This window comes from Pseudorasbora parva, chromosome 13 (genome assembly GCF_024679245.1).
Source record: "Pseudorasbora parva isolate DD20220531a chromosome 13, ASM2467924v1, whole genome shotgun sequence".
Lineage (NCBI taxonomy): Eukaryota > Metazoa > Chordata > Actinopteri > Cypriniformes > Gobionidae > Pseudorasbora > Pseudorasbora parva.
The window spans coordinates 4,505,903-4,745,422 of record NC_090184.1 but is presented as its reverse complement, the minus strand read 5'-3'; the positions used below and the strand labels follow the sequence as shown (position 1 = coordinate 4,745,422).

Genomic DNA, 239,520 nt, shown 5'->3' with positions numbered 1-239,520 from the left:
GGTTCCTTCTGGAGCTGGTCAGTATTATTCACACACCACGCGTGGCTCTCGTCACTCCTCTGAGGCTACACACACATTTCTGAGGGGTTTCCTAAACCTAATCCACCAGTAGCACACTTATATTAACACCCAAGACAATCACCATGACATTTTAGTGTGATTTTACACTAGATTACATATTATGATTGGACGGTGGGAGAATGATTTATTAAAGCCTTAAATACATTCACTGTAAGAAAATATTTAGAAAAAAAGTTGCCTTAAAATTTTGAGTTCATTGATATTGAAATTTGAGTTAATACAATAAACATTTTTTGAGATTCGACAACCTTTATTAAAATATTATTAACAGGTTTTGTAATGATATTGGGTGATTTTGTGTGTTTTATTTCTGATGATGCAGTGAAACATGCTAAATTGTGCTATTTTCATGATTTATCAATTTTTTTATGTGGTTCAGATACAATAATATGTTGAGTTTCTATTTATTAAACCAATTTCCTTCATTGTATCAACTCAAATTTTTAATTTCAATAAACTCAAAATTTTAAGCCAACCAGGTTACTTACTTTTTTAAATTAACCCCCCAAAAAAACAAAAAAAATTACAGTATGATAGTATTCAATTCAATAGCATATTATTTTTTGTGGATTTGTGTTTTACTCAAATACAATTTCATTTCCAAATAATTTCCTTACATTCCTTTAGACTTCCTTTTTTTGTCAGATTATCATAATTTAAATCTTTCCCTTTTGGTAGAGTTACACTCCTGGTTGAGTTTGAATATCCAATGACATAATTTCAGTCTGAACTATGTGTGGATTCAACTAGTGAGGAAACCCCTCATCTGTCCCCACAACATTATTATTGATCAAAATTAATATGTTTTTATTAATGTTGTTGAAGATGGACAGACTTAAAAAATGATTTGACAGCACATTTGTAAATAAAACAAAGGTTATTGGATTATGTTTTACAGTTCAGACTTTCTACTTTAGAAAAGTCACATTTAATTTAATGTTACGAGCTGTTTCTTTGTAATTATTTGTGTTATTTACTAGCAATTGTTAAATAGTTTCAAAGTAAATCCATCAAAAAACACTTTAAGGTTCCGTCATGTTTAGAACCTTTTGTAGTTTTTTAATCATGGGATAATTTTATGGATTTAAAGGCACAATATGTAATTCTTCACTGCTATGTCACGTATTTAAAACAAAGACGTATCTTGACAACATCTAGATTTGGCTGAGCTTCTATTCTGCCACAGACGCCGCTTCTGCTTCTTCCGCTCATGTGTGTGTGTGTGGTAACATAGCACTGTTTTATCATATTACACACATTTGAGTGTGTTAAAGTGATGGTAATGCTACTCTGTGTGTTAGCACTTGTTCACACTGCAGTGAGTGAGATCATATCAGGCAGGGTAAAACGTGGTACTCTGTGCGGTAAATCAAGAACACCAGATTTGAACAATAAAACTAACTGTGTTGAGCTGGAGAACAGTGATTAGTTTCTCATCAATGATCCAAAAAGTGTCTGATAAAACACATCAGATATTAAAGCGGCGCTAGTGTTTCCATGGCTTCATGAAATCAAGGGTAACGCGGGTATGATGTCATTAATAGGCGACGCGCACACACACGGCCCGTGTCCCGGTTAAAATCGCTGATTTCTCTGGATTTTCTAACATTCTTGGAAACATTTGGGATAATGCAAGTACACAAGTCAACCAAAATATATTAACACTCTTCTGTGTTTTTTGGATATTTTAATTAAAAAATCTTACATATTGTGCCTTTAAATACTTAATTTAGTTCGAATTTATTTAATTTGATAAATTAAGCAGTTCGTAAACATATATTATCGCTACAAAAAATTAAGTAGTCATTAAACATAAAAGTATTGTATTGACATTTCTTTTGGGGAGCTCTTTAACACTGAATGAAGAGAACGAAGCCCTTTGAACCTACAGGAGTGTGTTAACAAATGAACTCAAAAGATATGAAAACTTAATCTACGTATTAAATACTTTCAAATATCTGGCTAGATAAACGGTTAGCTCAGGATAGTGCCGACAAAGCTGAGGTCATGGGTTTTATTTGCAGAGAACACACAGTGATGAAATGCACAGCTTGAATACACACACTTACACTCACAAACGCATTAATGCAAAATCACTTCAGCAGTTAGCCTTCATTTACGCTCACAACCACCGACTCGAGATGATATGAGCAAAACATCTTAACCTGACAACGCGTAGCATTTCGAACTGAAGGAAACCTGAGGGTGTTTGTATTTCATTCAAAGTGAAAAATGAACTTATGCATGTCAGCGGCAGTAGAGTCGCATGCATTAAACATGATACACACACAGAAAAAGGGTAGAAAAATTATTCCTTTAGGGGTGTAACAGCATCTGTGAAGCTTTTTAACACCTAAAAGTTACATATATTAGTACCTTAGAGTACAAATATGCACCTTAAGGTACTAAATCTTTTTGCGGTAAAACAAGGTACAAAGATGTCCTTTTAAGGGTCCTGCCCCAGTGACAAACTGTTGTACCCCTAAAGGGACAATTCTGACATCCTTTCTCTCTCTGTGTGTGTAAGGAAAACACTGTCCTTTGAAAAATGGCAGGTAGAGAAACAGAAAAGCAGAAGGAAGAAACACAATCTTTGTAACATTTTTCATTTTGGTGAACGTGGCCAATCCTTATAAATTCAATGAGTTGTGGGATTAGTGTGGATCTTCATGCTTGTTTTTTCCCCCCTAAAATCATTCGTTTTCATGTAAAGATGTAAGCGTTCCTCACGAGATCAGGTTGTTCTCATGAGATGAGTGTGTGAAGCGCTAATGCCTTCTGCTATGCTGTCATTTAAAACAAGTCAGTCGTTGAATGGGACACCAGCCTCCATTTTAAGGCCAGGCATGCGAGACACGGACTCGCTGGCATATTAACACCTGCGAGGTGCTTATACGCCTGGAAATCAGACACATTAGATGCCTTTAATTACGATAAGAACCGTCGAGCTACACCCTTAAAAATAAAGGGGCCAAGAAGAACCAAAAATGGATTTTCACAGTGATGACACAGTGAACCAAATTTGGTTCCACAAAGAACCGTTTTGTAAAAGGTTCTTTAAAGAACCATTTTTATCTAACCATTGTATAGTCTAAAGAGCCTTTCTACACTACAAAGAACCTTTTGTGCAATGGAAATGTTCTTTATTAAAGTTTATTCATAGAACCATACACCCTGCCAAAGAACCATTTAGAAACCTTTATTGTTAAGAGTGTAACACTGTTTCTCAAAGATCATGCTAGGAGTCATTTCTGCATTACATGCCGTATGCTGTAGGTTTGTGATATGGTAGTGATGCCACAAACTTGAGATGCAAGAGGTCAAATTTTCCTCACTGACTTTCCCCTAACCCTCTGAATCTGTGAAACGCGTCATAAAGCGACACATTGCCCCTTTGATCAGGTTAAAACATCATTAATGTGTAGTTGAAAACACATGGCTGCTCTGCGGAGGAAGCGTGTGTGTCGCTGAAGTGTCGTATCTAAACGTTACAGGACGCTTCCTCCTGCAGACCCCACAGGGATCAAGAGACTCCCGCTGGGCTCCAGGACTCCAGCAGCTGATCTCAAACCAGTTTGGCTGGTCTTTTTAGGACGGAGTGACAGGGACGAACTGGAGGAAGTGGCAATGTCATGGCCAAGACCAGCACACCGTGCTCTGAACACTTGTGGGTTCATGAGGAAGAGAAAAAGCAGTTTTATTATAATGCCGTTTCTTTCTCTGAGGGTTTCAGCTGTCAGGATGTTCAAAAAAACACAAAAAAACAAACCTGAGCAAAGCAGTCACTTGGTCAGATTAAAGGGTTAGTTCACCCAAAAATGAAATGTATGTCATTAACTCCTCCCCCTAATGCCGTTCCACACCTGTCAGACCTCCGTTCATCTTCACACACAGTTTAAGATATTTAATATTTAGTCTGACAGCGTATGCAAGTGTATGCACACTATACTGTCCATGTCCAGAAAGGGAATAAAAACATCATCAAAGTCGTCCATATGTGACATCAGTGGGTTAGTTAGAGTCTCTTGAAGCATCCAAAATACATTTTGGTCCAAAAATAACAAAAACTACGACTTTATTCAGCATTGTCTTCTCTTCAGCGTTTGTTTTCAATCCTCAAATAAAGATTCAAACGGTCATGAATCAGCGGATTGATTCATGATTCGGATCGCCAGTGTCACGTTATTTCAGCAGCTTGGCACGCGATCCGAATCATGAATCAATCCGCTGATTCATGACCGTTTGAATCTTTATTTGAGGATTGAAAACAAACGCTGAAGAGAAGACAATGCTGAATAAAGTCGTAGTTTTTGTTATTTTTGGACCAAAATGTATTTTGGATGCTTCAAGAGACTCTAATTAACCCACTGATGTCTCATATGGACGACTTTGATGATGTTTTTATTCCCTTTCTGGACATGGGCAGTATAGTGTGCATACACTTGCATCATCTTTGGGTGAATTAACCCTTTAAGCAGGTCTTTAAACCCGCGTCCATCCCGAATCACAGACGCTGAGGTCAGGAGGTGTTAGCCGCCTCTGCCATTTGCTGTGGCCTGTGTGGACGTTTCGTCACTCAATAGTTTAACAGCTGCCAATACACAGGCGCTCTGGGCTGGGATCAGACGGCTGTGGGGTCTATAAAGAGCCCCCCCGCCATGGGCCGACGAGAAATCTCACACCTTTCCCTGGCATTAACTATGCAATCTCCCCTTTTGATGCTCTAACTGGCCACTTTAAGAGCTCAGGTACGGGCCGTCCTGGGAGACGCTGAGGCACAGCGCCGGAGGAAAACTCACGATTTTAAGCATCTCACACACACACACACACACACACACACACACACACACACACACACACACACACACACTGATATGAGTCTGCTCACACAGAAAGTACAATCAAAGCCACAGACACACTGAACGGGGTTCCCACAGTTACACTGTAAAAAATGGTTTAAAAAAATTAAGTTACCTGGTTGCCTTAAAATTTTGAACTCATTGAAATAAAAAAATTGAGTTAATACAATGAACATTTTTGAGAATAGACAACTTTAATTCAAATATTATTAAAAGATTTTCTAAGCATATTGGGTAACTGTGTGTGTTTTATTTATGATGACGTAGTGAAACATGCCAAATAGTGCTATTTTCATGAATTATCACAATTTTATGTGGTTCAGATACAATAATATTTTGAATTTCTATTTAGTAAACCAATTTCCTTCATTGTATCAACTCAAATTTTTAATTTCAATAAACTCAAAATTTTAAGGCAACCAGGTTACTTACTTTTTTAAGTTAAACCAACAAAAACAAAAGTCCAGTGTAGGATGAGGCCTTTCCGTGATTCCCTTACCCAGTGATCTCCTTCAAATCTCGAGTGGATTTCTCTCACAAACAATCATTTCTAGCTCACTAAATATTTTTGAATGAAACAATTAGGAAAATAGAAATTCAGGACTTATGTTGTGACTTAATTATGTCCCGTTTTAATGAATTAATTTATGCATTTGACTGGTATGAAAATGACATTTTTAAACTGTGGAACAATGTGGGAACATAATATTTTAAAATGTATGAACTTGCCTTTAATACAACAATGGCAGGAAATGCACGATAATATGCAAATATCATCTGTCAAAAGCATAAATGTAATCCATCACATGGGGCTATTTTTAAATTTCTTACAATTTTCACATTATTTTATCATCCCAAAGGCGTAAAAATCTGACCAAGTTCACAGACCAACTGCAGTGTTATTCTAGTATTATTTACTTTTGAAGTAATTATTAATATTTTGAATTAGTTTTATTTTCAGTTTTCATTTTAATTTAATTATATTATATTTAAGTCATTGTGTTTTGTGCTTCAGTCATGTTATGAGTTTTTTTTTTAAATATTTCTGCATTAATTTTTGTTGTTGTAATTTTAGTACCATTTCAGTGCAACATTTAATCTAATATTTATATTTTAGCTCAGCTTTATTATTACTTTTTTTTTTAAATAACACTGACCTACTGAACACAAAAACTGATGTTATTAATTCTTTCTGTAATATTTAATATTCAGATTCTTGTCCTCATCCCAACTGATGCCATTTGAGCATTACCTACAGGAAAACACCCCGAGGCCGCCTATGATTGGCTCGTTGACTGAAAGGCCAACTTCCTTAAAAATCCAACAAACCAACATTATTATCCAGAACTACACATTGGCCATAATTCAGACCAAAGTCCACATGTACGTTATGACTTACACTGTAAAAATGGGGCACAATGTACTGTATAAATATGAAGGATTTTCCATTTTAAATTTTTTACATTGTATAGTATTGGGTCAGTTTGGATGGAGGCCAACAGACGGACGCAGGAGGCAAACGATCTCCACCTACCCCCACATCCCCATGAGAAGATCTGACACACATTTGGTCCCATATGTAAGAAAACAAACCCTCAGCGTAGTGGGCCTGACAAAGGGAGTAAATGACACATCGGCAGCACTTCATAAGAAACCTCTGGCAGCTGCTAATGGGTCTTAATGGCCTTCCTCGAGTCTGAGGGCTTCACACCGGCCGGGACACTCCCTTTGACATGGCCTGGCTAAAAGAGACGGGTGGTCTTCTCTTCGGCCCCAAAGGGTCACAGGGCGACCTTCGCTTCCCCAACTGCTTGGAAGCTAAAGGCAAAATGTGGAGATGTTAAAGATTAAGAGTAACTACAGCTGCAGTAAAGCACTGAAACATCATTTGATCTGAAAGAGATCGAGCGTAATAATCACGGACGTGAAAGCATCGCAAGCTCACAGGCCGTTTGTCTCGGGTTTACTGCAGCGGGCGCTGTCTGTGTCAGAGCTCAAGGGGGCGATAGAGTCAACCAAATTCTGCTGTTTGTCAGCCAACCAACCATAAATATCAAAGGCAACCCTAAAGAAGAAACAATAGTTTTAAAAAACTAGACACAACACAAAAAAAAAAATCATTGAGTATCATATTTGATACATGCTTTATATGGTTCATATGATATAGTAAGATGAGAAAACCTTAGGCTCAATCTGAGCAAAAATATACAATCTGGAGCAGATGCTGATATTATTACGGCCTAAAAGAAGATGAAATTCTGATGCTTGTATTGTAAATCAATGAGATAGTAATACAGACTACTGACATCAGTTGCATATGAATATCAGCTGTCATTCGATATCAATGTCTTCAGATGATATTGAAATGTTTTGTGATCCATCTCTGTAGTTTTAAAACATACAATACAATGATGATAAATAAACTTTCCTCTAAAGCCTGATGCTCATATTTGATACTCACATTTGATTTATATATATATAAGATGTCTGAATATTAAGTAAACCCAAGTTGCTTCAGTCCAGTAAGTGCACTTGAAACTCTACTAATATAAAAGTTATTCTAATGTTTACTTAAAATGATTTAAAAAAAATTAAACTTTTGTGCTGTGAAAAAGATTTCACAGCACAAAAAGGTGGACTGAAAATTGTTGCTCCGCCTAGAGAATATTGACCATAAAGAACAGCAGAACCTTATGAACACTATGATTTGAGCTATGACACATTTTGAAAAGGCAAACTATGTGGTTTCATTCCAGTGTTGATACATTTCCTGTTGATGTATGAAGGTCAATACTTTCAAAAGGCTTTGCCAGAAACAGAAATGATGACTAGTTTCACGTGCATACACACATGGATTTGTTAACCTTGTTCTAATGGTAATGGATTGGGGGTGTTTTAAATGAGCAACCATCTGTCTGAGGTTAGTCATTTGATAAAACACACCTAAACCATCTCCATATGACGGCTTTCGGTCACTCTCAGCGAACACAACATCCTCAAAACCAGTTCAAACTCAGTCAACCGCTTTTATTTAGAGCCAGATCACAGAGCTCTCATTAGACAGCTGTACATAAGCCTCACAGCTTGAGCTATAACACAGCTTCTCTCTCTCTCTCTCTCTCTCTCTCTCTCTCTCTCTCTCTCTCTCTCTCTCTCTCTCTCTCTCTCTCTCTCTGTATATATATATACATACACTGAAGGTCAAAAGTTCAAGTGGTGCTCACTGCAAAACCACATGACATCTGGCTCCTCTTCTCTGAATTTAATGGGTGGAGCTTGACCTAGTGATGTTCAGCGATAGGGTGAGAAGCTGCTCACTGCAAAGCCAATGGGTGGAGCTAGATGGTCCAACCACACCCTCCCCATATCATAACCCTTACGCTAAACATAACTCCACCCATTACGTCCAGAGAAGCGGAACTGGACATCATTTGGCTCTGCAGTGAGCACCAATCACTCAGGGTGTGGCTGGACCTTCAAGCTCTACCCATAACATCAGAGGTGGAGCTGGATGTCAAGCCCCTCCCATTGGTTCTGCAGTGAGCAGTTTCTCCAAAATTCTGAAATAAAGAATTTAGTTTAGTTAACTGAAGAATTTAGTTAGCATAAAGTTTCTTACAACCCAGGCAGTCTGTATTTATTTACTGAAAAATACAGTAAAAACAGTAATATTGTGAAATAGTGTTACTTAAAAGAACTGTTTTCTATTTGAGTATTTTAAAAACTGCAATAAAAAGCTGAATTTTCAGCATCATTAATCCAGTCTTCAGTGTCACATGATCCTTCACTTATCATTCTACACTAAAATTGCTGGATTAAAAACAACCCAAGTTGGGTTAAAAATGGACAAACCCAGTGGTTGGTTAAATGTTTGCCCAACGTGCTGGGCAGTTTTATTTTACTCAACTATTCTATAAAAAAATACTATATGGCTGGCTTAAAATGAACCCAAAATGGTTAAAAATCAGACAATTACTAGAGGCAACAATAATAATCAAAAGGTGAACATTAATAATCAATTTAATATTTTTTTATTGTTTAATTATTCCTTAAACTTCTTAATAAAGCTCATTTATTAAACATGTAATACATGTTAATTTCCAACATATTTTGGGTTCATTTTAAGCGAGCAATAGTCATTTTTTAACAAAAGTTGATTAAAATAAACATTTAACTCATCCGCTGTCGGTCCATTTTCAACCCAACTTGGATTGTTTTTAACCCAGTGTTTTTTAGAGTGTAATATGCTGATTGGCTGTTCAAGAAACATTTTTGATAATTATCAATAATGAAAACAGTCATGCTGCTGTGTATTCTTTATGATTATTATTTAATATGTATTTTAAAGTTATTTAACCCTCTATGGTACAGTTTTGCCTCAAGGCATCAGTCTATTTCTGTTTATATTTTTATAAAATGAAATATGATTTATTGATTAAACCCATCTCAGGGAAGAAGAACTCAAATACTAATCCATGAAAGTGTAAAATATTGTTCCCATGATCCGCAGGGGTCCATTGTGTGTCCTGTTTCAGCACGTGTGCACACAGGGATCCATACTTTCTCCAATCAAAAGTGCATTTTTCACTAATTTCAATCCTGTTAGTCGCCCACAAAAAAAATGTCACCTTCACTGGTAGGTAAAGTATTTTCAAGAACTTTACATTATATATCACGGTTTCAATGTTTCAATTTTTTTCCGTTGTGGTACAATGTTGTCTTGAGGCAACAAAAAAATTGTATGCAGGAAAAGCTAATTTTAAGCAGGAAAAACACTATATTTTGTGTATTTATACACAATATTTTGTTCCTCATTGAAATCATATTGCGTATCAAAGAGGCAAAATAACACATTTTCCACATCTGTTTCTTTTATAAAGAATATTTACAGTAATAGCTAGAAATTATACAGTTATAATATTTAAAACTTAAACATTCAAAATATTTTTTTTCACGTTTAAAAGTCTCATTACTGTATTTGATGTAAACTACAATAAAAACTGTAATATTGTGAAATATTATTATGGTTTAAAATAACAGTTTTCTTTGTTAAAGTGTAATGTATTCCTGTGATCAAAGCTGAATTTATCCATATTCCTCCAGTCTTCAGTCACATGACCCTTCAGAAATCATTCTCTTTATCAGATGATTAGATGCTGATGTTATTATTGTCTGTTTTAAGTGAATTTGAACTATGTTTAAAGACGTTGTAACTGAAGTAATAAATGTAGGGCGGGGATTTGTCTCTGCATCGGGTGCTGATTGGACGGAGGCTGATCTGAACGTGAGCTTACAGTCGAGTTTAAGCGGACGAAATGATTGGAGAAGTTCGGCACACGTCACCAGAGAGAAGTCTGTGGCTTCACTGAAGACCCAGTTATGATTTTAGATTAAACATTACAAGGTGACCTTTCATTTAATGATGACTAATGTACACTAGCAAACTCACATGAACTATAAATCACAAAAGTTGACTTCTTAAAGGGGTCATATAATGGTACATGCACTTTTACAAGTTGATTATACAGCAATGTGTGTTGGTAGAGACTGTACACAACCATCCTATAATGATAAGTGTTTTTTTTTAAATCTCCTTATATGTTTTCACCTGTCTGGAATCAAGCCGTTTGATGTGTGACGTCATACAGTCGGATGGCCCTCCCACGACTGTTGATTGACAGCAGCGTTTCATCTCAGACCCGCCCTGAGCGAGCTCAAGCTGTCGTCGTCAAAGTCCGCCATTGTGGATCCGCTGGAGCAGAATGGCGTCTGAGCCATTGTGGTGTTCTGTTGTCTAAGCAACGCTTCACACTCAAAGCCCTCACAGAAGAGAGGGGCGGGGTGAGCAAAGCTCATTAGCATAAAAGGCACATGCACAGAAACGGCTTGCTGAAAACAGAGCTGTTTTTCACCAGGTTAAACGAGTGATTTCTTAAAACACTAAACAGAATTTTTAATTAAAGTATATTACAAAGTTTTAATTTAGACACTAAATAATCATTAACTTGGCATTATATGACCCCTTTAAGGTGTTTTTCATCTCAAAAAAACAAACAAACGCCATAGATCAGGTAAAAATGTAAGTGTATTTTTGGTTTTGTGATATCATCAATGCAGCAAGTCAGAAATATCAATCTTCTCAGAAAAAAAGCCTGAGGACAGTATAACACCCCATATACCTCTGAAGAGCACAGAAAACCTCCACACCTCGTCTTACATTCTCAACACAAGCATAGAGAGACAGCATTCAAAACACCACAACAAACAAAATATTACTTTACAAAGAGGAAAAATAGAAGCATCTCTTTATCTGTGTACAGGTAGTTTGGTCACACATGCTCAGTGCATCGAAACATTTCAAAGTCCTTCAAAGTCTTCGCATATTCAAAAAAATACTGGTAGCTATTTATCCATCTACAAGTAGAAAACGCTCGGTAAAAAACATTCCTCCGTCTAAAGTACACCAGAACTGGAAAAACAGCTCGACCAGCACCAGCCATGATCGCCGTCACGAGAAGAAGAAGAAGAAAAATCACTGACGTCTGGAGTCTGTCATGCTCTTAATGCTCGAGATAAAGCAGTGCTACTTCAGTCTGAGACAAAATCCCACAGGTCAAGAACCTAAACACAACTAACATTAGGGCGCTTTTCCTTGGTTAAAGGGACAGTTCACACAAAAAAGTACATTTGTGTCTTCATAAACTCGAAAAGAACACAAAAGAGGATGTTTGGCAGGATGTTCACGCTGTTTTTTAACCATACAACGACAGTAAATGTTGAGCAAAGGCTCCAAAAGGACAAAAAAGCACTATAAAAGTAGTCCATATGGCATGTGCACTAGATTTCAAGTCTTTTATAGCCATTTGATAGTCGTTCACTGAAAACCTGGTGTGGCGTACCATATGTCAATGAGTCATTAGTATCGACTTATATGAGTAATGACTTCAAAATTATTCCATATGAAAACATGGTCATATGGACTTTTTTTTAAAGTGTTTTTGTCATTTTTGAGTATTGACAGCTCCTGGTCTCCATCCACTTTCATTGTACGGAAAAGTGCAGCGTGAACATTCTGCTGAAGTTCTCCTTTTGTGTGCCACAGAAGAAAGCAAGTATTTTTTTTGCGTGAAATTTCCATTTAACCATTCAAAGGTTATTTTATAAAGCCAAAACCAAGAGATCAGCACCATTTTCATCTCATAAAAAAACAAAACAATGGATGTGATGCCAGACATTTTGGCATTATCCTTAAACAAAAGCTACTCTTCTGAAGCTAGGTTAGATCACATTCATATTTTAATTGTGATATGAAAAATAATCGTCACGTGTTCTCAGTGCTGGTGACAGGACTGGCATGCGTCACTCTTTCAGCCGCGCTTGTTTACGACCCTCACGTTGAAAATGTAATAAAACTACAAACCAAAACACTAAATCAGATCAAAACCGTGAGACACGAACAGCAATGACATTTTTGGCATCTTAAAATACCGTGTATTTGATATTTTTACAACCAACAGATTACTATTAACAGTAATCAATAGTAATTGAACTCTTGTGGTGCTGATTTAAAGAGCTCTCCTTTAAAAAGCTGACAGCTAAAGCCTGGAGATGTGCACACTATACGTGTAGGCAGAAGAAATAGCACATATGCAGAAAAACAGAGACGGCTGGAGAAAACGCTTTTGCATGCTGTGTTGCATTTTGCAACGCCACCGAAACTTGGTAGTGATATGAAACGTGTTTATTTTACACCAAAACGTCAAGCAAAACCTACTTCCTGTTAATTCTGTAAACAACGTCGTGATGGATTTAATGCCCAAGAAACTCTTGAGTGAGTAAATTGCATTACATGAACTGCCAATATTACACAATCCATCCTCCAGTGGAGTATCTTTTCCGAGATGTGTCACTGGAATCCACTGTGGTTGCTGCGGTTAGCTGCGTAACTGCTGGAGTCAAAATGGCACTTTGCAGGATTGTACACAACCAAAAAAACAACAGAAGAACGTAGAAACACAGTCCATGCTTAGCAGCAGAGGAGCAAAAACATCAGGACAAGTGCCAGGGTAGGAAAAAGCCCTTTCGCTGAAAAACGTGCATACCCGCGCTATAGAAACCGGACGCTTGGCTGCAGATACACCGTTACAAAAGGAGATTTGACTTGAGAGTTCTGCAGCAGTGCGGGTCAAAGCGGCCCGCTTCAAATGTCCATGTAGTCGTCTTCCTCGTCGGACTCGCTTTCCAGAGAGGACTCCTGACTCGACGTCTCTTGCACCTCTAAAGCGGGCTGAGCCAGAGTGTCTTTCTTCACGTTAGCTGCCGACTGAGAGGACAGGATCACATTCTGATGGGATAAAGAGAAAGACAACAAACAGCTCATGATCGGACATTTAAGACACGTTTCAAAAGTGTCCAAATACATTTTGGGTAGGGTTGGGTATCGATGGGTTTTTAACAATTCCGGTGCCAAACCGGTACTTTTAAAATGGTACCGGTGCCTGAATCGATACTTTAAAAAAAAGAGCCACAAAATGAATGTGGATGGCATTAAAAGCTTTTTCAATGTCTTTTTATAGATTTTTTTTTCTATTCTTTAAATTGAACAGTTTATTAAAAGTTTAAAGTATGCTTAAATAAATAAATAGATACAAAACAATTTAAAAACAAAAACACGGCACTAACACTAGTGATATTACAGCATTAATATTAGCAGACTGTCGTCTTGGTCTGCTACAAACCAGCTTCAGTTCAGCATTATTTCTCATTAATATGACCATATTCACTGGCTAAATATTTTTGAACACATCGCCTTATGGTTTCAATAGCAATGCAACATGTTCCTCGCATCACATGACAGCAGCCACAATAGTTTTTTTCTTTAAAATCATCACAAACTTGTTACCTTTTGTCATGAGCTATCTATCAAATATGTGTAACGTTAAAGCTGCTGTCTGTAACTTTTTTTGTGTTCAAGATTTACAAATATTATACAACATGAATCCATTTTTAAACCATGTTTTTGTCTTACCCTGAATCATTATGGTACACTTATAATAAGTGTTTATATTGGGACTATTCCGGCCAGACTGGTAGATAGAGCTGCGGAGGAGCACAGTCCCTGTGTGATCCGCCATAGACATAAACAGAGAGAAGTAGCTCCAGCTGCAATGTTCTTCCGCAAGACGCGTGCAATACTGTTTATTAACCACTAGAGTGCAAAAAGTTACGGACTGCAGCTTTAAGTAAATGTGTTTTGTCATAATGATCATGTTAGTTGAGCTATAGTGCGTGATGGGCACCGACATGTTAGTTTGCGCCTCAGAGATTCGGATCTGTCGGATTTACATCACGTAAATTCATCCTCGTCTCACGAAATACATGAAAGTAAGTGACCGGTGAACTCGGAGAAAAATAGAGTATAAGCTAATTTAACTTATATAATGTGTGTCTGATATGAATAAAACACAATCAAATAACTGTCTGAAAGGATTGTTATTGCCATTTCCACAGACATCAGCGTGTTTATTGCCGTTACTTATGTGCATTTAAATGTCTGAAACCTAAAATAAACATGATGTGGTTGAAAACACTGAATCGTTGGGATATGTGATGAGCGCTGAGTGTGTGTGTGTCTCTGGCTCAGCGCCAGCCAAAGCACGTTTGATGGCACCGAAATGAGGAACCGAAATCTGCGAAATCTGTCCGGTACATATATCGGTTGTATAGGTACCGATGCTATATTAGCACTGGGTTTCGCTACCCAACCTTAATTTTGGGTCATTGTATCTGGTGATGTGTGAATATTGCAAAGTATGCTTATCGGCTGTCGGGCTGCAACATCTAGTCGATAAAATCGATAATGAAAATCATCGACAGTCACGCCAAATGACAGACAGCACTGAATAAAGCATTTCAATGGACAAAATGCATTAAAAACAGAGTGCGCTGCTGTGGGAAAGGTACATGATCCAAGCGCCAAAAACATGAGCAATTTGTTTAGCTTCAAGCGAATGCGTTAGCGTTTAACACACCTAACACACGTGTGTGTGTGTGTCCTCAGTGCATTTCACAGGTTATATCCACTGATCTATACAGAGAACAGTAGTTATATCCTCATCTGTAAATGCTACTAATTCACGCATGTATTTCCATCCTGAGAGACAATACTCAGCGCAAAACATTCATTTAGCTGAAATATCTTCTGTTGGAGGATAAATTTAGTTTTAAAAGTCAATGTAATTCAACTATTGCAGCGTGTAATGTAAATGTAAGATTATACAGGATAAAGAAATGACAGTAACAGGTACTTTATCCGTATTAGCAAGTGTGTGTGTGTGTGTGTGTGTGTGTGTTCCAGCAGGACATTCCTCTTATCTGCTAACACTGAGTTTGTGTGTTTTTCTTTTTCTTTAATATTTTAATGCAGGTATTTAAACTGTCTGTTTGCTTAGTAACTTTTTTTTTGCACATAATGTTTGGAACAGATATACACTTATGAAAATTAACCATGGTTTTATTATAGTAATTGATTGCCATTTGTATAACCACACAAATACCAGTTAAACTATGGATTGAAGCAAAACTGGTTAATTTGTGGATACCGTCGAATAACTACAATAACCCTGTTATTTATTTATTTATTCTTATTTTAGTTTTATTCACTGTAACTTTTGTAAGGTTTATTATGTTATTCACTATGTGTGTTTTCATTAGCCTAGAAATCTAGACGCACCCTAGCGCCAGCAAATTTAATCTGCCCGCAAGTGTCATCTAGGAACTCTCAATACCCATCTGAGCTGTATTCCTCACAATCTGGACGGGCCAATCACGTCGTGTATAGAGTCGGTGGGCGGGGCCATAATGATGACGGCCGAGTTGCGTTTGTGTGCTTCTAGTAAACACAGAAACTGGCGAACGGCGGTCTCGAATCAGCTTTGACCGTGACTCTGGAAGACTTGAGTTAAGCTTTTCTCTGAGAAAAGAACAAAGAACGGCACTGAAGTCATTCTTAAAAAGGGAAGATGTGTTCGGAGTTTAGCCGAACGGATACGGCGAATGTTTAATCAGTCAGCGAGCTCTGCTTCACCTTCGTTGCTCTGGTTGGTTGTAGCGCTATCCTATCGCGTGCAGAGGGAGTTTGAGAGACAACCGTTATCCGCCCCTCAGATTGAGCTGCCAATGGTGAGTTTCCAGACCAAACATCTTGATGTGGGTCTGGCTTGTCAGTCGATGTTTTCATAGCTCTCAGCTGACATGTTTGAAGGACAGCATTAAGCAGGATGTGGAGTAGTGCGTTTTGTAAAAATGTTATCAGATTAGTTGGAAAAAATAATCTGCCAACGAATCGATTCTCAAAATAATGGTTAGTTGCAGCCCTGCTTTGAAGTGTGATGAGTGAATTAAAACACCAACCTTGAGTTTCTGTTTGGTCTCCTCAGAGATGCTACCTTTGGGCGAGAGCAGGGTGGGCGTGGGGGGCGTGACGGTGATCTCCGGGGGGAATTTAGTGACCGTGGAGGGAATCACCAGTTTGGGCATGTTGGGTGGGATCCTGGAGCGGATGCGACTCGCATCGCCCTGCTTCGACGGGTCACTTTCTGGAGAAATCATTTAAAAAAAAAAAAAATTTTTTTTTATTTATATAGCACTTCTCCAAACAAATGAATGCAGTTTAAAGTGCTTTACAGGCAAGAAGATACGACCGTTAAATGACAATTAAACAACAATAGAGCCATTTAAGATACAGTGGATAAGGATTAAAAATATAAACTAAATCATAAAAATACAGCAAATGACTATTATTCTACAAATGTGACAAACTGAAGTGGAGAATGAGTAGGTGTCATATAATTAATTATTGTATATTATTTACATATTTATAAATCATATGACAAATAATTACACTAGCATTCAAAAGATCCATTTCTGTAAGATTTCAGTCTCCTGCTCACCAAGGCTAAATTTATTTGATCAAAAATTCAATAAAATTTGTAATATTGTGAAATATTACAATTTAAAATAACTGTTTTCTATGTGAATATATAGTGTAATGTATTCCTGTGATTAAAGCTGAAATTATCATCATTACTCCAGTCTTCAGTGTCACATGATCCATCAGAAATGTTTGATTTGATGCTCAAGAAACATTTATGATTATTATCAATGTTGCTTTCAGGATTATTTGGTGAATAGAGAGTTCAAAAGAACAGCATTTATTTGAAATAAAAAAACTTGTGTAACTTTATGAATGTCTTTTCTGCCACTTTTGAAAAATGTTATGCATCCTTGCCAAAAAAAGCATTTCTTGATCCCTGGAAAGATTAAATAATTTTCAGAAGATTTTTATTTTTTGAAATGGTTTATTGAACCTTTATAAAAAATCTAAATAAAAAAGTTTGTATGCATTTTTGTTTAGTATAATTATTGATAAATCATACTTTTATGATGAGGGACAAAAAACACAAAATCTATTCACAAACATTTTTATATCGCCAAAAAGGAAGATATAGAGATATTCTGATGGTTGTAATGTAAATCAATGAGATTTTATAACAGACTACTGACATAACACGAATAGAAATTTCAGTCATATCTCTATATCTGCAAATAATATGTCTTAGTAAGATTATATTTAACTGCTTAGCTTTATGATCAAAGCTCTAGTTTTAAAATATGATGCAATGTAATACAATGATGATTGAGAGATGAACAAATAAAACAAAGCCTGATGATCATATTTGAGACACAGATACATTTGAACAACAGAAAAGTTGCTCCAGTCCAGGAATATTACTTGCAATCTTGATCTTGAACAATATAAAAATTACTCTAAGTTTAATTAAAATCATTGAAGATCATTTTAGAAAGCAGGACATTTGTACAATTATACTAAAAGGGCTTTTACTTGCTATAAAATGGCTTTTACTTATTTTTAAAAAAATAGTCTGAGGTTCTTCAGCAAAGCTTTGATAATCATGTTGATAGGCTTTAAAAATTTGCGTATCAAATAAAATATGATGCAGTAGGCTTTATAGGGTTAATGACCCCAGACTGATGAATAGAGGTTAAAGGATTAGTTCACCCAAAAATGAAAATACAATCAATTCCTCACCCTAATGTCGCTGGACACCCATCAGACCTCCGCTCATCTTCTCACACAGATGAAGATTGACACCAATGACTTTCCTCTCTCAAGACCCATAAAGGCACTAAGACGAAGTTACAAAGCCCATCTCACTACAGCGGCTCTACAATCATTTATGAAGCGACGAGGAGAGTGAAGAGTTTTTGTGCGCAAAAAAGAAAAGAAAAGAAATAACGACTTATATAGTGATGGGCCGTTTTCAAAAAGATTCGAACCGTTATGAATCAGTGAATCGATTCATGATTCGGATCGCGTGTCAAACTGCTGAAATCATGTGACTTTGGCGATCTGAATCATGAATCGATTCACTGATTCATAACGGTTCGAATCTTTGTTTTGAAATCGGCCCATCACTATATAAGTCGTTAAAGCTGCAGTTCGTAACTTTTTGAGCTCTAGTGGTTAATAAACAGAACTGCATGCATCTCGCGGAAGAACATTTCAGCTGGAGCTACTTCTCTCTGTTTATGTCTATAGCTAATCACATGAGGGACTGTGCTCCTCCGCAGCGGTATCTACCAGTCTGGCCCGAAATAGTCACAATATAAACACTTATTATAAGTGTACTAGGGGTGACCCCTAATAGTCGAAGATTCGATGCATCGATATGCAGAACCGGATTCGACCACTGATCTCATGGTCGAATCTTCACGGGTGTTATGAAACGAGGATCCTACCATTTTGGCAATATGGGGGTGCTCAATATTAGTGTTATAAAGACGTGTCGTGGCGCTGAGCGATCGCCCCTTTAAGGGCACTGAGCTTCGCACCGGCCGCGCCTTTAAAATTCGAACACATATACACCGACGGTGGCATTTGACGCCTGTCCGCGGCGATTAAATGTATATTTCCCTCAAATCGTAAATGTACATACTGATTTCACCCTGTGCTATAAGATACACTCATTGTGCAGCTGTTCTGTCAGAAGTCGATTCAAAATTGAGCTCAGGTGTATATAATGTTCACGTCTGCCTGGTGTGAGATCCCTGAGACACGGCGCTGAGCTTCAGTCCGGTGTGCTCACCCCCTTCAGGCACAATCGGCTTAAGAACGTGCATATAAACACACTCAAAGTGTTCTTTTCCTCTCTAGGCAGGTATTTTTTTAGGTTTATTTATCAAAATGTTCTTTTATATATTTGTGTGATGTTCTGTGTTTCGATCGCGGCTTTTAAATGTTATGAGAGAACAGTTAAATTACGAATGTGTAGTGTAGCCTAGTTTTGATCACTTTATTAAAAGTGGTGGCTGTGTGCCGTGTGTAAAGTAAAATAAAAATAGTCTTAGCCTCCTGCTGACTAGTGTCCTGCCCTTCCCAACCTGTTTATACCGGGGTTTTTTTCCCGGTCTATGCTTTACACACACATAGATTATTCGATTATCGGTCGACCATAGAGATTAGAAAATTCTGATTCGAATGTGTAAATCCTTAGTCGGGGACACCCCTAAAGTGTACCATTATTATTCCAGGTAAGACAAAGACACGGTTTGGAAAATGGATTCATCTTGTACATTCTTATTAGATACTTTTAGTAAATCTTGATCACACAAAAAAGTTAAAAACAGCAGCTTTAATTAGTTATTTTGCGCACAAAAAAATATTCTGGTCTCTTCATAAATGATTGTAGAGCCGCTGTAGTGAGATGGGCTTTGTAACGACGTCTTTAGTGCCTTTATGGGTCTTGAGAGAGGAAATGACATTGGTGTCAATGAAGGCCTTTCTGAGCCATCGGATTTCAACACTAATATCTTCATCTGTGTCTGAAGATGAACGGCGGTCTTACGGGTGTCGAAAGATATGTTGGGTAAGTAATTTAATGACAGAATTTTCATTTTTGGGTGCACTAACCCTTTAACTTTCAGACAGTTGTAGTTTGCAGTATGTGGCTCTGCATTACCTGCGCTGGTGTGTGCGGAGCAGGACGGCGGCTCATGTGCGGCCCACTCCTGTGTGCTGTGGATCTGAGAGACGCTGGCCATCTTCATCTGCTGACACAGGTGAGACTCGTGCTGGCGGTACAGCAGACCCTCGCTCGCCGCCTCCTCTCGCTCCTCTACACACACACAGGAAACAGATCCTTTAGGCCCTCAAATCCGACTCGATGAGCCACATTCAAACAGATTTTGTGTGAGTGCAAATCAACTGAATTCTGTATTATATTAGCTTTAGTTATATGCTTTTGTCTTTTTTAAAATGTAGCTTTAAAGGTCCCGTTCTTCGCGATTCCATCTTTCAAACTTTAGTTATTGTGAAATGTTGCTGTTAGAGCATAAATAATACCTGTAAAATTCTAAAGCTCAAAGTTCAATGCCAAGCGAGATATTTTATTTAACAGAAGTTCCCTTTCAAAGCCTTCAGCGAACGGCCGGTTTGGACTACACCGCTGCACTTCCTGCTGTAATGACGTCACTAGAACCGTTTGTTGACTAAAGCTCCGCCCACAAGAGCACGCAAAATAGGGGGCGTGGTCTCGTTGCTCTCCCACGTGGAGAAGAGCGCGCATTCAGCGATTGCATCTCCCCGTTATGGTAAGAGGCGGGACCTTTCCAGGCAAAGTGCGCTAAGCTGCTGTCCAATCACAACACGGGAAGCGCTGGCCCAATCAGAACTCGTTACGTGTTTCTGAAGGAGGGACTTCATAGAACAAGGAAATCATCAGGCCGTTTTTAGGACAGAGGAAACAGCGCTGTACAGATAAGTCAATAGTGTGAAAAATACTGTGTTTTTTGACATGCGAAACATGAACTCATTTTATATTGCACACTGTAAACATAATCAAAGCTTCAAAAACACGCGAAAAACGGGACCTTTAATTTATTTTTATTACAGTTTAAGTCAGATGCCGAAGCAACATTTCAAATTATTATTTTTTTCAAGTTTTTAAATCTAATATCTATATTTTATATAGATAACGATTTTTAATAGCATAAGGTAACACAGTTTCTTCAGATTTTATGAAGGGTAAATTTAAAGGGGTGGCTGCATGCGATTTGACTTTTTTAACTTTAGTTAGTGTGTAATGTTGCTGCTTGAGCATAAACAGTATCTGCAAAGTTACAGCGCTGAAAGTTCAATGCAAACGGAGATATTGTCTTTTAATGTTACGGCAGTTTATTGCCTACAAAAACGGCCGGTTTGGACTACAACGAGCTTCTTCCTGGGTTGGTGGCATCATAAACCCTTGCTAGTCTCCGCAGATGTGACTTCTGCCCGTAATGGGAAGGGGCGTGGCGTTTCCGGACAACCTGTGCTTGGCACTTCAGCCAATAAAAATACAGGAAACTACATTTGGCCATCTAACCAATCTAAGACCATTGCGTTTTTCAGAGGGATGAGCTTCATAGAAGCAGGAAGCAAACGAGCCGTTCAAAGGACAGTGGAGACAGCGGTGGGGAATAAAGGTCACATATAAGATAAATACGGCGTTTAAAAAAAAAAAAAAAGAAGTATTAAGACATGTTATACTGCGCCCCATAAACACAACCAAGCCTAGAAAAAAAACACGGAACCACTCCTTTAGGACTTAAGACCTTTTAAGTCTAATTAAAAAAACTTTAAGGAATAAATGGAAGGGAGCACAATGTGTCGATATGTTCTCTAAATGTAAACGTCTAGGGTGAAACAATGAGTTTGTAAACACATCTTCCCACAGACGTGTTACTTTTTAAGTCATTTTACTAAAAAATAAGCTTGAAAATCAGTACAATCTGGAAATATCTTTTACTGCCCCTTCTGATCACACTGCAGTAAAGAGATGTTTTTCCTTAATCCTCAGTATCTCTGTCTTCATCCCAGTACAAATATCTAAAGGTTCCCAAATCAAGAGGATGTACTTCAGATGTAAAATGACAAAAGATGAAGTCTTTTTTTCTGTGAAATTTATCAAAATGAGTAGTTTATTACTAAACCAAGAATAAATATCTGCCAACGGGCTCAGAAAAGAATCTGCTTAATTTAGAAGATTTGACCGATATTTGTTCTTGTTTTAAGCATAAACTTTTGTTACATTTTTCAAGACTTCATTTTACATTTGCATCTCAAGTAAATGTACCTTGATTTAAACTTGTTTAGATATTTGTACTGGACAAAAGGATAAAAACAGAGGAAAATATTCCTTTTTTTGCAATGCATGAAACATTTAATGCCATGACTTGACTTTAAGACTTTCTTCTCCGTTTTAATTCGTGTAAGGGTGAATTCAACTTTTTTTTAAGACTTGCAGAATTCCTGTAACAAAAACAACGCTGATGCATATCAACATTAAGATGATTTTTATGATATAGTGATATTTGCCTTTGTTTTTCAGTGTTTATTAAAGAGCCTCCGGATGGAGTAAAATGTGTCTATGGCTGTAAGAATGACAGGGTCTGATAACCACTGACTCTGATCAAACCACTGATCTATAATACAGAGGCAGATACAAGTCTGTGTACATCTAAGTATGTTTATGGTCGTTTGATGATCTGCTCATGATAAAAAATGATTTTTTAAGCTTTAATACGGCAGAACGCGTGGCTGAATTTCAAAGACTGCGCTGACAGACTCAAACCTGATTATGTTGTAGTGCATCATGCACTTTCATTTACCCTCTCAAGGACACACACACACACACACACACACACACACACACACACACACACACACACACACAGTCGTATACATGCACGCTTAACACAATCATGCATTTGAGCATTTATCCTTGTTTCCTTAGCAACAGAGCATGAAGCACAGAACACATCAGCCTAAACAGAGGAGGAAGTGAGACAGAAAGAGCGACAGCTGGCTCTATCAGTAATCAAACTTTTGTTGATCCACAACAGAAAAGGGTTATATAGAGTAAATCGTAAACAGCATGTATAATTTCATGAACAAACACGCCATACAACCCTTAATATACAGTTGATTCTTTTATGCATCACTGCAAAAAGGATTAGATTATTAGATACAGTACCTGTGTGGGGCAAGAAGGCCATGCTTGCTATTGGCTGGCTAGGCGTCTTGCGCGGCTGCGATTGGTCGGGTTGGCAGTAGATCTGCGTTGGGGTGCTGTGTGTCTGTGTCTGGATGAGAAGCGGCCGAGGGGTCTTGCTCAGCTTTGCCTCCCCGTCCTGCGCTGATGCTGGGTATGTGTGTGTGTGGAGGCACGGCGTGGAGAACGATGCTGGGAAGAAGATGTCTCGCTGGTCTTTACTAAACTTGGGAGTGGTGGGCGCGTCGCCGAAGCCCTGCGAGACAGAAAAATAGTGCCATGAGCTGACGTCACCTCTTTCAGTAATACAATGGAGCCAAAGAAAAAGTGATAGAAACAAGACTGAAATAAGTTGATGATCGATCTCTTTACTGCTATGCATCTCACTAGGGGTATCAATGAGCACGTTTACATGCACACCAGTAAACTGACAACTCAAGTAAACCTAGTTACATGATTTTAATAATAAACCGGGTTATTTAATTGTAGTGACGTCATAAATAATAATGTCTGAATCTGACTTGGAGTATTCCTAATGTTCCGTCAGTTGTGATGTTAAATAAAGCGTGTCAGCAGGAGATTTACGGCTCATATTATCCCTCATGCAGTTCCAGATGCAGCGTTTGACTGATCTCTTCTACTTCTGCTGCATGAGGTGAGAACACATCTTTACAATGTTCTGGGTCTTAAAAGAGTCTGCGTTTGTGATATATGTCCTTATTTCTTATATGCAAAACGCTCGCTCTGTCTGGATGCATTTAAATCTGCTCTAAGTCATAGACTGTAAAAAATGAAGTATGCGTGCTTGTCACCTATCACACATGCGCACTTCAATAAGCCGACAGAAGGCAGGTTAATACTCCGATAAAAGAAAACGAGTCAACGCGTTTACATGACCATGTTCGTTGTCGCTTTATTAAGCATAATCTGCTTAAGAACGTGCATGTAAACGCACTCAACAAGGTACGTCAGACCTTGACTTCCTACTCAGGTCAATACCTGTAATACTACGGGTAACATTTAATTTGTGATTGTTTTATTAAAAGTTAAAGTGATCAGGGACCTGTACCATGATGGTAGTTTAACAAACTCAGGGTTACAGGATTAGTTTTGAGTTGACAAAACCAAACCATTGTATTAAGGCTTTGTTGGTCCCATGATGCTGATCATCAGCTTTCTCCGTTAACTCAGGCTTTGATCCTGAGTTCAGGAGTTTAGCTGTGACATCAGCAGTGAACAGCCAATCACACGCTGTGACATCAGCAGTGAACAGCCAATCACACGCTGTGACATCAGCAGTGAACAGCCAATCACACGCTGTGTGTAAAAACAGGGGAAGTGACTTTAATTGCACCAGAAGTGTGTCACTTTACTCACAGCTGATTGGTCCAATTTCAGTTTGAGATCTCTAATCCAGAACATAACCTCCCCCAGAGCAGGTTAGCCGTGGAGCGCAAGTTATGAACACAGTTCACTATGGCGATGAACACAGCTAAAAGCCAAACCACTTTAATGGGACCTAAAACCCAGGATTGGCACAAACGAAGCTTAAACAAATCTGGCTAGCCAGCGAAACCAGCTTAAATGTACAGGCCCCTGGTTGTTATATTTGAGTCACATGAGTTCAACAGTGCTGCAAATGTGTCTGTATTGTAGCCAATCACAGGGATTTCTGCTGAAAACAAGGACCAATCAGAGGATTTACCGGTAGTGAGAAATCCACTCAGTGTTGTTCAAAATGCTGAAGGAGTTTGTTTCGTGTAAATTTTCTATGTTTTAAAAACGCACAAATCCTCACATTATAACACACAAAGCAGACACAATGTAAATAAACGAGTCATTTTGAAGATTTACTGATTATAAATTAAGTGCTCTTTACTCGTTGCCTGTGTTTAATTTCGTTCACAATGTGACATTGTTGTCGTTTCATGAGGCTCAGTGACCTTTCCTACAAATATACACTTCACACTTCAGTACAAAAATATACAGAATTCAGATTTTTTTTAATGTTTATAATAGTGATTTTATAACCTAACCTATAATAACCTCTAATAATCAATTCAAAAATCAAAACGTGAGAACAAACTATGTTAGGAAGTGGAAAGGGCTAATAAGAAAATAAGAGCTCCTCTGCCGCCATCTACTGGTTATAGTGGTAATTTTGAGTCTTTTTTTAAATTATAAAATACAAGTGTTTTGTATTTCACCAAGTGTTAGTTTTCCTATTACGCAATTTTTAGTTTTACAAATTCAGACCTTTGAAGGATGAACAAAAAATCTTTTTTTATTATAAAAATGTTGGTCATCACATTAAAAATACCATTTAAATTGGAAAATATTCAGTCTTTTGAGCTTTAAGTGCTGGAAAAAGTTGTGTGAAGTACTTGAAAGTCCTTAATTCTTACAACAGTGGTCTATAACCGTTTCATTTGTTTTGGTTATGATCAAAGCTATATGCGATTCATCACCACACACACCCCATCACGTCGAGGGAGTAAGATTTTATGATGTCATCAGAGGCCGCCATACCTGATCTACCAGTCAATAACACAAAACTCATAATAAATAAGCATTATAAACTTAATACAATTCAGCAAGCAGCACTTTAACTAATTAAGAACTACTTTAGAATTAGTATAACAACAATATAGCCACTAAAACACCAATCAATGAGCAGGAAACGCACTTGTTGAGCAAATATCCATGCTACAAACTTGATTATCCAATCAGCTGCATCCTCGAGGCCTACCTGTGAACTTAGTGTTTCATTTATCCCTGCCAAAACCCCTCCATCAAGATGGACGATTCAGTAGACACACAGCAGAAAAAGCATGTGAACAGGCAAACAAACTAAACGGCTCCGGGTCCTGTGTGTGTGCGTGCGTGTGTGTGTGTCTTGAGAGCAGCACTCAGGGACATGCTCGCGGCTCCACAAACAAACTACACGACAACAGAACCAGCTGTTGCCATAGCAACAGAGCCAAAGCGCAGCCAATAGCTGATCAAACGTCCACGCACTTCGCTCCGTCTCGCTCTCTCTCAGAAGAGTTGGGCGGTGCAGATCTTGTTTTTTAGTTGTTGTTTTTTGCACTAATGTTCAGGAAAAGCTTCTGTAGGTAGGAACAAAACTGCAGCGTATGATAAAAGAGATTGCATGCGTAAAACTAGGAGAAAAGACAACTCTCCCAAGTTTCTACCGGTCCGTGCTTTAATGCCTCTATGAGATGTTTTTGTACATTGTATCATACGGCAGGTCAATTCTTGATTAAAAATACTGTAATAACATTTTGACATTTGACATGTGAGTGGTTTCTCACTGCAAGTAGGCTAGGGTGTTACAGGTGGTTTCCAGGGTGTTGCTATGAAGTTTTTAAGGCAGTGTTTCCCAAACCTGTCCTGGAGGACCACCAGCCCAGCACATTTTGTATGCCTCCCTCATCAGACACACCCACTTCAGGTCTTGCCATCTCTTCTAATGAGCTGATGAGTTGGACCAGGTGTGTCTGATGAGGGAAACATGCAAAATGTGCAGGGTTGGTGGTCCTCCAGGACAGGTTTGGGAAACACTGCTCTAAGGCATGTTTCTAAGATATTGATATAGGGTGTTCTGAGAGGTTTCTTATTGGCCCAAGGCAAAACACACCATCTGCAAGTCTCTATGAAATTCTGTATGCTTTTTTAATGCATCTATGAGAACCTGTGCACATTTAATCATGCAACAGGTCAATTCTCGATTCTAGTTACTTTTTTACTTTATAGAAAAATAACATTTATTATATTTTCATCACAGCACCCTTTTAGTGTGTGGGATATATTAGGCAGAAAGTGAACATGTTGTCCTCAAAGTTGATGTGTTATAATCAGGAAAAATGGGCAAGTGTAAGGATTTGAGCGAGTTTGACAAGGGCCATGTAATGCTAGACGTCTGGGTCAGAGGATCTCCAAAACTGCAGCTCTTGTGGGCTGTTCCCGGTCTGCAGTGGTCAGTATCTATCAAAAGTGCTCCAAGAGGAACAGAGGAGAACCGGCCACAGGGTCATGGGCGGCCAAGGCTCATTGATGCACGTGGGGAGCAAAGGCTGGCCCGTGTGGTCCGATCAAACAGACGAGCTACTGGAGCTCAAACTGCTCCAGAAGTTAATGGTGGTTCTGATAGAAAGCTGTCAATCAGGGTGCCCATGCTGGGCCCTGTCCTGTTGGCAGCAAAAGGGGGAACAACACAGTATTAGGAAGGTGGTCATAATGCTATGCCTGATTGGTTTTATGAGTTTATTACACTTTTAGTTTGCAACTAATGCACAGCAATACACCAAACAGAGGCATCCATAAATTATTTACAGTCTTTTTTCCCCAAGCTGACTTCATTTTTGAGGCGTGAGGTAAAGACGTAAAGGAATCAGGACATGTTTCCCTAGTGAGGTCTCTGGTCTAGGCCACAGCACAGATATTATCTACCAGAAAAACAAAGATTCATCTCTCAACTCCAATATCTGTACAGATGTCAAAACGGTAACATGCATTTGTCCCCAACCTGCACATTTTGACCACTAGAGGGCCAAATGGTCACACTAAAGCAGAGACGGGGCTAATGGAGAGAGGTGTAGAAATAAAGGACTACACCACAGAAGGTGTTTCATTTAACTGTTTGCTTCAGTTACACGTGTGTAGAGTTATGCTGCAGGGAGCACAGGAGGTGCTTTCGCACAATCCTGTATGGAAAAGGCACAACCATGTGCTCGGACATGTGCGCTTAAATATGGGCTAACCTCTTAACATACTGGACACAGATGTGAATTAGACAACACAGAGATATGCCAATGAGGCCGTGTGTCAGTTTTGAGTTTATCAAACAGAAATGTGACCTGCAATTTGCATAAGAGGCTGGATTTCATAATTGCAAGTAAACAGACTATTTCATTGGGAAAGCAAACTGATGCTCATCAGATACCGTAATTATACAATCATAAAGTAAATTGCCCACAAAATATTTATCCAAAGTGGTTCCAACCATAGTTATTACTGTTCCTGTAATAAAACGGTCATAACCATTTCAACAAAACAACAGAATGATTCAGAAAGAAGTGTTTGAAAGAGATCCCACACTATATCGACTCTTCAGAGGTAACAATAACTGTAGTGAATATATTTGAGTGGTGTTGTGGTCGGTTGCCATGGCTCCATTTCAGTGCTGAGGTATTATAAATGTTTTTTAGCACATTTCTATGCATCTGCGACGAGAATGATTTCTGAAGGATCATGTGGTACTGAAGACTGATGATGAAAATTCAGCTTTGACACATGAATAAATTACACTTTACTATATATTCATTTTTTAAATAGTAAAAATATTTGGTAACACTTTATTTTAAGGTTCAGTTATTAACTATTAACAAGTTGCTTATTAGCATGCATATTACTAGGATATTGGCTGTGTATTAGTACTTATAAAGCACATATTAATGCCTTATTCTACATCCCTTAATCCGACCTAATACCTAAACTTAAATGCTACAAAAACTATCTTACTAACTATTAATATGCAGTAAATTAGCAGTTTATTGAGGCAAAAGTCGTAGTTAAAGGGTTACTTCAGCGATTAGCATATGGCTTTGTATCAGTAGAAACCCTGGAGTATATTCAAATGATTGTGCTTTCCCCCCTCATATCCCCCTGAGGCAAGAGATTTATGCATTTTATTTCTGGAAAAATTCCTCCTATGATGCAAATTGACGATATTTGCATCATAGGAGGAATGTTTGCCCAAAGGCTAAAGACTACAGCCAGCAGAGGGAGCCATTTCCGCATGTTTTGAACCAGCGTATGGGGATGGAGATCACACTCACAGCACTCAGCTGGCAGCTACAGGCACTCATTTAAACGGAGCTATGGTGAGCAATGTAAGTCTTTTAACTTCTCTAATTAATTTCTATGAAAGTTAAGTTTGCAAAGGCATGAACTGAAACGCGCCAGACTGAACTCACGTTGTGAATGTATGCCGCGAGTGTAGTCGCGATTACCTCAGCTCTCATCACGAGACCTCATCAGCTCATTTATCTCACTCCTGCAGTCAGTGCTCAGTGCTGTGATACTCGCGTGGCAACTCACTCATTATATTGAACACACACGTTCAGTTTTTAATTGTAGTGTCTTCTCTAACTCAGTCACTGTAATCAAGTAGCGGTGACTTGCCTCACAGGGCAGCGAAGCATTCTGGGAATTGTAGTCTTTCATTCCCATGAGACAAAAATACATTTTCTGTCTTTTCTCAGTCTAGACGGCACCAAATTAAAAAATAATTTCACATTTCTACTACATTGATGACCCAGTTTAAATACAGATTCATCTTCCCAGCGCTGAAGTACTCCTTTGATAGTGAATATGTGTTCCCCATACTAAAGTGTTATCAAATATTTTACAATACTACTGTTTTTATCAGTTTTTTTCAGCCTTGGTGAGCAGAAGAGACAAAAAAAAAATTGAATTAAAAACTTGACTCACTCTATATCACAATACTGTTGTATATAAAATTCTACTTTAAAACAGTAGAAGTATTTATTAATATTATTATTAACACATTTTGCGCTTAGCAGCATTGTTTTTGGACCCTGGCTGATGGCAAGTGTGTCCCCCACACAGCAAATAGATGGCGCCGCTAACTCGTGTCGGAAACTGTTGTATCCATTATTTTTAAATGTATTTAAAAAGACCATTTTTACCCCCACAGATTTACACATTCATGTGGGTATGAATACGGAAAAACCCTCCCGGAATAAAGACGTTTGTAAAAATTACACATTGAAATCATGGTTACCATGGTAAATGTTTGCGAGGGCCATTAGCATGCATGTGTTGTGGTTCACAGTGAGGTTTTTTATTCCCATGCACAGGATAAAACACTTTCACATTCACCTGTGCATTTAAAAAAAGCCAGTCCTCGCATGTGAATTTGCTATAGTGGCTCTCTGTTGACTCTCTTCTGCACTCTTAAAAGCCCCACGATTACTCAAACGACAACAAACAGCAAACAAAAGCATTCATAACCCCTCAAAACAACAACAGCTCTTCCTGTAGCCTTAAATGACAACTCATTTCACAGCTGAGCAAGAGACACCACAAAGAGACAGCAACCCACAGACAGGAAGTTAATCAACTCCAAACATGTTAATGGACCTCCAGCAATTACAGCCATTGAGGAATGACAGAGGCTTACAGTGTTTGGATGCTGCACATGAACTTCAGGAGCGACTGGCTTGATGACGAGGAGGTGTGTGGTCTCAGCCTCAGACGTCACGGACCGTTGGCTAAACTGAGACATTTTGCAACCTTTTTTCTTGCCGGTGTGAGAAAATTAAGTTAGAGGTCGACTCGCACTGGTGCGAAACCATTGGCCAACTTAAACCAGCTGCCATTTCTGTTGCATAAGAAAAACATCAAATAACAAACGAAACGAAAGCGGAACGTAACCATGTTTCTCACTTGAGCTGTTTATCAGCTCGGACCAATATTAGTCAGCGCAGCACGAGCTCAGAACAAACTCATCGTTACAAATAACAGCGCTGGGAGATCGAGTCAGAAGCATTCAAAGTCAGAACAGAATATAAAGTATAAAGTGCACTACATGACTGAAAAGTTCATAGGAGACATTAATTAACGGCGCTTGGTGTCAAACACATCTTGACATGCAATATTTGAATTTAAATTTCCATTCAAAAGTTAGGTTCAGGAAAAGTTTTATTTTTTATTTTTCAAGAAATTACTTTTATTCAACAATAATTCATTAAATTGATCATAAGCGATAGCAGAGACATTTATAATGTTACAAAAGATTCCATTTCAAATAAATGCTGTTCTTTTGAACTTTTTATTCATTTAATAATCCTGATAATCACAGTATCAGTGTCCACAATAATGAGCCGCACAGCTGTTTTCAACACTGATAATCATAATTGTTTCTAATCATCATATGAGAATGATTACTGAAGGATCACGTGACACTGAAGACTGGAGTAATGATGATAAATTCAGCTTTGAGCACAGGAATACATTACACTTTACTATATATTCACATAGAAAACAGTTATTTTAGTTAGTAATATTTCACAATACTTCTGTTTACTGTAATTTTGGTCATTTTACAATATACTTGGAAAACCAAATTTAAATTGTAATAATATTTCACAATATCAATCTATTTTTGCTGAGCAAAAAAAACAACAAAACCCTTATGAACCCCTACATTTTGAGCATTAGTAAAAGCGAAAGTTAAAGTTAAAGAGATTAGGTTATGTGGCCAAACAAAATGTGAAAATATTGACTCAAATTTCACGCAGAGCTTTTGTGTGACTTCAGAAGATATTCAATAGAGTGCAAACGCAGTGCAGATTACTATTACGCTGCTTTTTGTCATTTTTGGAGCTCCATTCCCTTGTGCAAAAAAATCTCGTTTTGTTTTCCAGACAAAAACAAAGCCGTATGAGGGTGAGTAAATGACGACAGAATCCGGATCTCCGGGGGAAATCCCTGTACTAAATGTACTGCACGTCATTTTAGATGTCTAATGAGTAATCAGTAAAAAAAGAAAAGAGCCTCAAATTGGATTGAGAGAAACACAGGAGGGTTATGATTGTGTGGTGATTGCATGATTGAGTCTGAATTCAGTCATGTTTCATTTGTCTGGTAGTCTTGAGCAGGTTTGGTGCTCTGCGGTATATAACACACACACAGAAGCATTTCTGATGAGCACCCCCACCCACTCTCTCTCTCTCTCTCTCTCTCTCTCTCTCTCTCTCTCTCTCTCTCTCTCAAACCAATGCATGAACCCACGCTTCCCACGGACAGGCGCACTTCCTGTTTTACTGCTTGCTTCAGAGCGCCATGACTTCTGAGGTAAACAACAAAGAAAGGGGACCTGCTGAATAAACAAACCGCCTCAAACAGTCTGAGAAAAGAGGATGAGTTCAATTCCAGCCACTCTTTCCTAATGCTGTGAGCGGAGCACAATGAAACGACCGACAGAGAGAAACCATCCTCGTCTGGATTCGGGTCAGTGGTTCAGTTAGTGACTGAGAAATCTGAGGTGATTCCGTTCATGACTCGGATCAATAACGCCTTTTTTAATTCATTACCTTTAGGTTTGTGAGACTTGGGTTGTGTTCACACTTGGCATGTTTGGTTGGATTAAAACGAACCCTGATGCCATTGCTGTGTTAGTGCGGTTCATTTGAATAAGTGTGAACGCTGCGTCTGACATACACCAAACAAGCGGAGCAAAACAAACTCTGGTGCGGATCGACTGAAATATGAACACAACACAGACCAAAGACATGTGAACGAACCAAAAACAGGACATGATGTCACAAATGCGACCCTAAAAAGGACAGGATGCTGTTTTCTCTCGTCATAGCCGTGATTTTTTCCCATCACACTTCAGTACAGCCGTCAGAGCCACAGCTCCTCGAACCGATCCTGGTGTGTGTGTGTGTGACGGAGGAATTCCTGCTGCTGTTTTGACTCCTTTACACATTTTATAAGCTCTTTGTGAGTTCTCAGTAAAAATACAAAAATATTTGTCATATTGTCTCACATGTTGGGGTCAAGCTGGTGAAACTGTGGTTAAGCCTTTAAAATCCCTATATAAACAAACTTTAAAAACTTTCGATAAAAAACCTAAACATTTTCATCATTGTAGCATTTTAAAGAAATTTAAATTATTGAGTTTTGAAAATTATGTGCTATTTAAAAATTTGTGTATGGTTTATAAAATTGTAAATGGTTTGGCTCCTTTGGTACTCAGCGATTTTGTTAGTTTCCGTCTGAATATTTCTGAGAGATCTACTAGATCATCTATGAGAAATTGTGCTGTTCCTTTTCGTCGTTCTGCTTTTGGACAATCCTCTTTTGCTGTGAAAGCTACGACTAACTGGAATGCTTTACCGGAAGGTATAAAAGGGTGTACATCGTTTGGAATCTTTAAAATGCAGTTGAAATCTTTTTTAGAATGTAATCAGCTTTGTAAACACTGACATGGTTGTTGTTTAATTGTTTGTATTGACAATGTTTTATTAATTTATTTTTATTTATTTTTTTGTATTGTGTATTTGTGTATATATGTATTGGGTATGTTATTTTATTGTTGACCTGCCAAAGGACTGCGGGTGAAAATTAGCTTTGAGCTAAATCCGGTACAATACATGAAATGGAAACATTTATGTTAAAAATTGTACATTGTCCTTTTATAAATAAAGTAAAGTAAAGTAAATTTAATTAAAATACTTTTTGGGGAGTTAAACTATCCGCTTGTTAAGTCGTGACGTAAGGAAGAAACGCCGTTTCCGGGTCCAAGCCTCAACTCGTTTCACTTGAGATTGCCATTGACGCCCGTTTATGAGCACGATTTATTCATATTAAACATCAAACGTTTAAAAAAGTTTAACATTTTAAATACTTACAGTCTACACAACAGTCTCTGTGCTCACAGCGTCACATACATTAATATTTTAACGATTTAAAAAAGATGAATCACTGTCTGGCCATCTAGAATTTTGGTATGGAGAAAAAGGTTATGATTATAGCTTTTTTTGTAGTATCACACCACATTGTGTGTGTACATTAGCACCGTTGTGGTATAAGATAAAGCGTTTGGACCCTAAAGCGCTGCCGCGTGACGTCAGCCTTAACAACCGCTTATTTACCACCATTTATAAACACTACCATTTATAAACACTACCATTAATATATATATATATATATATATATATATATATATTGTTGTTGAAAGAAATCAATACATTTTATGCAGCAAGGATGTGTTACATTGATAGAAAGTGACAGTAAATAAATTTTTAATTAATTTATAACTTTGATTTCAAATAAATTATGTTCTTTTCAATCTCTTTAAATTAATCAAAGAATCCTGAAGAAAACATGCCATGGTTTTCACAAAAATATAAAGCAGCACAACTCTTTTCAACATTGATAATATATGTTTCTTGAGCATATTAGATTTTAAATGGTAGTAATATTACACTATATATTTGATCAAATAAATGCAGCCTTGGTGAGCAGAAGAGACTTCTTTCAGAAACAATGACACACCTTACAGTTTTACTCCAAAAAAGTTTACATGTAAGTTTTAATATTTATTGAAGTTTATTTTTTGGTGAAATGTGAACAGTGAGAAACACATACGTCTCAGAATATCAATGTCAGAGAATATGACCTAAATATGATCAGATTCCCAAGAGTGGTGCCATCAAAGAAGAGCTAAAGCCTTTCTGATCAACTGTGTTTCCGAGAGCTTGTTATCTGGCTCTTAAACCTGTCATTTCAGCAGCTCACTTCTCGGTTTGTTTTTTTATTCTGGAGGCCTGCAGTACATTTGATATGCTATCCAGTGTTTCTCTTTCATCAATTATTGGAGCTCAAAACACCGAAAATTACAAATCTCAAAATATTTTTACACTGATGAGAAAAGACGCATTGCTTTGTGCCTGGGCATTCAAATTGGAAAAATAGCCTTGACATTATCTTACAACTCTCGCCTAATCATATCGATGCAGATAAAACCCCAGCAGCATTATATAGTGCATCCTTCACACACTAATGGTGCACAACACGAACGACCTGTCGGCTATCAGACGGAAAACACTGTAGTAACGGCGTATTAGAGCAAAGTAAGCAGCAGAGAAGATGAACAGATAGCATGAGTGACGGCGATGTGAAATGAAAGTGATTGAATCGGGGGATGAGGAGGGGGCGAGCTGAGTGGGTGAGCGATGGAGAGATATGAGACACACAACAGGAGCTCTTATATGTTTTGCCCAGACTAGTTTCAGTGCACTAATGACTGGCTAATGACAAGAGAACGCTCTCACACAGGAGCGAATGAGAGCTGGGCATCTGTATGCGTCTCTGAATCGAACACTCACACACACTCTTGGATGTTTGGAATGGCATACACTTGTGAAAATGTACCATGGTAACCTCAGTTTCTGCCAAAATACCACAATTAATTCTAGTCAATAATAACTATTCACTGTTTTTTTTAAAAAGTTGCTGCATTAAATGTTTTAAAAGTGCAATCAACTTGGATGTTTAAGTCATTGCAACTTAAATTACATTAAACTGACTTACAAAATGAGTTGAACCTTGCATTAATTTTTGAAACTGTATCTACTTAAAGCAATGTAAAAACATGTTGTCATAACTTACGGATCATATAATTGTATAAATACAGTGTTACTAAACTGTGCTAATTTGACATACACTACCGTTCAAAAAGTTTAAGGTGGGAAGATTTTGTAATGTCTCTTACGCTCAGCCAAGCTGCATTCATTTGATCTAAAATACAGTAAAAATGTATATTGTGAAATATATTTCTATTACAATAAATGTAACCCTTGTAAAAATATATTTCTATTACAATAAATGTAACCCTTGTGCGTCCTTATGGACATTTTTGTCCTTTTCAGTTTAGTTTTTGTGATAACTTTGCCTGTGGTAATGCTAACTGCATAAAATTTGCCACAGGTGTGTATTTCTATTGGAATTTTAATATTTTACTACCATTTCCTTTTCTTTTTTTTTTTACTATTTTGCACTAGGAACACAAAACACTCAGGCCTTTTTGGACAAAAAATGTCCACATTGAAACCGATTTAAACTGCTATTTTTAATCTTGTTGCCTTTTAACTATAAAATTATGCAATCTTTGTTAATAGGCTTTTATTTTGTTGGCAAGGCTTCAAAATTGTATTTTTTTTAAACCATTTTTTACCAGAAGGTACTATTTTTTTTAGGTTTGTCGTATAAAGCAAATACTCACTTTATTCCTGTTTTTTGTTTACACATATTATAAAGCCAATTTGATAAATTATGCAGCTATAACTGTGTTGGTATGGATGTCAGAGCGTGGTGTGTATGTAGCAATAAAAAAAAAATGTGTGCAGGTGTGTGCTTGTAATATATGAGAGAGAAAAACTCAACTGCAAATCACAAATCCAAACACTGTGTGAACCAGTGGAGTTTTGCTGGCATCTAATGGGGAAAAGTCGGCACTGTGTCCAAACAAAATCGTACTGAGAGCTCATTTTTTGAGATATCAACCTCAAATTTGAAAAAACAGGCTTTTTCATGGCTTTGGTTTTCTAGTTTTAGAGCTCAACATGCTTTTAAAAATATATATGTTGTTTTATAAAATATTATTCATAAATCATTTTTATAAACTTAAACTTCTATAACTTTTTTTTGATTTCACTTTTTAAACTTTTTTGACTTCAACAATAATCTGTCACAGGTCTTCTTTAAAATGAGACCAAACTGACGTCTGTGCTCCCAAAGTTTTTGACAGTTTTTCGACATTTTTGTCCTCTATGAACCTATGTGTAACTTTTTTTAATTGATGCACAAAGTGAAATTTATTCCTGTCAAGGCCAAGCTGGCTTTTCAGCAGCCATTACTCCAGTATTATCATCACTGTTGAAAACAGTTGTGCGGCTTAATATTTGATGCAAATAGTGATACATTTTATTCTGGATTCTTTGATGAACAGAATGTTGAAAAGAACAGGATTTATTTCAAATGAAGATGTTTTGTAACATTATAAATGCTGTCACTTCTGATCAATTCAATGCAACCTTGCTGAATAAAAGGGAAAAAAGAAGTATTTTGACCTCAAAGCTTTCTTCTTATCCTGCAGAGCAGTGACCAAAATGAAATGTAGAAAACACTTGACAGCGTGATGAATGAACTGGAAGCATTGAGCAATATTTTCACATCTTTTAGAGACTAATTAGAAAATCATTCATTAATAAATGAATGTCCTCAGGAAGAATCCATTATTATGAGCAGATCCATTATTAACCAACAGAGAAAGGTTTAACTTTATACTTAAATAGATTGCTTTGTACATTAAAAGAATAATAATAAAATATCGAATAGATTCATATTTTTCTTTTAATTTATTGTATTAAAACATGCATTTAATAAATATACCATTAAAATATAAATATAATATAAATACAAAGATTAATGCAATTAAAAAGAAATCGTGTCCATAATTTTATGTGCTTTGCATCACTACAAACCATGTGTCAACAATATGCGCACTACTATCTGAATATCTGTTTGATTTGCATACTGCATACAGTTATGTAAGCCATTTATGAAAATAGCAGATAGTATTTAGTATGCAGTGAGTATGCAGTACGCATATGTTAATATTCTTCTCCAAACACAGCCTCTGTCTCTCTCTTTGTGCGGCACAACAAAAGTTCATTATCTGAACAGTAAGAGGAATGGAGAGATACGAGCAAAAGGTGCATAATTAATGCATCTAATAAATGGCTCAGAAAAGACAGAAGTGCGTGTGTGTGTGGGAGAGGAGAGAGAGAAGCAGAAGTGGGTAGCACCATAGCCAAATGTGAAAACATCCAGCGAGTCTGCCTCGTTTCCAATGGAGTGAACAGAGGAGAGAATATTGGATTTGCATTCCAGAGGGAAAAGCAGGAGTGAGTGTTACTTCCTGGAGTGAGACAGTGTGTGTGTGTGTGTGTGTGTGTGTGTGTGTGTGTGTGTGTGTGTGTGTGTGTGTGTGTGTGTGTGTGTGTGTGTGTGTGTGTGTGTGCGTCTTACCTGTCTTTGTGCCGACGTTGCCATTTGAATCTGGCAGAACTTCACAGCTTGATCCAGTGCTACATCCTCATCCACCTTCAGAGAGACAGAAAGAATGAGAAACGGCATGAATAAAGACATCATTTATCACAACAATACGAGAACAGTTTACTTAAAGGTTTTGACTTGCTGTATCATGTCATTTTAACATCATTCCAAGTTAACAACTAGAAAAAACATTGACACTAATGTCAAATTCAGACAAATAATTTGAAAACTCATAATTTTATATAAAGTGGACTGGTGTGCAGGGGCACCAATAAGGGCATATCTGGCACTAGATTTTTGGTGTCACGGCCAGCCTGAAATGTTATTGCCGCTTCCACTAGTTCCCTCACACTATTGGATCAGAGAACTGTCAATTTACCGATTCTTATGTGCCATTGGATCAGAGAACTGTCAATCTAACGATTCTTATGTGCCATTGGATCAGAGAACTGTCAATCTAACGATTCTTATGTGCCATTGGATCAGAGAACTGTCAATCTAACGATTCTTATGTGCCATTGGATCAGAGAACTGTCAATTTAACGATTCTTATGTGCCATTGGATCAGAGAACTGTCAATCTAACGATTCTCATATGCCATTGGATCAGAGAACTGTCAATCTAACGATTCTCATATGCCATTGGATCAGAGAACTGTCAATCTAACGATTCTTATATGCCATTGGATCAGAGAACTGTCAATCTAACGATTCTCATATGCCATTGGATCAGAGAACTGTCAATCTAACGATTCTTATGTGCCATTGGATCAGAGAACTGTCAATCTAACGATTCTTATGTGCCATTGGATCAGAGAACTGTCAATCTAACGATTCTCATATGCCATTGGATCAGAGAACTGTCAATCTAACGATTCTTATGTGCCATTGGATCAGAGAACTGTCAATCTAACGATTCTTATGTGCCATTGGATCAGAGAACTGTCAATTTAACGATTCTTATATGCCATTGGATCAGAGAACTGTCAATCTAACGATTCTCATATGCCATTGGATCAGAGAACTGTCAATCTAACGATTCTTATGTGCCATTGGATCAGAGAACTGTCAATCTAACGATTCTTATATGCCATTGGATCAGAGAACTGTCAATCTAACGATTCTTATGTGCCATTGGATCAGAGAACTGTCAATCTAACGATTCTTATGTGCCATTGGATCAGAGAACTAGGTTAGGTTACTTTTATTGTACCCGTAGGTAAATTTGTTTTACAGTGCAATGACTATGGCATCCAATACAAAAACAAAAACACACAACACAGAATACTCCACAACACATAAGGACAAATAAGTAAAAAGTGCTCTCAAAAAAGAAAGAACTGTCAATGTAACGATTCTTATGCCATTGGATCAGAGAGCTGTCGATCTAATAGGGCTGTGTATTGCCTAGACTCTGGCGATACAATACGTATCACGATACAGGGGTTAGGATACGATATATTGCAATATATTGCGATATTGTAAGAGAGGCAATATATTGCGATATTTCTTTTTTGTGTGTTTTTGTTTGTTTTTTGTTTTTGCTGTCCTTAGTGGCTTCTTTTTAGCTAAAGCCAACATGAGTCCACACTTCAGCTCTGTATACTGCAAGAGCGGAATAATGCTATCGTCTAGAGAGCTAATGTTAACACTAGTGATGCGCGCACTTTTACCTTACGCTTCTCCGGCTCCGCGTCCGTTATACGTTCTGGGATAACACTGCCATCTAGCGGTTGGGTGTTATACAGTCTGTGGTTTAAACCGAACACAAAGCCACGAATCTTGGATGTAAATAAATAAATAAATAAATATCGATACAGCGTTTTTGAGAATCGATACAGTATCGCCAAACATAATATCGCGATATTCACGTGTATCGATATTTTCTTACACCCCTACGATCTAATGATTCCTATATGCCATTGGATCAGAGAGCTGTCGATCTAACGATTCCTATATGCCATTGGATCAGAGAACTGTCGATCTAACGATTCCTATATGCCATTGGATCAGAGAGCTGTCAATTACTGTCAAAATAGTTTGCATTTGGAGCGCTCAAGACCATTAGATTAAAGAGCTCGGTCAATGCTTTGGCAAGGTAATGTTTTTAAACCATACAATAAAGCTAAACTAAACTAAAGGCCAATTCATTAAAAAACAGGTACTGTAAAAAGTGCACAAAGCTGTGTTTTGTTATGGCAGTATTTGTGGCAGTGGAGAAATCACGCTGTGAAATAGGCAGATAGCATGCTCGGTGTTTATGTTAGAGGCAAAATATAACCGCACACTCATCTGAATTTGATGATAAAGTGACTGTTGAGTTATATTTTGACTCTAGTATAAAGCTTTCTTCTCTTACTTGCTCCTTTAAATGGTTTTTGTGCTAATGCATTGTTAAAAGATTCAGAGTGTTCTGTAAATGTCAATGGCCAATTTAAAGATGGTATAATAAAATGTGCTAATTCACAACATTAATACATCCTTTATTAAATCACACTGTCGAATTAACGCATCTTCACGGATGGTGTTGAATGCTGAATCGATTCATTCAGGTCTAATAGTGCTTAATGCAAGTTAAGTGTCATTTAAAGGGGAAGTTCAAGCATCAATGAGTAAAAACTGCACTGAATCAGTATTTATTCTTATTATTTTCATGTGAAATGTAATAATTAAGTAGTCATGTCTGAGAACAATTTCTTAGCAACTTCAGAATGCACAAATATATATATTTACATACACACACATACATACTGTAGTTCAGAGAAGAATTATCTTGTCATGTCATCTTGTAATTATGGCAATTCAAATCACAATATGAATAAAACCTTTCAGAATTCTAGAGTGGAAATGCAATAAAAACAGGAATTTGTTCCAGTCAACCCGCTCTAAATAAAGATACGATTTACTATGGTTTAAAGTGAAACACTCAGTTTCAGTCAATCTCATGTCAATCTTGAGTACCTATAGAGTAGTATTGCATCTTTCATATCTCCGAAAAGTCTTTAGTTTTATTATATTTATTTAAAAAAAGTTGGCTGTACTGAGTCTTTCCGGAAAATAAACAAGCGGCTGGAGGCGTATCGTGTGGGCGGAGCTAAAGAATGACGAGCGCACTGCTATTGCATAAGAGCGTCTGAAAGCTGACATCCTCAAGCGTGGAAAAGAAAATGTTACCCTAATAAACCATGACTATCAATCAGATTCAACTAATACAGATATGATCCAGAATCAGATCCGGAGGCTGAAATAAACTGAACAGGAGAAGCAGCAACAGCAGGACGTCCGTCTCTGTGGTATGGACTGTATTTAGTGGCCTGTCAACATTTGTGTGTCTTTACTCGCAGTTTATGAGGACATGATTCGGTTTATGGACTATTGTATGCGACTAAACCTTAGCAGTAGCAAGCAAAACAATTTTTTTACGTCAGACTAGTGTAACGTTATACATTGAACAGCAATGGAGCGCATTTGAATGACGAAGCACGCTTTGTGAGAACCTCCCCTAGGTTTATGTTTGGGTGGTTTTACAATAAACAAACTGACACCTATATTGGTCAGCTAAACAAATGTATTTAAACACACACCATAGATCGCATGCTCCATTGATAAATTAACTAACGTTATACACGAACGTGTTGTTTACTGATGTTTACTTACGCGACGATAGCCAACAACAGACATTTGAAGCAGTTTTACTCACCGCCTGCTTCCAAAGCACGACCGAGAACCTTTATCGCTGGGGCCGCTCCGTCAAAAAAACACACTTCTTTGGTAACATTGTTGATTTGGTGAAGTCCTGAGACAGCAGTGACCGTGGAGATCCACTTTTGCGACACGACTGAAGCGTGATGTTGCGACGTGTCCCGTCATTTGTGCGTTCAAACCAGTTCAAATCCAGCGCTGCAATCCCGGAATGCTATGCGGGCGCGTTTAAGTCGCTTGACGTCACCCATAGAAATAAAGTGGAGCGCGGCGCAACATAAGTGTTGCACGGACGACTGGATCTGCACCTTGAGAGCAGTGTTTATGGGCGGCGTGCATTTGCTCTCTCGCTCTGGTCGGCGCGCGCACCCATCCGGGAGAAGAACCGTACGGCCCATACAAGGACATTCTGCCCTGGTGACGTCAAGCGGACCCATAATCGGAAAAAACTCTCCGAAATTTGTGAGAAACCGGAAGGAGTATTTTTGACAGAAATACTCCATCAAACGTCCAACTTAGTTTTTGAAACTTTGTCTATGTTTAGGATGGGAATCCAAGTCTTTAACAGTGTAAAAAGCTCAGTATGCATGAAACAGCATTTCACCCCCCACCCCCCCATATTGATGTTTTGCGATGTGACGTGACTCAAAAGCCTAATCTGTATACTGCTTACATGCACATCAGCCGCAACTTTTTACGCATTTAGGTCATGAAATTGCAAACGGTTCTGATCGATCGGAGCAATACTAATACTCGGTACCTAAAGCGATAAAAAAAGAGCTCGACTTACTCTAAAAAGAGTATAAAAGAACATTTCATTGACTTTTGAAAGCGAACATGAAGCCGGCCCAGACCGTCCTCCAGAAACAGACCTATCGCTCATTAGCCAGTGTGCGTGTGAACGCCAAGGAACCTGCCAGAAAAGCTCTCAGAAATTAGTTGATGATTTCTGGCAGAAGAGACCCATGCTAATGAAGGACCATAATCAGATCATCTACAAATATGGAATAAAAGTCAGTGTACACACGCACACAAACACGGGCCGGGGTCCCGAGAGGATGCAGTGGGAACAAAGAATATGTGCGATACGCCAAAATGTGCAGATGGCGTTATGGTGTCCTGAAAATGAACAAGCCAAAACAAAAGTTCTGTCTGTATGAAACACCAGGAGCTCACACAAATAAAGTCAATATTCTAGTTCAGAGTCGTACAAACAAAACCGAGCAGCAGACCGCGTCAGAAGAGTCAGAATATGGCACACTAGTCATATGGACTACTTTATTCTCATTTTGGACCCAGGGCGGTCTTTGTGCAATTTTAGGGCTCAGAACCGGTTCACGGAACGAAAACAAAAACCAGAAACCAATTAAACAAACAAAATGAAATCAAGTTTCATCATTCTGAACAGAAATGCTCATTATGAAATGACATTATTGGACCGTTCTGTCAGACCATCATAGGCAAATCTCTGGCATTAGCTTTCGGATCTCAGGAGTTTTTCCAAGGATATGTCAGCCACCAACTGTTAAAGCATTAACTTTAAGTTAAACTGAATGGCAGGTAATACCGGTGTGTTTTGAACGACGTGAAAATTGCAGGTTAGTGTAGAATGTGTCATTATATTATTAACATTTTCTGAAATCCAAGTTCGAATGGAGTTAAAAAAGGTATGTCAAAACGAGTCATTAATGTCCGCATCTGAGGTAGCAAGTTCAGCATTACGTTTTCATCAACTTACAGGCTACAAAGGTTCCTGTCGCTAGGTGGACGCTCAGTTTTTCCTGCCGTTTAACACATTTGTCTAAAATCGTGAGTTATAAAAGATGAAGTGCTATGCACAGGCTTTCATATCGTCTATGACTAGATGGCAAACACCAGACTAAAACTCTTCTCTGATCCTGAAATAAATAAAACATTAGCCTTTCCTTTACACACATCGTGTTTTTTTGAGTGAAGAAACCGCTGTACTCATTTAAAGAACCAGGTCTTTATTTATCCTTGAACTGCCAACAGAGAATTGAAGTGCTAAGCAGAGAATGTCTCCAAAATGTGTGCAGGGCAGCATTCACGACTGAGGCGGTGGAGCTTCTGTTACTGACAGTTTGAGGATCCACTGAAGTTACGGGGTTTAGTCACAAGCTTTTATTCATAGGGCCCTATGATTTACATGATGCAGAAAGTGCGGATGCAATCGCAGAACTCAGTCATAAAAACAGAATTTACTGCATAACGCGGAATTTCAAGGACTTTTTGATGAATAAATAAAAATCAGGTCAGTACAGTTGAATCAAATCGTGATATAGACTAGCTGTGTCTGTGAATAACAATTGTATTTCATGCTTTAATTTTAACAGTAAAGCTCTGATGTGCATCAATTTGTTTGACAAGTCTTTTTTTATTTCATATGATTAAATGATAGATTAAATTTTTGTTTTATGCCTTCATTTGATTGCCAGAAAAAATAAGATATACAACAGAATTTTGGAAGAAAAAACATTTCATAGATTATTTTTAATTAGTTTTTTAGAATTCCATTAATTAGACATGCTAAGTAATGGTAACACTTTAGTATGGGGAACACATTCACTATTAACCACGACTTTTCCCTTAATAAACTCCTAATTTACTGCGTATTAATAGTTAGTAAGGTAGTTTTTGTAGCATTTAAGTTTAGGTATTAGGTCGGATTAAGGGATGTAGAATAAGGTGATGAAGAATAAGGCATTAATATGTGCTTTATAAGTACTAATAAACAGACAATATCCTAGTAAAAGGCATGCTACTAAGCAACTAGTTAAAAGTTAATAACTGAACCTTAAAATAAAGTGTTACCAAAGTGATTAAACCATTAAAATGGAGGCCAGAAAACCTCAAACAGAAAACAGGGGCTACACATTTCATATGGCCCTAAACATGTTATTTTGTGTAACTTTTAATAAATTGTTGTTAAATTGTTGTATGTTTCATGATTTCAATTAATTAGACATGTTTTTGATTTTATTTAACCATTAAAATGGAGTCAAAAAATGAATACAGAAGAAAACAGAATGCAGAAAAATTCAAACAGAAAACAATATGGAACATTTTGGAATTTGGGGAAAACTTATATGGATTTCATAAGGTCCAATATTTGGTATAATGTTTTATTCAGGCTCTGGTATGATGTATAGGCAAAAATAAAATAAATAAATAAATAAATAAATAAATAAAAATAATGTTATTAACCGGTATTTTTTCTGATCAAAGCGTTTTTGGAACTGTAATGTTACAGCAGGACACTGAGCAGAATCAGTATTTAACATTTATGTTCTGAGTGCACCCTGCTCAATATACTCTATAAAATCTCTTATTTTGCGTTCCACTGAGTCATAAAGTGAGTGAATGAAGACTAAAGTTTCATTTTTTCACTGAGCTATCCCTTTAAAATATGGCAAACAGGCCGATTAGGCAAGTTCTGAAGCTCTCATTGATTTCTTTAGATCCTCCAAAATTTGACACACAGAGGCTGATGGGTTATAGAACAAAATGACCTAAAAAAGACCTCTCGCTGGAGTGCTTGTGGTCATGGCAACCGGAGGAGCAGGCTGAGATCGGGCATCCCTGGTGTCTGTTTTATATCATATAGCTCTGTTTTTAAAGTGTGTGGGAGAGAGAAAGAGACAGAGACAATACTACATAATATTAGCCTAGAAATCTAGACGCCCCCTAGCGGCAGCAAATCTAATCTGCCGCGAGTGTCGTCTAGCAACTCTCAATACACTTCTGAGCTGTAAACGACAAACTCTGGTCGGGCCAATCACATCGTGTATAGAGTCGGTGGGCGGGGCCATAATGACGACAGCCGAGTTGCGCTTGCGTGCTTCTAGTAAACACAGAAACTGGCGAACGGCGGTCTTTTGAATCAGCTTTGACCGCGACTCTGGAAGACTTGGAGTTAAGCTTTTCTCTGAGAAAAGAACAAAGAACGGCACTGAAGTCATTCTTAAAAAGGGAAGATGTGTTCAGAGTTTAGCCGACCGGATACGGCGAATGTTTAATCTATCAGCGAGCTCTGCTTCACCTTCGTTGCTCTGGTTGGTTGTAGCGCTATCCTATCGTGTGCAGAGGGAGTTTGAAAGACAACCGTTTATCCGCCCCTCGGATTGAGCTGTCAATGGAGAGTTTTCAGACCAAACATCTTGATGTGGGTCCAGCTTGTCAGGCTAACATAACATACCTTTAAGATCGCAAATATTCTCCTTTAGGAAGATAACTGAGGTAGGTGACTCTGACCCTGGGCACCACATGCCCAGCTAACACTGATCTACTCCTGTAGCGGTGTCCAAAACTCACTTTAAGCTGTCCTAAACGCTGTCAAGTAGCAGTGTGTAGAGTACACGTGTTGTTTTGATGCAGGTTTGAGGGCTGGTGTGTGTGTGTATGCGAGTACACGGTTAGGACTTGTTCTTCCGGTTGGTGGGGTGTGAGATTTCAGGCGTATGACTCAAAACACTGCACAACAACCTTGACACCGCACACCATTCTCACCAAACAGCAAAAACAACATCTGATGAAGCCTGACGTGTCCAGTCTTACTCATTCTTCACCTCTTTAGACATTTTACATATCATATGTATTCAAGCACTATTTCTATGGACAATGTTTAAAAAAAATCTAGTGATGTGTTTAAACATTTGTTGTAAGACTAGTAATGCACTGCAACAAACACCAAAACGACAAATCACACGACAAGCTCTTTCTTTATCAAACTGAAGACGGATTTAAAACGAGAAAGATCGCGTCCACACAGCTGATGTTTGCCTGACGCGTGTCCAACGTTGTATGCATGAAATAGACACTGACACGGTGAAAAATGCATGATTAGAGAAGTGCTAATCAACCAACACCATTTCAGTCACACCAAACTTTGGAATATTTTTCGGTTGCCAAAATTTCAGTGCATCACTACAACTATGTCATAATTGCATCTGGAGATTTTGTCAACCGGCCATCAATTAATTTGGACAATTTTTGCTCCAAATGTGCGATTGGCAACCGCTTTTTCCCCCTCTGTTCTGGAGTTGCACACAAACGGCATTGCAATCCTTTCCCAAAAAGATATTTGTGTTGAAATATTATACAGTAGTACGAAGGAAAAAAAATGAATGTAGCATAATTTCACAAAGCAAAAAAACAGACCATTGCAAAAGCTTTAAATCTTGAAATTAATGCAAAAAAAAAAAAAAAACTGCATGTGTAACATCTTAAATGCACGGATTAAAATGCGGTGGTTTCCTCCAACTTGAAATGGCTAGAGATTTTTTTAGTTTAAGGCCAGTTTGGCCTGTATAAGAGCAAAAAAAGGAATAATAAAAAAATACATTTGCTTAAAGTTTTTATTTTTGTAAAATTTCAGCAGCTGGTATTGGACTCTTGTTTCCGCCACAGAATAAAACTATCCAAAAGATAACTGCAACTTATCTCAGAATTCTGACTTTGTCACCATAATTGTGAAAAAAACTTTTCTGAGAATTGAGTTTATATCACACACTTTATTCTAGAAATTCTGCCTTTTTTCCACAATTCAGAATTTTTCTTGCAATTGTCTTTTTCTCAAAATTCTGCCTCCCCCCAATCCCCCTCTTCATAATTCTGACTTTTTTTCCCACTAATCTGAATTTTTTTCCCCAATTCTGACTTCTTTTTTTGTTACAATTCTGTCTTTCCTCGCAATTCTGGATTTTTCTCGCAATTCTGCCTTTTTTCTGAATTCTAAATTTTTTATTTGCAATTCTGACTATGTCTCACAATTGCAAGAAACAAAGATATTTAAGTTTATATCATGAAATATTATGAAAATAAATGCCTTTAATATGATAATATCATTTCAATAGGAATCATCAGATTTATAGTTTCGGGGCAGATTTCACAACAGGTTTGTGCGGATTGAGTGCAGTGACTAAAAAGAAAGCTGCTTGGTTCTGTGATCTCTGTGTGAGCTGAGATTCATACACCCTTTTTTGCCCACAAAATTTTGCTAATGTGACCGCACCTTGCTTGCAAGTGTTAGCTTTCAGCTAGATTTATTACTTTAAAGTTTTCTACAACTGAAAAGGTCAAAAGAGAGCAGTCACAAAGTCCTCTCCTTCCCTAGGGGTTTTTGTAATAGCCCAAAAGAACAAATGGATGCCTAATTCTGAAAAATCCACCAATTCCAATCCTTTCAGGACCTGAATATCGGTATGAAATTGCAGGTATTGAACATAATTTGACTCATTCCGGCAAATTCTGCACTCATAGCTTTTAACACTCATTCAGTAGCAATGTTGGTTGAATGAGTTAATTGATCTACTAATCAAATCAATGATTTGAAACCTTTCTGTCAGACTGCAATTCCAGGCCCCGTCTTTCTATGACTTGGGACACACAAATCCAAATCCTTATTCTTGCTTCAGCAACTGCATATAATGCTAAATGATTGCATCTCTGCAGCCTACATGGCTCAAGATTACTAGAGAAAGCTGTGCTAGAGCTGATGTTTCATGGTGGTTAATCTCAGAGTTTGTAGCCGCTGCAAAAGCATTAATCCAGGACTTCCTGGATCTTAACTGGATGTTTGTGATGTGGATTTAGTATGGGAAAACCTTTATGGCACAAGATCACATGATGTGAATTGACCAGAGTTCAGGCAGTGAGAATGGGAAAATGTTTTCTGCATGCAGTGCAATCAATTCTGGTGTCCAATGAGGTTTTTGGTAACGCTTAACTTTTAGAAGTATAATGCATTGTAACAGACCATAATGTCATAAAGGGCCATTCACACTATTTAATCGCCACACATTGGTTGGTTGCTAGTTGGCTTTCCTACTCAACTGCATTAAGAAGAAAACCTGGTTCTTTTAAGAACTGTTCATTCTTTTAGGGTGCTTTCACATCTCTAGTTCGGATCATTTGGTCTGAACCAATGGTAAATGTTGCATTTTTCAGCGTTTTTGGTTCCTTTTCACACCACACTGAATGCTTTGGTCCGAACCAGTTGAAACGAACCAAAACGCAGGCACGTGACAACATCCACATCACTCATTGGCCATGGCATATTTCCTAAACTGCTTTTCGATTGGTCAGAATTTACATGTGGAAAAATTCCAACATAAGAGCAAAAGCCAGCAAACTATAACAACACTATGGAGAGACGACTGCGGGCTGGTTTTGTCCCTGGCCATAATCTACTACACTGTGTGTATTTACCACAGTATGCAAACAATACATTTCTATAATGAAGCGCGGATGCGACATGAAAACAACGCTCTAATGCACTGCAGACGGCGAGCGCACATCGCTCGTCACTTCAAACGGAGGCGTGCATTAATTATATAATCTCTGACATGCTCATCTTCTGAAAATATTGCCAAAGATCTATCGGGTAAAGTCGTGCACAATGTCAGCGCAGCTGACTACGGCAGCTCATTTAGTCCAAAAATGATCAGTGCTTTTGCAGTTGTTTCTGTTCGAGGTCGGATCACGTTCTCACCACAAACAAACCGCTCCAGAGTTTGTTTAAAGGGGCATCGAGATCAGCTCTTCAAGGTATGTACGCTTGTTTGGTCTGCTTTTGGTGCGCACCGGAGTGCGATTGCTGCTTTCAGACCCGACCAAACGAACCGCACCAAAGAGGGAAACGAACTCTAGTACGATTCAACCGAACTAAATGAGGCAGGTGTGAAAGCACCCTTAATGAGGCTTTAATATCAGGACAATTACGTTGTTTGTACAAAAAAAATCTAAATGAAATTCATAAATAAATAAATAAAAAATGTCCATCATAGATTAGGTGTAGTTAAATCACTGTAGGTATGAATTGAATTTAAATTTTATAACAAATTAATACATTTGGGCGGAAAAAAACGATGATGTAATTGCACCATATTTTATACATAAATTAAATCTAAATGCAATGTTTACCAAAAGTAAGTGTTAGAATTGAATGATCACTGAAGCTCAATAAGTGAAATATCACCAATGAGCACAACACCATTCATAAACGCTAATGACAGCAGGAGGCCAGAGACAAAAAACATCTATTCACATGATTGCATGAATAAAGCGTAAGAAAGTCTTTTTTATTTGAGTTATGATGATTTGGATTGAGTTTACAATTTGCATTTCCTGTGCCTTTATAACTGTGGTTAGCATTATTTACTAGAAAAATGTACCGGTATATATGTATTTTTTTTTTTTTTTACATTTTTTTGTACAATCAACTTGGATGTTTAAGTCATTTTAACTTAAATTACATTAAACTGACTTAAATGTATTTTGGAGTACAATGAAAAAAAATATGTTGTCATAACTTACTGATCATATACTTCTTTACAGTAAACATACAACTGATTATAACTTTCTTTATTCCAAAACCTACTGTGCTATCCAAAAAAACTGGCCATCAAAACTATGCCCAAAACGCTCCTTTGCTTTAGCCAAATTCTAAGGCAGAACTACAAAATAACCTTTGGTTATCCATGAATGCACTGAAAAAATACATCCATATACCATGATAATGCATTATAAATATAGGCTCCAAATAAAGCGCATTGTTAAATTCTTCACGTAAAACCTTTTTCTCAATCTGCGAGGTAAAGATGGGCCAATCTGAACAGCAAGTCAGTGTCTGGGGCCACATTAAAATCTCCACTGTCATCGCAATCAGAGATGTGTTCGGGAGAATTAGACAGTGCTTCATAACAAACAACAACAGAACGCACACACACACACACACACACACACACACAGAGACAAGCACTGCAATTAGACTCAGGTAGAGAGACAAACACACACGCACTCACTCAGAGAGCAGATGCAATTACACAGGCAGGGGAAATGAGAGGCGATACACTGTTAGAGAGGTGGAGGCTGATAATGGACTAGATGAGTGCTGCAAGTGTGTGTGTGTGTGTGTGTGTGTGTGTGTGTGTGTGTGTGTGTGTGTGTAAACTGCAAGCTAGAGCCATTAACCTCTCATACTAATAACATTCTTTAATGGCAAGTTTGTTTTTTACCTTGACGTAATTAAATACAGAGCTCAACACCTGATGATGCTATTGGGGAGAAGAGCACATTGAGACATAACTCGTTTTCCAAAACAGACACATTTATTGTGCGAATTGTCGGCTTCCTCTGCTTAAAATGCAATCGCTTATGAACTCGATTTTACATATTGTAAAGAAAATATAAATGATGCTGGCCACTACCATGAGGAGCTATAGTGTCTTCTGGGTGGGTACCAGGTGGTTACTTACTGTCCTATGTCAAAAAGTCTCAAATTATTGATTTAATTTATTACAAACATGTTAAGGAACTAAAGAATTTAAGTTTTCCTTGATCTTTTGACAAGAGGTCGGTATATACTGTAAAAATATCCTATATGTTTCAAAACTCAAAAACTCCTTGTTAGTCCAAAACAGGTTTTTTGTCCCCAAGCCTAGCGAACGACTCATTTAGGAGAAAGACAGAAGAAGATCAACGCCTACTTCATCATCACAACTTTGGCCCCGCCCACTGGAGTGTTAGTGAGATGACGAGGAGAGAAGAGCGACTGAAAATAACATTACCTTCTAAAGGATCCTAATGCTAGGAATGAGCTTCTTTATCTTCATCAATGTGAGTCTCAGTTGAGCTTTATTTATTTGCATTCGCTTCATTTCACTGTGGACTCTTTGATAAATCAGGCGCGGTTTCGGCACAGGCTTTGCAAACAGACTTTTACGATATGGAATTGAAAGTAACGCCACAACATGTGAGTAATTCTAACGCCAAAACTCCAGTTATGTTACCAATGACACTGTTGCACTGCACAACAGAGTTCTTACTGTATTTACATCGTGTTTGTATTATTATTTATGGTGAAAGCATTCATGAGAGAGCAGAAATCATGCTGCAATGGTGAAATCACTGCATTCATGCAATCAGCAGACTGTCCAAAGCTCATCAATGCAACCATGATTATGCCATGTTATTGTGTTACAATGTTAATGGAACAGATCTAAATATAACGTTATAATCAACCCTTTTCACGATTAGCTTTGACGCGCCCAGAGGTGTAGTGGTAAAAAAAGAGGTGGGTAAACTATAAATTCTGGGTGACCGCATCATGGTCACGGTAAGGTGGGTCACTGCCTACCGGTGTATGCAGCCCGATCTCACGGCAATTCGTACTCATTTTACAAGGTGGCTAATATGAGCACAAATGAGAGAACACACTAGAACATATTCACATTAAACAAGCTGGAATCAAAGAATTGTACTTTTGTCTTAAAAAAATCCTCACAGCAATTTAGATATTTAGAGGTGGATAAACTCAATTTAGAGGTGGATAAACACACTTTGGAGGTGGGTAAACGCTATTTCCGAATTTTGGGAGGTGTGTAAACGGCATTTACGTCCGTTTAGCCTCCACTACATCCCTGGACACACCCTTCAAACAAAGTTCAGATCAAAGGCTAAAACCAGGGAAGGAAATAGCCATTTATTTCTTAATTGTGAAAATTTCTGATGTAAAAATCGTATTAACATTATAAGTACACTCTAGGAAACTGTTTAATAATATATTCACCATGTACTCAAGGGCATTTGAGGTTCTGTGAGCAATACAAATCCAGAAACGGGTCCTTTAAGACCTCACTGATTCTTTGTGAGTTCTTATACAATAGCGCACTTGACTCAGCACTATGATGACAAATGTTATGGAGCTGGTGTGCTACACTATCATTAGCTACACCAGTAATTTTCCACAGCTCCATTTGTATTCAATTGGCTCTCGCTCTCTCCCCAGGGAAGCCTTAATGTCTCTATAATATAACATGGCATAACTATCGCACCTGAAATCGACATCCCACTTCACAGTGTGCATCGGGACTAAAATAATTACTTTCATTATTTTCTTTTTTGCTAAGGCAAGCATCAATATTGCTATTGTTCATATCTAGGTTTGTTCAAATACTAAACCAGAAACATTTTTGAACTACACAACTCATTCATGCTAATGAATGCTCATGCTACAATCCAAAATAGCATAAACTTGCATTTAAAGGAGAATCCGAGTCATATCTAGAGACCAGGGGCCAGTTTCAGGAAAATCTCCTTAGGAAATAAGTTAGGACACTTCAGAAGATAATTTCTAAGAAGCTGGAAAGAATGTTTATATGAGCAATTCTCAAAAAAATCTTAGGAGGTTTCAAATATTATCTTAAAAATAGACCTTTGTAAGGCCGGACGAAAAATAAAGTCTTTATGCAAACAGCGATTGCACACACTGTAAAGAAAGTATCGATGATGGCAATTTTACCATATTTATACCATTTTAACATTGGATCTAGTTATTCAACATGAACCTCCATCACAAGGACGACTTGAGCAGGAGTTTCTCAGTGATACGCTACTCATTTTGAGGTTCATTATGAGATGATGCAGCTGTAATTCCTCACCATCAGCATTTACAACATCCATAACACATCCATCAACAAACCCATGTGTGTATTTCTGATTTACTGCGGAGCACATGTGGGAACTGTATCGGTAACAGCACATACGTTAGCCGTGAATGACTGATGGAAGATCAATGTTTGTAAAACCTTGCTCCATCCTTCATCTTTACTAAAGTAGTAAGAACAACAGACGATCTGTGTTAATAGACAGTTTTAGGTTATAGTGGCCCACAGCTGATGAGCAGAAGTATTTCAGCAAGACTGTGATAACGTGAGCAAATCACAAAACTATGGATTTTGGACACCCGGTAGAAAATACAGGTGCTGGTCATAAAATTAGAATATCATCAAGATTTATTTCACTAATTCCATTCAAAAAGTGAAACTTTATATTATATTCATTCATTACACACAGACTGATTTATCTGAAATGTTTATTTCTTTTCATTTTGATGATTATGACTGACAATAAAGGAAAATCCCAAATTCAGTCTCTCAGAAAATTAGAATATTGTGAAAAGGTTCAATATTAAAGACACCTGGTGCCACAATCTAATCAGCTAATTAACTCAAAACAACTGAAAAGGCCTTTAATGTTCTCTCAGTCTAGTTCTGTAGGCTACACAGTCATGGGGAAGACTGCTGACTTGACAGTTGTCTAAAAGACGACCATTGACACCTTGCACAAGGAGGGCAAGACAAAAAAGGTCATTGCAAAAGAGGCTGGCTGTTCACAGAGCTCTGTGTCCAAGCCCATTATTAGAGAGGCGAAGAGAAGGAAAAGATGTGGTAGAAAAAAGTATATAAGCAATAGGGAGAACCGCACCCTGGAGAGGATTGTGAAAAAAAAAACCATTCAAAAATGTGGGGGAGATTCACAGAGTGGACTGCAGCTGGAGTCAGTGCTTCAATAACCAGTGCACACAGACGTATGCAAGACATGGTCTCAGCTGTCGCATTCCTTGTGTCAAGCCACTCTTGAACAACAGACAGCAACAGAAGCGTCTCGCCTGGGCTGAAGACAAAAAGGACTGCAGAGTGGTCCAACGTTATGTCCTCTGATGAAAGTAATTTTGCATTTCCTTTGGAGTCTAAATAAATGTAATTAATACACTAAATTAACAATATCAACTCAATTACTGATCTGCCCACACTGACACTATACGATCATTGAAATGAGCGGATAACATCACCGTTTTCTCCAGAGCAGCTGTACAGCTGAATCAAATTCGGTTGCATTATTTTCCTGATAACACGGTGAAGCAGCTTCGAAAAATCTGCATTGTAATAAGCGCTATATAGATAAAGGTGACTTGACAGTAAAACATTGTGATGGACAATGATATCGTCTGAGGGGGCGGGGGATATTTTACTATATCTCTTTACATAAATATTATTTTTTACTTAAAAACTATAATTTAGCTATTTTTCTAACCCAACTAAGACTCATCCACCCTTTCTATATAGGTTGTACGTTAGGGGGGTAGAGTAGCTTTCTTCTACTTAAAAAGAGCTGTGCACATTTAAGCACTTTTTATTGGAATATATCTCTTTACATAAATATTTACGTTAAATATTTAAATAAATACATTTTGTTATTTTACTAACCCAACTAATACTCATCCAGGCTTTCCATTTGTTTGCACACACATTTCACAATCCGTTATAGAGCTATTTAGTTTTGATTTTGCATATTGTTTTTTAAACGTTCATTCACATTACGACTTTACAATATTTCAGTAACAATTTATGTATCCTATGCTGTTTACAAAATCAAATATTTTAAGATAAATGCACAGTGTAAGACATGTAAAAAAAGACAATAGGCTAACAATGTCAAGATCAATATTTGTGTAGCCTGCCTGACACGCTTGTCAATCAATCAATCAATCAACTTTATTTATATAGCGCTTTTACAATCACGATTGTGTCAAAGCAGCTTCACAGTGTCAAACAGGACAATATTGCGACAAAATTAGATTTGGCTGTACAGTCGAATTCATAAATTTTATTTGTATAATTAGTTGAATAACTTTGATCATAATTTTAGTGTCCCCAACTGAGCAAGCCAAGCCAAAGGCGACCAAAGGAACCAAAACTCCATCAGGGCGTGATGGAGAAAAATAAACCTTGGGAGAAACCAGACTCAGTCGGGGGGCCAGTTCTCCTCTGGCCGACAAACACACCGTGTATGATTATTATACTGGCAAGCTTACAGGTCAGAAATCATATTAGATCGGAATATTCAAAATGTCAGGGTATCACGCAAGAGACGGGTTTATTTAGGATGGGGCGTCGATTACACAAGAGTATGAATACATGAAAGATCGGAATTATTGCGCCGGAGACGGGTTTATTGAGCATGACATGCCGGTGAGGCTTGTGATTTCGATCAGTCATCACAACCCTAATAGAGGCACTTTAATATCTAACAGATCAGATAAGTAAATGTAATGGTTATGTGGCATTTAAATTCTATCTGTATATAATATAATTAGGGTTGGGTAACATTTGTTTTATTTACGATACCGGTGCCAAACCGTGCTCAAAGTGCCTGACCAATACTTTTATTTTAAAAAAGAGCCACAAAACGATGGTGGATGACAATAAAGCATGACTTTTTATTTAAAGCCACCTAACCCAACTATAAGAGGCCTAATTTAATTATTTGTATGCTACAAACCAGCTTCAAGGTTCAGCTTTATTTTGCAGAAATATGATCATATTTTCTGGTTGAATATTTTCGAACGCATCGCTGACACACAGCAGCCACTGAGCGTTGAAGCACAGATGTAGGCTATCGGTTTCATTCAAAATATTCACATACTTGTGACTATGTCATGAACTATCTGATATTCAGATTTTTTTCAAATATGTGTGAGCAAATGTGTTAGTTGATCTGTAACGCGCGATGGGCGCCGCCATGTTAGTTTGAGCCTCAGAGAATCAGATCCATCGGATTTACGTCACCTCACGTCTCACAAAATACATGAAAGTGAGTGACCTGGTGAAGTGAGAGAAGAAAAGCGTTAACTGTATAAATGTGTATTTGAGACGCATAGTCAAATTGTCAAACTGTCTGAAAGGATTGTTATTGCTGCTTCCATAGACATCCATGCTAGTGCTTTTGTGCATTTAAATATCTGGAACCTAAAATAAACATGATGTGGTTGAAAACACTGAATCGTTGTGATATGTGACGAGAGTGTGTGTGCGTGTGTGGCTCGGCGCCAGTCCAAGCGCGACAGCACGTTTGAATTTAAATGGCACCAAAATCTGTTCTGATTTGGTCCGGTACATACCGGTTATATAGGCACCGGGTTTCAGTACCCAACCCTAAATATAATGCCAAAAGCAACCCTTCTATTGCTTTTTATTTAAATTCTGGCCCTCCTCTTTACTGATGCCTGGTGATTGTTGTGTTCTTTGGCTACGACAGTGAACAGTTTATTTCCGGTTGCCATTATTGTTCCATCAGCAGCTGTTGCGTAAAGTCCCCATTATAGGGAATATTTAAACAGTCTGTGGATTTTCCTTGTGTAATTATAAAATCATAAACAAGGTCTCGATATGATTTTGTAAATTTCAAAATCCGTAAGAAGTCACATTACCAATAATCAATCATGACTAATCATTGTTTACTTTATATGCCATTGGTGTCACAGAGCACTCGTGTTCATCCCAAGTACTGTGTTTCCCAGTATCATAATGAGCCCAAATCATTTAAAATCTCTCATTATAACATAAAAGGTCTCTAACATTGTTTATAAATTACCCAGAAGACCTTAGTAGCCGCAGAGCGACGCACTGGAAACCACCTGACCTGCGATACCCTTGATTTGTGTTGGCATATTCTGAACATTTTCTTCATGAATGTAGTTTTCCCCGCGTCACACGGACCGAAGCTCAGACACATTTCACTGATAAGACGAATGACAACTTTTGTCCTGTGGTGTGACAGACATTTCGGACTTCCCCTCATAAACCTAGTTTGTTCAACAAAAGTTGTGGGACTTCCCCATGTGAGTGGTTGAACATTAACCTTGTGCCACCGGTTTCTGCCAGCAATGCCACGGCATGTTTGAAGGGTTACTTCAGCGATTAGCATATGGCTTTGTATAAATAGAAACCTGGGATTATAATTGAATGATTGTGCTTCTTCCCCCTCATATCCCCCTAAAATGAGCTTTATTTGTTTTATTTCTGGAAAAATTCCTCCGATGATGCAAATATCGTCATTTTGCGTCATCGGAGGATTTTTTGGCCAGAGGCTAAAGACTACAGCCAGCAGAGGGAGCTATTTCTGCATGTTTTCAACCAGTCCATAGGGGGTGAGATAGGGGGCAGTCACAGTACTCAGCTACAGGCATTCATGAAAAACGGATCGGGTGCGGAGCAAAGTGAGTGTTCAAATTAATTCTTATGAAAGTTAAGCTTCCAAAGGCATGAAGTGAACACACTGTGAACGACTGCCGCGGTGGATTACCTGAGCTCTCCTGATGAATGTAATCTGACTCCTGCTGCGTTTGTGCCGTGACTCTCACTCGGCTCACTCACATTATATTGAACACACACGTTCAGTTTTTAATTGTAGTGTCTGTTCTCTAACTGAACTGATTTCATGAAAATGAATGCGGTGGGAAAGTGATCCAGTCGCCGTGGCTTTGGGAGTGGCCTTGTATGGCAGCGGAGAAAGAGCATTCTGGGAGTTGCTGTCTTTCATCCCCATGAAACAAAAATACATTTTCTGTCTTTTCTCAGTCTAAAAGGCACCAAATTCAAAAATAATTTCACATTTCTACTACAGTAATGACCCAGTGTAAATACACATTCATCTTCCCAGTGCTGAAGTACCCCTTTAAATGAGATATGACCTCCTCACCTGTTTAATCAGCATGTAGGTCTCCGACATGATCTTCTCAATGCGCTGGAGGTCATAGGTCATGCCCTTCTGACCTTGCTGCCACACCCTGTACGCATCCAGAAGCAGCGTCTTGCCTGACTCCACGTCATCCAGCAGTTTCCTCTTCCTGCTGGGTCGCTGCGGCAGCGCCAGCTCGGGGCTGCGGGGTAAAGGTGTGGGGTTTCCTGGCGTTAGGGCCATAGCTAGCGCTGCTTTAGCTGCGTTCATCTGATTCTGTAGCTGCTGCTGTTTAGAGCTAATGCTCAACTCCTCCAGAGACAAATCTGTCGCCCGGCTGCTCTCTGGGACCTTCTCGACCTCTTCCGCTGCTGGTTTAACCATCCCCTGCTCTTGCGGGCCAGTTTCAACCGGCGTTTGAGGGTCTCTGAATTTTGCACCCGGCCATGATCCCAAGCCAAACTCCATAGGCTCTACGAGTCCTAAAGTACCTTCTCTAGGATGAACAGTGACCGCTGTCACCTGTGTCAAAGGCTCCAGAGAGAGCTGAAGCGTGGCTGAATGAGGCATGCCAGGAGGTCCAGTCTCACTTCCTGTGACCGTAGGGGTGTCGGGGAGTCCCGCTTTAGGCAGGCTAGTGTGTGAGCATTTGGGGTCCTCCGCAGCAGGAGGCCGATTGGACACATCCGCTGTGGTCATTTCCCCCATAGAGGTGGTAGCCGGTTTAGGTGGATCACTTACCTGAGAGAGAGAATAAGACACAAACTGAAACAGACATCTTAAAGAAAAATACTCATTTTCTTTGCAGCTTTACAGTATTAAACATGAAAGAACTGTTTGAAATTCCCAATTTGTACTGTAAAGCAGATCTCCAGTGTATCCATGCTTTACCCGTGTCTGACCTCTACGGACGGAACAGAAGAAATGAACCGAAGAAGATTTACACGTCAAAGAAGAGCCACACCTACCCGTTACATCATCGCCTCTGACCAATAATTCAAAAGGTGTTAACCAGGAAAGTTCACTTTGTCAAGATGTTATCATCTCCCCAAATTAACATGCTTTTGTTTGGAATTATGTCACAGTTCTTTGAAGTACAGCACTGGTCAAAAGTTTGGAAACATTACTATTTTTAATGTTTTTTAAAGAAGTTTCTTCTGCTCATCAAGGCTGCATTTACTTGATTAAAAAATATATAAAATTGTGAAATATTATTACAATTTAAAATAACTGTTTTCTATGTGAATATATAGTAAAGTGTAATGTATTCCTGTGATCAAAGCTGAATTTATCATCATTACTCCAGTCTTCAGTGTCACATGATCCTTCACTAATCAGTTATTATCAATGTTGGAAACAGTTGTGCTGCTTAATATATTTTTTGGAAACGGTGATTCTTTTTTCAGGATTCATTAATGAATAAAAAGTTTTAAAAGAAGAACAGCATTTATTCAAAATAGAAATCTTTTCATCAATATAAATATTTACTCTTACTCTTTATCAGTGATGGGAATAACGGCGTTATAGATAAACGCCGTTACCTATGGCGTTATTATTTTCAGTAATGAGTAATCAAACAAATTACTGTTTCCCCCGTTACAACCCCGTTACCGTTACTGAGAATAAAATGCGGCGTTACTATAATTGAGCTCACTGAAGCGGGGTTTCATTCAAACAGGCGCACGCTCTGTCAGCGGACCTGCAGCTGTGTGTGTGTGTGACTGTGTGTGTGACACACACGAACGCGCGCATGCGACCAGTGCAGGAGTGCGAGCGATGGCATGTCCAATGACTTCAAAAATAGCTTTCACAAACTGGAAGTATAAGCACTTCTTTTCCCTCGTTGAGGTGAAAGTTAACAATGTTTATAACGTGCAGCTTATGCCCAGAAGAGTCTCTCCTCGTCTGTGAACGCAATTGATAATGTGAGCTCCGCTACCAAAGGAGGAGACAGAGCCACGACATTAAAGACACCAAAACTAGGTTTTTCTCGCGAGAAAGTGTGTAAGCCTGCCATAAGACTTGAGAGCACTTCACTTCTTGTTAAACAATTTTTTTTTGTGTGAATAAGAAAATATTTCAAACAGGGTACAGTATGTTTACCAGTTGTGTGACAGTTTTAGAATTTTAATATGCACTACAAAGAGTCTATTCTATGTAAATTAGGCTAATATATTTATTATTATTATTTTCTATTTTTGGTATACTTTTCTTAAGGAGTATCATTTATTTTTAGATTTATTTGATAGCCAGTTGGGGTCTGTGCAACAAATGTTACAGTTCTAAACAATCTATTTTGTTTTATTGTTCCACTATTGTACTGATATTTACAATAATATATTGAATTTGATAGGTCTTTCACATTGTCCCACAGGAACATTAAAATAGCGTAGATTAGTGTACAATGTTTTATAATAATAATTTATTCTATTTAGTGTCCATTTCATTCATTTAACATTTAATATTTGGGCATCCATGTTATTTTACATATTTGAACATTTAAAAAAAGTTATAAACACTACTCATTTCAACTGACTTGTGAAAACTGGTTAAAAAAAATCTAAATTCTATGACTCATAGCAAAAAAAATTTTTTACAGTAACGAAAATAGTTACTTTCCCTGGTAACGAGTTACTTTTATTATAGAGTAATTCAGTTACTAACTCAGTTACTTTTTGGAACAAGTAGTGAGTAACTATAACTAATTATTTTTTTTAAAGTAACGTTCCCAACACTGCTCTTTATCAATCTGACATATCCTTGCTGAAAAAAGTATTAATTTCTTTCGACAACAACAACAACAACAAATACGGACTTTTGAACGGTAGTGTATATAGTTACAAAATATTTCTATTTTAGAAAAATTATGTTCTCTTTTTAACTTTTTATTCCTGAAAGAAGTAGTATGAGTTTGTTTAATACTGTTTTCAATATTGATCATCATAATTAATGTAATCATCATATGAGAATGATTAGTGAAGGATCATGTGACACTGAAGACTGGAGTAATGATGATAAATTCAGCTTTGATGATCACAGGAATACATTAGTTTAAAGTATATTTAAACAAAAATCCATCATTTTAAATGGCTATATCACAATATTACAGTTTTTCTGTATTTTTGATCAAATACATGCAGCCTCGATGAGCAGACTTCATTCAAAAACTAAAAATAGTAATGTTTCCAAACTTTTGACCGGTGCTGTATTTCGGAGCCTTAAGTGTAAAGTATATAAAATCACTGTAAAAATGGCTTATCTTAATTCTGCTGAAAGAAACCAATACATATGATAACATTTTCTGAGTAGTGTGACACTAGAAGTTAGAAAGGTCACAAACTCAACATTTATATTTACGTTTTGCTGCATTTAATCAGGTTTAACAGCAATGTAAAGACGTTGAGCGATGCGATCGCTCTGTTCTTCGAGCAGTCAGGATGGCATTAGCTAATGTGTTAGCACAAACATAAGCGTATCCTTGGCTATCATATCTGGCTTGAGTCTCATTTCCCAAACATGGCAGTGTCTCCATAGGAAACACATGACACCAAGGCCACTGTTCAGCTTCCATTTCTGATTTCTCCAGTATGATAAAAGACAAAAACAAAATACACAATAAAAAAAGAAATAAACCTTTCACAAACAAATGAGAACATGGTTATCATACCCCTGTGAGTTTATCCAGATTGTCCTCCAGCACTTTTACAGTGAAGAAAAACGCTCGCTTGGCCAAAACTTGTCGGTCCACATCTCGCAAATACTTCCTATAACACATAATATATAAAATATACAATATGTCCTTGAATAGAAACACGTCATGCAAGGTTTCTTATTATAAAAAAACAAAAACATAGGAAAATAGATTCTATTTTTTGCTGAGTCGCATTGATTCACAAATTTCTAAAATCGAAATCTCATAAATTGATAAATAAAAATCGATAAGTGTTACATTTCTTAAACATTGCTTTATTAAGAGTTATTAACATGTTTAGAGTGTTATTAATCACAATAAGCCATGAAAAAGGAGCACAGATGCATGCGATCCCGAATTCAGTTCTCTTTCAAGTCTTATTGCGCTTGAAAGGTCAAATACACAAAATTATGTCAAAATGCACATTGGGAAGTATTCACTTAAACACAGTGTGTTATGCACTTCGTAAACAGTTGTGAGCAAATTGGATGTGTAACAGTGTATTAGATCCGTGCATTAATTCTTAAATGGAGGCTAATAAACTGTCGCCATCTGTTTTATTAATATAAACTTTAAAAAAGCGAAAAATCACTCACTGCTTTTGACTGAATCACTTTATTTATTTATTTTTATATGAATCAATTTATATTTAATTCATAGTGTTTGTTTTTTACATTTGATTATTCAATTTCTGTAGTATGTCTTAAGAGGCACTGCTAAAGGCACAGTATGTACATTTTGCCGCTAGAGGTTTGCTTATTCAAAACAGAGACGTAGCTTGATTGTGCAGTAAATGAGCGTGGAATCATCATGGAGTTGTCGTCTTCACCTCCACAGCCGATGGAAAGATATCAAACGGACTCAGCAGATATAATGTTTATAAATGAGCGAAAGTATTAAAGTTTTATAAGCGTTATAGTAATATGAAGCAGGATGCGTTGAGAGCCCTTGTGAGCGAATGCTAATGAGAGAGAGACCTGTGCGAAACACCGTCTCTGAGCTTTTATTCTGCTTATGTTGAATTCGCCGCTTCCGCTCTTTTCATAGGGTTTGTAGTAACACAGCGCTGTTTAACATGCTTAAAACAATCATACTACATTTGAGTGTGTTAAAAGTTGTTATAATGCTACTTTGTCGATTCGTTTGGTGGCTACTATGAGACACTAGTTGAACTTTGCAGTTAGCTAGATCGATATTACAATATCGAGTATGACGTCAGTGAGAGGCAAAGCAACGTACAAGGGTAAAATAGCAGATTTCTCTGGATTGAAACATTCTTGGAAACATCTGAGATAATGTAAGTGCACAAGTCAACAAAGCATATAACATTGTTCCAAGGGATTTTTGAATATTTTAATTTAAAATAAAAAAAATACATATTGTGCCTTTAAATAAAGGCAGTGGCTATACCAAGAGTAAACAGCAACTAGATTCTATTAATATATACGATAGATGTAATTTACTACGTGAAAATAGTGATATATTCTATTAACACCAAGTAAAAGTAGTTTTTGCTATATGTGTAAATAGTAATTACACGCTAATTATACTTAATTTTGACAGATACATATGTACACTTCAGTATTGTTGTACATTAACTGGATGCAATAAATTACAGTGTAAATGATTATATTTACCCAAATTATCAAATGGATGCCACCTGAATGAGACAATAAAAGCCCTCCCTACACCTATCCCTAACCCTAACCCTACCCAATAAATTATTTTATTATTATAAAACATTTCATTAAGTAAATGCATTTCTGATGTGATATGTGACGGGAAAAGAGTGAAGAGCGAGCTCTGCAAAAGGTGGATTTGAACCCGGGTCGATTGCGTCAAAGCCTAGATCTTTAAGCCTTACGCTTTACTGACTACGTTGAAATATGCCTTTTATTTTTTTAATCTTGGTTTCCCCAACCAGGGGTTGTTAGATGGAGCTAGTGTGAATAGCACTTGCCAACAAGGCACAATATTTACACTTGGTCAATCAATCAATCAACTTTATTTATATAGCGCTTTTACAATCACGATTGTGTCAACGCAGTGTCAAACAGGATAATATTGCGACAAAATTTGGTGTGAATAGACACTCCGCTAAATAAAACGAGGCCACTGTACCTGAACAACTTAATTTTCATTCGTTTTTTTTCCGTTTTATTTACCAGTTTACTAACCATTGAAAGTTTTATTTTTGTATCATGTTTTATCTTATGTTTTTACTTTTTCTTACCGAGTAGTTTTTCTCCTAGTCACAGGCCTTTTCATTGAATCGTGAAGTACCAAAAGCTTTCCACCCCTAATGAAATGCTATACATTTCCAGAGAATATTTTACACATTCATCTTTTTTGTTATTAGAACAAGGATAATTTCACAAGCATTTGTCAACAATACACTTTAAGAAGTTAAATTTAAAACTTAAAAAAATGGTGTAGGACTAGGAAACTTTATTCACACTGCTAGTAAATATCCCAAATAATTACATGTGACATTTTGAAGTAGAAAGACTGAAATAAGGGATGCACCGATACCACTTTTCCCAGAACAAGTTATTTCCTTTAGCTATTTTCATGCTTAACTACAGTGCATCTAGAAAGTATTCACAGCGCTTCCCTTTTCCTAAATTTTGCTGTTCCAGCCTTATTCCAAAATGGATTAAATGTATTTTTTCCCTTAATTCTACAATGACAACATGAAAGAAGTTTGTTTGAAATCTTTGCACATTTATTAATTCAACAATTCCTTCTCTAATATATCCATTCTGCTCTCTGTTTGCTCTGTTGTCGTTGTTTCTTTGTCACAAGTACTGTACTGTACAAGCCGCGTGGTACGGTTGTTGGTATCGGAGCATTTTAATGAGTACGGTCTGACACCCATACTGGTATTGTTATTAGTGCATCCCTAACTGAAATCATATTTTCATGTAAAACATACTCCACACTTCGACAGTGTACTTCCCCACTGCCTGTAATAAGTATGCACCTTTAATTAAACAATAAACAAGGCAAACAAATCAATGAATTGAGAGATGGTGGTCTTACTTTCCCTGGTCGGGTGTTCTCTGAAGCATAAGGGAGATTTTGAGTAATGTGTGGTGATCTTTCAGTTGAGACAGAACATCCAGCAACAGCACGATGGATCTGTTCATATGAGAGGCAAAACTACCAGGGCGATCGATCTCATCTACTGGAATACGCCAGATGCCCTGAGGAAGAGAAGGAGAGATCCATTAGCAGAGAGAAGAGGACAGCTTTAGACACAGTGTTGTCTGTCAGATCTGACTCCGGTCTCATTCGCCAAACAAGCCATGCTAACAGCGCCACTGCTGAGCTTCTCTTTCCAGGAAACACATAAGGGCCAATTAGAATATTTCATGTGCATATTTCAGTGTGCAAAACAAACCTCTGGAAAGTCCGTTAAAGGGGTGGTTGCATGCGATTTAACTTTTTTAACTTTAGTTAGTGTGTAATGTCGCTGCTTGAGCATAAACAGTATCTGCAAAGTTACAGCGCTGAAAGTTCAAAGCAAACGGAGATATTGTCTTTTAATGTTACGGCAGTTTATTACCTACAAAAACGGCCGGTTTGGACTACAACGAGCTTCTTCCTGGGTTGGTGACATCATAAACCCTTGCTAGTCTCCGCAGATGTGACTTCTGCCCGTAATAGACCTTTTTCACACTTCCGCATTTTTAACCGGAAGTTAGATAAGGACGCGCAAAGACATTTCCTGTTACCGTAGTAGTAGCTAGCGGGAAATGCGAAAATGGGTGAGTCAAAAAACAGGATGTTTTGTTGTGTCCCGGGTTGTTCGTGTTGTACCCAAAAACAACCATACGTGTCTTTTCACTCATTTCCGTCTGATCAAGCAACAACAAATTTGTGGATTCATGCTGTTAGAAGAGAAGAAGTGCCGAATTCCTCTGTGAGAAAAGACAGCACTTACGTCTGTAGCAGACACTTTGCCAAGGAGGATCACTCCAGTGGAACAACCATCAGTCGCCTTAAAAGTGGTGCTGTCCCAAGCCTTTTCCCTTGGAACAATTTGACAGTACCACTCAAAAGGGAGTCTATATTTTGAAAGGGTGAACAAACGTCAGCTGGTCCCCTCCCAGGCGGATGACAACGGCGCAGCTGCTAAAATGGATCCCGATTATGTGACACCCACCCGCAGGTAAGGTTTAAATAACGTCTAAACATTACAGTTGTGTTATGAATATAAAATGTACACATCATTTGCAAGTTTTCTTGCCATATTGACGCTTTTTATTGTTAGTCTTTGCAAAACAACATGTTTTAAGTGGTTTAAAATGTGATACATCAGCATCCTCTAATGGTATTTATGGTGTCTGCGAAATTTGTAGCCTTTGTCCAGTTTATTGATCTTGGTGGAGGAATTTGCGTCAAAAAAGGCTCAGAGAACACACTCTGCCGGTGTACATTTTGCAGAGTATAAGCGCGAAGCGGAAGAACGCCTAAGCGTCAGTGACGTATTTCCGTTTTTTGTGAAAAAGGTCTATGGGAAGGGGTGTGGCGTTTCCAGGCAACCTGTGCTTGGCACTTCAGCCAATAAAAATACAGGAAACTACATTTGGCCATCTAACCAATCTAAGACCGTAGCGTTTTTCAGAGGGATGGGCTTCATAGAAGCAGGAAGCAAACGAGCCGTTCAAAGGACAGTGGAGACAGCGGTGTGGAATAAAGGTCACATATAAGATAAATACGGCGTTAAAAAAAAAAAAACATTCACAAGAGGTAAACATGTGGAAAGAATGAGGGGGTGACTTCAGACAGTCATCCCCTCATAGGAGCAGGTAAAAATCAGAGAGGTGGTGCAGACAACGAGAAAATGGAGGGAAGCTGAGAAATTGTATTGTGGTAAGGCCATCTGCTCTTGGCTCTTGATGTGCTGGTCTCCGGCCATGAAGAATATCTGCCCACTGATGAGAAATCCGTCTCAACCCACTCTCTCTCAATCCATCTCTCGAACCCTCTGCTTCATCTCGAGCTGTTCATCTTTCCCTCCAGAGTGTGTGAACTGTATCTGGCTGGAAAACAGCAGACTAAACGGAGCTATTGACAAAGAGCAGAGATGGCAAACTAAAGAAGGCGCCAAGAGAACATACTCTACGCAAGTGCGCAGACACTTCTAGTTATGCAAGCTTGATTTCACGTGGCACTGCGTTCTGAAACGATGCAAAGCGCCGTACGATGCATTCTCAGGATGACTACGAGGGTGCTAGAGCAGACTTTAGCATAAACGTCGTCTTTTTCCCTTTTAGATCAACTGTTTTTTTTGTCATAGAGGAGCAGCAGTTCTAGCCGTGTCAGCGGATAATGCTGAGGTTTATAATATCACAATGTGAAACCCATTTTATTTCTATAATCAGGATATTTAACCAGAAAAACGTTGGGCAGGGCTTGAGTTTACCCATTGAGAATTGATTGAATCATGAAAAGTGGACGATACCTAGACTAGAATGAAATCAAACGGTTCATAAAGGATAGGGAATCATGACATCAGCCGAAAAGGAAAAACATTTTTTTATACATCATCTTCCAAAAGCATCGTTTAAAAGGAATCATTAAGGTTTTTCATGTTTTTCAAGTATCTTATGCTCCCCAAGGCTGCATTTGATGAAAAACAAACTAAAAGCAGTAATATTGTGACCAGTGTTGATTCAAAAGTTACTCAAAAACTACTAGTTACAAATTAAATTTAATATTTAATAATGTAATTCGATTACTGTACGAATTACCCTCTCCAAAAAGTATTTAATTACTTAAGACATGAAACGGCTCTTTTACTTGTCATTCATAAATAATATAAAACTACATCAATTATTCTTATTAACTGGCCAAAGTATTATAAATGTGCAAAGGATACATAAAAACATGAATTTTAAAGTTAGATGTTAATTCTATTATTGTATTATATATAATAGTTCTACAGTCTATACACAGTACAGAAGTAACTAATTAAATTACAGAAAAAAATAAGAGTAATCCCCTACTTTACTTTTTCAAGAAAAAAGCAATTCAATTACACGACTAATTACTTAGTAACTAGTTATACCCAACACTGATTGTGACATATTATTTATTGTAATATTTCACCATATTACTGTTTTAGATTATACTGTGCTGCATAAAGAACCTCTTTCAAAAACACTTTAAAAATCACAATTATTTAAAACTTTGTGCAATTTAATGAAAACAGTTTTGTCTTTGGACTATTGCTCATTAATAATTATGCATAATAAAACAAGGAACATGATTTAATAAAGTAAATGTTTTTACTTTATGCTTACAGTAACACTTTACATTTGTTAACATTAGGTTATGTATTAACTAACCATGAGCAATACATTTGTTACTGTATTTGTTAATGTTTGTTAACATTTGTTTAAAATACTGTTGTTCATTGTACATTTTTAGTTAATAATGTATTAATAAATGCTGAAATTAAAATGAACAAAGATGAATAAATGCTGTAGAAATGCAGTTCACGTTAACTAATAAACCTTATTGTGAAAGTGTTACCATGTTGTCTTTATGTATGAACGACAGAATGTGCTCTTGCTATGTTTTAATCTAGCAATGGCGTCTTTTCTGCCTTAACAAAAAATAAATAAAAAACGCAACAAGATTCTTAAAGATATTAACTTTGATAACGAAATCCAAAATGTCCATTGACAACCTTTTTTTCCATGGCTAGACGACGGCAACGTTATTTAACAATAACTGTGACTATATCAACATGCAATATCATTTAATATCAGTAGCTAAATACAAACTTGACCAAAATAACTAAAAGAATAAAAGAGACGGCAAAACATTCCAGACTGTTTTTAACAAGCTTTCATGCTTACAGTACCAGATAATGTCATAAATACAAAAAAAACCTCCACTATCTCTTCGATTGTGGTTGATAAATAAATTCACTTATGTATTGGCAATAAAGTATTTTTTGCTGTTGCTTTAATAGAAATACATTCATGTTATTTGGAATGATTGGATTACGAGGAATATCACGGTCTTCATTTTTGAGATAAGTTTTACCAGTAGGCCTATGTGATAAATAGCCTATAATAAATCAGGAAACTACGAGGTAAAATAAACCATGCGGTTGACATTCTCTTGTGCTTAAAGGTGGAAATGCTATAATTCTGCAAACATAATAATAGGTATATTTATCATAATTAATTATTATTTGAGCATAATTTAACCCTTATGCAGCATGACAAATGTGAAAATGTGTTTTCTCAATGAATAAAACTAGACTAAAATGCTCAGACATTTAGTCGACTAAAACTTGACCAAACAAAAACAAGACAAGACAGAGACCTCCAAACCGGCTAATCCACTCATCATTAAACCAGCGCTTAAGTACAATGTAAATGAGATTCATTGTGCGGTGTGTGGTTTAAAGTTGTGTTAGCTAAGGCACGCAATCTCGCTATAAATAATTATGTTTACAGAAACCACTTTTTAAGGACTACAACAAACGGCTGGTAGAGACTACAACAAGCTTCCTCCAGGGTTAGTGACATCACTAACCCTTACATTTACATAAACCCCGCCCCCGGGAACACACAACAAAGGTGGCGAGATTATCATGACAGAATATGCTACTCATACATTCATCACCTAACCATTCAGAAACGTCCTGTCTCATTCTACATGTTGTCTCTTCTTCTTGAGTCTCTCCATCATTGTCTGACTCTGGTTTGAACACAAAAGTCTGAACAGCTTCACTGCTGTCTGGCTGAGGTAATCAGAGCTGCTAACTGGAGCTCTTGAAGCTCCGCCCTGTGAGCAGCAGCTCATTTGCATTTAAAGGGACACACTCAAAAACAGCACGTTTTTGCTCACCCTCAAAGTGACAATTTTTACAGGCCATAAAATATTATCTGTGGGGCATTTTGAGCCAAAACATTTTCATTTTAAAAGTGCTTGTTTACCAAGAGGTGGCAGAAATTGTCCACTATGCCTGGCACATTTTCCATGTTTTTAAATTACAGACAAGTAAGAAAACAGTTCAGAGTATTCAGAAAATAACCAACTAAAATATATATGTAAAAGGTAATTGAAAAAATAAATAAAAAAAATAAATAAAGTATATTAGGGCAGTTACACGAATTTGAAAAGCTTTAAAATTGTTTGGACTGTAGTCAGAGATATCGGGATATATAAACAAAATGGTTAATGTTAAGCAATAAGTGTCACGTTCCTGCAGTTTGCCATTGGGGTCAAAGAAAGAAAATGTTTGACTGAAACGTTTTCTTGTTAAGGGTTGGATTTTGCAAGCCCTGTATGGCATTATCCGTCATTTTACCCGCCTGTTTAAGCGACAAACTATGCTACTTGTGTTTGTTTTATGAGATGTAACATGTGTTTTATATTTGTGCTACAAAATGTTCAACCTCTGTAGCACCAGTGCTATATGCAAATAATTAACGTACAGCCGTTTCGTAGAGTGGGCTCAGATGCAAAGTAAATTAATATCAATGAGAGAAACTAATATTTCAGACATAACCTGCTGAATTTATGCCCACAGACCCGGTCTACGGCACAGTTAGTCTGGTTGTTTAATGAGAAGATGTAGTTGCAATAAACGTTTTAAGAATCCATAGCAGCAGATGACTATTCATAGTTTTTAGTCACGTGACTGTTGTGGAGCCCTGGAGGGCAAAACCGCTATAGAACTCAATTGAACTGCAGCATAAGCACTGCATTTTCCATCTTAAAAAAAAGTGTTAAAAAGACGCAAGTTTTGGGCACTTTTGAGGCAGATACAGCCCTGCAGTATTTTTTTTTTAACTACTTAAACTCCATGAACATTTTTGGGATTTCCTCCTGGATTTGGCCTACCCAAATTAAAAAGCTTCTCATACACACATACAGTGGTCTAGGTTCAAAATGTTGGTGTAATTTTACAGGAAACCCTTTGAAGTTACATAAAACACTGCTAAACGTGATAAACATGTAAGTATATGTTGTCTAAGCAGGGCCGGCTCTAGCTCTTTGGTTGCCCTAGGCGAGATGGAGTTTTGCGCCTCCAATTGTCTGGCCCAATCAATCTTTAAGTAGCCTAAAACACAGCATATTTGTGTTTAATGTAAATAATATGGAATCTATCTCCAGTAAAAAAAAAAAAAAAAAAAACGAGAGGCCCCAGTTTTTATTTGCTTCCGACGCAAATGTAGAGAGCGTTTGTACTTTTCATAATTAGCATGCATACGTTATCCATATTTATAACGTACTGGACTTTTGATATTTAAATGACATCCATGTAGGTTATTGTAGATTATTGTCGGTGAAGTTATGTTTACAATACGTAGTGATACGTAGAAAACTAGCAAGTGATAGCTTAGTGACAATATTAATAATATTTATTAAATAAATATTAGTTGATAATATTGATAATACTAAGTAATTTTATTTTGTTTGACAACTTATTGGCTGAGATAAGAAGACTAACCTCTTTACTGGGCTTTCTCTTTTTCCGTCCCTGTGCATCCGCGGGGTTTAGACGCCTCATTTTTGATGAACGCGCAAGATGAGCACTTGCCTGACCTAACGCCTGAACTAATAATCAATAATCACCATCAATTCAATCTAATAATCAGGTTGATAAGTAATTAACGTGTGGCTGAAGGGGCGCCCTATGATGATCATGTTTAATAAACATTATATTGTATTTCGCTTGTTCCGATTCTATGCTTAATGGAAAGTAATGGGCGGCACTAGAGCGCGCTCGCGCCCTTAACACAATTGTCGCCCTAGGCAACCGCCTAGCTCACCTATAGCAAACGCCAGCCCTGTGTCTAAGCTGTAATAACCCCCTCCAAAAAGTAGGCGCTTTTTTCTCAGGCCCTGTGCTCTAGGGCCCTGCAGACAGTTCAAGAGCGAGTAGATCACTTTCTTACTACATTAAAACTTACTACAAACCTGGTAAAAATGACTGTAAAATTGAGGAACAACTGATATGACAGTTTGATATTTGGTTGAGCAATCAGTGAAAAGGGGCATTTACATCCCACCCACATGTTGAGATTGAATATTCAAGCCGTTCATCTATTTTCTACCACCGAATGTATTTAAAAAAAAAGAAAAGAAAAAAAAAGAAAAAAAAAGAGCCGGATTCTTGTTTGTTTTGTTTTTTTCCAGGAAAAATGTAAAAAAGACGCCATATTCAAATTTTTCTGCTTAAATGAACCAGTGAATATATGAAGATACACTGATTGCTCTGGTCACCACAGTTTCATCCTTCAGTAGTGTGACTGCAAATAATCAGTCAAAGCAGAGTGTGTTTTCAAACAGAGAGCTATAAGCACAGAGAGCAGTACGTCTCTGCGGTCTTGATTTCAGTAATGAAACAGTGTACCCCAGTTTTCTGCAGTCAATCTTTCTAAGTGCCCTAATAAAAAATAAAAAAAGGACACCGCTTCAGTTTGGCCTGGCAGACGCCCATGTACGGACATTTGGGCATTCCAGAAAGTGTAGGTAATGGCATTAAAGCATGTGAAAGCAGAGGAACTGGCTGTAGGGGAGAACTAAAATATGCAGGAGTGAGAAAAGAGAGAATTTGAAAAAGAAGGAAATGCTAATTGGGATGTCGGATGTTTCCTGGATGTTTATTTGCATGCGGAATGATCTGCAGCTGCTAGTCATCAAATTAAAAGCAGGCTGACCGACCCGATCCAAAAGGCATCAGGAAAACGAGAAGAAGAACAAGAAGAAGAAGGAGGAGGGAGAGAAACTCTAGAAGAAATGTAGCAGTTGGATTTATTAATAAACTAATAAACTTCAAAGTTTGTGAAGGACATTGTGAAAATCAGCCTACTCAATCACATGCACACATTTTCTACCTCTGAATAAAATTGTGATATATAGTCAAAATGTAATTTATATTTAAATATTTATAAATATTTCTTAATGAGAGGAAATGCAATTTCAACAAAACAGCTCAAAATGTTTAACTCTTTCCCCACCAAACAGCATTTTATACGGTGGGGGTGCCATTATTACACGAGAAGCAGCAGCAGAAACAAGCGATATCATGTAATTATATATACACACAAAATGACGTGATCGCCAACATTAAACAGCATATAAATCAAAACTGCCTAATGTGCTCCAGGACTGTGAAGCTTTGGGGTGTTGATGGACTCCATCTACTCCATCTGTGTTTGATCATTGCTCTGAATCTGATCCAGAAAAACATGATTTTCTCAGCTTTTTGCTCATAATGTTGTTTTTATGAAACGTACCCACATTCAAGTGTTGATTAAAAAGGATGCATGAAGCTAGAATAAGATGGTGTTTTTTTGGTTAGGCCATGTCCACACTAATAAGTTTTCATTTGAAAACGTATATTTTTCTCTCCGTTTTGGCCTTCCGTCCACACTGAGACAGCGTTTTAAGTCAATGAAAACGTATCGTTTTGAAAACGCTCTCCAAAGAGGATACATTTGAAAACGTTGTCGTAGTGTGGACTGTGAAAACGGAGGCTTTTTAATACGATGACGCATTTTTAGCCATGTGATGCAGTCATATGACCAATTCACACTTTATATTCATGTGTTACTCGCAGCAACAACTCCACCTCACTGTCGGCCCATTAAAAAAACTGAAAAGAGCCTTTTCTCGACATTGCCGGAAAATTTCAAAGAGTAAATAAACGAGTAGCGGAAATGACGCAAGTCGAAGCGTCTGGATTTGCTCATGCGCAGTACGGGGATGTAAGCGTTTTCAGACGTTTCAGTGTAGATGAACATTTTTTGGAAAACGATTGAAAATGATAGTGTGGACGTGGAGCGTTTTTAGACGAAAACTCAGTTTTTAAATTTATCCGGATTAGTGTAGACGTAGCCTTAGTCTGCTTAAAAGCTGAGGCTCTGTTCTTTCTTTTGTGTGCTCAAATATTCTGGCCAAGAAACTTTGGTGAATATCGTCAACAACGCTTGGCGGGGAAGAAGTTAATCGTAAAATAAAATACAGTTTATTAATATTATTTAATAAGATTGCCATTCATATTTTAATATATTAATTGAATATTCTACAGAAGCCTCTTTTTTAATTTTGTTTTCTCGTGATCTCAGCATAGCAAAAGTGGTTTTCTTGCCATCTTGGCAACAACAACAACAAAAAAAACTTAATTATAACTGCAATAAAGTTGGTTTGATATGAGACATTCAATCTTTTCTTCAACATTAAATAACATGGAGAACAAATCCTGAGCAAACACGCTTAGTTGCATGAATTTACTGACAGCAGATCAGAAGCACCCGCAGCACAATATTATTATTTTATCAACATGATTTATTTATTGAAGTGTTTACTTGGTCATGGGCCACTGGTGATTGGACCCCATATAGGGCGATTTAGTTTCAAAATTATGCATTACATGCATGATCTGAACGAGATGCAGCATAAAGTGCACCCTTTTTTGTGATTACACATCGTTTAATATTGAAGAAAAGACCAAACGTCTAACGAATGTCCAATATCAAAACAACTTTATAGCTGGTTTATATCAAATTACAACAGAAAACAGCTTTTTTATGTCAAGATCACAAGAAAACAACTTTAATTATTGAAAATTAAGCTGTCATAACAAACCATTTAATATATTGAGATCACAAGACAATTAAGTCATGTGGAGGTCACGAGAAGAAAACTTTTGTGGTTGAGATCATGAGAAAATTACGCCGAGATCACAACAAAAACAAGAAAAAGAAAAATGCATGGTCTCTAAAGGTTTTCCATAATATATTACAAGGAATACATTTCCATTATATCTATCATTACAAACACAAACAAGTCACGAGGGGAACATTGTGAATGTTTTTGAGGGTTTGGCACAAATAAATCCTTAAACCAGACCGTAGATGGACTCGTAGACTTCATTAGTATTTCCCCATACTACGGAAGTCAACGCGGCCGTCAACGGTTTGTTTACCGGCATTCTTCACGACATCTTCAACAGAAGAAAGAAACTCATACAGGCACAACATGAGGGTGTGTGAACGATGACAAAATGGTGAGAAATGAATCAGACTTACCAAATCTAATGCCGTTTTAAACTGGAACACGGCAGAATACTGAATTTTAAAGCAGAGACAATAATACCCTCATACTCCCATATTGCAAGACTAGTCTAATGAAATGCAGATTAAAATCATTCTGACATTAAAAAATGTGCCTTAAAATATATATTCAATATACCACCCAGCCAGACTTTCACAAGTCAGAATCAGTGACTAATGCCGTAACACACACATCGTATTAAATGTGAAACAGCATTCAAAGAGAGATGCTGCTGCTAAAAGAGAGAGAGAGAGAGAGAGAAAGGGTTTTGCCTTTTCACTGCAGGGATTACCCAAAGCCCTTCCAACAGGACAGAGTACATGGATGGATACGGGAAGAGAAAGAAGAGGGTGAGTCCTGATGGATGGATCTGGGAAAGGAGGCGTGTCCTGATGGATCAGCGGATGGAATGCTATTAGACGGGTCTTTGGCACAGGACCCTCAAACCTCTGTGCCACAGTCCGAATAACACGGCTTTGCGGACAGATTACACACATATACACACACACGTTTGTTTTTGTGAAATGTTGGGACATCCCATATGCGTAATGGTTTTATCCTGTACAAACCGTATTTTCTATCCCCCTACACTGCCCCTGCCCCTAAACCTACCCATCACACACTCTCTCTCTCTCACTCACACACACACACACACACACACACACACAGTAGGGACGTGGGGAAATGTCCTCATAAGTCACCCTCTTCTGTAATACCCATGTCATACACATTTGTGTCCTGATATGTCACAAAAACAAGCACACACACACACACACACACACACACACACGGGGGATTTTGCATTAGTAATACAGTTATATAATTCCCAGACAATGTTTATTTTATTGTTAATACTGAATGTAAATATTAATGATTAATCTCAGAGGTTAAATATGCCTGGTGAAGCACTTGTTGAGTTTCAATAGTTATTAAATCCTTCATATATATCCTTCATATTCATATATCCTGTCAAAATTAGAGTGTTAATGCATGCGTTTAATTTTTTCAGTTTAACATGTTAAATATTTAACACAATTTGCATAGCATCCATTTTTTCGGTCATTCTTTGGCTAGCTTTACATTATAAGATCAAGCTTTTATTCATACAAATGCTTTTAAACCTTTCAAGTGTGACACGACAAAAGAGAAGGCGTGTGTGTGAATGTCCTGACTGTGTGAAACACACACACACACACACACACACACACACACACACACACACACACAGAAAGACACGACCACAGACAGCGACAGAATCCAGTTCTTTCATGCTTTAAAAAAACAAACATTTGCATTCCCGTGGCTAAATATCACATTATTGGGGTCACTTTACTCATAAAAAGATGCCATTCAACAAATATTTAAAATATACTGTCATCAAGTTGTTTCTATATTAATTTAGAGTAACTGCGAAATTACAGTATAAAACACACACACACACACACACACACACACACACACACACACACATATATATATATATATATATTAAAATGTGTGTTTATTTACAGAAGAAATTTGATTATTAGTTAATTATTTGAATCGATTGACAGCACAAATAAATAAACATACATACATAATACATTATATATATATATATATATTATATACATTATATATATATATATATATATATATATATATATATATATATATATATATATATATATATATATATATACACATATATATTTTATTATTATTATTATTATTTTTATTTTTTTGTGTGTGTGTTTTAACTTGAGCAAAAAAAAAGTTTTTTTGTGTGAAAGAGTAAAACAAACAGTCCTTTCAGCAACTTGCTTTGCACTTAGGCTTTGCAGTTACGATAAAAACAGCATTTCATATCAGTGTGGCTTTATGTTGGTGAAAAGCCTGACAAGACTGATTGTTTACAAAAAGGACAGACATAATGAGAGTGAATGCTATGACCCTTTCTCGTTCAAAAGTTTGTGTATGACGGCAAAATGCTGTAAATTGATGCACGGAGTGCCTAAGTCATTCTCCATTTATTTTTTCCTGGGAGTCCCCATACGTCTAGAGGTGACATTTGAGAAAGCAAATAAATCATAGCCATGTTCATGTGATTTTGCTCATTAAAAAGAGAGCGAAAAATAAAAACAATGCTTTCACAGCGACCAAAACTCACTGATGCCTCACAAGGACAAACCCAGCCAATCATCTGCTCCTAATTAGCATATTTCCATTAGTATGAGAAGAAAACATCTTGACTTCAGATTGAAAAAAAAAGCACCTGAAGCCTTGACACCAAGGACATGACGAATTATTGACATTCAAAACCATACAAATATACAGACTTCAAAAGACTTCAGACTAAACTCAACTGACCAAGCAACCTGTCATGTCCGTTTCAGGCCTACAGCTGCTCCTAATGCGATCAATATAATCTGACAGCAAAATCATTGAATTGAGCCCAGCAGACACGGGGCATCCCTCACCATGCGAGCCCAGTCCTCTGAGCACGAACTGCAAAAAAAGTTCAAAACGCTGGACAAAAATACACACTCTCAGCAGCCTTCAACACGAGCAGCTCTTCTACAGATGAAGATGCGATGTGCAGATTTCAGGAACATTGCAAGGCGTTTCTGATAAGCGCTTCAGACTCGACACATTTGACTAACAGAGCGAAACGTGAAGTCAAACGCCGTGTGTAACTTCTGCCTCAGGGATTCCCCCCCAGACACCTAAAAGTGTCACGCAACAATTCAAGTGAGCATCTGTACTCCAGAACCGTAAGCCTAAGAGAAACACGGAGGAAAGGCAAAGCGTGATCGAGGAGGTTCCCAGTTTTCTGACTCATCTGGTGCACTTTATCACTCCATTTCTGGTCATTACCGCCACTCGACGAAACGCAGAACTCCGGCACTATCTAACTATTATCTGCGTCATGCATGACAGAGTCAAAACACTCTCTCTCTCGCGCTCAAACGCTCACTTTCTTACTCTCGCTCTGCTCCTTGAACTCTCACACCACTCTCCCACCCTCAACGACTCTTTCCTCAATCCATACGAGCAAGCTGACACTTTTCCTTTTATTCCACGAGCAAAAACAGAAGGAAAAGGAACCAAACAGGAAAAAACAAAAGGAAGAAACTCACCATCACCGAGGAGAGCTACTCCACGCTCTGCCTGTATGAAGTGTGTGAGTAAAAGGGATGTTTTGATTTTTTTTGATGTTCCACCGAGCTGTAGTCCAGGCTTGAGAGAGTGGGCTGAACGCGTGCGGAGGGAGGAGAAAAGGGGAGATGGCTGAACGAGTGTGCCTCAAACAGACTAGCTCTCGCTCTCCTCTCTTTTCAGCCTTGCCATCGCAAAACAAAACGCCCACGCTTCTCTTTCTCTGCTCTGACCCCAGTGCGCTCGCTCGTGCTCTCCCTCCCTCCCCTCCCCTCTCTGCACACCGGCGGAGAGACGGCCCCTTCAGAGCGCAGCCAGCCAATTAGAGAAGAGCTCTGTTTCTCAGCCCGCCAGTACACACCCACACACACAGAGAGAGAGAGAGAGAGAGAGAGAGAGAGAGAGAGAGAGAGAGAGAGAGAGAGAGAGAGAGAGAGAGTGGTGAACGACAGGAGACAGAAAACATGCAACAGGATGTTAGTGTGGGTCAGAGGGAAAGGGGTGTGTATGAACACAAACAGTGTGTTTTTGGAGATTAGGGAGAAAAGCTGAGGCGAGAACGGAGCGGTTAAGAAAAATATAGACAAGAAGAGAAGAGGTGAGAACTGAAGAAACAAGGATAAAAGCAGAGACGAGAAAAGTAAAGAGCAGAACAGAGAAGAGACTAAGACACGACTAGAGAAAACAGAAGAAACAATAGTACAAAAAAAGAGAAGAACAGAAGAGATGACACGACGAGATGATGCTGTAAAGAACAGACTAAGAAAGGAGAGACGAAAAGAGAAGACTTGAGGTTAGATGAGACAAGAACAGAGGAAAGGTGAAGAAATGAGAAGAGACAAAGACGAGAAGAGAACGAATAGAGCAGAGGAGAAGAGAGACGAGAAGAGTCAGTAAGATACTAAGACAAGAAGAGAAAAGATGAAACAAGAAGAGGTGAGACAGGATGAGAGTAGTAGAAGAGGAAAAACGAAGAGAGATGAGACAAGATGGTTAGAAAAGAACAGAAGAAACAATTAAAAAAGCTGAGAAAAGAATAGAACAAACAAGAGAATAAGCCAATGATAGAGAAATCAGAAGAAACAAGCGGACAAAAAAGAGTTGAGAACAAGAATAAAAGAAGAACTGAAGAGGAAAGAATAGAACAGAGGAGAAGAGACGAGAAAAGACAGTAAGAGATAAGAAGAGACTGAGAAAAGAGGACAGGAAAAGAGAAAAAGTGAGACAAGTGCAGATGCTGTAAAGAACAGACTAAGAAAGAAGAGAAGAAGGAACGAAGACGTGAGGTTAGATGAGAAAAGAACAGGACAGATGTAAAGAAACGAGAAGAGAGATGAGGAGAGACAGTAAGAGACTAAGATGAGAAGAGAAAAGGATGAAGAAAAAAAGGACGGAAAAATACGAGAAGAGGTGAGACAGGATGAGAGTAGTGGAAGAGGAGAAAAGAGAAGAGAGATAAGACAAAAAAAGCAAAGAAAAGAAAAGTACACAGAAGAGAATAAGCCAAGAATAGAGGAAACAGAAGAAACAAGAGGACAAAAAGAGAAGAGGTGAGACAAGAGAAGATTGTAGGAAAAGAGATGAGATGACTCGAGAACAAGAATAAAAGAAGAAAGGAAGAGAAAAGAATGACTTGAGAACAAGAATAAAAGAAGAAATGAAGAGAAAAGAATAGAACAGAGGAGAAGAGAGATGAGAAGAGAGGAGAAAACACAAAAAAGGTGAGACAAGAAGAGATGATGCTGTAAAGAACAGACAAAGAAAGGAGAGAAGGAAAGAGAAGACGTGAGGTTAGAAGAGACATGAACAGAGGAAACAGAAGAAACAAGAGGACAAAAAAAGGAGATGAGAGAAAAGACTTGAAAAAAGACAGACGCAAGGACAGACGAGTAAAGAATAAAGAGGCTTAAGAATAGCAGGACAAAAGAAGAGAGAGAAGAGACGAGGATAGATGAGAGGAGACAATAAGAGGAGAAGAGGCTAGTTGAGACAATGTGCGACAACAAGATGTGAAAGGGAAAGGTGAGACGAAAGGGAGAAGAAGAGAGATGAGAACAGAAGAGACGAGAAAAAATGGAGGAGAGACAAGGAAAAGAAGAGAATGTAAGACAAGGAGCAAATGGAGGAAGAAAATGAGTAGAAAAGAGGTAAAGAAGAGAGAGACTGAGAGAAGAGTCGGTGAGGTGTGTCGTGTGTTAAAACAAGAGTAGAGTAACTCAGGGTGTATCTCTGTCATACAGCTCTCATCAGCCTCCTCTCTTTGTAAATGTTTGTGCTTTTCCACTGTGACACACACACACACACACACACACACACCTGGCATTTCCAACCCCCTGAAGCTAACAGGAAAGTGGAGATGCAAATCGAGCTGACCGTATCTGTACATGTGAACCACAGGTGTTTGCTGCTGCTGAACTTTCACATACCAGCACTCACACCCTCTCACACACACACAACACACACACACACACACACACACACACACACACACACACACACACACACACACACACACACACACACACACACACACACACACACACACACACACACACACACACACAGCATCACATATCATTCAGGTGCTGCCACACACTCGCAGACGTGCCCATACAGAAAGAGTTCATTCCCCTAAAGCAGTGATTCTCAAAGTGTGAGGGGGCACAGGTACTGCAGGGGGGGACATAAAAAAATAAAAAAAACAACTGCCAAGTTAATTGACGTCTCATGGAAGATGGATCGGTTTATAAAAGGCAAGAGAAAAGCAGTAGACAGACAGCGGCTGCGTTCACACCGAATGCGAATAGAGCGTCAAATACTCGTCTGCTGCGTCTAGTTGGACGCTTGAACATTTTGAATCCACTCGCATGTCCACAGCAAATTGGACGCGTATATAAAACAAGTGTTTAAAGCTGAAAAGACGTGCACGGGACTTTCAGCGGTACGTCATCGCGTTCAAGTTCGACTCAGGAGAACAAATTCCCGAAGACAGGAGGACACAAGTCCGCTCTCACTCTATATACAGGTCCTTCTAAAAAAATTAGCATATGATAAAGTTCATTATTTTCCATAATGTAATGATAAAAATTAAACTTTCATATATTTTAGATTCATTGCACACCAACTGAAATATTTCAGGTCTTTTATTGTTTTAATACTGATGATTTTGGCATACAGCTCATGAAAACCCAAAAATCCTATCTCAAAAAATTAGCATATCATGAAAAGGTTCTCTAAACGAGCTATTAACCTAATCATCTGAATCAACTAATTAACTCTAAACACCTGCAAAAGATTCCTGAGGCTTTTAAAAACTCCCAGCCTGGTTCATTACTCAAAACCGCAATCATGGGTAAGACTGCTGACATGACTGCTGTCCAGAAGGCCATCATTGACACCCTCAAGCGAGAGGGTAAGACACAGAAAGACATTTCTGAACGAATAGGCTGTTCCCAGAGTGCTGTATCAAGGCACCTCAGTGGGAAGTCTGTGGGAAGGAAAAAGGGTGGGAAAAAACGCTGCACAATGAGAAGAGGTGAGCAGACCCTGAGGAAGACTGTGGAGAAGGACCGATTCCAGACCTTGGGGGACCTGCGGAAGCAGTGGACTGAGTCTGGAGTAGAAACATCCAGAGCCACCGTGCACAGGCGTGTGCAGGAAATGGGCTACAGGGGCCGCATTCCCCAGGTCAAGACACTTTTGGGCTACAGAGAAGCAGCACTGGACTGTTGCTCAGTGGTCCAAAGTACTTTTTTTGGATGAAAGCAAATTTTGCATGTCATTCGGAAATCAAGGTGCCAGAGTCTGGAGGAAGACTGGGGAGAAGGAAATGCCAAATGCCTGAAGTCCAGTGTCAAGTACCCACAGTCAGTGATGGTCTGGGGTGCCATGTCAGCTGCTGGTGTTGCTCCACTGTGTTTTATCAAGGGGAGGGTCAATGCAGCTCGCTATCAGGAGATTTTGGAGCACTTCATGCTTCCATCTGCTGAAAAGCTTTATGGAGATGAAGATTTGGTTTTTCAGCACGACCTGGCACCTGCTCACAGTGCCAAAACCACTGGCAAATGGTTTTCTGACCATGGTATTACTGTGCTCAACTGGCCTGCCGACTCTCCTGACCTGAACCTCATAGAGAATCTGTGGGATATTGTGAAGAGAAAGTTGAGAGACGCAAGACCCAACACTCTGGATGAGCTTAAGACCGCTATCGAAGCATCCTGGGCCTCCATAACACCTCAGCAGTGCCACAGGCTGATCGCCTCCATGCCACGCCGCACCGAAGCAGTCATTTCTGCAAAAGGATTCCTGACCAAGTATTGAGTGCATAACTGAACATAATTATTTGAAGGTTGACTTTTTTTGTATTAAAAACACTTTTCTTTTACTGGTCGGATGAAATATGCTAATTTTTTGAGACAGGAATTTTGGGTTTTCATGAGCTGTATGCCAAAATCATCAGTATTAAAACAACAAAAGACCTGAAATATTTCAGTTGGTATGCAATGAATCTAAAATATATGAAAGTTTAATTTTTATCGTTAAATTATGGAAAATAATTAACTTTATCACAATATGCTATTTTTTTGAGAATGACCTGTATTTTGTATATTTTAGGCTACAATAAAATGAAATATGTCATAAAACACCACTCTGCCTCTTTTCATTTTTATATAAAAAAAAAACAATGTGGCTAAGATAATCAATATGCATTGCCTGAACCACATTTGTGTGGCTATAATATATATTATTATATATATTTATAACAAATGAAATATAAAACACAACCCTCCCTCTTTTCATTTACAACCCTCCCTCTTTTCATTTACATTAAAAAAATATTAAACATTAATATGTGGTTCAGGCAATAAGTGTGCATAAATATGATAATCACTGTAAAAAATTAAATATGACATAAAACCCAGTCTCTTTTATGCTAAATGTCAGTTTATGTGTGATCAATAATAGCCATTATAAAAGTAGGCCTAAGTAAAACATTCTCTAACAAGGACAGTTAAAGCATATGTGTGTGCTGCATGCACTATAGGATCAGTTTTAACAACTGTAATTTTAAAATGTTTAAAATGATTAATTTCAATGAAAAAAGAAACAATTTTCCAAGTCCATTTTCATGACTTATGTTGTTGTGAAATTAAATTGATTTGGGAGGGTGCACATTTCTTCATAGGTTGAAAGGGGGGCGTGGCCAAAAAAAAAATTGAGAAGCACTGCCCTAAAAGAGCACTATATATATATATATATATATATATATATATACACACACACACACACACACACACACAGGGAGTGCAGAATTATTAGGCAAATGAGTATTTTGACCACATCATCCTCGTTATGCATGTTGTCTTACTCTAAGCTGTATAGGCTGGAAAGCCTACTACCAATTAAGCATATTAGGTGATGTGCATCTCTGTAATGAGAAGGGGTGTGGTCTAATGACATCAACACCCTATATCAGGTGTGCATAATTATTAGGCAACTTCCTTTCCTTTGGCAAAATGGGTCAAAAGAAGGACTCGACAGGCTCAGAAAAGTCAAAAATAGTGAGATATATTGCAGAGGGATGCAGCATTCTTAAAATAGCCAAGCTTCTGAAGCGTGATCATCGAACAATCAAGCGTTTCATTCAAAATAGTCAACAGGGTCGCAAGAAGCGTGTGGAAAAACCAAGGCGCAAAATAACTGCCCGTGAACTGAGAAAAGTCAAGCGTGCAGCTGCCAAGATGCCACTTGCCACCAGTTTGGCCATATTTCAGAGCTGCAACATCACTGGAGTGCCCAAAAGCACAAGGTGTGCAATACTCAGAGACATGGCCAAGGTAAGAAAGGCAGAAAGTCGACCACCACTGAACAAGACACACAAGCTGAAACGTCAAGACTGGGCCAAGAAATATCTCAAGACTGATTTTTCTAAGGTTTTATGGACTGATGAAATGAGAGTGAGTCTTGATGGGCCAGATGGATGGGCCCGTGACTGGATTGGTAAAGGGCAGAGAGCTCCAGTCCAACTCAGACACCAGCAAGGTGGAGGTGGAGCACTGGTTTGGGCTGGTATCATCAAAGATGAGCTTGTGGGGCCTTTTCGGGTTGAGGATGGAGTCAAGCTCAACTCCCAGTCCTACTACCAGTTTCTGGAAGACACCTTCTTCAAGCAGTGGCACAGGAAGAAGTCTGCATCCTTCAAGAAAAACATGATTTTCATGCAGGACAATGCTCCATCACACGCGTCCAAGTACTCCACAGCGTGGCTGGCAAGAAAGGGTATAAAAGAAGAAAATCTAATGATATGGCCTCCTTGTTCACCTGATCTGAACCCCATTGAGAACCTGTGGTCCATCATCAAATGTGCGATTTACAAGGAGGGAAAACAGTACACCTCTCTGAACAGTGTCTGGGAGGCTGTGGTTGCTGCTGCACGCAATGTTGATGGTGAACAGATCAAAACACTGACAGAATCCATCGATGGCAGGCTTTTGAGTGTCCTTGCAAAGAAAGGTGGCTATATTGGTCACTGATTTGTTTTTGTTTGGTTTTTGAATGTCAGAAATGTATATTTGTGAATGTTGAGATGTTATATTGGTTTCACTGGTAAAAATAAATAATTGAAATGGGTATAAATTTGTTTTTTGTTAAGTTGCCTAATAATTATGCACAGTAATAGTCACCTGCACACACAGATATCCCCCTAAAATAGCTAAAACTAAAAACTAAAACTTCCAAAAATATTCAGCTTTGATATTAATGAGTTTTTTGTGTTCATTGAGAACATGGTTGTTGTTCAATAATAAAATTAATCCTCAAAAATACAACTTGCCAAATAATTCTGCACTCCTACATATATATATATATGTGTATATTTTATATATATATATATATATATATATATATATATATATATATATATACACACACACACAGTATATACTGTATATGCGCATGCATGCATACATACATTTTTATTATTTCTTTTTTTGGGGATGCCAAAACAAAAAAATATTGTTCCAGATCCATGGATTACAGGTGTGATGGTGACTGAACTGAAGACGGGCAGCTCTTCTGCTTTGAGTCGAGTCTGTGTCTCGGGCCAGTGGTCCAGTGAGAGCAGGAGAGTGGGCGGATACATATGTGAGCGCATATGCCTGAGTGTGTGTGGACGTGGGAGAGAAACTGTGTTTGTGTTTTTGTGATGTGTTTAAGGCATGGGCCAACAAATACTGCCAGAGCCTGAGGCAAACTAGAGCAGCCTGACCCATATCAACTCACACACACACACACACACGCACACACGCACACACACGCAAATGCAAAGACTCTCTCAGTCCTGTTCTGTTCTGAAGGACCAACAACAGGAAATGCCAAGTGATTCACACCAAAATATACAGAATATACAGCATGATCTGCATATTCTTGCCATTTTCACAACTGTGCAAATCAAAAAGTGAACTACTTAGGCCTTCAAAAATGTATTGATAATGAAAATTGTCAACAATTAATTTAATTATCGATTGCCATTTCTATGCAAAAAAGAAAGAAACAATTGGGAAGCGTTCACAGAGTGAGCTGAAATAAAAAATATTTTTTTTAAAGTGTACAATGGGAGTTTCCTGAAACACAGGAGCATATATTAAATTCTTCTAGAAGGTCATAAGAATATAGTTTTATGAATTCAGACATGGCTCTGACAGTGTGATTGTGTGTCTGAACACACTTGAGAGGTTTTTCACCAGAACATAATTTACATTTTACTGTTCGTATAATTCAAGCATTACCATATGGCAATATAGCTCTTCATAATAGCAAGTGATTAAATGTCGCTGTTGCCATTTAACTTCAATAACTTCATAGAACGTGTTCATAGACTTCAATCAAACTGAGTAAAACTGAGAAAATAAATGCAGTCTTTTTTGTTAAAATAAATAATTGTTTAGGCTCAGACTTTTGTTTCATCCTAATCACAATCTATTAGAATCAATATAAACCTTTAATGAGATGAATTCATTAAAACGGTAAATGAGTGACATTGAAACTTTAGCTTTTTTTATTGTTTGCAATTGAAACTCTCGCATTATAGCCTTATCTTGCAGTTGCAACTTTATATTTATATAAACTTTATGATATTGATATTCTACACATAACTAACATATATTTAGAAAGCCAACACTTGAAAGTTCACATTTCAAGACTTAGAATTACTCAGACTGTTATTAATATGGAGATATACAAGCGCAAACATAAAAACAATTAAAAAATATATTATAAATGAGGTGTATAACAACTAATAACCACAATTAAAACAAAACTAAGCTACAAGTGTCCAATGCTTCATTTCAAATCTGAGGATGAAAACTATGCATTTTATGAATCATTTAATAAGACCCTCTTACTATGCGTGTGTGTGTGTGTGTTTTAGAGAAGGCTAATAAAAATGCTAATTAAATTATTTATGGCCCTATAAGTTCCCCTGCACTCTGGCGTTTGGCATGAGGAATCGCCCATTCAAAACTCTACTGTCTTATCTCGACGAAAGTTAACACCTCTGCCAGTTTCAGACTAAAGGTCCTTTCACACCGGACGCGTAACGAAAAAGCGTAACGAATAAGCGAATATTTCGCGTCAAAACCATTCACATCAGCCGCGACACGAATTTGCGACGTTTCAGAGCTCCAACATTCCAAAACATTCGCGGCGACAGCCGGGAAAACACGGGCACTTCATCATTCAGTGAAGACGAGCTTTTCATTTTATTTAAAGGACCGAGAGGAAGGTTTTGGGTGCAGCCAGTCTTAAAGAACAGAGTCTGAAGGGGAGGATGCTAATCTTGAACAGGAGCTAAAACTTTATCATGGCCGGTTCAGCACTTACTTTCTAAAGTCTGTGGAACAATTTGAGGATCTCCTCCAGAGACGGCAGCGCATCTGACGAGACAAACCGCGCACTTCAGGGAATCAATCGATCCGAGCAGATGTTTCCAGTCGAGTCATAATGTAAACATTTCAGTGCCACAGACGTAGCCTACTGATGGCAACACGTTGACTTCCATAATCGTGGACACAATGTAAAAAAAAAAAAAAATCAACTATTTATAAAAGGTTATAAGATATTGCTGTCTGTAGCTTACAGTGGGCAAACACAGCTGCAGCTGTACAGCTTACAGTTGTAATCTCATGAGAAATGCCATGCCTAGCAAAGGTTAAAGTTGATTGAATAGCTTGTGACATCAACTGGACATTGTCACCTTTGTTTCCTTTTATGTGATTGGTTGAAGCCGTTTTTGTCGCCACTAGAGTAAAAAAAAATCGACATTGAAACGAAAAAAAAAAATGTTTTTTCGCCTCAGCACATTCGCGTTCGGTGTGGAAGCATTCATTACACAAACAGCTGATCGAGAAAAAAAAACCATCGCGCGAATTATTCGCACGTCAAAATCGCGTCCAGTGTGAAAGGGCCTTTAATCTTCATTATTCTTTTGTTTTTATTCAGCCTTATTAGCATTTATTCTGGCATTATGACTTGCCTATCAACATCACTTTCACCACAGATTTGTTAATCCACCCATTACCTGAAGTTTAAAAAAAAAAAAAAAAAATTCTCAGGACTGTATGTGAATTCTTGTAACAAAAAAGATTGTCAAAAAGATCTAGCTCCTGGTGCATTAAAGCCACAATTAGCATCAAAGCTACTTAATTTAAATTATTATTATTACCATTTTACTCAAAACTTAAAAAGATACCAAAAAGTTTGTAATAACTTCTGATTGCGATTTAATATGGATTTTGGTCATATAATGTTATATTTAGCATTTTATATTAATCTAAGCACTACACCTGCTTAGCATGTACACTATAAACATTCCTTATGCATATGAATATACCCTAAATCGCATGAAAATCACACACAAACCATATACCATGGTGTACAGGACAGCGCCATGCAGAAAGGCAGGAATTATGGTCACGTTCACTCACATAAGATGATTGACAGCTGTATTCCGAATAAGCGTTGAGATCCTAGCTGACGCAAACCAGGAACAGGAGACACAGAGCTCGCTCTGAGCGCTCTTTTATCTCTTCAAGATGTCATAAGCGAAAAATTATTAGAAATGGTATTCTGTGTAACAAAATATTTTGCAAATGTGATAATTCAACATTTCTCCACATATGCGCACCTTTGCACCCTAACAGACGCTATATTTTGCATCTGTGATAACAAACCGGAGCAGATGCGAGTGAATTCATATGCGTGTTGATATTCTATTCAAAATATAACAATCAGACAAAATATATCAATTATTTTGCACTCCTGACAAATTAAGAATTGAGTGTCACAGCAACCTAAAGTGCATCTGTAAAGTATTCACAGCGCTTCACTTTTTCCAAAAAATATTTGCTACAGCCTTATTTCAAAATGGATTAAATTCACATTTTCCCCCTAATCCTACAAACAATAACCCCATAAATGACAACACAAAGATTGTTTGCAAATCTTTGCAAATTTATAAAAATAAAATTCACATGTACATCAGTATTTACAGTCTTTGCCATGACACTCAAAACTGAAATTGAGCTCAGGTGGTCTTGTTTCCACTGATCATCCTTGAGATGATTCTACAACTTGATTGGAGTCCATCTGTGGTAAATTCAGTTGATTGGACATGATTTGGAAAGGCACACGCCTGCCTATATAAGGTCCCACAATTAACAATGCATGTCAGAGCACAGACCAAGCCATGAAGTCCAAGAAACTGTCTGTAGACCTCAGAGACAGGATTGTATATTGACAGTCACAGATCTGAGTACAAGACTACAAAAACATTTCTGCATCACTGAAGGTCCCAATGAGCACAGTGGCCTCCATCATCCGTAAATGTAAGACGTTTGTGGTTAGGGAGCTGACCAAGAACCCGATGGTCACTCTGACAGAGCTCCAGCGTTTCTCTGTAGAGACAAACCTTCCAGAAGAACAACCATCTCTGCCACTCTCCACCAATCAGGCCTGTATGGTAGAGTGGCCAGATGGAAGCCACTCCTCAGTAAAAGGCCATCTGGAGTTTGCCAAAAGGCACCTGAAGGACTCTCAGACCATGAGAAACAAAATTCTCTGGTCTGATGAAACAGAGATTGAACTCTTTGGCATGAATGACAAACGTCATGTCTGGAGGAAACCAGGCAGCACTCATCCCCAAGCCAATCCCATCGCTACAGTGAAGCATGGGGGTGGCAGCATCATGCTGTGGGGATATTTTGCAGCGGCAGGAACTGGGAGACTAGTAAAGTTCGAGGGAAAGATGATGTAGCCATGTACAGAGAAATCCTTGATGAAAAACTGCCCCAGAGCGCTCTGGACCTCAGACTGGGGCGAAGTTTCATCCTCTAACAGGAAAATGACCAAAGCACTCAGACAAGATAACAAAGGAGTGGCTACGGGATGACTCTGTGAATGTCCTTGAGTGGCCCAGCCAGAGCCCAGACTTGAACCCGATTGAACATCTCTGGAGAGATCTGAAAATGGCTGTGCACCGACGCTCCCTATCCAACCTGATAGAGCTGAAGAGGTCCTGCCAAGAAGGACAGGAGAAACTGCCCAAAAACAGGTGCGCCAAGCTTAAAAAACTCAAAAAGACTTGGGGCTGTAATTGGTGCCAAAGATGCTTCAACAAAGTATTGAGCAAAGACTGAAAAATTTATTTTTAATATATTTGCAAAGATTTCAAACAAACTTATTTCATGTTGTCATTATGGGCTATTGTTTGTGAATTTAATCAATTTTGCAATAAGGCTGTAACATAAAATATGGAAAAAGTGAAGCACTGTGAATACTTTCCTAATGCACTGCAGTTTTATGATAAACTGTCAAATATAATATATCAAGTAAGAGTGTGATGTTTTAACGTGCATAATAATCTGGGGCCATCTGCAATCTTTGCATATAAAGTTAACCAACCAAGTTTGAGTGGGAGATATTTTTTAATGTCATCATTTTAATTTTATGTTGTCAATTACTGTCCGAGTCCATGCCAAGTTTGAGTTCAAGTCCACCAGATTATGTCAGAGTCTTATTTTGTACCCCAACTCTAGAAATAACTATAAAAAACAGCCACCATAATACAGTGCAAAAGCTCTTCAGAAGGTCCCGGAGCCCAGCACCGGATGCTGTTTGTGTGTGTGAGGATTTTCCCTTAAGCTGAGGACAGGTGGGCATGAGGTTGGTGTATCTTAGTGAGCAAAGCTCTGAAGCCCAGCGAGACGATTGGTTTTAGACTGCCGTGTGCCAATACTGACAAAGCCACAGGCTGCTTCCTCACAGCGACCGCATCCACAGCCAAAGGTAGACACATACACACTTATATCATGGCCTTTGCTCTGGGAGGACTGTACCAATGTGCCAAAAGGCCACTGGGCAAAACAGCAACAACATATGAACACACACCATAGTGATGCCATCTGTCTGCCTCATGGTGTGCAGCGAGGACTGTAAATCCAGCCAGTTTGGGGCATTTTCAGTGAGGACTCGTAATCTCTCTGGATTTGTGTGTGTGTGTGTGTGTGTGTGTGTGTGTGTGAAGGGATTTTACTGTACTGAATCAGAGGAACACATGATGGCATAAAACCCACACACACGTGTATGAACAGAAGACTCGCTCACACGCTGCACACTTGTCATGATATGGTGAACTTTGACATGCGTCTGATGTGCATCTGCATGTGTGTGTGTGTGACTTACGTTGAACAGATTGGTCTTATTCCTCTCGCAGAAAAGTCCTTGTGCCGGCATGTGCTTCAGCTGTTGCCATGGGACACTGCTCCCTAGCAACACATCTCGTGCCCATTGCAGGTTCTGTGAAAACACAAATATATTCAGTCAGCTCTGTCTGCAGGAAGGCGCGAGTGTGTGTGATGACTTGAAGTCGGGGGACCTTCATGCTTCAATCGCACACACACACTCCTAATGGAACACTGGAGTTCTGCTTAACTGCACAGCATATAATAATGCAAAAATAGTAGGCGGTATGTTAAAGTGCAAGCAGCAGATTAAAGATTAACATTTCGAATAAACATGCTATGCTAGATTGGTTAACACTTTATTTTACAGTGTCCTTGTTACACGTTACATGTACTTACCAAAGTAATAACAGTAAATAATGCATAATCTACCTTCAACTAACCCTCAACCAAACCCTCATCCTGTAGTAAGTACATGTAGATATTTATAATTATTCAGTACTTAAATATATAATTATACTGTAACAGGGACACATTAAAATAGTGTAACCATTGATTGTCACAAGGCTTAATGCAGTGTGCAGTGGTGGAAAATATACATAATATATACATAATTTATACTGTATTTTGCTTCATTTTGAGAAAATAATGTAACAGTATGCTAGTGTTGTAGTCAAGACCACCTAAACCGAGACCAAGACCAGCACTTCTTAAATTCTTCTAAAAGATCCTTATCTACTGTCTGAAAAGTGTTTTATACTGGGTTCCTACAGGTTTCTTAACCCCTTAACTGTCACCGTCCCGTATAAAGGACGCCTACGCTTGCTTCACTATATTTCACTTAAATCCTAATGTAATCATGACAAACTATATATTTTTGGAAAGCTCTAACACTCCTGAAGAGATGTGTCCATTGTTTTATCATAAAAATTACATGACAGTAAAATAGTCATTTATGACGGGAGTGCCCCACAAAAAAAGAAATCTACATCATAACAGCAGTTGTAACCTTTAACTACTTTGTAATAAAAATCTTTTCTTATCGTGACAAAACATATCATTTGAAAGGTCTGAGTCTCAGTGTTCCATATTTGGTGACTGTTTTATGATGGAAGTGATATTTGGACAGAAATTTACAGGAAAATACATCAAATAAACAATCAATGGAAATTGAATGACACCCGGTGGTAATTTTTGGTACAGCGCCTAAACAAAATCTCATGGGGACTTTAATTTTTGCGATATTAACTTCAAATTTGGAACACAATTTGGTTAGACATATGGCTTTAATTTCATAGTGATTTTAGAGTTAAAAAAATTTTTTTTACATTTATTTTATATAAAATAAATAATATTTAGTACTGTATTTTTCATTTTCAATCAATTTAAACTTCCATAACTATTCTTTAAATTTATATTTTGCTTTCACTTCAGCAATAATCTGCTGATTGTCATCTTTAAATCAAGACCAAACTTAAGTCTATATTCCAAAGCATTCATGAATTACAGAAGTTTGGATTTGCATTTTCATGACTATTCTCAAAAAAGGGGGTGACAGTTAAAGGGTTAAGGGGTTAATTTATACTGTGTTATTTAACCAAAATAATCGTGGTTGACAAATGAAACTTTTGAGGACAAATACAATACGGAGAAGCTACATACAGCACAATTTAAGACACAGACATCAAAATTCAAGACTTTTTAAAGTCTTTGTAAGGTATTATTTCCAAATTATTAAATTCAATGCTTTTAAGGCTTTTTAAGACCCTGGGGGAACCCTGTTTATATTTACTGAATAAATACAATTAGGATAGTAAGACACTATAGCATTGTTTCCAATAAAATCTCTAAAATGTTAAAAATTTCAAAGCCTCTACCAGTATAAATAATGTTCAGATTAATTTAACATTAAAACATTAACAATTTAACATTCACGGAATCATTTATTCAACCGATTTGCTCAGAGCAGCCAATTTTTTTAATCACGAAATGTAGCCGAATTAGCAAAGACACAGTTTAAAATCTGTCATTTAATATTACCTTCTTGTTTATTGAATGTTTGTATAAATCAAATTCATGAAAACAGCTCTTTTGCTCTAGTGATATTGCTTAATTATATTCTATGTTATATAAAAAAAACTAAATATCAGATGTTATATTCATTTAGGGCATTTTTGAGAATGCTGCATTGATTTTAAACCCAACAGCACAGTAACACAAGAAATCACATTATAAAGAAGTTATTGATTGCATTTTAAGCAGTAGGTTTTACAGACAATGCACCAGCAATTAGTGATATCCTTGCAGTTGTTGTCTTGACTGGTCTTGAGATAAAACCCAGAGTCCTCTAATTCCAAACCCAAGACCTTAAGACTGGTCTCGAGTACTACAACTTTACAGTCTGCATTAGGTATCAATAAACATTAGTATTACGATAAAGTGTCACGTTACTTTAGTAAGCAGTGACAGTATATATTGCCTACTAATATTATGTGAAAAATGATAGTATGTGAATGTATAAAGTAGGGGTAGAACGGTTAAAAACGGTAAAAAAATAAATAAAATGAATAGAACCGTAAAATTCTCCACCCATGGTTCGGCATGCACTTGCACTGCAGTTCAGCTCAAATCTGACGACGCATCTATAATATAAGTTTGTTGAAAATAACAACTGTAAAACAGACAGAAACAGTTAGGCTATGTGCGTTTATGTCAATGGATCACATTCTGGCTTCCCAATACATTACAACAAGAGCGATGATCAAAAAGCATGGACAAAACAGTCCCTCTTGTATGCGAGTGTGTATGCTTGAACGTGACTCACTCAGACATTAACACACGAGCGCAGGTGAGCCCTGAACACCACGCGCTGTTTAAACTCATTCAAGCCTCGCCAATCTAAACATTCAAGAGCAAGACGCGAAAGAGAACTCGTGCGTGCTGAGAGAAGGTTTGTGTGTGTGTCTATGTGTGTGAGATAAGAGAAATAAGGCAGAAGTATAATGAAAGTATATTAAGTAATTTCAGGATGTTTTCTTTCATTTTAAACGATCAGAATATATCTATGACAAAGGTTTCTAAAAAATATGCCTTCTTATTAAAAGTGTTCCTGTGGCTCAATTTACCCCAGGTTAGGGGTAAGTTAGGGGTAACCTTCTGGGTGTAAACTGACCAACTAATTGAATCTGAATCCATATCTAAAATTGTAAAGATAATTTAGCTTTTTTTAAAAGACCTTCAATAATCAAATTTCCTTTTACAAATACTGGTAGTCATATTTCTTTGCCTAAAGCTAAATTAAACAACATAAAACCAACCAAATTCATTTTGTATGTAATTCTTTGCATTTCTGAAACAATATGTTGAACACCAAAGTTGTAATCTTCCCAAAAACAGCTAAAACAGAGTTTGTTGAGTTCAATTAAATAAAAATAAAAACTGAATTAGAATGAATGCAATTGCAACTAATAAACATTTTAGTCAAAAGCTTCTTGGTATGGTAGTTTTTCTGCAATACTGAACATGTTAGGTCATAAGGAAACATGCACATGGAAAGATGTACAGACTAGAGGTCGACCGATTCATCGGATTTGCTGATTAATCGGCACCGATAGCTGATTGGTGGAACAATCGTCAAAAATCAATACCGATAGTTTTTCCGGTTTGCGTCCGTTGCGGGAGCGGCTGAGAAGGGTGCTGCCAGATTACACAGTAGCCTACGAGAGCTCAGAGAAGGGTCTGCTGGTATTATATAGCGCAAGAGCGGCCTCTAAAGGCCAAATGAAAAACTATCACTGTTTACATTAACACGTGAGGACACGTGAGGCTGCGCGCTGACACATCTGACGCGCGTTTAAAACAGCGAAAAGGGAAACGGTATGAATACAGAACACTTCAGTACATGTTGCCAAATCATTATAAAGTATTTTTTTTTTGGTGACTAGATGCTTTAGCAGCGAAACAACAGCAGTATGTACTTTACATGGTCGTCAAGGCTGAGGGGACGCTAACATTAGCAGTAACATTTACCTCAAACAGTTAAAGCGATGTAACAAACTAGTGATGTAAGAAACCAGACTGTATGGTCATGCATCCGACAGAAATATAAACACATCAGAAACGCATTTGATTTCAATACATATTTTATTTTGATAAGAAAACCATCGTGTTCTAAAAAAGTAAACAGTTTGGATTTATATGAAAAAACACTTAATATAATACAATTATCCATTATAATACATTATGTCCAATATTCCATTTGTAACATTAAGCAAGGTTAATAAATGCTGTAGAAGTATTATTCATTGTTAGTTTTATCTGTCAACGTTTTTTTATGCACTATGAACTAACATGAATGATTAAGATACTATTATTAGTAGCTCAACTATTATTACACGGTGTAAAATGTATATTGCATATCATTCATGTAAGCTAGCTAAATAAGCTAATAAATCCTTGTTAACAAATGGGAAATGCAGTCTGTTACATGACATTCACTTACATGTTTCTAGGTTATAGCTAAAGAAACATTTATTTGTAATATTTTAATGTTTTAGTTATTTTCTGTAGATTTTTTCTGTTAGAATTTTGATATATTCATATTTACATATGCAATTTAGAACATTTTTATGGTTCAGTATTGTTTTTTTATTTCTTGTAATAAAGTTCAGCACTGTTTTTTTTTTGTTGTTATTATTATTATTATTACTATTATTATTATTATTTTAATCTAGTATCTTTTTAAAAACTATCGGTCGATTAATCGGTTATCGGTAAGGCGTGGTCCAACCTATTATCGGTATCTGTAAAAACAACTATCGGTCGACCTCTAGTACAGACGTCCTCAAATTTATTAGTACCTTTCCTCAGAAACCAAAGACTGCACAATTTTCTCTGAAATAATTTGAAACTGACTAAAGTAATTGGCATCCACCATTGTTTATTCCATATTCAATAGAAATCAGACTTTGCTTTAGATTTTTTATTCAACATAATATTGTAAGTAATAAAAGAAATGAAGATGGCGTGGACAGAAATGACGGGACCCCTAACCTAATATTTTGTCGCCCAGCCTTTAGAGGCGATCAAACGTTTTCTGTAGCTGTCCATGAGACGTCTTCACCTGTTAACAGGTAGTTTGTCCCACTCTTCCTGAGCAAACTGCTCCAGCTGTCTCAGGTTTGATGGGTGCCTGCTCCAGACTGCAAGTTTCAGCTCTTTCCATAGATGCTCGATAGGATTCAGATCAGGACTCATAGAAGGCCACTTCAGACCAGTCCAATGTTTTGTTCTTATCCATTCTTATCCTGTTGGAGGACCGAGACAGAGCTTGGGCACTGAGCAGTCGTTTCGCTCCAGAATGCCTTGATAGTCTTGAGACTTCATTGTGCCCTGCACAGATTCAAGGCACCCTGTGCCAGGCACAGCAAAGCAGCCATAAAACACAGCTGAGTCTCCTCCATGTTTCACTGTAGGTATGGTGTTCTTTTCTTTCAAAGCTGGATATTTTTACAGTCTGTGAACAGAGCTGATGTGACTTGCCAAAAAGCTCCAGTTTTGACTCATCTGTCCAAAGGACATTCTCTCAGAAGGATTGTGGCTTTGCATTTTAGCAAATTTCAGTCTTTCAAAAGTGGAGTCCTCCTGAGTCTTCATCCATGCAGCCCACTTTTGCTCAAAAAGCAACGGATGGTGTGATCACAAACTGGCGTACTTTTACCTTGGAGTTCAGCTTGTATCTGTTTGGCAGTTATCCTTGGTTCTTTTTCAACGGTTCGCACTATCCTGTTCAATCTGGGGTTGAATCTTGCGGATGGCTACAGTTCCATGGACCTTAAACTTCTTAATATTTCAATACTTCACGCCGCTTGAAGATGGTCTTGAAGCCTTTACCATGCTTGGCTATTATTTTCTTTCTGCGCTGCTCTCTCCTTGGCTTTCTCTGGTCCATGTTCAGTGTGGTGCACACAATAGGTCAGTTTACATGCACACCAGTAAGCTGATAACTCAAAAAAATCAGCTTATTGAAATAATAAATTTTCCCCGTTTACATGCAAACCAGTAAACTGACAATGCAAGTAAACCTTACATGACTTTATTAATAAACCGGGTTATTTCCTTGTAGTGATGTCAATAATAATGTCCGTATATGACTCAAATGTTCCGTCAGTTGTGATGTTTAATAAAGCGTGTCAGCAGGAGATTTACGGCTCATATTATCCCTCATGCAGTTCCAGATGCAGCGTTTGACTGATCTCTTCTACTTCTGCTGAATGAGATGAGAACACATCTTTACAATGTTCTGGGTCTTAAAAGAGTCTGCTTTAGTGATATAAGTCCTTATTTCATGTAAAACGCTCGCTCTGTCTGGATGCGTTTATATCTGCTCTAAGTTTGCGTTTTTGTCACCTATCACACATGCGCACCTCAATGAGCCGACAGAAAGCAGATTAATGAGTTTACATGCAGCGCGAAATCAGGGTAAGAGGCAAAAAAACGACCTGTTCCGGCCGGTTTAAGCTCACGCCGTTTATGACCTTACTCCGATAAAAGAAAACGGGTAACTGCGCTTACATGACCATGTTCATTGTCGGCTTATTAGGCGTAATCGGCTTAAGAACGTGCATGTAAACGCACCCATTGGCACCAAACATCTCCATTTAAATAGGCTGAATGACTGATTACAAGATTGGAGACATATGTGACACCAATTAAAGAAACAAATTAGTTTGAAATATGACTATAATCCAATTATTTCTGATCTTTTCTAAGGGGTCCCAACAAATGTGTCCAGGCCATTTTCAGAATAGCTTTGTGGAATAAGCAATAATTCATCTCTTTTCACAGCTACTTTGCTTTATTCTTTGGCATACCAAAAGGCATGCAGGTATACACGATAAAATAGCTTTTAATTTCATCACGTCACTGCAGTATGCTACTGCTTAGTTTTTTGCAGTAGGTAACAAACTGCAGTATGCTACACTATTGTCTCATAACCTCACAAAATTATGCTTTGCTTTTTAATCCAACTTTGACTAAAAATGGCTTTATGTAGTTCATTCGTCACAATGTATTATGTCAATTTTCATTGAACTATGGGATACAGTTATAAGGTGTGACCGGGGGCAGTGCCTCTTCAAAGAAATTGGATGAGAAAATACAAAATGTGACATTAAAAAGTGTATAAATCACTTGTTTTTCTAAAGTAACCCTGTTTAACAGCGACACTAGCAGGTGAAGTTACAGCGGGAGTCCGCCGCGCCTCCTCTGAGCCCATAGTTTTAACAGATGCCCTGAAGTGTGCGGTGGGTTTAGTGGGGGTAATTGAGAACTAAAGGGGCAAAAATCAGGAGAGAGGACGCTATGCCTCCATCGTGATACGATTGAGTCTTGTTTTTGTGTGTTCGCAAATCGGTCTGAATGAACAAAATGATGCCGCCTTTAATGGGAAGACTAGATTAAAAGTAAGTAAAGAGCTCAGCCACTTAGATCTCACCGCTTTGTCATGTCCAAATCAAACATGAAATGGCCTGAACACATGATAACTGAGGGGGTTTTATTGAGCAGTCAGCTTGGGGAAATTAAAGGTACATCTTTGCGTCTGTGACCAGTGTGTACCGAAATAGAGGATCCGAAAATAAGCAGACTATCAAAAAGAACAGCTGAACATCAATTTACAAAAATGTGTTTATATTGTTACTGCCTTGAGCAATTATTTTGGAATAAAAGCTTAAAGCAAAATGAGATGTATAGGCTACTTGGTTTTAATAAATAGAACAGAAGTTGCATTGTTAATGTAAAAATACAAAATAGATGCATTTGGTGTCTTTTTTTTTCTTTTTGATGCTAAGTAATGTTTATTTAATCAGGAAAATGTGACAATGTTAAGTATAACAGGGACATGAATTTACATTATATATATATAATGTAATATATAATGTAATATCCTGTAAATATATAGGACCTTCTCAAACATTTTGCATATTGTGATAAAGTTCATTATTTTCCATAATGTAATGATAAAAATTAAACTTTCATATATTTTAGATTCATTGCACACCAACTGAAATATTTCAGGTCTTTTATTGTTTTAATGCTGATGATTTTGGCATACAGCTCATGAAAACCCAAAAATCTAAAAAAATTAGCATATTTCATCCGACCATTAAAAGAAAAGTGTTTTTAATACAAAAACGAAAAGTCAACCTTCAAATAATTATGTTCAGTTCTGCACTCAATACTTGGTGGGGAATCCTTTAGCAGAAATGACTGCTTCAGTGCGGCGTGGCATGGAGGCGATCAGCCTGTGGCACTGCTGAGGTGTTCTGGAGGCCCAGGATGCTTCGATAACGGCCTTAAGCTCATCCAGAGTGTTGGGTCTTGCGTCTCTCAACTTTCTCTTCACAATATCCCACAGCCGAAACATCTTCCCTCACATCTCCCTATTGACAGAAATGAGCGAGTGAGGGGGAGGTGTGAGGAAAGATGTTTCGGCCAGGATTTTTTACTGCGCCGAGCCGAAGTACTCTCAGAAGTGCTATTCCGCCATACATTATAGTTCTCCTTTTTAATCCGATTAGAGAAGTACCACGTTTTATTTTGTCACCATACTTGATCGTTTAACTATTCGTGTAACTGTATTTAAATAGGGGAAATGTGGAGATGTTTGGTACTTCTAACTTGATCTCTGTTTGGTACCATAGTGAATCAACTGGGCTTAGTGGGCTAAGCTAAATGCTATCAGATTGTCACTGCGTGTCAGAGAGATTAAGAGCACGCACTGAGACGAGAGAGGGATGTATCAACTCATTTAAGTTAAGGGAATAACAGTTTAATATGAAAAAGCGGTGAAGTAACCCTTTAAAGTGTCATTCAATCTACATTTTAGATTTGTCTTTTTTCGTCAACGATATTGCATGTTTATATAATGTTAGTCACAATGTGAGCTAAGGTTACGCAGTGACTGTGATGTAGCCTAATCTGAAATACAAATAGGCAAAAACATCATAGGAAACACCATACTTCAGTTCTCAAAAATATAAATATATAACTTATATTTTTACAAAATGAATAGCCTTGTCAAATGACTCGTTTTAACTTATAGGGTGGAAAAGGTGACGTTTGCTAGACGGATCGAGTGAACGATCTAAGCAAAGTATCTACGGTTGTATTTTGTAATAGAAAATAATAGATTTTACCACACTATTTAGTTTTGTATGGTACTTGGCGTTTCCTCGTTACTGTACTAGCATCTTGCGTCATCTAGACAATGCGATCTCTCTAAGTAACTTTCAATTTAATCAGAAATTGTTTAAACAGTCAATAAGTGGATAAATCGCTACTTACTGCTTGCAGGAATATAGTTGCCCCTTTCTTCAGTTTAAGACGCTGAGCGAAGCTTGCTTGAAATGGGCTGAACAAACCAACGATTTTGAATTAAATTGTTGTGGTGGATTATAAACATCAACCATGAGTGTTGACATATTTTATCTGTGGGAAGGGTAGAAAAGTCTCCTGCACAGCCTGGAACATGAAGTGTGTCCATGCGAGCAGCTTGTTTACCTGATGATTCGGCTCCGTCATTTCCGCCTGACATTGCACATGTTTGGACAGGTATAAAGGATCCCCACCGCTTGCGTCACTGTTGGGTTTATGTTGAGAAGCACTTATTTTTCCGTGGTGTTTTTGATTCACGAGATTTATATAAGAAGTAGGAGGCAATGATGTTTGAGACTCACAGTATGTGATGTCCATGTACTGAACTCTTATTATTTCACCATGGCAAGGTTATTTAAATGTTTCATTCTAGGACACCTTTAACAGAAAATAAGAAGAGCATCCCTTTAAAATCACTAAAGCTGTCATTCTCTAAAGCGCAAGCTCACAAAAACTGTTACAATAAAAAAGTCTTAATTTCTACAATGGAGTCGCATTAACTATTTTAACGATATCTTTACTGCCTTTCTGAACCTTGAAAGTATTCATTAAATTTCTGTCTATGGAGGGACAAAGAGATCTCGGATTTCATCAAAAAATATCTTCATTTGTGTTCTGAAAATAAACAAAGCTCTTACAGGTTTGGAATGACATGAGGGCAAGGAATTAATGACAAAATATACATTTTTGGGTGAACTATCCCTTTAAGGTATGGTTGCTGGTGATTTTGTTTTGGCACCTTCAGAAAACTTTGACTGGATTTGTCTCAAAATTCCCCCCTGACTAGCTCAGTCATTGCGGCTCATTTAGCCAGCACGGGTCACTTATGATTGTGATTGGCTACAATGATCAACGTATCTAGAAGTGCACTGTAAATGGAAACATTTGATGATCAGAGAGCGAAAAAACAAACAAAAAACAAGAGCGTTTGAACGCTGGTACAAAATGTACCCAGTACTCCAAAACAAACACTACTGCAGAAATGCTGGAACAGTAAACTTTTCTTCTTCTTTTTTTTAGTAAATGACTGGTACTGATAATTTGACAACCTAGTGGGCCATCTAGAATATAGATTCTGCACAGCTTAAAATAGCAAAATTAAAATAAAAAGTATGCTTTACCAAAGCCAGGAAAACCCAAGAAACTACTTAAAAATGTAGACAAACATCTTCCATTAGACACCTAAAGACTGAAAGCTTATCAAAGCTCTCGTGACACTCCAATATAATTACACTGTATCATCCCATCAAATCCATTTCCACACCGCTAATTCACTGTTAATGAACACACAACATCATAGCGCTGCAGTCAGATTTCTTTATTAGGACACAGGCACACGTGTATCTCTCCTGCTGTATGTCACACACGCTGTTTTGGGGCCATTCATTAAATCTGAGAGCTATATTTCAACGCTTTCATCTAGGGAAAGAGCCGGGCGCCATTAAACGCATTGTGGCGGTTATTAAATCTCTGGCTTGTCATGGTGGGGTGATTAAATTTCAGAGCTGAACAATCTCTACTTAAAGATCAGACAGATTTCTCAGTGTGAAGGGATGGAGATGACATATGGGAGTCCTTTTGGTAAGAAAGTGTCAGCAAAGAGCACAAATACACATGCAATGGACAAAGCAATTATTCTACCAAAAATAAATCTCTCAATCAAGTGGCTGTCTTTAGTTTTACACACAACATTACAATATTATTTTCAAAAATGTTTTTATATTATTATTGCTTTTATTTAAAATGATTATTGCCACTGGCTCAGTAAGGAACTCTTGTAATAAAGTAGCAGAGGCTGGGACAAATGTTAAGTATCAACGTCGCTTAAAAAGATGCGCTCTAATCCTGTTTATGTAAAATCAGCCGCTCCCGAGCAGGTTTGATCTTACGGACCTGTGGCTCTGACAACACGTCCAGGATGAGCGTTAAAGAAGCAAACAATCCAAGATCATGCCAGATCGTCAACAATCAAATCCAGCTAACCGAGTTAGCGACGTACAAAGAACGGACCCCTCGGCTGGGATTTCTATTTCCCAGCATGCTTTGCCATGACATTCAAAAGGGACAGTAAATGCCAAAATTAAGTGTTATATTACGTATGTTTCTTTGTGTAAGATTAATGTCAAGGTGGAGATTTAGTAGAGTTTAATACTGATTTTAATACTTATATTTTAGTGTTTTGTTATGCTAGTTTAGAAGAGTTTCTGTTATGTTGTTTTTTGTAGGGTTTCCATCATAATGATGAGTGGAGCATGAGATTACTTTGAGAACAGAGTTATGATAAATGTTTTATATTGCCGTCCTCATTCAGCAACTATGCTAACCAAAGTATGTAACCAATTCGGATGGTGGCATTTACTGAATTGGCTAGTTAAAGCTAGTCATGTTTCCACTACTAAAAATTGTGAGATTACATTATATTTTTAAATTAAATGTATGAATTAGCTTACTCAAATATATCAAGTTCACAGTAATTCAAATGTATGAGTACAAATACAAATCTGCAAGTTCTGCTTGCTTAAACATTAAATTTCTTAAAGGGGGGGTGAAATGCTGTTTCATGCATACTGAGCTTTTTACACTGTTAAAGACTTGGATTCCCATCCTAAACATAGACAAAGTTTCAAAAACTAATGTTGGACGTTTGATGGAGTATTTCTGTGTTAAAAATACTCCTTCCGGTTTCTCACAAGTTTCGGAGAGTTTTTTTCGAGTATGGGTCGGCTTGACGTTAATAGAGCGGAAGGTCCTTGTATGGGCCGTACGGGCTCTTCTCCCGGTAGGGTGCGCGCGCGCGTGACTAGAGCGAGAGAGGAAATGCTAAACATAAACACTCTCAGCTCAGATCCAGTCGTCCGTGAACACTTATGTCGTTATAGTCCGCGGCCGCGCTCCACTTTATTCCTATGGGTGACATCGAGCAACTTTAACGCTTCAGCACAGCATTCTGGGAAGGCAGCGCTGCATTTGAACCGATTTGAACGCAGAAATGACGGGAAGCTTCACAACATCGCTTTAGTCGCGTCGCAAAGTGGTTCTCCACGGTCACTGCTGTTACAGGACTTCACCAAATCATACCAAAGAAGTGTGTTTATGACGGAGCGGTCCCAGCGATAAAGGCTCGGTCCTGCTTTGGAAGCAGCCGGTGAGTAAAACTGCTTCGAATGTCTGTGTTGTTGGCTATCGTCGCGTGAGTAAACATCAGTAAACAACACGATCGTGTATAACGTTAGTTAGTTTATCAATGGAGCATGCGATCTATGGTGTGTGTTTAAATACATTTGATTAGCTGACCAATATAGGTGTCAGTTTGTTTATTGTAAAACCACCCAAACATAAACCTAGGGGAGGTTCTCACAAAGCGTGCTTCGTCATTCAAATGCGCTCCATTGCTGTTCAATGTATAACGTTACACTAGTCTGACGTAAAAAAATTGTTTTGCTTGCTACTGCTAAGGTTTAGTCGCATACAATAGTCCATAAACCGAATCATGTCCTCATAAACTGCGAGTAAAGACACACAAATGTTGACAGGACACTAAATACAGTCCATACCACAGAGACGGACGTCCTGCTGTTGCTTCCCCTGTTCAGTTTATTTCAGCCTCCAGATCTGATTCTGGATCATATCTGTATGAGTTGAATCTGGGTAGCATTTTCTTATTGAGGACGTCACCGCTTTGCGCATTCGTCATTCTTTAGCTCCGCCCACTCGATACGCCTCCAGCCGCTCGTTTTTTTCCGGAAAGACTCGGTACAGCCCTTTTTTTTTTTTTGTAAATATAATAAAACTAAAGACTTTTCGGAGATATGAAGGATGCAATACTTCATATCTCCGAGTGTTTCACCCCCCCTTTAACTACAACTCAATGTTTTTGAGTTTTGCAAACTTATTTGGGTTTACAGGGTACTACCAGGTACTGATCATCCAATTCACTTAAAAGATCCGATTGAAAAGGCAAGAATTAGTTATTGTGATTTCTCTTATAAACTCAAATGAACATGGCAAGAAGAGCTAGAGCAGATGTCATGATCTTCAGTGAATTAACTTCAGTCAGTTTTTCACACAAAGTGCAGAAGACTTGAAATTGTTTGCAGGCCATATGAAAGATATTTATGATACTTTAATGTTTTTTTTGTTTTTTTGCCATTCGTCAATAATTCACTGCTTGTGTTAAGGAAGAAAGGAAATTGTAACAGTATGAAAGTGAGTAAACAATAACAAAATTGTCATTTTGGTTTGAAGCACTACATTTGTTATCGTAATTCAAGATATGAGAAAAAGAAGTAACAGAAAAGAGAAACGAGCTAGATATGAACGGTTATGTCAGTAGAATATTATCAGAAAGAGGTTTTAGTCTAGCCTAAGACCAATAATGCTTCGTTTTCTTTCCAAGTGCCCTCTTCCATTAAGCAGTCACTGATATTATTATACATGATTGCCTATGGAAATATTTTATGCTTTTTTTTCCTTCTTCTTTTGCTACAAAGGCAGCTGCTATTGTTCCGTACAAAGGGAAACTGGAGATTCCAGGAAGCAGAAAAGGAGATAATCACATGCAGGGACTGTTTAACAATGTGTACACAGTCTAGTGTTGGTTCAAACATGCAGGTTCTTATCCATAATGAACAGTCACATTGGCCAATTGTGAATGAATTGAGAAAATTTACCAACCACACAATTTATAACGGCCAGGAAACAGAATTTTGCAGTACTGCTGTCAAAAAATGTCAGTGTGACCATTTCATTTTCTCTTGCATATCAGTGACAAACCCTGCAGGTCGGCGTGTGGCTTGCATCATCATAAACAGTACGAGATGAGTCAGTCTCAAACTCAAGACAAATCATGATTTTGTTCCTCTATTTGACATCTAGGTAGCTTAAGGAAAATTCCACACGTGTCGCCACAAGTTCTGGAAAAATATAAAGGCACATTTCTCATAGGTGAGAGCTGAAGGTGTTTTATTTAGCAGATGATAAATCACGTCACTTCAGTCAGTGACGGCCAAACTTCTTACAACTGAAACTTCATTAAATAGAGTTCGGTTGATTGACTTATTTTAATCAAAGAGTTTGTTCTGATAGGTTATTTGGTAATTAAATAAATATTACTCATTAATATTAACTAAATATATTAGACAAATTAGTTAGTTTTTTTTTTTTCTTAAAAATATTCCTGAAAGAAGTCTCTTCTGCTCACCAAGGCTGCATTTATTTGATTAAAATACAGTAAAAACTGTATTGTTGTGAAATATTGCTACAATTTAAATCAGCTGTTTTAATGTGTTCAATTTATATAGCGCTTTTCAAGGCACTCAAAGCACTTTACATAGAAGGGGGAATCTCCTCAACCACCACCAATGTGCAGCACCCACCTGGATGATGCGACGGCAGCCATATTGCGCCAGAACGCTCACCAAACACCAGCTGATTGGTGGAGAGGAGACCGAGTGATGAAGCCAATCAGGATATGGGGATTATTAGGAGGCCATGATGGACAGGGGCCAATGGGCAAATTTGGCCAGGATGCCGGTGTTACACCCCTACTCTTTTTCCGAAGGACATCCTGGGATTTTTAACGACCACAGAGAGTCAGGACCTCGGTTTAACGTCTCATCTGAAGGATGGTGCTCTTTGTCAGTATAGTGTCCCCATTACTATACTGGGGCGTTATTTCTCGGATATTTTGTTGTAAATGAATTAAAGTATTCTTAATAATTAAAGTAATGCGTTACTTTACTAGTTACTTGAAAAAGTCATCTGATTACTTAAAGGTGGGGTAGGTAGGACTGATTTTAAACACTTTTGGTTAAATTTGTTTAAACTTTCTTTATATGTCAATACATAATTAAAATGTAAGTACTCTGAAAAGGAGAGTATAAAAATCGCGTGACTCTAGATTTTTTAATCTGCATTAAACATCGCTCATTAATTTCATTAGGCACGAAACAAATATTTGGCTTGGGTGACTGTCACTCTCTCTCACTACCATGGCTACCACCCCTTTCGCTACAGGATCACGTGCCCACGTGCGCGCACCCGTTTGATTTGGGGAGTTGAAGAAGCAGGAAACCTAGGAAGTGCAAAATAATGGCAGAGAAAGATTCAGAATTCACAGCGCCAGGTTTTGCAGTCAGCCAAGGCAAACAATGCAAAAAAAGGAAGATGGTACAAGAAAAGGCAATGCACAAAAAGTATTTGGATAAACAAAGAAACCAAACGAGAGTAAATATCGGCGTGACTTTCCAACGGTGGCGAGAACTGAGGGACCTCAAGGGGCTGAAAAGCGACTCTTTGATGGCTGTATTTCTGCTGGACAGGTAATCTTTCATTTTGATTATACATTTTTTTGGTTTATGTTTTCATGGAACAAGTATCACTAGTAGGCTACACGTAGCTGCCTTATATAGCTACCATAACATACTTAGCATAAAGTTACAATGTTATAAACTTACCCATTAGTAGGTGATAAATACTCAATATGCTTAGCTCAAATTAATCTCTGTTGTGTTGAATTTCGCTAAATTTAACTTTAGATAACAAAATGCATGTGTAAAGTTAGTACACCGCATCCAAGAACTTATTTTTAGAACTAAGTTAGCTTTAGCTACCCTCTGTCTAAACCAGCGTTTCCCAACCGAAACGTGAGCGGGGGGTGCCGTGTAAAAGTTGCCGGTACGCACTTGCACCATGGTTCATCTCACATCTGATGATGACGCATCTTTAATATGGGTTGTAACTTGAAAAACATGCTTTTATGTATGTTTCTGTCGATGGATACACATGCTGGCTCCTCAGTGATAGGCCTAACGTTACAACAGCGCTAATAAAAGAAAAACGGGCAAAACGGTCTCTCTTTGTAAACTGTGTTCAATGCATGCGAGTGCTGCCGTATGACCAGTCATTTCGCCACCCGGGTATATTCGCCAGAAGACGCGAATGAGAACTCTGCAGTGTGAAGATCTGTCTCTGCTGCACTCATCCGAGAGCGTGCACACGTCTCACAGCGCACAAATATTGACTTCTCTTTCAAGTCTTGTGCTTGAACGGACAAACTCAGACAAAAAGTATGTCAATATGTCCATCTTGATGAGTATCCAAGCAGACATAGTCTGAATATGGCTTTAGAGAACTTTACACAGTCGAGAAAGACGACGCATATCCCTATTTTAGGTCTTAAAGGGGCAGTAACCGTTACTCTTTTTAATGTCAAAGAAAAGATAAGGACATCTCTCACTGCTTTTGATTGAATGGCTTGTGTAAGTTTAATAAGGATTAATATTGATTTAAACAGTTAAATATGCAGTTATTTTACATTTGATTATTTATTCAATTTCTCTACCTATAAACTAATGTTAGACCCACCTGAAACAGTATTACTGATGTTATTGGAAATATATATAGTGTGTGTGTGTGTGTGTGTGTGTGTGTGTGTGTGTGTGTGTGTGTGTGTGTGTGTGTGTGTGTGTGTGTGTGTGTGTGTGTGTGTGTGTGTGTGTGTGTGTGTGTGAATGCTACCCCTTTTTAGCTTTGCCTTATTTATATTTTATAAATGTTACCGAATCAAGCAAAAATATATTAAACTTCATCAGTATCTGTATTCTAGCTTGACAGTGAGTACTAAAAGACATTTTATTTGTTTATATTCACTGATAAAGTTAGATGTTTTCTTACATGTGATTCTGACGTGACTACATGCACACCGCTCGTCTGAGGTAAATAAAACGTCTTCCAGCTGATTGGTCGGTGAGGCACGTTCATGTATTTTGGGGGCGTGGCTTTGGAAAGAGCCCAGAAGGGAAAAGGTGGAGTGAATGGAAATAATGAGCTGTCTTTAAAACAGTCCTGAGAGGTCTACAGACACTCAATTTGTATACTTTTTCTTTCAGAGTACTTACATTTTAATTATGTATTGATATATAAAGAAAGTTTAAACAAATTTCGAAAAAAACATTTTTTAACCAATTCCTACCTGCCCTCCCTTTAACTCACTTTATTAAGCCATTACCCCCAACACTGCTCCTAACCCTTGTGGAAAGCCTTCCCAGAAGAGTTGAAGCTGTGAGAGCTGCAAAGGGTGGGCCGACTCCATACTAATCTCTACGGATTAAGAATGGGATGTCATTAAAGTTCATGTGCATGTAAACGCAGGCGTCCCAAAACTTTTGGAGATATTTAATGTCATAATCAGTTAAACCATAATTATAAAACATTTAGTTCTGATTGGTCAAACTCAATAGTTACAATTAAGTGTATATCACTGCACAGCTCCCATTTAAAACTGGGAGTTAAAAGACAATAAATTAATTTAAAAAAATTCCGATACATGTAGTAAGTAAAAGTACAAGCAATAGCACTTGATATCCTCTATTTCACATAATATATCACAGCTGAAGGGCTTAGTGTGTCTAACAAAGGCTGCTATTCTACTTCAGCAGGATGTTGGTTTATTTCGCATGGGTTTTTACATAATTTGACCACATGTGAAGTAAGGGAATCCCCACCGGCCTCACATGCACACATATCAACTTCACATATCAACCACAAGACAAAAACAAACTACAGCGGACTTCGCACAAGTGGTTTGTTTAGTGGTCAGTGGTGTTACACAACATTCTGGCAGGGAAATAAACTTGGCTCTACTGCTCTTTTTGCGCCTATGAGGCGAGTGGGTACAGTTTTCAACACCCAGTCAGTCTTAATATCTGTGGGTTGTGTCATCTACTGCGCACTGGCTTCAAACACACACACACACACGCTGGTGAATATGATATCATCCTCTTGGCTCAGTTAACATAACAGATAAACCTATATGGATGCTGCCGTTCTTCTGCAGTAAATGCTTGTTATGAAGCTTATGCCTGTCATACTTTCTCAAAATACTTTGGCGTTATGTGAAGGGTGATTTCCCTAAAAGTCGAAAACATTGTTTGAGTGGCCGAACATTGACTCAACCAATGGCCTAAGTATAAGGTGCGATTAAACGAGAGTAATCTCATAAACACCGTCAAGAAATGTCATATTTATACTTCACCCCAAAATTAATAATCTACATAAAGAAAATTAAGCCTGTTTACAAGGCAACTGCTTAAAGGTAGAGTTGATCTAAACACTTTTGTCCAAATTTGTTTAAACTTTCTTTATATGTCAATACATAATTAAAATGTAAGTACTCTGAAAAAGAGAGCATAAAAACCGAGTGACTCTAGACTTTTTAATCTGCAATAAACACCGCTCATTATTTTCGTTCGGGACGAAACAAGTGATTGGCTTGGGCGACTGTCACTCTCTCTCGCTACCATGGCGACCACTGCTTTCGCTACAGGATCTGCCCACACATGCGCGCACCCCTAAGAGCAAAAGCATTCAAAATGCATGGTGCCGGGTTTTGTAGTCAGCGAACGATGCAAGAAAAAGGGAAGACATGGGCGTGGCTTTTCAACAATGTTGAAAACTGAGGGACCTCAAGGGACCTGAAAAACGCCTCATTGCTGGCTGTATTTCTGCTGGACAGGTCATCTTTCATTTTGATTATACATTTTTTCGGTTTATGTTTTCATGAAGCATGTATCAAGAGCACATGAAGCTGCCTAATATAGCTAACATAACATTACCTAGCATAAAGTTACAATATGATACACTTAGCCATTAGTAGAGATGATAAATACTCAATATGTTTAGCTCAAGTTGATCGCTGTCGTGTTGAATTTCGCAAAATGTAACTTTAGATAACAAAATGCATGTGTAAAAGTAATGAGGCGCGTTCATGTGCTTTGGAAAGAGCCCAGAAGGGTGAAGGTGGAGTGAATGGAAATAATGAGTCGTCTTTAAAACAGTCATGAGAGGTCTACAGACACTCAAATTTTATACTCTATTTTTCAGAGTACTTACATTTTAATTATGTATTGATATATAAAGAACGTTTAAACAAATTTGGAAAAAAGGTTTTTTAACCAATTCTTACCTACCCTACCTTTAAGTTCTCAGTTGTCTACTGTAAATTGAGAAAATACTGTGATTACTAGAATGAAAAAAATATACATTATATATTAAATTATGAAATCATTATTATATATTGCATTGTAAAGTGCACCTGTAAGTATACATCAGATTATTATGTTTTTAATGCAGTTTTTTTTTATTTTGTGGTGAAAATTATATTTCAAACCGTAGCAAAAGTTGTAAACTGTTAGTTTAGTATAGTTGAAATACTATATATTATAAAAAGTTTATGATAATATTTAAAACAAATATTTTATTTTTAAACCTTCTTATTTTAGTAAACAGTGTCATTTTGTTTAAATTTTATTAATATTGTTTAAAAAAAGATATGCTTTAATAGTTTATATTAAGACTGAGTTTTTAGTATTTCAATTTAAACTAAAACTATAAAATAAACTTATTTTAATTATTTTATTTCAGATAATGTTTATTTTATTTCAAGTAATTTTCTTATGTTCTTATTTGTAGTTAACATAAACCTGCAGGAAGTGCTTGGAAACAGTGTTAAATATACTTTAATAACTCATGAGAGGAGTGAAAGATTATAGCATATTTTACCATGAATGTTATTATTTTATCTTGTACTATAAAATAAAGTTGTACGGTAAAGGGTCAGTGATAAATAAAGTAATGCATATTTCTGAATCATGGACAATGCGTCCCAGTTGTTAAGTAACATTTCAAAGTGTTTAACTACATTTTTTGACTGTTTTTATGTCAGGCGGTATAAGCAAATAGTCGTATGCATATATATAAGTAATAATATATAAAAGTGTGCCAACCTACACACACACGAGAGGTCTACAAACCTTTTGACTCTGCACAGGATCAGATGGGCTCCTCCGGATGATGCATTATCATCTTTACTGTTATTACCATGCCAATACATAACAAAAGAGCCATGTTTGCAGTTGTGCCACCCTAACATTTAACAATATACTAATTGCTCAACAGCTTTAAAACTATTGATATTTATAGAATGTGTATATTTGTTTATATTTCATTTTTTTATCATTAAAGTACAACTTTAAATAGTTCTCTTAGTCTGCTCATTTGTTTGGACAGTTGCACCACCTGACAATTTGGGTTTAAAAAAAACTCTCTAATTCAGTTCTCAGGCAAGTTATATTTTCATGTAAATAAATACCTGTTATTTGATGGCACATAATTTACAGGTGTGAAGAGTGTTTGTGTGTGTGTGTGTGTGTGTGTGTGTGTGTGTGTGTGTGTGTGTGTGTGTAATATGAGGACACAAATGTGTATAATGACATGGGTATGACACAGGTATTGCAGGAGAGGGTGAAATATGAGGACATTTCCCATGTCCCCACTTTTCAAAATGCTTATAAATCATACAGGATGAGTTTTTTTGAGAAAGTAAAAATGCAGAATGTTTCCTGTGATGGGTAGGTTTAGGGGCAGTGTGTGTGTGTGTGTGTGTGTGTGTGTGTGTGTGTGTGTGTGTGTGTGTGTGTGTGTGTGTGTGTGTGTGTGTGTGTGTGTGTGTGTGTGTGTGTGTGTGTGTGTGTGTGTAGGTTTAGGGGCAGTGTAGAGGGATAGAAAATAGTTTGTACAGTATAAAAACCATTACGCCTATGGGATGTCCTCACAATTCATAAAAATAAACGTGAGTATGTGTGTGTGCATACCTTGTGTGTCTTGCTGTAGGAGTACAGGTGGGCCAGACGGTACAGACTCTTGTAATGCTGTGGGAAGCGACTCAGACACAGGAAGAGAGACCTCACACACACATCCACTAGTGTTTTCCTCTGTTCTCCACGTCCCGTCGGCAGACACTTGGGCAACTCGATCACCTCCAGGGGAGGCGGCGGCTCTGGCCTGCGCTTCCCCTCGCCGGAGGAACCCGTCTGGGAGTGGGGTTTGTGCGGGTGGGCCGTGTGCGGCGGCAGACATGGAGCCTGGGTCGGGGTGTCTGTGGAGGGAGTTTTCGGGACGGACGCCTCAGGGGAGGTGATGGACAAGGTGGTGTCTGAAGACTCTTGTGTGACAGAAGATTCTTGAGACAGTGTGGCAGAGCTGATGTCTATGTTCTTGTCCTCCAAGGTGCCTGTGGGATTTTAAGAGGGCAGAGGTGACCACCAGCTTCAGATATTGCTTGTTAAATGCAAGAACCTACTGTGTTTTGTGCTCCTGTCAAGACAGATATTGTCTGAATCTCATGAAAACTGTCAAGCATGCCTAGCTTTTTCCATCCAATATCAAAAGAAAAATCTTAAGAAGTTATATTTAGCCAAGACTATTTTTAGGATGATTACATTTTTTGGGATTGTGACATTATTTTCATGGCAATTAAGAGTAATTTATCATGCAGAAACACATATTAACTACCAGTACAAAATAATATTAACCTAACCCTAGCAATTAAAACAAAACTGTTTTCCATGTGAATATAGTAAAATATAATTTAGTCCTGTGATCAAAGCTGAATTTTCAGCATCATAACTCCAGTCTTCAGTGTCACATGATCCTTCAGAAATCATTCAGATAGGATTTGAGGCTCAATAAACATTTATTAACATCATAAATGTTGAAAATACAAAAAATGTATTTTTGTGGAAACTGAGCAATTTTTTTTCAGGATTCTTTGATGACCATAAAATTCAAAGATATATATATCTTGTCAGTATGTACTGTATATATGTTTATTAGAGCTGGGATCATTACCTATATTGTCCTCTACTGTGGTCCGTTTATCTTTTCCAATGGCATTTGATTCTTCCTGGAAAATACTGCACTTCCCAGTATCGACCTTGTGGCTGCTGTCCTGTGAGCTGGTGGGGTCCATGAAGACATCCTGCAAGGAGCTGGAGTCCGACATGCCAGCAACACTGTCCTGACTTTGCTCTGATTTAGGGAGAAAATATAACATACAATTACACTCATTCAACAAGACCTTCCTCCTCCGTCCTTTGTAAACATTCATATAATTAAAAAGACCTTTGATTCAGAGTGTTTCAGAGTAGCCCAATTTGCATAATCCACAAATCAACAGTCACCAACTCCTCCAATGGACACAGGGCTGGAAACGTTTAAAGGGATGAGATTTTACCAATAGCTGCTATACTGTACCTGAAGAGCAGGTAGGCTTATCTTGGTTTTGGATTACAATGAGAAAGTGAAATCACACTTTTGTGCCTGAAAACATTTGCTAGCAGTTACTACAGATTCAATTAATAGTAACAGAAGGCTAAAGCCTGGAAACGAGTCAGCAAGTCAATGGGTTTTTGGTTGAATGCCTGGATAAAGGTCTGTAAACAAGCTCAAAATATTTTTATGCTTTAATCTACAACATAAAAAACATCAGTAATATCCACTCGTGATTTAAATGGGACCAAGGAGGTTATCAGGGACCTTAAACGTCATTACACCACAACAGGTAAACTCATCTACTCTATAGTCCGCTCAATAAACTATTCTTACTCAACTTTAAAATAAAGATTGAAAGTTTGCAGAAGCTTAATGATAGGGACGTTAAAGTCATGTGAAGTCATTCGCTTTTTGTCAAACTTTTTTTTCTGGTGATTGTATTTAGGCTTCAGAATTCATAAAGGATGTGTTCATTTTTTGTGAATGATCTTGATAAGCACAACTAATATGGACAAACCCAGCCATTGGGTAATTTTTTTCCATAATTTACCCAAAATTGGGTTAAAATAAACCAGCATTTTTTAGTGTGTAAATAATAAATTAGTCACATTTTAGTTTAGGGTCCAATTCTCACTATTACCTAACCATTAATTACTGCTTATTAATAGTTAGTAAGGTAGTTTAGGAAGTGGGTAGGAATGGGGGATGTAGAATAAGGTCATGCAGAATAAGTAGTGCTGTCAATCGATAAAAATACAACCCCAAATCAGAAAAAGTTGGGACAGTATGGAATGTGCAAATAAAAAAAAAGAAGTGATTTCTAAAATTACTTTGACTTGTATTTCATTGCAGACAATATGAACACAAAATATTTCATGTTTTGTCTGGCCAACTTCATGTCATTTGTAAATATGCATCCTTTCCTGTCATTCAGACCTGCAACACATTTCAAAAAAAGTTGGGACAGTAAAGCATTTACCACTTTGTAATGTTGCCATTCCTTTTCACAACACTTAAAAGACGTTTAGGGACTGAAGACACCAAGTGATGAAGTGTTTCAGGTGTAATTTTGTCCCATTCTTCCTGAAAACAAGTCTTAAGGTGGGCAACAGTACGGGGTCTTCGTTGTCGCATTTTGCGCTTCAAAATTCTTCAACACATTCTCTATTGGAGACAGGTCGGGACTGCAGGCAGGCCAGTCAAGTACCCGTACCCTCTTCCTCCGCAGCCAGGACTTTGTAATGTGTGCAGAATGTGGTTTTGCATTGTCTTGTTGAAATATGCATGGACGTCCCTGGAAAAGATATCTTCTTGAAGGCAGCATATTATGCTCCAAAATCTCTATGTACTTTTCAGCATTAATGGTGCCTTCACAGAAGTGCAAGTTACCTTTGCCAAGGGCACTGACACAACCCCATACCATGACAGACCCTGGCTTTTGGACTGGTTGCTGGTAACAGTCTGGATGATCCTTTTCTTATTTGGTCCGGAGCACACGGCGTCCATTCCTTCCAAAAAATACTGATTCATCTGACCACAGTACACATTTCCACTGTGTGATGGTCCATCCCAGATGCCTCCGAGCCCAGAGAAGTCGACGACGCTTCTGGACACTGTTAACATTAGGCTTCCTTTTGGCACAGTACAGTTTTAACTGGCATTTGTGGATGTAACTACGTATTGTGGTACTTGACAAAGGTTCGCCAAAGTAGTCCTGAGCCCATGTGGTGATATCGCTTATAGATGAATGACGATTCTTGATGCAGTGCCGCCTGAGGGATCGGAGATCACGGTTGTTCAGCTTAGGCTTGCGGCCTTGTCCTTTACGCACTGAAATTCCTCCAGATTCCTTGAATCTTGTAATTATGTTATGCACTGTTGAATGTGAAATATCCAAATCTCTTCCTATCTTTCTTTGAGGAACATTGTTTTTAAACATTTCATTTCGTATTTGTTGGCAAACTGGCGATCCTCGGCCCATCTTTGCTCCGTTCGTTTGGTTTTTACATTAAAAAACATCATAACTAATAAGTAATAGGCTATTTTCTACACTGGTTTTGAGGCTCTGTCCTGAACGCTGGGTTTTGTCACTGGAGACTTGGAAGTAAAGGCCCACGGCTAGGATTGGATAAGATTTGCATATTTAATGAGCTTCAGCGCCCCTGTCAGTTCAGTTCACATGAGGGAGGGATTGTTTTGAAAGCGACAACCAGAAAGATTCTTTCGATCACAGCGCTCGAAAACCTCTTTATCAAACAAACACAATGATTTATTTCTCATCCACCCGCAATTGATTGGAATATTATTTTTGTATTACATTTGGCACGCCTGATCAGTGGATATATGCGCAAACACACGCACACACGCGCACGCACTCCCAGATCAAGAAAGGAAAATTATTTCACTATTTGAGATTCACCAGCCTGCTGATGGCCGTACATTTTGGTAGCCCGTCTGGAAAACACAGCGCTGGGACTTTTACATATAAAAAAGACGATTTACTCACATAAGTGTGTTGCACCATTCCTGTCGGATCCAATAAAGAAGAAACAACATTGTGTTTTAATCTCAATGTCTGAAAAGCCAGCACTTGAGACACTTGTTTACAAATGATTCCGCAGTGAAATGAAGCGAACACACGTACATGGCTTCCCCACATGAGCTGGAACTTCGTTCAAAATAAATGAAGTATCACACATTCCTAATATTAGGATCTGAAGGAAAAGTCTTCTACATGTTTATTGCTGCTGGCTAGCGAGATCCGTTGAGTCTGTGGGCGGGGCGACTGAATTACATGTGCTTATTATTCTGTAGAGGCGTGTTTCGCAAAACGATTCCATCAGGATGAAGCGCACGATCGTTTTCTGGGCCTGGTGTCTTAAAAGCTTTTCTTTGACTAACAAGGAAGTTTTCAGCTCTGAAACTTACAGGATATTCTTATATTCCCATGACCCTTTATATATCAAAAGCTCAAGGGTAATTTGATTTCTCAATTTATCACCCCTTTAAGACTTCATTTAACTGTGCTTGTGAGGATACTCAACACAAATTGGCATTTTGGCAAAATGTAGTATTTTTGTCCATTCAAATACTGTCTGAAGGCCTTTTTGTGCGCACTCCTGTGTCGCAGACAGGATATTCACAGACATGTGGACAGCATTTCTCTTGTGTGTCTTAGCGTGCTTGAATGGTTTAAAAGCATTTGTATGAATAAGAGCGTAATCATATAATGTAACGCTAGCCAAATGATGAAAGGAAAGAACGCTGCATTAATTGCATTAAAAAAAATTAAATTGGAAAAACATATTGCATGCATTAACATGACAATTGACAGCACTTGTAATAAGGAATTAATATTTGTTTTATAAGTACTAATAAAAAGCCAATATCCTAGTAATATGCATGCAAATAAGCAACTCTGTAATACTGATTATTGGACCCTAAACTAAAGTATTACCAATTTTTTTGTTGGTGATAGTGATTATTTTCTGTAAAGTCAATGGGGAAGTCCTACTGGGTTTTTGTTGAGGGAACCATGATGTTAACTTGTTCGCCCACAAACAAAAAAAGTAATCCCTGCAGCGCTTTTAACCACAAGATGAAAATTCAGTCATTATTTACTCACCATCACGTCGATCCAAACCCATATTACTGACTTTCTATTATAGAACACAAAATGTTGAAATGTTACTGCTCTTTTTCCATACAGTGTAAATGGGGATGGACACTGTCAAATATGTAAAAACTAAGGGCCTAAGTGTCTATAGGGTTTTTCACACTGCACTTAAAGGGATAGTTCACCCAAAAATGACAATTGTCATCATTTACTCATCCTCATGTTGTTCCAAACCTGTATGAGTTTCTTTGTTCAGCTGAACACAGATGATATTTTAAAGGATACAGCTAATGATAGCCATTGACTTCCAGTTTTGTTTTTGTCTTTTTTCATATTATGGAAGTCAGTGACTATCATCAACTGTTTGGTTATACGCATTCTTCAAAATATCTTCTGTGTTCAACAGAAGAAAGAAACTCAGGGTGAGTAAATGATGACAGAATTTTCGTTTTTGGGTGAACAATCCCTTTAACCCCGTGTTATCATGAATGTTTCACACTTTTATGGTTATGAAACCATCGGTTCTCGCATGTCTTGAAACCCAATGCAACAATTTTTGAATATGCAAAAGTAGGAATGAGAATTACTGTGAAACAATGTGGTGTTAGAACATTACAAATAGATGCTTAGCAACGGACAACCAATAGCGTGTCTCATATTCACATGCTTTGGAGTCACGGAAACACGGTGTTGTATAAACAGTAGCTTCAGCATCTGAGAGAAAAAATGTCAAACAGCGACAGAAAACATGACTATTGGAGTGTAGAGACGGTTTCTTTTTTTTCTGTTTTCTTTATGGTCCAAAATGTCCATTCAAGATAAATTTGATAGTAGTCAGAAATATGTAATATAAGGATGCGCAATGTGTAAACATATTGCATGCAAAGTTCTTCTGATCACTGACACTGTATATATGCAAATAAGGACATTAACCAAGGGTTTAGGATACTGTGTGACACAGCTTATAAATACCCAGGATTAATTGCTATCCTCTGGTAAATTATGAACAATGTGAAATGTGAATCAAGATAACCCAGGATTCTGTTTAGCCAGGGTTTAAAATGACCAAGGGTGAAAAGCCCTTAAATTACTTATATTCTAAATGTTCTGACACAATTTATGTAAAAAACGACAAATGCAAGTAGTTAAGTAGTAATTTTCAAATCTCATTCCCATTTTTGCATATTCAAAAACTGTTTTCAAGACATTAGAGAACTGAGGGTGCTTTGGCATCATCAATGCATATTAATGTGAAACATTTAAATACATATGCACCAATGAGATGAGACTAATTCAATAGAAAAGACTTAACTTTTGTAATTTTACAATGTTTAAGTTATCATTTACATTCACCCTTATTTCTCATTTTGTGTTCTACAGAAGACCAAAAAAGTAATTGGTTTGGACAGACATTAGGTTGAGTAAATGGTGAAAGAACTTTTAGGTGAACAATCCATGTACAGTGGTTTTTATCCAGGTCTGAGGGCAGAGGTTTCAGGGCAGAACTACAGGGAACATGTTTCAATGCAGTGTTGAACCCTAACTAGGGCTTTGGGGTAAAACAGCCAGCCTGCTCCATAGGTAGATCAAAGCGTTTAAAAATATTGTGCTTCACAGCAAGCCCAGAAGAGAAAGTTAATGTGATTCCTCTCGTGCTGCCCACAAACAAGCAGAAAAGGCCCCTGAGCATGCTGGGAGTGTCAGCATTTGGCACAGAGGGCAGAAATTCATTAGCACACACCATCACCTCCATGACACAACAGAGTGCAGTGGCAACACCAACCTTCCCCTCCTCCAGAGAACGCCAACGCACCCGCACACTCAGCGCGAAGGGGAAAAATGGCGCTGCGTCAGCCTAAAATTGCAGCTTCCTGCAGAGTATATTAGCAGCTATAGACCAACACTGCCAGGAGGCCCATTAGTTGGTCTGCTACAGATTTCAACAGGAGCAAGTTAAAGACACAATGAAAGTCTAGACGTGACCCGGTTGTGTCCTGGGAAGCGTTGGGCAGGAAAAAATAGAAATTTCTTTGCAGAAATGATTGCTGTGATTGAAGGTGGAAATCACCAATAGAGTAAGAGTGTTGCAATATTGAATGCACAGAAGAAAGGCACTTTTGTTTCAAAAGGTCAAGTCCTACTGCAGTTTGAAGCACCTGCATAATAAACTCTGATGTGACCCACAGTAAATATTAGAACATGGCTGGGGTCACCTTCCTCAAAAGCAGAGCGCACATCAAACTTTCAATCTGATATAGTTTATATAAATTTCGACAGAATAGCTAGGTAAGGTTAGCTAAAGGCGGCAGAATGGAAAGTATTTTCCATTCTCTCTACAGAGGTACACTATATGGACAAATTAAAACACGCCTCCTAATTACTGAACTCAAGTGTTGCAATCAGACCCATTGCCACAGGTGTATTAAATCAAGCACCGAGCCATGCAGTCTACATGTATAAACACTTGTAGAGCTCAGTAAATTCAAGCACTGTGGTACTGTGATAGGATGCCATTTTTTCAATAAGAAATTTCCTCCCGGGCTAGATATACCACGGTCAACAGGAAATGGTATTATTGGAAAGTAAAAGTGTTTAGAAACAGCAGTGGAAAACCACGTAACGTCACAGAGCGGGGTCACCGGGTGTGCATAAAAGTCACCAACGCTTTGCTGATTCCAAAGCTGAAGACTCCAAACTTCGACTGGAATTTATATCAGCGCAAAAACTGTGAGCCGGGAGCTTCGTGGATTGGGTTTCAATTGGCTCACATCAAGTACAATGCCGAGCGTCGGATGGTGTGTGTAAAGCAGTGGAAACCTGTTCGGTCGAGTGACGAATCACACTTCTCTGTTTGGCAGTCTGATCGGTGAGTCAGAGTTTGGTGGATGCCAGGAGAACATTAGGGATAATGGTATTGACCTGTTTTTCAGGAGTTGGGGGTTGAGCACTTACTTCCAGTAAAGGTAAACCTTAATGCTTCAGCATAGGATGTTTCGGACAATGCTATGCTTCCAGAATTGTAGGAGCATTTTGGGAAGGCCCTTTTCAATTCCAGCATAAAGGCTGCAACATACAAGAGAAAAAAGTTCTCGCTCCCAGGGTTGCAGGAACAAAATGACGTTGTTTTGTTTTCGCAGCTCCGGTTCGGGAGTTCTCGCAGCTTGTTCTCAACACATCGCCTGAGCAGAACTTTTTTTCTCGCGGGTGTCCGGGAACTATTGTGTGATTGGTCAGACATTTAAAGTGGCCGTGGTTAATGCGGAGAAACGCAGATGATCGGCACGTGCTTTCCTTGTGAAGAATGGAATGTCCTGGCCAGAACCAACTTTGTTCTTTTTCTTGCCACCATGAACAAACAAACACATTTCTTTGTTCTTGCAGAGTATGTTCCAAGCTTTACTGTGCCCCAGTAGACAAAGCAAAGTCCATATAGACATGGTTGAGTTTGGTATGGAAGAGCTTGACTAGCCCACAAAGACCCCTGGCTTCAACCCCACCCAACACCTTTGGGATAAACTGGAACAGAGACTGCAAGCCAGGCCTTCTCATCCAACATCAGTTCATCACCCAAAGAAACACTCCAAAATCTTGTGGAAAGCCTTACTAAAAGAGTGAAAGCAGTTATAACTGCAACTGTTGGCATAATGGCCAGGTGTCCCAATACTTTTGTCCATATAGTGTATAAACTAGCAATGGACTGAAATATTTTTTACTGAATGTGGCAAGCAGGGTAAGGCCGAGAGCCATGGGAAACGGAGCGAGGCCAGTGGCGTAAGTGCTAATGTGCCACACCAGTCTTGCCATACCAGTCACCGGTCTCGAGGAGCTCCGGAAACTTTATGTTAATCGTTCACCGGTTCCCACCTCCTACTTCCCTGAGACTTTAACTTTCCTACACTGAAACTAATAAGCTCAATAAGCTGATTCATGACCATTTGAATCTTTATCTGAGGTTTGAAAACAAACGCTGAAGAGAAGACAATCAATGCTGAATAAAGCCGTAGTTTTTGTTATTTTTGGACCAAAATGTATTTTGGATGCTTCAAGAGACTCTAATTAACCCACTGATGTCTCATATGGACTACTGTGATGATGTTTTTATTCCCTTCCTGGACATGGACAGTATAGTGTGCATACACTTGCATACGCTCTCGGACTAAATATAAAATATCTTAAACTGTGTGTGAAGATGAACGGAGGTCTTACGGGTGTGGAACGACATTAGGGGGAGGAGTTAATGACATTTCATTTTTGGGTGAACTAACCCTTTAAGTGTCTGGCAATTCAAGTCTTAAAAAGCACTATGCTGCTTCTAATCAAATGATGCAACGAGCTGGTTGATTTGCTTAAAGGCTTGAACAATCTTCTAAAATGCATGAAAGTGCATGGTCACTGTTGAGCTCTATGGTGTTCAGGGTGCTTGACAATAGCTGTTGCTAATTCTTTGGGGAACTTAAGCCCTGCTTTTGAGGAATGATAGGTGAGCCTGCAGTTTTTTGTACTATTGGTTGTGCGAGGAAGGGCATCTGTACCATACACAAATCCTGGCCGCAAAGCAGAGAGAGACACGCAGTAGTCATGGTCATGTGAGAAGTCAGCTGTAGAGGAAATTCAGTTTAGAATATTTTTCATAACATGAACTCAGAAAAGCCATACAGTTGTGTGTATTTTTGAGTACCATTGTGGTGTGAATAAAGCAGATCTTTCATTTGCTGTTCTTCTGAGAAATGGGCAGCTTTTTAGGTTATTCAAGCGAATCTCACAAAAACCATGATCATGCATTTCACCACATTTGGGAAACTGTGCTTAATTGTGTTGGAATCAATGACGCAAAGCAAAAAAACAGGCTTCATTGTCTTCATTTAAAATGGGTTTTCTTTTGATCTAGGGGTGAAATATGACCTGCATGTGTTTTCGTGACATTCACCAATTAAGGTCCCGATATACTTCAAGCGAAATTAAAGAATAACCCAGTGTGAAACAACTTGCCAAATCAAACTACCATTCATTAATCAGTGGTGTTTATGTAATAGGTTTTCTAATTAAAAGCATGTTTAATACTGTAGTGCAGTTCTATTGTATAAAGTGCTTTATAAATAAATGTGATGTGACTTGGCTGGAGTGGCGAATTTCAGAGCTCCACATCGCAATGATCAGATGCATTGTTGGGATGTTTGCTAAGAGTATATCGCTGCAAACACGTCATCTCGTGTTGAAGAATGAAAAAGAACTTCGCTGGGAGTTGATCGGGACCTTTAGAATCAACAAACATACAGGAGGAGAGTGAATTGAACTCTTGAACTGTTGTTGAACAAATGACCTGATAAGAAGCTAAACTCATCCACGCACCACCATTTGCAGAAAAAGCAGTTTAAACTTCCCACTTTCTTTACCAAACCACATGATTCAGAACAACCCACAAGAACAATTTCACCTCCCTTGCACAAGTGAGCCACGACAGACACTTCGGTCAGATGTTACACAGAGCATTGCGGAGTGCATTGTGGGAAGTCTTTGTTGAATCAGGGTGCTGACCCATCATGCATCCATTAAGAAGCAGCAGGTGGGAAGCAGGTCAGAGGCAGGCAGAGAGGGAGCAGGCAGGAGGCAGCAGGGAGACAGGGAGACTAAAGCAGGCCATGGGAACAACTGAGGAATATGGGCAACATGTCACAATGTTCACCTTTAAAAGTCACACTTGTGGAGGTATCAGTAAAGCAATGAGATGAGGCCAGCCACAACAACAACAAAAATTGAGAACAACCTCAGCTGCACTATATATTATTAATAATATATTACGGTCAATATATTATTCACAGATAACTGTGAAAATAAAAATGACTATCGATCCAGAGAGTGTAAAATACAGCCAATAATATAAAAAAACAAACAAAAAACAGTACACCTCTTAGTGCAGGATGTGTTTTTGCATCGTTTCACAGTTTTTTCACCATCTTACGTCATGAGCACTCATGTTAAAAACTTCAATTGATCCATTTTATCTGTTTTCCGTTCCGTTAGCACACTATATGAATTAAACAGACCCTTTAAATGTGAGTGAGTGTGTTCACATATAAACACCAGGGCTTGACATTAACTTTTTTCGCTCACCAGACACTTTGGCTGGTGGTTTTTTAACATTACTAGCCACAATTTTGACATTGATGCCACAGGAATAAAAACATAATTTGGCAGCAGGTTTATTAGGCTGCTGTCACTTTAAGAGCTGATGCACGGATCTATTATTACACATGCGTTTTCTTTCTCAACTGTTTATTTTCACTTCAAACAGAACTTACTGTGTTTACGTGAATACTCACAAAGACCAGCATTTTGAAATTATTTTATGTGCATTTGACTGTTTAAGCACAATAAGCAGCGAAAAAGAACTCAATTTAATACTGAGAGGTCGCTTAATGTGTACAAAAAGTGCACCTAACACTTTAGTAACTTTAACTGCAGTGAGATTATATTTTCTGTAATAAATACTGAGTATCTTAAGATTTAAAGTGATATTAAATTGCTTTGGTTGATTGTTTTTATTTCTATTTCTGTGCCTATTGGGTACACAGCAAAATCTCAATCGGCCTAAAATCCATTAGCTGTACATGAAACATGATGGGACATGTTCTGATTGGCTCGGATTGTGTTGCGATGCTTCGCAATAAAAAAATAAATAAGAAATATGAATACTTACATGGCAGGCTAGTATGTAGCTAAATTAAAAGATGACAAATACTGATAGCTTTTACAGTAAAAAGCATGAATTTTTCTATATGACCATGCCCTATATAGCTACAAAAACTAATGTCCATTCACAGCCATGCAAGCGATATGGTGTCCACCTGAAGACTGAAGCGAGTGACTGAGGCCATGTCCACACTAATACGTTTTCATTTTAAAAAACGCATTTTTCTCTCCGTTTTGGCCTTCCGTCCACACTGAGATTTTAAGTAAAAGAAAACGTAGCTTTTTGAAAACTCCAAAGCGGATAAATAGATATGTTTACACAGCTAGTGCGCCAGTTGTGTGCTATTCACTTCCACACAGTTGCTAAAATATGGTTTGTCCTGTGGCAAAACACGAGTGGAGTCGCGTTTAAGACCAAACATAATGGTTGACCAAGTGCGACCTGGACGCATCAGTGAATGTGGAGATATTTTTTTAAATAAAATCATTCTTCCAGAAGAATTGTGTGATAACTTTATGAGGTCTTTAAAACCTCATTTAAGCTCACTTAGATGATAAACATGCGCAGTAAGCTGAATTAGGCGTTTACTGACATTTCAGTGTGGATGAGAAACTTTTGGAAAACGTTAGTGTGGACGGAGAGCGTTTTGAAATGGAAACTCTGTTTCAAATCTATCCGGATTAATGCAGACGTAGCCTGAATCTATGAAGTGTATTCCAGAAAATGAGCACAACAAGCTGAGCTTGACTTCAACTAGGTCAAAGCCATCATCTGACACAGTTTCAAAAACTGACTCATTTCATCAAAACAGGCCACAGCAACATTCAATCAAGAGTACTGATGCACTGCCCCCTCTAAACTACAAAAAGAACAAATGTCTGAAACTCAAATATTCCAACTATGTGAATTTGAAGTTAATGACTTTTCATTAAGAAGAATTTAGTTTAAAACTATTTTGTACACATGCAGTTTTGCTTTACTGGACCTCAAAAAAGCATGGCTTAACCTGAAAACTGATAGAAGTTACCACAGTGCAGGAACGCTACAAGCAGATTTTATATAAAAAATAGTTATGGTTTGGCACTGCATCCCAAACAAAGAATATATTGCTATTTATCTATTGATCTGTCATTTCTTTTGAAAATGTCTCCAAAAAATTTGAGTCTGAAAGCTTTCAATTGCTATATAGTGTGTCAAGATGATATTGTTATAAATGTATAATGGCAAGTGTCCCACTGGAGTCAGGTGGGGGCGGTCTAAAAATTTTAAATATTTAAACTATTAAAAATAGTGGTTAAAACATTTTTATAAATCTTACTTTAGATATTTATTCTTTGAAATGTGTGAAAAGCATATGTTAAAAGCAATATTAAAAGTTAATTATTTGTACCCGACTATGTTTTTTTTCATAGTGTGATGAATAGTTCGGGGAATTCGTATTGAATTCAATTAGGGTCAATTCGACCCAGACCATACTAAGTGTAACCAGAAATCGAACAGTGCACGAGGGTTAAGAATAAATGGTCAAACTGAATAGTAAGTCTTTAGTGTGGACTTTACATTTCAATTTCAGAAAGAACAAATTAGAGCTGCAACTAACGTTTATTTTTTCTGTCGACTAATCTAACAATTATTTTTTTGATTAGTCGACTAATCAAGCGATTATTTTTTTGATTAGTCGACAAATTTAACGATTATTTTTATTACAATAAATAATTAATCTAATGTTCTTTTATGTATTAGCTCATAAATCCTTTGGATAATAATCCATTTAAAACATAATAATCCTTATAATAAAATATAAATATAACAATAATAATCCTTTAAAACATATATATACAAGTACAACTTCTAATATAATATTTCAACCTTTATTAATTTTCAACCAATGTGGTTGAAGTTTTTACAGTATAAAATAATAAAGAGGCAAAGAAAATTATTTTACTATGGTAAATATGAGTTTATGATAGCGTTTATAATTAAACCACAGTAGCCATAAATTTACAGTTGTCTGAGACGTCATGAAATGTTCTTTAGCATCACAAACCATAAAATGTAGTCAGGGTTCTGCAATGCTTTAGCATGGTTTCCAGAGATCTGGAGCTGATTCGGGGTAGCTCGGTGGTTTGGGACTGTTGTCTCGCGGCGGCGCTGTCTTTTAAGGGGCCGTTTACATATCACGTCTTTTTTCCGCTCAAGTTCAATATTTCCAATAAGCGCACTCATAATGGAAGTGACGCGCTCTTTTTTCCAGGCGCGTGCGTCCTCACCGCATCGAGTTAAAAACATCTCAACTTTTCAGAGTGCCGCTGTCATGAAAAATCCTGTCCCCCTGTGAAATCGTGTCCGCAAGGACCCCCAGAGCGATTCTATTGGCTGAAAGAAATTTTAATAGGTAATCTGTTCAGAGCCGGATTACAATTCTTACACAATCGCGTTTTGATTTTTACTGTTTAAATTGTGTTAAAATAGTCTTTAATGTCTTACAATGCATATGTTTTATATATTAGTAGTATATAACTGAAGCTATAAGTGCTTATATAAGTATATAATTCAGAACATGTTTTTGCTCCCATTATAGCAATCAATTAAATATTTCAAATAAATGTTTTGCGTGTGTACTTATTATGGCAATGAATTCATAGTTTATTAGTTTATTATTTAGTTATTTTTAAACAATTGATAGTCCAGAACCATGTATAACAACTTTTGATCAGGCATTTAAAACCGCTACCAGCGGACACGATTTCACAGGGGGACAGGATTTGTCATGACACCACAAGCGCAAGAGTATCAGACCTGAACCAGGAAGTTAGTCACCAGATCACACGGAAACCAGTTAAACCGTAACACCGGAGAGCGCCGAGATGTTTTCCTCTGAGGTGCTCGCGCATCGCAGTTGTGCTGCCACGGTACACCATATCGGTTTTGCAAAGGGAACAAAGGGCCATCTTATTTGTCCTCTGTTTAAAGTATTCCCATACTTTTGATAACAGTGGTCTCTGTTTTTGTGATAGAACGCAACTTTCTCCATTCCCTGTATGCCATTACGCGAGATGTAAACAAACAGTGTGACATGACGCACTTCGTAGTATTTTTGTAGTCGACGTCATCGATGACGTCGACGCGTCGTTGCAGCACTATTACAAATGGCTAGTGCAACCCTACCCTGTCCCTGAACACAAGAGTAAGTTACCACAAGATGGGAAGGAAAAATACAGATGATTTCAGCAATCACAACAGTCGAAAAATGTGTGCGTACTACTCCAATATGGCCAAACAAAACTGCTTCTCTAATCTCCACTTCAGACTCAATTAATTTAAAATGTAACAAATAGTCCTGCAACGACGCGTCGACGTCATCGATGACGTCGACTACGGAAATACGTCGACGTTCGTGAAATGCGTCGACGCGTCGTGTCAGACGTTCATCTCGCGTAATGTTGGCTTCTGCTCCTGGTTCTATCACAAAAACCTAGACCGCAAATATCAAAAGTATGGGAATACTTTAAACAGAGGCCAAACAGTGTTTCCCACACATAGACTAATTTGTGGCGGACTGCCACATAATCAATAACGGCCGCCACATTCGTCATTCATTCATTTTTACGCTATTTAAAAGACCCACGCATATTCGTTTAGCTGCATTTCCTTAAGTTCTCTCGCCGCCCTTTTGCGCGTCTCTTACTCACTCACACACACGCGTTGCATTCGACCGTAAAACAAGTTTTATTGTATTTTGGCGCATTTAGTATGACATAGCTTTTAAAACCAGAGCAGTTGAATAACAGAGTTGCGACACGCCTTCATCACGCGGCAGCGCGCGGTCACGGCGCTCATATAATTCTAAACAAACCAGCGCGGTGTCAATCAATACAGACCAGTGTTTCCCAACCGGGATCCCGAGCAAAAGTTGCGGGGACGCACTTACACTTCGGTTCATCTCGCATCTGATGACGCATCTTTAATATGGGTTGTAACTTGGAAATAATGCTGTATGTATGTTTCTGTCGATGGATACACGTGCTGACTCCTCAGGTACACTACAACAACAGCGATAATAAAAGAAAAACGTGGGCAAAACGGTCTCTCTTTGTAAACTTTATAAAACGCATGCGAGTGCTGCCGTACGTCCGAATATGAGCAGTCATTTTCACCGTCATCACCCCCGTGTAGCCAGGAGACTCGAATGAGAAGATCTGTCTCTGCACTCGTCCCAAAGCGCGCAAATATTGAGTTATCTTTCAAATCCTGTGCTTAAACGGACAAACTCACAAAAAGTATGTCAATGTCATAGCCTACTCTATGCCTTAAGTGAACTTTATACAGAAAAAACGACGAATATCCGTGGGTCTTAAAGGGGCAGTAGCCTTCACTGCTGTCTGTTTAATGTCGAACAAAAGATAAAGACATCACTCACTGCTCCTGACTGAATAGCTTTTGTAAGTTTAACAAGGATTATTTTTTAAATTTTAAACAGTTAAATGTGTGGTTATTTTACTTTTGATTACTTTATTCCATTTCTCTACCTAAAAACTAATGTTAGCCCTACCTGAAAATCCTGAAAAGCATTGTTTATTTTATTCTCATCTTTGCTCAATAGTATTTATTTGTGCTGCTGCTTCTATTTAAGTTATCTGTTCTTATTTTCTTTATTTTCATTTGACAGTAGTCCTTTTTCCCCTGAACATAGCAAATACCGAACTATACTGAAACGTGAACCTAAAACCGTGATACAAAGCGGTTTCAAAGGGTAAAAAAAATAAATCGTCAGATTAGTCGACTAATCGAAAAAATAATCGTTAGATTAGTCGACAGAAAAAATAATCGTTAGTTGCAGCTCTAGTAACAAATGACAGCAAGCTGGTCTGGTCAACGAGTGATGACATATAGGTTATCTAAAGAACAAGATCAGCAGAGCACAGAAGCTCCCAACAGATTTAGCTAACATCTGCTGCCTTATTATACTGTTGCTGTTGTTAGTGGTGTCATGGTGTACTAGGTGAACAACAGCTAAGCACATTCATAATCTGTGCAGGAATGGCATAAGCAAATGAAAAGGCGAAACACACAAAATTATTGTAATTCGCTGGACTGGGTGCAGAAAATGCAAAATCTCTGAAAAACTGATTTCATTACCTGGGAGCAAGAAATGACAACAGCTACGTCCTCATTAATCCGGATACATTTAAAAATGTAATTTTTGCTCTGAAAATGCTAGTGCACATGCATACTAAGATAATACTAAGAGACCAGACATACAGTCAAACCAAAAATTATTCCGACGACACCAGATATCATTTTTGCTAGTGTGTGCAGGACACTTTAGTTAATTTATGTAAGAGAGGATAGCAAAATAAAGTAAACTGTGACATATTATTAGAAGTGGGCATAGATTATTTTTTTTTAATCTGGATTAATTTTAAAATTAATCTAGATTAAAATGGCTCTTCTGAACTCTGCCGAAGGCTTTCAGAATGTGCGCTACCCTCTTACATACGTTACGCTAGGGGTGTAACGGTACAGTTTGCTCATGGTTCGGTTTGTATCACGGTTTTAGGTTCACGGTTTCAGTAGGGTTCTGTATTTACTGTGTTCAGGGAAAAAGGACAACTTTTAAATAGAAATAAAGATAATAAGAACAAATAACAAATACAAGCAGCACACAAATAAATATTATTGAGCAAAGATACTAATAAAATAAACTATGTTTTCGGGTGGGTCTAACATTAGTTTTTAGGTAAAGACATTGAATAAAGTTATCAAAAATGTAAAATAATTGCATATTTCACTGTTTAAATTAAAGATTAATCCTTATTAAATTTACACAAGCTATCCAGTCAAGAGCAGTGAGTGATGTCCTTATCTTTTGTTTCACATTAAACAGACAGCAGTAAAGGCTACTGCCCCTTTAAGACCTAATACAGGGATATGCTCGTCTTTCTCGACTGTATAAAGTTCACTTAAGGTACATATAGACTATGTCTGCTTGGATACTCATCAAGATGGACATGTTGACATACTTTGTGTGTGAGTTTGTCCGTTCAAGCGCAAGACTTGAAAGAGAACTCAATATTTGTGTGCACAGAGTGCACAGAGACGGATCTTCTCATTTGCGTCTTCTGGCTCTACACGCGGGTGATGACGGAGAAAATGACTGGTCATATTCAGACATACGCCAGCACTCGCATGCATTGAAAATTTTTCAAAGAGAGGCCGTTTTGCCCACGTTTTTCTTTTATTATCTCTGTTGTTGTAATGTATCACTGAGAAGCAAGCACATGCATCCATTGAAAGAAACATACATAAAGCATTATTTTCAAATTACAACCCATATTAAATATACGTTATCAGATGTGAGATGAACCGCGGTGCAAGTGCACCTTTTGCACGGCACCCCTGCTCTCAGCAGACGGCACCTCGGTTGGGAAACGCTGGTATAGATCCAGCTCCCAACCCAACTTTGATAATAGATTAACCTTTTAGTTGCCTGATAAGTCTCACGTTAATGCCGATAACGGCCCACCACTACATATTATACCCTAAAAGTCTTCATATAGTGGACAAAGGGTAAAATTGATCATTTGGGATGGAAATGATTCAGACACTTTGACCTGAGCATGTTTTGCTCAAGTGTTTTTTCTTCAATAGCTAATGTGACCTTTTACACCACAGACTGAACAAAAAGTTTGAATAAAGTTTGTTTCGACTGTAACAATATTCTCACACTATTCTTCTGGCATGATCATTTATTAGCGAAATATCTCACCACTTCAGGTGCACTCAATCGCCGCTCCATGTCTGGTCTAAAACAATCGCTCTCATGTTTTGCCGCAGGACAGCAATATCGAGTAAATTTTCTGTCATCTTTGCAGGAATGCCATATGAAGATTGTAGCAAAGTAACCTCTATCTTTAACCTCACTGTGAAAGTGTATATCGAGCACAACAATGTCAGTACAACCAACGATATATATGGGTACAGTATGAATCATGTCTAAACATGTTATCCTTTTCCAAAAACCTCAGTTTTCACAGTCCGCACTTCAATGCTACAACAGTGCTTATCAAATTTATCCATGGACAAAAACGCAGTCTTAGTGTTGGACAAAAGGGCAAAACGCAGAGAAAAAGATGTGTTTTCATATCTACCCAGATTAATGTGGATGCAGCTGAAGTGGAACTGAAGCAAAGCAGAAAAAGCGCTGAGACACTGTTAGCAATGTTGCCCATTTTCCCATGATCCTCTATGGCCTGGTGCAGATGGTAAGAGGAGGGGTGGGAGGAGATGTTATTGTACACCAGAGCCCATAATTCAATTCATAGTGGTAAAACACCTTCATCATCCTCATTCCCCCGTGCATGAGTGAGTGTGTGAGTGAGTGAGTGAGTTATACTCTGGCCCTGGTACTGTACCGTCCTGCTGCTGCTGCGGCCGCTGCTGGAGCTCCTGCCCCCGCCTGTGCCTCTGCTGCAGGCTTTTACGTTTGACGTAATCGTGGTCGACCGGAGTGACCGTATACGGGGGAGAACTCGCACCTGCCGCACCGTCGCCAGGAAATGAAGCAGCTCCAGCCACCACAGATGTGACCGATGAGTTGTTCAACGCTCCTGGACAGGTACTCACGCCAACCGAAGACCGCGAGTCTTCATCGTTCATGGATGGAAGCTTTTCCCTGTTGGGAGAAAGATTATGTAAAAAAAAAAATTTAACACACAAAGATATACAGTGCATTCGGAAAGTATTCGCAGCGCTTCACTTTTCCACATTTTGTTATGTTACAGCCTTATTCCAAAATAGATTCAATTCATTATTTTCCTCAAAACACTACAAACAATAACCCCATTATGACTGCAAGAAAGAATTTGTTGCATTAGGCCAGTGCATTATGGGTATTCTCTAGCTGTCAAGGTTACATCAGTTGTACAATCATTATTGCAGTGCATAATGCGATTGAATGAGTGCCCTCGATAATGTCCACTGTGGTCTAGGACACCACTACAAGTGGCTGTTCCCTCCAATAGTACCCTATTTAAGGGTATAGAGGGTATGCATCAACTTCACTTTCCTGCCGAAACATGCCCCCTCAGCCAGGGCTGGCTGGCAGAAGAGCTGCTACGGGACTGGAGTTAATAGAGGAAAACACGAGTAGAGCAAACGATTATCAGTTTAAACTAAAGGTTGGGCTCGATATAGTGGTCCTTACAACTTACCGAAGATTCAGTGATCTATGGATAATGCCATGATTTCGACATGAATATGAATAAGTGTCAGTCATCACAGTTATCGAGTAAAAACCTTATGTAACGTTATATGCGGATGGGTCAGTGTATTAAAGTGTGTATGTGGTAATACACTTTATAATCACTAAAAGCTGTCACTCATTCAATAAACAATCTCACAAAGTTCCGCTATATTAATCAGTGAAGATGGTATTCAATGAATCTTTTATTTCCACAATGTCTGCACTTACAGAGGATTGACACGAGTGTTAAATCAACTCAGCACATAGACTGCCACTCGAGGTGAGTGACCTTTGATTGGCCAACTGCGTTGTAGATACCTATAAACATGTCTGTGATTGGCTACATTACTCACCGAAGCAAAAACACGTTGGAAATGTAATCATTTGACGAGTGCAAATACAGATACACACTGGATCTTTTGCTAGCTCCTTTTTGCTAATATGTTATTATTACGAATTCTAACAGAGGATTACGAGGATTACATATTGTGGCAAGCAGCGAGGCGAGGGACCATGAGAGTGGGTCTGTGAACAGTGCTAATGAGTGCCAGCTGCGAGCCACACCGGTCTCGTCTCACGATGGAGTGACAGGAGTATAAAAGGAGTAGCGATGATAGTGGAAGACGAGAGAGGACCAGGCCTGGATTTATGTTTTGTTTACGTTTAGTTGTGTATGCGGGCAGTTGTACGCTGCCTTTAAAAATGGATCAGATGAGGATTCTGACATGCCTTGTTGTCTTCCTACTAGGAGTGGTAATCGCTAGAGGTCCCACGATACTTAAGCCACGATGCGATGATAGTACGATTTTAAAAACAAATTGCTGAGTATGGCAATAACATATTGCGATTTCTTACCTTTTTTCAATTGCAACTGTTCCCAAATTGCAAACTTTGTCCACACATTCGATCTAATAAGGTTCTCAGACTGTTAATTTTCAGGGATCGTACACAAAAATCAAATTCAAGCACTTTTCAAGCACTTTCAAGGTCCATTTTAAAGACTTTTCCAGCACCTAACACCGCTGTAAATTACATACCAATACATTGTCAAAATTATTATTTAGTGTTATCATCACATTAAAACGATAATAATGCTATAAACAGCCAAAATTGTGTTTCGTAAAGCAGAAGGATCAGATATTTAACCAAATCAAGTTTTATTTATTTTAAATGCATCACTGTCTGAGTAGACTGTGCTTACTATCTAACCTGCCTTTGGGGTAAATGTAAAAACAATTACCCTAAACAAAATCACTCGACGGGTTCACTTAACTTTCAATTAATTTATTGAAAATTTTAAAAATGCAACCATTCGTCTTTGAGGTAGACAGTCAATCATATTCAGCTCATTGACCTTTTCTATTTTTAATTAATTTCTTTCTTTTTTTGTGTATGTCTATTAAAAGTCTAGGCAATCAAATATTTCTTCTGAAGAGATCACTTTATATGATAAACCTTAAGCTTTTTTTTCCCATAAACATTGATGAATTACCATTACAACAATTATCTCACAAATATGCTTACAGTGCATGTTCTACAGTGGGGTAATTGTGTTGCAGTAGCTTACACATACAGCACAAGAAGCTTGACTTCAAATCGTAAAAAAAAGAGAAAACAGTAATAAAATAAGAACAAATAAACAAAAACAATAGCACAAATAAATCAGGTAGGCCTAGGTCTGACTGTATTCAGGTGAGAAACTGAATTAAAAAAATAAACAAGTTATCAAATTTAAAATAACATTGGATTTTCATTGTAAAAATCAAATATTAATCTGTTAAAGTTACACAAGTTAATCAGTAAAGAGCAGCAAGTGATCTTTTGTCTTTTTGTAGTTTGAATAACTGCTGCCCCTTTAAGACCAGACGCAAGTGTGGAATCAAAACACTGTTCCTGTTACTTATTCTTCTGAACTGTTTACGACGGTATTTACGTTAATACACACCCAGATGAACATTGTAACATTTTTTGTGTGTATTTGACCATTAATAAGCTGGGAAAAGGAGCAATTTTTTATTTTATTTACTTGTTTGTCAGAGGTCGGCTTTATAACGGTATGTGCGCACTTCGGATATGAGGGCGAAATCTGTGGGAATTTGCAGAATTATGTGCAATCCTGTGCGAAATTCAGACCAATCACACACTAACACACTGTCATAAAGAAAAATCCAGCAGAACGCGTCGGCACGTTAGTGTTCAGAGGGTTATCCTGTCGGCCGGAGAGGAGAGCAACAGGTGTAAGGAGAGGTATCATTTCGGATATTTCATTACCGATGCATATCAAAAATATCAAAAAAAAAATTACAGCACTAAGTTACTTGTATGACCATCTGACACTATTTTTTGCACTGAGCTAACGTTTGTAGGTTTTAATTTGCGGATTTGTGGCTAAGTTTACTGCCTATTCCACAAATGAACATGCCATAACGGACATGCTAATCTTACATTATCACATTATACATATAAGTACTCTGTCACTAATGCGAATTCCTAGCTAGCAGTTAATAGCACAAGTTAAAAAAGGCGCTAATGTGTAACGTTAGGCTACAGTAAACTACTTTAGTTAGCTTACTTGAAAGTCTATGACTTAGCCTACCTTTCATGTGACTCGAAAGAGCAGACTCGCCCATAGTGGAAAGCTGCACGTGTTTTTGCAGACTTTACAAGAGGCACTTTGTGGGGTTTGTGCCCGTTTGATCCAAAATTCGTATTTAGCATCTTTCAGCCAACGCTCATTGAAACGACAACATGGGGGCGGAGTCACACATGGAAATAGGCGGGCAGATCGCGAGCACAGCAGGTTTCATTTTAGGCTCTCCAACATTTTATTTCTACATTTAATAAACAAACTATTTAGTCAGATAGGTATTTGTTGTAAAAGACAGTTACAATTTCAAGCATTTTTAAGCACTTTATCCAAAATTCAAGCACTTTTCAAACCTTGAAAACACAACATCAAAATTCAAGCACTTTCAAGGATTTCAAGCACCCGTACGAACCCTGAATTTTACATCTTCAAATTCACATTTAAATTAGGGTAAATTCTTGTCAAACATTTCCCTTCCTCATATTTAGAAATAACATTTGTCAAAATGTTTTTACGCAGACAATGTAGATTTGGCATTATATAGAGACAGCTTCTTTGATTGTAATTGCAAGTGAAGTTGTTGCATTGCAGTGTAAACATACGTTTAACTAACATAAATATGGACAGAGCAGTCCACGTTCCGTAATAAGTGAGAATGTGCTTCCTGTAGACACTGTGCATGTGTGTGTGAGTGCGAGTGATAATACTAAATTTAATACATTTTATTTGTATTGCACTTTATATTTGAGCAAGCTCAAAGTGCTACAAAGCCTCTAGCAGTAAAAATAAAAATCATAGTTAATTTAATATTAAAAATAAGAAAACCTAAAAACACATTCACTGGAAAGCTTTTGTAAAAATATATGTTTTTTGGTTTCGTTCAAAATGTGATGTGCTGTTTGTGATATTACAGTCTGAAAGAAATATTTTAAATTATTATTATTATTTCCAGTGTTGTAATCACAGATCTTATGGTAACATTTTGCACAATATGAGCTGAAACTCAGCCCTTGAAAATATCGATACATTATCCCCCACATAAAATATTGCAATACTATGCTGTATCTATACTTAAAGTCCTAGTTTCTGTTATTTTCAGTGGAGGGACAGAAAGCTCTCGGACTAAATATAACATATCTTTAACTGTGTCTGAAGATGAAAGGAGGTCTTACGGGTGTGGAACGACATTAGGGTAAGTCATTAATGACATACATTTATTTTTTGGGTGAACTAACCCTTTCATTTTATATTTTTTAGAGAACCGAATAGGAGCAATAGTCTGGAAATATTTTACAACTGCGTAGGAACTCTGTAGTGGATATTTGTATAATCTTTATAAACTCCTCCAGGCTCTTGAGAGTGTAAAAGGTTTGCGATCATACTTGTCGCTGCTGGTTTTGGGCGTGGTCTTTTCCTCTCCGCGTGCAAAGGGTCCGACGGCAGCTTCAGAGAGCATGCTGAAGAACAGCTCATATTCCAGGAGCTTCATCTGCAGGTCACACAGTTCACCATCATCTCCCTCATTCTCCAGCAGCTTCAGAATTGTGGCACTCAGGCGGAAAAACAGCTGGAATATAAAGAACATAAATGCCCTTATTCAACTGACATTTTTTTGTCGTATGGCAGCATACTTGCAGTTAATTACTGCTCAAAAGGTTGGAGTCATTATGTTTTTTTAAAATAAATAACACTTATTTAGCAAGGATGCATTTTCATCATTGATGATAATCAGAAATGCTTCTTGAGCGGCAAATCATCATATTAAGCCGCGTTTCCAACACAGGAACTTTACCCAGGAACCAGGAACTTTGGGGTGGTACTCGGTGTGTTTAGACCGCAGGAATCAGGGTCTAAATGAAGTTCCGGGTAAATATTTCCCCCTCCAAACGGCCCTGCTCGCGAGGTAGTACTTTTTCAAAGTTCAGGAACTTTCGAGGGCGGGACTTGGGCGCTGAACATGCTGATTGGTTGAGCTCACGCAGCATTTTATTTCAACCGGCATTTTAAAAAGTCTTTTGCAAGGTTCGGTCTGCGTTCAGTAAATAATCAGTCTTGCTCTCTGTCTGATGTCGCGCGTTCGTCTCAGCCAACTCACGTGCAATGTCCGTAATAGCTGATAAGAATATACATTGTCATTTTAAATCTAGCTTTACAAGCTTTCTGAATATGCTGCATGCTGCTGAATCTGCATATTAGTGCTCTTTTCTGTCGTTGTTAATTTCCTCTTAGTAAACCTACATAACCAGCAAAAGCAGCACAGCTTGAATCTCTTCCATCCTTGTTATTAATTTTTTTACAGTCTATATTTTTTACCATGTAAACAACCTGACCGATTACTTTTAAGTGTGCGTCCTTACATGACGTGACAGCGCGTGCCGCGCTCATGTTGACAAGAGAGGAAAGTTCATTTTTCTGAGGGGTAAACTTTTTATTTCGTAAGTTATGAAGATAATGTTGGAATAATGACACAGCGTATATTGCCCCAGGCAGTTTTTACTTTAACTGCGCCTGACAGAAGATTTTTTTTTTTTTCCTGAGATGATTATTACACTTTACAACAAATAAATAGCTTATTATATAATACTGTATTAGTCCTGGTGGCCGTTAAGAGTTGCTATGGCTACAGTTAACACATTCCAGCTGCTGGAGAAAACAGCGTTGACATTTTTGATGCGGCAGACAAACTGCATGTGACAAAATGATTGCGATTGAAAGTCATCACATGTAAACACCAGATCGGTTTAGATACGTCTCATGTAAACAGTCCACTAAATCTTTTAATCGTTACACACAAAAATTACTGTCCATCACTGACTTGGAGGAGCAGTCGCGCGCAGTCCTACATCACCAGACTAATTTGCCTAATCTTCACGGAACTTTATCGCGGTGGAAACGCAGACAGCTGCAGGTCTGGGGGGGAGAAAAGTTCCTGTAAAAAAGTTCCTGGTACAAAATGTTCCGGGTAATTTTGGTGGAAACAGGGCTTTAGAATGATTTCTGAAGGATCATGTGACACTGAAGACTGGCGTAATGATGCTGCACTGCAAAAAATGCTCTTCTTTCTTAGTTTTTTTTTTTTCTTGTTTCTAGTTCAAACATCAAAAAATTCTTAAAACCAAGAAGTATACTAGACAAGCAAAAGTAATCGTCTTGTTTTGGGAAAAATAACTTTTAGGAAAAAAGAAGATTTTTTGTCTTGTTTCTAGTCAAAATATCTAATAATTCTTATATTAAGAAAAATTTATTAGACAAGTAAAAATTATTGTCTTGTTTTGGGGAAAAATAACTCAAAACTAAGAGTTTTTGCTCAAAATAAGCAAAATAATCTGCCAATGGGGTAAGTAAAATAATCTTAAAACATTATTATTCTACTTACCCCGTTGGCAGATTATTTTGAGCAAAAACTCTTAATTTTAAGTTATTTTTCCCCAAGACAAGACAATAATTTTTACTTGTCTAGTAAATGTTTTTTAATGTAAGAATTTTTTGATATTTTGACTAGAAACAAGACATAAGAAATGCATTTTTTGCATTGTGAAAATTTAGCTTTGCCAGCATATAAATAATTGAAATATATTTAGAAATAGAAATTTTTTATAAAACAATAAAATACATATATAATATTAAAATACATAAATATAACAATAAAATACATAAAAAATTGTACCAACCTTTTGAACAGTAGTGTACACCACATTGCAAACCACTACATACCTCTAAGGCCTCCATGGCGAGGTCGGGCGGGTTGTGGTAGTGGATTTTGCGTGGGTATCTGGCTGCCTCCTCGTGCAGGTAGTGTGCAGACTGGAGAAATGTGACACAAAAGCTGTAATGCGATTTGTCTGACTTTTGGTATTTCAGAAGCTGCTTTTACACCATCAACGGATTTTCATGTTTCATATATTTTTCTAAATTATATTCACCAGGAACTGACTGAATGATGACAAATACATACCAGAATGGAGCCAGACCTGAAGGTGAATTTGCAGTCAATTGACTGACAGCACACCTATGTCAGAGAATGTCCTAATCATTCTCAAACTGTATCATTGAACTATTGCCATGTCAGATTTAATCAACCATGGGGACAGATGACACACATTCACAGCCAATCAGATTATCCACCAGGCCAGCCATAGCCTAAAATGATCACCTTTTTGTACAGCTGCAGGTAGTCTTTAGGCGGCAATTTGCGCTTCTCTGCAATCTTTCCCAGCATGTAGTGAATGAGCCACTCCTCCTCATCGCCGTCACAGCGAGAGGCGCTCTGAAAGCACTGCGATGCCGTCTCCAACATTGAGTCTCTGCGCTCTTCCATCTGTAAACACAAACAAACAGAAACTGAGACTCTTATTTCTTGTTGCTTGGTCACTCGTGTGCCGTTTTGTAAATCACATCTTCTCTGACAAGTCTTTATTTATACAAACCTGTTTGATCAAGTCCAGGGGAAGTTCGCGTTTCCACTGTTTGAGCTGTCTGGAAGCGAAGGAGTGCAGGGCGTAGGACATGGTACCATACTCGATCCATAGGGAGAGGTTAGAGCCGTCTATCTCCAGAGCCCGTTTGAAACAGGTCAGCACAGCCAGAGAGTTTTTCCAGATGGGTCCGTCACTCCGGAGCTCATTAGAGTTCAATTTGTCCTGGATGCGACTGGCCCGGGCCAGTGCCATGCCTGCCCATGAGTCAAACCTACATGAGATGGAGAGACAGAATAGCTGTATGCATTCAAAGGGAATCTGCAGAGTTCAACCGTAAGGCTGCACAAATAATAACATACGAGCAGAGCAATTATTTTTTTCAGTTTATCACATTAAAAATATCTAATGAAATAAACACAGCATCCGTTTGGTCACCCTTTGGTAAGCGTTACATTATATGATCAAGCTCTTAATCATGCGAATGCTTTTTAACCATTTACGCATGCTAATACAGTTTGTGAATGTCCTGTCTGTGACACACTCATGCACACAGAAAGCTTCAGACAGTGCTTGAAGGGACAAAAACACACAAAATAATGTCAAAATGCCAGATTTGTCAGGTATCCTCACATGCAAAGTCTTAAATTAACGTAAAGAGTTGTAAGAAATGTGATGCATGTCAGCTCTTAAAGTGACAGCAGCCTAATAAACCTGATGCTGTCTGTCATTACGGATAATTAAAGAACAACAGAAAAAAGAGAAAATCACTTACTAATCTTGAATGAAAAACTTTTGTGGTTTTAATAAAGATGAATATATATTTTATATATATTTTAGGCAGTGAAGACTATGAAGTGTTTAATAACTGTGCATTTGTGCATGATGGTGATATTTATTAAAGCCCTGCATTTATGCCAGAGCCCGACGGGCCCCGACTTTTTTACGCCCCTCGGGCCGGGCTTCAGGCCAATTTTCACGTCATACCTAAAACGCGGGCCGGGCTTCGGGCCTTTTTTAGGCATCTCCTTTGTTTTATATTTATTTTATCAATTAAAAGGAAAAATGAGTTCTGCGCTGGTGGAAACAACACGAGACCATAATAGCTAACGCGACTGTCAAGATGGCTCGCACAGTGTTCAGAGCATGTTCAGAGTCCGCACCAGCAGCAGCAGCGTGCGTTTCTTCAGCGCAGCTGCTAGAGTTAAGGCCGGAGACACACTGCAAGCGTGGTGTGAGCGTGGCGTTTCTGTTGCGTGTCATCCGCGGGGCGTCTGCTGCTATTAATGTACAGGGAAGCCCTATACTTCATGTTAAATATAAATATATTGCCTATTGATACAGCAAAGACAACGTCGGCAGTAGCCGGCCCATGCCATATCCATGGTATTGACGGCAAAAGGCTACAGAATATTTCGTTCTGTATTGACTGGTTTAATATTTCAAAGTCGATAATTATGTTGTTTTTTATTATTACAATTAGGCTTATATCTGCATTTATGTTACAGACTTTCAAACAATTGTCATTATGAAAATGTCATTATGTGTCACAATGTGTTATGGGCTATATATATGTTGTAGTCAGATAGATATGATGGTGCTGCAACACGCATCGCCGCAAATGACTAATGCAAGCCAACGCAAATGGACGTAATTTAAACTTAAAATAAGTCTAAGATGGTCAAAAACACAATCATCTTCAATAAAAATGAATGAGACTAAATGATCTTACCAGTGCGCTTAGGTCGCGCTCTCTTATGTGGTCTTTGAATTTGAAATAAGCTGCTGAATAAAATGCATCTTGAATCTTTTGCTTCCGTTGCTGTAAAGTCCGTTAAATGAGCATATACCACGGGAATTGAAGATCAGATTTATATTCATTTGTGTAGGTGTAAGGTAGGCTATAAGACAACCTGCATGTGCTTTTTTTATTTTATTTGTTTAGCTCCGTTTGCGAGAGCCGCGAGCAGAATCAGCTTGCCTCAGCTCCTCAAAAATGCCTTTTAGGCTACTGGTGGTAATAGTTGGCGAAATTAACTAACATTGTGATGCTTGAAGTGTTTTATGGATTTTATTATAGGCAAGACAAGTCAAGAGTTGATTTGAGAGACTAAATAGATTAAATATGCGGTTAACTCACTGTCGGCCGCTGGCCGCTTTTGGTCGTCACTTAAAAAAATTAAAACTTTTTTCTAAATTAACTTAATAAAGAAGCAAAACGAAATATAACTACTTTGACATTAAAAACAAAACAGAACTATTTTAATGGCTGCAATAATGTAAAAAAAAAAACAAAAAAAAACGGGCTCCAGTCGGACTCGGGCCGAGAATTTTGATAAGCTGTCGGACACGGGCCGGGCTAGGGCCTCAGCGTCTCGGGCCAGGGCCGGGCTAGTGCCTAGATTTGAGGCCCGTGCAGGGCTCTAATATTTATCATCAACTAATTAACATTATATCAAATAAGACATTTAATCAAACTGAATTCTCTTATTTCATGTTAAAAAGTTAAGATGTACAATTTTAGCAGACCTGTTTGGACACATGCAGATGTCGTGCATGTAGAACTTGATGGCTTTAGACTGCTCTTTGTTTTTAAAGTGGTAGTCCGCCAGCAGGTAGTACAGCTCGTTCACCACAGGGGGCGCTGGGGAAGCTCCTTCCGGAAGCGCTGGCACCTTGGGCAAAGAGAAACGCTTTAAGTGACAGATGAACAGACAAAACAGATCCAGATGAACGGACGAAGGTCAATGAGCACATACCTTGACAGCACCTCCCTCAATATAGGCAGACACTTCGTCTACGGAGAGCGTGGGGCCGTCATTGCGTGGGATTATTCCAGACAGCCTTCTAAGCAGGTTGGCAAGGTCAGCAGACACAGTGCTGGTTTTATAGCTGTCAAACTCTGGCAAGGTTTTGGGCTTAAAGTACTCAAACATATAGATGGCATCGCTCCAGTGAAGCTCCACCTAGATCAGAGGTGGCATTGAGGATAGATGGAAAGAGGCAAAAAGAGAGATAGTACCAGTAGTGTTATTTTAGTATTATTAATATAACATTTCAAATTTTCCTTCATTTTTATTTCAAATGTAGCAATTTTATATTAGTTTAGACAACATTAAAGCAGCACTGGGTAACTTTTGCTCTCGGGGTCCCCCTACAGTTTAAAAAAATAATGTCCTCAACTACTGCCGTACTCTGTCATCCTACATCAGGGGATGCCATCGCGCGTGCATTTGTTGACATGACAACCCTGATAGCCCTGAACTAGTGATGCGCGGGTCGTCTCATAACCCGCGGACCCCGTATGTCTATTTAATGGTCGCGGGTGTAGGGCGGGTTGTAAAAATATATACAGTGGTGCGGGGCGGGCCAAATAACTTCATATAAGCGTCCCGCGGGTTGGTGCAGCACTAACAGTTAACCTGAACACTGCAGGAGGAGTTCACATGCAGGTGTTCTTCTGGCGGCGCGTTTGAAATGTCTTCATCCCAGGTACAGTCAGTGGCATGTGTTTCAGCATGTCATATGAATATAATTTCATGGGTTTTATTTTTTTCAAACGCAAAATAATCGTGATGCTCACGTTTACAAGCCAGCGTCATTATAGTAGTCTATTGGTTACCGTTTTACAGAATCTATATGATACTTCAGTTCAATGTTTGAGTGGTAGGTAATCACCGTAACAAGCAGGACAGCATCGGTCGGGCACGCCTCCTTCAGCTCACGCCGACGAGCAAACGCTGGTCACATGTTGACCCTCGTCCTGCCTTTAATCCCATCACTTTTTCGTTTCCTCCTATTGCTTTCCTCCAACAAAACCTTTTCTTTCTTATTTGTCTCTGCTGCTTCGGACATGACTATATTATCCGACAAACAAAGTTGGGCTCGCACGTCCGAATGTAATGTGTGTGTGTTGGTGGAAGTGACGTATATGCCGTAAAGCAGTCGAATTTTATAGTTCTTTTTGTTCTCGGGTTACTACCCGAAACCCGAAGTTTAAAAGTACGATTAAAAACGATACAGACCCCATCAGGCTATGGCAGACGTGTCATTTAACCTATTGTAAGTCGATTTATCAACACAAGAGTCTTGAAAATATATTTTGAAGGTTGAAAAGTTACCTAGTGCTGCTTTAAAGTTTTTGTGTGTATATATATATATATATATATATATATATATTTCAAAACACTGCTTCCTGAAGCTTCGAAGCATTATGAATCAGCGTATCGATTCATGATTCGGATCACCAAAGTCACATGATTTCAGCGGTTTGGGGGTTTGACACTCTATCTGAATCATGAATCAATACACTGATTCATTACACGCCGAAACTTTAGGAAGCGGTGTTTTGAAATCTGCCCATCACTATACAAGTAGTTATTTAGTTTCTTTGCACACAAAAACTATTCTCGTGTCTTCATAAAATGATTGTAGAGCCGCTGTAGTGAGATGGGCTTTGTAGCGACGTCTTTAGTGCCTTTATGGGTCTTGAGAGAGGAAATGACATTGGTGTCAATTAGGGTTGGGAATCGTGAGAAATTTTTCGGTTCCGGTTCCGGTTCCGATTCCGCCTAACGATTCCGGTTCCGATTCCGGTTCCATTAAAATTATTAAACAAATAGTGGTAAAGGAAAAAGGCACAATACGCAACTTTAAACAATACTTTTTTGTGTTTATTACTTGCTCTCAAAAGAATTTACAGGTTGGCAATGTCAAAAAAAAGTCCTGTACTATACATATATTACAGGATTAATCGAGCCATATGGACTTTATGGAAATTAAAATAAACATGTTCAAATTTACACCTCTGAAATTGTCTTATTACATTTTCTCTCTCTGTTTTAGGGATGTTAACCGATGACTGTTTGACCGATGGTTGACCGTCAACGTTAACCGATCAAAGTTGTCTGTTAAAAAAAAAAAAAGTGATCTCTAAATTAGGCTATTATAGACAGTGGACTAAACGCTACTACAGTTAGCCGTCTCATTCCAAAATATTTTTGTGTGAAGTGAACATATCCCTCGCGCTCAATTTTTCATAACTCTCCTGTTTGTACTTAATAAACCAATAAAAACATTTGGTGCGAGGTCGCAGCGTTTGCGCGCTCACAAGGTTTGCAAAAAGTAAACAGAGCCAGAGCAGACGACAGTATGAAGCGTGCATTCCGCATAAGATGGGCTTACATTTGGAAATATATATATATATACACACATTTCAGTGGTAACACATAAGGTGTTGATCGTCTTTCTTTATTATTGTTAGCACTAACTTACCTCGAACCAAAGCGGCGTCTCTTCAGAGCTGTCATTTTCTTAAATGAGCCGCGGCAATGTTTCAAATGAGCTCATAACGCTAGACAAACGCCTTTATTTTCAGCACGATCACCTTGTACCCAAACCATTTCGAAACTAATGAGCCATTGTCCTTGGATTACAAACAAGCTCCTCGGCGCCGCGTTTGCGGGACTCGCGCTGTGGGGGATTTTAAAAAAGTGACGTGAGGGGAAAGGAGGCGGCAGCGCTAGGACAGTGTGAGTGTGAGTATGTATGTGTGTGTGTGTGTGTGTGTGTGTGTGTGTGTGTGTGTGTGTGTGTGTGTGTGTGTGAGAGAGAGAGAGAGAGCGGGAGCGCGGCTCGCGGCTATACTCCCAGCGCTTCGCACACACATTGCACCAGAACCGTTTTCGGAACCGACACTCAGGAATTTCGCGCGGTTCCGGTATTTTTCAAAAATCAGTATCGGTTCTGCATAAGAACCGGTTCTCGGTTCCCAACCCTAGTGTCAATGAAGGCCTTTCTGAGCCATCGGATTTCAACACTAATATCTTCTTCTGTGTGTGAAGATGAGCGGAGGTCTGACGGGTTTCCAAAGACATGAGGGTGAGGAATTAATGACAGAATTTTCATTTTTGGGCAAACTAAACCTTTAATTACTATTTTTACGATAATATTATTATAATTTAAAAAAATGTTTTACCATATCCATTTAGTCACTGAATGTACAGTATACCTTAAGGAGATTTTGCGATACACATATGAATTATCTGGGGAAATGGGGGACTTGTATTTCTGTCAATCTGTGAGTTAGAACAGCTCTTTTTGTGCTTTACAGGAATAACAGTAATCTGAACACAACAAAAGGGATGCAATAATATCCTCCGCACTAAGATTTTTTTCATTATCAGAACTATTCGACTGCACTGACAGGTGACAAAAGACAGAATTATCAATTACACATCTGCACAAAACACAATTTTCCCACTGGCATTATGAGAATGGCTATAACAGGGCCAAAAAATTAAACTCATTAGATTTGATTTATAACACTAACAATGCAGGATCAGATAAATAAAAGAAACATAAAATCTGGTTAACACTAAAGAGAATAAAACTAGATTGTACTGTTTGTTCACCAAGCTGGGATCCAGTAATTTGTTACCTGACACTGATTTCTGAAGTGTAGGCCGAAAGAATATGTAATTATTACGACATATTTTGGCCCCGAATGCACAATAACTCACCAAACTCATGCAAAATAAAGGAAAAGGTCAAGAGAAATGGTGATTTTAAATCTACAGAATACATTTATTTTATTGTAAGTATAGATAAAAAATAGCTTAATGGCATGCTTAATCATAATAATCACAGCTAAAATCCAAAAATCGCCAACATTAACTTTGAATTTGTGGTTGTTTTTCCCTTTTGCTAAAATGGCACTGTACCTCACAGCTCCACAATCTAAGCCCAGTTCAATATTTGCCTGCAAAAACACAGATATCATCTACACCACACAATCTGTTTCCTCCAGACACAGAAATAAGCCTCGGTATTATACTTTGATGGTGCGTACAGCATTTCCTGTGTACAGAGCAGTGCTGCATAATGGAGTGTGTGGGTGGCTAAATGATCAATGCGACTCTTGCTGCCAAAAGATAATCAATCACCGAATTCTTGCTGAATCAGACCGCCAACTCACCCTACCCAACACCCACCTACCTTCATTAGCTCGGGGACAGCTAAAAAAGCTTCTTAAATCTTTGAGACAATAAATTGTGTTACTTTTGATACTTAAGTAACTGAACTCAACACTATTAAGACAATTTTAGTAGCAGAAAGAAGCATCAGTAATAACTTAATTTGTAGTAAAAAAAATTTTTTTTTTTTTTAACAAGCATACCATGTAGCATGACAATCAGTTGTTTATGATACATTATTCTGTGCTGTTTAGTGGGCAGAAAACCTTGAGTGATCACAAAGTATACAGAGCGAGAGAAGTCACAAGAGAGGGGTGTTTGAAGATTTCCATGACAAAGAAGGCGGAGTTTCAGAGCCACACCTACTTATTACATCATGCACAGACATTACAGCAAACCTTTCCAGAAAGAACACTTGACACAAACAAAATGGCCTTCCTTTTGGCCTGATTTTGTTCGATATGAGGTAACACTAACTAATTCTTCAATTTCACTTGAAGTATAACATTCGGGGCCCTATCATACACCTGACACAACGTGACGCCAGGTGCAACAAGTGTTTTTTGCACGTTTCATCCCAAGTTATAATTTTCACGGCCAGCAGCAGGTTGTTTAAATAGCAAATGCACTTGCGCCATCTGTTCACCTACGGCCATGCTGGTCTGAAAACCAGGTGTTCTCAGAAGCATTGTTGGCGCGTTGCTATTTTAAGTAACTAAAAACGACTGCGCCATTGACCAACAAAACCCTGCCCTAAAGTCAATAGTGCAGTATTTTTTGTGTTATTTAAAGAGGCGTGTTAGTAATATGTGCACAACACGCGGACACTGCTTATTACACACACAGGGACGCACAGCAGGACACACACATTTTTAAATATTAAAAATAAAAGGATTCCTCTCTGAAGAAGTGTTCAGTCTTTCCTCCATGTAAAAAGTGAATCAGCCATGGAGCAAGTGCACCTGGCCTTTAAAAGGAAAAGAAGATGAGACTCTTGATTGGTTTATTGCACATTATGCCCAAAACACATCCATGATTCGTTAAGAGACTAGGGACAACCCTTTTGGACCATGTGCTTGGCTCACAGACCATTTTCTGCCTGTTGTTAAACTAGATTCAGACTAAGTGAACCTGCACCAGGCCCTCAGATCAGGAACAGGCCTTTACATGCATATGAATTTTTAATGACATCCCATTCTTAATCCGAAGGCTTTAATATGGAGTTTTCCCACTTTTTCCAGATCTCACAGCTTCAACTCTTCTGGGAAGGCTTTCCACAAGGGTTAGGAGCACGTTTGTGCAGTCAGGCACTGATGTTGGACGAGAAGGCCTGGCTCGCAGTCTCCGCTCTAATTTATCCCAAAGGTGTTTTGATGGGTTGAGCTCAGGACTTTTGTGCAGGCCAGTCAAGTTCCTCAACACCAAACTTGCTCATCCATGTCTTTATGGACCGACGCTTTGTGCACTGGAGAGCAGTCATGTTGTAACAGGAAGGGGCCGTCCCCAAACTGTTCCCACAAAGGTGGGAGCATGAAATTGTCCAAAAGGTCTTGGTGTGCTGAAGGATTAAGAGTTCCTTTCACTGGAACTAAGTGGCCAAGCCCAACCCCTGAAAAACAACCTCACACCATAATCCCCCCTCCACCAAACTTATGCAAGTACTCCTGGTAACCGCCAAACCTAGACTCATCCATCAGATTGCCATACAGAAAAGCGTGACTTTACATATTATATATATATATATAGCAAAGTAATATTTGTAATTATAGTAATTACGTTGCTAGTAATATATAGCAAAGTAATATTTGTAATTATAGTAATTACTTTGCTATTAATATATAGCAAAGTAATATTTTGTTTGTTTCAAGTGTTCTTTCTGGAAAGGTTTGCTGTAATGTCTGTGCATGATGTAATAAGTAGGTGTGGCTCTGAAACTCCGCCTTCTTTGACATGGAAATCTTCAAACACCCCTCTCTTGTGACTTCTCTTGCTCTGTATACTTTTGCTCTGTGACATTTTAAATGTCCTCATATTTCAAATAGCTTTAAAAACATACTAAATGACGTTTTTTTGAGAAAGTAAAAATGCAGATTGTTTCTTGTGATAGGTAGGTTTAGGGGCAGGGGCAATGTAGGGGGATAGAAAATACGGTTTGTACAGTATAAAAAACCATTAGGCCTATGGAGAGTCCCTGTAAACCACATAGACCAACGTGTGTGTGTGTGTGTGTGTGTGTGTGTGTGTGTGTTACCTGTGGGGCAGAATGCTCCTCTAGATATCGGGCTTTGCTCTTCTTGCTCGGGTAAGCGTACATGCAAAAGAAACACTGCTCAAGTGCCGTCTCCAGATCCTCTTTATATGGCAGCTTCTCCTGTCCTGAGAGCTTTTCCCGCAGTACACGCACCTTAAAACACAGACGCACAATCAACAGACAGCACAAGGGTTTTGTTGTGTTTTTTTTAAGGCAAAATATTTAGCTAAATGTTGCTGTTTTTAACTCAATTACACTACTAAGTTTTGAGGTCAGTAAGATTTTAAAAATGTTTTGAAGCAAGTCTCTTATGTTATATATTAAATATTATTTAAAAAAACAACCTTTCTGTTAATATACTGTAAAATGTATTTTATTCCTGTGATCAAAGCTGAATTTTCAGCATCATTACTCATTAGAATGATTTCTTAAGGATCATGCAACACTATGCTGATTTTCTGCTCAACATTTTTTTTATGATTATTAATGCTTCATATTTGTATGGAAACACTGTTGTTGTTTTTCACGATTCTTTGATTAATTATCTGATTAATTATCTTAATCATCATTTAGTTGATGTTAAAAAGAACAGCATTTATTTGAAACAGAAATCACTCACAAAAAATTTGAGCAGAGTGCCATCAGAGTTGCAGCACCAGGAGCGACGGCCCAGGTATTCATGTGCCGTGTTCAGAAGCATGAGGGAGGAGGGCAGCAGTGGAGTGTCATCCTCTATAGAGCACAAACACATGGGGCATCAACACTGTCAAATATAACACACACTATATTGAAAACTTGCACCATGTGACATTTGGCCCTCTACGGTAAAAAAACACAACACAGTTTTGGTTGTGCTTCCGTTATGCGTGACTTTATGATGAACTTTGTTGAACTTGTTAAAGAGCTCCATATGGCAATTTATCTGTTACACCTTAAACTAAACACCTTAGTCTCCTGTTGACTAATAAAACACCATCATCACAGATTCACTTTTACAATATTTCAAATCCCTCAGTTCTGAAAAACCAAGCCGATGTTGATTCTTAAGATTTATCAGCTCCATCACGACCTTTCTCAGTCGTTGTGACAACTAATCTCAGCTACTCCCACACCAGGCATGTGTCAAAGAAGCTGGAGAAACTTTACTCTATTTACAGATATGATGAGACACGCACAGGCGAGGGACACGTACGCAATTTCCCATGAAAACCATCCTGACCTTATAAACACTTTTAATAGGCTTACCATAGTGAATCAGGGTAAGACAAAAATCCTTTTGGATTTTACATTTTTTTTATTTTATTTTTTTACTCAGTGTACCTTTAAACAGGGCTCAATACGGCATTTCAAAAGACACTTCCGGGTGGCAGAACGCGAGCGGCTTCTTCTGACCATCTGAAGAGATCAGCCGGCTACTGTACACAGTTACATAGTTAAGAACATGTTGTTGATTAAAGTTGAAACTATGATGAAAACATGTTGTGTTTGGGGTTGATAGGGTCAGATATACAGCAAAAGGTGTAGGTTTGTATGGATTTCCTTCAGAAAAAAAGTAAATATATCCAGCAAAACCTGTGGGTGAGGAGGCTAAAGCGAGTGGACGTCATCAAAAGTGGCGTACAGAGAAGTATTGTCAAAAACGCTCCATCTACAAAATCACAGCAGAGCATTTTATCTTCAGCTGGGGAAATTCGAGACTAATATTAGTAAACTTTAGATCTCTCTCATTGCCAGTCACTGTAGGAAGTGCAAAGTAGGAAGAGATCGAACTTCTAGTGTCATGTAGGCTACTGATCGAATGCCAATGGAAGAAATAGGAAAAGCAAAACATAGTAGTAGGCTGATGGATGATTGATGCGTGTACCACATTGGCTTCATCATCACCTCGAGTTTAGTTTGAGAGAATGCCTAACGTTAGTGGAGTAGCGCTAGTCTACAGCACGCTATATCCTTTTGACCGTCAGAAGCTCACGTCTGTGCCATCTGATCCGACCGAGCAACAGAAAACAATCATAGCCTTTTTAGTTAGATAACAGGAATAGACCATCTACGATAGCCTAATGTATTGTAAGTCAAACAGCAACAGTTACTAAAATAACTACTCAATGGTAAGCTGAGGCTCATTTAAAAATGATGGTATTAGACTAGCGCTACATGTACTAGACCAAGGTTAGGCATTTCATGTATTGCTATCTCCTGAATTAATTAATCAGTCCCTCAATAATCATGGTAACTATGTCTGAATCCCAAGCAATTTACTAGCGTTGCCATAGGAACGCTTCGGCTTTTGCCACCCGGAAGACCGTTTATTACTGTTGTGACGTCGTGGTGAATTGTCGTATATTAAAGGACTTGCCAGACAAAGAATCTTGAGACAGTTAACAGAACTGTCAATGTTCCGATCTGGCCAGTGCTGCATCATCACAAAAGTTTATGAGTTTTTAAAGCTACAGTCCATAAGTTTTGCCTATCTGCATATCTCTGTTTAAACCCTGGAATTGCAGTTATTTTCAGAACTATCTTCTTTACGTGGGTTGTTCCTTGGCAAGGCTCCTCAGCACGGAAGAATCTAATGTTTTGAGGTGTACGTGCTGGTTGTCTTTCAACAGACCATTTGTCAATGGTAAGTTTTGTTTTGAACTTTCTAGATTTATATATATATATATATATATATATATATATATATATATATATATATAACTAGTATCAGTATTATTATTGGTTTATACTAAACTATAAATGAAATAAAATAAATACAAACAGACATTTACACAAAAAAAAGACAAAACAACAGACTTACTAAAACGTAACTAAAATTTAAATGAAAGCATAATTAAATTGAATTAAAAATATTAGCGGTTCTAAAATAAAACTAAAATGGCAAATCTGTTACAGTATGTTTTTGCGTGGTATTTAAGACTCTCTCTCTCTTTACGTGTGTGTGTGTGTGAGAGAGAAACAGCGTTCTCAACAAAGCGACGGTAAGTTATCCATCTTCCACTAGAGCTTAAGGTATGTCAAATACAGGTACGCTACGCATCCATTGAGCTGAAGCTAAACTGAAACAGAGAGATCGATTGCTTGACAGAGAGTGTGCAACAAGTAAAAATATCTATGCTAAACTTAATCTTAGCCTCTAACACACCATTAGCCAATGGCTAATGATAGATATTGTTTAGTCGCCCAGAGTGAACATTTAGCTGGTTATAAACCTACCTGAGAAACTAATTTGTATCTTTGTATCTATGTTTTGAACCCACGCATGGGGATGGAGATCACACTCACAGCTCAGCTCAGCTACAGGCACTCATTTAAACGGAGCTATGCTGAGCAATGTAAGTCTTCTAACTTCTCTAATTAATTTCTTTGAAAGTTAAGCTTGCAAAGGCATGAACTGAAACACGCCAGACTGAACTCGCGTTGTGAATGTATGCCGCGAGTGTAGTCGCGATTACCTCAGCTCTCATCACGAGAGCTCATCAGCTCATTTATCTCACTCCTGCAGTCAGTGCTCAGTGCTGTGATACACGCGCGGCGACTCACTCATTATATTGAACACACACGTTCAGTTTTTAATTGTAGTGTCTTCTCTAACTCAGTCACAGTAATCCAGTAGGTGGCTTTGGGAACGGCCTCACAGGGCAGCGAAGCATTCTGGGAATTGTAGTCTTTCATTCCCATGAGACAAATACATTTGCTGTCTTTTCTCAGTCTAGAAGGCACCAAATTCAAAAATAATTTCACATTTCTACTACATTGATGACCCAGTTTAAATACAGATTCATCCTCCCAGCGCTGAAGTACCCCTTTAATAACTGAATGTTCACTTGTCTTTAATAATGTTTGCTTTGGTATCTAAATTGGAATTCACTGGTACCTAAATTGTTGGTGTTATAACCTTATTTATATGAATACAAGATTACATGGGTAAAAAAAAACTATGAAAACAATAACCAAAAGGAATATTCATTTGTGTGTTTTAAGTTGTATGTTTTATGTGTTCGTGTGTGTGGCCTATTTTGAACATTTTAGCCACTGGCCCAACCAGACAAGTAGAAGAAATCTTTAGAATTGAGTCCAGTTTAATGGCTCTTTCTGTATTCGTACCATCGTCATCCACGTCTGGGATGTGCTGCCGCAGCATGCAGTCAAACGCCGCCTCCTCCTGTTTGATGAGGTGGTACAGCAGAATCCATGGCAACAGTGATGAGAAATGAACCTCTTTGGGGTCATCAGGTAAGACCATGCTGTTGGCTATCAGCTAGAGAACAGACAGACACACACACAGCAGTTAGAAACGTGATCATGTAGATACAAACATGCTCCCGTTAATCCACACGGACCTGTATGAGGTTGTTGGCGAGGCGTGGCAGGTTTGCGGAGCGTGGGGTGTGACAGAGCAGCTCAGGCTTGTCAGTGATGCAGCTTTCGATGCCCTTCAGCAGGGCCGTGATGGTGGAAACCCACTCCTCCTTGGCAGAGGGGCTGCTGGGTAATGTAGAGTTCAAGTGCTGCATGGCCTCGTTGAGAGACACTTCAGACGTCTCAAAGCAGGAGCTGAAGTCTTTCAGACGCAGCAGGGAACTCTGGGGAGAAAAAAAAACAAAGACGGATGAGGAGTCAACAGGTTAAGTGCCTTGAAAACGCCACACTATAGTAGAATTGAGGGCTTAGAAAATGTTCGGTCAAGCATGTCACATGTAAGACAAATGGGATATCACACACTTTGAGCAAAGATAGACATTATTCCAATAATAACCAGCTTTTAACATGCTAGCTCTATCATTTTGACAATCACAACTGATCCACAGATATGTCTGGGAGACAATCCAGTAACACTTATACTTCAAGCTTGTATACATTGGAGAATAAAAGGTATTCATAATGACTAATTATATTACATTATATTTGAACCTTTCAAAAGTTTTGGAAGATTTTTTTTGAATGCTATTGAAGAACAATTGAATGCTTCATTTATTTGATCAAAAATACAGTAAAAACAGTAATACTACAAATATTAGTACAACTTGAAATAGCTGTTTTCTATTTGAATATAAACCAATCAGCCATAACATTAGGACCACCTTCCTAATATTGTGCTTGTCCCTCTTTTGCTGCCAAAACAGCCCTGACCCGACCAGCCTTCGCTCCCCGCGTGCATCACTGAGCCTTGGCCGCCCATGACCCTGTGGCCGGTTCTCCACTGTTCCTTCCTTGGAGCACTTTTGATAGATACTGACCACTGCAGACCGGGAACAGCCCACAAGAGCTGCAGTTTTGGAGATGCTCTGACCCAGTCGTCTAGCCATCATAATTTGGCCCTTGTCAAACTCGCTCAAATCCTTACGCTTGCCCATTTTTTTCTGCTTCTAACACATCAACTCTGAGGACAAAATGTCCCAATATATCCCACCCACTAGGAGCTGTGATGAAGAGATAATTAGTGTTTTTAAATTCACCTGTCAGTGGTCATAATGTTATGTCTGATTGGTGTGTTGTAAAATATATTTTATTCCTCTGATCAGAGCTGAATTTTCCACATCATTACTTCAGTCTTCAGAGACAAATGATCTTTCAGAAATCATTCTAATATGATGATTTGATGTTCAAGAAGTTTGAAAAAATTATTTTTAGGCATATTTTACAGCTTTCATTTTATTGACACACTTATATAAGGGTATTTTAGAATCTGGATATCTCTTTTTATCACTCCATAAATACATAAAAATACTGTTTGCAGTCCAAAAAAAGTGTTCACCATGTTTTTAGGACTATGTTCTGTGGAGATTTCTGACTCATTTTGAGAAACCGGCATTTGAAGATATATGCTGTAATTAAAACACTGAAATTAAAAGTGAAATAAAATAGACTTGTATGTGTATTTTGGATGTTTCTTTCCACTAGTCTGAAAAAGTTTCGTCTTCGTCTCCACACAGACTTGTGCATGAAAAACTGGTTTGTCTGTAGTGTCTTGCTTTAAATAACTTTCTTTAAAGAGCATAGCACTTTATAATCCAAAACACTTGAAATTATCATGTTTTTGATTTATTATACTGTTTATAAGGGATTTTGTATAGTCAGCCGGTCATTATCACAAAATAAACCCTGAGAGTGATCAGGACCCCAGATGAGAAGTGAAGGACTCTTGAATCATTATGAAGGGTTTTATTTTGCATTAATGCCCGGGTTATTACATTATGAGTCTTAGCTAAACAAATAAATATTAGGTAGCGGCAGTGGCTCAGTGGTTCATGTAGGTTGTCTACAAACCGAAAGGTTGGTGGTTCAATCCCCGGTTCCACCTGACCAAGTGTCGAAGTGTCCATGAGCGAGACACCTAACCCCAGCTGCTCCCGACGAGCTGGATGACGCCTTACATGGCTGACATCGCCGTCGGTGTATGAATGGGTGAATGTGAGGCAAAAATGTAAAGCGCTTTGGATACAAGCGCTATATAAATGCAGTCCATTTGCAGGTAATATAAATGATCCATAATGTCTTTATAATAACTTTGCACTGGATTATACTGTACATACAGGCTCTCCAAAATTGCCCCAATTCTGTTTTATCTGATTTGACCTCTCATTTATGTGTGTAATAGAGCAGTTTGTGTATGTAAAAGGTCTGCAAAGTTTTAAATATCAAAGTGCAGATAAATGGAGTTATTGTCTTCAAAAAAAAAAAAAAAATTCTGAACTGCCTGAAACAAATTGGTCAGTAATTCCAGTCTCACTTCCTGTTACAAACCTGTGTTACATCTAAAAAAATTGCATAACGGCAGAGTATGGTGTTCACTGACTGCTCGTGAACCGTCTCTTTTGCCCCGCTCTCAAACACTGTATTTAAACTGATGCCATGAGGAAAACCCTGAACTGACATTCAGATATGGTCAAAGGTTTGGCTTCCAAGACATGCTGTAAATGCCTCGATATACTTCTAGCTCAATTGAAGAACGAACTGTTTGTGTTAGTTTTGTGTTAGTTTCGGGAGTTCGAAACAGCTTACAAGAGCAAAATGTAATATTCTTTATAAATAAATGTGATGTGACGTGACTGGAGTGCTGAATTGCAGAATGAAGGTAAGATCAGATGCTTTCTTAACTGCTGTTGTTTCACCGCTGTCATTTTTGCAACACATATTTGCAAATTCATCTAATCGCCGCACTCAGCAGTGTGGGCAGCATCGGGATGTTCGCTAACATTATATTGCTGGCCATGTATTTTAAACTTCTTTTTTCCCCAAGCAAAGAACAAGTACATAGGGTCCTTAAAGGTGGGATAGGTAGGACTGATCTAAAAACCTTTTGTCCAAATTTGTTTAAACTTTCTTTATATGTCAATACATAATTAAAATGTAAGTACTCTGAAAAGGAGAGTATAAAATTCGAGTGACTTTAGACTTTTTAATCTGCAATAAACACAGCTCATTATTTTCGTTCGGGGACGAAACAAATTATTAAGTTGGGCGACCTTCGCTACAGGACCCGCCCACATGCGCGGACCCGTTTGATTTGAGCAGTTCAAGAGGCAAGAAACCCAGGCAAAATAATGGCAGAGAAAGAGCATTCAAAATTCACAGTGCAGGGTTTTGCAGTCAGCGAAGGCAAACAATAAAAGGCAATGCACAGAAAGTCTTTAGATAAACAAAGAAATCAAACGCGAGTAAATATCTGCGTGGCTTTCCAACGATGGTGAGAACTGATGGACCTGAAAAACGACTCATTGCTGGCTGTATTTCTGCTGGACAGGTAATCTTTCATTTTGATTATATATTTTTGTGGTTTATGTTTTCATGAAGCATGTATCAAGAGCACATGAAGCTGCCTAATATAGCTAATAACATTACTTAGCATAAAGTTACAATATTATACACTTAGCCATTAGTAGAGATGATAAATACTCAATATGTTTAGCTCAAGTTGATCACTGTCGTGTTGAATTTCGCAAAATTTAATTTTAGATAACAAAATGCATGTGTAAAGCTAGTACACCGCATCCAGGAACTTTTTTAGAACTAAGTTAGCTTTAGCTACTGCTAATCAACAATGCTTTCATCATGGAAACTCTTACATGCAAAACACAGTATATGTTATGAATCTTACAGGAAATTCACCTTCATTACAGTATAAGTGATGTTATTGGAAAAACGTATCAATGCTACCCGTTTTCTTTGCCTTATAAATATAACTAGCTCTTTACCGAATTAACAAAAATATTTTAAACTTTACCAGTACCGGTATTCTAGCTTGACAGTGAGTACTAAAAGACATCTTATTTGTTTATATTCATTCTGATAACGTTCGATTTTTATTACATGTGATTCTGACGTGACTACATACACACCGCTTGTCTGAGGTAAATAAAACGTCTTCCAGCTGATTGGTCGGTGAGGCGCGTTCATGTGTTTTGGGGGCGTGGCTTTGGAAAGAGCCCAGAAGGGAGAAGGCGGAGTGAATGAAAATAATGAGCTGTCTTTTAAACAGTCCTGAGAGATCTACAGACACTCAATTTTTATACTTTCTTTTTCAGAGAACTTACAATTTAATTATGTATTGATATATAAAGAAAGTTTAAACAAATTTGGAAAAAAAGTTTTTTAACCAATTCCTAACTATCCTACCTTTAAGCGTTCGACAAATCACAAAAACCTGGGACATCTGACCAATCAGAGCACAGCAGGCTCTCAGAAAGGAGGGGCTTAGAGAGACAATCATTTATCGAATCGTTTCAGACACTGTGAGAATAGAGGTAATGCGTCCATGTATATTATGAGAAAATAAAGTGCCCCATTAAGGGTTTTTGAATATTCCCTTTCATACAGGGTGTAAAACAGCTGTTTGTGATTGCAAACGTTTGGCAAAGTTGTAAAAGGCAAAACAAAGTTGTTGTCTCCTAAAAGAAAGAATCGTCTCTGAACCGCCTGTAGGAGTCGTTCTTTGTTCAGCCCGCGAACAACTTGTCCCTGCCTCAAACACGTCATTTTACTCAAATCTCAGTTCAAAGAGGGATTCACAAAACACTTGCATTAGTTGCAACAGCTGCTCCTCAGAATGACAACTTGTAAATATGAATAATTAATGATGTATATAAAATACAAAGTTTTGTGTTTTATATTGTGTAACTCACGTTATCACTGTCTTACATGAGTATACTTCTGCTCATCAGCTGAGGGCCACTATTACCTAAAACTGTCTATTAATGCAGATCGTCTGTTGTTCTTACTACTTTAGTAAAGATGAAGGATGGAGCAAGGTTTTACAAACATTGATCTTCCATCAGTCATTCACGGCTAACATATGCACTGTTACTGATACAGTTCCCACATGTGCTCCACAGTAAATCAGAAATACACACATGGGTTTGTTGATGGATGGATGTTATGGATGTTGTTAATGCTGATGGTGAGGAATTACAGCTGCATCATCTCATAATGAACCTCAAAATGAGTAGCGTATCACTGAGAAACTCCTGCTCAAGTCGTCCTTGTGATGGAGGTTCATGTTGAATAACTAGTTCTTTCAATGTTTCATCATCAGACACGTGCACAGATTTATATGGTAAAATCGACGTCCTCATTACTGTCTTTACAGTGTGTACAATAGCTGAATTTTGGGAAGCCTCGTGAGCTTAAGTTCAGTTATGTTAATGTCCGTTGTTTTCGACAGGTGCTGTACGAGGTAAACCAATCACAACAGACTGGGCTGTCTGACCAATCAGAGCAGAGTAGGCTTGTGGAAAAGAGGGGTTTAGAGAGACCAATTCATCCATTGAGTCGTTTAACAATCATTGAACACTGTGGTGATGTGCAATGTATATCATGAGAAAATGAAAGTGTTTGAAACCTGTTGTAGAAGACTCCCAAACGAAAGGTGCCTTTAAAATAAATGCCTTTAAAAAAGCATAATAGAGGCACTTTAGGGAGAATGCTTGTGTGTTTTACCTGCAGCAGCAGCAGCTGTGCTGGTCTCTCAGGGGCAGAGCTGATGTAATCCAGAGGTTTTAGCCGAGCCGAGCCGTGGCCGAAGCTCAGTGTGGGCTGCAGTAAACGCACCACAGACTGATAGTCCCCCGCATCAAACAGTCTCTGGATCTCCTCTAGAGACTGACATCGCTCTAGAGACTTCAGCTTCTTCTCAATCTAAACAGAGCAATGAGTAGACAACAGCGGATATGTTTCTATTTTTAAAATGGGTCATATCATGCAAAACTGGAGCCATGCTCTTTTAAAATCAAGTTTGATCTACAATGCAGAAAAAGTCTAGCATTCACACCACAATACAAACTATTCTAGTTCACCCAGACTACTTTGTTAGAAACTAAGCTGAAAAAACTCCTAATGTGTCCTGCACACTGTGTGATTTTTCAAAATCCTTTGCGAATGTCCCTTGTCAGACTGTACGAACATGATCCCTGATGTAAGCCATGTCACACTGTAAGATCTCAGTTGGCATTAATGTCAGACTGCACAATAGTGAATGCGCGCTAAAAACGGACGCACACAAGAAAACTCACCTGGAGTTTTATATCATCAATGAATGACGCGTTCAGTGACAGTGAGCTGCATTACACGCCAGACTGAAATGCTGGCTACAAAGAAATTTTTAGCTCTCGTTTTGGTCATAGTTTGTCTTGAAAAACTGAGATATTTGACGGTCGTCGTAGGAGAAGTCACACTGCAGGATTGTGTGCCAAATCTTCTGACACTGCCAGAATTTCGTCTGAGGTAAAATTTGATCGCAGCGCTCATTAATCGGCTGCCGGTGAACATGTCCAACTAACGACCAAAGACGTCAGATTTTAGCCTAGGATCAGAGGAATCTTTTAGGATTAGCAAAATTTGTCTCAGACGTCCAAATCGTGGCCAAAATCGCACAGTGTGCACCCGGCTTTAGTTTATACAAAATGAAAAGCGCAGGCAGGACACTATACAGTTTTTTTTGCCATTTATAAATTCTAGGAGAGACATTGGGGAAAAAAGATTATTGTCAAGTCCAGCTTCAAATGTACACTCAAAGGGTTTTCAAAGAAATGCCATAGAAGAACCATTTTGTTTCCACTAAGAACATTTTGGTCATCAGTTCTTAAAAGAACATTTTTCTTAGTGTGAACATTAAAAAAATAAATAAAATAAAAACTTTTTTCACTACATAAGAACCGTTTATGCAGTGAAAAGGTTACATGGAGGTCAAAGGTTCTTTATGGAGACATAGATGCCAATAAAGAATATTTATTGTGCTTAGAGACGAGTGCGCTTCGAGACGAGGCAGAACGCACATAAGCAAAGTATAATATATTCAGATAAGCAGTTAAACCGTCAAATAGCCTACACACAAATACAGCTCTGGAAAAATTAACAGACCACTTAACATCAAAATCAATGTTAAGTGGTCTCTCAATTTGTTCCAGAGCTGTATGTCAAAATGCCGTTTTGGTAAGTATCCTCGTAAACACAGTCGATTACGTCTTAAGTGAATGTAAACACTGAGATAGAGTGCGTGTGTAACAGTATATTAGATCCGTGCGTTAGCTCCTAAAGTGAGTGTAGCTTAATAAACCTGCTGAAGTCATTAATGTTAATAAAAAAACAAAAGACAAGGAGAAATCACTCACTGCTCTTGAATGTATAACTTTTGTAGTTTTCAATAAGGATTAGTCTATATTTAATGCATACAGCACTGATATTTTACATTTGATTATACTTTATTCAGTTTCTTAAAACTCTAAAGCACTGTTCATTTCATTTGTATTTTTTTGCTGAACTATTACTAATTGTGACATTTTAAAATGACATATATCATGAAATAAGAATTTGATCATATCACCCATCCATCATCCTGTTAAATAATCGTGATTTCAATGTTGACCAAGATATCATTTCTGCCATAATGGAGCAGCCCTGGGCTCTTCTATGAATTCACAGAGGTGATTTATTTTGTTTGTACTGTACCTCCTCTATAGAGATGGCATTGTCCATGCTGAGGTTGGGCAGTAGGATGGTGATCTTTTCCATCTCACTTGTCTGACATTTCAGCAGACCGACACACATGTCATAACACTCCAGTGCCTCCTCCATGTCACCCTAAAACAGCACATTAACACACATGTATACAGTGTCATTTCTCCTCTCTATGAGCACTAATCAAGACATTCAAACATGTCTTACTAGCATACGCCATCTTTGTGAAGAACCATGACAAATGATGTAACAGAAAAATTTGTGTTTGTCTCTAATAACGGAGCTCTCTTGCCTGGAAGGCGAGGTGTCGTGCTTTAAGCCAGTGAACTCTGACGGCAAAAGAGAGCCAGTCGTCTCCGAACAGATCTCTCTGAGACGAGGCCATGGTCAGGAGGAATAAATCCGACTGAAAGCGGTTCTCTGGTCCTTCCACGTCCCCACAATCCCTTCCTGAAGCAGACATGGTCTTCCTCTGAGACACTGTAAATCATACAAGCACATTACATTTATGTGATTACTTTTCATGGTTTGTGAAATGCCTGATGTCAAACACAACACAAGCGTCTGACTGATTGTGATGTTCTTACTGTTCTTGCCCTTCATCATAGACTTCTGTTCCAACTGCAGCTCCAGACAGCAGAGACTCATCAGCATCATTTCCTGTTAGACAAGAGGCAGAATAATACGTATTAGTTGATGTACCGTACAGAAAACAACACGGTGATCAGAACTGCAAACTTTTATTACATGCCTCTGGCATGTTGATGCAAATGAATTTATGAAAAATGTAATCAGTATGTACACTAGAAATACTCAACCACAACTGTATATTTCTCTTTGTTTAAAAGTTACACAATATTATGTTTTAAGTGCGCTTCTCTTTTGGTAAATCTCTTATTTATTTTTTGGTGTTACATATATAGGCATAATTTGATTTTACTGTATCTTTTTGTGTAAGTGTCTGAGCCTAGTGGTTATTGATAAAGGGCCCAAAATGCAAATGTAAATTGATCATGTGTTTGTAAGCTTTGTTTTGGGTTTTTTGTTGGTTTTTGTTTTGTTTTATGTTTGTTTGTTTGTTTGTTTGTTTGTTTGTTTGTTTGTTTGTTTGTTTGTTTGTTTGTTTGTTTGTATAACAATAACTGGTATTCATTTACATTTGGACAAATTTAAATTCTTCATGTAAATAAAACAAGCTAGCATAGTTTGGATGGCAAAGGATTTCATACAAAGCTTTCCTGAGCGGATGTGAAAGACGGCAGTTAGTTTATTTCATGCTACAAAAGAGCATTACATATTGTTACATCACATCTCGATTTCAAACAAATGCTGTTCTTTGAACTGTCTGTTCATCAAAGAAACCTGAACAAAAATGCATGTTTCCATAAAAATATGAAGCAGATCATGTTTTCAACACTGATAATTCTTGGGCAACAAATCATCATATTAGAACAATTTCTGAAGGATCATGTGACACTGAAGACTGGAGTAATGATGATAAATTCAGCTTAATCATTTTTGTTTTTAATTATTTAAAACCATTATTTTAATTCTGAATTGAGAATCAACTTCCAATGTATAAAAGGTCATGGTAATATAAGAATATCTTGTAAATTTGCAGAGCTGAAAACTTCCTTGTTAGTCAAAGAAAAGCTTTTATTGACAACAGGCCAAGAAAAGGATCAATCTCAGAATGTGCCACACCTTGACGTCATCATTTGACGAACATCGACTGTACAAAAATATGGACGTAGTGTCCGTGACGTCACCCATAGGATTCTGAAGAGCCGTTCTGAAGCGTAAAAGAAGAGACGAGCTGGCCTTTTTCTGCTCCCTTCTGGAGCCTGTCCATAGTAGCCAGTCGATGAATTGCAGTTTAAATGACTTCTGTATTGGCTTCAACAGAAATTGGGGGAGGTTGCCGCTTGGTGGCAAAACCACGCCTCTACAGAATAATAAGCACACCTAATTCAGTAGCCCCGGCCACCAACTCATGGAGCTGTTCAGATTGTGCTAGCCAAAAACAAAAAAATGACGAAGAAGATCGCAAGATATTGTGAAAGAATATAGTCACTCCATAAGCGTCCTTCGGTTCCTAATATTAGGAATGTGTTATACTACAGCTCATGTAGGGAAGACAATGTACGAGTGTTCGCTTTATTTCACTGCGGAATCGTTTGTAAACAAGTCCCAGGTCGAGCTGGATTTGCAGACATATTGAGATTGAAACACAACGCTGTGCCTTCTATATTGTATCCGACAGGAATGGTGCAACACACTTATGTGAGCAAAACATGTTTTTTTTATATGTGATAGTATTGCATTGTTACAGATCGTTTTGATTATCTGTATGTGTCTAACAGAGCATAACTTTAGCACGCTGTCACAGGCTGGAGAATCCTTTATATGTTGGTTCATTGTGATTCGGGTTCAGATTCGGACATGTATGGGCCAGGGCTCGCAAAGCCCAACGTCCCGGGGCTATGTGTTTTCCAGACAGGCAGCCAAAACGTAAGCTCGTCGGCAGGCCGGTAAATCTCAAATGGTAAAATAATATTCCCTTTTGGATCTGTATTGTTCACTTTCTTGACTTGATATTTGAAGGGCATGTTTCTATCCACCGATCGGGCGGGCCAAGTAATAAAAAAAATTATTTACTTCCACGTCTTCAGTGCCCATCAAAACTAAGCGTTCAGGAGAGAGCCTCAAAACTGGGGCAGAAAATAGCTTATTACTAATTCATTACGATGGGTTTCATTTATGTAAAAAAAACGCAAACGTCTTAAGTTGATCTCAGACAACAGAATTAAAAAACAAACAAAAAAAGCCATTTCATAAACCCTTTAAATTGTAATAACCCTGTTAGCTCAAGAAAATATTAGATAAATATTTGTTTTATTTCATTATTATTTACTGGTCTTATATGTAAATGTTGTAGGCTAATTTACATAGCAGTGAGTGTTTGTGACCTAGTTTTTGCCAAAAGCACACATTCAGTTATGGGTCTCTCTGCTTCTCAGTGGTTCCGCTGGGAGAAATACGGCAGGATCAGGTGGCATGACGAATAGTTGTGTTGCCAGGCAGGTGCAGCAGTATGTGTGCAAAATGATCTTCCACTGAAAAAAAAAAACTCCTTTGATTGAATGCGTAGATATTTCCCCGGTATGAGCTGACGAATAAACATGCATCAATAAATCATTCTTCCCTTCCTACAACAGTTTTCTTTCAGTCAGTCTCAGTTAGGGCTGGATGAAAACACACAAACATTCACATAGATTTGTGTGTGTGCGTGTTCATGTGTGGTTTATGAGGATGCAAATGTGTATAATGACATTGTAATAACAAATTTCAAATCAAAAACATTATTTGCAAATGTAAATTCCCGCATCATTTTAAATATATAATGAAGAATATTTAACTGCTTTTATTTATACATGGCTAAAATAGCAATAAAAACTAAATAACTATAAATAAAAATAAAAATGTTTTTCCATTCGATTCACTGTAACCATAATTAAAACAGTTCAAACATTAATTATACTTCATAATTGAGATGCTACTAAAATATCTCATATTCACAATTTTGTGATGAGAGGGCACAAAACAACACATTTAGGAAAAAAATTTAATTAAATTCACCAAATTCAATGCAATATTAACAATAGCCGTGTTTCCACTGAAAATACCCAGATTAATTTGTCCCAGGCACTTTTCTTCACCCAGACCTGTAGCTGTCTGTATTTCCATTGTGGTCTAAAGTATAGTGAAAATTAATCCGGTGACGTAGGACTGCGTGCAACTTTCCATTTCCCGCTTGATTTTGTCCTTCAGCACATATAGCTTAATAAAACCTAAACTCGTCATCGGTCCATTGGTCATATTTTTTAAACTCCATTGATGATTCGAATAGCACACAACTCTTACTGAACGCACCACAAAACACTTTTACAAATGGTGGTTGATATAAAACGCTGCATGAACTCAACCAATCAGCATGTTCAGCACCAAATCCCACCCCCTGAAAGTTCCTGAACTTTGCAAAAAGAACCACCTCTGGAGCAGGAACTTTCTGAGGGGGAAATTTTTACCCAGAACTTCATTTAGACCATGGTTCCTGCGGTCAAAACACACAGAGTACCACCCCAAAGTCCCTGAGAAAAGTTCCTGGGGGTGGAAATGTGGCTAATCGTATATAATCATGTATATATCTCCCACATTTTTAATTTAACACCCAGTCCTAGTTCAGTTCTACTGCAGAATATAGAGGTCAAATGTGCACACTTGAAAGAGGTTGAGTGACATGCAAACTAACAAACACCATTTATTATTGTTTACTTTTTATGTGTGATTTCGAACATAAAGCGAAAAATACACATTTTTCATTTACACGATTTATAATAGTCCTTTATGATTGTTGCTTGTTAGACTGTATGAACATGATCCCCGCTGTAAGCCATGTCACACTGTAACATCTCAGTTGTCATTATGTCAGACTGTACGATATTCAAGGTGCGTTAAAAACAGCCGCAAGAAAACTCGTCCGGAGTTTTATATCTTCAGTCAAAATGACGCGTTCTGTGAGTGAACTGCAATACGATTGAAATGGCGACTACAAAGAAATCTCTAGCAGCTATTTTGGTCATGATTTGTCTTGAAAAATAAAGACGATTTGACAGCCATCGTAGGAGAAGTCACACTTCTGGACTGACACTACCAGAATTTTGTCAGAGGTAAAAATTTGATCGCAACGGTCATTAATCGGCTGTCAGTGAACATGTCAGACTAACGATCAAAAACATTTGAATTTAGCCTATGATCAGAAGAATCTTTTTAGATTTGCAAAATTTGTCTCAGACAGCCATAATTGCACAGTGTGCACCCGGCTTTACTTGCAACCAAGTAGGGGTTGCACCGACTAGTCGACTTTAAAGCTACACTGTGTAACTTTTTTAGTTTATTCTTAGCTAAAATCACTTAGTTCTTTCAAAAATATATGTGCTCATTAATGTATATTTACTTCTTTCAAGTAATAATGCATTCTCATAATTTTATAATATACCATTGAAAATACATAAGTGTTGAGGGTTCGGATGGCGGTCGCCATGTTGCTCCTCCATCTTGAAAGTACATTTGCCAAAGAGGGACATACCCGTAAATTCAAGCTTCGCTTTTCGCGTTTTAACACTCGATGGCACTGTGTCGAATGTGAAGAGGAGGATTGCTTGAGGCTCCTATATGATGATGGAGGATCACTCTTAAGCCCCTTTCACACTGCACGTCGGACCCGCAATATTCCCGGAACATTGCCGGGTCGCCTTCTGTGTGAAAGCAACCACGTCCCGGAATTGATTACAGAATTCGACCCCGGTCGGGTACCTAGTAACATTGCGGGATATGTATCAGAGTCGCCAAGGAAGCGGAAAAGAGAATTAAGACGGCAACGCGACAGGCAAATCAACAAGACAAAAGTAAATATTGGAGTGGCCTTTCCAAGATGGAAAGAGCTCATGAGGAGCAACGATTTTAAAAAGAACGCCGACATTGCCTGCTTTGTTCTCGACAGGTAATATTAATTCAGCCTATTTGTGTATATTGGAAGTTTTATTGTTGCTTGGCTAATTATATCATGGTGTGCTGTGCATAACGTTAACACTAGAACGACGTCTAGGATAGTTTTCCTCGCGTCAATGATGAAAAAGTATTGCTTACCTTATAACATAAATCCGTGTTCTATGACGGATAACATGAGATTAATATTTTAATTGCATTATAATTTGTTTGCCTTACGCTAGTGGGGGTGTACAATATACAGAATAATGATAGCACTGATAAAAGTTACTTTACTAAGAGCTTGCATTCGTCTGGGAACCTGATAGCTGATGTTAGCAATGCACTGGTTATTATTCAGTTCTATTATTCATTTTACATAGATTAACTTGATCATAGATCATTTGGTAAATTAAATAACTGCAAATTATAATAGTTTTCAAAAATTACCTCATCACTTGAGTTGACGCAACACTCACCGAAGAGGTCGAACTGAAAGCCATGACTAAATCGGCCACCGTAGGAGTTGAAACGAAATCGAAATTGAGAGGAGCAGAAACAATTATTCACTGGATGGTCATATACCGTTTCACCACTAGATGGGAGAAAATATCACACAGTGTAGCTTTAATGCTCTGTCATGACGCTTTAAGCTTAATGTCGACTAGTCGCTGGCCTATAGAGGGCGCAACAGGATAAGCAATTTCCTGAAACGCAGGCTCTGTTTTCAACAGTTAAAAATGACAAATAAATGCATACTCCGAGAGCTCTCCACAAGACCTTTGATTACCATCTGGATGCTCAAAATTTATCGGGAGAATGCACGCTTTGTATTGTCCACGTAAGTTAATCATCGTGCTAAACTAATGCGTGCTGTATTGCAACGCACACACATAGCCGATCGCACATCACACGGAGATCGCGCGTGCCTCACACAAAACCATTCAGTAGCGCAGAACTGTATTGTCAACACTGTTCTGTTATCTATCAATAAAATAGCTTAGAAACTGAAAAGTTCTAGCATATATTTCTTGATAACTAAAACTCACAGCTTCACTATTAGTAGAGAGTAGGGCTGAACGATATTCTGTTTTAACATCGACATTGCGCGTGTGCGATAGTCACATCGCCGGAACATGCGATGTGAAGGGTCGTAGCCCATGGTGTATTAAGAGAACGGTAGCACACAGTAAACATGAGTTTGCTGCAGAGTGACATGCACGTTCCGCGTGCCTGCACAGTGATTGGCGCTGCTCACCGCTCACGGCCAAACATTCACTGCTAAAATGCGCGACGAAGAGGATCCAAAGAGGAAAAAAAAAAGGTTTGTACCAGAAATCATCTTTTTGGGACTATTTTGGCTACATAAAGGAGGATGTTGAACAAAAAGAGGTACTTTGCATTGAGTGTCTTGTGGCCACAAAACAAGAAAACACCTCCAATTTGTCTGATCACTTAAAACGGCACCATAAAGATCTTTACGACGAATACAAAGCAGCGCTCGACATTAACGCTTGTCCGGGACATGTGGGTGTTTTGAAGGGACAAGTGAAAGAGAATTTTACTTGACTGACGGACAAGAGCCGGATTAAAACAAAAAATAACTAGCGAATCACCAAAATGCAAGAATGTTTGTGCATTAATTTAGTGTAAGTGGCGATCGATTGTGGATAATATATAATGAACTGATAATAATAAGGTCGCACTGTTCACGCTCGTGCAGCCTCTCGGAGAAATCACAACACTTGAGCGTTTTCCTGAATACCATCACGACTGAAAGAGACACTGATTTCATATGACAGTTCCATAAACAACTAATTAACATTCACTTAGTCACTTACATTTTAGATGCAATATTGAGTGTTTTTGTTCTATTTCAGCAGTGAAAATCGTTCATAGCAGACCCGTAACACGTCTCACTCACAGCAACAAGTGTGAACGAGTCAGCGTTTGAATGAATCGTTTGAATGAACGACTCAGTGACTCACTCATTAAGACGGTCACCTGCTGCCACCTACTGGAGGTTTAGTTTCATGTTTGCACATACTTTCCAACATTTCTTTTTGTCACTTGTAATGAAGCTTGCTTATTAGTGAAATTATTAATATCACAGAATGGTAATTATTGACTTTAGCCTGGATTGACGGCTCTAATATCGCAATATATATCGTTGGGGGGAAAAATATTGCAATGTAATTTTTTTCCAATATCGTGCAGCCCTAGTAGAGAGATGCTGGCAGGTAGAATTAATTCACACACAATCACTTACTAATGCATTCATACATGTAATCTTTGTGCTACTTTATCTGTATCATATTCAGAACGAGCAGAAATCTGAGAGAAATATAACAACCATAAGACAAAAGAACTGATACTGTGATACTGTCATATGCAAGCGGCAACCTCCCGCAATCTCTCTTGAAGCTAATACGCAAGTAATGTAAACTGTAATTCCTCAACAAGCCACTAGAGACAGGCTCCAGAAGGAGCAGAATCTCATTGAGCCCCATGTTAAAATGCCCAACTTTACAGCAGAAAAAAACATGTTAACAGCCTAGTACAAATTGTGGTTTTGGTTTATACGGCTAATTTTACCCTTCATCACAACTGTGAGGCGGGTGAATTATTTTATAACTCATCCGATTACAATATATAAAGCCTAAAAGTTCTGCATAAATAAGGGCTTGGTCACTTTGAGTGACAGGTGGATAGCCATTTATCCACCGTCTATAGTCATCGTATCACCTCAGCTCCGTCCACATCCCACCTCTTTGCCCATTTTCTGTTATCCAGACATGACTCGTTAAAACGCGCTAACAAGATGGCACCGGCCAGCTCGTCTCTACTTTAAGCTTCAGAACGGCTTACCGGAATCCTATGGGTGACTTCAAGGACACTACGTCCATATTTTTTTACAGTCTATGGTCATATACCATAGCTGTCCTGTGCACAAGAAAATCTGTGTTTGCGTCTCAGCTCAAGGTTCAGGCTTATTTGTTCATTAATGACGTCACCTACTCCTCTCCTCAACTTTCATCACATAAAATTTCGAAAAATCAGAAGTTGGTCAACCCCTACAACCAAGTTCTTCAAATGAAACCATGAATACATTTCAAAGTTGTACTGGCATGAACCAGTAAATGCCAGTGCAACTTTTTTCCCAGTAAACTGGTCATCTGACCTTTATGTGCTGGTTGTTGGAATCTCTGAGCAGAGGATTGGGCAGCCCAGAGCTGTGCTTCCTCCAGCAGTTGAAGAGATCCAGCACGACTCCACAGAGGCCCGACGGCCATTCCTCCAGAAACATCTGCCCCACCACCTTCAGAAACCGCACCATCAGCTCCAGGATACCACCGTTCTGCATGTTCGCTAACAGGAAGGCATGCACATCCTTGCGCTCTGAAGAACCATGAAGAACACAGGAAAACATAAAAAAAAGATGCAGAAAGAGAAAAAACAATGAATAGAAAGAACACCTCCGTTTCTGTACCTGACTCCATAGAGATGATATACTCAGAGGAGTTGGATCCGGAGCCGCGATTCAACTGGGAATCAGGTTTGACATCACAATGAGAGTCCATGTTACTGAGACTCTCATCATCTTCATCATCTTCAAACTTTTTCAGCCTGAAAATAAAGGAGCTCATGTAAAAGCGACAAAAAAAGACCTTTTGAGTATGTTTTTTGACTTTTTCTAAGGGCATGTTTGGCCTTTTGGAAGGAGCTAAGCATTTTTGTATCATATTTAAAGTGCCCCTATTGTGCTTTTTTCAATCATACATGAAAGATGTGACTTCATGTATGAATGAGACATTTATATAGCCATTTACCATGTACTACTGTACACCCAAAGCACTTGTGTGGAGCGTAATAGAGCCGTTTTTAAATGTAAAAGGTCTGCAAGGCTTGTAGCTGAGACTGGAGGAGCTTAGATTATGCTGTCGACATGCTGAGAAGACGCCGTTTTCTGCTGCTAAAGCAAATCTAATTTGATGCACTTCCAAAGGATGAGCGTTTCCATTACAGATTTACACAAAACTTTGGCGATATTTTTTAAGTGTCAATAAAAAACGATAGCGAAATGACACCGGTTCCATCAACCGATGTTTTGCGATGTTATGTCCTTCCAAAAAGGATGCCACATATGTTAGCAGGTTTATGTATATCCCATCCACCACACTAGCCATTATTTTTAATGGAAGGAGACGTAGGCGTGGTATCAGCGTTAATGGCAAGGAAAGCACACTTGAGTGACACATAGGAGATGTTTCTCCCTCATATCCGCCTCAAGGTCTTCATGGTCATTTGCTGCATTTCTTTGTTGTCTAGAATCCAGTAATCCAGTAATAAAGAACTCTGACTCGTCTTCTGTCTAAACATGTTCACTTCTGTCTAAGCGCGTCATCTGTAAAGAATGATCCACTTTTACGTACGCCAGATGACCTGTAAATGTGGGGGGGGGGGAGGTTTCCATTGCAGTTTTGCAAAAATATTCCTTTTTCAAATTGCCTGAAAAACCACCTCATGCGAGCGTAAAAACTTTTATATGAAATATGAGTTTTTAAAATTGAAGCATTTCCATACGGAAATTTTAAATTCGTAATATCAATTTGCACAATTTGAAGGGTAATAGAAACGCGGCTACTGTGTGTATCAGGTGTAGGCATGTGCCGATATCAATTTTTCATGTTGCGATTAATTGCTGAAGTTTTATCACGATATACGATATTATCACGATATTGAAATAAGTTGCAAAAAAAAGTGTTGCCATAGCATAACACCTTTAAGAACTATTTTTGTAATTACAAAAATAACTGAATGTTTAAATACAATAATACAACGCACCAAAAATATATACAGCTCTGGAAAAAATTAAGAGACCACTTAACATTGAGAAATCAATGGGAAATCATGTTAAGTGGTCTCTTGATTTTTTTCAGAGCTGTAAAAAAAAATTCAAACAGATTAAAGTGCAAAAGAATTAGGCTATAAAGATTGTTCAATTGTTAATAAATTATTATTTACGATATTTTAAAGTGCCCACGATAATAATATTGAGCATATTCATTATCGTGATAAATCGCATTATCGAAAATCGCCACATGTCTAATCAGGTGAAGATCCAGAGCTTAACTTCAGATATGGTAATGTACGTTTGGTTTTCGACATGTGCTGTAAGTGTTAGACCAATCACAACAGACATTAAATATCTGACCAATCAGAGCAGAACAGGCTCTCAGAAAGGAGGGGCTTATAGAGACAGAATCCTTTATCAAACCGCTTCAGACACTAGCTGCGTTTACATGGACCCTTATAATCCGATTGTAATCAGAATTGTAGCACAATCAGAATAAAAAGTCACATGTAACCATGTCAATCAGAATGAATTGGCCAAATCTGATTTCAATTTTATTCTGATTGTAATGGGTGATTAATTCATTTTGTAATCCAATCAATAGGGCAATGAAACACATCATCGGATTTAAAACCGAAACTGGAGAGGACTGCGCATGTGCAATGACATAGAAATAGCGAACGAGCCTTTCTTCCTCTTGAATAAAGAATACAAGTGTCCTGTCATTGTGAAATTGTCTTTCCACCTATAGTCCGTAAAGTTGAGCAGGACAATATCCCACCAGTCCTTGTTTCGGACTCTCAGTCGCCTTGTTTTGGGCACGGGAGGGGGCATTTTTACTGCTTGACAAATACAAGCAGCACGATTCAACGCTTCATGTGCTGTCCGTCTCCTAATTAGGACCCGAAATAGATACATATTAAGTCTGCTTTTTAAAACGAAGAAAGGGAGGTTGGTTAGTATGCAACAACAGCACGAAACTTATCCTTAACTATATCCGTGAAGTGTGCATGTCAAGTTTAAATCCAATCGGAAGCTTGTAACTTATAAACACACACATCAACCCGATCACTTTATTTAGCGTTCATGTAAAGCCTACCGTCAGATTCATCAGAATTAATGAATTCAGATTGAAGCCAAAAGGGTCCATGTAAACGCAGCTACTGTGAGAATAGAGGTAATGGTGCCATGTATATTATGAGAAAATTAAAGTGTTTTTGACCTTGGATGCAGGTAAAGGTATTGTAGGAGACTCCAAAACAAAATTAGGAGCCTTTAAAATAGCATAATGGGGCACTTTAAAACAATGGCAATAACAAATAATCAGAAAGTGTCTGACTTTAGCTGTAAAGACATGTATATTTGATATATAATATACAACTACGCGGAGCACGATTTTGGTCTAATGAGCTTTCACTGTGGGAGGATTCACTCAGTGTGACAAAACAAAAATAGAAAGCACATGTCTGACAAAATGTCTTATGGCGCATTGCTTTATATGGACACAGCAGGTTAGAACAAAACCCCTAAATAGATTATTAGTAAAACAAACACCTAGAAGGTAGGAATTTGAGTAGGAGCTCCTGGAAGTCAATCTTCTCTTCTTTCTTGCATTTGGTGTTGCGGACACGTGCGGAGCGCCTCTTTGCCGTCTCTACGTTGTCCTCTACCACACGTTTTCTCTTGGTGCCTTTTTTCACTTTATCACTCAAGGCAGCGTCCAGAGCTGTAGGGTGTCACACAAACATCAACAAACATCATTAGTGTCAGTGTTAATACCTGTGACTTTAGAAGCGTCAAAAAACAAATCATTTCTAAATTTAAGGCCATGTGATATTTTTGTGATAGGAATCTTCACATCGTTAATCCCAGTTCTGTATCTCACATTACACGTGAGAGACTGCATATGTGTAGGGCCCTATGAAATCTGCTGAATTTGTTTTCCCAATTTTATTCCGAATTCCGTTTTTATTTTTTTATTATTCCACTTTTTTTCCAATTAAATGGTTAAATAAAAGTTTTTGTAATCAAAAAGCAGGTCTAATTAAAATCATGAAACTTATAACATTTATTAAAAGTTTAACTATGTAATATACGTTACATAAATCTTTTTCTAAAATTCCGTTTTATTTTTACAAAATTGTATATTTTTTGGATTCCATTTTAATGGTTTAATTAAATTTTAATGATCAAAAATAATGTATATTTGAATATATATATATGTATATATATATAAAAATAATATATATATGTATATATAGATAAAAATAATATATATATGTATATATATATAAAAATAATATATATATGTATATATAGATAAAAATAATATATATATATATATATATATATATATATATATATATATATATATATATATATATATATATATATATAAAAAGACATTTCTAAGATTTTTTTTCAGAACTGTTTTGAGTATTTAAATTTGTCTGACAATCAAATGAAAGCATAAAACATTAATTTTATTTATCTTTTAATCATATACAAATATAACTTGTCAAACAAAGCGCTGCACAACAGAGCTTTTTTTGTTCAAATTAAAACATTATTTGTAAAAAAAAAAAAAAAAAAAGGAACGTTTTAATCATTTATTATTAATATTAAGTGTCGAGAAATTCTGTGGTACAACAGTAATATATTTCTGTCACAATTTCTTCAATTTAGACCAACATTTTAATTGAATAAGTTGCGGTGAAGGCCTTTGAGTTTCTAAGTTAAGATATGATGGTAGTTTTTCTCAAATGAAAGGGTAAAATGCTGATGAAGTGACTCTCAGAGCAGCTCTGGAGATGAAGTTCATGCATTCATGTCCTCATATAGAGAGACGGCAGAGGCTGAAAACACTGCGAGCGTCACATGCTTCAGTGTGTTTAAATGAAACCGTGCGTTTATCTGCACCACTCATTCACACAGAGGAATGCAGAAAATGCAGGATTCTTATTTAAATAGTTTTTTTGCGGTTTCATATTCATTTTTATTCAAATATTTGATAAATTCTGTGAAATTCTGCGTTACACAGTAAATTCCGTTTTATGACTGGATTCCATGTTTCCGTTCGTGTTTTCTGCATCATGGAAATCATAGGGCCCTACATATGTTCATGCATCATGGAAATCATAGGGCCCTACATATGTTCATGCATCATGTATACATCAAACCGGTATACACCAAATCGGTACTGAAATGTAAAAAAACGTGACTGAGCTCTGTTGAGCAGAATCGTAAACACCTCTGACTAGCCATTGTGCTCACGCGCTCATCAAATATGTCTGTGATTGGCTACTACGATCAGCGCTGCACAAACATGTTGTAAAAATACATCAATGACGCTTTTCACAGAGCTCTTTCACAGATAGGAGCGTTTGAATGCAGGTGTCTATCAGCCTACCAGTCCGCTGGTTGACGCTTGCTTGTGTTTTAAACGCTCCTGCTTTCAACACACTTTCAAACACTGTGTTTGTTGATCACTGTAGCCAATCACAGGCACATCCGATGAGCATGTGAGCACAACGACCAATCAGAGGTTTTTACGATTACAGCTCAACAGCGCTCAAAGTAGGGATGGGCATGATTAATCGACGATCGATAGTTAATCGTTAAGAATTTCGTCAATCACATTAATTGGTTATCAATTAATCAAATGCATTTTTATATATTATTTAATGCAGGTTGTAGTGTGAGTCTTGAAGCAATTAAACATGTTACCACCAGGGTGCAATATTTGACACCATACTCGGTTATCAGTGATCTTCCGTTTTGATTACAAAAGAATACTCATGAAGAGGTCAAGGCGAAGTGTGGCATGGGACCATTTTGATTTAAAAACCGAGATGGTTCACTGCAAACATTGCGATGCTGTGTACAAGAAGTACAACATGGCCACGAGTCAAATGATCTACCGCTTAAAGGTGTCCTAGAATGAAAAATTTAATTAAAGGGGGGGTGAAATGCTGTTTCATGCATACTGAGCTTTTGACACTGTTAAAGACTTGGATTCCCATCCTAAACAGAGACAAAGTTTCAAAAACTAATGTTGGACGTTTGATGGAGTATTTCTGTGTTAAAAATACTCCTTCCGGTTTCTCACAAGTTTCGGAGAGTTTTTTTCGAGTATGGGTCGGCTTGACGTTAATAGAGCGGAAGGTCCTTGTATGGGCCGTACGGGCTCTTCTCCCGGTAGGGTGTGCGTGCGCGTGACTAGAGCGAGGGAGAGGAAATGCACGCCAATAAACACTCTGGGTGCAGATCCAGTCGCCCGTGAACACTTATGACGCGCCGCGCTCCACTTTATTCCTATGGGTGACGTCGAGCGACTTCAACGCTTCAGCACAGCATTCCGGGAAGGCAGCGCTGCATTTGAACCGATTTGAACGCAGAAATGACGGGAAGCTTCACAACATCGCTTCAGTCGCCTCGCAAAGTGGATTTCCATGCCACTGCTGTTACAGGACTTCACCAAATCATACCAAAGAAGTGTGTTTTTGACAGAGCGGTCCCAGCGATAAAGGTTCGGTCCTGCTTTGGAAGCAGCCGGTGAGTAAAACTGCTTCAAATGTCTGTGCTGTCGCTATCGTCGCGTGAGTAAACATCAGTAAACGATACGATCGCGTGCTTCGTCATTCAAATGCGCTAACGGACTCCATTGTTGTTCTGTATAACGTTACACTAGTCTGACGTGCAAAACCGTTTTGCTTGCTACTGCTAAGGTTTAGTCGCATACAATAGTCCATAAACCGAATCATGTACTCATAAACTGAGAGTAAACACACACAAATGTTGACAGGCCACTAAATACAGTCCATACCACAGAGACGGACGTCCTGCTGTTGCTGTTTCTTCTGTTCAATTTATTTCTGCCTCAGATTTGATTCTGGATCATTATCTGTATTAGCTGAGATAGCCATGGGTTTCTCCACGCTTGAGGACGTCACCGCTTTGTTCGCGATCGTCATTCTTTAGCTCCGCCCACTCGATACGCCTCCAGGCGCTCGTTTTTTTCCGGAAAGACTCGGTAGAGTCCATATTTCTTTTATAAATATAATAAAACTAAAGACTTTTCGGAGATATGAAGGATGCAATACTACTCTATAGGTACTCAAAATGTCAACAGTCAACAGTCATGGTTGATGTTTATAATCCGATTCCACAACAATTTAATTCAAGATCGTTCGTTTGTTCGGCCAATTTCAAGCAAGCTTCGCTCAGCGTCTTAAACTGAAGAAAGGGGCAACTATATTCCTGCAAGCAGTAAGTAGCGTTTAATACGCATGCGCGAGAGAGCTGATTGCCAGATTGGTTGCCAGATTGGACATGTTTAGGTAAAAACCAGAGAATACAGGTTTCTTTTCACAGAAAAACTCTGTTTGGGGGATTTAATTCCTGAAATCTGGCAACCGCACAAACACGCGAATGATCTGAAAACACTAAATAAACGAGTAAGCTGCATTTTAAAAATCTCAATTTTAAATGTTTTGCTTAAAGTGTCATTCAGTCGGTCTGTGTTGTGTCAGGACTCACGAGCCCCTTCGCTGAACTGCTGTGAGCTGTGAGCTGCTGAAATAAGCCAATCAGAGCAGAGCTCAACATTGATATTCATGACCCTTCCAAATAAGGCAAAAACAGAGCATTTCATCCTAGGGACAATTTATAGGGTTGTAAATGGACCTGTTAAACTGTATCTGGACAATTGTTGCCCTTAAATAAGCCACATACCCTCAATGTAGATATCAGAGAACAATTAAACATATTGTTTCAAATCATTCTAGACACCTTTAAACAAAGTGCATCCACGCTTTATGTCGGTGGCGGAGCACCCTGCTGGAAAAGTTGGCGCTGAGGTAACCTGTGCATCCCAGCAACGTCAGTCCCCTCAGAGCGGGTGTTTACGTGGCGTGTCCATTTTTGCACACTGCCTGCGTGTGCAAAAGCGTCTCAGAAGCGGCTCGAGCCTAAAAAAGCGTGCACGCTAGAGAACAGTTGCCTCTTTTTCACGCGACACGCAGTGTTAAAAGCGTTTCCAGGCAAAATAGAATAGAAAAATATGTTTCTATGTCCTTTTGACACGTATGCACATTAATAAATGACATTTTGATGGTTGAAAGTCTCTAACATAAATGCAGATATAGGCCTAATTGTAATTTAAAAAAAACAATTATCGATTTTTAAATATTGCACCTGTTACATAGGGCTGGGCGATAAAACCATAACGATAATTATCACGATATAATTTTCCTCGATAAAACGATAACAACAGTTCGATAAATTCTCGCGTTATGCGTAATACTGCGCATGCGTATTGCAGACCGGGCTTCTGGGTGCTGCACGCGCTGTTGTTGACAGTCAGTCATAGGAGATAAGTGGAGCGATAAAAATGAGTGATAGTGAAGAAAACTCAGAGCTCACGACCAGCTGGGAGGACACAGATATCATTGAAAAGTTAGTTCACTCAACTTCAGTGGTTTGGAGATATTTTGGCGATCCATCCGACATAAAACAGAGCGACGTGCGTGGACTGCTTGCGTATCATAGGTTTACCACACGGAATTTATTCTTGTGCTTATAAACTACATTCACGCACAGCATGCTTATTACCTTGTTAGTTGTAGTGGGTGACTTGCAAGCTAATGCTACCAAACTATAATCACTAAAACATCGGACTTGTACATCGCTATCATAATTGTTTGTCTTTGGTGATGTTTTAATGACTCGGCATCTCCTGCATCAACAGAGAAATAACTTCATCCAATGTTTAAAATGAATAAAATAGACTAGACAGAGCTCTGGAGATCTGCAAATACTGAACTTTGCTCTCCCCCTCCTCTCCCGAGCTGTCCACTGTCGGTGAGGTGTGTGTGTGTTGGTGAGATGTGTGCGCGTGTGAGTGAATGAGAGAGAGAGAGCGATGCACAGTGGACCAATCCACTGTGATGCAAGAGAGGGGGGACTCAAAATGTTACTTAAAACTTAACTTAAAACGCTTTTCTTTTTTGCCTGTTTGCATTTTTAGTGTTTTACTACTTACTTGATATACAGTGTAGGGTAAAAAAATGCTTACCACAATTAATATTTTAATGAATAAATCTACCTTTTTAATAAATTGTTCACCTGTTTGGGAAGTGTTTGTCATGTTTTGACAATAAAGGATAGTTTAAAACCACAGTTAACTGTCTGTTTTCTACATATTTCACTCAGGAGCAAAAGGTGCTGTCAATGTCTTTGCTGTATCAGTGGTCTATATATTTATGTTTAACATGAAGTAGGCTAAAGGGCTTCCCTTCACCTATAGCAGCAGCAGCAGCGCCGCGTCAGTTACACTTCTGGTTAGGGATGGCTCGATACCACAATTTTGGCTTCGGTACGGTACCACAATCTAATACCGAAGTACCGATATTAAATCGATACCACAAGGTCTGATATTAGCGCGGGTATATTGCACGCGAATGAGAACAATTATGCAAGTTTTGAGTTTATAAAGTGGGAAATTACCACAAATGTTTATTAGTAAATTAATCAGCAAAGCTTATCACATCAAATCAGTCATTTGAAAACTTTCTTGTGAGAAATAATTTCAGCAAAAATCTCTCAAAATTAGCAAATTGCTTCTGGTTTCAAAAGACATCGCACTACACTAAAGCAATCTGCAGAATCCGATTCAACATTTCACGCTCGTCTCGGGATGGAGAACGGAAATCATTTGAACACGCAAGAGATTTTATAGCATTTCGTAATAACAGTTACAGGAGATATGAGCTCATACGACACACACACACACACACACACACGCCTGTCACTTAGTCACGCTCGCACATTACCCATTAAGTTTCCCTAAACAGTCAAATACACAGAATTGTACAAATGTCCGTCTTTAGTGAGTATTCACCTAAACACAGGCGGTTGTGTCTAACGCGGATGTAAATAGTGCAATAGTATGCGTGCAAATATAATGAGATCTAAATGTCATTGGTTGAAACGAACGCTGGAGATTGTGATATTCGATCTTATGTTAGGCTGTGTGTGCGTTGATCAGTGTTAAAAGAAAATAAATGTCTAAATGAGATGGTTTGAATGATTCACTGACCTGTCGATCTCTTAAGAAGTCAAGTCAGGATAGTGACAGATGCTTCTTGGCTAGGTTTGATGGTTCTTCATCAGTTTTATAAGCAAAGTCATTACAAATGTCACTTCTACTCCTCTCTTTATTAGTTCGTTTTGGGCATCTTGAGTGAGATTCAACTGCTTTATCCATTTTGTCCGTCAATAGCCCCGTTTCCACCAAAATTACCCGGAACTATTTGTACCAGGAACTTTTTTACAGGAACTTTTCTCCCCCCCAGACCTGCAGCTGTCTGCGTTTCGACCGCGATAAAGTTCCGAGAAGATTAGGCAAATTAGTCCGGTGATGCAGGACTGCGCGCGACTGTTCCTCCAAATCAGTGAAGGACAGTAATCATTTGTGTGTGTACCGATTGAAAGATTTAGTGATCTGTTTACATGAGACGTTATCTAAACCGATCTGGTGTTTACATGTGATGACTTTCAATCGCAATCATTTTGTCACATGCAGTTTGTCTGCCGCACCAAAAATGTCAACGCTGTTTTCTCCAGCAGCTGGAGTGTGTTGACTGTAGCCATAGCAACTCTTAACGGCCACCAGGACTAATACAGTATTATTTATAGCTATTTGTTGTAAAGTGTAATAATCATCTCAGAAAAAAAAATCTTCTGTCAGGCGCAGTTAAAGTAAAAACTGCCTGGGGCAATATACGCTGTGTCATTACTCCAACATTATCTTCATAACTTACGAAATAAAAAGTTTACCCCTCAGAAAAATTTACTTTCCTCTCTTGTCAACATGAGCGCGGCGCGCGCCGTCACGTCATGTAAGGACACACACTTAAAAGTAATCGGTCAGGTCGTTTACATGGTGAAAAAAAATTAATAACGAGTATGGAAGAGATTCAAGCTTTGCTGCTTTTGCTGGTTATGTATAGGTTTACTAAAGAGGTAATTAACAATGACAGAAAAGAGCACTAATATGCAGATTCAGCAGCATGCAGCATATTCAGAAAGCTTGTAAAGCTAGATTTAAAATGACAATGTATATTATTATCAGCTATTACGGACATTGAACGTGAGATGGCTGAGACGACCGCGCGCCACCAGACAGAGAGCAAAGACTGATATTTACTGAACGCAGAACAAGACTTTTAAAAATGCCGGTTGAACTGCGTGAGCTCAACCAATCAGCATTTTCAGCGCCCAAGTCCTGCCCTCGAAAGTTCCTGAACTTTGAAAAAGTACTAACTCGCGAGCAGGGCCGTTTGGAGGGGGAAATATTTACCCGGAACTTCAATTTTACCCTGGTTCCTGCGGTCTAAACACACGAAGTACCACCCAAAGTTCCTAGTTCCTGGGTAAAGTTCCTGTGGTGGAAACGGGGCTTATGTTGTTGTCACATTTGCCGGTTGTTTCGGGTCAGTTTGGGTAGAGCGCTGCCATCTAGCGGTGAACTTCGGAAAAGCAGCATATACCGAAATGTGCCAAATCATGATATCGTACCGTTTTAAATAAAATATATACCGGTATTTTTTCAGTACCGGTATATCGCGCATCCCTACTTCTGGTGTGCAAAGGCATAGAAAACGCACGCAACAGACACGCATATGCACACGCGCATATGTTCAGTTCGGCTAACTGTACGTAGTTTACTGTCTGCCAAGTTGATCATGTAATAAAGGTCTCATCGAGGAAAAACACACTGCATTTTTGTATTCATTGCATTTTTGAATTATAAAAGTTAAATAATTAATTTTATAATAAAAATATGAATGATTAATCGATAGTCGATCGTTAATTATCCCAACGATCGACTAAGAAAATGGAATCAAATGCCCATCCCTAGCTCAAAGCGTAACATTTCAGTAACAATTTGGTATCGTGGTCGGTACTTTTGACAACACTAGCATACATTCATACTCACCAGCAGTAGTACCCGTGGTAAGGGCAGCTTCCTCCGCTCCATAAGCAGGAGTGGTGGTGACTGTTGTTGTGCTGATCTCAATAATGCTCTGGCTCTGCGGTTCTCCAGCAGGAGTGATGGGCTCGGCCTGCGGCTGGACAAACAGCTCAGCAGACGGGGGCAGACTGGAGATGGGGCTGCTGGGAACAGGAGGAGGGGCAGGGGGGGCTTGAGGTACACTGATGATTACGGGAGGCTGAGGAGGGTCTGGAGCAGCAGGGGCAGGCGCTATGGGCATCTGCAGGAGGCTGTCTGGGTCACGGTACATTGACAAATCGATTCGGCGGCCAAAGTCAGGCCGTGGGACCAGGCAAGCGTTCTGGTGTTTGTACATGGCCAAGAAACTCTCCCCCACACTCTTCCACCTATATGGATAAGAATACATCAATCACATACACATTCTGAAAAATACTCTTCAGCAGGCCTTTTTGACTTAAATAAAGAAAAACATACATTTTAAAATAAGGCTAATAATGCTCATAAATCCTAAATCGTTTGTTGCAGACTCAAGGGACTTGTATCACTGGGATCCTTGAGTCAAGGTGAACAAACACAGATTTGATCCTGGATTTTGTGGAAAAAAACATTTTTGCAAACTAGTCCTAGGTTGATAGGACCAAACTGATGCAGAAATGCCAAAACATGTAAAGTGGGCGTGGTCACTTTTACTAAAATGGCTATAACTCTTAAAGGGAATGAGCTAATTTCACCAAACTCAGAACACCTGTGTGTGGTCATGTGAAAAAGGATGTGGTGACTATAGGGGTGTACGATATACATTGTCTGCAATAATATTGTAACTGTTGTTTTAACGATGTGCGATCTGACATTATCGAGTATATCCCTCACACACACCCAGAGAGTGTGTGTGCACGGATTCACTACATGATGTAGTCTTGAAGATTAGACTTGTGCGAGTGCACGCTTTCACTGCATGTGAGTTTATATTTTTATCATTTTAATATTTTTAAGAAATATCACAGGAAAAATCCAGATATCAGCATGATAACAAACGTGATTTTGATTTACTAAACTTTTACTGAACAAGAATTTAATATTTAGTGACTTAAATTTTAGACACCATATTGCCTATTTCGCACTATTTCGCCAATGAGAATAGTTCAAAACAAAGTCACAGCACTGTAATCGTTAACAGTGGCATGGACTCACGTGAAGTATTTGATGGGCTGAACCAGTTGCAGGTCAGCTACCGGGTGCCGTGTGAGTTTCGCCTGCCTCTGTCTCCTCAGTTCCAGCGCTTCCTCCACAATACTGTGGGCTTCATCCTCATCTACATCCACATACTGCACTGACACATCACTGGAGGCAAAACACACACAGACACACACTCAAAGAAGCTTCTTCAACAACAACAGGAAAAATCTTGGATGCCACATAAGTAGCAAAAGATGCATACAGTTTGGAGAACATCTTCATGGAGTCTCGTCTGAGGCAGGGCTGCTCTTCAAAGATCTTTTCTTTGAGCACTCGCCCCTTACTGTAGCATGTGTCCTTCTCCAGAGCCTTACAGATGTAGTACAAACAACCTGCGGGGACAAACAGACAAGAACATGAGCGAATGAGAAGACAATGATGAAAGTAGCTATCGGCAAAACTCACTGTAACACTTTAGGGACTAACTCTCTCTATTAACTAGTTGCTTATTAGCATGCATTTTATTAGGATATTGACAGTTCTATTAGTACTAATAAAGCACATATTAATGCCTTATTCTGCATGACCTTATTCTACATCCCTTAATTCTAACCAATACCTAAACTTAACCACTACCTCACTTTGAGTTTTTATTGAGACAAAACTCATAGTTAATAGTGATGTGTTCCCCAAACTGTGACCAATTTCACTAGATGGCTTAAATAGCTCAAATTGGAAATTAATAATACTTCTAAAATTATGATTTTGTAGAGAAGTGCATCTTTTTAAAAGTAGAGAAGCATGTACCATTACTTCATGGTAGGTGTGTATTGAAAGATTTATACATTATCTTTCATAATCAAGGTCAGGGGCGTTTGTAGGATTTTCATTTTAGGGGGGCTCAGCCCCCAGTGAGGGTAGGCCTGTAGAAAAAATGGTAACACTATTTAATTTAGGGTCCAAAACTGCTCTATTAACTAATAGTTTACAAACATGCATACCCAGAAGATATTGGCTGTTTATCATTACTTATACAGCAAATATTAATACCTTAATGCATGGCCATACTGTACATGCAATTATCATACCCAATGATGTAGGCAGGTTTAAAGATCCCAAATGTTAAGGTGGTTCGGGGGCATGCTCCCCTGAGAAAATTTTGATTTATATGATCTACATATGTGCATTTGAAGATGTTCTGAAGGCCAAAAAAATAGATAGCTTGAAAACCATGCCACTGGGCAGTAGATTATTTGTCGTTCTTATCTCCACATCTCTCTTTTTCTCTGTTTTTATCTTGCCCTGTCTCTTCCCCTCATAACGCTGAGCTTTGACTGATATTTTGTTCTGTTTTTGTCAGTGAATAAAGTAAACATATGATTTACATATTAACATTCTGATATTTATATGTTTCATGAATAACTTTCTTAGACACGTTAATTTACTGTTTATTAAATTTTTAAGTTTATTAAATTCCCAATATGAACACATTCATTACTAATGCCCAATACAGACTGAAAAAGCTGAGTTTTTTTATTTACTGAATGTTACAAAAAGAATGATATTAATTTACAATATATACACATTCATTATTAATCTCATGCCTAATCTGATGAAAATGGCTTTGTTAATATTTCTTGTACGTTAAGACCTATTACGAATCACATAGGCATATTTTCAGTTAAAAATGGCGAAATTAGACAAGTTTCATTTGCCTAAAATTGTTTTTCTTTTGTTTAACATTTCTGACTTTGAGCAGCAGCTGTCAAACATGAATGTTTAGCTTAGCAGCATATATTTATCTTACTTGACGTCGAGTTGCGCTGCTGAAGTTTGCGCTCAGCCTCAGCAGTTTCTGTGTGACCATAAAGCCCGCCTTCTCTGATTTGATTGGTTTTATCAAATATTTTGACATTGACGAGCGGTGACAGACCAATGACGCTCAGATTTACACACACTCATATACACACACACACACACATACCTCTGCTTCTGACGTGCACTGCGCTCTGCTCAGTCAGACAGAGCCGCTGCGGATTGGAGAGACTGACTAAAAAACGGGACGAAGTCGAAGCCTCCCGCCAGTTAATCACATATTTTTTAGGGGGGCTGAGGCTGAAGCCCCCCTAAAAAGGGCCTAACGACGCCCATAATCAAGGTTTAAATGGAAAGAAATGAACTGGATTTTTACTCCCAGAACTGTACTGTAATAACTATCAGGAAATAATGCAGTGTATTTTTCCTCACCTATATGGCCTTGGATACATAAGCAGAAAAGTAATTTCAAAGAAAGAGAAGTTGTTATAATTTGATTAAAGATTATATAAAAAATAACCACTGATGAATCATGAGTCCATTTGATTTCATATAGAAAAAAAATTATTAAAGCTGATGACTAGAATAGCTGTGAACTGATTCTAGAAGATATGAGTTTCTAAAATCAAAAGTGTTTTCTAACAGTGACGACGGGAATGACGCAGAGGTTTCTGGACTCACAGCTGTAGTCGCTGAGAGCGTAGAGGACCGTGATGAGACTGTCCAGGCAGGGCCAGTGGTCCGGGTTACACCGCAAGCCCACCTCAAAGGCATGACGGGCCAAAGGCATGCTGACCTTCCTCAGGGCCAACCTTCCCATTTTAAACCACATATTCACATCTGTGGAGTCCAGCATGACAGCCTGCAAGATAAAGAGACATGAGGAGTTAATGCCATGCTAACATCACATATACAGTGCCTTGCGAAAGTATTCAGTCTCTCGATGTGCAAAACTGATAGAGACATACCCCAAGCGACTTACAGCTGTAATCGCAGCAAAAGGTGACGCTACAGAGTATTAACTTAAGGGGGCCGAATAATTTTGCACGCCCAATTTTTCAGTTTTGATTTGTTAAAAAAGTTTGAAATATCCAATAAATTTCGTTCCACTTCATGATTGTGTCCCACTTGTTGTTGATTCTTCACAAAAAATTACAGTTTTATATCATTATGTTTGAAGCCTGAAATGTGGCAAAAGGTCGCAAAGTTCAAGGGGGCCGAATACTTTCGCAAGGCACTGTACAATATCATTCGGTAAGATTTGTTCATGTTTCTGAAGGAAGTGTCTTCTGCTCACCAAGGCTACATTTATTTGACCAAAATGCAGCAAAAACAGCAATGTTGAGAAATATTATTGCAATACTATTTGAATAGATTTAAAAATGTATATCCTGTGATCAAAGCTGAATTTATCACCATTACTCCAGTCTTCAGTGTCACATGATCCTTCACTAATCATTCGGACATGATGATTTGCTGCTCGAGAAACTGTTGAAAACAGTTGAGCTGCTTCATATTTTTTTGTGGAAACTCTTTTTACGATTCTTTGATGAAGAGAAAGCACGGCGTATGTGTAAAATATAAATATTTTGCAAATGTTTAAAGGCTTTACTCACACTTCTTAATGTGCCCCTGCCAAATGAAAGTATTTCATTCAAAAATAAATAAATGAATAAATTCACTGACCTCAAACTTTTGAATAGTAGTTTAGCTCTAGTAAACTGCTGAACAGACAGCAACACTTTCAAAATCCAGAAAGGCAGTAAAGACATCGTTTAAATAGTCCATGTGACTCCAGTGGTTCAACCTTAATATTATGAAGCAACGAGAATACTTTTTGTGTGCAAAAACAAACAAAATTAACGACTTTATTCAACAATTTTGTTCAAGCCTGTGCGAGTCTCCTACGCTGTTAACGCTGTAAAAAGTGTAGCTCGCGCATCCTGGTGCTCCCGTGTACAGCTAGTGTACGTCGATTAGAGGGCGACACAGGAGTAGATTTTCAAACCACTCCCACACAAAAAATCCCGTCCAATCCCAATCCCACAAAAAAAAATTCCCGTCCAGTCCCACAAAAAAAAATCCCATCCAATCCCACAAAAAAACTCCCGTCCAATCCCACTCCCACAAAAAAAATCCCGTCCAATCCCAATCCCACAAAAAAAATCCCGTCCAATCCCAATCCCACAAAAAAAATCCCGGCCAATCCCACTCCCACAAAAAAAAACCCATCCAATCCCAATCCCACAAAAAAACTCCCGTCCAATCCCAATCCCACAAAAAAAATTCCCGTCCAATCCCACTCCCACAAAAAAAATCCCATCCAATCCCAATCCCACAAAAAAAATCCCATCCAATCCCAATCCCACAAAAAAAAAACTGGGAGAAATCTCATCCCAATCCCAGAAGAATGACTCCAGTCCCCCACACTCCCGTGTTGTGTTTCTTGGCTGGAATCTGTCAGTTACAGTAGAAAATTCAGTACAGATCACACAGCATCCCCACTTCAAGTTAAATACAAATCCAAAATGTAGTTTTTGTTATTGTATTGAACCGAAAGCCAGTTTAAACAATGCACACACATTCAATTAAGGCTGAACCACTGGAGTCACATTGACTATTTTAACAATGTCTTTACTTCCTTTCTGGACCCTGAAAGTTGCAATGGCATTGCTGGCTATAGAGGGTCAGAGAGCGCTCCGATTTAATCAGAAATATCTTCATTTGTGTTCTGAAGATGAACGAAGGACTTATGGGTTTGGAATGACATGAGTGGGAGGAATTAATGACAGAATTTTCATTTTTTCTGTGAACTATCCCTTTAAACTTAAGGATTTGTTTAAAATGTGCATTTACTTGTACATAGAAGTCCATGGCAGTGTCTATATCATCTCTGAGCACAGCAAGACTGGCCAGGTTTTTATAGGTGGAGTACTTCAACATCAGCCCAGGATGCTTCAGCCCTACTTTCTCATCTTCAGATGCCACTGCCTGGTACAAGAGAAGAAAAAGTGTCTTCATAATTTAGTTATTCACTGCCTTTGAAAAATAAAAAACACTGGTGTCCAAATGAGCAAAAATGAACAATACTCTGATCTCGTGATAAGATGTGCTGTACCTCTTTGAGCAGTGGGGTCTTGAGGAGCTCATGGTAGGCTTTGGCAGAATCGTCAATCTTGTCATGTTTCTGCAGATCCAGAGCTTTATGATACAGTGCAAATGCTTCCGCCTCCTGCAATACAAATGAGAAGAGAAACGGTTACACTGGATTCAGACATTTCATTTTTTCGTAATCCTATAAAGCCTGCTGAATCATGTGATACTACATTTCTAAGGCCTCTAAATGATCAAAACTTTGCTGAAACCACGTTGTACATTATCTAGTACATGCCTTTTGTACAGTTTTAGCAACTAAAAGGCCTTTTAGTATTACTGTAATAACATTCCCCTTTAGCTCATGGTTCACGTGTCTTTGCTGTGAAATCTTTACTGATTTTTATGAAGTAAATATAGCAACTTTTATATTGTCAGTAATATTTCAAGATGAACACTTAGTGGACTGAAGTAACTTGGGTTTAATTGATTATCCAGACTTTTTTTTTTTTTTAAATCATGAATGAACTTTTGAAAGCATCTATCTGACTCACCTGGGCTTCCTTCGTTTGACCTGGCTTAGTGCTTCTGAAGGAGTCTTCATGCTCATCCGCAGCCTGAGACGCCGCATTCAGCGCAGCGATCCGGATCTGTGATCGGAAGATACACAAACTCAGTGAGCGAGCGAGCGAGCCAGTCAGTGAATGAGTCTGAGTCGGTGAGCGAGCGAACGAGCGAGCGTGTGTGTGTGTGTGTGTGTGTGTGTGTGTGTGTGTGTGTGTGAGTGAGTGAGTGAGTGAGTGAGTGAGTGAGTGAGTGAGTGAGTGAGTGAGTGAGTGAGTGAGTGAGTGAGTGAGTGAGTGAGTGAGTGAGTGAGTGAGTGAGTGAGTGAGTGAGTGAGTGAGTGAGTGAGTGAGAGAGTGAGAGAGTGAGTGAGTGAGTGAGTGAGTGAGTGAGTGAGTGAGTGAGTGAGTGAGTGGGTCAGTGAGTGGGTCAGTGAGTGGGTCAGTGAGTGAGTGGGTCAGTGAGTGAGTGAGTGGGTCGGTCAGTGAGTGAGTGAGTGAGTGAGTGAGTGGGTCAGTGAGTGAGTGGGTCAGTGAGTGAGTGAGTGAGTGGGTCAGTGAGTGAGTGGGTCAGTGAGTGAGTGGGTCAGTGAGTGAGTGGGTCAGTGAGTGAGTGGGTCAGTGAGTGAGTGGGTCAGTGAGTGAGTGAGTGAGTGAGTGAGTGAGTGAGTGAGTGAGTGAGTGAGTGGGTGAGTGGGTGAGTGAGTGGGTTAGTCAGTGAGTGAGTGAGTGAGTGGGTCAGTCAGTGAGTGAGTGAGTGAGTGGGTCAGTCAGTGAGTGAGTGAGTGAGTGGGTCAGTCAGTGAGTGAGTGAGTGAGTGGGTCAGTCAGTGAGTGAGTGAGTAAGTGGGTCAGTCAGTGAGTGAGTGAGTAAGTGGGTCAGTCAGTGAGTGAGTGAGTGGGTGAGTCAGTGAGTGAGTGAGTGAGTGGGTCAGTGAGTGAGTGAGTGAGTGGGTCAGTCAGTGAGTGAGTGAGTGGGTCAGTCAGTGAGTGAGTGGGTGGGTCAGTGAGTGGGTGGGTCAGTGAGTGGGTGGGTCAGTGAGTGGGTGGGTCAGTGAGTGGGTGGGTCAGTGAGTGGGTCAGTGAGTGGGTCAGTCAGTGAGTGAGTGAGTGAGTGAGTGAGTGAGTGAGTGAGTGAGTGAGTGAGTGAGTGAGTGAGTGAGTGAGTGAGTGAGTGGGTCAATCAGTGAGTGAGTGAGTGGGTCGGTCAGTGAGTGAGTGAGTGGGTCGGTCAGTGAGTGAGTGAGTGGGTGGGTCAGTGAGTGGGTCAGTCAGTGGGTCAGTCAGTGGGTCAGTCAGTGGGTCAGTGAGTGGGTCAGTGAGTGGGTCAGTGAGTGGGTCAGTCAGTGGGTCAGTCAGTGGGTCAGTCAGTGGGTCAGTCAGTGGGTCAGTCAGTGAGTGAGTGAGTGAGTGAGTGAGTGAGTGAGTGAGTGAGTGAGTGGGTCAGTGAGTGGATCAGTCAGTCCGGGTTTCAGTCAGTGGGTCGGTCAGTGAGTGGGTCAGTGGGTGGGTCAGTGGGTGGGTCAGTGGGTGGGTCAGTGAGTGGGTCAGTGAGTGGGTCAGTGAGTGGGTCAGTGAGTGGGTCAGTGAGTGGGTCAGTGGGTGGGCCACTGACTGGCTCGCTCGCCGACTCACTCACTGACCCACTCACTGACCCACAGTGAGTGGGTCAGTGAGTGAGTCGGCGAGCGAGCCAGTCAGTGGCCGAGTGAGTCGATGACTGTGTCAGTGAGTCGGTGAGTGAGTGAATGAATCAGTCAGTGTGCGTGTCAGTCAGCGGTGCAGCATTCCACTCCACTATTAGACACGAACTTTGTGTCTAGAACTTCCCTAAGCACTTCTCCTCGGGGGAATCCCCGCTGCCATTTTGAAGTGTGTTGCACTTCCTGAAGTGGACAAGTGAAGTTTATATGGACTCGATTTTTGACAGAGGGAGTGAGTCTAAATCATTTCAGGCAGCTTCATATAAATTTGTGGCACACAATACCACAATGCAACACGATTGTTACGTCATTGCATATCACGTTTAATTTACCCGCCCACAAACAACTATGATATTTTAAATATTTTTAAAAACATTTAAAACAACCCAAACACACCTATATACATATAGAATGTTGCATTAAACAATTTCATAAAGGAAAAATATAATAATAAACAGTCCATAGTGGATTCCTAGTGATCAAGGGCTTAGGACGTTCCAGTTCAGTCCATTGCAAATGTTTCAGCCAGTAGTGGACACTCTTGCGTCATTTCTTATGTTGCATATCCAAGTGAACGAGACAGAGGGAAGTTACTGAGTGAAGGGTATAATAAAAACAAACTGGAATGCAGCATGAGTGAGTGAGTCAGTCAGTGAGTGAGTGAACATATAGAGTGAGTGAACATATAGAGTGACTTACCATGTTTCTGATTTATTAAGATTCATTCACTCTGATCAACAGCATCTGTGGTGGTGCAACATTATAAAAAAATAATAAAAATTAAATTACAAGTGGATCAGGACCCAATATTACACAGCTATTAGCAAAAAAATTGAATCAATTAATGTCAGCAGTGCTTCTCACATAAAATATATAACATAAATTATTATATTGCATACTATACTAAAATAAAAAAGTACTGACATGTAATGTATAAGTGTACATCCCATCTCAACACATATGACATTATTCTTCATTGTCCCTTGAACCTCATTCAGAAAAAGGGCATTTTATATGATTTAATTTTCCGTAAAAGCATAAGGTCCAATGTGGCATCAAAAAGTAACCTTGCTGATGGTATTGAGACAATCTATATAACTTTCTTACGTGATTGTGGTTAGAAGTTTAGAAAATGTTAAGACTACAATAGCATTATACAAATTGACTGTAACTGCACCTGCTGGCACCATAAACACGTTTCTATTGGTTGTAATTTACACTTCATGCAAATAGTATGTACAACTATTCAAACATTGCATAGATACAATCTCTTTTGTCTTGCACTGCCTTTCCATAATTCACGTCATGCCTTTAGCACACGGTTGCCTCCAATAATGGGACAAGATATAAGACTTACAATGTTATGCTGTAGCATTAACTGCTGTGCTGTAGCACATGCTAAACTCTCAATAACACACATTGTTTTCGAAGGAGCATGCATCTTTCCCCTTCTATGACACTCTTTGTTCAGAATCAGAAAATATTTCACTGTTAGCTTGATAAACAAACAGAAGAACCTTAAGCAAATCCTTCACAAACTTCGTAAAAATCGAAAACAGTTGCTGTCGCATACATTTGTAGTATTATTGATATCTTAGCGCTGTCTCCATTTATAAACCCCATTCAATAACAACATGCTAACAATGCTAGCAGCAGAAGCACAGCTGACATTACAAGACTTCTACTTTTCTATTAAACGCAGAATGTCCCTAATATTTCAGGCATGCATGGTATTCAAGCAATGTGTTCAGCTGAAAGGTTGTGTTTTATGTTTGCATGTTTGTTGTTTTGATGGAGAGCTCTTACCAGCTGCACGCATGATCTGCTGCTCGGAGGACAGTCGCTGAAGTCAGTGTCGAGCGCTCCCATTGGACGAGAGTAAGTGCACGCGCGGTGCCACTGGATTTTGAATTCTAATTTTTAGCACTGAATTTTTTTATATCGAATTTTTAACACTGAATTTTATTTTGCATCTAAATCAGACTTTGAATTTTAAAAGCCATCGAATTTCTAGCTCTGTTTTTTTTTGACTATGACATTTTTTCAATGTTTTAAAAAAATTCAGTGTAAAAAGAAATTCAACGTCTCAAAAAATTCAGTGTAAAAAAATTCAACGTCTCAAAAGATTCAGTGTAAAATAATTCAACGTCTCAAAAAATTCAGTGTAAAATAATTCAACGTCTCAAAAAATTCAGTGTAAAAATATTCAGAGTCAACATCCGGGTAACCAAGGAGAAGCAATCGATCCCTGTATCAAATCATCCAACATCCAGCCAATCATTTACGCTCCATTGGTCATGAGTAAACTCACTGAAGCGCCATCGTGTGTGTTCTGAGCCATGCTGCTGAGCTCTGGAGCTCACCTGAAGTGAACTTCCCCGCCAGTGCCGTTTCTAGTCATAGGCAAACTAGGCGGTCGCCTAGGGCGCCAACAGCTGGGGGGCGTCAATGAGCCCCCGCCCCAACAAGATTTTTTAGTTATTTCATATATATTTTATTATTAATATTTCGTACTTTTTCTATTTCAAGGCATTATGATTAGTTGCGATTATTGGAGTGAAGTCGCCATGGTGATAGTGGAGCTGCTGTAATGAAATGAGATCATGTAGAGGGCGGCAGGGAACGTCGTCATCCGTGGCATTGTAACGCTTGTGTCCGAGTGAAAAATGCGGATAGCTCACTTAATGTAACTGTAGTGGATGCAAACACGGAGGCGATTAACATCAAACAGATCGCACTTTATTCCCCGCTGAACTCTCATCACAAACTCCCTTTCCATCCACAGCATTACTTAATAAAACAAAATAACTGTTAGCAACAGAAAACAGAAAATAATCCCCACATATGGGAGCTCAAGACTCAGTGCGCACATACACAAAATGCAGACTTCGTTTGCAGGGAGCGCTCGCAACTCTTAAAGGGGCCACACTATATTTCTACTCGTTACAGCGTGCTTTAGTTTCATCATCATGAAAAGGTCAAAGCCATCAGGGGCTCAGTATCGTAAAAAGAAAGCGAAATATACAGGTATAGCCTACTTATTGGTTACTTGTTCTCTACTAAGCTGGTCCCTCTATCATAATGGTGAGCAAAACATTACACTGAATATTAGTACTGGACGGACCACACGCCATGCTCATTTCAGGTGCAGAACATTATAGCAGTTAATTTGAATTATTTTTTTTTTTACATCAGAGATAGCTGTTTAGTGTAAATTGATTAAGTAGGCTAATACTGTCATAACCATGGGCGTCACTAGGCCCTTTTTTATGAACTTATGCATCAGCCCCCCCTAAAAAAATATGTGATTAACCTTTAAAACATGAAACTGGTGCAAGGCTTCGGCTACTGCTTCGTCCCGTCTTTTAGTCTTTGATTCACTGTGTTCTTCAATCCGCAGCGGCGCCGAGTGACATGGTTTTCAAGCTATTGTTATCTAATTTTTTGGCCTTCAGAACATCTTAAAATACACATATGTAGATCATAGAAATCAAATTTTTCTCGGGGGAGCATGCCCCCGAACCCCCCAACATCTGTGATCTCAGAGATAACCTAGCTACATTATTCGATTAATGCATGTACAATATGCCCATGAAATAAGGAAGTCATATTTACTTAATAAGTTGAAGTAAAAAAAAAAAAAGGGGGGGGGGGGTGCAACATATTGTAACAACCGGATATAATGGAGGCAGAGAACACTACACCAGGAGGGCAGTTTACAATCAATTGCTTTATTATTAGTTAAAACACAACACTTTATAAAACACGTTACCCCCCTTGTTATGGGTGCCGTCATAAGGGACGGGATCACGTCAGCAGGGAAGTCACTCGGGGGTTCCCCTTGTCGATTGCATCACAGTAGGCTTAAATTATTCTCTCCGGTTCAGCATCCTCCACAGTCCGGGTGCGGGTCAGATCACTTAGCAGGTAATTATGTGCCTTTAAAGAGCTCTCCTATCCAGCGCTTGAACCCCTAACTCTCTAACACATTTGCCCCCCACTAACTGACTATCTTCACCGCCGGAGACACTATTTGTCCCGAGCGGCCGTCTAGCGTTCCCCACAAATGAGAGCTCCTCGCACACGCAAATCACACCGTCCCTCTCGAGCGTCCCGCACCCATTCCATAAATAATCAGGGTTCACCCGCATCACCTGTGCACATTAATTACGAGTAGCTCATAAGTTAACCATAGCCACTCCCACAACCTACTACAATATCCCTGCGTCCCAATTCGCATACTATCCATCCTAAATAGTATACGAAAATAGAATTAGTATGTCCCAAATCGTAGTATGTTGAAAAGAGTATTCCAAAGATTCCCGGATGGTTTACTATTTCCGGTCCGAATTCACAGTATGGATCGATGGGCACTCTAACGGCTGATATTGCCCACAACCCATTGCGAGTTGGACGAGGATTCGATTAGAACTACAAACGCGGATAAAAAGCGTTAAAAAACTACAAACATGACGGATGTGCGAGTTCGATGGTTAAGTAGAGAAGTTTAGATAAAGGGGTTTGAGTGACCCTATCAATATTTAACCTGACAAAAATATATTTATTCAGTGTTGTCCACATTATATTTCACCTGCAGCAGCATTGTGAACTTTTGTAATGACATTTTTGGCCATTAACTTTTAAATGCATCATTATATTCAAACTGCAAACACATGAGGAGAGTCTCTGCATTAAAGACCCACAAATGGCAGATCAACGAGCGGCTACATTTCTCTCCGATACGGTAGGAGATTAATCTGAATGTGGAGGATTTGAACTGTGACGAATCTGACGATGATTGACAGGGCAGATAAACGGTGACGGGATGCACGTAACTAAGCGACAGAGTCCGTTAAAGATGGCGAAGTAGTATGTCCCGAAGCTTGCATACTTTTCTGCTACACACTCAAAAGTATATACTTTTTCTTCACAAAAAGAGTACATACTTTTAGGACGTAGTATAAGTAGGCGAATTGGGACGCAGCATATGAATCTCGCCTAGGGTAGAAACGGCCCTGTTCCCCGCCTTCCTGTTTCAGCATCACATGACCAATGGAGCGTAAATGATTGGCTGGATGTTGGATGATTTGATACAGGGATCGATTGCTTCTCCTTGGTTACCCGGATGTTGACTCTGAATATTTTTACACTGAATTTTTTGAGACGTTGAATTATTTTACACTGAATTTTTTGAGACGTTGAATTATTTTACACTGAATCTTTTGAGACGTTGAATTTTTTTACACTGAATTTTTTGAGACGTTGAATTTCTTTTTACACTGAATTTTTTTAAAACATTGAAAAAATGTCATAGTCAAAAAAAAAACAGAGCTAGAAATTCGATGGCTTTTAAAATTCAAAGTCTGATTTAGATGCAAAATAAAATTCAGTGTTAAAAATTCGATGTAAAAAAATTCAGTGCTAAAAATTAGAATTCAAAATCCAGTGGCACAGTTTTACTTCCATACGGGTCGTAGCTCAGTTTTCAATTTTCTCAAAACAGTTTATTAGTTATTTTGACAAACCGCTATTTGACTATAATTATTAATAATTGTGAATTACATCACATTTTAAACTTGTTAGCCACTGAGTCTCAAGCACTTTTTGAATTTGTGAGGCCTGAGTACACAGGAAAATGGGCAAGTGTAAGGATTTGAGTGAGTTTGACAAGGGCCAATTGTGTGTGATGGCTAGATGACTGGGTCAGAGCATCTCCAAAACTGCAGCTCTTGTGGGCTGTTCCCGGTCTGCAGTGGTCAGTATCACCACTTTTTTTATATATATATATAAAGAGCTCCAAGGAAGGAACAGTGGAGAACCGGCCACAGGGTCATGGGCGGCCAAGGCTCATTGATGCATGCGGGGAGCGAAGGCTGGCCCGTGTGGTCCGATCAAACAGACGAGCTACTGGAGCTCAAATTGCTCAAGAAGTTAATGCTGGTTCTGATAGAAAGGTGTCATACACAGAGCATCTCAGTTTGTTGCGTATGGGGCTGCATAGACCAGTCAGGGTGCCCATGCTGACCCCTGTCCAACGCCGAAAGCACCAACAGTGGCATGTGAGCATCAGAACTGGACCATGGAGCAATGAAAGAACTTGGGGAACATATGGCCTCAGGATGCACTATGGGAAGAAGGCGAGCCGGCGGAGGCAGTGTGATGCTTTGGGCAATGTTCTGCTGGGAAACCTTGGGTCCTCCATCCATGTGGATGTTACTTTGACACGCTCCACCTACCTAAGCATTGCTGAGACCATGTTCAGCCTTTTATGGAAACGGTATTCCCTGGTGGCTGTGGCTTTTTCAGCAGGATAATGCTCCTGACACAAAGCATAAATGGTTCAGGAATGGTTTGAGGAGCACAAAAACGAGTTTAAGGTGTTGACTTGGCCTCCAAATTCTCCAGATCTCAATTCAAACGAGTATCTGTGGGATGTGCTGAACAAACAAGTCCGATCCATGGAGGCCCCACCTCGCAACTTACAGGACTTAAAGGATCTGCTGCTAACATATTGGTGCCAGATACCACAGCACTCCTTCAGGGGTCTAGTGGAGTCCATGCCTTGAGGGGTCAGGGCTGTTCTGGCAGCAAAAGGGGGACCAACACAATATTAAGAAGGTGGTCATAATGTTATGCCAGGGGCAGTGTGTGTGTGTGTGATGGGTAGGTTTAGGGGCAGTGTAAGGGGATAGAATGTACAGTTTGTACAGTATAAAAAACATTACACCTATGGAGAATCTTTGTGTGTGTGTGTGTGTGTGTGTGTGTGTGTGTGTGTGTGTGTGTGTGTGTGTGTGTGTGTATATATATATATATATATATATATATATATATATATACAGTGAGGAAAATAAGTATTTGAACAACGCTATTTTGCAAGTTCTCCCACTTAGAAATCATGGAGGGGTCAGAAATTGTCATCGTAGGTGCATGGCCACAGTGAGAGACAATCTAAAAAAAAATCCAGAAATCACAATGTATGATTTTTTAAATATTTATTTGTATGATACAGCTGCAAATAAGTTTTTGAACACCTGAGAAAATCTATGTTAATATTTGGTACAGTAGCCTTTGTTTGCAATTACAGAGGTCAAACGTTTCCTGTAGTTTTTCACCAGGTTTGCACACACTGCAGGGGGGATTTTGGCCCACTCCTCCACACAGATCTTCTCTAGATCAGTCAGTCTGTCGCTGAGAAACACAGAGTTTGAGCTCCCTCCAAAGACTCTATTGGGTTTAGTTCTGGAGACTGGCTAGGCCACGCCAGAACCTAGATATGCTTCTTACAGAGCCATTCTTGGTTATCCTAGCTGTGTGTTTCGGGTCATTTTCATGTTGGAAGACCCAGCCTCGACCCATCTTCAATGCTCTAACTGAGGGAAGGAGGTTGTTCCCCAGAATCTCGCAAGCCATGGCCCCGGTCATCCTCTCCTTAATACAGTGCAGTCGCCCTGTCCCATGTGCAGAAAAACACCCCCAAAGCATGATCCTACGACCCCATGCTTCACAGTAGGGATGGTTTTCATGGGATGGTACTCATCATTCTTCTTCCTCCAAACATGTTTAGTAGAATTATGACCAAAAAGTTATATTTTGGTCTCATCTGACCACATGACTTTCTCCCATGACTTCTCTGGATCATCCAAATGGTCATTGGCAAACTTAAGACGGGCCTGGACATGTGCTGGTTTAAGAAGGGGAACCTTCTGTGCCATGCATGATTTCAAACCATGACATCTTAAGGCTGCAACATGCTCCGCAAGAACAGAAAAAAAAAGTTCTCGCTCCCAGGGCTGCGAGAACAAAATGACGTCATTTTGTTCTGGCAGCCCTGGTTTGAGAGTTCTCGCAGCTTGTTCTCGACACATCGCCTGAGCAGAACTTTTTTCTTGTGGGTGTCCGAGAACTATAGTGTGATTGGTCAGAGATTTAAAGTGGGCGTGGTTAATGTGGAGAAACGCAGATGATCGGCACCTGCTTTTCTCGTTAAGTATGAATGTACTGGCCAAAACTAATTTTGTTCTTGCCACCTCAAGAAAACTAACAAATTTCTTTGTTCTTGCAGAGTATGTTCTAAGATTTAGTGTTTTACCAACAGTAACCTTGGAAAGGGTGGTGCCAGCTCTTTTCAGGTCATTGACCAGCTCCCCCTGTGTAGTTCTGGGCTGATTTCTCACCTTTTTTAGGATCATTGAGACCCCACGAGGTGAGATCTTGCATGGAGCCCCAGTCCGAGGGAGACTGACAGTTATGTTTAGCTTCTTCCATTTTCTAATGATTGCTCCAACAGTGGTAAAAATGGTGGACCAAGCTGCTTGGCAATTTCCCCATAGCCCTTTCCAGCCTTGGAGAGGTGTACAATTTTGTCTCTAGTGTCTTTGGACAGCTCTTTGGTCTTGGCCATGTTAGTAGTTGGATGGTTACTGATTGTATGGGGTGTACAGGTGTCCTTATGCAGTTAATGACCTCAAACAGGTGCATCTAATTTAGGATAATAAATGGAGTGGAGGTGGACATTTTAAAGGCAGACTAACAGGTCTTTGAGGGTCAGAATTCTAGCTGATAGACACGTGTTCAAATACTTATTTGCAGCTGTTTCATACAAATAAATAGTTACAAAATCATATATTGTGATTTGTGTAATTTTTTTTTTTAGATCATGTCTCAAAGTTGACATGCACCTACGATGAATATTTCAGACCCCTCCATGATTTCTAAGTGGGAGAACATGCAAAATAGCAGGGTGTTTAAATACTTATTTTCCTCACTTATATATATATAAAAATGTAATAGTATTTTCTGAATCAGAAATCCCCCTGCCAAAGCTGCAACACCATTAAAGACTAAAGAAAATATCATACTGCAAAGTGAAGATATTGCACTATGCAGGTTATACAATATGTACAAAATATGGGTTTATTTTCAAATGAAAAATGATTCATAGAAAAAACATTACAACAATTAGCAGATGGCAAATTTGATTTTACCGTTTTCAATCAATTTAGCAAAAAAATCTTAACAACATTAGTGTCAATGAACAGCAAATATACAATAAATAAAACTTAAGAGTCTATAAAACTAAACAAATGTATTATCTGTGAATAAAGCACATCCTGAACCTAGAATGTCATAAAGCACAGCAACCTTTCAAACAAATATGTAATAGTATTATAACAGCAGTAACAAACATTTAACCATCCGGACAATCTCTTTACATTAACCAAGCTCTCTCCAGCTGCTCTAGAACCCGACCAATCCAGCCGCACCTCTCTGGCTTCCGGAAGCGCTGTGTCTGCCTGAACCCAACGCAGACCGACTCGACGCTCTGGAGTTCAGAGCAGAGCACACGGATCCGTTCGCCCGAGAAGACTTCGAGCCTTTGGACTGAAGACTGACACTGCTGACTGAACTTCCTGAGCCGGAGCCTCCGCTGGCCCTCTGGCGGCTTGAGGGGTCAGAGGACTGCCGGCTCCGCTCCGGGGCCTCAAACTCAAGTGGCTCCTGTGACGTTTGGGAGGCACGACCAAAGCTGACTGGAATTAGAGGCACTTCCTGTTGGGAATGAGGCTGGGGAAAGTCTTCAGCGTTAGCAGGAGGTTCTGAATGGGTCCTTGATACAGGTTGAAGAATGTCTGCCATCTGTGTGGACATTAGAGGAATAATAATAATAATAATATAAATAAAACAATAAATACACTATTATTCAAAAGTTTGGAGGTTTTGGGGTTCGTAAGATTACCTTCCAAGTGTGATAAATGATTTTTTTTTCTTGTTTCTTTTTATTATTCTCCTTATTTGTTAGGACTTCAAAATTGGAATAAAAATGCAAAATAATACTATTACACTAAGATTCAAAAGTTTAGGGTTGGGTTTTATATGTTTTTGAAGGAAGTCTCTTCTGCTCACCAAGGCTGCATTTATTTGATCAAAAATAATGAAATATTATTACAAAACTAAAGTAACTGTTTTCTATGTGAATATATAGTAAAGTGTAATTTATTCCTGTGATCAAAGCTGAATTTATAATCATTACTCCAGTCTTCAGTGTCACATGATCCTTCACTAATCATGCTCATATGAGGATCTGATGATCAAGACACATTTATGATTATTATCAATGTTGAAAACAGTTGTGCTTTGTGGATTCATGATTGAAATGTTTCCATATTTTGTGGAAGCATTTTTTTACATGATCCTTTAATGACTAGTCAAAAGAACAGCTTTTATTTGAAATAGGAAACTTCTGTAGCATTTGTAATGTCTTTACTGTCACTTATGATCAATTTAATGCATCCTTGCTGAATTATAAATACATTAATCTTAAAGGGGACCTATATGTTCCTTTTACAAGATGTCTCTGATGTCCCCAGAATTTATCTGTGAGGTTTCAGCTCAAAATACCCCACTTGATCACGTTGTAAATGCCCATTTTGAGTGGAAGGAAAAACATGCTGTTTTTGTGCATGTCTCTTTAAATGCAAATGAGACATGCACAAAAACAGAATAATTAAATATTAAAGCTACACTGTGTAACTTTTTTAGTTTATTCTTAGCTAGAAACACTTAGTTTTTTCAAAAATATATGTGCTCATTAATGTATATTTACTTCTTTCAAGTAATAAAGTATTCTCGTAAGTTAATAATACGCCATTGAAAATACATACGGGTGAGGGGTTCAAAGAGGGACATACCCATAAATTCAAGCTTCGCTTTTCGCATTTTAACACTTGATGTCACTCATGGACGAGGTCGAACTGGAAGCCATGTTAATATTGGACTAAATCGGCCTCCGTAGGAGTTCAAACGAAATCGGAATTGAGAGAAACAGAAACTAATATTCACTGGATTGCGTTTACACCGCTAGATGGCGGAAAATATCACAGTGTAGCTTTAAAGTAACAGCGGCATAATATACAGTACCTACTGCTGTTAATATGAATTAAACATAAAAATCACACTGCTCTCGACTGAATAACTTCAGTAGCTTTAATAAGAATACATTTTTCACTTGAATGCTGCTGTTAAATGCTCTGGTGAGGAGATAAACATGGTGGACTGTGTGCGGCTCACTGAGGGGCGGAGCTATGTTAATAGGCCAGATTCTGTCAGCAGTCATGGGCGGGGCCTAAGCAATGTGACGTCACAATGGCATACATTCCTGAACGGCTCATTTTGAGACACTGTTTCAGATTAATGGGGAAAATAACAAACGGAGTGGATGGATTTTTACACACTGCAGACATAAATGTGCAAAAACAATATAAAAGAGATTTTTGCATAATAGTTCCCCTTAAAAAATGTACTGACCCTTTTGAATGGTAGTAAATAAACAAAATGTTTGAATGTGTCTTGTTTGCCCTATGTCTACTCACGGCTGAACTCTCGCTCCTCTCCTGGTTTCTCTGGTTCTCTCGGCTGATGTTTGTCCTCTCTGTTGAGGAGAGCTGAGGATGCCCAAGAAGCCCGAAGTCTGATTGGTCAATTCCAGCCATAGACGCAAACCGGCCCAGCCTAACAGGAAGCAAGAAATTCCCAATTAATTCCAACTAAATCTTTAAAGATTAAAAATCATAATCTAGACTTGCATCAATCATTCAGATGATGTAAATATATGAGCCAAATTAAATATCTGCCAACAGATCGGACAGACCCAGCGTCTTTCAGCAGGTCTAGGAAGGCGTGGAATTTGTGGAAGGAGGATTCGATGCTTTCCAGCACATGATCATCCTCTAGAACAGAGGCGCTGAGATGGGCTTCAGACAGGGATTGATTCAGACTGCGCAAACGCTCATTCTCCAGCTCCAGCTACAGGAAGAGACATATTAACATTACATCCTGAAATGTTACTATTGATTTTACCAACAGAATAGCTGGGAATATACTTGTACCTCCACCAGACGAGAGTTGGTTTTTAGTCTGGTGTTCCTCTCCTCTGCCAACCTCAGCCGACACTCTTCTAGCTCCACCTGTGGGTGAGCGGAGGAAGTGCACCATATTATCCTTTATATATATATATATATATATATATATATATATATATATATATATATATATATATATATATATATATATATATATATATATATATATATATATATATATATATATGTATACACACACACACACACACACACACACACACACACACACACACACACACACACACACAGTCGGTGGCACCAAAATATTTAACTGTATATTTAAACCACTCTTAATGTAAGAATGTCATTACATTAGATAACAAAATATCAAAACCAAGTACTGTACATATAGTAGACTTTTCTTTTTGTTATATTAAGATCACAATAAAACAGTTTTGAAAATGTTCTCATCACTATCATTGCTACTTTTCATGAATTGGATTATTTTACCCTTGTCTTTTATGTCTTAAAATGGAGTAAAACATAAAAATAAGAACTATTACATGATTATTACATATTTATAACTAAATTTGTAATCTTTAAGATTTGTTTTAATGTTTTTGACAGATGTCTCTTCTGCTCACCAAGGCTTAATTTAATCAAAATTACAGTAAAATCAGTGATATTATGAAATATTACAAAGTAATGTGAATATATAGTAAAGTGTAATGTATATCTGTGATCAAAGCTGAATTGATCATCATCATTACTCCAGTCTTCACTGTCACATGATCCTTCAGAAATCATTCTTATATGAGGATTAGATGATCAAGAATTATTAATGATTATTATCAATGTTGAAAACAGCTGCAGTTTTTTCATTTATTTTTTTTGGAAATCATGATACACAACTATTTAAAGGTTTGTGGTTAGTAAAATTAAAAAAAATTATAATATTTTTTTAAATATTACTTTTCATAAGGACATTTTAAATTGATCAAATGCAACAGTAAAAACGTTATGATACTGTTTCAAAAAGATTTCCATTTCAAATAGACACTATTCTTTTGAACTTTATATTCTTCAAATAATGAGTCACTCTTTCCAACATTTAATGTTTTCAGCATTAATAATCATTAATAAGAAATCCTCATATGAGAGTGATTAGTGAAGGATCATGTGACACTGAAGACTGGAGTAAAGATGATAAATGCAGCTTTGATCACAGGAATACATTACACTTTACTATTTTCACATAGAAAACAGTTTTAGATTGTGATATGTCACTACTATATTACTGTTTTCATCATATTAATGCAGCCTTGGTGAGCAGAAGAGACTTTATACACAAACTTTAGTGTATATCCACGTCACCTCTCTAAATAATCTCTCCTGACTAAAGTGACATTTAATTTTCCACGCCTCCTCCTCGTGCCACACACTCAGGACAGACTGCTCCTGTGTCACCTGTAATCGGCTGTTCTCCGTCTGTAGTCTTCTGAATTGGTGGCTTGTGATTTTCTCCTGAGGACTCGGTACATGCGCATCATCCACCTCCCCAGACTCGGACTCCGTCTCCACGGTTACCCGCACAGAGGTGGCGTTCTGATGAAGAAAACCCTCATGACAACCTCTATCCTCAGCAGAGTTGCCACAGTTACTTTGAAAAAGTATCTGATTACTGATTTCTCCTTTAAAAGGTAACTTAGACACTTTTACAATCAAGTCATCTGTAAAGTAACTAAGTAGGATTACAAGTTACTTTCTTCAGTTACATCCAGCAGTTGTGGACAACACCCCTGCCGCCTCAACACAGAAATGACAAACAGTTTTGCCAACACTCACTTTATTGGAAGTGCATTTTAACAGTACCGTCAACAATATATCTCCTGACATTTTAATTTGAAAATAAAAAATACTCTACCCTTTTCTTCTTTTTTTGCAAGAAGACAGCAAAAAAAATATATATATATTTTTTTTACTAAGGAAAATGTCTAAAATAGTAACTCACAGTGACTTGGATAAATTACTTTAGGGTGCGTTCACACTTGTAGTTCGGTTAGTTTGGTTCATTTGGTCCGGACCAAAAAACAAAAACAAAACATATAGTCCTGGTCCGCTTAGCGTTCACACTGGCATTTTTAACAGCGAACCTAAAGTTACCGAACCAAAGGCACAGGGAGACGGTCACAACCTGATTGGTCGGCTTATATGACATAGGAGCTCGCTTACCGAACATTCAAAACAATGCTGTGTGCTGATTAAACACGATTATTTTATGCGTGTACATATGGCATTATTTTTACCCGCTGAGAACTCATGAAGAGCTCATAAAATGTTCAAAACATTCAAAACAGCAGCAGTATTTCCTCCGTTGTGCAGAAAAGAGACGGCCGTTCTGTCGTCTGTACCGGCTAATGGGCAACAGGTCCTCTGATGAGAAGAACCAGGTTTGCTTTTTGTGTGTTTTTTCTATCATTTTCGAAACATGTTCGTCGGACCAAATATTGATGAGGCGCCTCCTCGTTGCTCTACGTTTGCCCTCTAATGTTAATGTTATTCATTTTGGATACACTGATCTTTCCGCGTCATCAAATCAGCTGACTATGCGTCACATCTTGTGACATTACGTCCGGTTTTTGGTTCGTGTACATGTCTTTGAACCGTGTTGCGTTCATATATCAATCGAACCGCACCAGAGTTGGTTTGGAAGCGGACCGAGACCCATCTTTTTAGCGGTCTTGGTCCGCTTGTTTGGTGCGCACCAGGGTTCGGATGGCAGCGTTCACATATGTTCAAATGAACCGCACTAAACAAGCAATCGCACCAGGGTCCGTTTTAATCGAACCAAACATGACAAGTGTGAACGCACCCTTAATCTGATTGCTGGTTTGGCAATAGTAACGCATTAGATTACTCGTCAGTGGAAAAAAGTAGTCAGATTAGAGTAACGCGTTACTGCCGTCACTGTTCCTCATTAACAAAAACTGCAAAGCACGAAATCAGCAACTCATTTGTAAGTCGCTATAGATAAAAGTGGCCGCCAAATGAATAGATCAATTTACACAAGCATAAATCAATAAAAAACAGCTCTTACTTGAAAGCTCTGGTCTGTCATCCCGTCAGCCTGTGACACACCTCTTTATAGATCGACAAAGAGAGACACATTCAAGCATCTTATTGAACTGAATGGAAAAGCATATCTGAAATCTGCGAGGTAACTCTTCAGTTCTGATATCTATCCTGGGGCTGATATCACTAATATCTTTGTGTGTACCTCTGTGAGCCCGCCCGTGCAGCAGTGCGCCATGGGACGTACCCCACTGACCCAGGCAGAGGAGGCCTCCACACAGAGCTTACGGATGAGGAGCGTCGGGATCCTGCAGGGAACGACAGAAAATAGTCCTGTCAAACATACTAGACATCTCCAGCAACATCGTGAATCCACATGTACCAGAAAGGGCCCGAATCTGGGCCGACACCATGTTGCTGTCTGCTAGTAGACTGGGCAAACCCCAGCCTGATCTGCAGGTGATTTGATTTTGCCCGGCAACTCAGTCTGGAAACCTGTACATTCATTTCTACTGCTTCTGCTACACTTTTGCGGGAACCAATCACAGACTGGCTTATCCACCTGTCACGCTATTGGTGGGATTAACATGATGACGGATAAAGAAACAATGGGTCGTTGCCCGTTGATCACGCCTCTTGTGCTCTGATTGGTTGAAAGACTATCTAATTGCGTACAGAGTCATTTAATTTATGCTCGTTGATCACGCCTCTTGTGCAGTAGAAAATACAGAGCAGACTCTCCAGATCAATGTTCACTTAAATTTAGCTTGGTCTGGTGATAGCCAGACAAGTCTACTAGACAAAATTAGCCAAAATACTGCAAATACCAATTCGATATGTAGCTTTCCCTGCGTTTCTCCTCCTCAACTGCCGTGAATGATCAAGAGTGTCTTTAGGAGAAGGTGGTTTGAGCCAAAGATACTGAAACACACACACACACGTGACAGTGAGCATGGCACATGAGAATATTAAATCAAGAAACAACAGATTCATTAAATATCTAATAATCTAAAACATTTAAAGAGGCAAAACATTTCAGACCTGTGAGTCATGGCTTTTGGCATTCATGAGGACTTTTTTGAGGACAGCCTTCACCACATTATCATCTAAAAGAGAAGGAAAGAGAACATCATTTGAAGTTTTAAAGTTCCCCTATGTCGGTCATATAATGGGGTGAATGGGTAACAAGTCTATGAGAGCAAAACAAACAAACAAAAAAACATGCTTAGGCAACATGCACAAAAACCCTGCTGCTCCTGACCACACATTGATTTGTTAAGACACGAACCGATCGGTTTCTGTGAGAAACACAACAGTTTTTATGCTTTTTTTTTTTTCTTATATCCCAACGAGTCTCATCAAGTTTTCCCATCGGCAGTAACTTCCGTTAGGTGAGGTCAAGCTGGTGCAATCATAGATATATACCATGTAGATTCTTCATTCGATCGATCTGCGCAGGCACTAATGAGGATCTATCTATGATCGCACCAGAAAATAACAAATACTGTTGTGTTTTTCACAGAAACCGACCGGTTCGTGTCTTAACAAATCAATGTGTGGTCCGGAGCAGCAGGGTTTTTGTGCATGTTGCCTAAGCATGTTTTTTTGTTTGTTTGTTTTGCTCTCATAGACTTGTTACCCATTCACCCCATTATATGACCGGCAATCAGCAAAGGTTGGAGTTAAAAATCTTCATTTGTGTTCTACTGAAGAAACAGACACACCTCCATGTTGGATGCACTGGGGGTAAGCAGATAAACATCTAATTTTCATTTTTGGGTGAACTAACCCTTTAAAAGCACGGTTTAAAATCGCTGGTGTGTCTTACATTACAAACTACCTTATAACCAATCACATCACTTTAGCATGTCATTAACTATTCTATAAACAGAAATGCAAAAATAACGGAAATGCAAGGGTGAAAATGTATTTGTTTCTCAAAACATTGAGTCTTGAAATGATCACATTAGGTGTATATTTAGTATAAACAGGGAGTAAAAAGAAATTATTTCTTTCTTAAAACAAAGAACTCTTTCGCATTTTGCAAAAAGTTTGTTTTACAATTGCAAACTGAGAGTAAAGCATGTATTGTGCTTGCTGTTTTGCAGACTTGGTCTGAAGATTATGCATACAAGTCAATCGTTTCACAGAGTGGGCCGCGAGTACCACTTTCAGTCTGAAAGCAATTAACAAAAAAAAAAAACCTGTAATTTCACAATACTACTGTATTTCTTTCAAAAACATTTACAAATCTTCCTGTTCCCAAACCCCAAAGTTTTGGGTCAGTTACCGATGAGCGGGTTCCTCCTGATGTCAAGCACACACAGAGTGGAATTGGACTGAAGCATCTGCTCGAGAACTTGAGCTCCTTCATTAGAGATGCCACAGCGCTGCAGGTCCACCGCTAGGGGAACAGAAGGTGGAAATGTGGGTGTATGTGCTAGTCAAATATACTGTATATGTCGTGTGCTGAAGAGTGACCTCTCGAACCTTTGACCCACAGGTCCTCTGAAAGCTCACGGGCAAGAGCCATTACTCCTCTGTCTCCGATCAGAATGTTGTCGTTGAGAGTAAGTCTGCGCAGTCCGCTCATGGCTTCAAACTCCGCCCTTCTGTAGCGCAAAGTCTCCACCCACGCCGTACTATGCCGCCTCAGCGCCTGGTGCTAAGCAACAGATGAATTTATGTCCTGGGGCCTGTTCTTCGTACGTCGCTAACTCAGTTAGCTGGATTTGACTGATGATGATTTGACATTATCTCGGATTGTTTGGTTCTTCGAAGCTCATCCTGGACTTGCAGTCATAGCAACGGGTCCGTTAGCTTAAACCTGCTCGGCAGCTTATTTCATGTACACAGGATTAGAGCGCATCTTGAGGTGATATTAAAATCTGTCCCGGGCACTGCTACTTTATTACAAGACTTCATTACTGGGGGCAATAATAATTTAAAATAATCATAAATCTAAAAGTTTATTTGAAAATAATATTTTAATGTTGTTTAAAATTTGCATATAATACTATAGACACAGTCACTTGATTGAGAGATTTATTTGTGAATTGTGATGGAATAATTACTTTATAGTTGCATTGGAGGTTTCCACACGTTGTGCAGTTAATCTCCGTCGTGCATTAATGTGAGTGATGACGGATATTATGGGATGGCTGATGCGGCGCAAGAGATGCAGATAATTTGATCTTGACTGTTAAGAAACTATAAATCATATTTTCACATTACAAATCTGCTTCAAATTGAAATAAAAATTAAATTACAACATTGGAATAAAAATGTAAAGTGTGTAAAAATATTATAAAATCGTGAATATAAATAATTGGGAATCATGTTCATCAAAACAGTGCACATTTAATTTATCTAACTTTTATGTTGGTTTGATCGTTTGTTTGTTTCCTTATAAACGTCCAGAAATAAATATTTTTTTCTTTGACAATTTTTGCCAGGTGTCTTTTTTAATGATATGATGTCATTACGTTGTCTTGACGCCAGCCAATCGCTGCATTGCTGATCGTGGTTTCGAGTATCGATCATCTGCCCTCTTCAGTGAACAGGGGAACGAGCATTGATCTCAGATAACTTAAGCCGGATATTTTAATCCAATCCGCAAATTCACTTGAAGAACAAAATTAGCCAGAGATCAGTTTTCAGGATTAGAAGATCTGGGATCTGTCAAATCATCTCAGGTGTATTAAGCGAGGTACGAAGAACGGGCACCTGGAATGAATTAAACCAATAAATGTTGACTTGTACCTTTATGATGTTCGCCATATGCTCCGCTCCTTGCCAGGTAATATTACAGGAAGTGAAATCCACGGTTTTAATCGTTGAAGAATATTTCACACTCTGACAAATGACTGAATGAAAGAACAATACAACATCAAACATACTGTCAGCATTATTAACAATTCAATACATATAGGCACAATGTTTGCATGTGTAAAACCCAATTAAGCTTATAAATATAATGAGCAACAAGTACTGAGTAGTAGTAACGGATTACATGTCATCTGGATTACATAATCAGATTCCAAAAATAAAGCACTTATATTTAGATTATATTACGTCTTGAAATACTTGTTGACTTCATTTATTACTTTATTTATTTATTCACACACACAGTAAATACACCAATCAGGCACAACATTATGACCACTGACAGGTGAAGTGAATAACACTGATAATCTCTTCATCATGGCACCTGTGAATGGGTGGGATATATTAGGCAGCAAGTGAACATTTTGTCCACAAAGCTAGCCTCATAGCATAATTGCCCAAGTCCTTTTTTGGCCAATATGATCTGGGAAACTATGCTATGAGGCTAACGATACATAAAAACACAAACCTTCATGTTATATGTGGATGCGATTCGGGTGCCTATAATTACTGAATTTACAGATACATTTACATTTGTATGTTTTCTCAGCACCGCATATCAAATCATCTCCTGACAAACACATTTAATTTTATTTGAATTATCACTCAGTAAGTCATTTAATCATGTATTGTAGGCTTTGTAAGGATTTTCTTTTTCAAACACATTTTTATCATAATTTTTATTATTTTAAAATTATTTATTTAAATGTTAAAAGTTTGTGATTAGCTTTTCATTAAACTCACAGTCTGGGAAACTCTGATGTAATATTTAATGCTCTTCGTGTTGATAAAGCATGGAATATATTTTCTTTCTCTTAGAGGTATTTTTATATAAATATGGTACAAGATCATACTATATCATTCAATGTGATAAAAAAAGTCATATTACTAACTAAACATTTTGTAATGTAATTTGGAATCAGTAACAAACAGGAATTTGTAAGCAATCTGTAAGTGAACAAGAATCCTGATTTCCACAAAACCGTAATAGTATGATGTGCAGAATCAAAAGTTCAACTTACCTTCCAAACCTTGATCTGCGATCGGACACTGTGCTAAAGAGAGATGCTCCAATGACACACTCTTAGATAAACCCTAAACATAAATTAAAACGTCATTTGAATATGCTTTCAAACAAAAAAAAATACAATTAAATAGTAAATGGAAAAAAATATAAGTAAAACTAAACAAAAAAAGTACATAAAACATTAAAAAGTTACACTAAGTAACTTTTTCATTAAAAATTACAAAATTTAAGGGGTACATTGGATGTTAAATGTTCACTTTTTTATAGCTTTTTTTTTTCATTTAGTTAGGTTTCTGGCTTTTCTACCAGCTGGAATTTATTTAAACGGAAGTACAATGTCTATTTATGAGTAAAGCTACAGCAACGTCTTTAGTCAGCTTAAGATCCTTTCCATCTAAACTGGTTATATCTGTTAAAGCGCCACTGAAGTGCCTTGAAACGTAGCATTATTCAAGTGTTGTCGTAAACTCCACTGAAAAAGAAAGACAGGGCTGGACATAATGGAAAAGCTCCTCCTTTTTTTTTTTTAAATAGTCAATAGCATTTAGTTTATATAACAGCTCATCCAGAATATAGTGCACTGTCTGATCGTTCCCTATCCCCTATATAGTGCACTGTCTGATCGTTCCCTTTCCCCTATATAGTGCACTATCTGATCGTTCCCTATCCCCTATATAGTGCACAGTCTGATCGTTTCCCTTTCCCCTATATAGAGCACTGTCTGATCGTTCCCTATCCCCTATATAGTGCACTGTCTGATCGTTCCCTATCCCCTATATAGTGCACTGTCTGATCGTTCCCTATCCCCTATATAGTGCACTGTCTGATCGTTCCCTATCCCCTATATAGAGCACTGTCTGATCGTTCCCTATCCCCTATATAGTGCACTGTCTGATCGTTCCCTATCCCCTATATAGAGCACTGTCTGATCGTTCCCTATCCCCTATATAGTGCACTGTCTGATCGTTCCCTATCCCCTATATAGTGCACTATCTGATCGTTCCCTATCCCCTATATAGTGCACAGTCTGATCGTTTCCCTTTCCCCTATATAGTGCACTGTCTGATCGTTCCCTATCCCCTATATAGTGCACTGTCTGATCGTTCCCTATCCCCTATATAGAGCACAGTCTGATCGTTTCCCTTTCCCCTATATAGTGCACTGTCTGATCGTTCCCTATCCCCTATATAGTGCACTGTCTGATCGTTCCCTATCCCCTATATAGTGCACTGTCTGATCGTTCCCTATCCCCTATATAGAGCACTGTCTGATCGTTCCCTATCCCCTATATAGTGCACTGTCTGATCGTTCCCTTTCCCCTATATAGTGCACAGTCTGATCGTTTCCCTTTCCCCTATATAGTGCACTGTCTGATCGTTCCCTATCCCCTATATAGTGCACTGTCTGATCGTTCCCTATCCCCTATATAGAGCACTGTCTGATCGTTCCCTATCCCCTATATAGTGCACTGTCTGATCGTTCCCTTTCCCCTATATAGTGCACTGTCTGATCGTTCCCTTTCCCCTATATAGTGCAGTCTGATCGTTCCCTTTCCCCTATATAGTGCACTGTCTGATCGTTCCCTATCCCCTATATAGTGCAGTCTGATCGTTCCCTATCCCCTATATAGAGCACTGTCTGATCGTTCCCTATCCCCTATATAGTGCACTGTCTGATCGTTCCCTATCCCCTATATAGTGCACTGTCTGATCGTTCCCTTTCCCCTATATAGTGCAGTCTGATCGTTCCCTATCCCCTATATAGAGCACAGTCTGATCGTTTCCCTTTCCCCTATATAGTGCACTGTCTGATCGTTCCCTATCCCCTATATAGTGCACTGTCTGATCGTTCCCTATCCCCTATATAGTGCACTGTCTGATCGTTCCCTATCCCCTATATAGAGCACTGTCTGATCGTTCCCTATCCCCTATATAGTGCACTGTCTGATCGTTCCCTTTCCCCTATATAGTGCACAGTCTGATCGTTTCCCTTTCCCCTATATAGTGCACTGTCTGATCGTTCCCTATCCCCTATATAGTGCACTGTCTGATCGTTCCCTATCCCCTATATAGAGCACTGTCTGATCGTTCCCTATCCCCTATATAGTGCACTGTCTGATCGTTCCCTTTCCCCTATATAGTGCACTGTCTGATCGTTCCCTTTCCCCTATATAGTGCAGTCTGATCGTTCCCTTTCCCCTATATAGTGCACTGTCTGATCGTTCCCTATCCCCTATATAGTGCAGTCTGATCGTTCCCTATCCCCTATATAGAGCACTGTCTGATCGTTCCCTATCCCCTATATAGTGCACTGTCTGATCGTTCCCTATCCCCTATATAGTGCACTGTCTGATCGTTCCCTTTCCCCTATATAGTGCAGTCTGATCGTTCCCTTTCCCCTATATAGTGCACTGTCTGATCGTTCCCTATCCCCTATATAGTGCAGTCTGATCGTTCCCTATCCCCTATATAGAGCACTGTCTGATCGTTCCCTATCCCCTATATAGTGCACTGTCTGATCGTTCCCTATCCCCTATATAGTGCACTGTCTGATCGTTCCCTATCCCCTATATAGAGCACTGTCTGATCGTTCCCTATCCCCTATATAGAGCACTGTCTGATCGTTCCCTATCCCCTATATAGAGCACTGTCTGATCGTTCCCTATCCCCTATATAGTGCACTGTCTGATCGTTCCCTATCCCCTATATAGTGCACTGTCTGATCGTTCCCTATCCCCTATATAGTGCACTGTCTGATCGTTCCCTATCTCCTATATAGAGCACTGTCTGATCGTTCCCTATCCCCTATATAGAGCACTGTCTGATCGTTCCCTATCCCATATAAAGTGCACTGTCTGATCGTTCCCTATCCCCTATATAGAGCACTGTCTGATCGTTCCCTATCCCCTATATAGTGCACTGTCTGATCGTTCCCTATCCCCTATATAGTGCACTGTCTGATCGTTCCCTTTCCCCTATATAGTGCAGTCTGATCGTTCCCTTTCCCCTATATAGTGCACTGTCTGATCGTTCCCTATCCCCTATATAGTGCAGTCTGATCGTTCCCTATCCCCTATATAGAGCACTGTCTGATCGTTCCCTATCCCCTATATAGTGCACTGTCTGATCGTTCCCTATCCCCTATATAGTGCACTGTCTGATCGTTCCCTATCCCCTATATAGTGCACTGTCTGATCGTTCCCTATCCCCTATATAGAGCACTGTCTGATCGTTCCCTATCCCCTATATAGAGCACTGTCTGATCGTTCCCTATCCCCTATATAGAGCACTGTCTGATCGTTCCCTATCCCCTATATAGTGCACTGTCTGATCGTTCCCTATCCCCTATATAGTGCACTGTCTGATCGTTCCCTATCCCCTATATAGTGCACTGTCTGATCGTTCCCTATCTCCTATATAGAGCACTGTCTGATCGTTCCCTATCCCCTATATAGAGCACTGTCTGATCGTTCCCTATCCCATATAAAGTGCACTGTCTGATCGTTCCCTATCTCCTATATAGTGCACTGTCTGATCGTTCCCTATCTCCTATATAGTGCACTGTCTGATCGTTCCCTATCTCATATATAGTGCACTGTCTGATCGTTCCCTATCTCCTATATAGTGCACTGTCTGATCGTTCCCTATCCCCTATATAGTGCACTGTCTGATCGTTCCCTATCCCTTATATAGAGCACTGTCTGATCGTTTCCTATCCCCTATATAGTGCACTGTCTGATCGTTCCCTATCCCCTATATAGTGCACTGTCTGATCGTTCCCTATCCCCTATATAGAGCCCTGTCTGATCGTTCCCTATCCCATATATAGTGCACTGTCTGATCGTTCCCTATCCCCTATATAGAGCCCTGTCTGATCGTTCCCTATCCCATATATAGTGCACTCTCTGATCGTTCCCTATCCCCTAAATAGAGCACTGTCTGATCGTTCCCTATCCCCTATATAGTGCACTGTCTGATCGTTCCCTATCCCCTATATAGAGCCCTGTCTGATCGTTCCCTATCCCCTATATAGAGCACTGTCTGATCGTTCCCTATCCCCTATATAGAGCACTGTCTGATCGTTCCCTATCCCCCATATAGAGCCCTGTCTGATCGTTCCCTATCCCCCATATAGAGCACTGTCTGATCGTTCCCTATCCCCCATATAGAGCCCTGTCTGATCGTTCCCTATCCCCAATATAGAGCACTGTCTGATCGTTCCCTATCCCCTATATAGAGCACTGTCTGATCGTTCCCTATCCCCTATATAGAGCACTGTCTGATCGTTCCGTATCCCCCATATAGAGCCCTGTCTGATCGTTCCCTATCCCCCATATAGAGCCCTGTCTGATCGTTCCCTATCCCATATATAGTGCACTGTCTGATCGTTCCCTATCCCCTATATAGAGCACTGTATGATAACTCCCTATCCCCTATATAGAGCACTGTCTGATAACTCCCTATCCCCTATATAGAGCACTGTCTGATAACTCCCTATCCCCTATATAGAGCACTGTCTGATAACTCCCTATCCCCTATATAGTGCACTGTCTGATCGTTCCCTATCCCCTATATAGAGCCCTGTCTGATCGTTCCCTATCCCCTATATAGAGCCCTGTCTGATCGTTCCCTATCCCCTATATAGAGCACTGTCTGATCGTTCCCTATCCCCTATATAGAGCACTGTCTGATCGTTCCCTATCCCCTATATAGAGCACTGTCTGATCGTTCCCTATCCCCTATATAGAGCCCTGTCTGATCGTTCCCTATCCCCTATATAGAGCCCTGTCTGATCGTTCCCTATCCCCTATATAGAGCCCTGTCTGATCGTTCCCTATCCCCTATATAGAGCACTGTCTGATCGTTCCCTATCCCCTATATAGAGCCCTGTCTGATCGTTCCCTATCCCCTATATAGTGCACTGTCTGATCGTTCCCTATCCCCTATATAGAGCCCTGTCTGATCGTTCCCTATCCCCTATATAGAGCCCTGTCTGATCGTTCCCTATCCCCTATATAGAGCCCTGTCTGATCGTTCCCTATCCCCTATATAGAGCACTGTCTGATCGTTCCCTATCCCCCATATAGAGCACTGTCTGATCGTTCCGTATCCCCCATATAGAGCCCTGTCTGATCGTTCCCTATCCCCTATATAGAGCACTGTCTGATAACTCCCTATCCCCTATATAGAGCACTGTCTGATAACTCCCTATCCCCTATATAGAGCACTGTCTGATAACTCCCTATCCCCTATATAGAGCACTGTCTGATAACTCCCTATCCCCTATATAGAGCACTGTCTGATAACTCCCTATCCCCTATATAGAGCACTGTCTGATAACTCCCTATCCCCTATATAGAGCACTGTCTGATAACTCCCTATCCCCTATATAGAGCACTGTCTGATCGTTCCCTATCCCCTATATAGTGCACTGTCTGATCGTTCCCTATCCCCCATTTAGAGCACTGTCTGATCGTTCCCTATCCCCCATTTAGAGCACTGTCTGATCGTTCCCTATCCCCCATTTAGAGCACTGTCTGATCGTTCCCTATCCCCCGTGTAGAGCACTGTCTGATCGTTCCCTATCCCCTGTGTAGAGCACTGTCTGATCGTTCCCTATCCCCTATGTAGAGCACTGTCTGATCGTTCCCTATCCCCTATGTAGAGCACTGTCTGATCGTTCCCTATCCCCTATGTAGAGCACTGTCTGATCGTTCCCTATCCCCTATGAAGAGCACTGTCTGATCGTTCCCTATCCCCTATGAAGAGCACTGTCTGATCGCTCCCTATCCCCTATGAAGAGCACTGTCTGATCGTTCCCTATCCCCTATGTAGAGCACTGTCTGATCGTTCCCTATCCCCTATGTAGAGCACTGTCTGATCGTTCCCTATCCCCTATGTAGAGCACTGTCTGATCGTTCCCTATCCCCTATGTAGAGCCCTGTCTGATCGTTCCCTATCCCCTATGTAGTGCACTGTCTGATCGTTCCCTATCCCCTATGTAGTACACTGTCTGATCGTTCTCTATCCCCTATATAGTGCACTGTCTGATCGTTCCCTATCCCCTATATAGTACACTGTCTGATCGTTCTCTATCCCCTATATAGTGCACTGTCTGATCGTTCCCTATCCCCTATATAGTGCACTGTCTGATCGTTCCCTATCCCCTATATAGTGCACTGTCTGATCGTTCCCTATCCCCTATATAGTGCACTGTCTGATTGTTCCCTAAAAATGCTAAATTCATCATTGTTTTGAAGCACACTTGCTTGTAGATAACAGTAAGACATATATATTCATACTTAAACTTTGATTTCATGGGGAGTCTGTTAGTAAATGTTTTCTGAGCCGTCATGCAGAGAGCTGAACCACAACCAAAACCGTGTTCTTCCGCAAAATGTTGTTCTTTAACCACTAGAGGGCCAAAAGTTACATGGTGTACCTTTAAATAATAATCAAATAAAACAAAAATAAAGTAATCAATTAAAGCACACAAAAAATAACTACCGGTAAGTAGAAGTAGAAGAAGAAGAAAGACACAAAAATAACAAATAAAAGCGAACAAATGATGAATAGGCGGACCTTTGTGAGAGCGGTGAGGTCCCTCTCTCTCAGCGGCAGGCCGTGTAGATGAAGGCTCTTCAGGCTGCTCGACTCACACAGGCACTTTTGCACAGCCTTGCACAACTGAAGCGTCATATTCTTGGAATGAATCACAGGAGTCTTCTTCTTATTATGGGTCTTGTAAGAACCTGGAGGAGGAAAAGGCACTCGATCGTAACCAGATTCACCACACTGAGTTCTGGGATCCAGGGCAGCTTCCTCAACTAAAACACTTCTGTTTAATAAGCTACTTTGCAATTCAATTTATGTAATTTAATAAGAACAAATGTTCTAGATGCCACACTATACATTACATAACATGTGCAGTACACTACGGGGCGGCAGTGGCTCAGTGGTTCATGTAGGTTGTCTACAAACCAGAAGGTTTGTGGTTCAATTCCGGGTTCCACCTGACCAAGTGTCGAATTGTCCATGAGGGAGACACCGAACCCCAGCTGCTCCTGACGAGCTGGATGGCGCCTTACATGGCTGACATCGCCGTCGGTGTATGAATGGGTGAATGTGAGGCAAAAATGTAAAGCGCTTTGGATAAAAGCGCTATATAAATGCAGTCCATATAGTACAATATATTTCCAATAGATACACTGTGCACTAATAATACATGTGCAAATTCAACAGACTATGGGCACCCTGACTGGTCAGCGGCTATGCCGCCCCATACGCAACAAACTGAGATACTCTTTGTATTCTGACAGCTTTCTATCAGTACCTTAAAATAAAAGTTGGTACTGCATTAACTTCTGGAGCATTACCAAAAGTTGGTAAAGCATTAACTTCTGGAGCAGTTTGAGCTCCAGAAGTTAATGCTAGTTCTGATAGAAAGGTGTTCCCACGTGCATCAATGAGCCTTGGCCGCCCATGACCCTGTGGCCGGTTCTCCACTGTTCCTTCCTTGGAGCACTTTTGATAGATACTGACCACTGCAGACCGGGAACAGCCCACAAGAGCTGCAGTTTTGGAGATGCTCTGACCCAGTCGTCACAATTTGGCCCTTGTCAAACTCACTCAAATCCTTACGCTTGCCCATTTTTCCTGCTTCTAACACATCAACTTTGAGGACAAAATGTCCCCTTGCTGCCTAATATATCCCACCCTCTAACAGGAGCCGTGATGAAGAGATCATCAGTGTAATTCACTTCACCGGTCACGGGTTATAATGTTATGCCTGATCGGTGTATGATGTGTGGACTAACTTTGAGCTCCAGTGCTGGTGAGGTAACAGCTCTTAATGGCAACATGCTGAAGGTGTTTGTTGATGGCCAGGGCCGATAGTATTGGTGTCCAGTCCACCAGATTGATGGGATCCGGGTTAAAATCTAACATCCCTCGACTCAGGCTGGCCTTCACCGCACGGACTGGAGCCGATCCTTGAGCCGCACACACATGATCATAGAAACCTTCAAAGTCCTGAGCGCCTCTCCGACGGATCTGCGCTGGCTCCAGCATCATGCAGCCTAAATCAAGACAAATGATGGAAAAATGTCAGATCTGGTGTGGGATTTGATTCTGTGCAAGAGAAAAGCACCTAAACTGGAAAAAAAGAGAATTTTTCATGATTGAATGAGTGCTTGAAGTGAACTTCACATCTTAAAAAGTATGTATGTATATATATATATATATATATATATATATATATATATATATATATATATATATATATACACATACATATATATGTATATATATACATACTTTTTAAGATGTGAAGTTCACTTCAAGCACTCATTCAATCATGTATATACATGTGCATACATATATATATATATATATATATATATATATATATATATATATATATATATATATATATATATATATATATATATATATATATATATATATATATATATATATATATATATAAGCTGTAATTGCAGATTCCGGTAGTAATAATATAATAAAAGTGTTCATTTTCATCTATTAACACACTTAAGTACACTTTTAGAAAGTTCACTTTATAATAATGTACAACTTTTACTTTAAGGTACATTTTAAATCATTACTTTAAAAAAACATTTTATGTTTATTTGTAAATACATTATGTTGATATTTAAATGTGTATATGTATTATATTATTAAAGCATATTTATTTGTCTAATGATTTCAATATACATGCATTAGAAGAGTAATGGTTCGAAAGTTTCAGAAGTAATATGAAAAAAAGATCTATAAACGACAACGACGATGTCATATTTTAGACAGATTTAGACTTTGCACTTTTGTATTTTTAGGGCCTTCTGTATATTTTGAATGATTTTGTATGCAGGCTTTTGTGATTTTTAATTTAACATGCAAAGAAAAAGATTAACCAATCATAGAAGAAGTCATTTACATCAGCGTTCGATAAGTTACTTAAAAGCATTGCATTACTTATTACTTTTTTTTAAACCTCAACCAGGTGAACAATACAAGAATAGCCATGAAACAACTCTTTTATTTCTTTATAATATTATATATTGCATAAATTATTCTTGAACTGGACAAACTATTAAAGGAATTATTCATATTTTTTTATTTTAAATGTACTATTGTTTTATAAAGATTTTTTTAGTAGTCTATAGCATTCGCATTTTAATAATATTAATAATAATAATATTATGATAATAATAATCATCCTAATGCATTATATTTATTGCCGACTTCCATGACACTCAAGGACACCTTACAAGCAGATAAAACAAAACGACAAAATCCAGCAATTTGGCCGGAAAAAAATCTAGCCAATAATAACAACCATTTGTAACTGTAGTTAAATTACAGAAAAAATAAGAGTAATCCCTTACTTTACTTTCTCAGGGGAACAGTAACTAAAGTAAATGCAGTAATGTAAATATTACACCTAACAGCGATTAACACACGTATTAAAGGTACAGTAACAAGTGCGCGTAAATAATGAATAATGTAATTAAATAAACGTGTGCAGAATATATCCAGTGTAACTTTAGGTTTCATCGGGTGGGCTTTTACTGTAAAACATGTAAGTTAACGTTAACGTTAATGTAAGCCACTTGAATAATGAATATCAGCTAAATAATACAGCTCATGATAGCCAAGTCTAAACTAACATCGATATGCAAACAAACATAACTTACGTCAAAATAGCGTGTATCTTGATAATTTGGCCAGGGTATTCTTCAAATCTCTCTATGATATGTTTGTATTCTATGTATGTGTACCTTTAAGACCAAACATGAATTTTGTTTTGTCTAAGCTACAGCGAGCGATTTAAAGCTGATCTGATCTTTTTCTTTTATCTGTTAAACGTTAAAACGTTAAAATTTGATTACCTGTTTGTTAGTGTCGTTGTCGTGGTTTCCACTCTAGAGACTGATAATAACGAACCAACCCCCAGCGTGTCAAAACAAACCGCTGCGGTTTGAAGGGAACCCGCGTCTCCTTCTCCGTGTGAAGCTCCATCTGCGCGTCTGCGCTCAGCGCCGCCTGCTGGCCGGAGTCACAATTGCGCCGCTTAAAGGGGCCACGTCGGGAAAAACTAGGATTGCTTTGCTTCTCTGTTGTTGTTGATGCAAGAATTAGTTATTCAGAAATCATCATGGCTTTGACATAAGACCAATTAGTGTTTCCAGTTATAATGTAAAGATGCAAATGATTATATAGAACAAAATTATGACTGTTGGGGTGCAAGAAATCTTGTCTTAAGTCCCCCTGATTATATATATTTTAATGATAATATATTGTATATATATATATATATATATATATATATATATATATATATATATATATATATATATATATAATTATAATTTATTTATGTTTTATTAGTGTGGCAGAGGGGGCGTGGTTCTGCGAGGTCTGCAACGGGAGAGAGCGAGCAGAGCAGCGGGTAAGATCACGCACAGGGCCCGTATCCCTAAAGATTCTGAGAATCCTCTCAGAGAGCTCCTAGCTTTTTTTTTTTTTAGCTTAGAAGTGATTCCAGAACATTTTCAGTGAACTCTGAGCAAGGAATGGATGGAAAGTGAGGAGGTGTGGTTGACCCCATCATTTCAAAAGCAGTGATTGGTTGATCCTACAAGTTTGATGAAAATGAACTTTTGGTGATAATGAGCAAAGGATGTACCCTCAAATCAATAAACATAATTATACACTCTAATCTTATGCAGACTGTAATTGTAAATAATATTTCACATTCAAGAAAATATCTTGAACATGTAAGCTGTAGGGCAGGGGTTTTCAAATCATTCCTGGAGCCTCCCCAGCACTGCACATTTTGGATGTCTCCCTTATTAGTGTCTTATTTAACACAGCTGTTAACTCATCAGCTGATTAGTTTAGTACTCCATGAGCTGAGCTGGGTGTGTCCAATAAGGGAGATATCCAAAATGTGCAGTGCTGGGGAGGCTCCAGGAATGGTTTTGAAAACCCCTGCTGTAGGGATTATAGCCTAACATTAGAATCTAAAATATGTGAAAACTTAAGCTCATTACACCCTGTTCAAATAATGATTTGTGTCTTGTTTGCTCATATTAATATCCTAGCTGGCATATTTTGTACTTTCACTCCCATATGGACCCCATTGAAAACAAGATGGCCTATCTCAAGGGGCTGTCCTTAATGAAGTAGAAATTACAACGTTACAACTCAGTGTGGTCTTACCGAGGGTAACACGGCTCAGCTTTTATCAATGTCTGTGATTACTCTCTTCTCTGGTGTAATAGCGTATTGGCGTCGAGTTGGTGAAGTAATTGCATCTCTAAGGAGATCCACCACAAACATGATTCTCAATAATTCCCTGTCATCCAGTGTTTGCAGGACATCTCTCCGGCCTCCTCTGTTGGCCATTTTGCGCAGCTGCTTAGGGGAACTCCTAAGCCACTAAAAGACCTCTTCCTTGCTCTTAGCAGATCTCGCTTTAGGAGCCATTTTGAGCGCTAGGAATCTTGAGGAATAGCTTTTATATTAACTGGGATTTTGTGTCACTTTTAGGGGAAATTCTAAGAAAACGTCATGACTAAGAATTTTCTTAGAAATTGGCCGCTAGGAGCCACTTTTTGCACAACAATTCTTTAGGGATACAGGCCCAGGTCTTTAAGTGCAGAGTCACTACGATTTTGCCCCTTGGCTGTCTTAAAGGTCCTGTTCTTCACGTGTTTTCGAAGCTTTGATTATTTTTACAGTGTGCAATATAACATGAGTTCATGTTTCGCGTGTAAAAAAAAAAACAGTATTTTTCACACAATTTACTTATCTGTATACCGGTGTTTCCTCTGTCCTAAAAACGGCCTGATGATTTCCTTGTTCTATGAAGTCCCTCCTTCAGAAACACGTAACGAGTTCTGATTAGGCCAGCGCTTCCCACGCTGTGATTGGACAGCAGCTTATCACGTTGCCCGGAAAGGTCTCGCCTCTTATCATAACGGGGAGATACGCGCGCTCAATGTTATTGCAAAAATTTCTATATTGCCTTATCAATTTGAGCCGGAATCGGACCCAGAGAATATCGAAGAGGATCGATTACAACCTGCTCAGGAAAGACTTTTGCTGGATGTTTCAGAATGGTAAGCTGTCTATTCAGTAGTTTAAACTGATCATTACAAACACCAACAATCGATGGTGTCTGAATGAATTACTACACTTTTATATGCTACGTTTTTCGGATTAGTTTCAATTACCATCTAACGTTAGTTAACAAAGCTAAACAGCGTTGCACTTTGTGTCATGAGTTACATAAACTGTTAAACGGACCAACTTAAATAATAAAATACACTTACCGGTTGTCCACCATAAATGTACTCGGTTACTTTCGTAACCTCGGTTCCCTGAGAGAGAGGAACGAGTATTACGTATGGGGGGAAAACTCCTTTTCTCGAGAATATGAAGCAAAACTTTATTAATAAAGGTATCCATGTAAAGCGTAGTGCCGCTGTACGGCCATAGCCCAGCGGGAGGAGCGCTCTGATTGGCCGGGCCGCGGCAACTGCAGGAACCTATGGTAAGGGGGCTGAGAGGAACGAACCAATGGTTCCAGAAAGCCCGCCGTAAAAGGTGCTTATATTTGCATACAGGAGGCTATATAAGACCCTGATTCGCCATTAAGTGTCAGGTTTTAAGATCGACTGAAGCGATACCTGAGAAGCATAAACACGGCACGGAACGTAATACTCGTTCCTCTCTCTCAGGGAACCGAGGTTACGAAAGTAACCGAGTACGTTCCCTTTCGAGAGAGGTTCCTCGTATTACGAATGGGGAACACAATGTAAAGCGCCGTGTGTGCTGACTGACCCAGTATACCCAAAGCACATGTTAATAAACCCCCGAGAGACCGACAGAGGCGGCTTATAAGGGGAATGAAGAACCGGAAAAGTTGGTTCGTCTGAACAGCTGATCGGACATAGTCGGATCTTATGATTAATGAATGGTGCTTAAGGACTAATGTGTACAGGCCAAAATGTAAGGCAATCTGTTTGCCAGGGTCAAGATAGAGCCTAGATGGAGAAAATCCCTGCTTGTAGAGCTGGAACCTCCAATTTGTAGAATCTGATAAAAGTGGACGGAGAGGCCCAGCCTGCCGCCGCACAGATATCTTCCAAAGAAATGCCACACGACCAAGCCCAAGATGAGGCCATGCCTCTAGTGGAGTGGGCTTTAACGCCTATAGGGAAAGTCAGGTTTTTAGCATCATATGCCAGCGAGATCACGTCCACTATCCAGTGTGAGAGTCTTTGTTTCGTGACAGCACAACCTTTAGTGCGGCCGCCGAAGCAGACAAAGAGCTGGTCCGACTGCCTGAAGGGGGAGGAGCGCTCCAGATACAGTCTCAAAGCTCTGACCGGGCAGAGTAGGTTCGCGTCCTGTTCTGAGACGCGGGTAATGTACCAGAGTAATAACCTGTGCTCTAAAAGGGGTAGAAAGCACTTTAGGTATAAAACCATGTCTCGGTTTGAGAACAACTTTGGAGTTGTTGGGCCCGAACTCGAGACAGGACGGGCTCACTGAGAGTGCGTGTAGGTCACTCACACGTTTAACCGAGGCCAGAGACAGCAGAAACGCAGTGTTGAGTTATAAAAGCTTTATGGTCGCGGTCTGGAGTGGCTCGAAGGGGGTACCCTTCATAGCGTCTAAAACCAGACGAGGGGGGCGAGGGGGGTTCAATCTCCTAGCCCCTTTAAGAAAACGTACAATGAGCTCACTTTTCCCTAGTGAATGTCCCGCGATCTGAGCGTGGTTAGCTGCTATGGCGGCGACATAAACTTTGAGCGTGGAGGGGGAACGACCCGCGTCCAGTAGCTCTTGGAGAAAAGCGAGCACTTCTGCTGTTTCGCATGAGCGTGCGTCGATATTTCGGACGGCACACCAGTTAGAAAACACCGACCATTTCAGAGCATAGAGCCACCTGGTCGCGGGGGCTCTAGCTTCCGCAATAGTATTCATAACTCTGTCAGAGAGGTTTCCCGATACCAGTTGATGGGCCATATGTGGAGGGCCCATAGTTCGGGACTGGGATGCCAGATCTTCCCCTTCACCTGCGTGAGGAGGTCTTTCCTCAGCGGAATGGGCCATGGGGCTGTGTCTGACAGCTGAATCAGATCGGAGAACCACGTTCGGTTCCTCCAGAGCGGGGCTATCAAAAGCACCGTGGATGCTGTCTCCCTGATTTTCCTGATGGTTTGCGGCAGCATCGCTGTTACGTCCCTCGTTAAGTAGATGTAAAAATGTCTAGCATATTATCAGACATAACACAATAGAGGTGTGTGCGTGACAGATAGTGAAAGGGAACATGCAAATGAACGAGCGACACTTTAATCTCATTTGAAAAGTATTTAATGTGAATATTATTGTAAAGTAATTAGTGAAAAGTAATGATATAAAAAGTAAATTAACAAATGTACGAGCAGTCAGGATCAAACAGACATCAAAAGTGGGGAGAAAGAAGGAGCAAACGAATGGTGCTTAAATCAAAGAACCAAACATAACAAAACTTCTCTAACTAAAGAGTCAAAGCAACTAAACTAACTAACAACAAAAGATGTAGAAAAAAAACATCTTCGACGTCCGCAAACGCCATAACTAAACTTCCTAACTAAACCAAAATCAAAACATAAATAACAGCACCACTCCTGAGCCTGGTGTGTCTAATACATGATTTGAGCTACGTGTGTGTGAATGTAGGTCGCGACCTGCTTACTGGCTCACAACCTGTCTTACCCCTTTCACTGCGGGAAGTGAACAGATGACAGAAGACTCAGAAACTCTCATAAAGTAACCAGATTTGATTAGACTCTCGGACTGGACTCTCGAACGAGAGACCGTCGTCACCGAGCGTGCTCTCTCTCCCCAAAGTCAGAGCACACTGTCTCTTTCAACTTGCTCCATTCATAAAGAGCCTCGCGACCGCTGATTGGTGGTATCCGCCTGACGTCAGCATGACGTCCGTCGATTTACAAGCGATCGTCCACTCACGTTCCAGCTCTGAAACAAAGGCAGCTGATACAAATACACACTCACATATCAGGCCCAGCGTGATCTCAAGACAAAAATACGTAACCATGTACGTAACACACAACATGTATACCTATGTATAACAAACAAAAAAAACTACGTAGCACTGCGTACGTAACACTCACCCTCTTAAGATTTTTCCTAAGGCAGCTTTTAAGCTCTAGATAAAGTGTCAGCAAGGATATTTTCAGACCCCTTTTTGTGCTTAATAATCAAGTTATAATTCTGCACAATCAACGACCAACGCATCAGGCGTTGATTGTGATTACACATCCGAGTCAAAAACACCAAAGGATTGTGGTCCGTATACACAGTGACAGGAAGAACAGATGAACCTACATAAACTTCGAAAAACTGTAACGCCAGAATCAGACCCAATGCTTCTTTCTCGATGGTAGAATTATTTCGTTGATGTCGATTAAATTTCCGTGAAAAGTAACAAATAGGATGCTCAAGTCCCTCATCATCCTCTTGAATAAGAACCGCACCCATACCTAAAGCACTAGCGTCTACTTCAACTTTAAAAGCACGTGAAAACTCCGGAGCAGCGAGGACAGGTTCACTGGTCAACAACAGCTTTGCGCTGTCAAACGCATGCTGACACGCGTCAGTCCAAGTAAAAACATTCGCTGGACTTAACAGACTGGTCAACGGATGTACTACAACAGAGAAGTTCTTGCAAAAACTTCTATAATAACCAGCCATTCCTAGAAAACGACGTAACTCTCGTCTAGTCGTAGGAACAGGGAAATCCGCAATAGCAGATACTTTGGCACTGACAGGACGCACTTGACCTTGCCCTACCTCCTTACCCAAGTAAGTGATGGTGGCTTTACCGAATTCGCATTTGATCAAATTAACTGTAAGGGAAGCACCAGCCAACCGGTCAAAAACTGTCCGAAGAACAGTCAAATGCTCAGACCAAGTAGACGAATAAATCACTAAGTCATCTAAATATGCATTACAGTTCTGAACTCCCGACAAAACAATATTTACGAGGCGCTGAAAAGTGGCTGGGGCGTTTCGCAGCCCGAACGCCATAACGCGATATTGTAAAAAAAATTGTCAGGGGTTACGAAAGCTGAAATTTCTGCCGCTCGAGCAGTCAATGGCACTTGCCAATACCCTTTCAGCAAATCTAATTTCGTAACAAACTTAGCAGAACCGAGGTTATCTATACAGTCTTCCATCCTAGGAAGAGGATAGCTATCTGGTACAGTCACGGCATTAACTTTGCGATAATCCGTGCAAAAACGAAATGCACCGTCAGGCTTCGGGACCAGCAAACAAGGAGAACTCCACGGACTATAACTAGGTTCAGCTAAATTGTTTCTCAAAAGATACTCGACCTCAGTTTTCATCACAGAACGTTTGTTATTGTTCACTCGATAAGCATGTTGTTTAATAGCACGATCACACGTCACTTGAATATCATGCTGTATCACATGGGTCTGGGTTGGCACATCACTGAACAGCACAGAAAATTCTCGAATTAACCGAGTAATATCCTGTTGCTGGGATTCGTGCAGATTGTCAAGTTTAGCGGGCAAATTTCTCAAAATTTCCGAATTCACAAGTCTGCCACAAGTTGACAAATCATTACGAAGTGCAAACCCATCATCAGAGTCACACTCACCCAAAGGTATCGCCGACATATCACCACTCGCTGCGGCGGCATCAGGGACAGCGATGACGGCAGCGGCTGAAACTTCACTCAAAGTCGCCACAGGCTTTCCTGTTTCCTCCGGCGATCTGTCAAATCGCATACGCGAACAATATAGCTTCAACATGTTGATGTGACAGGTGCGAAACTTTCGTTTACGGTCAGGTGTATGTATTACAAAATCTGTCTCACTCAATCGCTTTGATACCTTATACGGCCCAGAGAACCGAGCGGTCAGAACTGAACCAGGTATTGGTAACAATACAAGAACTTCATCGTCAGGTCGAATTTCTCGCACAACAGCTTTCCGATCGTAACGTTTCTTCATGCCCTCTTGAGTAACTGAGAGCGAAGCGCGTGCTAACGAGCATGCATTATGCAATCGTTCTCGAAACCGACTAACATAATCCAGCACACCTTGCTTTACCAGCTTTGTATCATTCATCATTCCGTCCTTCAGTACCTTTAGTGGACCTCGTACTGTATGTCCGAATACCAAGTCTGCAGGACTAAATCCTAAGGATTCTTGCGTTGCCTCACGAACTGCAAACAATACTAGTGGAACTCCGTCATCCCACTCTTTACCAGAACTCATACAATACTTTCTCAACATTGACTTCAACGTCTGGTGAAAACTTTCTATCACACCCTGACTCTCAGGATGATACGTGCTCGATATTCGATGTGAGATACCCAAAGTTTTCAACACTTGTCTAAAAACATTCGAGAGAAAATTCGTTCCCTGGTCTGTCTGCACTATTTTTGGCAATCCGAACGTAGAGAAAAATTTAAGCAAAGCTTTAATGATAATAGGCGCAGTTATTCTTCTCAAGGGGACAGCTTCCGGAAAACGTGTTGCTGAGCACATAATTGTTAAAAGAAATTGATTACCTGTTTTGGATTTTGGAAAAGGACCCACACAATCCAAAATCACATGTTCGAACGGTTCACAGATAACAGGAATCGGAATCAGAGGTGCTGGAGGAATCTTTTGGTTTGGCTTGCCCATCACCTGACACTCATGACAGGTGCGGCAGTGCTGTGATACATCTCTTTTCAGGCCAGGCCAGAAAAAATGTTTCAGAATACGATTGTAAGTTTTTGTCACCCCCAAATGACCCGCCAACTCATGATCATGTGCCAAACTCAATACTTGTTTACGATAGACAGTAGGCAGAACAATCTGACAAACAGCATCCCACTCAGTCTCCACCCCTGAATCAGGATGCCACTTCCTCAGGAACAGCCCACTGTCAACCATATATTTAGCCGAACCAGGTTTATCAAATTTAACATTTTCCGCAGCAGAAAAACAGTTAGCCAGCGACACATCTTCCCTCTGCGCAGTCTTAATGCGTTCAAAAGAAATAGGTTCAGCTAAGAACTCAGACGCAGTCGCAACGTCAACAGAAGTTCCATCAGGTCTCACCTTTTCAGAGATATTTGGATCTAACTCAGATGCCACATTAAACACAGGTGACATGAAAGAATCAGACAGCACAATGTCATCTCCAATTCTGCGTTTTTGTGCACGCGTCACTACACTAGCAGCAAATACCTCCGGAAAATTAGCAGAGATGTCATCCGCAGGAATAAAACAGTCAGGTGTATTAACGACTTCTAACACAGGCAACACCTTACCGCCGGCCAAATCGTTCCCGAGAATTACTGCAACGCCCTTCACCGGAAAGGAAGAACGTACAATAACCTTGACAAAACCTGAAACTAACTCACATTGTAAATGTATCTGGTGCAACGGCACCTGCACAACTCCCATTTCAATCCCTTGAACTAAGACACTTGACCCACAAAATGTCTGCTCTGATAAAGGAAGTGCGTCGGAAATTATAAATGACTGAATCGCTCCTGTGTCACGCAAAATTTGCACCTCTTTCTGCTCGGCAGACCTGCCATTAACGGAGATTAAGCCCTTCATCACAAATGGTTTGAACCCTGCATCAATCTCATCTTTTTCTAGAACAGTTTCAGGCACAGTCTTCAAAAAATTAACAGGTTTTAATGATCCTTGCTGATTCTTACGTTTTAACACCGAAAAATCAGAAATCAGGTGTCCCACTTTGTGACAATAATAGCATTCTCGTACCTCCTTGTTTGGTGATGAACTACCTCTCGCACCGGCGCTCGAGTTCTGCGCTGAAGGCACTCTCACTATTTTCTCTGGTCGGACTGAAACAAACACATTCTTGTGCGTTAACACCAGGGGCGTAGCCATCTTTTCAGAAGTGAGGGGGACAGAAATGATTTTTTTTTTTTTTTTGGACCAATATAATTTATCGCATCTCTTGCTTTTAATTGGGCAAGATATCAAATACACTGCTGAACAATAACCACTAATTAATATCTATAATATTATTCTCCTATTTTTGTGCCAATTTTATGATTGGTTTATATACTAACCTACAAACACTTGTGCATTAAGACTCCATAGATTTTATGCAATGTAAAAAAATAAATATATATTCTAATGTGAACCATGCTGTTCTCTATGTGAATATATAGTAAAGTGTAATTTATTCCTGTGATCAAAGCTGAATTTATCATCATTACTCCAGTCTTCAGTGTCACATGATCCTTCACTAATCATTCCCATATGAGGATCTGATGATCAACACACATTTATGATTATATCAGTTGTGCTGCTCATGGTGATGCTTAATTTTTCTGGAAACCATCTAAACATTTGTGGTAAAATTAAAAAAGAGAGAAATTAATACTTTTGTTGATCAGACATGCATTTAATTGATCACAAGTGATATTTTTAATATTACAAAAGATAATAATTTATTTAATGAACGCAAATAAATGCTGTCCATTGAACTTTCTATTCATTAAGGAATCCTGAAAAATAACATGTAGGCTATCATTTCCACAACATTTTTAAGCAGCACAACTGTTTTCGACACAGATAATAATCATAAATGTTTCTTGATTATGAAATCCTCATATGAGAGTGATTAGTGAAGGATCATGTGACACTGAAGACTGGAGTAATGATAAATTCAGCTTTGATCACAGGAATAAATTACTATATATTCACATAGGAAAAAAGCTGTTTTAATTTGTAATAATATTTCAAAATATTACTTTTTGAACTATTTTTGATTACATAAATGCAGCCGTGGTGAGCAGAAGATAATAAACATTAAAAAAGCTGCATTATTCATATGATAGCCTATACTTTATTGTCAATAAATAGCCTACATTGAGATGACTTGAAAAACACACATAAAGCATATTTGTCGCAATCGTCTGATTGTCGTCGTCACGTTTCATTCATTACTCATAACGATTGTTTTCCTTCAGCTGCAGCTCCAGCGTGACAGGATATTACTTCTACGAATCCACGTTTGACATTCTGTGAGAGCGCCCTTCTCATATTTAGATTCGAATAAAATGACAGGTCATGTATAGATTATTTTTTGTCTCTGAATTTAAATCTTGATGTATTCACATTGGTTTCTATGTTTCTAACATTGCCTGTGACCTCAAGAAGCGCGCTATCAACCCAGATTAAAGAAAGCTGTTTTTAGCATCCCTGTTACCTTGCCAGCGCTCGCGCAGGTAACGCCGGTTCGGATCCCGCTCGGAGCGGGTCGACTAGGATCGGTGAGAACCAGTAAAAGTGCGGGGGACGAAAATACATTTTATTAAAAGTGAGGGGGACACGTCCCCCGCGTCCCCCGCGTAATCTACGCCCATGGTTAACACATACTCGTCGACGAGAACCGCGGCTTGTGAAAGCGACGTAGCCTTTTGCTCATTTAAATACGTGACTACTCGTTCTGACAGACAATTTTTAAAATCCTCTAAAAGCATTAGCTCTCTCAGCGAACTCAAATCCTGCACATTATTCGTAGACAACCATTTATCAAAAAGAACTCCCTTCTCACGGGCGAATTCCACAAAAGTTTGTTGAGCTACTTTTCTATGGTTCCTGAAACGTTGCCGATACGCCTCAGGCACCAACTCATATGCGCGGAGAACAGCATTCTTCACTACATCATACTGCAGGCTTTCCTCCAACGAGAGCACCGAACAAACATCCTGTGCTTTACCAACTAAACGGCACTGTAATAAAAGACACCAAACCTCTTTTGGCCAACGAAGAGCAGCAGCCACACGCTCAAAAGCAGCAAAATACGCGTCCACTTCAGATTCCCGAAAGTGAGGCACCAAAGCAATATGTTTACTAATATCAAATGTAGCAGTCGAAATATCACTCACAGAGTTTGCCGAATTAACTGAAGTACCAACAGGGCTAACAGGATTAGGCTGCACAACTCGGTCAGGGACAACCTTCGCTGACTCTAACTCGAGCCGCCGCAGTTTTACCTGTTTGTCAGCCTCGATTTCCAGTCTACGGACCTCCAGGCGTAGCTTCATTTCGGCTTGGCGCGTCTCAGCTCGCTCCTGCGTCTCCATCTGGAGTCGGGCTAAACGGACTTTAAGTCGCGCGTCACCCCCAGACTCCCCAGAACGCGGAGACAGCGGGTAGAAGGGCGGCAAGACTGCCTTGGGCTCGGCCTCCGCCTCCACCTCAGCGTGCTCACCTGTTGCCACTTCCACATTCCCCACACTAGACAAGCGCCTTTCCACAGCCGACATGCCAGCCTTTTCACTATCCGCAACTGGAAATAAAAACACTTTTAGTTCGACCAAATGTTTCAAAATCTCATTTTTAATAACCTGCTTTAATGCTTGCCTCACCACAGGAATGCGATAGTGATCCGCGATCTGCAGCAACTCGTCTTTTCTACAACGCTCAAAAGTTTCTAAAGTTGGATCAGCAATAAATGATTGCAAATCAAAAGTACTCATTATTCTCTTTTCCACGATACTTACTCACAACACAAACGACTCCCTTCGATTGCAGGATCCCCACACAAACGCACACGCACACACCAATTAACCGGGATGCAATTGTAATCAATATAGAATATTAAAATTGAATCTCAAACAAAAGAAAGAGATAACAATCTTAAGATCCCGGACGAGCCCCCAAATATGTTACGTCCCTCGTTAAGTAGATGTAAAAATGTCTAGCATATTATCAGACATAACACAATAGAGGTGTGTGCGTGACAGATAGTGAAAGGGAACATGCAAATGAACGAGCGACACTTTAATCTCATTTGAAAAGTATTTAATGTGAATATTATTGTAAAGTAATTAGTGAAAAGTAATGATATAAAAAGTAAATTAACAAATGTACGAGCAGTCAGGATCAAACAGACATCAAAAGTGGGGAGAGAGAAGGAGCAAACGAATGGTTAAATCAAAGAACCAAACATAACAAAACTTCTCTAACTAAAGAGTCAAAGCAACTAAACTAACTAACAACAAAAGATGTAGAAAAAAACACATCTTCGACGTCTGCAAACGCCATAACTACACTTCCTAACTAAACCAAAATCAAAACATACATAACAGCACCACTCCTGAGCCTGGTGTGTCTAATACATGATTTGAGCTACGTGTGTGTGAATGTAGGTCGCGACCTGCTTACTGGCTCACAACCTCTCTTACCCCTTTCACTGCGGGAAGTGAACAGATGACAGAAGACTCAGAAACTCTCATAAAGTAACCAGATTTGATTAGACTCTCGGACTGGACTCTCGAACGAGAGACCGTCGTCACCGAGCGTGCTCTCTCTCCCCAAAGTCAGAGCACACTGTCTCTTTCAACTTGCTCCATTCATAAAGAGCCTCGCGACCGCTGATTGGTGGTATCCGCCTGACGTCAGCATGACGTCCGTCGATTTACAAGCGATCGTCCACTCACGTTCCAGCTCTGAAACAAAGGCAGCTGATACAAATACACACTCACATATCAGGCCCAGCGTGATCTCAAGACAAAAATACGTAACCATGTACGTAACACACAACATGTATACCTATGTATAACAAACAAAAAAAACTACGTAGCACTGCGTACGTAACAATCGCGATCGGAGGGAAAGCATATAGCGGGAGATTGGGCCAGACATGGGCCAGGGCGTCCCTGCGTTTGGAGAAAAATATTGGGCAGTGAGTGTTGTCTTCTGAGGCGAAGAGATCCACCTTTACTCTGCCGAAGGTGTTCCAAATTAAGAGAACCGTTTGCGGGTGAAGAGACCATTCCCCTGGGGGAATGGGTCCCCTGGATAACATATCCGGACCCAGATTCAGAATACCTGGCACGTGAGCCGCCCTCAAGGAGCTCAGGTTGTGCTCTGCCCATAAAAGGAAATGCTTCGCCATGCGGTGAAGAGAATGTGATCTCAGGCCGCCCTGGCGATTTATATACGCTACCACCGACATGTTGTCTGTACGAACCAAGACGTGGTGGTTCTTTATATGTGGAAGGAAAGCTCTCAGCGATAAGGCGACCGCTTTCATCTCTAGACAGTTTATGTGCAGCAGTTTCTCTGTTTCTGTTCACAGGCCAGAGATCGGCTTGCCCTCGTGTAGGGCTCCCCACCCTCGAGTGGAGGCATCTGTCGAGACCACTTTCAACTACGTAACCGTGCCCATAAGCACGCCCCTCCGATACCACTCTGTCCCTGTCCAAGGAGCCAAAGCTTTGACACCGCTGTGGTTTACTTTGACGGGAAGACGGCCCCATTTCCATACGTAAGGAGGGACACGGGCGTGTAGCCAACGCTGGAGGGGACGCTTGCATAACAGTCCCAGCCTGAGCACTGACGATGCCGAGGCATGTTTCAGGGGAACACGAGTCCCGGCTTTGAATGAAGCCGCCATGTTCTGGATGGATAGCGGTGTCGTTAGCCGAGCGTGCGTGAGTCTCGAGTCTAAAATTATGCCCAGAAAAGATATCTTTTGAGTGGGGGACAGCGAGCTCTTGGCGATATTGATCCTGAGACTCAAACAGTCTAAGTGGTTGAGGAGCCAGGATCTGTGTGTTGGTAGTTGTGCTCGAGACTGGGCTATCACTAGCCAGTCGTCGAGGTAGTTGAGCACCCGCATCCCTTTCAGCCTGAGCGGGGCTAATGTCGCGTCCATACATTTCGTAAACATGCGGGGCACCAGGGATAACCCGAATGGCAGGACCGTGTACTGATAAGCCAGCCCCTCGAAGGCGAATCTCAAGAATGGCCTGTGGTGGGGGGCTACCTGAACGTGAAAGTACGCATCTTTCAGATCTATTGTGAAAAACCAGTCCCCGGGGCGAATGCGCACGAGGATCTGTTTCACCGTCAGCATTTTGAAAGAGCGAGACATTAGAGCTTTGTTCAAATGCCTTAGATCTAGGAATTTTAAGATCTTAGATCTCCGTCTTTCTTCGGAACGAGAACGTATCGGCTGTAGAAGCCCGACTCGCTTCGGGATGGGGAAACGGGCTCCACCGCACCCTTCTCTGACAGTTTCGAAACCTCGGTGCGAAGCACGTGACTGACGCTGATTTTCACCGAGGTCTCGACCACGGCGCGAAAGCGCGGGGGCCTGCGAACGAACTGTAGCGAGTAGCCCCTTTTCACAATGTTCACGACCCAATTTGATACACCGGGCATGGCTTGCTTTGATACAAGGGAACGATAAGACAGTGCACTATATAGGGGATAAGGAACAATCAGACAGTGCACTATAGGGGATAGAGAACGATCAGACAATGCACTATATAGGGGATATGGAACGATCAGACAGTGCTCTATATAGGGGATAGGGAGTGATCAGACAATGCACTATATAGGGGAAAGGGAACGAAAAGACAGTGCAGTATATAGGGGATAGGGAACAATCAGACAGTGCTCTATATAGGGGATAGGGAACGATCAGACAGTGCACTATATAGGGGATAGAGAATGATCAGACAGTGCACTATATAGGGGATAGGGAACGGTCAGACAGTGCACTATATAGGGGATAGAGAACGATCAGACAGTGCACTATATAGGGGATAGGGAACAATCAGACAGTGCACTATATAGGGGATAGGGAACGATCAGACAGTGCACTATATAGGGGATAGGGAAAGATCAGACAGTGCACTATATAGGGGATAGGGAACGATCAGACAGTGCTCTATATAGGGGATAGGGAACGATCAGACAGTGCTCTATATAGGGGCTAGGGAGTGATCAGACAATGCACTATATAGGGGAAAGGGAATGATAAGACTGTGCTCTATATAGGGGAAAGGGAGTGATCAGACAGTGCACTATATAGGGGATAGGGAACGATCAGACAGTGCTCTATATAGGGGATAGGGAGTGATCTGACAGTGCACTATATAGGGGATAGGGAGTGATCAGACGGTGCACTATATAGGGGATATTAAACAATTAGACAGTGCACTATATAGGGGATAGGGATTGATCAGACAGTGCACTATATAGGGGATAGGAAACAATCAGACAGTGCTCTATATAGGGGATAGGGAGTGATCAGACAATGCTCTATATAGGGGATAGGCAACGATCAGATAGTGCTCTATATAGGGGATAGGGAACGATCAGACAGTGCTCTATATAGGGGTTAGGGAATGATCAGACAGTGCACTATATAGGGGATAGGGAGTGATCAGACAATGCACTATATAGGGGATAGGGAACGATCAGACAGTGCTCTATATAGGGGATAGGGAACGATCAGACAGTGCACTATATAGGGGATAGGAAACAATCAGACAGTGCACTATATAGGGGATAGGGAGTGATCAGACAATGCACTATAGGGGATAGGGAACGATCAGACAGTGCTCTATATAGGGGATAGGGAACGATCAGACAGTGCTTTATATAGGGGATAGGGAACGATCAGACAGTGCTCTATATAGGGGATAGGGAACGATCAGACAGTGCTCTATATAGGGGATAGGGAACGATCAGACAGTGCACTATATAGGGGATAGGAAACAATCAGACAGTGCTCTACATAGGGGATAGGGAACGATCAGACAGTGCTCTATATAGGGGATAGGGAATGATCAGACAGTGCAGTATATAGGGGATAGGGAACGATCAGACAGTGCTCTATATAGGGGATAGGGAATGATCAGACAGTGCACTATATAGGGGATAGGGAGTGATCAGACAGTGCACTATATAGGGGATAGGAAACAATCAGACAGTGCACTATATAGGGACTAGGGAGTGATCAGACAATGCACTTTATAGGGGATAGGGAGGGATCAGACAATGCACTATATAGGGGATAGGGAGTTATCAGACAGTGCACTATATAGGGGATAGGAAACAATCAGACAGTGCACTATATAGGGGATAGGGAACGATCAGACAGTGCACTATATAGGGGATAGGAAACAATCAGACAGTGCACTATATAGGGGATAGGAAACAATCAGACAGCGCACTATATAGGGGATAGGGAACGATCAGACAGTGCACTATATAGGGGATAGGGAACGATCAGACAGTGCACTATACAGGGGATAGGAAACAATCAGACAGTGCACTATATAGGGGATAGTGAACGATCAGACAGTGCACTATATAGGGGATAGGAAACAATCAGACAGTGCACTATATAGGGGATATGGAACGATTCAGATTGTGTAAATATTATTTCCTTTGGGGCGAATGAAGTCTGGTTTCTCGTTAGTGTCATGTGAAGAGACACGATAGCACAGCAGATAATGTGATTGAGTCGGCACAGACGAGAAAACGTATCAGACCCATTTGAAAACAATGAAATAATTCAGATTACTTAAAATGAGTCAGTTTTTAGAAATCAAAAGAAAAAGAAAGTTCCAAATACTCATAAAAGTTAATATGTTTGAACTAATTTGTTTAATGTTAAGTTGGCTCTACTCAAACCAATTAATTATTTTGAGCGTTAGGTTTTCTTAGAGAAAAAAGGATGAGTTTGGAGAATTAGGGCCCTATTTTACCAATTTGAGCACATGGTCGGCACATGGTTAAAAAGGGTTGTTCTGAGTCTCTTAAAGATTGATGGGTGTGTTTTGGGCGTAACGTGCAATAAACCAATCGATTGGATTCACTATTTACATGGAGGAATTTGCAAGCGGAAAGACTGAATGCTTCTCCAGAGAGGAATCCTTTTATTTTTAATTTTTAAAATTTTGTGTGTGCTGCTGCGCATCCCTGTGTGTGTCATAATCAGAGTGTGTGTGTGTGTTGTGTCCCCGCCTATAGGCTCATATTACTAACACACTCTTTAAATAACACAAAAAATACTGCGCTGTTGACTTTAGAGCAGGTTTTTTGGGGTGCAGTCATTTTCAGTTCCTCAAAATAGCAACACGATGCGGCCGATCACACCTGGTGTTCAGACTAGACGACCATGGTGGAACAGATGTGCCGGTGTATTTGATATTTAAACAACGAGGAGCTGGACATGAAAATGATAACTGCGTCAGGCTGAAACTTGAAAAAACACTTGCGTCACTTTTGGCGTCACATTGCGTCGGGTGTATGATAGGGTGGAGAGAAGGAGGGTTGAATGTGTGTGTTTGCTGTTGAGTCTGTGATGTGTAAAATTGGCTGCTGATGATCTTGGTGAGAATGTGTTGATTTAAAAGCATGGAAATAAGATGTCGTATTCCTGACTCTCTCCATGCATTCCGGTTCCCTTCACTTTTACTTGGAAAGTAGTTGCAAATGTCGTCCTTGCTTATTTTGAATACAGTCAGCAAAAAAGGACAAAGTTCTGGTTAAATCCAGATCTTTAAACCTCTCTGTGTCCAGCATGGTTTGACCTTTTAGTGTTTCCATGCAAATGGGAGTTTTATACTTGAAATATTATAATAATCTCAGAATCAGACACAATTCAATTCTGGGTCTGTGTCATTTACAGTCTACTCATATTACAATGTGTTGGATGAGAGCCGGGTCCGTTTACATTTAAATATAATCTATGTTGGAATAGAAATTGGGTTTCATCAAAACATCTATGATTGGATTATGTCTCTCAGTAATGCAAACTGAACTGATCTTACCGGCAAAAATCAATGAAAAATATACATGAGTAAAATAATATTGAGGAAAAAAGACATTGGACTCCATTCTAGATTAGAAAGCAACAATGCAAAGAACTAAATTCAGCAATGGGACCAAACAAATGAACTCTCATGATTAATATATTATTATATGCATGATTATACTTAATTTAATTTTACACACAACCAGTGAATATTTACTGTGCGCTATGCTTTTACAATGCCACTTCTTCATAGAAAGTTCTGTTTTCCTCTTGCACAGGATGTATTATACATGTTATCTATATCTATAATATTATTTACCAAATTAATGTGACTTTAAATGTACCCTCCAGCTATTTTCTTTGTTCATTTATGATGTTATACCTTACACGTATTTTATTTATTTATTTAACAGATGACAAATTAACTCAATATTATTTTCATAGCTCTTTATTGTAACTAAAAGGCTAAACTGTGCTGTCAGAACAAGAGTGTTGTTCATAAACATAAGGTTAGGACTGAAATGAGTTGTCATATTTGTATTGGGGCAAGTTGTCCCATGTACTAAATGTGTTTGTCAATTTATTTATTTTGTATATCACTTTTCATAACACATATAATTTTAAAGCAGCTTTAGAGATGTGCAACAATGTCAATAGCTTCACAGAAAATATGCTTTGTCATGCTTGAGCTCCCAGCGAAACTAAAGGAGACTATGTGGCAAGGATTGTGTTGCAATTTATTAATTTCCATATTTTTAGACCTATTGACATTATTTATGAATTTCATGAGCCTTCAGAAATCATTCATTCTGATTTGGTACTTGGTAGTTTGGTATTTAGCCTAGAAATCTAGGCGCACCCTAGCGGCAGCAAATCTAATCTGCCCGTGAGTGTCGTCTTGCAACTCTCGATACCCATCTGAGCTGTAAATGCCAAACTCTTGCCGGGCCAATCACATCGTGTATAGAGTCGGTGGGCGGGGCCATAATGATGACGGCCGAGTTGCATTTGCATGCTTCTAGTAAACACAGAAGCTGGCGAACGGCGGTCTTTCGAATCAGCTTTGACCGCGACTCTGGAAGACTTGGAGTTGAGCTTTTCTCTGAGAAAAGAACAAATAACGGCACTGAAGTCATTCTTAAGAAGGGAAGATGTGTTCAGAGTTTAGCCGACCGGATTCGGCGAAAGTTTAATCTGTCAGCTAGCTCTGCTTCACCTTTGTTGCTCTGGTTGGTGTAACGCTATCCTATCGCGTGCAGAGGGAGTTTGAAAGACAACCGTTTATCCGCCCCTCGGATTGAGCTGCCAATGGTGAGTTTCCAGACCAAACATCTTGATGTGGGTCTGGCTTGTATTTGGTACTATTATTGGCCTGCAATTATAAATAATAGTTTGTTTTATTGTGTAGAAACCAGTTTTTGCTGACAATAAAAAAATAAAATAAAAATGTCATCCCCTCAAGTCTGAGACATAATAATAATTTGTTCGATTTATATAGCGCTTTTCAAGGAACTCAAAGCGCTTTACATTGAAGGGGGGAATCTCCTCAACCACCACCAATGTGCAGCATCCACCTGGATGATGCGACGGCAGCCATATTGCGCCAGAACGCTCACCACACACCAGCTGATTGGTGGAGAGGAGACCGAGTGATGAAGCCAATCAGGAGAGGGGGATGATCAGGAGGCCATGATGGACAGGCGCCAATGGGCAAATTTGGCCTGGATGCCGGGGTTACATATAAAGTTGGGATTTTTAATGACCACAGAGAGTCAGGACCTCGGTTTAACGTCTCATCCGAAGGACGGTGCTCTTTGACAGTACAGTGTCCCCATCACTATACTGGGGCATTAGGACCCACACAGACCACAAGGTGAGCACCCCTGCTGGCCTCACTAACACCTCTACCAGCAGCTCCTGGTTTTCCCAGTTGGTCTCCCATCCAGGTACTGGCCAGGCTCAGCACTGCTTAGCTTCAGTGGGAAACCAGTCTTGGGCTGCAGGGTGATAAGGCTGCTGGCCATGGTCGGAAAAGGAGAGTTCCTGCCTAAAGTGGAGGAGTATCTTGGGGTCTTGTTCACGAGTGAGGGAAGGATATAACGGGAGATTGACAGACGTATCGGTGAAGCTTCTGCAGTAACGCATCGATGTACCGATCTGTCATGGTGAAGAAGGAGCTGATCTGTAAGGCAAAGCTCTCGGATTTACCATACAATTCCTACTTTCACCTATGGTCATGAGCTGTGGGTCATGGCTGAAAGGACAAGATCCCGGACACAGGCGGCTGAAATGAGCTTTCTCCGCAGGGTGGCTGGGCGCTCCCTTAGAGATAGGGTGAGAAGCTTGGTCACATCGAGAGGAGCCAGCTGCGGTGACTTGGCAATCTGTTCTGGATGGCTCCAGGACGCCTTCCCACCTGGAGGAGGCCCCGGGGAAGAAGTAGGACACGCTGGAGGGATTATGTCTCCCGGTTGACCTGGGAATACCCCCCTGGAAGAGCTGGAGGAAGTGTCTAGGGAGAGGGAAGTCTGGGCGTCTCTGCTTAGACTGTTGCCCACGCGACCCGGCCCCAGATAAGTGGAAGAAGATGAATGGGTTACTTGAACATCAAATCCTCATATTAGAATGATTTCTGAAGGCTCATGTGACACTGAAGACGAGTGATACATTCAGCTTTGATCACAGAAATAAATTACATTCCCCTATATATTTTAAATTGTAACAATATAAAAAATATATCCCCTTATTAATGTTTTACTTTGTTTTGTTTTTTTATCAAATAAACAGTCCTAGTGAGCACTAAGGATGACACTTTTTTAACATTAAAGGAGGCCAAGTCAACACCTTAAAGTTATTGTTTTTGCTTTGTGTCAGGAGCGTTATCCTGCTGAAAGAGCCACAGACACCAGGGAATACCGTTTCCATGAAAGGCTGAACGTGGTCTGCAACAATGCTGAGGTAGGTGGTGCGTGTCAAAGTAACATCCACATGGATGGAGGACCGAAGGTTTCCCAGCAGAACATTGCCCAAAGCATCACACTGCCTCCGCCGGCTCGCCTTCTACGCTTCCTGTGCATCCTGGGGCCATGTGTTCCTCAGGTAAGCGACGCACACGCACCTGGCCATCAACATGATGTAAAAGGGCGGCAGTGGCTCAGTGGTTCATGTAGGTTGTCTACAAACCAGAAGGTTGGTGGTTCAATCCCCGGTTCCACCTGACCAAGTGTCGAAGTGTCCATGAGCAAGACACCTTACCCCAGCTGCTCCCGACGAGCTGGATGGCGCCTTACATGGCTGACATCGCCGTCGGTGTATGAATGGGTGAATGTGAGGCAAAAATGTAAAGCGCTTTGGATAAAAGCGCTATATAAATGCAGTCCATTAAAAGAAAACGTTATTCATCAGACCAGGCCACCTTCTTCCATTGTTCCGTGGTCCAGTTCTGATGCTCACGTGCCACTGTTGGTGCTTTCGGCGGGGTCAGGGGTCAGCATGGGATCCCTGACTGGTCTGCGGCTCTGCCGCCCCACACACAACGCTCTGTGTATTCTGACACCGTTCTA

General features: G+C 39.1%; 2 protein-coding genes across 5 annotated transcripts; both read right to left on the bottom strand.

Annotated features, from left to right (window-relative positions):
• Window positions 1–11,007: 11,007 nt before the first annotated feature.
• cabin1 (calcineurin binding protein 1) lies at window positions 11,008–190,313 on the bottom strand. Of its 4 annotated transcripts, none has more exons than XM_067412998.1 (39): window positions 190,248–190,313; window positions 189,141–189,185; window positions 186,731–186,826; window positions 186,202–186,315; window positions 185,940–186,074; window positions 183,765–183,945; window positions 181,531–181,660; window positions 181,284–181,433; window positions 180,075–180,478; window positions 171,629–171,800; window positions 168,710–168,846; window positions 168,401–168,618; window positions 160,260–160,332; window positions 159,965–160,152; window positions 159,664–159,795; window positions 157,657–157,854; window positions 152,061–152,303; window positions 151,825–151,978; window positions 148,337–148,449; window positions 147,718–147,870; window positions 141,252–141,458; window positions 141,022–141,167; window positions 138,505–138,766; window positions 138,231–138,395; window positions 137,792–137,881; window positions 135,460–135,644; window positions 130,661–130,920; window positions 121,087–121,152; window positions 112,516–112,695; window positions 111,480–111,898; window positions 90,395–90,508; window positions 64,466–64,629; window positions 61,400–61,496; window positions 57,754–58,473; window positions 37,685–37,759; window positions 23,036–23,309; window positions 19,982–20,137; window positions 16,353–16,537; window positions 11,008–13,284 (listed from the first exon to the last, which is right to left on the bottom strand). In XM_067412998.1, exons 2-39 carry the CDS (start codon window positions 189,141–189,143, stop codon window positions 13,141–13,143), a joined length of 6,903 nt encoding a protein of 2,300 aa, XP_067269099.1. In that variant the 5' UTR covers window positions 189,144–189,185; window positions 190,248–190,313; the 3' UTR covers window positions 11,008–13,140. The 4 variants fall into 4 exon arrangements, with proteins under 4 accessions (XP_067269099.1, XP_067269101.1, XP_067269100.1 ...); XM_067413000.1 differs by having other exon boundaries at window positions 130,784–130,920; XM_067412999.1 differs by lacking the exon at window positions 121,087–121,152.
• A 7,046-nt stretch (window positions 190,314–197,359) lies between these two features.
• cep78 (centrosomal protein 78) lies at window positions 197,360–218,344 on the bottom strand. Its single transcript, XM_067412993.1, has 16 exons — window positions 218,197–218,344; window positions 216,103–216,363; window positions 214,868–215,037; window positions 208,282–208,354; window positions 207,137–207,240; window positions 205,865–206,039; window positions 205,665–205,778; window positions 204,416–204,480; window positions 204,202–204,295; window positions 203,580–203,682; window positions 203,400–203,442; window positions 201,770–201,907; window positions 200,330–200,407; window positions 200,092–200,246; window positions 199,814–199,952; window positions 197,360–198,080 (listed from the first exon to the last, which is right to left on the bottom strand). Exons 2-16 carry the CDS (start codon window positions 216,356–216,358, stop codon window positions 197,682–197,684), a joined length of 2,106 nt encoding a protein of 701 aa, XP_067269094.1. The 5' UTR covers window positions 216,359–216,363; window positions 218,197–218,344; the 3' UTR covers window positions 197,360–197,681.
• Between the last annotated feature and the right edge of the window lie 21,176 nt (window positions 218,345–239,520).

Excerpts from the sequence above, each read along its gene's own strand:
- cabin1 (XM_067412998.1), bottom strand. Across the intron at positions 160,153-160,259 it reads TATGATGAAGGGCAAGAACA|TGTCTCAGAGGAAGACCATG; the intron begins GTAAGAACATCA and ends TATGATTTACAG. Across the intron at positions 141,459-147,717 it reads AGGAGCATTCTGCCCCACAG|GTGGAGCTTCACTGGAGCGA; the intron begins GTAACACACACA and ends CCTCTGATCTAG.
- cep78 (XM_067412993.1), bottom strand. The coding sequence starts at position 216,358 with ATGATGCTGGAGCCAGCGCAGATCCGTCGGAGAGGCGCTCAGGACTTT. Across the intron at positions 215,038-216,102 it reads CACCAGCACTGGAGCTCAAA|GTTCTTACAAGACCCATAAT; the intron begins GTTAGTCCACAC and ends TTCCTCCTCCAG. Across the intron at positions 203,443-203,579 it reads GCACGGGCGGGCTCACAGAG|AGGTGTGTCACAGGCTGACG; the intron begins GTACACACAAAG and ends CGATCTATAAAG.